Below are 288,358 nucleotides of genomic sequence, written 5' to 3' on the forward strand. Positions count from 1 at the left end.
AACTGGGGAAAAGAACTGCCGTCAGGGGATTGAAGAGGCAGTGGGATGGGCACAGAGCCACAGCAGCAGGGAACAGCTCGAGAGCCAGGCCGAGTTCTCTGCTGAGGGGCACCAGGCCTGAGTTTCAAGTTACTCAACTCCGAAATAGTTGGCCCCTTCCAGCATTTTCTGACTGGGGTGGATACTCCTGAAGCCCTGTTTGTGCAGGTCTTTGGACCTTTCTAAACAATCTGCAAATCCTTGCTAAAGACAGTAACACGTGTTACTCAAGACTCGATTTCAAAGGATGTAAATCCAACTGGAATGACCAGCTTAAGCAAAAACTGTGTTAGAATACTGGGGTGTGGTGACTTCCGAGGAAGGGCTTTCCTGACAACAGGAACCCAAGGCTCATGCTGCCAGGAACCTCTCTCACGTCGCCGCTTCTTTCCTGCCACAGGTCAACTTCCCCCAGGGTGGAAAATGGCTTCTGACAGACCTGGGCCTGGCATCCCACGATTCCCACCACCACAGAGGAACTCCCCAGGAGTGACTTGGACTGGCGTAGGTTGGGCCGGCTGTCGGCCCTGGCCAGGAAGCCTGAGTGCATCTGGTATGCAGCCTGTGCCAGGTACCCCTCCCCGGACCTGTGTGCCCAGGATGCCATGTGCTGGAGCCTGGCAGGGGAGGGAGAAGGGAGTGGAGTGACCCCAGCCCCACCCCACTGTCCCACTGCAGGGCAGTGGATTCCCGGCCTCTTACTGGTCCTGCTGCCAGATGCCGCAGTCAAGAAGGCACTGTCCTCCAGTTCAGTTGAGCAGACATTTATTAAGCACCTATCAAGTGCAAGGCACTGTGCTAGGCGCCGTGGGAAATACAGAGAACACAGGCGGTCCCTGCCCGCGAGGAGCTCACAGTCTAGAAAGGGCAGCAAGACAGTACACAATCAGCGGCGGCAGCACCAGCCAGAGTGGCAAGTGCTCAAAGCAAGACACAAAGTGCTGTGCGGTCACATCATCATGGGGATGCTTCTGGCAGAAGCACTGGAAAGGAGATGAGGAGGACTCAGGCTGGGCCTTCCAGGAGGGAAGCCATTTGGGAGAAGGGCATCTCTAGTGGAGAGAGGTCCATCTGCAGAGCCCACAGGTCATTGAAAACGTGGCCGCAGGGAGAGTTTGGGGACAGTCAAGTATGCTGGGAGGTGGACAGCCACGGACACTAAGCTCAGGAGGTGTGAACTTCGTGGTCTGGTCAAACAGCCACTGCAGATCACTTCGCAGGAGGAGGGGTGACTAGAAGTGTGTTACTGGAAGGTAAATCTGGCCACACTGCAGCATCTGGACGGCAGACGGCAGCGCTGGGAGGGGCTGGCCAGTTAGGGCCCACCACCCCTGGGTGTCTGAGAGTGGGAGTAGCGGGCAGGGGCCAGCAAAGCACGAGGGCAGAGCAGGGGACCATACGGAGGGTGGGTGTGGAAGGAGGGAGGGGCCCCATGCAAGCTGCAGGTCTGGGGAGCCTGAGGATGCCATAGGGCTTCCTGGTAGAGTGGAAAGTACACTCCTGAAGGTCAGGGCCAGTCACTACAGAGAGGGGACAGCGGTGAGAGGGACAGTGTGGCCCTAAGGGTGACTGCAGTTTCTCAACATGTGGTCTGTGGATCACCTGCATGGGAACTGCCTGGGGAATGTGCTCATTTGCAGATTCCCAGGCCTTCCTCCAGAACTACTGGGCAAGCATCTGCCGGGTCATGCCCGGTAACCTACATTCTTAACACCAGCTGCCCTCTCCACCACCACGAGCCCCAAAGGTGGGGCAAAGTCTGCAAACCACCTGCAGAGGAAGAATAGGGTGTTAAGGACTGGCTTTAGGCAAAAAGAAGAGACAAAAACAATGAGGGAGGTCTGGGAGTGAGGGAAGTGGTGGGAAGCAGGTAAAGTCCGGTCAAGCCATGTGCACCAAGACAGAGCCCCAGCGCGGCTTTGCAGCCAGGCACCGGGCCGTCCCCAAGGGCTGCTCTCAGTCCACTTTCACTTGGTGGGCAAAAGCCACATTTGCAAATTGGGAAGTGGAGAGTGGGAGGTGAGGGGAAGCACTAGCAATGAATGAAGAGGATTCTTCTGGGAATCAGGCTGTTTTACTCTAAAACATCCAAGATAAGTGGAAACACTGGGGAGGAAGGTGATGAACAGATGGAGGTGAGCCAGAGACACCGCCTGGGCAAGTCGGCCAGGAGGTGGGAAGCGTGGGTCAGAGACACTACAGGAACTGGGTAAGGACAAGGAGGTGCGAGGAAAGGGGTTGGGGGATGGTCCCACAGGCAGCCACACCTGAGGCGTGGGAGGCAGGTAGGAGCTGGGGGAGGGCGGGGAGAAGAGGGGTTTCTGTGTGTAGATCTGAGTCCTCCCTCACATCCCAGCCATGCCACAAGCCTCATCGGCATGAGGCCGGCTCTCCCTTCGTCACTGGTCTCAAAAGCCACCCAGGCCCAAGTCCCGGCCAGACAGCCGAGCCTGCCTAGCAATGCTGACCGGAAGCCCAGGATGGCCCAGACACCTTCTGTCTCCTGAAGGCAGCCTACAGGGGTTCAAACAGACTGCTTGCATTAAGGTCAGACAAGGCTCTTTTACTCCCAGAGACAGCGGCCTGGAGCCTCGGGAAGAATGTAGGCCCAGGAATCACCCAGCCCCTCAGGACAACCTCTCTGAGCAACAGACATCCTCCCTGTTGAATGAGTGACATCTCTGCCCTGCCACCTACTTTACATGGATGCCACGAAGTGGGAGAGCCTGAGCAGTAGACAGGGAAGCGGCGAGCAGCCCCACTGCAGGAGGTAGACAGGCTACAGATACTTATGCAGCAGCCACACTGAGGCTAGTACTGGAGGAGGCTGAGAACCAGTAATGAGTTCTTAATGGTTTGATAATTTGGGTTTTTAAATATTAAATATAAAATATCAGGGGTTTCGGAAGGAATGATGAATTCCGTCTCATGCTGTAACTGATGAAGGCAACCAATGAGCAATCCTTCCTTCCCATAGCCAAGAAAGGGAAAGGGGACAGGCCAATCCCTCTGAAGCAGTAAGTCAGAACACGAAGACTTACAGAACTCAAACATCAAAGGTCAAGTAGCTCCTAGCCAGGAAAAGTGGTGACCCCCTCAGCCTAGCCAGCACCAACCAGCATGGGTGGAGACTCAGCCTGGCAGTAAGGGCATCTCCTGGGTTTCCTCTGAAGCAGAGGAGAAATAGTGGGTCAGCCAGGCTGCTGGACTGAACCGTGAGCCAGAAGGCCAGAGTCACTGCAAGACAGCTCCAGCCCGCACACCTCAGTTGTGCTTTTGAAAACAGGTGCAAAGCTGAGGCATGGGAGCTGTGACTGAAGTCGCCCTCCTGGCTGGCCTCGTCTACTACCTCTGCTTCCACAGCTGGGTGACTTGGCCATAGGCCCAAACAACGGACAACCAGTTCCACATTAGGAGGCATCACGGACGCATCTGAGAGGAAACATGATTGAAGGACAAGCCTGGCCTCATGGAGGGCTCTGGATTCATCCCTTGAAGAATGCAGTGATCAAACAAAACCAAGAAGCAGGCCTGGAGGGAGCACTCTGGGATGCCCCCGAGTCCCCTCACCATTTACAAACCAGCACTGAGTTCTCAGCCTCTGCTCCTCAGGACCAGGAGACAAGATCTGGACAGGCAGCAAGACGACTGTGAGCAGCCTGGGGGCGCAGGTGTAAAATACAAAGCCCTTTGAAGGTCCAGACAATAAGAGTAAAGATGTTAAGATTGCCCAGGAAAAGAACTTCACTGACACTGAATTTGGGCAACACCTAGAACAGACAACATTAAGATATCAATTCTGAGAAAGACTCACCGGAAAGGCTATTTAGGAGGACACTAGAGACAAACACAGGGAAAATAAATACAGGGGCTCTGGGATCCCCCCACAGAAGCTACTAATGCTATTTATTGGCTTGGGTCACTTTTGAGAATAGAAAACCATTTTTTGGTAAAGCTGTACAAACTCCACATCGGGGCGTCTCCTGCAGTTGCGGACACAAGATGGCCACAGTGACCGCGCTCTTCATTAAACTTCCTCATAACCCGCTACGGTGTTCAGAAGCTAAGATGTGACTTCCAGAGCCAGGCCAGGCATGTGGAGGCCCCTGCCTGTGAGCGTGTCAAGCCCTGGCTGGGGAGCCCGCTGCCTGCCCGGCCACTCCTCAGCTGTGGCTGTGGCTGTGGGCATGGCCGGACGGCGTGCACACTGGGCCGTCCCCTTTTGCGCAGGGTGGAAGGGGGAAGGAGGGTGGGACTCCATGGGCTCCACAATGTCTTCTAACCCTGGTATTCTGTGAGTCTAACTTCGCCCTGGTCATTCACCATGGCTACGCACCAAGTGCCATCTAGTGGCACCGCGGGTCCACTTTCCAAAGACTCCAACCAAAGACTGCAGAACAAACCAACTCTTACCCACTTTAACTCCGGGGGTGAGGGCAGAGGAGGCTGGAAGGGTGAGCACACTTCATGGTAGTGACGGGACATACTCATCTCAAGAAAATATACTTTAAGAGGTCTTGCTTTCCTTAAGAAAGCAACTCTTTTTATTTATTTATTTATTTATAAAGGCTAACCATATCCATTTGTCAATATTTTCGGCTTTAAGGAAAATAGTTTAAAAAACATAAAAAGGTAAATACACTCAAGAGTAACTGCTATTAAACAGTTCTGAACAGGCAGAAAATGTAGACTTTCCTTTAACAGAAAATGTTAAATCTGTAATAGCAGCATAATTTATATATAGAAAAAAGCTGGTTTTGAAAACCCAGATTTATACACAAAACATTTTTTTTCTGTACAACTGCGTTTACACTGGGAAATAAGTTTCTTCACATTATGTTCATTCCCATCAGGTACAGGTGTGAGCTTGAGTTTGATCAGCCAGCCCTGCGCGCAAGCTCAGCGCTCAGCACAATCTTCAATCCAACACCATGGCAGAAAGCGCATTTAGATCTTTCATGTATGGGTGGGCCACCAAGATCTGGTCTATTTTCAGTCTTTGCTCTGAGTCAGGGAAGATCTTCAGAAGGGCTTCCCTCAGCTCGTTGGTTTCTGCAGAAGATCTCTGAGCTGGCATGGGCAGGTTCTGCTGGAGACTGGGGAGGGCTGGCAGCAGTGGGAAGTGGGGCTGCTGAGGGAGCCAGTGGCTTGAAGGGGCTCCCTGAATCCGGGTCGGATGCTGGTGGCTGGTGCTGGCTGCCTGGGTGCCAGGGACTCTGAAGCTGGGGTCAAACATGCCCACATTTGGCAGGGCACTGAGTAGGGGCTGCATATCTCTGTGAATGGAAGTGAGTCCTGGTGAGTTGGGTTATAAGTAAACAAAAAATCATGGAGCTATTTTAGAAGGTACCTGCGGCAGGCCTTGAGGCTCAGGATGCCGCTCCCTGGCTTCCAAAGGCAGGATGCAAGACTGAGGTGGAGATGGTGCCATCAGACACCCACAGAGGAGCCTGCGGGGATTTCACTGACATCACCTCAAGGCGTGCCAGGGAATCAATGCGCTCTATGAGGGAGCACCACCCTCCCAGGTCTTCTGCTGTGAGGACTGACCCCATCCAGCTGTTTGGCTCTAACCAGGGTACCCTTGGGAGCTTTCAAAAGGTTTAACAGGGTCTTACTCTTCTGAAGATTTTGATTTTGTGCAGGACCCTGATTAATAGAAATTAGAAGAGACTCCTTTTGGGGAGAGTGGCAGTCCCCACCAACTCAGTCTAGATGAGGTGTGGGTGGGTGCCCACACTTGTACGCACATGGGTGTGTGAGAGTATGTGTGTACAGGGAGGGCATCTGTATCGCTCAAAAGCCTCCCACTGGACTCGGCCTGCAGGCGAGAAATGAGGCTAGCTGAAGTTCCCCCAACTTCAAAAGCTCAACGAACTTCAACAGCCCCTCTGTGATGGAAGTGATTCCCAACTTCTTAACCGATTTGTGAGCCGCTCCACAAAGAGCCACCAAGTGAGAGTGAAAAGGCAGGCAGGACAGACCCCGTGCCAGGTTGCTCAAGGAGCAGGAGCAAGCAGAGGACTCTCCTTCTGGTAACTCTGACTCGCGGACCTGATTGATGCTCTGACACAGGCCTCGGGCCTGAAGCCCAGCAGGGGATTTCCAAGTTCAGATGTGGGGAAGCAAAATGAGATGGACTGATGAGCACAGCAGGTGTGGAAAATGGCTGCCATTCTCTTCATGTGGGTAGAAAAGCATGGCGTTTGGGAATTAAGTCCTCGTCTGTGTCATAAAACCCAAAGGCTCAAAAGAGAAATGATTCACAAGACCAGGGAGTTGAAATTGTAGTGGTCTCCTAGGTAGAAGAGACCACCATGTAAAAAAAGAAACCCATCACCACCTACCACTGAACCCAAACCTACAACTCCCAGTGGTTCCTGTTGCAAATGGAAAAGATCAGCTGGAAAGTGTGACTGCCTAAAAATGCTGAGAGAGCTGTGTGTCTTCCTCTCAGCTTACACCCCCCATCACACCCCATGCAAATACCAGCTGGGAACGCACAGAAGCGCAGCCTGGTTTAGTTTTTCAAAAGAGTAAACATCAGTCATGGGGTCATATGATCTCCCTGTTAGGTTCACCGGAATCTTTAGTTAATGTCTGTTACCTAAGAATTCTGAAACAGAAACAACCACTAACAAGGTGTCCTAAAAACAAAACAAACCCAAACTACAACAAAGAAAACCTAAACTACCAAATCATTTTCAGATAAATATTGAATACTGGCTTTTCCATTCAGTGAAGGTAGAAAGTAATGGTCAGTTCCCCCAGGCAGTGATTCCTGAGCAGTAAGAAAATTAATATAAGCATAACGTGTTCAAAGCAAATGACTTTAGAAAGTGAATGTAAAAAGACACTCACACATACAAAATGACTCCATCAGGCACTCGTGAGTCAGAGGGAGAGCTCTCACACATACATGATGAACCTAAGTAGTATTCGCCAGTAAGTGACCACCAGCTTGGAAAACTAGCTTTGTTTTTTTGTTTGTTTTTGAGACAGAGTCTTGCTCTGTAACCCAGGCTGGAGTGTAGTGGCGCGATCTCGGCTCACTGCAACCTCTGCCTCCCAGGTTCAAGTGATTCTCCTGCCTCAGCCTCCCAAGCAGCTGGGATTACAGGCACGCACCACCACACCCAGCTAATTTTTGCATTTTTAGTAGAGCCAGGGTTTCACCATGTTGGCCAGGATGGTCTCGAACTCCTGACCTCAAATTATCTACCTGCCTCGGCCTCACAAAGTGCTGGGATTACAGGCGTGAGCCACCAAACCCGGCTTTGTCTTTTTAAACCTACAAAAAGGCTGGGCGCAGTGGCTCACGCCTGTAATCCCAGCACTTTAGGAGGCCGAGGCGGGTGGATCACCTGAGGTCAGGAGTTCGAGACCAGCCTGGCTAACATGGCAAAACCCCGTTTCTGCTAAAAAAAAAAATACAAAAAATTAGCCAGGTGTGGTGGCGTGCACCTGTAATCTCAGCTACTTGGGAGGCTGAGGCAGGAGAATTACTTCAACCTGGGAGGCGGAGGTTGCAGTGAGCCAAGATCATGCCATTGTACTCCAACCTGGGCAATAAGAGTGAAATTCAATCTCAAAAAAAATAAATCAATAAAAATAAACCCACAAAAAAAGTTTGGCTCCTGTCTTTTCCTAGGATGAAAACTGAAAGGACTACAGTTGAAAATTCGGGATGCTTGCTACATTAGCTTCCAAATATATGAAACCAGCACTAAATTTAAGGCTTAAAAAAAAAATTTTGGCCAGGCATGGTGGCTCATGCCTATAATCCCAACACTTTGGGAGGCTGAGGAAGGCGGATTCCTTGAGCTCAGGAGTTTCAGACCAGCCTGGGCAACATGGTAAGACCCTGTCTCTACTAAAAATACAAAAAAAGAGCTGGGCATGGTGGTATGCGCCTGTGGTCCCAGCTACTCGGGAGGCTAAGGTGGGAGGATCGCTGAAGCCCGGTGGGGCAAAGGTTGCAGTGAGCCGAAATCACGCCACTGCATTCCAGCCTGGGTGACAGAGGAAGACCTTGTCTCAAAAAAAAAAAAATAATAATTTTTTTAATGTCATTTTTAGTCTATAAAGACAGCACTTGCACTAAAGCACAAAGAATTGAAATAGAAGTTTTAATACAAGACAATCTGAAAAAGGAAATACCTAAGACAGACTTCCTTCTGAAGAAACTCCTCTAATCGAGGTCCACTTCTTCCCAGAGGATCATCAGGAACCATAAATATGTCCCCCACGAACGTGTACTGCAGCAGCCTACAACACAGAACACCATGAGGCTGAGAAACAGGGTCCTCACTGCTCAGGGCCTGCGTAAGGATCCCAAAGCAGCCACCTGATGCCAAAGCAACGGTCAGGTCAGCCTACAAATCCTAAGACTGCTCAACTGCCTAAAAGCGGGGAAAACACCCAAGTCAAACCCTTTTAATTTCTGTTTTGGACACAAAAACAATAGTCAGAACGTTTTATCAGCTGGCCCTCAAATTTCTCATTAAGACTTGCAGATTTGTACTGGGCTTAGGAAGCCGCTTGTTCTTCTAATATAACTTTCAATATAACTTTGAAAAATAAGATTTAAAGACTGTCAGCTTAGGACACAAATGCTGGACAAATGTTTAATTTTTGAATAAAACTGGTAATAAATGTGTCCATAAGCAAATCCACTAAAAATAATATTTTAAAAAAGGAAAACCATATATGAATAAAGGAAATCTGAGGTCTTTAGACCACTATTTATCATATCAGGGGAAAACAGAAAATAAAATAATTTTTAAAAGTCCAAGTGCCTGTGTTTGTTGTCCAGGTCTCCTTTCTACCTTGTTTTTGTGAATGCTGAAAGCAACAGCTTGGCTGGAGAACACCAGTCTTGACTGCATTTAAACCCTCCATGCATACATGGATGAGTGTCAATAAATACTGACAATGAGCCCAGGCAGAGGTCCAACAGAAACATGCCCTACAAGATTAGTAGCTCATTAACTGTGCCCAGAAGGTCAAAGACCAATTCTTGGTTCAGCTATCAACAACAGCTTTTTAACAGCATAGGTGTCAAAATGCATACAGTAATTAACTCTCACCTGGGCATTCATAACACAGAATCTTTTTCTAAAATCTTCTAATAATTTAGGAAAATATAAATAACAGGCAAGGTGCAACTGTGAAATCCCAACAGGGATAAATATCTAGTTATGCTAACTATATTGCGAGTTTTACTATGTATTAGTTATACTTAGTGTGGGGCATGCTCACTTTATGTTTTAAGATTTCTGGCTTATATCACTTGTCCCTGGCACTATCATAGACTCCTGCTTTCTATTTTAAATAACTGGTCAGGTGATACTTGTTAACCAAAAGTCCTAGAAGCCAGTGCCCACTGATCTTAGGGCATTTTTCAGCAGTGGACACATTCACAGTATTATTACAAATGAAAAACAGCAGTGAATGCTAAACTCTTGACATAACTTTGTTTTATTTTGGATGATATCTAAAGATGTTTTCAATATAGATTATTAAACTATGACTGTAAAAACCGCCAGAAGAGCATCAGATATTAAAAAGTGGAAATATTCTCTCCAGACCATGAAGAAGTGAAAGCCCAGTCAGCACACATTGCTTTCGGTCCTTTCCTCTTGCTGGAATCCCAGTTGTCATCAAGTTCACCCTTTCACTTCACAGCTGAGTAAAATAGGAGGCCGTTTGTGCTCCATCACACTTAACTGTGCCTCCTGCTTCATGCAAGAAAACTCTGATGCCCTAGAAGACTGCAGTGACAGCAGAGCATGCCCACACTCATCACTGCCAGCTCTGCTGCTCTGTGCTGGGCCCCCGCTTACCTGGAGGGGCCAGCCACCTATGAAGTGGGAGTGCAGCACAGTCTTATGATACTTTGGTCCCCTACATTGCCTTCTGTGGAGCCAAGGAATATAGAAAACAAAACAAACAAAATGCACACAGAAACAAACAATTAAAAACAAAACTTTTCTGACCAAAGACAAAGAAGAAAATATTACCTTTTTGTAATAATTTCTCTCCAAGAGACTGACTCATTCACAAATTCTCTGAAATTATCATTTGTCACAATTATGCCACCAGTTTTGTCCGCTAAGTGTAGTAAAAACCTATGGTAATATAAGAGAGTTTAAAATGAGCAACAGGCATCCTTGGCTCAGAGAAGCCATGTTATAAGAAGAGAATACTTCCTCTTCATAGGAAAACCATCAAAGAATTTAACCAAGGCTAGGCCACAGAAAAGTTTAGCCCCTATCAACTGAAGATCAATCAGAATGGTGAATATCTCTAAAATTATTAGCGTGATTACAAAATAGATTGTCTTTCATACAATTTCTTTTGTTAAATGATCTCAACTATAATTTATTCAAAAGTTGTATTATCAATAAACAGTGTTAATAAGAATGCATGAGGACCAGAGCAGAGAATGAGAGCTGACAAGCCTGTGAAATCATTATTCAGATTTAAGTTACTGAGCAACAGTATTTTGGTTCTAAGATTAGCTGCTTAGTACAATCAGCCTTACAATTCTTTTTCCTTTTTAAAAATTCATAGGTTCAAGCCGAGTGTGGTGGCTCACGCCTGTAATCCCAACACTTTGGGAGGTTGAGGTGGGCAGATCATTCAAGCCCAGGAGTTTGAGACCAGTCTGGGCAACATGGTGAAACCCCGTCTCTACAAAAAAATACAAAAAATTAGCCGGATGTTCCCTGTAGTCCCAGCTACTCAGGAGGCTGAGGTGGAGGATCAGCTGAGCCCAGGCAGGTGGAGGGTGCAGTGAGCCAAGATTGTGCCACCACATTCCAGCCTGGGCAACAGAATGAGACTGCTTCAAAAAAAAAAAAAAAAAATTCATAGGTTCACACTGCTCTGATTTAAAAAGAGGTATCTAGAATTGCCATTTTGTTTAGACTAAGTTATAGATTCACTCAAATGGAAGATATGACAGGATACATGGTGATAAAAAAGGGAAAGGATGAAGCAGTAAAGAAGACTTCCATTTCACGGCTGATTATTCATGCTTAGACCCTCTTAATAAGAAATCTGTGAGGATGTGAATTTTATCCTTTAAATTAGGGTGACCACATTTGTCTAAGGCAATGTAGACAAAGATAATAAAAAATAAATTAAGGGACTCACTGGAATTAAAGGTAAAGACAACTGCTTTTACTAGCAGTGATGAGTACTTAATGGGGATTTAAAAAACCTCATTAGTTTCAGAGATCTTAGAAAACCTTGGAAAGTAAATATGATTTAGTTCTTTGGCTTTATTAAATAACATTTTACAAATGATTTCTAACTGGTGTGAGTTGTAAGTGGTAATGTTTGCCCAGAAGTATTAACAAAAATAGGCAGTAAGGCTTCTGAGTTCATGTACCATGAATGAGAACATATATGCATGTTCTCTAAAAACCCAAAGAGCCGTATCAGCCAAGCAAGAGCTTAGTCTACATACTTGTACGTGTGTTCCAACGCTGCTGGTGTTAGAATGAAGCTGCTGTGTTAAAGGACCTGAGCCCTGCAGGGTCCCTGCCCGTGTCACAGAGCTGAGCAGGAAGTGTCCTTCCATTCCGCCTTCTAGTACTTCTCACCTATCCCCCCGGCACCCACATATGGTATCCTCTTTCGGCTCTTCCATGCCACCTGAGTCTCACCCATCAGATCTGGTCTTGCATACCAGCCTGGTGCAGGGCAAGGGACTGTCAATGAGAAGGCCCTTTTGGTGAATGAATATATGTCTGCTGTGGTCCCAAGCCCCCCATCCCTCTGCCCAGGCCCTCTTTTCATCTCTTACCCATTTGACTATCATTCACTAGCTTGGGTCACAAGCTAAACACTGTCTTCAATGGAGTGGTGTTTTGGTGGAACACAGGCGAAAACACCAGGGTTGTTGTTAGTGCTATAAGCCAGATGAAAATAAACAGGGCAAATGCAGGGGAGAAAAGAATAAACAGCTACCACTAGGCTACCAAATACTAGTAGACTTGCTACTAATTTCATACCATGAGAAGGATTTTAAAAACTGGTCCTATTTCCATTGGTTAAGTTTGGAACCTTCTCTTATTCAATCACAGCAAAACTCCCTTCTGTTACTTATGCACACGTCTTCTCAAAATTCTTTAGGGCAGAAGGTGCATCTGAATCATGCATGTCCCCAGAACCTACCTCGGTGTATCAGATTTGGTTAGTGCTCAATAAAGTTTTTAGAAAAAATTTAAAAAGGGCCAGGTGCAGTGACTCGTGCCTGTAATCCCAGCACTTTGGGAGGCCGAGATGGGTGGATCATCTGAGGTCAGGAGTTTGAGACCAGCCTTACCAACATAGTGAAACCCTATCTCTACTAAAAATACAAAAATTAGCCAGGCCCGTGGTGGTACACGCCTGTAATCCCAGCTACTTGGGAAGCTGAGACAGGAGAACGGCTTGAACCTGAGAGGCGGAGGTTGCAATGAGCCGAGATTGTACCATTGCACTCCAGCCTGGGTGACACAGTGAAACTCTATCTCAAAAATAAAACAAAATATTTAAAAGGTACAGACTAAATCTTGGTGACTCAGATGCACTAGTACCTGCTTCCTGAGTTATATGCCAAGCTAAGAAATGCAGGCTTATAGGCCGGGTGTGGTGGCTCACACCTGTAATCCCAGCACTTTGGGAGGCCAAGGTGGGCAGATCACCTGAGGTCAGGAGTTCAAGACCACCCTGGCCAACATGGAAAAACCCCGTCTCACTGCAACCTGCTAAACTAAAAATACAAAAATTAGCTGGGCGTGGTGGTGCTTGCCTGTAATCCCAGCTACTTGGGAGGCTGAGGCAGGAGAATCGCTCGAACCCAGGAGGCAGAGGTTGCAGTGAGCTGAGATTGCGCCACTGCACTCCAGTCTGCGTTGACAGAGTGAGACTCCATCTCAAGAAGAAAAAAAAAGAAAGAAAAGAAATGCAGCTTACTCCTATCACAGTAGGGTCAGTTGAGACACTTCTATTATGTAGAAGAAACCCTGAGGATCCAGGCATTACAATAATAGGCTAAGTCACTGACCAAAAGTAGACTGAGAGGAGATAACATTTGAAACCATTTTCAAGCCTGCCACACTAAGACAAGACAAACATTACTTTTAGCACCTACCAACCAGAGACTACAATATCTGCTTTTACTTATAGATTTTCAGCCGTGTTTTACTAAAACACAAAGAGTTTCTTCTGTGGTGTTTCTAAAAACTATGTAGCAAATATCTCTGAGCATATCACCTTAATGACCATAAATATTAAACCCACTGCATCAAGCAGGTCCTCTAAAAGTGTGGACCTGTCCAGCAGAGCAGGTGGCTGGCTCCTCACCACCCCACTCCAACCTTAGGAAGGAGAATGGCCTTTCATACCTGTCATCATGAGAAGCAATTCTTTCTCCAAAGACCATCCGGGCAGGAGTTAAAGATAATATTCCGAGCTCCTGGAGCTGGGTTAAGAAGTGCTGTTCTGTTCATGGAATAAGTTGAATATACATTCAGAAAAGGGCTATCTTCCCAAATGTATCAAGAAATGAAAGTACACTCAAATGTTTCACTTGGAGAGCTGTAGAAAACCTTTTTTCTATTGACTCAATTTTACTAACTCACTAGGAAGAAAAAAAAAAAACAAGCAAGACCCATACTAAGGCAAAAACAACATATGAACTAACTTCAGTTATTTTTTAAACATAAGATTAAACTCATTTGCTTCTCAAGAATAGTAGGCCAGGCACGGTGGCTCACGCCTGTAATCCCAGCACTTTGGGAGGCTGAGGCAGGTGGATTACTTAAGGTCAGGAGTTCAAGACCAGACTGGCCAACATGATGAAACCCTGTCTCTACTAAAAATACAAAATTAGCCAGGTGTGGTGGCGCATGCCTGTAATCCCAGTTACTCAGGAGGCTGAGGCAGGAGAATCGCTTGAACCCGGGAGGCAGAGGTTGCAGTGAGCTGAGACGGCACTGCTGCACTCCAGCCTGGGTATTTAATGAAGCCTACCATCAAAAACTCTTTCAGAGCTATACTACAAGAAGTAGAGGACAAAGAGAGGGATGATAAGAGACCCTGAGAGAGGGTAGGGGTGAGGCTAGGGCAGATCTAGGGACAGGAGGGACAAATTGTTCTACCACAAGAAAGATCCCTATGCCAAGAGTCTGTTGAAGCCTCCTCCTACTGGCCTCCTATCTAACTTCTCAAAGGTGTCCATACAAATATTTGCCAGTTTTCATGGGGGTGGCTGATGACAGTGGAGAATGGAGGGTCAAAGCTACATTTTAGAAAACCAGAAATGGGAAAAAGCAGCTAAAAGCTCAGGGCCTGAGATTCCCACACCTGCGTTCCCTACAATGGTACTCACCACTGACTTAAGCAATGCAGAGCACGTAAGCACTAAGAGACTCCTTCGGCAGGGCGTGGTGGCTCCTGCCTGTAATCCCAGCACTTTGGGAGGCTGAGGTGGGTGGATAACAAGGTCAGGAGTTCGAGTCCAGCCTGGCCAATATGATGAAACCCCGTTTCTACTAAAAATACAAAAATTAGCCGGGCGTGGTGGTGCGTGCCTGCAGTCCCAGCTACTCGGGAGGCTGAAGCAGAAGAATCACTTGAACCCAGGAGGCAGAGGTTGCAGTGAGCCAAGATCATGCCACTGCACTCCAGCCTGAGCGACAGAGCGAGACTCCATCTCAGAAAAAAAAAAGAGAGACTCCTTCAGGGATCCAATTGCAAAAATAACAAAATGAGTGGCTCTGCTTCATTCCTTATGTACCCTCTGTTAAGATGAATATGCTCTTCAAAATGGGGGAAGTTGGGAATACTTGGGAACTGTGTGGTTTGACCATTTCTGCCCCACTAGTGACTAAATTTCACTTCCTGTTTAATGTGCTGGGCAAGTCCTGTACTGACCCTCCTTCCCCACAATCTACTTTATTTTTCCAGGCCCTCTGATGTGTTAAGTTGCCTGGCACAGCCCTTTCACCTATCTTCCTATCATGACCTATGACACAAACAACCTGAAGTTTCTCTATAACATTTCATGATTCATAATAAGTTCATATCTTTCGTGTGTGGCCTGCAAGTCAGCCAGAGTACTTTATGGTTAACAGAAATGATTTATATTAAGCCTTAAATAGACTGTTAAAAAGACATAACTTGAAGGGGCCAAATTTATGAAGTGACTTCAAAAATACTATCTAAACAGTCAGAAATCCTACCTAATAAAAAGACATTTTTTAGAAAGTAAAAAGAAAACATGTGATATATAATGAACTCTTAATATAACTTCCTGTATAAATAACTATGTTAACTTTCCATCCTACCTCCTAGTATTTGTGATGCTGTGGCACTCTCTTCAATTGATGTTTTGCTAGGTGCAGTAGATTTACAATTTTATTTTTAAAGCCGCTGCCTATGGCACACAGCTCTATTCTAAATAGCATGCGTTGCAATTATAAGCCAACTCATTAAACATTTCACTAGAAATCTGAAAAAATCAGTTTGCCTCACCTGTGACATTAGGATCACGCCTTGTTCTCCACTGAGGGACAAATACAGTGATGTTTCTGTTGCCAAGCTTCCAAAAATATTCAACTGCAATTGCAATTCCACGACAAGAAAAGAACTTTTTCAGACCATGGCTAGAAATAACAAAGTAAAGAAAATAAGTAAAGTTTACTTCTGTTTAAAGCACAGTAAGTTTCACCATGAAAAGTTAACATACACATACAACAAACAGTAAGAACAAAGTTTCCTTTAATATTCTTACATTTTTGGCATTTAGTTGCATAAAGTTAGGATGGAACCCACTGTAGGGGACAGAACTCTTAATAGTGTCTTAGGATTTTTCTCACATTTTGTTAATCTAACTGGGTGTGTTGTTGTGATAGAAAGCAGTGAGCTCCATGGTAATACTTGTTCCCTGTGACAGAAGAAAGGGACAAAGATGTGACATGGTCATAACCCCTGCAACCTCCGAAGATGCTGCTGTGTCCTGTCCCAGGAGGGCTCCACTCTTTTTAGGGAATGGCTATATTTACCCAGTTTACAGCTTACGAGAAACACGTTGAGGGCAAGACTCAAATGAAACTAATGGGGGGCCGTGAAAGGCTATTTTAAGAATGCAGAAAGCAGGGAAAAAAGGTAAAAAAAAAAAAAAAAAAAATTAAAAGAACAACAACAACAACAACGAACAGTAGAGAACACAGGTCAGCACACTTTTTCTGTTAAGAGCCACACAGTCTCTGTCATACCACCCAACTCTGAATGTGAAAACAGCCACAGATAACTGTAAGTGAATGTGTGCGGCTGTGTTCCACATTTACAAAAACAGGTGGGCGGGCCTGATTTGGCCCATAGTTTACAATCCTTGGTATAGAGGATTAAAAAATGCCCACCCCTCCATCCATAACACATTTCAATGGAAAGGAAGAAAGTACTTACATTTTACTCTCCAGCAGTTAATTAAACGTGGAGATAAAAAAGTGTTAAAAGTTTAAAACTCTGCAGGTGGTAATTTGTCTACTCATGGGTATTAGAAAGAAAAAAAGACTAAAATCTCAAACTGTGATGCTGTAAATTATGAAATTAGCATAATCTATGTTCACTGCTTCAATGGTCACTTAGATTCCAGCGACAATACTCCCTGCATCTTCAGTCCTATCTTCTCTCCACGTCTAATGCTGCATGCCAAACTGCTTTGTAGAAATACTTCACTTGAAAGTCCTGCCATGATGGGCATATGTGTCCCGAGTTAAACCCAGGCTCTCCTAATTCCAACCTGCCCTGCAAATTCCAGTGAAACTAACTTTTAAATGCAGCCCAAGGCCTTTGATTCTGCTCAGGGCCTTCAAAGGCACTGTCCTACACTAATCCTGCCTGGCTTCCAGGACCCCTCCTCGTCTGACTCGTCAGAAAGGATCTGGCCAAGTGACCCTCCCACTACCATGAGACAACCCTCTTGGTTTTGGCCAGGTCTTGCTATCTCACCCCTCCCGGTCTCTGAGCCTTTCCTTATGTTGCTTTCTATATGTGTGATGCTCTTGCACCTTTCCTTGCTCCTTCTTCAAATGCCCTCAGGACTGAATGGGCTGAATTCTGGCCCGTCTTCTTCTATGAAGCTATTTCTAGACACAGGGCCTCTCTCAGCCTCCTTCCTCTTCTGAGTTCCAATCCTGTATGGTGCACCAGAATCACAGAGATAGAATGGCATTTAGATGCCTGTTAGAAAAAGGAGTCACTAGGGAAAGAGCAGCCTGCCTGGGTTGCACAGCCAGGGGGATGAGCTGGATCATACTCCGGCTTCCTCATGCCTGCCCTTTCCACGACCCCACAGTGGGACTGTCACCCCACCTGCATGTGCGTTCCTTGAGAGCAGGAAGAGGCTGGACACTTCACGAACATCTAACGCTCTGTGAGATTCACAAGAGCTACGCACAGACTCCTCTTTTTAAAGGTTATTTCTTTTTCAGTGAACCATAAATATTTCAGAGGCTCTTACCCCAGAAAATATATGTAAATAAACACACCCAATCTTGATAATTCAGGAGTGCTTTGTTTATCTAAAGGCATTCAAATATGGCAAGAAGGTAACAAAGTGACATTTTTAACTAGAAAAAAGACTGGGGGTGGTTCTTTAAAGGGGGCCTTTTTTAATCTTCCAAAAACAATAAATCATCCATCACTCTAATTGCTTAACAGCAGGGACATGCCTAGAGTTAACATCAACCACAGCCCTAATTTGAAAATCCACAACAGAACAACCTGCTGGTTCTTAGAAAAACCAAGAAATATGTATATTTAGTTCTCAAAAGGATAACCATTGAGATAACTGCACTGAAAAGGTTTTTAAGGTGGCTCCCTGATTATTTTGACAGATACAAATGTGTGCTACCTACTCTCCCTCTTTTCCTTAACAGCTTCTAGTGATGGCAAGAGGAGGAACTGGATAGAGGAGGAGTACCCAGTTCAATTCCACTGGGTCACTACGTAACAAGGAAGGAAATGCAGACCGATGAATTCTGCTGCCCTGGACTCCTTACAAGTCTAGAGGGGGAACAGATGGAGGTTCTAGAAACATCAGCTCTCAACTAAATTCCAAAGTGTTATTCTCAGTAATAAGATCATATCACTTTTGATACTCTAAAAAAATCTCAGGAATGGAATTAAAATAGAGGTTCAAAATTGGGGTGGAGAACATACAGATTTACCCAAAAAATAAAACTACAACAATACAAAATTAAGTGAAGCCAAATTATTGTCCTCAAAATAATACAGAGGGTTGATTAAGGACCCTTCTTCCTACTTCAAGTCCTATACCCTGAGCAGGCAGACATGTGCTTACTCATCACTGTCTCCTAGCCTCTCTGCAATCAAACCAGAGTAGCATGTTGACAGGTAAACCCAGACCAAAGGTCTATTTCGACCCAGAGACAAAGTATATATATAATAACACCTTGCTACTTATGGGAAGGCCAAAGCTCTGGGGCTCCCAGTTCCAAATGCAGAATGAACAGTTATCAAGTCTGGGAGGCCAGGTGTCCAGGCCCTCAAGAGATTTAAATGCCTGCTTCCATATAATTGGTTAAAGGTTATATCACCTGGTTGTTTGCCATATTATAGAATGCTGGCAACTAAAAGAAAGTGTCCAAAGTGGAGGAGAGATGGGTGACACACAGCTGATAAAAACTCATGGCAGCCATAGCACCAGACAGGGCAGTGTGGGGACAGTGGAAAGTCCTTTCTGAGTTACCCAGGAAAAAGCGATTTCTTTTTATGGAACCCTAATATGGAAAAGACTAGTATGGAAAAAAAAAATGGTTAAAATACTTAATTCTGGCAAGGGAAGGGGCAAACCCCATCTACATGGAAAACTATCACCCCATATGTCAGGGGCTCTCATGCTGAAGTTTCAGGCTGACAGAGCCCAAATGTTTCTTGGCCACTACTGTGCTGTCTAGCCATACACCACAAACAATTTCCACTTACTCATCATTTGACTCATTCATGGTGACAAGGGGGCAAGAACAAGGTATACAAAATTGGCAGCATTAAACAGGGTACTGTGGAGGTCTTCACGGTGGTATGGGCTGCAGACCTCATTCTCGATAGGCAAATGAACAAAGGCTTTACAAAAATACATCGAGAACAAAGGCTTTACAAAAATACATCGAAGGGTGGGCCTAGGCTGCTTTAGGGTGGGGCTCACACCAACAGATCCTATTGCTTAAGGACTCAAATAAGTACTTCCCCAACTACTTGGGTCAAATCAGTGAGCTTTAGTCAGCAGTGCTATGCAACCCAAGACTTAAGTATCCAAGGATGCGTTGGCCTGAAAATTCCAACCTTAACTTCTGCTGGAGGAGAGAGGGTATACGGCAGCTCTGGGGAAAGACATTATGGGCCCAAACCTCTATCCATGTAACCCTGGAAAACATTTTTAAGCCACTTCATGTTGTATAAATTATAACTTTTGACTCACAATTGGTGTGAAGGTTGCATTTTTAAAAATACAGTGCCTGACACATAATAATGGGTGATTCGGCTTTAAAATCTCAAATATTTGTTGCATTAAATATATGGCCTCAGTTAAAAATCTAAACTGGCCACTGGAATAGTAACCATGAAGTTACAAATAGGTAGTAAAAAGCCACTAAAAAAATCCTAAACTGGGCATGGTAAGGCATGCCTATAGCCTCAGCTACTAGGAAAGATTGCCTGAGCCCAAAAGTTCGAGTCCAGCCTGGGCAAAATAGTGAGACTTTACCTCTTAAAAAAAGAAAAATTCTAATTTGCCTTTAATTCATCAACAAGTTTTTACTGAGCTCCTACTATGTGTCAGGGACTATGGGTATTAGAGGTAGTTCATTGAACAGAAGAAACACAAATCAGTTTCTTCATGGAATCTAGTCAAAGTTTATTCACACTTAACATTGAAGCAACTGATTTAAAATAAGGGCTGGTTTTTTTTCCAACTTCCAAAAAAAATTGAGGTAAAATTCACATGACTAAAATAATCAATTCAATGGCATTTACTACGTTCGCAATGCCGTGCAACCACCACTTACATCTAGTTCCAAAATGTTTGTCACTCCAAAATAAAACTCTATACCCATTACGCAGTTTCTTCCTAGAATATGGGTAAATCTTAATTACTGATATTTTCAGATCAATTTACATCAAATTAAGTACAAGTCTGTCTTCTTAAAGTAACACATTCTCTTGTAAAAGTATTGCTTTTAAACAGAGACATCTGTGAATCCAAAGAAAATGTAAATCCTCCCAAAACAATCAGTTTTCCAAAAAAAAAAAAAAAAGAAAAGAAATAAAAAAGAAAGCTTGCAGCTTTCCCTTAGTGTAATAATTGGTGGTTTTCAAAAGAGATGATACTGTACTCAGGGCATGAGGAAATATGTGGGAGTGTGTTTGAGGTGTCACAACGAATGGGGAAGGATATTATAAGCAAAGTGGGAGGGACTAGATTTGCAAAACATCCTGTCACGGATAGGCAGCACCACTCTAAATTCCAACAGTGACCCTGCTGAGAAATATGCCTGTTAACTACCCCAAAAGGTTTATAAAAAGCATCAGGATCGCTGCTCATTCTATGTTAACCTTGCATTTCTTATTTGGAAAATCCTTTCACATATAGAAAAGTGAAAGAGGATGAGAATTGCTCACAATTGTGACCTAAATTTTGTGTCACCAGTTGGCTCAAGAAATCGTAACAATGAAGAACTTGTTCCAGGCTTGGGGTGTGGGTGACTGAAGTGACATTTTTGGTTAGATATCGCTATGCAGCTGCGGGTCATTTGCTGGGTTTCCCCTAACAGGGCTGCCAAAAAAAACAAAGTGAAATGACAATAAACAGTATTATTTGGAAATGAAGATAAGCATATTGCATATTTTTGCTGCCTGTCTTCAAACTTTAACACCTGAAATGATGACATTTTCTTTTTGACAGCAAAACACAGCATCGATAATTCATTCAAATAATAAAAAGCAGAAGAATCCTTATATTTTAAAAAATACATATTAAAATATTTATGACCATGTATCTGAGATTTCCTTCAAAATAATAGGGATGGAAAGAAGAAGTAAGGGCTAGGATGAAACAAGACTGATCACGAGCTGGTAATTGTTGAAGGTGGGTGATGAACCCATGGGAATTCATTATCTTATGTATTTGAAAATCCTAATAAAAAATTTACAAAACAAAAAATTACAAATATACTATAAACATGTATTTCAAAAATAACATTTATTTTTCAATCCTAATAGGTATTCTTAAAAACTCACGGCATTTACTGATCTCTCAGAACTCCTAAAAAAGAAGTTACACAAACATTCAGCAATTCAGAAAAGTATTTTTAAGATTTGGCAACTTCTCCCTCATTCCATGTCCAGGTGCCCTGTTTCTTGAATTGTGGCTACTTAAAATGCCAGCCCTTGAATATTTCTTCAAAAATCAATGGTGTTAAATTAAATTAAATTTGGCCTAAAAGTGCCTCCATACATAGTGACCTGCAACCTTAGTATGTGAACAAATGGCAACCTAAGAGTATTCTTGTAAAAAAAAAAAAAATGGCTGAGTCTCAGCCAATCACAGCAGCCAAGCTTCAGCCAATCACAGGCTGCCAATTGTTCAGACCACTTCTACATAAGGCAAATGCCTCATCACAGGATGCCTGGATAAGGCAAATGCCAACCCGTAGGCAATCAAGCTGTTTCTGCAGGGCACTTCCCTTTTCTGCCTATAAATACTGCCAGCCCTCATTGCTGGGTGAAGCTCTCTGAACCTCTCCTGGTTCAGGGTGCTGCCAGATTCGTAAATCATTGTTCGTGCAGATCAACTCTGCTAAATGTAATTTGCCGTAAGTTTTTCTTTTAACAATGGGGTGACTGGTTTTGAAAACTGAAGGCAGACTTTACATAGTTGTTGAAATGATACGGTAAAGATGTCCTTAAGGACAGGTCAGAAGGCAACAGATTGCAGCAACTGAAACTCCGAACAGTTAAGTGACCTGCCCCAAATCAAACAGCTGGTCCACAGTGCGGGGAGGCTCTTGACCCTCACACTCTCCTTAGCCACGATCTTAAACTGCCCCTTAGAAAAAAAACCCAAGCGTACAGGTTTCAAATCAGAGGATTTTCAACTAAGAGGAGTTCCAAGACAGGCTAACTAGAAACAACAGGTTCATTAAATGATGTCTTTTACTAAAAACAAATATTATAAACTTTTAGTAAGAGCAGAGGCCCATAATGAAGCTCAAACTGACTACTTTTGAAAGGAAATTGCCATTGCTCTATCCACAGAAGTACATCACACCTATTACCACTGCACACTCTTGGCTAGAGATCAGGCATACTCCAGCATAATATGATAAAAAAAATCCTTTTGCTTTAAGCTGTGTTCTCTTATTTAGATTAGAACATAACGGTACTCACAATATTAAGAATTTAATGACTTAGAAGTCACTATACTACATATCACTGAGCAATGCAACGTGAAAAGATAATTTTCTATCCTCTCTTGCCCTTAGAAATTAAGTTCAGCAGGGTGAAGTAAAGTTCATGAATCCAGAAGATGGACTGACAAAACCTTTCCAACCAGTTGGTTCCCATTCCCCTCCACCATCCGACCCTAAGGCTACAGATCAACTATATACAACATGTATGTATAGTTCCCATATACATGTGATTCTGAGACACCATTTAGAGCCCTATTTAAAATAAAATAATCTGCAGAGAATGGACTTACGTAATTGCAACATTGCTCCCATCTATAACAATGTGTTTCAAATCCGTTCTCCCTGGTTCATTTTTTAATTCCAGCTTGTAGGGTACTTTTAGAGTATCTCGAAACCTTTGAACCCCAGTAACTGAGGAATCAATATGATCAGAAGGTCCTGCCGACCTTGCATCAGTAACTGAAGGTAACAGCTGGGGCAGTGGCATTGGTGGAGAAAGGGTTGAGCAATTTGGCTTAGAATGAGGAGAACTACAACATCCTAAACGTTTTTCACAGGCAGATTTCATATTATTTGGAAGCAAGGGTTCTGGCTGCTGGTGTAAACCATTTTCAGGAAAAAGTGGAACTCTGGGCTGGTGACTTGAAGCTCCCCTTGAAACAAAATTGACTTCTTTGGGACTTGGAGAGGCAACAGAAGGTGAAAGGCCATCAGTTTCAGGGTCTGTGTTACAAATGTAGTTCTGGTTTGAACCCCAGACTTCATGTTTCTGTTCTATTGGCACTGTTCTGAAAGTATTAATTCTACAATTTGAGGTACATGGTTTAGCTTCCACTTTGAATGGTAACTGAGAAAATTTTTCTACCATATTTTGCTGTGTGTGAGCCTGTGTTTTCTTTGGAGTAGAATCAGTTGTAAGCTCATTTGTGCTGCTATAAACACCTTTATTTTTGGTTTTGTTGGTCTCTGGATACACTGTACCAGCTGAAAATTCTCTGCCTTCTTGGAATCTTTTATTTTCTTTTTCAATTTCCTCTAAGAGCAATAATGGTTCAGTAGATGGTCCATACACCTTAATGACCTTTTCAACAATTTCTTGGGAGTAGCCCATGGTTTTAAAAAAGTTTACGAGGATGTTGTATTCCATTTCCTCAGTAGTTTCTTTTATATCTGGACTTAAATTTTCAGAATCAGTAGAAGAATCAGATAGGTCAGCTATTACATTTCCAGCCAATGTCTTAGCATCGTGTAAAATCTCCCCCTCCTGAACATTTTCCAAAGAAAACTGCTTCTTCGTATGCCTTTCTTCAGAATCAGAAAATCTCCTTTTCTGACAAATTCTCTCATTGGAAAGTGCCTCTTCATCTGGGGTTAGACCATTTATTGGATCAAAAAGCACATCTGGTGAGCTAGAAAGGACTGTGTCCATTTGTTTTGTAAGCTCAGAAACAGGAGTCCCAGCTTTATTTCTTGCCTCTTCCTGCAAAACAGTTTCATCTCTAGAAATATTCAGCCCTGTGGCAGCATTCTGTGTAAACTCTGTTTGTTGAGAATCTCTCATTTCAATAACATCATCATCTCCTGTTTCAAAGAGATTCTCCTCACCTTGTGTGAGTGTCAAAAGTTCTTTTTTCAAGGAAGTGGGCAAAATCAACAAATCCATTGTGTAATTGTCTGCATGGGCTTCAACAAATTGTTTGAATTCCCTTTTCACCTCTGATTCTTTCTGACTACTGGGTAGGTTCTCTTTATTTTCAAAGAGCTTTACAAATTGTTGAATGTGACTCCTAGCCATGACCACGGCCTCAGCACTTCCTCTGATGCCAAGAAGGCCAATGTCCAGAATGCAGAGGTCAGCACAAGTATCCTGAATCAAGCTTTTCAGAAACAGGCTCTCTGCCCCAACAAAAATGCAGTGCATGTCCTTGGGGTAACATTCTCTTTCTTCTAGTTCAGGTTCACAGATTCCTTTAATATATTCCTGTAAAGAGAAAATAAGAAATTAGGTCAATTTACAAAAGTTCCTTATAGCACATAATAAATTACCATGTAACTACAAATGTCAGGCCGATTTTATAAAAATCACAAGCATGTTTGTAATTTTGAACAAAATGTCATGTTTTAAATAAAACATTGAAAATAACAGATATAACTTGCTTAAACCATCTTTAGAGGAACTGAAAACTCTGCATCCAAATCTAAAAGGTGGGTATTTTGTAACATTTTATGCAATGTGATCTTAGGGATTTGCTGAGCTACACAGTGAATAATCCCAAGGCTGGATTTATTTACATCTCTAATGAAAAGACATCTTTGCTTGCTACCAGTAATTTATTACTTCCATGACATAATCAAGAGATAAGATAATCAAATCAAGTGATTGACTACAGAACAAATCTTGACTTTTGCTATTACCCTTGGTTTCCAGATTTCTTGAAGGTATAAAAGAATAACATTAATTTTTTTTTCAAAGCAAAAGCAAGTTTATTAAGAAGCAAGAATAACATTAATAAAAAATTTTTTTTCCAGCTGGTTGAAACAATCTATATCCTGTATGATTTTCTGTCTGTTTTCTAAAGAAAACCAGACTGTTAAATTAAATGCAGATCTAACAGAACAAGTGAATGCTGGACAGTATTGGTGTTCCCAGATGTTGGTATTGAAATAAAAAATTTTTAAAAAAAGTTTTCTTTTAATTTAGCCTGGGCAACATGGTGAAACCCCATTTCTACAAAAAATAAGCTGGGAATGGTGGTGTGTGCCTATAGTTCCAGCTACTTGGGAGGCTGAGATGGGAGGATCACTTCAGCCCAGGAGACTGAGGTTGCAGTAAGCTGAGATCATGTCACTGCATTCCAGCCTGGGCCAAAGAGCGGGACCCTATCTCTAAAAAAAATTTTTTTTAATTTTTAATTGACAAATAATGATTGTATATATATATATATATATATATATATATATAATTTTTTTTTTTTGAGATGGAGTTTTGTTCTAGTCGCCCAGGCTGGAGTGGAATGGCGCGATCTCCCAGGTTCAAGCGACTCTTCTGCCTCAGCCTCCCAAGTAGCTGGGATTACAGGCATGTGCCAAGACACCTGGCTAATTTTGTATTTTTAGTAGAGATGGGGTTTCACCATGTTGGCCAAGCTGGTCTTGAACTCCTGACCTCAGGTGATCCCCCTGCCTCCACCTCCCAAATTGCTGGGATTACAATTAGTTGCTACTGATTGAAACAGTCTATATCCTACGATTTTTTTGTCTGTTTTCTAAAGAAAATCAGACTGTTAAATTAAATGCAGATCTAATAGAACAAGTGAATGCTGGCATGAGCCACTGTGCCCGGCTGATTGTATATATTCATGGGTTACACAGGGAAGTCTCAATACATATAATAATGTATAGTGATCAGAACAGGGTAATTAGCATATCCATTTCAAACATTTAGCATTTCTCTGTGTTGGGAGCACTCTATATCCTCCTTCTAGCTATTTGAAACTATATATTATTGTTAACTGTAGTCATTCTACAGTGATGCGGAACACTAGAATTTATTCTCCCCAGGGAGCTGTAATTTTGTATCTATTAACAAATCTCACCCTATCCTTCCTAGTCTCTAGTATCCTTCTATTTTCTAATTGTTTTTTTACTGTTGAGTTCTGAGAGCTCTTTATATATCCTAAGAGTCTTTTGTCAAATATGTGGCTTGCAGATATTTTCTCCTGGTCTGTAGTTTGTCTTCCCATCCTCTTAACAGGGTGTTTTGTGACAGCAAGTTTTTAATTTTAAGGAAGTTCGGTTTTTAGATTTTATTCTTCACCAAGCCTGGGGTACTGAAGACCTCTCCAATGTTATCTTCTAAGTTTTACATTTAAACCTATGATCCATTTTTAGTACATTTTAAAAGAAGGTGTGAGGGTTAGCTTGAGCTTCACATTTTTGCCTATAGGTATAATATTGCTCTAGCACCATTTCTTGAAAAGGCTATTCTTTCACTACTGAATTGCACTTTTGTCAAAAAATCACTTTGCCATACTTGTGTGGAACTACTTGTGAGTTCCCTATTCTGTTCCCATCTGTGTATCTATCCCTTCATCAAGACCACACCGTTTTGATTACTGTAACTCTATAATTTCTTAAAATTGGGTAATGATTTGCTCCCTCTTTATAATTTTTAAAACTGCTTTAATTATTCCAGTTCCTTTGTCTTCCCATACACATTTTAGAATAATTTTGTCTGTGTCTGCAAAATATCTTGCTGGAATTTTATCAGCAATTGTGCTGACAATTATGTGTCAGCAAGTGACATGAATCTGAGCATAACTGACATCCGCTGAGTCTCCTGATCCATGAACCTGGTATTTCTCTCCATTTATTTAGATTTCATTTGCTTTCTTTCATTAGCCTTTTGAGTTTTGAGAATACAAATCCTGTACATGTTTTGCTAGATTTCATGTTTTAAGAATTTTATTTTTCTGAGTGATTGTACAGTGTTGTACTTTAAATTTTGGTTTCTATGTGTCCATTGTTAGTATATACAAATATAATTGATTTCTGTATGTTAATCATGTATCTTGAAACCTTCCTGAACCCACTTATTCCTATTGAAAGTTCAAGGATCTGTGTGTATGTGTAGTTTCCTGGGGAATTCCTACACACACAATTATATCATCTACAAATATTTCTTCTTTTCTGATTTATATGCCGTTTATTTTCTTGCCTTACTGCAGTGGCTAGAAGTACAGCACTATGTTGGCGAGCAGTGGTGAGACTGGGTATGCTTGCCTTGTTAATGATCTACAGGGAAAAGCACTCAATCTTTCTCACCATTAAGAATGATGTAACAGGGAAAGTTTTTACCAATGTTCTTTATCACATTGAGGAAGTTACCTATTCTCTAGGATCATGAATATGGATGGGTGTTGAAATTTGTCAAATGCTTTACTGCATCAATTGATATAATCCTGTGATTATTTTTCTTCCTAAGCCTGTTAATATGGTTGGTTACATTGACTTCTGAATACTGAACCAGCCTTGCATCCCTGGAATAACCCCTACATGATTATGGTGTATAATTCTTTCACATATTGCTGAATTATATTTGCAAATATTTTGTTAAGAATCTATACGGACTCTGGTCTACAGTTTTCCTTTTTGGTACTGTTTTTGTCTGCGTTTACCATCAGGGTAATACAGGCTATACATGAGTTAGAAAGTGTTCTCTCCTCTTGCAATTCTTGGAAGAGATTGTGTAGAATTGATGTTCATTCTTTTTTAGACGTTTTGTAGAATTCTCCAGTGAACCTGGGCCTGGAGATTTCTTTTATAGGGTTCAAAAATTATCAATTCGATTTCCTTAATAGATAATTTTGAATAGCCTTATAGCTATGTCATATGAAGTGAGTCATGGCAGTTTGTGCCTTTTGAGGAATTGGTCCATTTCAACTAAGTCGCCAAATTTATCTATGTAGAGTTGTTTGTAGTTTTCTTATCTTTTTGATGTCTGCAAAGACACCCTGGTTTCATTCCTGATATTAGTAGTTTGCAGCTTCTCTCATCTTTGTTAATGTTGCTAAGAGACTTGTCGATTTTATTGATCTTTTCAAAGAACAAGCTTTCATTTCACTGATTTTCTCTATTGTCAGTGTTTTCAACTTCATTAATTTCTGCTCTTTATTATATTTTCCTTCTGCTTGCTTTGGGCTTATTCTGCTCTTCTTTTTCTAGTTCCTTGAACCTTAAATTATCAAGACTTTTCTTTTCTTTCTTTTATTATTATTATAGACGCAAGGTCTTGTTATGTTGTCAAGGTTAGTCTCAAACTCTTGGGCTCCAGCAATCCTCCCACCTTGGCCTCCCAAAGTGTTGGGATTTCAGGCATGAGCCACTGGGCCCAGCCTCTTCTTTTCTAATGTAAGCATTTAAGTGGCAGAAGTTTCCCTTTCAGCACCGCTTTAGTGGCATCCTGAAACTTTGATATGCTGCATTTTCATTTAGTTCAATATATTTTTCAAAATTTCCCTTTGACTCGTAAATTTAGAAGTGTTACTTAGTTTTTAAGTTTTTGAAGATTTCCTGCTATCCTTCTGTTGGTGATTTTTAGTTGAATCTCTTTGTGGTCAAAACACTGTATGATTTCAATTATTTTAAATTTATTGAGCATTGTTTTGTAGCCCAGGATAAAGTCTATCTTGATAGTTCTACAGGTGCTCATAAAGAATGTGTACTCTGATGTTGTTGAGTGGGATGTTTTATAGATGTGTATTAGAACCTGGCTGGTTGATGGTGGTGCTGAGTTCCTCTAGATCCTCATTTATTTTGTTTAATGGTTCCATCAACTGTTGAGAGAAGGGTGTTGGAATCTCCAACTATAACTGTGGATTTATCAAGTTCTCCTTTCAGTTCTGCCAGTTTTTGATTCACATATTTTGCAGCTCTACTGATAGGAATATAAAGATTTAGCACTGTTACATAATGTCTTCTTGAACTGACCCTCTTGCCATTATGTAGTGTCTCTCTTAATCTCTGGTAACTTTCTTTGCTCTGAAGGCTACTGATAGTAATATTGACAATCCAGCTTTCTTTTAAATAATGTTTGCATGGCACATGTCTTTCCTCCTCCTTTTACATTTTACTTACCTGGAATATTTGAATTCAGTTTCTTGAAGACACCAGATAATTTCATTATGTGTTTTTAATCCATTGACAGTGCCTGTCTTTTAACTGGAGTGTTGATTTACATTTAATGTAATTATTGGCAAATCTGTCTACCATTTTACTTGTTTTCTGCTTGCTTCCTATATTTGATTCCTGTTCTATCTTGCCTTCTTTTGCATTATACAAACACTTAGTATAATAATTTACCTACTGCATTTTTTTTCTTTGTGAGACAGAGTCTTGCTCTGTTGCAGTGGCACGCGGATCTTGGCTCACTGCAACCTCCATCTCCCAGGTTCAAGCGATTCTTGTACCTCAGCCTCCTGAGTAGCTGGGATTACAGGTGCACACCACCACACCTGGTTAATTTTTTGTATTTTTAGTAGAAACGGGGTTTTGCTGTGTTTGCCAGGCTGGTCTCGAACTTCTGGGCTCAACTGATCCACCCACCTCAGCCTCCCAAAGTGCTTGGATTACAGGTGAGAGCCACCACGCTCGGCCCCTACTGCATTTTTATCTATATCTCTTCATATAGTTTTCAAGTGGTGATGCCACTGATTACAACATTCTTTTCACAGCCTACTTATCATCAATATTCTATCATTTCATAAAACTATACCACTTATATTAATCATGTTTCTTATTTTCTATATGATGTTTTGACTTGGGGGACCTTTCAGACCATGAGAGAGGCTGCCCCTTCCAGAGCCAGCTAATTCCTAGGGGTGGTCCCCAGCTTGTCTGGAGAATGCCTTTTAGGTGTAGACTGCCTGACCCAATGCTATGCTCCGTCTCATCTCTTAAACTCTCACATACCAAGCCAATATTTCCCCTGCACTAAATCAACCTAAGGCCAGGTACCAGACAACCAGAGACAGTCCCTACAGAGCCTGTGAGAATTATTCAAACTATCTAATCCTAAACTGTTTACCTCGCCCTGCCTTCCCTTTCCCACAGAAGCCCCAATAAAGTCTCTGGCTTAGGCTTTCCTTCTGCCTCCTGCTTCTGCCTCCTGACCAAACCCTGATGCTTTCCCTGTGGTCCTGCATAGCATGGCATGTCCCCTTCTCTCAGCAAATGTAAGTAGTAAATTCTTTCACTGGCACTGACCCGTGTTGTCACCTCCATAAATTCAAATCCCGTTGGTAAAAATTCTAGGACACCAGCATACTAGTTTCTTTATTCCTGGTTCCTTTCCTCTCTCCCAATGTTAGGTTACAGTGATCTCATACATTATATTTACATGCATTTGAAACCCCATCAGATAACATTATAATTTTTCTTTCAATGTATGAAACTCATTTTAAAGAAATCAAGAGGAGAAAGTAACCTATTACATTTATCCAGATATTTACCATTTATATCTGAAGAACTTTCCTTAGGAGAATACCTAAGGAATAGACTGTTCAGTGTAGACTGTGGGCAATACTTTATCTTTAGTTTTTCTTCAACTGAGAATGCTTTATTTCACTTTCATTCTTGAAGGATAATTTCACTGGATGGAGAATTCTGGGTTAACATTTTTTTCTTCCCCAGCAAACCGAGAATAGAAGAAAATGGGTTAACATTTCTTGTCTTTCATCACTTAAAAAATATTGTGCCACTTTCTTCTGTCCTTCGCAGTTTCTGATAAGTCACAGTCATTTGAATTGTTGTTCCCCCACATGTGGTATGCTTTTCTCTGGATGCTTGCATGATTTTTACGTTCTCAGTTTTCAGCAGTGTGCTTTCGATGTGTCTGGGTGTGCAAATCTTTGGGTTTATTCTGGTTGTGTTCCGTGAGCTTCTTGAATCATCATGTTTATATCTTTTGCCAAACTTGAAATGTCTTCAGCAATTATTTCTTCAAATACTTTTTCAGCATCACATGCTTTTGCCATTTGGTTCCTCTATCTTCTATTTCTTTGCTGAAACTTACTTTTTCTAATGGTTTTAAGAGTATTTGGGATTGCCTGTGGAGTGTTTTCAGTTGCCAGTTGAATATTTTAGTCTTTTGTCAATAATTGCAACATCTATGTCATCTCAGCACTGCTGTCTTTTCCTATAAGAGTTGAGATTTTCCTACCCCTTTATATGCCAATTTTGAATTATATCCATTTAGAACAATGCAAAATTATGTTTTGAAACCTTCAATCTTGTTTAAATCTTACAAATACTGAAATTTTTGTTTTAGCAGATAGTTGATGTAATTAGATTCAGGCTGCAAGCTGCAACCTGTCTTCTGAGCTGTGGTTCCAATATCAGTTCAGTTTTCAAAGCCCTGCAATGCTATTATTTAATTTTTATTTTTGGGACAGGGTCTTGCTCTTGTCACCTAGGCTGGAGTGCAGTGGTGCCATCATAGCTCACTGCAGCCTCAACCTACTGGGTTCAAGTGATCCACCCTCCTCAGCCTCCCAAGTAGCTGAGAACACAGGCACATGCCACCACGCCGGGCTAATTTTTGTATTTTTTGAAGAGATAGGGTTTTCTCCATGTTGCCCAGGCTGGCCTTGAACTCACCGCTGGGCTCAAGTAATCCACCTGCCTTGGCCTCCCAATGTGCTGGGATTATAGGCATGAGCCACCATGCCTGGCCTGCAATGCTATATATCTATCCCACATGTATGCCACTGTGTAGCCATTCTGGGACTTGGATGGTGGTCTTTTTGTTAATTCAATTCTCAAAAGCCTTTCTTATGCTGATAAGGCACAGATCCATGCACGTGTACCTCGGGGATGAGCCAAGGGGATCAGAACAACTTCATGACTCACTTTCCCGAACTCCTCCCTCTCTGCCATCTACCTGGTGCTTTCTGGTTTCCTGGGGCTCTCCCTTTGGTCCTCCACCTAGAAAGACGGGGCTTTTAATTAACCCACTGCCTTGTACCTCTGCAACCGTGCTTGGATCCAGCCAGGACACACAGAGAGAAAAACCAATGGAGACCACAACTCCAATTAGAGAGAAAGGTTCTCCTACGTTGGAATTTTGGCTCCTGCAAGCTTCGATTGCCACCACGATTACTTGGGGCTGGGTTGCATGAGAATAAAGAAGAAAAAAAAGGGGGGGGGGGGTGGGCTCACTCTAGGTTTTAGATGTTTCCTTTTCTGTCCCTTGGGCTGAAACCACAAGGCTTTTCCTGGTGTGTCCTGGTGCCCATTTCCACTTCCAGGTGGAGCTGTGTTGTGTTCATGCTGGAGGATTAATGAGGGGAACAAATGGTAAACTCACTGCTGGTTTGGTGATACTTTTTCTTTTCTTTTTTGAGACGGAGTCTCACTCTGTAGCCCAAGCTGGAGTGCAGTGGCATGATCTCGGCTCACTGCAAACTCTGCCTCTGGGACTCAAGCCAATTCTCATGCCACAGCCTCCTGAGTAGCTGGGACTACAGGCACGTGCCACCATGCCCAGCTGATGTTTTGTATTTTAGTAGAGATGGGGTTTCACCATATTGCCCAGGGTGGTCTGGAACTCCTGAGCTCAGGTGATCCACCCATTTCGGCCTCCCAAAGCACTGGGATTACAGGCATACGCCACTGCGCCCAGCTGGTGGTACTTTAAATTCTGGTCTTTGTTCTAAATCTGCCTGCTATTATTTATTTTTCAGGGCCCTCAAATAGTTGCTGTATGCATTCTGCCCGGGTTTTACTGCTGTATTCAGTAGGACTGACAGGGTGGAGTATGCTTACTCTTTTTTTAAAATTGATTTAATATTCAGCAATCTTGCTAAACTTTTTTTGAGATAAGAGTCTCACTCTGTCACCCAGCCTGGAGTGCAGTGGCACTGAGTTCATGTGATTCTCCTGTCTTGGCCTCCTGAATAGCTGGGATTACAGGTGTGTGCCACCTCACGTGGCTAATTTTTTTATTTTTAGTAGAGACAGGGTTTCACCATGTTGGCCAGGCTGGTCTAGAACTCCTGGTTTCAAGGGATCCTTCTGCCTCGGCCTCCCAAAGTGCCGGTATTAAAGGCGTGAGCCACTGTGGCTGGGCAGCTTACTCTATCTTATCCAGAACTGGAAACTTCTTGCCTGTTAATGTAAGTGATGCTGCCCATCCAACATGAGTAAGTGAATAGATGAATTCACATGGGTCAAATACTATTGAGATTACTGTACAGCCACTTGGATAAGGAAAAGTTGATCATATCTCCTCAGTGGGCCACCAGCAACAACCAGCCAAGCTGAAGAGAAGAGATTTATTCTCCAGATGAAAGACCCTCAAAACAAATACTCCCTCAAAAGGGGCTATTGCTGTATCTGACCCAAGATAGAGCCCACCTAATGACAGATTCTGCCCAGATACAGAGCTTCCATTTCAGATTTAGTGTCAAACATCAAAAGTACCCACGGTGGAACAAAGGCCTGAATACAAAAGATGGAAACCAATTAAGCAGATCACATGGAGAACTGCAGGAAACTAGGTAATGCAGGTCACAAAAGAAAACCTTCACAAAATTTTAATAAGTGGTTTCAAACAGATATAAGATGAGACTGAACCCACAGAACAGGAATCAGGATGCTAAAAGAAGGGAAAGGAAGGAAGAAAAAGAAGAGGAAAAGGAAAGAAATCAGAATAGAAATGTGGACAAATTAAGAATATGATGGCAAAAATAAGAATCAATAGAAAAACTGAAAGACAAAGGGGAAGAAATCTTTCTAAAAGTACCATGAAAACAAATAAATGGGAAAAGTAAGGAAAGAGGCCTTAAAGGTCCACCTAGGATATCCCAAATCCAAATAACTAGCATTTCAAAAAGAGAATGGCAATTAATACAGAAGTAACATAAAATCATTTCCCAGAACCAGAATACACAGGAAGCCTGGGTGAGGTCACGAGCCTCTAATCCCATCACTTTTGGAGGCTGAGGTGGATGGATCACTTGAGGCCAGGAGTTTTGAGACCAGCCTGGGCAACATGGAGAAACCCTCTCTCTATAAAAAACACAAAAATTAGCCAGGCATGGTGGCATGTGCCTGTAGTCCCAGCCACCCAGAGACTGAGGTGAGTGGGTCACTTGAGCCCAGGAAGTCGAGGCTGCAGTGAGTCATGTTTGCACCACTGCACTCCAGCCAAGGTGATAGGGTGAGACCCTGTCTCTAAATAAATAAATAAAATACATAAGAACCCAAGCATAATTAGTGGAACAATTACAACTTTCTTGGAACAAAAGGACAGAAACATCTTGAAAGGGAAAACAAAATACCTAGGCATGATTACTTTCAAAAGTCCCACAAGAAAAATCCTGGGAGCAGGGTGGGAACAGGACATACAAAAGAATGACAGTAAGAATGTCACAAATTATCAAAAGCAATTCTGGATGATGGGGGAGGGGGGACAGGCAGGCAGTAATGTATCCAAATTTCTAAGGGAAGATGATTTTCAATCTATAATTCTATACCTATCCACATTACATATCGCATACAATATAGAATAAAGATCCATAAAATTACTCCTATGGATTCTTTTCTTAGCAAACAGGTATGTGACAATGAAATTCACCAAAATAAGGGAGATGAAATAATTAGTTTTACAATCCAAGAGTGGCAACTAGAAGTCCAAACATCATAGCTATGCAGCAGACAAGCCGAGGAACCAGTGGATTGGAGGAGGAAAGAGGATTTTAGAGTTGTTCTCCTCGAAAGGACGCTAAATAGAGATATAAATAAATACTTATAAAGTATTAAGGGTATATATAAAACACATTTCACAAGTGGATGAAAACAGGGCAGATACAAATTTCAGGAAAGGCTTGGGCGTGGTGGCTCACATCTATAATTCCAGCACTTTGGGAAGCTGAGGTGGGAGAATCACTTGAGCTCAGGAGTTTGAGGCCAGCCTGGGCAATACAAAAAGTTAAAAAATAAGCCGAGCATGGTGGTGCATGTCTGTAGTAGCAGCTACTCAGGAAGCTGAGGTGGGAGGACTGCCTGAGCCTGGGTACAGGCTGCAGTGACCCGAGATGTGCCACTGCACTCTAGCCTGGGCAACAGAGCAAGACCTTGTCTCAAAAAAAAAAAAAAAAAAAAAAGAAAAAAGAAAATTCAGGAAAAAATTAAAAGTTGTACCAAAAAAACCCCATAAATGTAGTACAGTACTTGGCTCTGCACTGGGTAACTAAAAATCATAACTATATTGGAAAAACTGGGATAGTTTTTGTCTCATTTATCTTAAAGAAAGTGAATAATGCCTACAATTGATAAGAAATAGCAGTACAGGCTGGGCGCAGTGGCTCACACCTATAATCCCAGCACTTTGGGAGGCCAAGGCAGGCAGACTGTTTGAGGTCAGGAGTTCAAGACCAGCCTGGCCAACATGGTGAAACCCCATCTCTACTAAAAAATACAAAAATTAGTCGGGCATGGTGGCTCACAACTGTAGTCCCAGCTACTCAGGAGGCTGAGGCAGGAGAATCACTTGAACCTGGGAGGCGGAGGTTGCAGTGAGCTGAGATCAGGCAACTGAACTCCAGCCTGGGTAACAGAGTGAGACTTTGTCTCAAAACAAAAAACAAACAAAAAAACCCCAGCAGTATAGTTGACCCCCGAACAATACAGATAAGGGGTACCGACACTCCCCCAACACAATTGAAAATTCACGTATAACTTTTCGACTCCCTCAAAATTAACTACAAATAGCTTACTGTTGATTAGAGGCCTCACCAATAACAGAAACAGTCAATTAATATAATTTTGTATGTTGAATGTATTATATACTGTATTCATAATAAAGTAAGCTAGACAAAAGAAAATGTCATTGAGAAATTCATAAGGAAGAGAAAATGTGTTTACTATTCATCAGGTGGAAGTGGATCTTCATGAAGGCCTTCATCCTTACCTTCACTTTGAATAAGCTGAGGAGGAGGGGGATTGGTCTTGCTATTTCAGAGGTGGAAAAAAATCTGCATATAAGCAGACCAGTGCAGTTCAAACCCATGTTGTTCAAGGGTCAACTGCTCATTATTTATAATTCTTTAGGTAACCATCAGAACAAACAGCTAAAAACAGTAAAAAATAGTTGCCTCTAGGAAGTTAGGGAGGCTTAGAAGCAAGGAACTGCTGCTGTACACATAAATCTTTTAGTACTACTTGATTTTCTGTTTTAAACCATGTGTATATATTATTTTGGTACACTTCCCACCTTCTACTTTTAATAAAAAAATTTTCAAGTGGATGCATAACATGCTATGATGTGTCGCTGATAGTTTTGGCCCTAATTTTAAGTTTTGCTTGTTTCTTATCTGACATTTGAGATAAGGAATGTCAGCAGTTATGAAATATTGAGTAATTCATCCACAAAACAAACATTTTCTATTACCTCCCTGTTACTTTTCTGGATTAGTTCAATTGAATATTATTATGCAAGAATAGCTGCTTGAAAATGTTAAATCTATAACTAATTGTATGACTTCAAATGTTCTCCACACTATACAACCAAAATAAAACGTAAAATTAAACTGGATGTTGAGACAGATAACTGCAGAAAGACCAGTGAACAACCTTAATTTTTTGTCATTTTTTAAATGACAATCACAAAACTCCCAACATTTTAATCAACTTAAGTCAGTATTATATATTTGAACTTTCAGAAATTTCATACTAGAAAATACTCAATCTGAAGTATTATTTACCAACAAATCCATTGATTTCTCATAGCATATACAACAATCTTTTCACAGAAAGTGATATTCAGGGGAATATGTTCAGACATTGTTTGGGTTACAAAATTAAGTAAGAGTCAGATCCTCTGAAAGCATCACAGAGGGCCAGAGGAGAGCTCCTGGGTCTCCTGTGCTGGAAGTGTGGAAGCACTGGCAAGACTGGCAGAGAAAGGCTGACCACAGACAGAGTTGTCTGACAGTACTCCTCATATAACTAAAACTAGTATTACAAGATGAACTGCATAGTTTTGGGAAAGAGCTGTGCAAAACGCTTATGACTGCTTCACATGCACAAACCCATTTTTTTGGTGTCCCCAAAACAATTATCCCCTAAGATTCAGATTTCAATAACAACTTACTCTTCTGAAGTACTGAGTAGCAACAACGGATTATTATATTAGAGTTCAGAAGTGAACAATAAAGTATACAGCATTATTAAGTTTGAGATGTTTGGCCACTACTTACACTCATAAGAAAGATAATGCAGTCCAAATATCCATCATTTGAATTGGCTGTACTTGGTATCTGGACATTTTTAATGTTAGTTAAAAATATCTCCCCCATCCTACAATGTTCTTATTCTGTTTTAATTTACTCAGGCTTTTAAGAAAAAAGGGGGAGGGGCATGATATACATGATATATAAGTTAACTTTCTTTTATGTGGCACATAGAATTTGTATTATTCTACCTTTTATAAACTCAGTTTTTCTCAATTCTATCATAACATTTCACAAATCCAGAGAGGAGTTCCCGGCAACTTCTACCATTCAAAACACAGCTAAAACCAGAAATGACCAAAGCAGGGGCTCAAGAGTATGCAGGTCTGACCTGGGGAAATGTTTCTTCACACCACTACTCAGCATCTTGTACTTTTTAGTATTGGCATACACTAAAGGGGCTCGGCCAGCTTCACCCAGGCTGCATATTCTCAGAAGCAGCTGACTGTAAGTGTAGAAGGGGCAGCACTGAGTGCTACCTGAAGAGCACACGAGAGCAAATGGCAATGGACAAACAGAGCGAAAAACAAATTCAAGGCAGACACAATGGTTAAAAACCACAGCAGCCCAAGACTAGCTACCATGGGGGTAGGTATGACATACTTGCCAGCTGCAAGGAGCATCACTCCACCATGGCACAACATAAGATGTTCAAGTCAACCACAAGTCACTGGGAAAAGAGAAACTACACAGGCAAGGAAACTCAAAATATTAAGGAGGGATTTCTAAAGTGGTTCAGACCAGTAGTTCTCAACGCTGGATGCACACTTTAGTATGCTATTTTTTTTTAGGAGACGCTTTCATAAGAGGTGTTCTGTATTACCTCTAAGAGAAAAGGAGAATATGACTTTCAGACATTAACGTGAGTCCTACAGCATAAACATGAATTAGAAGTACCACAAACGCCTCAGAAAAAAACAAACTTTTAATCATTAATCTGTAAGTCTATAACAGGTCTATTTTAGGTCTCTAGCCATCTATATTAGTAAGATTGCTATCAAATTAATAATGCCCTTATTAGCCATTTTTCCCCAATATAATTTCAACATTTGCTGTCTGTTCCATCTTTTTCTTTAACCTCATCTCTAAAATGTCTATGAAGTTCATTCCTGGAAGGGTGCTTATCTGCCCCATAGGAAAGGACTTCCCTGCATGGTCACTCTGAGTGTACTCCTAGAGACAGGACCAGCTGCCATACTGTGTCTACTCTAGACGCTATCCCTACTACATCTGTAAATCTCCACAATTTGACAGCTTCAAAAACTTTCAGCTCTCCTGATTTTTTCTTCACTCTCATCCAAAGAACCTCTTCAAGTTCCCAAATCTCATGTCTGTTGTCATTCTTCTCATTCTTAATAAAAAGTATATTTGATCAGAGCCCAGAAGTCAGTATGTGTGAATCCCTTTGACTTCTCCTCCATTTCATCTAAAAATTCTACCTTTCATGACTTCCTTCTCCTTCCTGCTTTTTCAAAGTCATGTCTTTGCATTCTGCCTTATCTCAGGCTTCACCACGTCTCTGTTTACCCACTGCTGCCCCTCTGCCTACAAACATGCTTGGATTTCCCACATCCTACAGAAAGCTTCCTTCAAATCCACTGCTGATGCGTGGAACTACTCCATTTCTGTCCTTTCATCTTCACACTTTTATTTTAGAGACAGGGTTTTGGTCTGCTGACCAGGTTAGAGTGCAGAGGTGTGATCACAGCTCACTGCAGCCTTAAACTCCTGGCCTCAAGCAATCCTCCTGCCTCAGCCTCCCAAAGTGCTATGATTAAAGGTGTAAGCCACTAGGCCTGGCTTCACACTTTTTGAAAAAGGTAGCCCAAGCCCCATTTCACTGGCAATCCCTTGCCTTCCTCATCTGCCCCCATTCAAACCAAAACCACTTTCTTGAATGCCAACAATGATGACTAATGCCAAGCCCAAAGTCTCCTCCTTTGTATTCATTCTGCTTGGACTGTATGTAACATGACCAACTTCCCCATGACAAGTTCTTTCCTCTCCACTCTTCTGAGATACTTCCTACCTTTGACTAGTGCCCCCAGTTTTTGTTTTTTTGTGTTTTTTGCTTTCTTTCTCTATTGCTCCTTAAATTTCCCAAAATTCTCTCCTGGTCCTCTCCCTCAACTATACTTTCATAGACTCTTCAAGCTGCAATCTTAAATTTTACTGTTCTGGTGATAACTCCAAATCTCCACCTTTAACCTCTAACATTTCTTAACAGGCATAATTCACTTTATTTTTCTTGTATAAAACCCCTATGTTGCAGCCACAGCTGCAGCCTGGGTCCTTTGCATGGAGACTCTGGTGTGGGTCTTGACGAGGTGGTCAGTGAATTCCTCATAGGGAGACTTGGTGAACACAGTCTTCTTCCAGAGGTCGGGGGTCAGGCAGCTGTAGGTCTTGGAGATGGCATCAAAGGTGGTCTTGGCAAAGTTGCCCAGGGTGGCAGTGCAGCTCCTGGCTGAGGTGTAGCAATCATCAATACCAGCCATCAGCAGCAGCTTCTTGGGTACTGGGGCCGAGATGACACCAGTGCCCCTGGGCGCAGGGATGAGGCGCACAAGCACAGAGCTGAGGTGGCCTGTCACCTTGCAAGGGATGGTGTGGAGCTTGCCGATCTTGTTCCCCCAGTAACCGCTGTGCACGGGAACAATGAAAAGCTTGGCCAGAATGATGGCCCCTTGGATGGCATCTCATTGGAACACTTAACACCCACACTAGACGTGACCGTTCTAGTCCCTGAAGGCAACAAATGCCTTGAACCTGATGCGCTGGCCGATGCACGTGTGCTTCTGCATTGGCATAACCTTCAAAACCTCATCCTTGAGAGAGCCCCCAGTTAAAAGTCAATGATCTTAGACTCCTTGATGGGCAGGGAGAAAAGATGGATTTCCTCCAGGGACTTGATCTTCATGTTCTTGACCAGGTGGCCCAGCTTGGTAATGGGCATATATTTCTTGTCCTTGGCTGGGGCCCTAGCCCCAGATGCCAATGCTGAAGCCTCTGCAGTTCCTCATCCCAGGACCCCCAGGGGCTCTGGGTCGCACTCCTGCACCCCCTGCCCCCTCACCAGGCCTAGCTACACTGGCGTCATCCGCCATTTGATGTTTTCTCAAAGAAGAAGCAACTATTAACATTTTTTTAGGCTGCAAGACTACTCCCTGAGCACTTCCGCCTGGTTATCCCACACGTGCCTCAAACTTAACAGCTCTGAATCAGAGCTCACAGCTCTCTTCCACTCCATCCTTGGCCCAAGTTTCCTTTCAGTGATGTGGGCACTGAGTCTTGTGAACATGGCAACTAATTCTAAACTCTTCTTCCTACTGTCAGTTTTACCACACTCCACTCCTCTGTTACAGTACCAAAGTTATGAAAACATACCAATTTCACTTCCTTGCTCAAAAACTTTCTAAAGCTCTTCATCGTGTAGGATTAATGTTCAAGATTCTGAGAACAATATTCAAAGTCCCTGCAGTCTAGACTTTAACGTGCTTATTTCTATAACCTAGTTTAAACTTTTCTTCCTTCCACTCTAATCCAAAAGTACCTTCTAAGAAATCCAAAGTGTATTAATCTCTGCTTTCTATACGTAACAGTATCTTATTATTTAAACTATAGCATTTATCACAGCTCTATTAGATTGTAAATGTATTATATTAAGAGTGGGGACTGGCCTTGGTCATTTAACTATGGTTCTCAACTAGGTGAGATTTTGCCCTTCCTGGGGGCATTTGACAATGCCAAGAGACATTGCTGGTTGTCACAACCAAGAGGATGCTCCTGGCAACTAGAGGGTAGAGGCCAGAAAAGTTACTAAATATCCTACAATACACAGTACAGCCCCCACAACAATGATCTGCCCAAAATGTCAGATGAGAAACCCTGAACTAATCAATAAATGTCTAATAAGAACATGTCAGAACAGGAATTAGGAGGTTCAGGAACACAGGCTGACATCCAGCCTAGTTATCAATGATGTGGTTAACATTGTTTAAGAGGGAAAGAATGGCCAAAAAGGGGGGAAGGGAGTTTCATTTTAGTAGTTTGAATAAAGTTAAATAAAATTATCAAATACTTCTAAATAAGGGAAAAGAATGGCCTTTCAAATATAAGGGAGTACTCTCTTAGGCCTACTCAAAGATTATTTAATTCTCTAGGAAATACACCTTTGCCTAACACATTATTCATTATTGGTTAGGGTCTAGACTGTGAAGCTATGCATTCAAATGTAGATTTCTGTCCAGTAGAGATGCCAACTATCTCAGTCTGCTAGAAAAATAACCCAAAAGGTTACAATGTCGTTGCTCTGTAAGATATTAGCCAATCTGTATCTAACCAAGCAACTGTATTCCAATAATAACCTTGAATATAAATAGAAAAAGAAAAATGACAAAAAAAAAAGATCCAAGTATATGCTCCCTGCAAGAGACTCACTTCACCAGTAGGCTCACACAGACTGAAGGTGAGGGGATGGAAAAAGGTATTTCATGTGAATGGAAAACCAAAAGAAAGCAGGCGTAGCTATACTTATATCAGATAAAATAAACTGTAAGTCAAAAACTATTAGAAGAAACAAAGTCATTATAAAATAATAAAGGGGTCAATTCAGCATGACAGTATAACAACTATATATACATATATATATATATGCACACACTCAAATACATAAGGCAAATATTAATAGATTTGAAGGGATAGACTATAATACAATAACTGTAGGGAACATCAACACACCACTTTCAGTTCAAGACCAGCCTGGGCAACATGGCAAAACCCAGATGGAAATTAAGATTAGATTAGAAATAAATGAAAGATTAGAGCAGAAATAAATGAAACAGAGACTATAAAAATAGAAAATATTAATAAAATGAAGAGTTGTTTATGAAGAGGTTTTAAAAATTCATAACCCTTTAGCTAGACTAAGAAAAAAGAGGAGACAAAATCAGAAATGAAAAAGTAGATATGACAACTGATACTGCAGATATACAGAAGATCATAAAAAACTATTATGAACAATTATACACGAACAAATTGGATAACTCAGAAGAAATGGATAAATTCCTTGACACATACAACCTACCAAGATTGAATTATGAATAGAAAACCTGAAGAGACTAATAATGAGTGAGACTAAATCAGTAATAAGAAGTCTCCTATCAAAGAAAAGCCCAGGAACTGATGGCTTGCTTCACTGCTGAATTCTACCAAACATTTAAAGAAGAACTAATGTCAATTCTTCTCAAATTCTTCCAAAAAACTGAAGAGGAGGAAATACTTCCAAATTCATTTTTGAGGCCAGCATTACCCTGGTACCAAAACCAGATAAGGATAAAACAAAAAAAGAAAACTACAGGCCAATATCCCTGATGAACACAGATACAAAAACCTTCAACAAAATATAGTTGGCCTTCTCTATCTGTGGTTTCCGCATCCATGGATTCAACCAACCACAGATTGAAAATACTCAGAAAAAAAATTACATTTGTCCTGGACACATACAGACTTTTTTCCTGTCATTATTCCCTAAAGAATACAATATAACTATTTACATCACATTTACATTGTATAAGGCATTATAAGTAGGTCAAGGAGGTCAAATCATCTCAAGATGATTTAAGTATACAGGAAAATATACATAGATTATACACAAACACTATACCATTTTATACCAGGGACCTGAGTAGCTGCAGATTTTCATATCCGTGAGAGATCCTGGAACCAATCACCCACAAATGACAAGAGACTACTGTAATAGCAAAGAGAATTCAATAACACATTAAAAAGATCATTCACTATAATCAAGTAGGATTCATCCAAGGAATGCAAGGATGGCTGAACAAATACAAATGCAAATGAAAAAACAGGATACATTACATTAACAGAATGAAAAACAAAAGCCATATGATCAGTTCAATGGATGCCAAAAAAGCATTTGATAAAATCCCATGCCTTTTCATGATTAAAAAAAAAAAAAATCCCAACACTTCAACACAATAAATGCCACATATGATAAATCTGCAACTCATAACATACTCAATGAGGAAAAATTTAAGGCTCTTCCTGTAAGATCTGGAACAAGACAAAGAAGCCCGCTCTTTCAACATAGTATTCAAAGTTTTAGAGCAATTAGGCAAGAGAAATATAAGACATCCACACTAGAAAGAAAAAAGTTAAACTGTTCCCAGATGACATGATCTTACTATATAGGAAACCCCTAACAGTCCACCAAAAAAACCCCCAGAATTATTGAATTCCATAAAGCTGCAGAATACAAAATCAACACAAAAATCAGTAGTGTTTCTAAACTAACAGTGAACTACTTAGGAATAAATTTAACCAAGGAGTTCAAAAATCTTTACACGGAAAACGAAAACACTGACAAAAGAAATTGAAGACACAAATAAATGGAATGATATCCCAGGACAATCTCTTCAATAAATATATTGGGAAAAGTATACAACCACATGCAAAAGAATGATATTAGATCCTTATCTCACATCATATACAATAATCAACTAAAGATGGATTAAAGACTTCAAGGTTAAGACTCCAAACTATGAAACTACTAGATGAAAACACAGAGGAAAAGCTTCACGACATTGGTCTGGACAATGATTTTTTAAATTACAACCACAAAAGCAGAGGCTACAAAAACAAAAATAGACTAACAGAATTACATCAAATAAAAACCTCTGGACAAGCAAGAAGCCAATCAACACAGATTACCTACAGAATGAGAGAAAATATTTGCAAACTATACACATAAGAGGTTAATATCCAAAAATATAAAAGGAACTCAAAACAACAACAGCAAGACAACAATCCAATTAAAAAATGAGCAAAAGATTTGAATAGACACATTTATCAAAAGAAGATATACAAATGGCCAACAGGTACAGTAGTGAGTCCCCCCTTATGTGTGGTTTCAGTTACCCTTGGTCAAGCATGTTATGAAAATATTAAATAGAAAACTCCAGAAATAAGCAATACATAAAAATTTTAAATTGTGCCCTCTGAGCAGTGCAGTGAAATCTTACGCTATCCAGTATTGGAATCATTCCTCTGTCTGGTATATCCATGCTGTATATACTACCTGCCCAAAAGACAGTAGCTGCCTTGGTTATCAGATCGACTGTAGCAGTATCTAGGTGGCCATCTTCAAGTAGCCCTTATTTTACTTAATAACGATCCCAAAATACAAGAGTAGTAACATTGGCAATTTGGACACGCCAAAGAGAAGCAATAAATTGCTTCCTTTAAATGCAAAGATGAAAGTTCTCCACTTAATAAGAAACTAACTTTTATTAGAGTATACTGTTATAATTTTTCTATTATTAGTAATTGTCATTAATCCTTTATTGTGCCTAATGTATAATTTAATCTTTACCATCGGTATCTACGTATAGGAAAAAAACGTTGTATATATAGGACTCGGTACCATCCAAGGTTTTAGGTATCTACTGGGGGTCTTGGAACGTATCCCCAGCAGATAAGGGGGACTATTGTACATGAAAAAAATTACTGGCTGAGTGCAGTGGCTCATGCCTGTAATCCTAGCACTTGGGGAGGCCAGGAGTTTGAGCTCAGGAGTTTGAGAACAGGCTGAGCAACATAGGGAGACCTCATCTCTATAACCAATTTAAAAAGTAGGTGGGCATGATGGTAAACTCGCCTGTGGTCCCATCTACTCAGGAAGCTGAGGTGGGGGAACTGCTTGAGCCCAGTAATTTGAGGCTGCAGTTAACTATGACCACATCACCGCACTCTAGCCTGGGCGACAGAGTGAGGCCCTGTCTCAATAAATAAATAAATAAATAAATAAAATAATAAAAGAGAAAATGTTATATATAGTCATCCCTTGGTGTCCGCAGGGGATTGATTCCAGGACCCTTTTGCAAATACCAAAATATGGTAAATATAAACAATGGAATGCTTATCAGCCATAAAAAACAAAAAAAGGAAATCCTGGTATTTGCAACATCATAGATAAACCCGAAAACATGAGGTTAAGTGAAATAAGCCAGGCATGGAAAGACAAATGATGTATGTGGAATCTAAAAAAGTTGGTCTCCTACAAACAGAGAGAAGAATGGTGGTTATCCAAGGCTGGCACAGTTTGGGGAAGGGATTCTGGAGATGTTGGTCAAAGGACACAAGATTACAGTTAGATAGGAGGAATAAATTCAAGACAACTATTGTACAGCATGGTGACTATAGTTAATGACAATATATTGTGGTCATGAAAAATACTAACAGAATAGATATGTGTCCTCACCACAAAAATCACATCTATGTGAGGCATGTTAATTAGCTAGCTTTAACCATTCCACATTGTTATGTACTTCAAAACATCATGGATACATAATAAATACAATTTTATCTGTCAATTTAAAAAATAAATAAATTTGAAAACTTCAAGTGCTCTCTGAACCATTTCTACATTCCTGCTGGTCCCTCATTTATGAGTTACCTGTCTGAAAGTCATGCTTACACAACTTCAAAAAAATTTTTACACTTTGGCAGTAGAGTAGTACCCACTCAGATGCCCAAAGGGACTCTCATCTGCTTGAGCTACTAAACTGAGTGGCCCCAGAAGGGCACTTCATCAGCTCCTTAAACCCAAGCATGTCTCATTTTGGCTCCCAGAGTACCAAGAGGATACCAAGCAGCCAGAGAATGTTACTTCTGCTGTTTCTCTGTTGTCTCCTTTTCTTCTGATAATGTGTTTTTGTTTGATGATTCTTAGCCACATGTCCCTGTCCACACTGGCCCAGAGACCAGTGGATACAAATCACTAGGCCAGTTTCAACTGCACCCTCTGTATACATGAATCTGGTCTATGCATGGCTGATAACTGATCTTGGCTAGGAATCTGATTTTATGGTCTGACCATATGGTGATCTGTCCGGTAGACAATAGGGATCTATTTTCTGTCAGATGAGACACCTCAAGAAAATCTGGTTTTAGTCTTTTCTGTGTTGTTGTTAGTGCAAGATCACGTTTCGGGACCAATGAAAGAACTGTCTTTTTGAAATCTGGACCAGTTATGTGTTTCTCAATTATTTTTACCTGTGATTCAGACTGTTGAAGCTAAAAGTTCTTGTGCACTTGTGACTATAAGAAAAGCCTCATTTTTCATGGTATGAATGAGAAATATCTCCAGGGCTATTAATACATTAGATTATAAAGTTTCTCAAACAATCTCTACCCTAGTTGGTTGACAGATAATTACAAGAACTTCCTTAACTCTGTATTTCTAGAATTCCTCCAACACAATGAAACTAAACATGTAATACTTTAAACATGTTAGCCTTTTAAGGACAAAAAAAACAAACCCAGGCTGGGTGTAGTGATACATGCCTGTATTCCCAGCGACTTGGGAGGGTGAAGCAGGAGGATCATTTGAGCCCAGGAGTTCTGAGTCCAGCTAATAACACACTGCGAGATTACCATCTCTTAAAAAATAACAACAAATAGAAAAATTCCAAAACTCAAAAAAACCAATAGGTCAAAAACACTGTTAAGAATCCAAATTTGTGTAATCAAAATAATTCTCACGTAAATCAGTATTATTTTATTACTTTAATACTAATTTAAAAATAGATGTCCTTTCCCTGATTTTACCAGTGTAGAATATAATAAATCTATACTTTTTTCTTTGAGACAGAGTCTCGCTTTGTCACTTAGGCTGGAGTGAAGTGGCGTGATTTTGGCTCACTGCAACCTCTGCCTCCTGGGTTAAAGTGATTCTCCTGCCTCAGCCTCCCAAGTAGCTGAGATTACAGGCACCTGCCACCATGCCTGGCTAATTTTTTTGTACTTTTAGTAGAGATGGGGTTTCACCATGTTGGTCAGGCTGGTCTTGAACTCCTGACCTCATATGATCCACCCACTTGGCCTCCCAAAGTGCTAGGATTACAGGCGTGAGTCACGTCACTCGGCCTACACATTTTTTTTTTAAATGTTTTTCTCACAGAGATTAAACTTCCCATGCTTTACTAGCTTACTGATTAGGTAAGCTAATATTACTCATATATATTTATGATTATGAAAAATGTAAAATTTGGCCCAGTGTGGTGGCTCACATCTGTAATCCCAGCAATTTGGGAGGCTAAGGCAGGAGGATTGCTTAAGCCCAGGAGCTCAAGACCAGCCTGGGCAACATGGTGAGACCCTATCTCTATTTAAAAAAAAAAAATAAATGATTATATAAAATTATATGTTCAACTAAATAAAATTATAATAGTAACGAACTTTTTTTTTTTTTTTTTTTGAGATGGAGTCTCACTCTGTTGCCCAGACCGGAGTGCAGTGGTGCGATCTCGGCTCACTGCAACTTCCACCTCCTGGGTTCAAGTGATTCTCCAGCCCCATCCTCCCAAGTAGCTGGGATTACAGGCATGTGCCATCATGCCTGGCTTTTTTTTTTGAGACAAAGTCTCACCCTGTTGCCCAAGCTGGCGTGCAGTGGCATGATCTTGGCTCACTGCAACCTCCAACTCCTGGGTTCAAGCAATTATCCTGCCTCAGCCTCCAGAGTAGCTGGGACTACAGGCAGACACCACCATGCCCAGCTAATTTTTGTATTTTTAGTAGAGATGAGGTTTCATCACGTTGGCCAGGCTGGTCTCGAACTCCTGATCTCAAGTGATCCGCCCGCCTCGGCCTCCCAAAGTGCTGGGATTATGGGTGTGAGCCACTGCGCCCGGCCAAACTTTTTGATACCAGAAGTTGGATGTTGCTCAGTTGTCAGTATAAGCATAACTTCCAAGATCATTAATTAACTTCAAGACTTTGGCTAGACTGATATTAATTAATGGTTACTCTTTAGAACATGTGATTAATTTCCAAGTAAGACAGACACAGAATTTTTCACTTTTGTTTAGAGATGGGTCTATGTTGTCCAGGTGGTGTGCATTCATAGGTGTGAACACAGTACACTGCAGCCTCAGAATGCTGGCCTCAAACCATCTTCACATCTCAGCCTTCCAAGTAGCTGGCACCACAGGTGCACACCACCATGCTTAACTACCGAGTATATAATTTTACCACATACATACACATGCTCTTTTTAATATAACCACAATGTCATTACTGCACCCAGCAAAACACTTTCTTAATCTAATACCCAGTCTGTGTTTAATGTCTTTTTCCAGTTGTTTTCTCCTAATTACTCTGATTTTTTTTTCACCATAACTACACGATTAGTTTACCCTTGTCTATAACGTAACAAGAGCAGAATTACAACAGTATATATACTCTTTTAGTAAGGCTCTTCCATGCAGCATAACAGTTTTGAGATTAATCCACATCGTTACATGTATCAGCCAGTAATTTATCCTTTTCTATTGCTAAGTAGTATGCAACTCTGTTTTTTACATCTAAACTATCTCTGGAGGTTCCTAAAGGTCCCTGGGAAATCACAAAGATTTGTTTTTATCACCTTATAACAAGAAGGATGTTAAAACTGATTTCTTTGGAGTATTCTGTGTTTCTTAAATAGCTCAACATGATTAGTTTCTGTCAAATCAAAGAGGAAGCATGGTCTTCTCTGGATACTTTTGTACAGATAAAAACTTTTAACTTTTTTTTTTTTTAAGAGACTACACACTTTACAAGATAGAATGGAAGGCCTTAGCGCCTTGTCAATGCCCACAATATGTTCTTCGCTTTCAAATAAACACTGCTCCAATCTTAAGAAACAGTTATGTACTGTACCTCAATAGATTTTAACTCTCCTCCATCCTGATTTTGTTGGTTACTGTATAAACTGACCATGGTTATCCAGTCTTGTCATTAACAAGTGGTTTCTTCTTTCCTCTCTTCCTTGTGCTATACCTCTGCTACTGACTACAGCATAGAAAGTGGGTCTACAACAAAGGATGACAGTCCGAGAGTCTTGCAGAAGAGACTATGCCAGACACTCCTGACTACTGATACTTCAAGAAACTGACTCATGGACACAAACTTTGGAGTATAAGCAACATCCCTTAAGCAACAGGCTAGACTACACCAAAGGACTCAAGTCGAGATTTCTGGGACCCTTTGTGAAGCAGACAATCCAAGATCTAGTGGAACACAATGTAATGACTGAATGAATTAATGAAAGAAATCTAACTCTAGTTATATGAAATATAGTTGATTTTTTACAATGTTCTATTTTCTCTCAGGTATAGGAAGAAGCCCCTTTTCATTAATTTTTAACCTTCCACTTAGCAAGCTATGCTTTTACAAATGGAAAGAAAACACTTTCAAAATGTTATGTTTTCCTTGACACTCAAAATTCAGGAATTAAAAATACTTTCACTGGCTCTCTTCACTTTTCATGATATGCAGCTGCTTGCATAAGATCATTAATAATTTGGCCCCCTTTTTACCAGAAGAGAATCAGACAAACTGATTGTGCAACCCAGGCCATATCTGGAATTACATAAGAATTTTATTTAATAAGGTATAGAATGGCCACTATTAAAGAACAAGAACTGTAGTTCATGTGTTGAACTCGTGCTCAGGAAACCGGCCTGGTGCCTATCCTATGGTGCAGGATCTCAGCCTTCTGTTCTGTATTAAGGTCAATTCCTGGAAAGCCAGAAATTTTAGCAGATTTTCGGAATTCTGAAGAGAGAGGAATTCATCTAGATGTACAGACACTACAGGTGAAATATGTAGAGATAATTTTCTTGATTTTTTTTTTTTTGAGGTTGGTTTCCTAGCTTTAGAAGATCCAATAAGAACAGATAAAAACAAAAAATAAGCAAAAATCTCACCTGGCTATTTAAAATGCAATATAAGATTTCTTATGAAATTTCCTGAGGATAATTCTCTACCCTCACTAGCTACTAATACATCTTACCATCACCCAAATACAAAGACGCTACTGTGTGGGTGTGATATCAAGAATAATCTCCAGATGTTATATAGAAGGGGAAGCAATGAACAAAAATTACAAAAATCCTGAAAATAAGGTGAAAAAAATGGCAGCATGTTCTTTCAATGTCATACTGTTTTCTTTTTTTTTTTTTTTTGGAGATGAAGTATCATTCTTGTCGCCCAGGCTGGGGTGCAATGGCAGGATCTCAGCTCATGGCAACCTTCGCCTCTCAGGTTCAAGTGATTCTCCTGCCTCAGCCTCCCAAGTAGTTGGGATTACAGGCGCCCACCACCATGCCTGGCTAATTTTTGTATTTTTAGTAGAGACGGGGTTTCACCATATTGGCCAGGCTGGTCTCGAACTCCTGACCTCAAGTGATCCACCTGCCTCGACCTCCCAATGTGTTGGGATTACAGCTGTGAGTCACTGTGCCCAGCCTCAATATCACACTATTCTCTAGCAGGCCCAATCAAGGATTACTTAATACTTTAGGGCAGCACTGTCCAAAAGAACTTCTGCAATGATGGAAATGTCCTATAGCTGTACTATCCAAATTGGTGGCCACTAGTTACATGTGACCACTAACACTTAATTTCACTGAAGCAATTTAGACAGCCACATGGGGTAGTGGCTACCATACTGGTTTGTGCAAATCCAGCCCTTGGACTATTTTGTATATACAACCCCTGAGGTAAAAATAGTTTTTACATTTTTAAAGGGCTGTAAAAACCAAAACAAAAAGGAATATAAAACAAAGACTTTGTGGTCCACAAAGTCTACAATATTTATCATTTGGCTCTTTAGAGAAAAAGTTTGCCAATGTACATCCTAGGACAATGTATTTTTTTGCTTGACATATTTAAATAACATCCAGAATCTGTGAAATTACATTATAACTTGTAGATTTTTGTCCAGTATAGATACAGATGATTTCTGTCTGGCATAAAAGACAATCCCGAAGATCATGGTTTCATTATCTTGTAAGACTGTAATACTGTGAAATATATATTTCCTGGCATACAACTTTTAAAATTTTTAGAATTTGAAAGTGATAGTCTTTTTATATGCTAACGAGTTCAACTATGACTGGCATCCATAGGTAGTAGCTTCAGGATGGGGTTGGTCAGCAGAGACCAAAGTAGGATGACAGGGTTGAGATTTCTGCCCTACTTCCAACCTCTCGGGAGGGGAGAGGGGCTGAAGGTTAGTTTGATCATCAGTGCCAATGATTTAATCAATCACGCCTATGTAATGAGGCTTCCATAAAAACCCAAATGGACTGGCTTTGGAGAGTTTCAGGATAGCTAATACCTATCCTGGAGGGTGTTGTTCCTGGAGAGGGTATGGAAGCTCTAAGCCCTTTCCCTCATACCTTGCCCTATGCATCGCTTCATCTGTAACCTTTGTAACAGCCTTTACAATTAACCAGTAAGTGTCTTCCCCAGAGTTCTCTGAGCTGCTTAGCTAATTAATAAAACCCATGGAGTGAGTTGTGAGAAAATCGATTTATAGCCCATCAGTCATAATCACAAAACAACCTGGGCAACTTTTCCCTAGATCCCTACAAGGGTATAGAACCTGCCAAAGGAATTCACTTTGTAGACTGGTGAAACCACCTTTGCAAAAATTATAACTGAGGAAATTATGACAGTGAAAGAGATCAGACCTAATTGACTCCATCTTGTGTCTAACCTTTGGGCTGTTCTTGTTCATTCCTGGGTGTAGGTCGAAATAACCTTGGGAAGGAATTCAGTTTACGGTTTGACTCTGAAACAAAACTGATAACAGCCCTTTCTCGGAAAGACCCCCTTCTTGCCTGGGGACCAGTCTGCCTTTGAAGGACTAACAAATTAGCTACAAGATTAGAAATGATGGTTTAGGAGTCATATAGCTTCTGGCTCCAAGAGTCTGAACCTCCCCAAATTGCTCCTGGGGATAACATCACTATTGTAAAACCTAAAATCAGTGGTTGAGATATTTTGCAGACTCTGCACTCAATGGATCAGCTGACACCACCCAGATCCATATTCTGGCTCAACCAATTCTGCCATCCCACCCAGGAACAGAAGACAGCAAGAAAACCTCACTTTGACCCCCATGATTCCATCTCCAACCTGACCAATCAGCACTCCCCACTTCCCAAGCCCCTACCTGCCAAATTATCTTTAAAAACTGATCCCTGAATGCTGGGGGAGAGGGATTTGAGAAATAATAAAACTCCAGTCTCCCACACAGTCAGCTGTGTGTGAATTACTCTTTCTCTACTGCAGTTCCCCTGTCTTGATAAATTGGCTCTGTCTAGGCAGAGGGCAAGGTGAACCTGTTGGTTGGTTACAAATTTGGAGGCTTGTCCAGGATTGCTCTTGTGGCTACCTGCCTGTGGTTTGGTAGCACCCCTCTGGCAATGGATCCAGAGGCCAGCCCAAGCGGCTGCCTAGTTCTCTTGGATTGGTGGCTAACTCTGACACTGTCTCTACCGACAGGGCACTGCCAACCCAATGTGCATGAATTTAATTGCAATGGAGAAACAATCCTGGGCAGATGTCCAGTAACTGTTGCCCTATCACAGGGTGTCTGTCTGTAGCCCGATTATGGGGTGTCTGGCTCAGTGAGTATCCTAGGCGCTGCCACAGCTCCTTCCTTCTCCCAAATGGTTCCATAGCCCCATGGTGTGGTATGTGTCTGCAGCTCCACCACGGAGTGTCTGTCTTGGTTCGGCTCCTTTGGGGTCTCAGTTGGCTCTCCTTAATTAGTAGGAAGAGTCTTAGTTAGGAAGACTTCTCCTCTATCCAGAAGATTTAGGGGAGATTTCTCAGGCAGAGAATAGGAGGATAGTTTGGAAGGGGTACTCTGGAATTATTGGTTAGGGATCTTGATTTGGAAGCTCTTCTGTCTGTCTTGTCTTTGTGTGTTTCTGTATATGGTGGGGATCTCTGAAGGAACTGCTGACAAAAGTCAAAAATTATCTTGAGCAATTAAAAGCCTTTGCAAGCCTGAAATTGGCTCCTCTAAGCACCTTCTGGGAAGAGCAATAGAACATGCTGAATGTTGTAACTCAGTAGACAAGGCTTTTTGTCGTTTGACAGTGGCAGCCCAGGTTGAATTCTTGGCTTCGGAAATGATTCCTTTCTGAGGTTTGTTACTTTCCCACTTTTTGAGGGTCCCACCCCCACCCCAATGGCTAGCTTCCGATTTCCTATCTTGAATTTTTCTTTCTCCAAACTGCCCTTGGGAAGATTCTAAATCTTGTAAAAAGCTGCTGCTTACCATCTCTTTGAAACACCTTATGGGTCCATGGTTAAGTTGTAACCTTAGCTAAAACTTATTAATTTCACATGGGAAGTTACCTGTGGCAAAGTTCAAAAGCCAGAAATATTGACTGTCCTGGCTAGAGTCTGATAATAAGAGATTTTTAAAAAAAATTTAAAAAGAGCTCTATGGTTAAAATCAACTTAATTAAAAATGGATATCCAAGCTATATTATTTTAAAAGGCCTTGGGTTTTTTTTTTTTTTTTTCTTCTTGGATACTGGTTGTTTTTGCGAAAAAGTTTTTGTTTTTCTTCTCAGTCAACTGAATTATTTCTCTACTTTGCCCTCCTGATGCCCACATGAGAGAACTTAAGATAATTTCTAACAGCTTCCACTTTGGGGGAAAAAAAACCTGTTTTCCTCATGGAACACCAGGAGTTGAAAGTGGACAGATCGCTCTCAAAATCTAAGGCTCTGTTCAGCTTTACATTATGTTACCTGACGTTCTTTTTTTTTTCCAAGTTTTGGGGTTATCAGAAATTACTCTGCATTATGGGAGAGCTTTTAGCCTTGGTGTGCAAAAATTAGGTACAAAATGTACTTTAAGGGATGGCTAATAACAGTTACAGAGGGATACTTGGCTCACTGCACGCTTTAATCAAAGAAGCATGCTCTTGGCCACCTGGACGGTAAGGAGGAAAAATCCCCACACTCTACTGAGAGATGAGACTCCCATGGGGGATGGGCTAATTACAAAATGGGCTGATTGCCAGGAGGTGGAGGTTGCAATGAGCCAAGGTCACACCACTGCAATCTAGCCTGGGTGACAGGGCAAGATTCCATCCCCCCAGAAGAGAAACAAAAACAAAATAAAATGGGCTGACTGGGTTTGGGTTGCCAAGCAACTAAATGCATGGTAAAAGCATTGCACCGTTTTCTCCAACAGCATTTCCCTTTGAAAATCCAGGATGCAATATAAAAATGGGACCCTTAATTTTGAGAATGTCTTTGCTTTCCAGCTGTGTCTGCTTTTTAGGCCCTAGTAACTGCATGCTTTCCTAGCCTTGTTTCGTGAAGGGCTCTGCCCTGAAGCCAGTAATCCAACTTAAGAAACTGGCAAATGAAAAATGTTACTACTGGATATTCTGTCTGTGTATGTGTTGTGTGTGATGTTTATATAAAAGAGCTCTAATTAACTAGCTTAAAGAAAAATAAGCACTTAAAACAGGTATTTTGTCAGAAAAACTAAAACTAATGAGCTAGTTTAGTTCATATAACTTTAGTAATCTTTTGGTAATAAACAGTTTTAATGATTACTGGTAAATAAAAATATCTTCCAAATTTAGACATTTCATCTAAATTAGGTCAAATATTAGGTTTGCTAAATGCTCTAAGGTCATAAACTGCTTCTTTAACTTTTGAAAATTCTTCAATATACCTTCTTTGGAGCCATTACATTCTAGGTAAGGTCTGGGGACATGTGAAATTAGCCCCCATAAAGAAAATATTTTATACAAAAGAATCTTGTATGGTAAATTCTTGTCCTAAAGTAAAAAGACTGGTTGTTTAAAGAGAGGGGTGGTTAGGACAAGTCAGAAAGTCCAAGCATGTCATAGATGGTCTAAGTCATGAAAGGATTCATGAAAGGAAATTTAATGCAAGAAATGTTATACAATTTAAAGATTATTAGGTCCCCTAAATATTTCATAAACTGCCACTATGACTTCACAACCTGCCTGCTTTACAGCTAGGTAAGGCCTGGGGACATGTGGAGTCAGCCAAGTCCCCTGGCTATGCTGGAAAGTCAGACCTTATCTGCACTTCTGACTGGTGTCTGTTCTAGGCTCCACACCTGGTACATAATTACAATTGCTTACTAACCAGGTTTTTCACTGAAAGTAAAAGTTGCTAAGAGTTAACAGTGTAACATGTATTTGAGACTACTGAAGAAACAGTTCTACACACAAAGTGTGTAAGGAAAGCAGAATGTACTTTTGGTAAAAGATTTTAAGAAGGCATGGGAATATGAATTTCTTACCTAAGTTTAGAGGGTTAAAGGATTGTGTTAAGTGAGGAAGGAAAAAATCTAAAAGTTTAAACAAGTTGTGAAAGGTTTATAAAAAATTAATGTGTGCAAACATATTGGCTAAAGTTAAAGAGGTATTATTCTGTTTTTCCATAAATTGAACACTGGAATAAAAGTGCAACAGAGTTTTCCTAAAACATTGTTCTGCTCTTTAACAAAAAAAATATTGTAAAGGGTTATAAAAGGTTTCTAAGAATCTCATCTTATGGTCAAACTAACTAAAACTGAATAGATTTGTAAAATGCTATTAAACTAAATTTAGGCTGGGCGTGGTGGCTCACACCTGTAATTCCAGCACTTTGGGAAGCCGAGGCAGGCGGATCACCTGAGGTTAGGAGTTTGAGACTAGCCTGACCAATATGGTGAAATAGCGTCTCTACTAAAAATTAGCCGGGTGTAGTGGTGGGTGCCTGTAGTGCCGGCTACTCAGGAGGCTGAGACAAAAGAGTTGCTTGAACCCAGTAGGCGGAGGTTGCAGTGAGCTGAGATCACGCCACTGCACTCCAGCCTGGGTGCCAGAGCAAGACTCCGTCTCAAAAAAAAAAAAACCACCTAGCTTTAGCATTTTAAAGATGCACTAATGCAAACATTAAATTTGGTTTTCTCTTTTGAAAAGAATTTTTATGTAATATTAAAAGATAACGAAAGGTTTTCGTTTGCCTTTTAAGTAAACTACAAAAAAGGTGGCAGAGGGGGTGGTGTTGAGATAAAAGACAAATTCAGTTGGCATCATGCTATCTTCACTGGATCTTGTTGTTTGGAAAGCTGAGTCTCCTTTCTACCAGAGTAAAGGTTTTTCCTGTTTCAAAATTTGTGGGTTATCATTTTGGTTAAATGAATGACTTATGATGACCTGGGATTCTACTTTGTGAATATCCAGTGTTGCTTTTTTGAGACAAGGTCTTGCTCTGTTGCCCAGGCTGGAGTGCAGTGGCACAATCTTGGCTCACTGCAACCTCTGCCTCATGAGTTCAAGCAAGTCTCATGCCTCAGCTTCCCAAGTGGCTGGGATTTTAGGTGTACGCCACTACACCCAGCTAATTTTTGTATTTTTTGGTAGAGACGGGGTTTCACCATGTTGGCCAGCCTGGTCTCGAACTCCTGGCCTCAAGTGATCTGCCCACCTCGACCTCTCAAAGTGCTGGGATTATAGGTGTGAGCCACTGTGCCCGTCTGATATCCAGTGTTTTCAACAAAGGAAACACTGTCAAATATAAAATGGTATTTAATTCTCTTTCGGTTACATTCATATAAATAGGTTATTAGTATGTGTTACAAAATTGTATGAGATTCCTATAATTCTAATATGCCTCACTATATGTTATCAATAATATTATAATTGTTATGTTAAATTATTGTGTGCCACAGAGGTAACAAATTTTCTTGTCAATTGTGTCTTTGACTGTGGCTGCCCTAAAGTGTTTTTTCATCCACAGACAACTGTCTTGTTTTGATCCTCCTTAGAAGATGGTTTTATAATTAGCTATAGAACTTTGACAGGTGCTCCTGAATGCAAGTTTCTAATAACACTGGAGATTGTGGCATTAGAATAAAAAAAACTTTCAGGACTCCCAGGGATAGCTAAAATGTTCATGAATATCAAGCAGAACAGGAGTTAACTGAATGGACCGAACAGAAAACTGAAGTAATCTTTTTCTTTACTTTTTTTGCTTAAAATGTTGCTGATCCTTTTCGTTTTTTCAAAGCCAAATGTGGTGGCTCACACCTGTAATCCCAGCACTTTGGGAGGCTGAGGCGGGTGGATCACTTGAGGCCAGGAGTTCGAGACCAGCCTGGCCAACATGGCAAAAACCCCATCTCTACTAAAGGTTCAAAAATTAGCCAGGCATGGTAGCGCACACCTGTAATTCCAGCTACTAGGGAGGCAGAATTGCTTGAACCCAGGGGGCAGAGGTTGTAGTGAGCCGAGATCACACCACTGCACTCAAGCCTGGGCAACAGAGTGAGACTCTGTCTCAAAAAAAAAAAAAAAAAAAAAGAAAGAAAACTTTCTTTTGCACTATTTACAGCTTTTAACAACTCAGTAAAGTACATTCTCGTAAACAAAATTTGAAGCATATTTGTTTCCACCTGGTTTCTCCAGAATTTGGAAACTATTTGTATTTTTAACTTATGGTGATATAGTTATTTACATAACTGCAATAAGGATGTTTTCTTTTCTAACAGGACACAATTGGAGAAACTGGTTATTTTACCAAGGCTTTGACTGGAATGGCGTGCTTTCCTTTAAGGAATCAAACTTGACTTATAGAGCCAACCAATAAAAGCCCCTTGGGAAAAGTGACCTCACACCTTGTCTACACAGTACCTGTACAGGGTTCCTGACCTGTGGTAAGTAAAGAATGTCACTTTCTGACAGGCCCAGGAGCCCCAAGTTATCTTGGGACCTCAAGAGGAGAGGAATTTACCCAACTCATAGCTATCTGAGGGTATAAACCCATGGCTGGGCTTGGCTTTAAAAAAGTCTTAACTGAAGTTCCTTATGGAACTGAATTCCATCAAAGCCAATTTACAAAGCCTATGTGAGAAATAATTATTCTTGCTGTGCTCTATGGAAGAAATCAGGCCAAGTATAATAAAGTTTATTTTGCAAACAAATCAGTCCTATCATGATTTGTTTTTAATAAAAATAAGGACTAGGAGAGAAATGTGTTTCAAAAACTATAGTATGCCTGTTGTTGTTTTTGAGTTTTTATTTTATTTTTTTTCCTCTGCAATTTAGATTTTGGTGAGCCACAATGCCCCAAACTAATGCTTAACTGGAATTTGCACTCCTTATCCTAGAACTCAGTATTTAAATGTCCACTTAAATGCTGTACTAAAACCGTAGATGAGAATACTAACACCTTTGTCATGAAGCCTTGGAACCTCAGCCTGGCTTGCGTTGAGTACACTCAGACAGCTGCAAAGCAGTTCCACTCCTCTCACTTTGTGGTCAACACCTTCCCCCACTACGCCCAGTTAGGAGAAAGCAGCCAGAGTGACTGACGGCCCTTTCCCAACTTCATAGCCCACACCTTAAGAATAAGGTGCTGTTAAACCCAAAGGGAAGGACTGAAACCACCTTTGCAAAAACTGTAACTGAGGAAATTATGACAGTGAAAGAGATCAGACTTGACTGACTCCATCTTGCTTCTAACCTTTCAGCTGTCCTTGCTCAGTCCTGGAAGTAGGCTGGAACTAACCTTGGCAAGGAATTCAGTTTATGGTTTGACTCCGAAACAAAACTGATAACAGCCCTTTCCTGAAAAGACTCCCTTCTTGTCTGGGGACCAGTCTGCCTTTGCAGGACTAACAAATTAGCTACAAGATTAGAAATGATGGTTTAGGGGTCATGCAGCTTTTGGCTCCAAGAGTTTGAACCTCCCCAAATTGCTCCTGGGGATAACAGTACTAAGATCAGTAGTTGAGATATTTTGCAGACCCTGCAGTCAATGGATCAGCTGACACCACCCAGTCCCATAATCTGACTCAGCCAGCTCTGCCATCCCACCCAGGAACAGAAGACAACAAGAACATCTCACTTCAACCCCCAGTGATTCCATCTCCAACTTGACCAATCAGCACTCCCCACTTCCCAAGCCCCTACCTGCCAAATTATCTTTAAAACTCTGATCCCCGAATATGGGGAAATTGATTTGAGTAATAATAGAACTCCAGTCTCCCACACAGCCAGCTCTGTGTGAATTACTCCTTCTCCATTGCAATTCCCATCTTGATAAATCAGCTTTGTCTAGGCGGAGGACAAGGTGAACCCGTTGGGCAGTTACATTGGTATCAACTTCCTGAAAAGCCATTACTAAGACAGATTCTGAATTTAGGGTATATGAAGCTGTCCTCACAGGGTTAACAAGAATTCTGGGCAGAAAGATAGTTATAATTAAGTATTAATGAAGCTGAACTTAGACCTACTTCCTTGTAACTGAAAGCCATGTAGCAGTAGACACCGAAAATTTGCATCCCTATTCTCCTGTAGATAAAATTTCTGATCTTAGAATCATAAGGCTTTTAAGAATTGCTTAGGATGTTTTTCAGATGTCAAATTCCAGCAGAACAGCTGATGCTAACCAGCTTGAAGACCCCCAGAGAGGAACAGAATCAGCATGAGAATACAGCTTCTTCTTCAACCTGTCCCATGACTTCACCCTGCACTCTAACCAATGAATGATATCTACACTTTGGCCCACTTCAAAACCTTTAAACAACCTAACCCCCCAAATCCCTTAGGGAGTCAGATTTGAGGTTTCCTCATGTCTCGTCATTTAGTGGCCCTACAAATAAACATCTTTCTCTACTGCAACCCAGTGTCTGTGCATATTGACTTGCTGTGGACATGAGGCAATAAACCTATGACGGCTGCATGCATAAGCTTCTGTATAATGCTGCAAAATGAAGAAAAAGTTTTGGTGGATGCAGAATGCATGGCTCACAATGGAACAATCACATGTCTATACATGATCCAGACAAAGGTGGTTATTCCTGAGCAAACAGCCAGGCTGGTGGACTAGATAAAAGGCTCCCCTGAGAAGGGGGACTACCCAACTCCCTCTATAAATGCCAAGTGGAACATCCCAGACAAAGCAACTGATGTGCATGCCATATGAGACTGGCTTTAAAATGACTGGGACACTCGTTCAGCAAATATGCCTGCTTCTCAGGTCTTTTTAGAATTGCTTAAGATGTTTTTCTTAGGAAACTGGTAAGTGCTGTGCTTAAGGGTGTCCTTTAGGGTGGAAGCCCTCACATAACCTTACTGCTGCAAAACCACAAAATTCAGGAAGCCATATCATGTTTCCTTCCTCAGCTTCATTAGGTCTTACAGACACTAATAAAAACATTAATTAACAAAAGAATGGCAAAAGGCAGGGAGGAGAGTCAAAAGACTCCTTCCAGGAAAATTTTTAAGGGATCATTAACAAGGTGAGTAAAAAATCATTGATAGGGGTGATACAAAAAAGGAAAAGAAGGTGGAGAGTCACAGGACTCCTCTCAGCAGGGTGGTTATTAAGATATGGCATGAATAAAATGAAATTAATGAGACTAAAAGATTTTAATACAACACTACTGAAAAATAAGGTATGTCTAAGGGATCCCCTCTTGGTCCCTCAATTTGCCCCACATTGGAGAAATTTAAAGTCAGAAGGCAAAGATTACAACGACAAATCTGACCTGAAATTGCCTAGGGAGATTAATCAAGGCAAAATTGATAAAGCACAAGTGTCCCTTTGCTTACCCTCTGGCTGGGGACTCAGAGCCTCTGTACACAAGTGGGTAAAACCTTCGGGGGTGGTGAAGATAAATCCCTGAAACTCCTTGATATAGGAGTCCTATGATCCACTGGCGAAGAAAGCCCCGACTAGGGCTACTAGATTGGGAGAATATGAAAAGGTAAGGGTTGACAGGATTATATAAACTGGAATGGTAATAAACACGCTTTAAGTTAAAAAGTTGTATCTCCTTTACTTGAATGTTTTATGGAAATGGATGTTATGTCTGGTAGGGAAACACTTCCCCTACCTAGTACTGTAAAACCAAAACTGGTTCATAAAGTCCTAACAGAGGCTAAAGTTAGGAAAGTAAGGTTGATGGAATTAGGGTACAAGCTTGGAGAACTGGTATATCTGAGTGGTATACTGGTATAATAACTATAATTTTTTCTTTCTTTCCAGTATCACCTCGATTCCCACTGCCCCCGCCCCTCATCCCCATCTGATACAGTGGTCACAGGACCAGGGCTGCAACTACAGTTGCACTAAGCAGGGATGATTCCTAAGCAAGTTAACTGCAACTGTTTTTAAACCCTATGTCAGAATTCCTAAGGAGCTAATGGGGGCATGGTTGTTCTTTCACAAGTTCTGGCAAAATAGAGGTTAAGAGGAAAACTCCCACACATCTTGTGTTAGAAGCATGTTAGAGTCCACATAAGCAGGAGAAACTGTGTCAGTTATTCCTACATCCTCACAAGGACATTCACCAGTTTTGTACCCAAATCTAGCAATCTTATTCTAACACTGTTTTTTCAGCACCTGTACTCATTTCCTCCAATGCTCCTTGAACCAGTTTTCCAATCCAGCTGGTTCCCTCACAAATGAGTTAAATGAATGCTTGCTATATGCTCACTTTTTAGGAATTATAATTTTTAAAACACATGGAAAATAATGTAATCCATATTTTGTTTAGGGTAGCGATGTGCCTAGGTAAAACTGAATATTTCATAGCTTGCTTTACTACTAGTGGTCACATGATATAGTTCTAGCCAATTAGAGGTAAGCAGAAACCTGCTAGGGTTTTCTGGAAAACTGTTACCTCTTCTTCCATCCTTCCTTCTTGAGAGACCTGATGGCTGGAGCTGCAGTGGTCATTTTGTGACCATAAGGGTACAGTTTGTAATCATTACTCACCCTTGGACTGCTGCTTATCTTTTGACTTTTTAAATGAAAGAAAACCCTTATTTTGTATAGGTTCTATTATTGCAGGCAAATTCATTACCTAATAGAGATACATCAACCTTCATTAACCTACCTATTATAACAAAGTAACATTTTCTTAATTTAAAAAATTAAGAACATTTCTTAATTTAAAAAATACCAGGGTCAAGAATGAAACATATTGTGAATTAAATATGCTGATTCTTCTCAAGCTTGGCATTTGGTTGGTGGTGACCCATGCAGGTTTAACATGTGTATTGTGAAGTGTTATTTCTGTTTGGGCCCATCTACCCTGGCCACGGCATGATGTTCATCCGCAACGACTGAAAGCTGTTCAGATTTTGTAAATCTAAATGTCATAAAAACTTTAAAAAGAAGCACAATCCTTGCAAAGTTAGGTGGACCAAAGCATTCCGGAAAGCAGGTGGCAAAGAGCTTACACTGGATAATTCATTTGAATATGAAAAACGTAGAAATGAAACCATCAAATACCAGTGAGAGCTATGGAATAAAACTATTGAAGCAATGAAGACAGTTGAAGAGATCAAACAGAAACGCCAAGCTAAATTTATAATGAACAGATTGAAGAAAAATAAGAGCTACAGAAAGTTCAGGATATCAAACAGGTCAAGCAAAACATCCATCTTATCTGAGTTCCTCTTGCAGGCAAAGGGAAGCAGTTGGAAGAGAAAACAGTACAACAGTTACAAGAGAATGTGGACATGGAAGATGCTTCTTAAAAATCTTTGTAACCATTTCTTTTATGTACATTTGAAAATGCCCTTTGGAGACTTGGAACTGCTAAATTATTTTTTACATAAGGTCACTTAAATGAAAAGTGATTAAAATATATCTTTCCTACACTGCCATCTACAAAACATCAGATATTACGGATGTTAGATTGCATCTCAGTGTTAAATCTTCACTGATAGATATGTAAATCACGAAAATTCTACTTATAACTATAGAAGTGAATTGTGGATGTAAAATGGTTATGCCAATTGGATAATGGCACTAGGTGGCATTTGTATAATAAGTAATGGCAAAAAATCATGGCTAGTGATATATAAAATAAAATATTATTTGCAGCCAAATATTCCCTTTATTAATGTTATGGAAAGGGGGATACAACAAGGAACTAACAATTTGTATGGCAGTGTCAAATATTATTTTGATTTTAGTATTTCCTGTTTTGGTTTATTTGCATCTTGGAAGAGCATAATGGCACTGTTTGATGAAGCTTAATTATACTGGACTGTTTTGACCTGGTTTAACCATTCTGATAGGCAGTCGTGGATGTTGGGAATTAGAACTGAATAATCTTTGCATGGACTGTCGCTACACTCTGGAATTTCCACTTTGGAGAATACTCAGTTCTAACTAGTTATTCCTGGTAGAACAAACTTTATTTTTCTAGTCTGGCAATGATCTAGAAGCAGAGGAATCCCAGTGCCTTTTAAAAGTTATTATGTAGTTTTCCTTTAAAAAGCTCCTGTTTTTGGAAAGTAGAATTTATGGGTACAACATCTGTTCATTATTTGCACATAAAATAAAACCATTTAAAAAGTTAAAAAAAAAAAGTGTTGATTCAAGAATGGATAAAGATCCCAGAAGACTGGTAGGTAGGTAATTTCAATCAAAAGATGCCATAATCACAAATAACTTTCATACTTTCAGACGTGGATTTATTCCTACAGCTCTTATTTATCAAATTATCAAATAATTTATTAGTAATTATAAAATTACTAATTCTATCAGCACTAAGACTGAACAAAACCTTTCTAAGTTAGGAATCTTTCTAAAAAAAGGTTTTTTGTGTTTTTTTTGTTCTTTAAGAGACAAGATCTTGCTCTGTTACCCAGGCTGGAGTGCAGGGGTACAATCATGGCGCACTACAGACTTGGAACTACTGGACTCAAGCAATCTTAATGCCTCAGCCTCCTAAGTAGCTAGGACTATGGGCACATGCCACCACGCCTGGCTAAATTCAGTTTCTTTAAGCCAAAAAAACTCCTTTATGTTGTTTCCATATGAAAAACTGATTTTTGGCCAGGTGCAGTGGCTCATGCCTGTAATCCTACCACTTTGGGAGGCCAAGGCAGGCAGATCACTTGAGGTCAGGAGTTCAAGACCAGCCCGGCCAACATGGTGAAACCCTGTCTCTACCAAAAAATACAAAAATTAGCTGGGCGTGGTGGCGCAAGCCTGAACTCCCAACTAACCAGGAGTCTGAGGTGGGAGAATCACTTGAACCCAAAAGGCAGAGGTTTCAGTGAGCCGAGATCATGCCACTGCACTCCAGCCTGGGCGACACAGTGAGACCCTGTCTCAAAAAACAAACAACAACAACAACAAACAAAAAACACAACAACAAAAAACTGATTTTTAAAAAAGTTTTTTAATTAATTACTGTAAGGATTTCCCCCCTACAATTTTGTTCTTGAAACTCAAGACTGCTAATCTTCTATGATTACATCAATTTCATAAAAAGCCAACACAGATCAAAATGTGGTCCTTGATTTAATTACAATCCTACAATACTGGCTGGGAAATGGACAAGAAAGAGGAAACTACAGGCAATTACTTCTGACCCCAGCATAAGCAATACCAGTATCCCTTATTTCAACATTCTGGTATAACCCCAAAATGTTAGCCATAAGAAGAGACTGAACAAACCACTGTTTCTTAAGAAGATGATTTTCACAACCATAGTGAGTAAAAAATATTCTGGGAAGTGCAAAAAAGGCCACCAACCTTCTTCCTGGTAAAATCAAAACAAAAACTCCATGTCACTACCCAGTATTACATCTATGAATTCTTTCCTTCATGAACAAATCAATTGTTCAAGAATTCATGAAACCTACCTGGGCAACACGAGGAAACCCCATCTCTATAAAAAATAAAAATAAATAGATAAATAAATAAATAAATAAAAGCCCAGCATGGTGGCACATGCCTATAGTCCCAGCTACTCAGGAGGCTGAGGTGGGAGGATCACTTGAGCCTGGGAGGGCAAGGCTGCAGTGAGCTGAGATCACACCACTGCACTCCAGCCTGGTGACAGAGCCAAACCCTATCTCACACACACACACGCACACGCACAGAAAAATTCATGAAACCAGGTACCAGGCTCTTCTAACTGAAAAGGTAGTAAAACAGTACCTGGTCAACTTGAATCCTCTGAAGTCAGTACTGTAATAGGCCACTTCTACTTTAATTACATTTTTTTTTTCATTCTTACCTTACTCCATAAATACATAAGTAAAAACTGGGAAAAGGTCAATTACTAGCTGTTCTTAAACACCCTTTTTCTCACAAATTAAAAACGGACTGGGTGGTAGCCTGCCTGAGTTTCATGGGTGTACTGTAACTTCAGTGTTTTAAGACTGAGCAGTCCTTCCCAGGACTCTGCTTGAAGTCCCCCAGGCTGGTACTGTTTAGGGCACTGGCTAGGCCTCTCGGTGGCTACTCACTGCCATCAAGTAATGCCTGAAGCTAAGCATCAACTGATGGGCAGCTGTGGTCAGCAAACTCCACACCTTAAAGGTTCATGGAGACACCAAACAAGTAGCTGTGCCATTTACTTCCAATTACTTCTTTTATTTGTTAACCAGCCAGGCTTCACTGTCTGTTAGCACCCAGTTTCTTGCTATGGACTTTGGTGACCCCAGCATAGCACTAGCTCCAGATACTTCACATTGCCATCTCCTCTACTTTCTCACTTCTCTAAGATGTATGGAACACTTGTAGCTCACCCACAACTACTGAGGCACCCCTTGGCCCTCAGAGTCATCCTCAGAATTCCTTTACATCCAAGATTCTAAGCTCCGAAATTACTCTGATTACAACCTCCAGAATTCTCCAATACTTAACTTCCCTGTGTACATGACCCCCTGGGTTTCAGAGGGCACAGGGTCAAAGGTCTTGTCCCTCCCTTAATCCTTGCAGCTCACTCTGCCCTTTCTGCTCTCATCTGTTTCCCTGTCCTAGCCTGAACAAGGCTGACCTCTTCAGAAATATTTCCTAGGCACCACTGTGCCTTGCTCTATTGCACTTCAGACCCCCTTACCTCCAATCCTTGTGTCCTGGCTTCACAAAACCTCTTGAGTGGAGGAAAACATTACCTACTTGAGAGTTTCTGGCTCAAGTGACACTGTAAGTTCATACTATCTAACCTTCCTTGGCCCTTACTTCATCCCAGTCCTTTTAAGTTCTTAAGTTTTCAGTCTGCAGCAGTTCCACTGCACCTAACACATCCCACTATTTTGGAGCTCTTGCGCTCCCTCTCTGGGGATGAACTAGCACTGAGACTGTACTGTACGCCACTGGGGCCTTCAAATGCCCTCTTCAAGTATTAGAAACATATGGGCTAGGCATGGTGGCTCATGCCTGTAATCCTAGCACTTTGGGATGCTGAGGTGGGAGGATCATTTGAGCCCGGGAATTCAAGATTAGCCAGGGCAGCATAGTGAGATGCCATCTCTACCAAAAATACAAAAATACACCATGGGCATGGTGGCACATGCCTGTAGTCCCAGCTACTCAGGAGGCCAAGAGGATCGCTTGAGCCTGGGAGGCAGAGGTTTCAGTAAGCTGAGATCATACCACTGCACTCCAGCCTAGGGACCCTGTCTCAAAAAGGCAGTCCAAAGCTCAGGTCAAAAAAAACAAAACAAACAAACAAAAAAAAACAAAAAAAGGTCAAAAACAAAAACAAAAACTAAATTAAAACAAAACGAAACAAAGCTCAGGTCCACTGACATGTTTTCTTTAGCACATATAACTGTTTTTTTAAAATATGTAGTTTAAAAATATTTTATTCATATAATTCGATGAATTCGATGTGTATGATTTTTAAAATGTAAATTAGTGACCACTTAAATACAATATTTTACATAATTAAATCTGGACTCCTTGCTTCTCTTAGATAATAAGACTGGACATCACTGAGCCCTACCATGTAACTGACTAATGCGATACGCATGGGAAGCTGCCCTCTCCAAAAGGGCCACATGGCTTCATTCACCACAGTCCCTCTTCCTGACCACCCCACTTCCCTACACAGGTTCCCTGCCTGGTCCCAGGAAGCATTCTGAGTTTGTGGTTCTTTGATCTAAAAGAAGGGTTCTTTTTTTTTTTTCTCAAGACAGAGTTTTGCTCTTGTTGCCCAGGCTGGAGTGCAATGACGTGATCTTGGTTCACCGCAACCTCTGCTTCCCTGGTTCAAGCAATTCTCCTGCCTCAGCCTCCTGAGTAGCTGGGATTACATGCATGCGCCACCCCACCTGGCTAATTTTGTAATTTTAGTAGAGACGGGGTTTCTCCATGTTGGTGGGCTGGTCTCGAACTCCCGACCTCAGGTGATCAGACCACTCGGCATCCCAAAGTGTTGGGATTACACAGGCGTGAGCCACCCTGCCCGGCCTAAAAGAAGAATTCTAACTCGTCTCACCCCCACGGCTGAGATCCCCTCAACCTCATCCCTTTCCACCACTGCTTCACGGGGAGGGTCCCACCTCTGCTTCTTCACTTTAATCTCTATTTGCGAATGAGGCAACAGCTAGCCAGTACCTCCCTTTTGTCTCTGAAATTCAATCCTCACAATCCTTTGCTTCCAAGATGTCTTCCAGCACTGACTTCAGTCCCCTCTCTCTGGGCCCCCTATGGACAATGCCCTCTTATAAGGACTTCTCACTCTTAGACATTGCCTCTCTAGCCCCTGTATTAATGCCAAATTGCATAAAAGTTGCTCAACCCTTATTCTCAATTTCTGTACTCATACTATTGAAAACCAGCAACAGACCACACTGAGCAGCCCCAGCCCAGAGGTGTAAACACTGAGGCATTTGTGGAAATGTAAATTTCTCATGTCCCCCTAACTCTTCCACGACTCTCCACTGACTACCTGCAGGTAAAATCCATGTTCTTCAGCAGGCCCCAAGCACTTTGTGATCCACTGGAGGAATCTGTGATGCAACTGCCCTCTTCCATGCCCCTGTGATTGCACACAGCTTCTTCCCTCTGCCAGGACCTCCCTGCTCCCTAGGAAACCAGCTGGCAGAGCAACCCTTCCATTCCTGTGTTGCAGAAACACCTTGCACACATTGCAGTTGTTGTATGTATCACACTTTACTGTATCTTCCCCATGTCTGTCTCCCCTAAGAGGCAACGGGATCCTTGAGGTCAAGAGGCAACTGTCAATACACTCCCTGGCACCAGAGAAGTCTTCCTTAAACGTTGATGAGCTGGTGGCCCCACCAGTCAATAGGTCAAACAACTTAACCATCCCTCCTGCCACCTGGCTTAAAACCGACCCCTAAATCCCTACATCCACACAGCTGCCCTGTGCCTGTAAAAACCTTACCACCCCCTACCCCCCTCATGCCCAAGGCTATAACTTGCAACAATGTTCATTTCACTGTTGGTCTTCTGTTTCAGGAAGATTCCACGCTTCTCAAAATCCTCACTGACTCTCTATTAAATAAGGTCCAATGACCTTAGCCTGGCATTTTGGTACCTCAGGCTTCATCTTTCACAGGAGCACCTGGACACCTTTTACCATGACACTCCATGTTTTCGGGCCTTTGCTCCACAACCACCTGTCTGGAAGGTCAGGTACCTGGGAATATTTGGCTCTTCAAAAGCCAGCTGAAGTACTGCTTTCTACGACAAATCTTCCCTTTAACAAAAGTGGTCACTGGTACAGAGTCAGTGCCTGTTTTTCAACCTGCATGCGCACTATCACTGTCTACTAGTAGTTTCCATTTCGCCCCTCTGCAGTCAATGGAGGCCCACCTAACTAAGCTCCACATTCTCCTCTACTCTAGCATTTGCAAAAGGCAGTGAATTCACATTTTAAAGGCAAAACACAAGCAAACCACTTGGTGGGACACATGACAGTTCATCTCATCTGATTTTGAGCAGAGACACTATAGTTGAAAAACTCTTCTTTGCTCTAAATCTTCCTTCCTCTAAATCTGCTGCTCTTCCACAGCCTAACTTAAAATATTATAGATGTTGGATCAAATTTGCTTTCCTGTTCTTAGTTTTTAAAATCAAAATAATGGTTTTCTCCTCCTTCAAGAAAGTAAAACAAACTCCAAAACAAATTCAGAACAAAAAAGCCCTGATTGTGGCATTCAACTCTTACCTATGAGTCCCAAGGGGAGAAAAAAAAAAGAATTTCTTACAAGTGGGAGGGTTGACTTATGAGTAATACATATCACAAAGATCAACAAGCAGGAGCACATACTAGCAAGAAACTGTAAGACACACCTTTCCCAAACAGCTTGGCTAAACTGTGTGGCAAGGACAGCCAAGAAAACAGGCATTGGGCAGGTCTGGCAGGACCAGCAGGGCTCTTCTGCATAGCAAAGGAGTCATTCTCCATGCTTGCGATGAGTCTTGAGCAAAAGCAGAACCCAGAGGAGGCAGAACGCACAGCAAAGGCAGAGACTACTACAGCAGAGATTTAAGCTGAAAGGTGCTAAACCAGAACATTGGAAAAATAAAGTGGGGTTGGATTAATCGTTTTGTAAGTCAGAGGAGGAGTTTAGGCTGAATGAGACAGGTGACAGGAGGCTCTAGTAGGTTCCAGGGCAGGAGAATGACTTTTTGCAGGAGGATTACTCTAATACAAGTTGAACCAGGGAGGGAGGGAGCAATGAATGAGTAAAGGCAATGGAGCAAGGGAGGGGACACACAGGAATGAAAGTCTTAACCGCAGCAAAGGCAATAGAAAGGAAAGGAATGAATGCACGTAGGAGATTTTCAGAAGAAAAAGCAGGACTTAATCATGTCAAGCTTTTAAGCCCTGAGAAGTGCAGAAGATTGGATAGCTAGGGAGAATGGACGAAGGGGAATGCGCCTTAGACCAGCTGTCTGCAATCCAACTGACTAAAAAAGTTAAGCCCAGGAAAGCAAACTTGGTTCTGTATCTACAATGCTGGCTTTCTGATTTGTTCTGTTTTGTTTTGTTTTTTTGAGACGGAGTCTCGCGCTGTCGCCCAGGCTGGAGTGCAGTGGCGCGATCTCAGCTCACTGCAACCTGCCTTCCGGGTTCAAGCGATTATCCTGCCTCAGCCTCCCTAGTAGCTAGGCCTACAGGCGCATGCCACCACGCCGGGCTAATTTTTTGTATTTTTAGTAGAGATGCCACTGCACTCCAGTGTGGGTGACAGAGTGAGACCCTGTCTCAAACAGAAAAAAATAGGTAAATAAACATACATCCTTTCTTTCTGACATTCTCCGAGCGTTTTATTACTATTAATGGTTTTTTTCCGATTCTCAAGAAGAACACGGTTTTCACCGTGTTACACAGGACGGTCTCAATCTCCTGATCTCGTGATCCTTCCACCTCGGCCTCCCAAAGTGCTAGGATTACAGGCGTGAGCCACCGCGCCCGGCCTACAACGTTTTAAGTTAAGCTCTGAAGAACTACACAGCTGAGTGCCCTGTCTTCTTTAAGGATATGAAATGCAAACACTCACGATTTTTTGTTAAATCTAAGAACATCAGGAGATACGACTACTCAGATTCAAGGACATTGACATTACTTGACAAAGCAGGATGCAAAAAGAGGGCCCTTCCTGCCCACCCCGCAGACAGGGCTTCATCATATGAGAGGCAAGTATCAAGAACGAAGGCTCTGGAAACAAACTCCCTAGGTCTGAATCCTGCTGCCCTACTCAGGAGATGGAAAAACCTAGAGAAACTTGGTTACCTAGGAGGAGCAACATACTGTGTTGCTTTTTGGTTTGGAAAGAGGGGGAAGTAGATAGAGGTGCTGAAGAGGTCTGAAATGCTGATTTAGGCAGAAGGTGAGTCACCACTTTGAGTTTCAGTTTCCCCAGCTGTTAATTAAAAAAAAAAAAAAAGGCGGGGTGGTGGTGGGGAGGATAAAACCTACCTTATTAGAAGCCATAAGGGCTGCACATTCCTTCTGAAGCAACCTGTGATGTTCTTAAGCGTTATGTAAATGTTAGTTGTAGGTAATATCAATACAAAGAATAACGCTATTTTTGGTTAACATATTAAATATCCGGCCAGGCGCGGTGGCTCCCGCGTGTAGTCCCAGCACTTTGGGTGACCGAGATGGGAGGATGACTTGAGTCCAAGAGTTCGAGACCTGCCCGGGCAACATAGTGAAAACCCCTACCAAAAAAAAAAAAAAAAAAAAAAAAAATGAGCCGGGCGTGGTGGCGCGCTCCTGTGGTCCTAGCTACTCGGGAGGCTGAGGTGGGAGGATCACTTGAGCCCGGGAAGTCGAGGCTGCAGTGAACTGAGACCGCGCCACACTGCACTCCACTGTGGGTGACAGAGTGAGACCCTGTCTCAAATAGAAAAAAATAGGTAAACATACCTCCTTTCTTTCTGAAATTCTCCGAGCGTTTTATTACTATTAATAGTTTTTTTTCCGATTCTCAAGAGGAACTGAGATCCCAAAAAGGCTCAGAACTGCAGTAGTGGAGGCCCGGGACTGGGGGATAAAGGCTTAGGTGGTGGACGAGGCTGCGGGCCCAGCAACAGGCCTTGCGTACCATCGTGGGGGCCGGGGAACTGACAACAACAGGCGACATGCGCCGCGCACCCGGTCCGTGCCACACGCTGTGCCCGCGCTTCATGCACATCCCCCACTTTCATCCTCGCGACAGCCCTCTGAGGTAGGTACTTTCGTCAGCGCCACTTTACAAATGGGGAAACTGAGGCTCCGGGGATCAAGCCGCTATCCAAGGTTACATGGCTCGCGAGCCGAAAAGGCACGTTCGCTGGCTCCCGAGACTGCGTTCCCAACCCAGGCGCATCGCGGCGGACGGCGGGGGCGGGGAGGAGCGGGAGCCCGGAGACCCGGACCGATCGAGGCCGCGGGCGCGCGGGGGCGGCGGCCGGACTCACCTTGGCGCTGTGCACCGCCTCCTGCGCCCCGCAGAGCTGCAGCCAGATGCGCGCGGGCAGCGGCTCCTCAGCCCCTAGCGCGCCGAGCACGGCCAGGCTCACGCCAAACAGGCCCTCGATACGGCCGCGGCTCTGCTCCAGCAGCTCCGCCTTCTCAGCTGGCGCAGTGAACTCGTCCAGCACCGCCCGGGCCGCCATGGCGGGCGCGGCCTCCCGCGGCGGCGCCGGGGGCCGGCGGCGGCGACGCCCCCTCAGCTTGCTGCCGCTGCTCCCAAGCCAGTCAGGCGGCGTCGGCCTTTCCCGGCCGCCTCGCCCCCGCCCGCGCCCCGCCGCCCGCCCTCAGGCCCGGCTATACCATCCCGCCACGACCGCAGCAGCTTGGCAACTGCTGGCAGCGAACCCCTCCGCCCCTTTGCCGCCGCCGCGGGCCGGGCCCCGCCGCCGCGCATGCGCCCCGGCCGCAGCCGTCATTGAGGCTCGCCGCCCCCTAGGGGAAGGGAGTAGGGTGAAGGCGACGGAAGTTGACGTCACCCTCAGTCGCCATGTTGGTTGAGAATAAAGGGATGGTTCTGGAGGCCTGGGCGGACTTCTTTGATGAGGGGAAACCGCTTTCGCGGGATCTGGTGGATGTAGATATATGGGTTTATAGTTGGGGAAACTTAATTGCCAGGAGGCGAGACTGAGAGTGTCACAGGGATTGGACTTGACCTCAGACATCTTGACGCTCAAACCAGGATTCTAGCAGTTGAGTTATTCAGTTTCACATTAATCCACAGGCAGATGGGACCTTTCTCTGTTTCTTCCCTTCCTCCCTACCCTTTTACCTTCTTAGCTGCCCTTCTCACTTTTTTCTCTTTCCCTCTTTATTTCTTTCAGTAAAAATGGTAGCAAGAAGAGAAGAAAATGGGCATACTTACGGAGAATTGAAAATCAAAAAAATGATTAAGATAAATTCAAGAAGGCCGGGCGCGGTGGCTCACGCCTGTAATCCCAGCAGTTTGTGGGGCAGGGGCGGGTGGATCACCCGAGGTCCGGAGTTCGAGACCAGCCTGACCAAGATGGAGAAACCCCGTCTCTGCTAAAAAAAAAAAAATTAGCGAGGTGTGGTGGCACATGCCTGTAATCCCAGCTACTAGGGAGGCTGAGGCAGGAGAATCGCTTGAACCCTGGAGGCAGAGGTTGCGTGCGGTGAGCCAAGATTGCGCCATTGCACTCCAGCCTGGGCAAGAAGAGCGAAACTCCGTCTCAAAAAAAAAAGATAAATTCAGGAGAGTGATTTCTTCTGTGAGGGAAGAAAGGGGATATGTTATGGGAGAAGCCCGAAAAGTGGGAGTTTGGGGGTTCACTCATGATCTTACCTGGGACTGGGGCAAATAAACCCTAACCCCTCTCCAGGTCTGTTTTCTGATCTGTAAAATAAAAGGTTACACTCAGTTATCTCTAAGGCCTTTTCCAGGCCTTTATATTCTCTGAGTCCATGAAAACAGATTGTGGAAGATAAAGTGTTGGATTCCTTTCCTTCAGCTAAATATTGTGGCTATAGTAGATAGGGGCTCTGGGAATATTACCTCTCTCTGTTTTAATTCTTCATCTATAAAATGTAGATAATAATAGTACTTCCTATTGTGAATATTAATGCAGCACCCAACACTGTAAGTGCTCACTGAACATTATTATTGCTAACTTAAGCAATATATTTAAGGCCCAATTTTCAGGGAAAATCTTTGTGTGGATTATGCAACCACAGTGAACTTGTGGGCCCAGGAGTCTGTGCCATCTGTGTACATCCCTGCTAGAGGAAAAAGAGGAGGAGCTAAAGATGCTGTAGTTGGAAATACCAAGGGGGAATGGTCTCTGTAGGAGGATTTACCCAAGGTAAAACCTATGAGAGATCCAGGCTTCTGGGGGTTTCCGTATGTCTCAGAAACTCAGGTGTGGTCTCCCACTGCCCCACCAAGAAGTGATTCAGCACAGGGAAGAGAACCACTAGGCTCACAGATCAACAGATTCCTGCTCCTCTGGGCTTTTCCCTTGATGTCCACACAACCAGCAGCCTTGCTCCATCAGGTAGATGACGTGGGATTGGCTGAGGCAGGTCAGGTGGCGAGTGTGGCATTGCTGATGTATTGCTTGCAGAACCGCAGTCTATCAGTAAGACATGTTGTCAACACAGCATGTTATTTCCTGCCTTATTGCACTCACCTTAAACGGAATTGCTATTGTTCAGTGATTGGACAGGGCTTTCCCCAGGGCTGGTTCCTGTTTGCTCCCAGTGACTTCCCTGCTTGCGATTCTTAATTGCTTAATTGTAAGAGGTGAAGAGGGAGGCTGCCTTGAAAAACACACCACAGTGCCTTCCTCTCCCCACTTCCCTCCAAAAAAATCCCACCCAAAACCAACAGAAGCAGTGCATACACACACCCTTAAAAAATGCTGGGCCAAGAAGCTGTGCTAATAAGTCACTGGGTTGGTGTATAATTGAAGATACATAGTTTTGGGAGGTTTTTCCTCCAGTTTTAATTTAAGACTTGCCAGGCTGGGTGTGGTGGCTCACACCCATAATCCCAGCACTTTGGGAGGCCAAGGAGGGCGGATCACTTGAGCCCAGGAGTTGGAGACCAGCCTGGCCAACGTAGTGAAACCCCATCTCTATTCAAAATATAAAAAATTAGCCGGGCGTGGTGGCACATGCCTGTAATCCTAGCTACTCGGGAGGCTGAGGCAGGAGAATTGCTTGGACCCCGGAAGCGGAGGTTGCAGTGAGCCAAGATCGCACCACTGCACTCCAGCCTGGGTGACAAAGAGCAAGACTCCATCTCAGAAAAAAAAAAAAAAAGACTTGCCGGTTCATATTTGATCAGCATTTCCCTTTAAGGAACTCTCAAGGTTTCCTGAGTGTAAGGATCAAGGAGAAAGAGAGAGAGAGAAAAAAATCCCCTTTCAAGAACTCCCTTGCTTCATGCTGTTTCTCACTCAACCACAACTTCCCTCGGTTAACCAGCCTTGCCTATCTGGCTGGCCTGACCAGCCAGGACAGTTGATGCCAGAGATGAAACCTTATGAATTCTGTATTCTAGATACTTTAGCTGTGTTTTTCCTTAATCTCATAACAACCTCATGAGCCCATAAAATGGTATTGAGAGAATCACTTATTTTTGCTTCTCATATTTTCAAGGACAGGAGGAGATTCCTATTCCATTCCCCAGCGGGGCCAAGTGTGGAGGAACATGTCTATCTAGCTTTCATTCTCCTTTTCCCCAGAGCAGGAGGAGGATTTCTCTGACTGATAACTTTCTGAGAAGGTGCGGTGCTGAGTTGGACCACCCTGTACCCTGGTAATAGGCTGTCTGCAGTTGCTGTGTTAGTGACTGGGGGTAAAGTATTTTCACTTCAACCACATCCTCCAATCTAGCTCTTGTCAGCAATGATGATGACATTTTGATCTCTACCTGGCTAACATCTGCTTTTCTTCCTTAGTTCTGAACTCAGAAGGGGCAGAAAGAGTGTTTATTGGTCTCCTAAAACTCCAACAGTGGTTGCTATTGTTTTTCTTCCTGTTTCAAAGATGAGGAAACCAGCCGGGGGTGGTGGCAGGTGCCTGTAGCCTCAGCTACTTGGAAGCCTGGGGTGGGAGGATTGTTTAAGCCCAGGAGTTCAAGTTGTGCCTGGGCAACATAGCGATATCCTGTCTCTTACCTGCCCCCCAACAAAAAATGTAAATTAAGGGGGAAAAAAGAGGAAACAGAAGAATAGAGAAGTTCTGGAATGTTCCACAGAGCTAGTCAGTGAAGTGGTAGAAATAGCCATTTGAATCCAGGCAGTCTGACTGTAAGCAAGCAGCTTGGCTTCAAACTGCATTTTAAAACCTTGTTTTTTTTCCTTCTTTCTCCCCAGTCTCAAGATATAACTTTGAGACAAGCTGCATATGTGTTTCCTGTCATCTTGACATACAGCCTTGGAATGGACTGTGAACCTCCACTCCCTATCCTTCCCCATTCCATGCTCCCATGCCATATGCTCATTTATTTACCCAAACACTCGTCAAGCACATACCATGTTCACTTATCTGGTCATGTATTTCCTTAGAAGCCTCAGGGGCTGGATTTTTTTTTTTTTTTTTTTTTTTTTGCGATGCATATTCTGGAATATGCATTCCTGGAATATGCACCACCACATCCAGCTAATTTTTGTATTTTTAGTATAGACAGGGTTTTGCCATGTTGGCTGGGCTGGTCTCAAACTCCTGACCTTGGGCGATCTGCCCACTTCGGCCTCTCAAAGTGCTGGGATTACAGGCCTGAGCCATTGCGCCCATCCAGGGGCTGGATCTTGACATGGACCGTATGCCTGCAGAATTCTCTCCCCGGTCAAGGCTGAAATTTACTCCTAGCTACACTCACGTTCACACACGTTCACGCACTAGAAATTAACTGCAAGATTGGCTGAAGTTCATTTGTAACCTGGTCAGGCCCAGGATGGCACTGGCCCCTTCACCAAAGGGAACAATAATTCAAGATAAGCTGTTGGAGTGGATTGCACCACTGACCCCTCCTAGCCCCCTTCCTCTCCATTCCAAACCCCTCTCTCTTTAAAAACCCCTGCATTCCCTCCACAAATTGAAGGGTGGAAATTTTTGGAAAGAATCTCACCCACTCCTTCCCTTATTAGCATGGATAATAAAATCTCCTTATCACACTTTGCTCTTGTTATTCTGTCATTTTTGTACCAGTGGCGAGCAGACGGACCCTTTGCTGGTTACATGACTCTGCTGAGTGGCCTTATGTGCTATGCCATAATGACAGCAGTAGCAAGCTTGGATATGCAGCCAGCCCCTTCTTCTGCCCTTGTGCAAAGGTAAGCAAGAGGAGAGCACATGGTCTCATGACCAACCCCTTAGTCTTGGACCCTCCTTGCCGTAGGATGCTGTCAAAACCAGACAGATGTGCACATGGAATGTTGCTCGACACACCCAACCAATCAGATCAGCAGACAAAGATGCTCCCTGGCCAGCAGTGTCAAGGTTGGTGTGTCTTCCTGGGTTCTGTGTTTTTGGTACAATCACATGTAGGGCCTTCGAGTAAGAAATGGTAATATCATCATTCTTCAACTACACACACAAGGTTTTAATAAATTTGCAAACTGTCGAACGTCTCTCATCCCCTGTCAACAATCCAAGCCACCATCATCTCTCTGACAACCATGAGGTCTCCCCATAGCCTTTTTGGCCTCTCTGTAAATGTCAAGAGCTACAACCAGTAGGAGATTTGGATAAATTATTTACAAATATCGATGCTGCAGCCAGAGTGATCTTCTCAAATTGCAAATCTCATCTGTCAGACCCTTACTTAGGATCCTCCAAGAGCTTTCCCCCAGGGTCAGAATAAAATCCAAAGCCCTTGCCTTGAGTGGCAGCCCTTACCAGACCTGTCTCCTGCCTGCCCCACCTCTGCTCCTCTCTGCACTGGGCCCAGCTCACACCATGGCAGGGCATTTGCACTCACTGTTCCTTCCTCCTGTTTTCTTTTTTAAATTATTATTTTATTTATTTATTTATTGAAGTGGAGTCTCACTCTGTCTCCCAGGCTGAAGCGCAGTGGTGCGATCTTGGCTCACTGCAGTCTCTGCCTCCTGGCTTCAAGCAATTCTCCTGCCTCAGCCTCCTGAGTAGCTGGGATCACAGGCGTGTGCTACCACTCCCAGCTAATTTTTTGTATTTTTAGTAGAAATGGGGTTTCACCATGTTGGCTAGGCTGGTCTCAAACTCCTGACCCCAGGTGATCCACCTGCCTTGGCCTCCCAAAGTGCTGGGATTATAGGCGTGAGCCACCACACCCGACCACTTCCTCCTATTTTCTTTTTTCTTTCTTTTTTTTTTTTTTTTGAGATGGAGTCTTGCTCTGTCACCCAGGCTGGAGTGCACTGCTGCAATCTCGGCTCACTACAACCTCCGCCTCCTGGATTCAAGCAATTCTCCTGCCTCAGCCTCCCAAGTAAGTAGCTGGGATTACAGGCGTGAGCCACTGTGCCTGGCCAAGCCCTATTTTCATTTAGTTAACTCCTCACCCTCCAAAGCTCCACTGAAGAGTGATTTTGTCAAGAATTCATTCACTGGTCTCTCTGATGAGCCAAGTCTCCTGCTGCAGGCTCTTGGCACTGTGGCCCTGTCACTTGTGGCACCAGAGCCAGTTTTTTGTGTGCTTGAGTGATGGGATTGACTCACGTCCACCTCCACCATCAGACTGTCAACTCTATGGGGGCAGTGATCTGAGGCCGAACTGAGCTCGACATATTCCAGGAACAGGGGACAGGGCAGGATGCAGCCCTCCAGAAACATCCAGAGACAGGATAAGGCCAGACCCTCCAGAATGTATGTGGTGGGCCTGTTACAGATTTTGTATTTTATTTTAGTATAATGAGGAAAAAAAGTCTTCCTGGGTTTTGTTTTGTTTTGAGACAGGGACTTGCTCTGTTGCCCAGGCTGGAGTGCAGTGATGCCATCATAGCTCATTGCAGCCTCAAACTCCTGGGCTCAAGTGATCCTCCTGCCTCAGCCTCTCAGTCTGAGTACCTAGGACTATAGACGAGCATCACCACACCTGACTAATTTTTAAATTTTTTGTAGAAACGGGGTCCCACTATGTTGCCCAGGCTGGTCTGGACTCCTAGCCTCAAGCAACCCTTCTGCCTTGGCCTCCCAAAGTTCTGGGATTGTAGGAGTGAGCTGCTGCCCCTGGTGTTCCCAGGTTAAGCAGTGAATGCATCATCTAATTTATGCTGTAAGATCTGTCTCCCTTCTCTGGGGAAAAAGCGTGGAGGAGGTCAGAGTAGACTGGGAAGAACATAGGTATATATATGTTTATATAGAATATCTTCCATACCACAGCAATTCCATCCAATCCCCTTTCTCAAACATGAAGGGGCTGGGTTTCCTCTTGGCATGGTAGCCAGGTTCCAAGTAAGACTATTTCACCAGCAAGTGTTCCATGAAAAAGGAAGTGGAGGCTTCCTTCTACTTCCAGCAAGAACACTTGCTGGTGAAATAGTCTTACTTTCTTACTTGGAACATGGCTACCATGCCGAGAGAAGCCCAGCCCCTTCATGGTTTTTTTTTTTTTTTTTTTGAGACGGAGTCTCGCTCTGTCACCTAGGCTGGAGTGCACTGGTGCGATCTCGGCTCACTGCAAGCTCCGCCTCTTGGGTTCACGCCATTCTCCTGCCTCAGCCTTCCTGGTAGCTGGGACTATAGGCGCCCGCCACCACGCCCGGCTAATTTTGTTTTTGTATTTTTAGTAAAGATGGGGTTTCACCGCGTTAGCCAGGATGATCTTGATCTCCTGACCTCGTGATCCACCCCACTTCATGTCTGAGAAAGGGGATTGGATGGAATTGCTGTGGTATGGAAGATATTCTATATAAACATATATATATATATATATATTTTTTTTTTTTTCTTTTTTCTTCCCAGTGGCAGTATTGGTGTAGGTGCCAGAGGATGGGGGCTTGGACCAGGGAAGTTGCAGTGGGGAGGGAGTGGAGGAATCTGAGAGCTATTTTGGAGGAAGAATCTCTCCATTCAAGGGTGGAGGGTGTGCTTCTCCTTAGCTGCAGGAAAACCTCAATGCGTCTGCTGCTTCTAGTCTTTTATTCTCTCCCTTTATATATTTCCTTTGCATTTTTATTATCCATGTATTGAAACTCCTCTGACATTGATTCAAACTGCTACAACTGCCACAATACCGAGAGGAGCTATTTATAACACGCAGTCCTTAGGTGGGAATGCAGCTCTCTGCCAAGTGCTACTACAGAGATTGTCGGCTGTCTGCCAGCTCCCAAATGTTTCTAATTCAAAGCATTTTCCCATCACCCTCTACAGCTAGGATTTCTCAACAGGGGCACAATTGACATTTTGGGTGAGATAATTCTTTGTTGTAGGGACCTGTCTTGTGAATTGTAGGATGTTTAGCAGAATCCCTATCCTCTACTCACTAGATGCCAATAACAACCACTCCCCTACACCCAGTGTGACAAGAAAACCTCACCAGACATTGTCTAATGTCAAAACTGTCCCCAGTTGAAAATGATTGTTCTACAGAGATAATTCAGAGAAAGCCCTGCCCCTAGGGCTGAGCTAATAATTCAGCATTCAGCCAGGTGCAGTGGCTCATGCCTGTAATCCTAGCACTTTGGGAAGCTGAGGTGGGTGGACTGCTTGAGCCCAGAAGTTCAAGACCAGCATGGGGCACATAGCAAGACCCTCCCCCGCCATCTCTGCAAAAGATCATAAAAAATTAGGCTGGGGACAGTGGCTCATGGCTGTAATCCCAGCACTTTGGGAGGCTGAGGCGGGCGGATCACCTGAGGTCAGGAGTTCGAGACCAACCCAGCCAACATGGTGAAACCCTGTCTTTTTATTCTTTTTTTTTGAGACAGTGTCTCTCTCTGTCACCCAGGTTGGAGTGCAGTGGCCCAATCTCTGCTCACTGCAAGCTCCGCCTCCCAGGTTCACGCCATTCTCCTGCCTCAGCCTCCTGAGTAGCTGGGACTCCAGGCGCCCGCCACCACACCCAGCTAATTTTTTGTATTTTTAGTAGAGACAAGGTTTCACCCTGTTAGCCAGGATGGTCTCGATTTCCTGACCTCATGATCTGCCCGCCTCGGCCTCCCAAAGTGCTGGGATTATAGGCTTGAGCCACCGCGCCCAGCCGAAACCCTGCCTTTACTAAAAATACAAAAATTAGCCAAGTGCGGTGGTTTGCACCTGTAATCCCAGCTACTCAGAAGGCTGAGGCAGGAGAATAACTTGAACCTAGGAGGTGGAGGCAGCAGTGAGCCAAGATTGTACCACTGCACTCCAGCCTGGGTGAGAGTACAAGACTCTGTCTCAAAAAAAAAAGAAAAAAGAAAAAAAAAAAGCCAGGCAGAGTGGTCTTAGCTACTTGGGAGGCTGTGGTGGGAGGATGGATTGAGTTTGGAAGGTTGAGATTGCAGTGAGCCATGATTGTACCACTGCACTCTAGCCTGGGTAATAGAGTAAAACCCTATCTCAAAAAAAAAAAAAAAATTTGGCATCCTCTTTCTACATACTCCATGGGGGACACACACATCAAATCTAATGAAGGCTTCTCAGCTCCCTGTATGGGGTGTGAAAGAACAATTAGTTAAGGGTTTGTGGTTGGTTGTGTGTCCACCAAAGTGACTGGGGCATCAGCCCACTATCCCTCACTGCTTCTCCTTGGCTCATCAATAGAACACATTCTTGCCAGGCCTACCTGTCTTTAAAGCCCAGCCCAATTCTCACTTCTTCCATGAAACCTCCTTGTCCTACTCAACTTCCTGTGGCTGGTTAGGACAATTGAATAATTGATTACTTAATTGATTGATTCATTCATTCAACAAATATTTACTGAGCACCTACTAAGTGCCAAGCATTATTCTAAGTGCTGGGAATATAACACTAAACAAAGCAATGTCTGTTCTCATCAGCTTACATATGAGAGGGGAGGGCAGGCAATGAATGAATGAACAAATGAATAGATGTTACAGTGTCAGTGAGCAACTGCTGGCAATTCTTCCCTCTAACAGCCCCAAGTCTCAGGCTGGAGAGGCGCTTGGAGGTGACTCTTCACTATAAGGCCCTGTCTGACCCACCCTCTTTAATTTACAGAAGACGAAACCAGGAGCAAGAGGGGAAGTGCCTTGCCCACAGTTCCATGGTTATCTTTCCCTACAGCATAACCCAGTGCAGATACCTCTTCAATCACAGGCTCACTGAGGGTGTGTCTAGGGAAGGGCCACTCTACCTCCTCTATCTTCCCTGCATTCACTTGCCTGGCCAGCTGCCCTGGGTCCTGCCTCCCTGCAGCTGCCTCCACAGCAGCAATGCACTGGGGCAGAGGCAGGAAGACCCCTCAGGAAGGAAGCGGGACAGGTGATTGGTCACCAGATATGGGAGGCCAGCCGGGTGACCTCTTGGGACCACCTGACCCTGTGATGCCATCAGGTTGGCATCAGACCTCAGGGATGGGGCGGGCTCACAGGAAACCAGCCCTTTTCTATTCCTTGTCTGTGTTAGGTAGTTTCCAAAGATGGTCCTCAGAAATTCCTTCCTTCCTGCATGTGGGTACTTCTGTTTAAGAATCTGGACTGGTCTTGTGACTTCATTGACTAATAGAATTCAGTGGAAGTGATGTTCCAGAACTTCCAAGATCAATGCTTAGGAAGGTGAAAGCTTCTACTTCCTTTTTCTTGGAACACTTGCTGGTGAAATAGTCTTGCTTGGAACCTGGCTACCATGCCAAGAGGAAGCCCAGCCCCTTCATGTTTGAAAGAGGGGATTGAATGGAATTGCTGTGGTATGGAAGATATTCTATATAAACATATACATATATATATACACACACACACACATATATACACGTATATTCATTGCTTTTCCAAAACTCCCTGCATGCCTAATCCTGTACAAGGAACTAGGCTATGCACCAAGCACTTAGAACAGTAGGTGTTCAGCAAATACTGATTGACTGACTCTACATGAATGATCTCATTTAGCCGCAACAAACAATGCTATGAAGTAGGCGTTATGCCCATTTTACAGATTAAGAAACTGAGGCTTAGAGAGATTAATTAACTTGACCACAGTCCCCACCACTAGGAAGGGACTGAGCCAGGACTGTCACAGCGGGTGTGCAATATTGAAGACTTCCCGGCAGAACTAGAGGGGCAGAGGCATGCCTTGGCTCCCCTTGAACTCTCCCACTCCCAAACTCATAACAGGCTAGTTTAGGGACTGCCCAGGATCAATAATTGGGATTTCTTGACTTAAAGAGCTCCAGGACAAGGTGGCACAAATGGCCTTTCCATATTCCAGGATTGCAGGACACACACAGTGGGGAGGGTGCTCCTTCTACTTGACCATTGGCTCTTGGTTCTCTGAAATAATAGGAGAGACCATTTGCACACTTTGTTACAAAACTCTTGCATACCAGACTGGGCACCACAGCAAGGCCCTATCTCTGTAAACCATAAAATAACTACCTGGGCATGGTGGTGGGTGCCTGTAGTCCCAGCTACTTGGGAGGCTGAGGTGGGAGGATCGCTTGAGCCCAGGATTTCGAGGCTGCAGTGAGCCATGATCAGGCCACTGCACTCCAGCCTGGGCAACAGAGCAAGACCCTGTCTTTAAAAGAAAAAAAAAACCAACTGCAGGCACTGAAAGACACGGTTGGCCAGGCAATTCCTCCCTCTAACAGCCCCAAGTCTCAGGCTGGAGAGGCGCTTGGAGACGACTCTTCACTACAAGGTCCTGTTTGACCCACCTTCTTTAATTTACAGAAGAGGAAACCAAGAGCAAGAGGGGAAGTGCCTTGCCCACAGTTCCACGGTTATCTTTCCCTACAGCGTAACCCAGTGCAGACACCTCTTCAATCACAGGCTCACTGAAGCTGTGTCTGGGGAAGGGCCACTCCACCTCCTCTATCTTCCCTGCACTCACTTGTCTGGCCAGCTGCCCTGGGTCCTGCCTCCCTGCAGCTGCCTCCACAGCAGCAATGCACTGGGGCAGAGGGAGGAAGACCCCTCAAGAAGGTTGTGGGACAGGTGATTGGTCACCAGATATGGGAGGCCAGCCAGGTGACCTCTTGGGACTACCTGACCCTGTGATGCCATCAGCTTGGCATCAGACCTCAGGGGTGGGGCGGGCTCACAGGAAACTGGGCCTCTACCCTTCCCCTCCAGCTTACCAGTCAAAAATAACTTGCAGTTTCCGGAAGAATGTGCATCTTGCAAGAAGCCCTGGAATCTGCTGCCCAGCACAGAATGTCGGTCAGGGTTGAACCCCTCTCTCTTGGGCTTTGCTTGGCTTTCCTTTCACCACCTGTTACCTCATTTCATTCAGAATTCCTGTTGGTTTCTGCGCTGGAATCCCTGATTTTCCTCAAGTGTGGAAAACACAGCACTGGTGAGATACCGGTTGCTTTTCAGCGGTAAACTGCCAGACTTGTAAGAAATCATGACTGTTGTGTATTTATTTTTATAGTTCTCTTAAGTTTTGGTGAGAAATACTGGGCTTCTAGTTAGTATAGCAATAAACTATTTCCCTTATATTTAGCTCTACTTATTTACTTTTTTTTTTTTTTAATACAGATAACTCTTGTTTGTTTATTTTAGAGACAGAGTCTTGCTCTGTCGCCCAGGCTGGAGTGCAATGGTATGATCTCGGCTCACTGCAGCCTTGAACTAACTCCTAAGCTCAAGCGATTCTCCTACCTCAGCCTCCTGAGTAGCTGGGACTACAGGTGTGCACCACTGCACCTGGCTAATTAAAAAAAATGGGCATTTGATGTCGGTGCCTGCTTGGGTCTCTTCCAAGCGTACTTTCCTTTCCTTTCTTTCCTGTTCTAAAGCCTTTTAAATAAACTTACACTCCTGCTCTGAATTTTTTCTTTTTTTTTTTGAGAAATGAGGTCTTGCTATGTTGCCCAGGTTGCTCTCAAATTTCTGACCTCAAGAGATCCTCCAGCCTGGGCTTCCCAAACTGTTGGGATTACAGGCATGAGCCACTGTACCTGGCCTACATTTAACTTTAAACAGTTGAGTTGAAGAAAAAAATAACTGAGTCATATTTCAGGTGACATGTAGGTACGTCCAAAATCATCAAGGGGATGTAAATGACTCAGAGTGGGAAATTCTCAGTTGGTGCCCCAGGACCGAGGACTCTGTCCCTGGGGTGGGGGTTGCTAGCAGCCGCAGGTCTTTGGGGAAGCCCGTGTAGGGTCTAAGACCACCGAGCTGGCGACCGAGTCCTGGCCCCTCCGCTCCTGGTGCTGTGCGGCCTTCCCTGCTCCCGGGCCAGGCTTCCCCATTTCTGCAAGGCGGAGGGTCCGCCAGCCTTTCCTGCGGAGACACTCGCTTTTTTTTTTTTAATTTAAATTTTTATTTTTATTTGACTTTAAGTTCTGGGATACATGTACAGAACGTGCAGGCTCGTTACATAGGTATACATGTGCCATGGTGGTTTGCTGCACCTATCAACCCATCATCTAGGTTTTAAACCCCGCATGCATTAGGTACTTGTCCTAATGCTCCCCCTCCGCTTGCCCCCCACCCACCGATAGGACCCGGTGTGTCTTGTTCCCCTCCCTGTGTCCATGTGTTCCCATTGTTCAACTCCCACCCCTGGACACTCGCTTTTTCACCCTCCTGCCGGCTTTTCTGCTTAGACCTGGACACAGAGTGCAGCGGGAAACTTTCAGCTCTCACACATACCTATCAAGCATTTATTGAGCTCCTGTGAACACAGACACTCCTGCTCTCTCCAGGAAGCGCTCCCGGCTCAGGGCGCCTTGGGTCCGTGGCGCCACCTGCTGTTCCCGCGGCGCCGGCGCAGTCTGCGAGGCCGTCCCAGCTCTTTCCACCCGAGCGCGAGGTAGACTCCGGGGCCACCCGCAGCACGCAGAGCTTCTGGGAGCCGGTGGCAAGGCCGAATTGGGATGCAAACCAAATGGACGTGGGTGACTGGCAGAAAAAGCCTCCCACAAATGGGAGGGATTTCGGAGGGAACCGAAAGAAAGTTGGTAAGCACCTACAGCCCCGAGCTTGGCTTTTTTTTTTTTTCTCTCTGACAAAAAAGCTTGGAAGGGCACTTCCAGGCAACCAGGGGCGACTGGGTCAGCTGCTACCCGCGCTGCTTCCTCGAATGTGGAGAGAGCAGCTGGGGAGGTGGGGGAGTGCATCAGAAGCTCAGTAAAATGCAACGGGGACTTTGCACCTTCTTTTTGCTGCTTCAAGTGGACAGAAGGTGATCAGATGTCAGAGCGGGGAGGGCGACTTCCTCCATCCCTACCCCCGCCCTCAGGTCACATGAGGGAAATTACTCCCCAAAGCTCTCTTTCTTAACACTGTCTGGCGATGACTTCAGAACTTCTCAGCATCTAGAACGACAACCTTAGCACGTCAGTCTGCCTGGGCCTGCCACCTCCGGAGGCCCAGAAGTGACACCCAAGGACACAGGGCATCTCCACCTAGCTGTTCTCAGCTTTGATGTGCCCGAATTAAAGGGGTAGGGTGGGCTGGGAGCGGTGGCTCACGCCTGTAATCCCAGCACTTTGGGAGGCCTTGGGCGGGGGGGGGGGGGGGGGGGGCGGATCACGAGGTCAGGAGTTCGAGACCAGCCTGGCCAACATAGTGTAACCCGTCTCTACTAAAAATACAAAAATTAGCAGGGCATGGTGGCGCGTGCCTGTAGTCCCAGCTACCCGGGAGGCTGAGGAAAGAGAATCGCTTGAACCCGGGAGGCGGAAGTTGTGGTGAGCAGAGATCCGCCACTGCACTCCAGCCTGGGTGATAGAACGAGACTCGACCTCAAAAAAAAAAAGAGGGGCAGGGTGTTAAAATACAGTAGCTCAGGTTCCATCCACCTCTATTAGATTCTGGCTCAGTGGGTTTGGGGTGGGACTCTTGGCATGGATATTTTTAACAGGAACCCCAGGTGTTCCTGGTGCTCCATAGGTTGAGAACTCCTGCCCTGGCTTCCAAGGCACGCGCTTTGTCCAACATTCTTCCAAGTGCAGTGCAAAATAAAGAGTCACTGTGAACTCGCAGCGCTCTTGGGCTAGATTATGTGCTCCTTGCTTTACAATAATTCTTATTTAATGCTCCCGGGAATGCTTTGATGGACATCATTTTCATGTGCATTTTGAAGAACGGGGAAGCCTGGGTAACATGGCGAAAGCTTGTCTCTACCAAAAGTACAAAAACTAGCCAGACATGGCGCATGCCTGTAGTCCCAGTTACTCGGGAGGCTGAGGTGGGAAGATTGCTGGAGCCGGGGAGGTCAAGGCTGCAGTGACCGGAGACTGAGCCACTGCACTAGTCAGCCTGGGCGACAGAGCAAGACCCTGTCTTGAAAAAAAAAAAAAAAAAAAAAAAGAATGGGGAGACAAAGACTTAGAGAACTTACTTGACTTTTCCAATGCCAGTAAATGGCAGGGACAGGATTTGAATTCAGTTCAGTATGATTTCAGGGTACATGTTCCCTTTTTTTTCTCTTTCCCAGTATAACAAGTCTCTTTACTCAACTGAAATAGACATCAATGATGTATTTGGGCATAATGATTTTTTTTTCTTCTTTTTTTTCTAATTTGACTTTAAGTTCTGGGATACATGTGCAGAACGTGAAGGTTTGTTACACAGGTATACATGTGCCATGGTGGTTTGCTGCACCTATCAACCTGTCATCTAGGTTTTAAGCCCCACATGCATTAAGTATTTGTCCTAATACTCTCCCTCCCCTTAACCCCCATCCTCTGACACGCCCCGGTGTGTGATGTTCCCCTCCCTATGTCCATGTGTTCTCATTGTTCAACTCTCACTTATGAGTGAGAACATGCAGTGTTTGGTTTTCTGTTCCTGTGTTAGTTTGCTGAGAATGATGGTTTCCAACTTTATCCATGTCCCTACAAAGGACATGATCACACTCTTTTTTATGGCTGCATAGTATTACATGGTGTATATATGCCACGTTTTCTTTATCCAGTCTATCATTGATGGGTATTTTGGTTGGTTCCAAGTTTTTGCTATTGTAAATAGTGCTGCAATAAACGTACGTGTGCATGTGTCTTTATGACAGAATGATTTATAATCCTTTGGGTATATACCCGGTAATGGGATTGCTGGGTCAAATGGTATTTCTGGTTCTAGATCTTTGAGGAATCGCCACACTGTCTTCCACAATGGTTGAGCTAATTTACACCCTCACCAACAGTGTAAAAGCATTCCTATTTCTCCACATCCTCTCCAGCATCTGTTGTTTCCTGACTTTTTAATGATCACCGTTCTAACTGGCGTGAGATGGTATCTCATTGTGGTTTTGATTTGCATTTCTCTAATGACCAGTGATGATGAGCTTTTTTTCATATGTTTGTGGGCCACATAAATGTCTTCTTTTGAGAAGTGTCTGTTCATATCCTTCGTCCAATTTTTAATGGGGTTGTTTGTTTTTTTCTCGTAAATTTGTTTAAGTTCCTTGTAGATTATGGATATTAGACCTTTGTCAGATGGATAGATTGCAAAAATTTTCTCCCATGCTGTAGGTTGCCTGTTCATTCTGATGATAGTTTCTTTTGCTGTGCAGAAGCTCTTTAGTTTAATTAGCTCCCATTTGTCAATTTTGGCTTTTGTTGCAATTCCTTTTAGTGTTTTCGTCATGAAGTCTTTGTCCATGCCTATGTCCTGAATGGTATTGCCTAGGTTTTCTTCTAGGGTTTTTATGGTTTTAGGTTTTACATGTAAGTCTTTAATCCATCTTGAGTTAATTTTTGTGTAAGGTGTAAGGAAGGGGTCCAGTTTCAGTTTTCTGCATATGGCTAGCCAGCTTTCCCAGCACCATTTATTAAATAGGGAATCCTTTCCCCATTGCTTGTTTTTGTTAGGTCTGTCGAAGATTAGATGGTTGTAGATGTGTGGTGTTATTTCTGAGGCCTCTGTTCTGTTCCATTGGTCTATATATCTGTTTTGGTATCAGTAGCCTTGTAGTATAGTTTGAAGTCAGGTAGCATGAGGGCATAATGATTTTTAAATTGATTTCTTAAATAGGCAACACAGGGCTGGGTGTGGTGGCTCACGCCTGTAATCCTAGTACTTTGGGAGGCCGAGGCGGGTGGATCACGAGGTCAGGAGATCGAGACCATCCTGGCCAACATGGTGAAACCCTGTCTCGACTAAAAATACAAAAAAAATTAGCTTGGTGTGGTAACCAGGTGCCTATAATCCCAGCTACTCAGGAGGCTGAGGCACAAGAATCGCTTGAACCTGGGAGGTGGAGGTTGCAGTGAGCTGAAATTGTGCCACTGCACTCCGGCCTGGTGACAGAGTGAGACTCCATCTCAAAAAAAAAAAAAATTACATAAGTATTAAAATACATTCATAACAATGTGAATACACTTAACGTTACCAAACTGTACAGTTGAAAGTGGTAAAGATTATATATTTTATGTTGTGTTTTTTTATACCACAATTTTTAAAAAGGCATTCAGTGGAAGGGCGCCCACAGATGGGAGGGATTTTGGAGGGAATTGAAAGAAAGTTGGTAAGCACCCACAGCCCCAAGCCTGACCTTTTTTTTCTCTCTAACATGAAAGCTTGCAAGGGCACTCGCCATGTGCCCTGCTTATTCAATTAATCACTTAATTGATCATGCTGTCATCTTTTTCTGCATTATAACTCCCTGAAGTAGGTGCCATTATTATTCCCTATTTTGAGATGAAGAAAATAAGGCACAGAGAGGCTGAGCAACTCATCAGGGTCACACAGCTCCTGAATGGCAGATTGTGAGTCTGGGAGGTTTGGCTCCAGGTGTTGCCCTCCTTTCTACTCTCTGCTGCCTCTGTGGCCTTTTCTCTTTGTCTTGGGAAGTCAGGGAGGGAAAGCTGGGCCATGTTTACTTTAATTCAGCATAAAACAATAACAAGGCAACCAGGGGCATCTGGGTCTGCTCCTACCTGCACTGCTCTCTCTGTCTCTGTCCCCCGTCTTCCTAGTGGACTCCCCTAGGGATAACCACTACTGTTTGTTTTTTGTGGATCTTTCCACCTTTTTTTTTTGTATGTGTGTTGGTGTTTCAATCTGTTGCCCAGGCTGGCGTGCAGTGGAACGATCAAGGGTCACTTCAGCCTCAAACTCCTGGGCTCAAGTGATTCTCCTGCCTCAGACTCCTTAGTTGCTGGGACTATCTTTCTACATTTTATTTATTTTTATTTTTATTTTTATTTTTGAGATGGACTCTCAATCTGTCACCCAGGCTGGAGTGAAGTAGCGTGATCTCTGCTCACTGCAACCTCCACCTCCTGGGTTCACACAATTCTCCTGCCTCAGCCTCCTAGTAGCTGGGATTACAGGTGCATGCCACCATGCCCAGCTAATTTTTATATTTTTAGTAGAGATGGGGTTTCGCCATGTTGGCCAAGCTGGTCTCGAACTCCTGACCTCAGGTGATGATCTGCCTGCCTCAGCTTCCCAAAGTGCTGGGATTACAGGTGTGAACCACCATGCCCAGCCGTAGCTTGTTATTTTCATAGGACGAAATCTTTCTATATAAGAACATTGAGTGCCCCCACATTCTACTGTTTTTATCTGCTCAAGCAGCTTATTTTACAATTTCTTTCACTAGTTCCCTAATGATGGGCATTTATTTTATTAATTTTTAGAGATGAGGTCTCCCGATGTTGCCCAGGCTGGAGTGCAGTGGCTATTCACAGGTGCCATCATAGTGCACTATAGCCTTGAACTCCTGGGCTCAAGGGATCCTGCTACCCCAGCGTCCAGAGTAGCTGAGACTGTACCCGGTTTCCTGAAGGGCAGTTTGTTTCCAGTCTCTTGAAGACACATTGTTAACTATGACCCAGATGAGCAGGCTCAAATTACCCAGGGTTTAAACTGCAGCTACAGAGTAAAGAGTGTCTAGACTCACCCTTGAAAACAGCCAGGCCCCACATTTGAGACCAGCCACCTTCTCTCAGTAAATGCGAGGCTGTTTCTCCTCCGGCCTTAGAATGGATCACTGTTGAGGCACCATGTGAAGTCTCAGGTGTGCATTTAGAGGCCTGATGGTACAAATCATGTCTTTACACACTGCAGTCATTCGCGTTGTGGTCAGCTCCTGCTGCAAGAGTCTTTTGGAACAAAGGGCCTAGTGGATTCACAGCCTCCATCTCATGTCCTCTGTGGTCTCATTGCATCCATAATGAGTGGACTCACTCAAGGTGTTAAACTTTTTTGGGGAGTGTAGGAGCAGATGAACATACAGATGAGCTGTGACAGTTCCTGTGGGGTGCTGGTGGCTGCCTTGTGCTGAGCTGCGTGGTGGTGATTGCTCCCCATGGGTGCTCCGATGGGCCTTCTGCGATCACTTTCCCCACTCTCCCTCATCAGGCTGTGAGCTCCCTAAAGCCCAAAGTGGAGATCATGGGTCCCTGCAGTTCTCACAGCCTTGGACATAAGCCCTCGGTGCAGACAATGACTGAGCACTCACCATGTGCCCTGCTTATTTATCACTTAATTGATCATGCTGTCATCTTTTTCTGCATAATAACTCCCTGAAGTAGGTGCCATTATTATTCCCTATTTTGAGATGAAGAAAATAAGGCACAGAGAGGCTGAGAATCAGAATCTGCATTTTCACAAGGTGCCCAGGTGAGGCGTAAGCGTGCTACAGCCCTAGAAGCCCTTCTCTACAGCAGTGGATTCAATCACCTTCCACTAGGACCCCCCGCCCGGTTATGCCCGTGGTGTGGGGCTGGGGCTGGGCAGCCCAATTTTACCAGCTGCTTCAGCCTATTCTGAGGTGTGGGGATCCAGCTACAAGAAAGAGCAGAGATAAAAGACGGAAGCAGTTTCATTGTTTGATGTGACAAGGAGGTCACGTTTTTGGCTGGAGTTCTCGGACTCTGTCATCTTTTTCTGGGTTCTCCTTCCGTCCTGACTCAACTTGGCATTTTGAGAAATGAAGCTTTAGCGACTCAGGAAGGGTGGCCAGAGACAACAGTGTCACCTTGTGGCAACAGTCTGGCATTACAGTCCTGGAAGGCGGCTGTTTAAATGGAAAGAACTGTGATAACAGGGTAGTCACAGAGAAATCTCAGCGAGCCTTTATTATATGCCAGACGCCATGCCAAGTCTTCTTCATGGATTTGTTTATTTAAAACTCACAAGAGTAAGAAGTAGGTACTATTATTATCCCAGTGTTACAGGCCTGGAGGAATGGAGCTTGAGAGAGAGGGAGCTATGCTCATGATCTCTGGGTAGTGAGGGCTGGAGCTGGGGCCAGCTTGGGCAGTCGGGCTTTAAAGTCCATGATTTCAACCCTTTTTTTCTTTTTTTTGAGACGGGGTCTCACTCTGTCGCCCAGGCTGGAGTGCAGTGGTGCAATCTCGGCTCACTGCAACCTCTGCCTCCCAGGTTCAAGCGATTCTCTTGCCTCAGCCTACCGAGTAACTGGGATTACAGGCACTTGCCACCATTCCCCGCTAATTTTTGTATTTTTAGTAGAGATGGGGGATTCACCATGTTGGCCAGGCAAGTCTCGAACTCCTGACCTCAAGTGATCAACCTGCCTTGGCCTCCCAAAGTGTTGAGATTACAGGTGTGAGCCACCACGCCTGGCCTGATTCTAACCTTTGGATATATTTCCTTTGTAACAAAAGAAGGATCCCTTTCTGGTGGGGATCTCCAGATTTTAGACTCTTTAGACCTGTGCTATTTTATTGACTGGAGCCAAGCAGTGAAGCCCTGGGTGGGGAGCTGGGGACCTGGGCTCTGGTGTTAGCTCCCCTCTCTCCTACCCAGGGAGTCCCGGGCAGTCATTCAGGTTCTTTTTCTTAGTTTGTAGGTGGAGGATAATAATATTTCACCTGTTCGCCTTATAGCATCTTTGCAAGAATCTATGGAAAACAGACAATTGGAATTGAAATTGTATAGCAGTGGGAAAGGCAAGGTAGTGTCTGATATTCTTAGCAAATAGAAGGGTAAAAAGATGCAATTTTCCCTGATACCTCAAACCAACTGCACTTGAATTAACATAGAAACAGAAAACCAAATACCCCATGTTCTCACTTATAAGTGGGAGCAAAATATTGGGTAATAGGACACAAAGATGGAAACAACAGACACTGGGGACTCCTAGAGGGTAGAGGAAGGGAGCTGCAGGGGTTGGAAAACTACTTATTGGGTCCTGTGCTTGTGACAGAATCAATCGTACCTTAAACTTCGGCATCATGCAATATACCCATGTAACAAACCTGCATGTATATCCTCTGCATCTAAAACAAAAGTTGAAATTAAAAAAGAAAAGAAGAGACGTGGCTGGGCAAGGTGGGTCACACCCATAATCCCAGTACTTTGGGTGGGCGCCTGTAATCTCAGCTACTCAGGAGGCTGAGGCAGGAGAATTGCTGGAACCTGGGAGGTGGAGGTTGTAGTGATCTGAGATCGCGCCACTGCATTCCAGCCTGAGGAACAAGAGTGAAACTCCATCTCAAAAAAAAAAAAAAAAAAAAAAAAAAAAAAAGAAGAGGAGATGTGATTGTGCTAGGTTAACAATAAACCCTAAACTCTCAGCAGTTCAAAAGAACAGAGTGTCCTTCTCACCCCATGCTGTGTGTCCACTGCAGGTCCACCAGGGGCTCTGCTTGTCTTAGTCACTCAGGGGCCTTGTGTGACAGAGACTCCATCTCAACACGTGCTTCTGTGACCCAGCAGGCAGTAAAAAGAGGATGGAGACCACAGACTGACCTGTCTGCTTCTGCCTAAAAGTGACACATGTCATTTTCACTCATACTTCATGGGCCAAAGCAGATCACATGGCCGTGCACGAGATCCAGTGGGTGGAGAGGTGCAGCCCCACCATGTGCCCAGAAAGAGAGCTGAGCATTTGAGACCTTTCTTTCTTCTTCCTGCTTTCCTTCCCTTCTTATTTACTAAGTGCCTACTATTTAGATGATGTATCCTCACTGGTATTATCGTTTGTTATTTAAAAAAATTAAATAATAAATTTAATTTGTTTTGTTATTTATTATTTACTTTTTTTTTTTTTGAGATGGGGTCTTGCTCTGTCACCCAAGCCAGAGTGCAGTGGCACGATCTCAGCTCACTGCAACCTCCGCCTCCCAGGTCCAAGCGATGCTCCAGCCTCAGCCTCCTGAGTAGCTGGGGTTACAGGCATGCGCCACTGTGCCAAGCTAATTTTTGTATTTTCAGTAGAGATGGGGTTTTGCCATGCTGGCCAAGCTGGTCTCAAACTCCTGAGCTCGGGTGATCCACCCACCTTGGCCTCCCAAAGTCCTGGGATTACAGATGTGAGCCACTGTGCCTGGCCTGTTTTTATTTTCTAAAGATGGGGTCTTGCTCTGTTGCCCAACCTAGAGTGTAGTGGCTATTCACAGATATTATCATAGCTCACTGCATAGCTCACTGCAGAACCTGGGTTTACTGACGCACACCACTGCACCCAGCCTCACTGGGATTATAAAATAAGACAAAACTCCGTCCTCAAGGCTCACGTGATCTCATGGCCAAGTCAGAAAAGCTGACCAAGATCAGCACAAGTTGATATGTGAACACAGATATGAGGCAGCTCGCCCAGCCTGGTGTGAAGCTAAGGAAGGCTTCCTGGAGGACATCCCCAAGGAAGGTAGGAACAAGCCTGGTGAGAGGCAGGGGAACCTGAATAGCACAGCTCATGCCTGTAATCTTAGCTACCAAGAAGGCAGAGGCGGGAGGATATCTGGAATCCAGGTGTTCAAGACCAGCCCAGGCAACATAGCAAGACTCTTAAAAAAAAAAAGACGCAGGGAGATCATTTTCAGCAGAAAGAGCAGAAGATGAAAATGTCTGCAGGAGAGCTCTGTGGCCAGCAGTAAGATGTTCTGCAGGCCTGAGGAATGTTGGGGGGAGGTGGTGTGAGGATGAGCAGGCACAGCAGGAAGTGGGTCCAGACCACTTAAGGCTTCAGGACCATTGGAGACTGGATTTCCTGAGAAGGCCATGGGGGCCATAGAGAGGCTGGTTAAATTTATTTTATTTTTTCCAATTTAGCCTTGACTTGAAACTCATAAATTTGTTTTCTCTGAGACAGGGTCTCACTATGTTGCCCAGGCTGAACTCAAACTCCTGGGCTCGAGCCATCCTCCTGCCTCAGTCTCCCGGGGTACTACAGGTGTGAGCCACCATGCCTGCCTGCCATAGAAAGGTTTTAAGCAGGACATTAACACAGTGAGGTCCTCTCTCTGTAGGGTGGGTTGGAGGGGAAAGGATTGAGAACAGAGAGACAGTACTTTGAGAGGCTGAGGCAGGTGGATCGCTTGAGGTCAGAAGTTCAAGAACAGCCTGGCCAACATGGTGAGATCCCGTCTCTACTAAAAATACAAAAATTAGGTGGGCATGGTGGTGTGTGCCTGTAATCCCAGCTATTCAGGAGGCTGAGGCAGGAGAATCACTTGAACCTGGGAGGCGGAGGTTGCAGTGAGCCGAGATGGCACCACTGCATTCCAGCCTGTGCAACAAGAGTGAAACTCCATCTCAAAAAAAAAAAAAAAAAAAAAGAAAGGAAAGATAGGATGCTGATGCCATAGCTAGAGGGAGATGACAGAGCCTCAAACGCAGGCAATGTTTGGGGACATAGAGAGGATAAAATTCATCAGACAGGTGATATGCAGAGGCAGCCTATAGGACTTGGTTTTTATGGAAAGTGGGAGTAACATTGAACCTTAAGAATGTCTGGGTTTCAAATGGCATGGAATGGCTGAGGTGTATTATTCATTCAGGATACTTATTAATGTCTATCATGGGTTCTTTCTGGGTGCTTGGAATACACCAGTGTTAAAAGAGACCAAAAAAAAAAAAAAAGGAGACAATTCCCTTCCCCCATGAGGTTGATATTCCAGTGGGGGAGCAGGCAATAAATACCAAATCTAAATATGTACATTTTACAGTATTAAAAAGTAGACCACATTGGGGGAAAGGCAGGGAAAGGATGGTCGGGAGAGTTGGGAAGGGAGGGGTGTCAATATTTTAAGTAGGGCAGTTAGAAAAGATCTCATTGAGGATGGGCTGAGTGGCTCACACCTGTAATTCCAGCACTTTGGGCGGTCAAGACAGGAGGATTGCTTGAGCCTAGGAGTTCAAAACCAGCCTGGGCAACATAGTGAGATATCGTCTCTACAAATAAAAAAATTAGCTGGGTGTGGTGGTGCACACCTGTGGTCCCAGATATTCGGGAGGCTGAGGAGGGAGGATCATTTGAGCCCAGGAGTTTGAGGCTGCAGTGAGCTATGATTGCGCCACTGCACTCCAGCCTGGGCAACAGAGTTCAGAAAAAGAACAAAAAGAAGAAATCTCATTGAGAGGTGACATTTGACAAGAGTCTTGAAGGAGGCAGGAGTAATGGAGAGGGTGCGTTCTCTGTTCCAGAGGCTAGACTGAGGGAGGAGGCAGGCGGCGTGCACACCAGTTCCCAGGAGAGATGTTTCCCTTAGGTGGCCTTCCATGACATCCACCACACACTTACGCTTCCATCTCATTTTCCAGGACTCACATACACGACCATCTCTGTCTCCAGGGAAGACTGGGCCATGCAGGGAGGGGAGATGGATGCCAAGCCAGGCGTCTGCTGCCTCAGAAGGTGACACTTGAGCTGGGTGTTGGTGAATGAATGCACAGGCTTATTTCAGTGAGTAGAGATGATGAGGGGCATTCCAGGCAGAGGAAATGGAACATAAAGGCAGAAAGGAGTGGAAAAGAATGTTTGGGAAAATACACGCTGGATGGAGTGACTGGAAGAGAGTGTGTGTGTGTGTGTGTGTGTGTGTATGTGTGTGTATGTGTGTGTATGTGCGTGTGTATGTGTGTGTGTGTGGGTAAGGGTGAAGCAGACACAGAGGTCACAGACTCAGATGCTCTCAGAGTTGAGGCAGGAAGTGAATGAGGCCAACAGAGATTAAGCAACAGGGAACAGTGGAGTCTGTGGCATCTTGGTGTGCTCAGCGCCCATCTGAAGTGGGTAGCTGTGATTTTGCTTCAAGTCGTATAAGAATATAGCACCAAGGGGGCTGGATAGTCTAATTTCTTCTGAGCAGCCAAGAATCTAGATTTTTATATAAAATCCTCCAGCTTTAACTAATTAAACATTTTAAGCATGCTAAGTGAACATGTTGGTAGCTTGGACATGGCCCATAGACAGCTGGTTTGTGTGGGGTAATATAGAACATAAAGGGGTGGACCCATAGTTCATTGCTGGAATCAAGCTAAATAAAATATCTCAAAGGGCAACAGGGGCAAGTTGAAAAGAAGGAGGCTAGTTAGCCAGTTAAGACTGATCACTTTGTCTCAGGGTTTCATTCTAAGCTTTGCTGGTTTAGAAATTCTGCCAGGCGCAGTGGCTCAGGCTGGGGGTGGTGGCTCACGCCTGTAATCCCAGCACTTCGGAAGGCTGAGGCGGGCCTATCACTTGAGGTCAGGAGTTCAAGACCAGCCTGGCCAACATGGTGAAACCCCGTCTCTACTATAAATACAAAAATTAGCCAAGTGTAGTGGCAGGTGCCTGTAGTCCCAGCTACTCGGGAGGCAGAGGTTAGAGAATCGCCTGAAACCAGGAGGTGGAGGTTGCAGTGAGCTGAGATCGCACCATTGCACTCCAGCCTGGGTGACAGAATGAGACTCCGTCTCAAAACAAACAAACAAACAAAATAGAAATTCTGCCTTTCTTTTCTCAATACTGACATGAGCAGACTCAGTAGGACTGGCTCACACTAACTATCAGTCAGGATGGGCTAGGCTCTGCTCCAGTGACAAATAATCTCCAAACCTCAGCGGCTTCACACAACAAAACTGTATTTCTTGCTTATTCTACATGTCTAGCACAGGTCAGCAGAGGGACTCATTTCATCGTTGTGCCCCAGGATCTGGGCTGATAGAGTCTCCATTTCAACCATTACAGAGGAAGGAAAAGAACTATAGCAAATCCCTCACTGTCTCTTCAAGCTTCTCCCTGGAAGAGACCCGTGTTATTCCACTCCCTTTTCATTGACAAAAGCAAGTCACATGGAAAGCAAGTCACATGGACTCAACTAATTTCAAAGGAGTGGAAATGCAATCCTAGCAGTTTCTTGGGAGGAGAGAAGAACTGGAATATTTGGGGTTAGCCCTAATTACTACGTTGCCAGCCATGCTTCCAGGAGGTGGATGGAGAAACCATGAGACACATAACACATCCAGCTCAGACTCCTGTGCTCCTTGATGAGCACATTTCCTCCTGGTCAGCAGACCTTTCTGGGAGGTGCAGCCAGGTGGACCATCCTCATGGCCGGTGGCATCCCCTGAGCCTCCAGCTGTACTCTAAGGTAAGTGCCTAGGTAAGGCACTTACACCCTACACCCTCTGCTCCCTGACCCTGGACAGTGTCCAAGACCACATAGACTCCTGTGTTTCTGCCCCATCTTCCTGAGTTGCCCTACACACATTCCCTTTGGATAAAGACTGTTCTGTCAGTTGTCTATGTCTTTCTTTTAAAAAAAATTGAGAAAGGGTCTTGCTCTGTCACCCATGCTGGAGTGCAGTGGCATAAACATGGCTCACTGCAGCCTGGACCCTCCTGGGATTAAATGGTCCTCCTGCCTCAACCTCCCAAGAAGCTGGGAGTACACAGGTGCACAGCACCTGCCCAGCTAATTTTTTGATTTTTTTTTTTTGTAAATACAGGGTCTCACCTTGTTGCCCAGGCTGGTCTGGAACTCCTGGGCTCAAGCAATCCTCCCAAAGTGCTGGGATTATAGGCATAAGCCACTGTGCCCAACCTGTTTACATCTTTCTAGATCCATTCACAACCAGACAACACTGTGGTTGTTTTGATTGGATTTGGGATATTCTAGAGACTCGTGAATTTTTTATATATAAGCACTTTTTTTTTTTTTTGAGACAGAGTCTCACTCTCTCACCCAGGCTGGAGTGCAGTGGCGCGATATCGGCTCACTGCAAGTTCCACCTCCCTGGTTCATGCCATTCTCCTGCCTCAGCCTCTGGAGTAGCTGGGACTACAGTCGCCTGCCACCATGCCCAGCTAATTTTTTGTATTTTTAGTCGAGACAGGGTTTCACCGTGTTAGCCAGGATGGTCTCAATCTCCTGACCTCATGATCCACCTGCCTCAGCCTTCCAAAGTGCTGGGATTACAGCCGTGAGCCACCGTACCTGGGCCATAAGCACTTCTTGGTCATGAGTAATATCCTCTTTTTTTCTTTTGGTTTTTTTATCCAGTGACTTGTAAATCAGAATGAGTAATGTCTTCAGGTGTTTAAACCTGATTCTTATTTTTTGCCTTTTTTCCTCCTCATTTTACTTTCAAACTTTGACTTTTCCTTTGTAATCCCCTGCAGCCTGATTCTTCCAACCATGGCCCTCATATTGAATTCACCATCCTCTCTCATCCTGCATTTAAGCCCTGCAACGGGCTAGCTTGTGTCTTCCCAAAATCTATATGTGGGAGTCCTAACACCCAGTACCTCAAAATGGGACTGTGTTTGGACACAGGGCCTTTAAGGAGGTGATCAAGGCAAATGAGGTCATATGGGTGAGCCCTAATGCGATATGACTGCTGTTCCCATAAGAAGAGATTAGGACGCCGACAAGCACAGAGGAAAGACCACATGAGGATGTGGGGAGAAGACAGCATCTACAAGCCAAGGAGAGAGGCCTCAGAAGAAACTGGTCCTGCTGATTTTGGCCTTCCAGCCCCCAGAACTGGAGGAAAATAAATTTCTGTTGCTTAAGTCACAGAAATTTGTAGTAGTAATTTGTAGTAGTACAAATTACTACATTCTGTAGTAATTTGTTGTGGCAGTCCCAGCAAACCAATATAAGCCTTCCTCCCTACCAAAAAAACGACCTTAATCCAGATTAAGTTTATATAGTGAAGGCTCCTATTGAAAAAATGGGATCTAGGTGGAAAAGTGTTACTGCAATGTTGAGGCCTGGGAGGAGCACACGCCTTCCCAATGATCACCTTGGAGTGCAGTGATGAGTTCTAATGGTGTTTTCGCAAAGGGTGGTATATACACCGGTGGTACAGAAAATGAGGTTAACAGTTACACGGATGAGCATGATGTATACAGTAGGCCCTCTCTATATTCATGAATTCTGCATCTGTGGCTTCAACCAACCAGGAATTGCATTGTACAGATTTTATTTAAATTAATTAATTAATTAATTTTTGAGACAGGATCTTGCTCTGTCACCGAGGCTGGAGTGCAGTAGCATGATCTTGGCTCACTGCAACCTCCACCTCTTGGACTCAGGTAGATCCTCTCACCTCAGCTTCCTGAGTAGCTGGGAGTACAGATGGCAGTCAACACGCCTGGCTAATTTTTTGTAACTTCTTCCGGTAGAGATGGGGTTTCACCATGTTGCCCAGGCTGGTCTGTCTTGAACTCCTGGACTCAAGCAATCTGCCCGCCTTGGCCTCCCAAAGTGCTAGGATTACAAGTGTGAGCCACCATGCCCAGCCTGTACAGATTTTATATCTTGTCATTACTGTAAAAAACACAGTATAATAGTTATTTATATAGCATTTACATTATATTAGGTATTATGAGTAATCTAGAGATGATTTAAACTATATAGGAGGATGTGCATAGGTCATATGCAGATTCTACACCATTTTATACAGGGACTTGTGCATCTGCAGATTTTAGTGTCTGCAGGGAGTCAGGAGTGCCCTGGAACCAATACCCTCTGAGGAATGACTATGTATATTTTAAATTAGAAAAAATATATTATTAACATATCAAACCCATTCTTTTCATGGTTATAGTTTTTAATGAAGAGCTAAGTTAAAAAACAGGTAACTGATTTAAAGTTGATTTAAAAATTAGTTCGGTGGACCAGGCATGGTGGCTTACGCCTGTAATCCTAGCACTTTGGGAGGCCGAGGCAGGCAGATCACCTGGGGTCAGGAGTTCGAGACCAGCCTGGCCAACATGGTGAAACCCCGTCTCTGCTAAAAATACAAAAAAATTAGCCAAGCATGGTGGCACGTACCTGTAATCCCAGCTACCTGAGAGGCTGAGGCAGGATAATCGCTGGAACCTGGGAGACAGAGGCTGCAGTGAGCTGAGATTGCACCACTGCACTCCAGCCTGGGTGACAGAGTGAGACTCCATCTCAAAAAAAAAAAAATTAGTTGGGTGATAAGTGAATATAGCAAAATATTCTTACAAATAATGAAGGTATATTCAAATGACTGACATCTGGGAAATGCTGAGCTAGGGCCTGATTGTGTTTCTGGGAGGATGAGTGTGTGTAGGCAGGGGCCCTTCCACGTGTGCCCTCTTAACCTGCCACATGCCTGGTTATGGGTCTGAATGAACATTAATTTCAAAATGATTTGATACAGTGTGATTGTACCTGCTCCAAACTTCTAATTCCAATATAGATTGAATTGCACAGTCCTTCACATTACAGAGGGAAAGAGGAAACAGGGCCAGGGGAAAAGGACATGGAATGTAAGAATGAGAATTACTATTTAATAAGGCAGCCCTTTGTGCAGGCACACACATGCAGAGAGAGAAAACTCCTGGTAAGATCACCGGGAAATTAGAGAAGGGAAAATGCAGGAGAATGGGGCCAGATGCCAAGCCCTTAGGATCCCTTGGCCCTTAAAAATCAGCAAAGGGCTTAGATACTTGTCCTCTTGATTACTCTGAACTACATCTTGTAATTACCAACTTCAGTCAAGAAACACTAAACAGTTTATCCTTCAGAAGCTCCCTTCAAAATCCTCTTTGGCCTGGCTCCTGCCCTCATCATGCCATTAAACTGCCCTCTCAAAAGCCACCAGGGCTCTCGGTGATTGTCTCAAGTTTGCAGAAAAGGAGACCAGGGGTAGCCAAAGAGAAGCTATATCCTTAACTACGGCTGCTCAGCTGGCTGGGGGCAAAGCTGAGGGCCTCTTGTTTCCTTAGTCTAGGGATTATTGCTACATAGAATTTATTATTATTACTATTATTATTTTAATCAAAAAATGACATATTGTGTAGATTTTTGGTATACATTGTGACACTTTGATATATGTATACTTGGTGGAATAATTAAATCAAACTAATTAATGTATCCATCACCCCACACACTTATTTTTATGAGAACATTTAAAATTTACTCTTAGCAATTTTCAAGTATAGAATACATTATTATTTACTATAGTCATCATGCTGCACAATAGAGCTCCAGAATTTATTCCTCCTGTCTAAATGAAATTTTAGGTCCTTTAACCAATATCTCTTCATTGTTTCCTCCTCATCTCCAGCCCCTGATAACCACCAATCTACTCTCTGCTTCTAAGAGTTCAATTTTTTTTTTTTATTCCACATCCTAAGTGAGATCATGCAGTATTTGCCTTTCTGTGCCTGGCTTATTTCACCTAGCATAATGTTCTCTAGGTTCATCTATGTTGTCACAAATGACAAGATAGCCTTCTCTTATAAGGATGGATAGTATTCCATTGCATATATATGCCACATTTTCTTTATCCGTTCATTAGCCGATGGATGCTTACATAGATTTTATATTTTGGCTATTGTAATAATGCTGCAATGAACACAGAAGTGCAGATATCTCTTTGATATACTGATTTCATTTTATTTGGATTTATAACTAATAGCAGGATTGCTGGATCATATAGTTGTTCTATTTTTAATTTTTCTAGGAGCCTCCATACTGTTTTCTGCTATACTAGTTTACATTTCCACCAACAGTGTGCGGGGGTTCTCATATCTCCACATCCTCACCTATACTTGTTACCTTTTATCTTTTTGATAACAGCCACTCTGACAGGAGATGAAACATCACTTTACCAGTACAATCCTGAAGACAAATCACAATCAAAGCAATGGCTACTAAGAGGTGGAAGTGGCCCAGTCAAAACAAAAGCAGCCTGGTCAAGAACAAAGGTCATGGCAACAGTTTTTTGGTTGCTTGACACATTTTCCTTCTTGTCTTTCTAGGGGCAAAGAATGATAACACATGCTTATTATGAGAGTGCTTTGAGGAAGTTAGCTAGCAGAAGGATGCTTGACAAAGCCTCACCAGAGAGTCCTTCACCACGACAATGCTCCTGCTCATTCCTCTCATCCAACAAGGGCAGTTTTGTGACAGTTTCAATTGGAAATCATCAGGTATCCACCTTACAGTCCTGATTTGGTTCCTTTTGATTTTTTTATTTCCTAATCTTAAAAAAAATCTTTAAAGAGCACACATTGTTTTCAGTTAATAATGTAAAAAAAACTGCATTGACATGGTTCAATTCCTAGGACTCTTAGTTCTTTAGGGATGGACTAAAATTTAGCTGGTATCAATGCATACGAAAATGTCTTGAACTTGATAGAGCTTATGTTGAGAAATACAGTTTCCAGTTTAATTTTTTAGATTTACATTATTTTACATTTTAATTGACAAATAATAATTGTACATATTCATGGAGTACATAGTGTTGTTTCCATACATGTAATATATAGTGATCAGATCAGCGTAGTTAGCATACCCATCACTCAAATATATATCATTCCTTTGTGCTGGGAATGTTCAATATCTTCCTTCTAGCTATTTGGGAAAAAAAATCTCTCTCTCTCTCTCTCTCTCTCTAACTAGTCATTCTACAGTGGTATAGAACACTATAATTTATTCCTGCTGTCTAGCTGGAATTTTGTGTCCTTTAACAAATCTCTCCTTATCCTCCCTTTCTTCTACCCTTCTCAGACTCTAGTATCCTCTGTTCTACTTTTTACTTTTATGAGATCAACATTTTAGTTTTTTAGCCTCCACATATGAGTGAGAACATGTGGTGTTTAATTAACTTTCTGTTCCTGGCTTATTTCACTTAACGTAAAATCCTCCAGTTCCACCTATTTGCTGCAAATGGCAGTATTTTATTCTTTTTTATAGCTGAATAGCATTTCACTGTGTATGTTATATGTACTGCATTACCTTTATCCATTCATCTGTTGTTGGACACCTATGTTGATTCCATATCTTGGCTGTTATGAATGGTGTTGTAATAAACATGAGGGTGCAAATGTCTCTACGATATAATGATTTCCTTTTCTTTGGATAAATTCCCAGTAGTCGGATTGCTGGATTATATAATAGCTCTAATTGCAGTTTTTTTGAGGAGCCTCCATACTGTTTTCCATAATGACTGTAGTAGTTTACATTCCCACTGGGGTGAGATGATACCTCATTGTGGCTTAGATTGGGATTTCCCTGATGGTTAGTGATGTTGAGCATTTTTAAGTATATTTGTTGGCCATTTGTACATTTTCCTTTGAGAGACATCTATGCAGATCATTTGTCCATTTTTTTTGTTATTTTGCTTTTGAGATATTTGAGTTCCTTGTATATTCTGGATATTAATATGCTGTCAGATGAGTAGTTTGCTAACATTTTCTCCTATTCTGTTGTCTTTTCACTCTGTTGATTGTTTCCTTTGCTATGCAGAAACTCTTTTAGTTTAATGTAATCTCATTTGTATATTTTGCTTTTGTTGCCTGTGCTTTGAGTCTTATCTGTAAAATATTTTCTTAGACAAATGTCCTAAAGCATTTCCCCTATGTCTTTTTTTTTCTAGTAGTTTTATCATTTTGGGTCTTACATTTGGGTCTTTGAACCATTTTAGGTCTTTTTTTTTTAATACGGTGAGAAGTGGGGATCTAGTTTCATTTTTCTGCATATGGATATCCAGTTTTCCCAGCAGCATTTATTGAAGAGACTGTCCTTTTCCCAATGAGTATTTTAGACACCTTTGTCAAAAATCAGCTGGCTGTAGATACATGGATTAATTTCTGAGTTCTGCATTCTGTTGCAATGGTCTATGTGTCTGTTTCTATGCCAGTACCGTGCCATTTTGGTTGCTACAGCCTTGTACTATATTTTGAGGTCTGATAATATATCTCCAGCCTTGTTCTTTTTGTTCAGGATTGTTTTGGCTATTTTGTGTCTTTTGTGGTTCTATATGCATTTTCAGATTTTAAAAAAAATTTCTGTGAAGAATGTTACTGGTATTTTGATAAGGATTGCATTAAATCTGTAGATTGCTTTGGATAGTGTTGTCATTTTAACAATATTAATTTTTCAATCCATGAGCATGGGATGTTTTTTCATTTGTTTGTATCCTCTTCAATTTCATCAGTGTCTTGTGATTTTCCTTGTAAAGGTCTTTTACCTGTTGGTTAAATTGATTCCTAGGTATTCTAAATTTTTTGTAGCTGTTATAAATGAGATTGCCTTCTTTATTTCTTTTTCAGCTAGTTTGTTGTTTATGTATATAAATGCTGCTTATTTTTAAATATGAATTTTGTATCTGCAACTTTACTGAATTTGTTGATCAGTTCTGGACTTTGGTGGTAGGGTCTAGGTTTTTCATATATAAGATCATGTTATATGCAAACAGAGACAATTTGATATCCTTTTTTCCAGTTTGGACGTCCTTTCTTTCTTTCTCTTGCCTAATTGTTCTGGGTGGGACTTCCAGTGCCAAGTTGAATAAGAATAGTGAGAGCGAGCATCCTTGTCTTGTTCCAGTTCTTAGAAGGAAAGCTTTCAGCCTTTTACCATTCAGTACTGGAATTGTCATAATGAACTTTATTATTTGTGGTACTTTCCTTTTATAACTAATTTATTACGAGTTTATTATTATAAAGAGATATTGGCCGGGTGCAGCAGCTCAGGCCTGTAATCTCAGCACTTTGGGAGGCTGAGGTGGGTGGATCACGAGGTCAGGAATTCGAGACCAGCCTGGCCAACATGGTGAACCCCATCTCTACTAAAAATACAAAAATTAGCCAGGCATGGTGGCATGCACCTGTAATCCCAGCTACTCAGGAGGCTGAGGCAGGAGAATTTTTTGAACCCAGGAGGAAGAGGTTGCAGTGAGCCAAGATTGCATCATTGCACTCCAGCCTGGGTGACAAAGCAAGACTCCATCTACAAAAATAAATAAATAAATAAGTAAAAAATAAAAAACAAACAAAAAAACAAACTAAAGAGATATTGAATTTTGTCATGAGCTTTTTCTGCATATATCGAGATGATCATATAGCTTTGCCCTTCATTCTATTGGTGTGATGTATGATGTTTATTGATTTGCATATGTTGAACCATCCTTGCTTTCCTGGGATAAATCCAAGTTGGTCATGGTGTATTATCTTTTAGATGTATTGTTGGATTTGGTTTGATAGTATTTTGTTGAGGATTTTTGTGTCTATGTTTATCAGGGATGTTGGTCTGTAGTTTTTTTTTTGTTGTTGTTATATTCTTTTCTAGTTTTGGTATCAGGGTTATATTGTCCTTGTAGAATGAGTTAAGAAAAATTCTTCTACAATTTTTCAGACTAGTTTAAAAATATTTGATATTAATTCTTTTTTAAAGGCTTGGCAGAATTCAGTAGTGAAATCACTACTTTTTATTCCTGATTCAATATCAATACTTGCTATTGGTCTGTTCAGGCTTTCTGTTTCTTCTTGGTTCAGTCTTCATAGGTCGTATGTGTCCAGGAATTCATCCAATTCCTCTTGGTTTTTGAATTTATTAGTATATCATTCATAGTAGTCTCTTGATACTTTGTATTTCTGTGGTATATGTTGTGATGTCTCCCTTTTCATTTCTAATTTTATTTATTTGAGTGTTCTCTCTTTTTTTCTTAGTCTCCTAATGGTTTGTTGCTTTCATCTTTTCAAAAAAACAGTTTTTTGTTTAATTGATCTTCTATTTTTTTTAGTCTCAATTTTGTTTATTTCCTCTCTTATCTTTATTATTTCCTTTCGTCTAATTTTGGTTTGGTTTGTTCTTGCTTTTTTAGCTCCTTGATGTACATGATTAGATTGTTTTTCTTCTTGTTTGTTTTTGAGACAAGGTCTTGCTCTGTTGCTCTATGTTGCCCAGGGTAGTCTCAAGCTCCTGGGCTCAAGCAATCCTTTCACTCAGCCTCCCAAAGAGCTTGGGTTATAGGCATGAGCCACTGCAGCTGGGCATTAAGTTGTTCATTTGAAATCTTTTTGGTTTTTTGATGTAGGCACTTATTGCTATAAACTTGCCTTATAATACTGCTTTTGATGTATTATGAAATTATGAATCCCATAGATTTTGTTGTTATGTTTCTATTTTTGCTTCAGGGAATTTTAAAATTTCATTCTTAATTTCTTTTTTCACCCATTGGTCATTCAGAACCTTGTTATTTAATATTCATGTATATCTATAGTTTCAAATGTTCCTTTTATTATTGATGTCTAGTTTTATTCCGTTGTGGTCAGGTAAAATACTTGATATAATTTTGATTTTTTTTTTTTTGAGATGGAGTCTTGCTCTGTCACCCAGGCTAGAGTGCAGTGGCATGATCTTGGCTCACCACACCCTCTCCCTCCTGGGTTCAAGTGATTCTCCTGCCTCAGCCTCCTGAGCAGCTGGGACTGCAGGCACATGCCACAACACCTGGCTAATTTTTTGTATTTTTAGCAGAGACGGGGTTTCACCATGTTAGCCAGGATGGTCTTGATCTCCTGATCTCATGATCTGCCTGCCTTGGCCTCTGAGAGTGCTGGGATTACAGGCATGAGCCACCGTGCCTGGTCTTGATTTTTTTTAAAAAAATTTGAGACTGCTTTGTGTCCTAATATACGGTTAATCCCTGAGAATGTTCCATATATTGATAAAAACAATGTTTATCTATAGCTGTTGGGAGAAATGTTCTTTAAATGTCTGTTATGTCCATTTGGTCTATTGTACCGTTTAAATGTTATGTTTCCTTGTTGTTTTCCTGTGTAGATGATCTGTCTAGTGCTGAGAAAGGGGTGCTAAAGTCTCCAACTATTATTGTATTGGAATTTAATCTCTCCCTTTAGATCTAATAATATTTGCTTTATATGTGTAGGTGCTCTGCTGTTGGGTGCAGATATATCTACAATTTTTATATTCTCTAGCTGAATTGATCCCTTTATTATTATAGAATGTCTTTCCTTGTCTTTTTAAATAGCTTTTAATTTGAAGTCTGTTTTGTCTGATGTAAGCACAGCTACTTCTGCTCACTTTGGTTTCCATTTGCACAGAATATCTTTTTCCATCCCTTCATTTTTAGTCCCTGTGTGTGTCTTTACGAGTTGAGTTTCTTGTAGGCAGCATATATTTGGGTCTCATTTTAAAATCTACTCAACCAGCCTATATCTTATAAATGGAGAATTTTATTTGTTTATATTTAGGGTTACTATTGATAGGTGAAGAGTTACTCCTATAATTTTATTGACTGTTTTTTGATAGTCCTGTGTGTACTTTGTTCCTTACTTCCTCTCTTATTGTTTATATTTTTGGTTGGGTAATTTTCTGTAATGATAAAGTTTGATTCTTTTTTCTTTTTCTTTTCTGTGTTAGGTCTACCAGTGAGTTTTGTATGTTCTCATGTTTTCATGTTGGTGGTTATCATCTTTTCACTTCCAGATTTAATATTCCCTTGAACTTTTATTTCTAAGGCCAGTCTAGTGGTGATGAATTCCCTTAGTTTTTGCTTGTCTCTGAAATATTTTATTTCTCATTTTTTGAAGGAAAGCTTTGCTGGATATAATATTCTTGAATTGCAGGTATTTTTGTTTTAGTACTTTGAATATATCATCCCATTCTCGCCTGGCTTGTAAGGTTTCAGCTGAGAAATTCACACTGTTAGTCTAATTAGGATTCCCTGATATATGACTTGACTTTTCTCTTGCTGCTTTTAGAATTCTTTCTTCGTCTTTGATTTTTGACATTTTGACGATAATGTGCCTCAGAAAGGTCTTGTTTCAGTTGAAGGTATTTAGGATTCTTTTAGCTTCTGGACCTGGATATCCATCTCTCTCCCAAGACCTGGGAAGATTTCTGCTATTATTTCCTTTCTTTCTTTCCTTCCTTTCTTTCTTCCTTCCTTCCTTCCTTCCTTCCTTCCTTCCTTCCTTCCTTCCTTCCTTCCCTCACTCCTTCCCTCCTTCCTTCCTCTTTCTTTCTTTCCTTCTTTCCATCTTTATCTCTTCTTTCTTTCTCTCTTTCTTCTTTCTTTTTTTCTTTCTCTTTCCTTCCTTCCCTCCTTCTCTTTCTTCTTTCTTTCTCTTTCTTTCTTTCCTTTTTTCTTTCTTTCTTCCTCCCTCCCTTCTTCCTTTCTTTCTTTCTTTCTTTCTTTCTTTCTTTCTTTCTTTCTTTCCTTCTTACCTTCTTTCCTTCTCTCTTTCTCTTTCTTTCTTTCCTTCCTTCGTTCTTTCTTTCCTTTCTTTTCTTTCTTTTTTCTTTCCTCCTTTCTGATTCTTGTTCCACCACCCACACTGGAGTGCAGGGGGATGATCTTGGCTTACTGCAACATTTGCCTCCTGAGCTCCAATGATCCTCTCACTTCAGCCCCAAATAGATGGGACTACAGGCATGTGCTGCCACTTCTGGCTAATTTTTGCAATTTTGGAGAGACAGAATTTTGCCATGTTTTCCAGGCTGGTTTCAAACTCCGGGCCTCAATCAATCCACCTGCCTTGACCTCCCAAAGTGCTGGGATTACAGGTGTGAGCCACCACACCTGGTCCTACTATTTCATTGAACATGTTTTCCTCACTTTTTCCCTCTTCTCCTGGAATGCCCATAATATTAATACTAATATTTATTCACTTAATGATGTCTCTTAAATATTGTAGGCTTTCTTTGTTCTTTAAAATTTTTTTCTTGGTCTGCTTATGTTATGTCAAAAGATCTATCTTCAAGTTCATAAATTCCTTCTTCTGCTTGGTCCAGTATGTTGTTTAAGTTCTCAATTGTATTTTTTATTTCATTCATTGAATTCTTCAGCTCAAGGTTTTGTTTGGTTATTTTTTATGATATCTATCTCTGTTGAATTTCTCATTAAAATCACGAATTGTTTTTCTGATTTCATTGAATTGTCTATCTGTATTCTTTTGTATCTCATTGAATTTTCTTAGGATTATTATTCTGAATTCTTTTTCTGGAATTTTATATATTTTCTTATGATTGCATTCTGTTGCTGAGTTATTATTTCCCTTTGGAGGTGCCATGTTTCCTTGCTTTTTCACATTTGATGTGTCCCTATGTTGATTTCTATGCATCTGTTAGAAAAGCCACCTGTTCCAATTTTATGGAGCATGTTTTGTAGGGAAATACTTATTTGTATGAATGGGTCTTGAGGTGTCAGTTTGGTGGGGTGCATTGGTCTTTATTCTAGTTGGATGCAGTAGTGTAGTCTTTGTGTAGTTTCCTCAGCTGTAAGTCATACTAGTGGCATTTGGAGTTTCTCAGTGGCCTATACTGAGAGTTTGTGGTGACAGTGGTGTGACTTTGCCAAGGGTGGGCTCACGGGATTTCTCAGGTTGGGGTTGTGTGCACATGTTGGGCTGGCCAACTTGGAGCCTGGCTTCCTGGGATTAGGGCCATGGGGCTGTTATTCTGGCCAGGAATATGGGCATACAGTTGTTCAGTCGACCTGGAGCTATGCCTGCCAGGAGGGGCCTGCAGGGCTGTTTCTCAGGTCTGGAATGCAGTTGGATGGCTGCTTAGCTGGCCTGGGTGTGTGTCTGCTGAGGGAGGCCCATAGGACTATTTCTCAGGTCCAGGACCTAGGCACACAGTTGCTCAGCTGGCCTGGGAGCATTTCTGTGGAGAGTGGCTCATGGGGCTGTTTTGTAGGCCTGGGATATGGGTACAGGGCTCCTTATTTGGGCTGAGGGCATGTCTGCCTGGTCATGGTCCACGGGGCTATTTCTCAGGTCTGGGTTGTGGGCTCTTGGAGGTTTGGTAGGCCTGGGGGTGTGCCCACCAGAGGTGGCCTGTGGGACTGTTTCTTAGGCCCTTGTTGGGGGCACAGGGTATATCTGTGGGGTTTAATGGTGCTGTAGAGCTGTTTCTCAGGTCCTGGGCATGGATGTATAACCATTCCACTGGCCTGGGGTCATGTAAGCTGCTCAAAGACCCAGGGGCCTCTTCTGCTTGGGGGAGGGTGTGCAGCAGTTTGGCTGGCTCAGAGGCAGGTTTGCCCTGGGCAGGACTGGCAGTCTGTTCCTCTGGCTGGAAGTGTGGTGTTGGGAGTCGCTTTCCCTGCTGTGCAAAACCAGAGTCACAGCCGGTCTTGGGCCAAAGTTCCATGCAACTGAGGTTGTGGTGTTCAGCCATGTGAGTGGGTTTGGCATAAAGAAGATGGAGCCCTAGTGCTGGAGAGGTGCAGTCTACCGGCCCCCAGAGCAGGGTGCATTTCAGAGGAGGCTCTGGTCTAGGTGCTGTGCTGCAGAAGCTTGGCTCACAGGGGATCAGTGAAGGGTGGGGAATGCACACTTTGTGCTCCTAATCTGGGGCAATGTGCTATGTGAGCTCCTGGAAGCTCTCCAAACTGGGCTCATTGCTTTCAAGGACTGTGGGATTCTCCTGTAGTAAGAACTGTAGATGTTTGTGGTGGCAAAGGAAGCTGCTGGGCATATTCTGTTTACTTTTTCCCTGGAACAGGAAGGTTTTCTGACTCTAGGCAGATCTGATCCACAGTGGGGAGATGGGGCTTCAGAGGCCAGTGCCTCCACACTGCCTTTCTGGACTTCCAGCCACCACAGGTGTATCTCCACTCCCCTGCTGTACTCCAGCACTCTCTTACTGACACTCCATTGAAATTTTAATTGTTTATTTGTTGCCTTGGGTCTTTCTTGTTGGTAGGACAAATGCCAGGCATCTCTAGTCAGCCATCTTGCTCCATACTCTTGGGACTTTGGATTGGGTTCTATTTTTATCTTTTAATTCCATTTTTTTCCACAAACCTTTTGAAGTCATCAGATACATACAATAAAATGCATCTTTTTTTGGGTGTACAGATCTATGAATATTGACAGATATATTCACGTAGATGTGCCCTGCCACCTCATTCAATATATAGAACACCTCCATTACTCCAAAAGGCTTCCTTATGCTCTACTCATCTGACACTAAAGATTCCTGACAATTCCTGACACTAAGGATTAGATTTGCTGTTTCTCGAGTTTTCTTTAAGTACAATCATACAGTACGTATTCTTAAGTAATTCTGTGTCTGGCTTCTTTCTCTCAGTGTAATGTTTCTGAGATTCATCTAAATCATGTGTACAATAGTTCCGCATTTTATGCACTTTGCTTTTCACTGTTTCAATTACCTGTAGTCAACCATGGTTTAAAAATACTAAATAAAAAATTTCAGAAATAAACAATTCATAAGTTATTACTATTATATTATTTATCTATAGAGACAGGATCTCACCATGTCACCCAGGCTGGTCTTGAACTCCTGGGCTCAGGTGATTCTCATGCCCCACCCTCCCAATGTGTTGGAATTACAGGCATGAACCACCAGCCAACAATTCATAAGTTGTAAATTGCTCTCTATTCTGAGTAGCATGATGAAATATTGGACTATCTTGGTCCATTCTGCGTAGGATGTATCAGGCTGATGCAAAAATAATTGTGGTTTTTGCCACTAAAAGTAATGGCAAAAACCACAATTACTTTTGCACCAACTTAATAGATTACCCTTTTGTCTAGTGCAGCAGTCCCCAACATTTTTGGCACCAGGGACTGGTTTCATGGCAGACAATTTTTCCACGGACAGTGTAGGGGGTTGCTTTGGTGATGAAACTGTTCCACCTTAGATCATCAGGCATTAGATTTTCGTAAGGTGCACACAACCTGGATCCCTTGCATGCTCAGTTTACAACAGGGTTTGCGCTCCTATGAGAATCTAATGCTGGCGCTGATCTGACAGGAGGCGAAGCTCACGTGGTAATGTTCGCTAGCCCTCTGCTCATCTCCTGCTGTAAGGCCTTGTTCCTAATAGGCCCCAGACGGGTGCTGGTCTGTGGCTCCGGGGCTGGGGACCCCTGGTCCAGTGTACAGTACAATAAGATATTTTGTGATACATATATATATATATGTATATCACATTCATATAACTTTTATTACAGTATATTGTTAAAGTTGTTCAATTTTATTATTAATTACTGTTGTTAATCTCTTACTGAGGCTAATTTATGAATTAAACTTTATCATAGGCATGCAAGTATAGAAAAAACCATAGGCTACATAGGGCGGCACTATCTGTGCTTTCAGCCATCCACTGGAGGTCTTGGAACTTATCCTCTAAGGATAAGAGGGGACTACTGTGTATAATTTGTTTTTGCTGATGAGTTTCCATTGTCTAGATATACCACAATTTGTTTATTAATTTATCTGTTGGTGAACATTTGAGTTGTTTTCAGTTTCGGGCTAATATAGGTAAAGATGCCATGAATGTTTCCTGTTCACAATCTTATGTGGACATATACTTTGATTTCTCTTAAGTATACATCTAAGAGTGGAATTGCTAGTTCATAGTAGAATAAGTAAAGAAAATGCCAAACTCTTTTACAAAGTGATTTTAAATTTTACAGTCCTATTAGCAATGTATGAGGGCTCTACTTGCTCCATATCCTTACCAATACTTGATATTGTCAGTCTTTTTAGTATTAATCATTCTGCTGCATGTGTTATGGTATCTTCTCATTTGATTTTAACTTGTATTTTCCTGATGACTAATGATGTTGTGTATTTTTCATGTACTTAATGGCAATTTATACAAATCTTTTTTGGTAAAGGGTTTACATTTTTTGTTCATTTTTAATTTTTTGTCTCTTATTATTGAGTTGTAAGAGTTTTTACTACAGCTGGACACAACCCCGTTTCAAGTATAGGTATTGTGAATGTTTTCCATCACTCTGTGGCTTTCTCTTTCATTTTGTTACTGATATCATTAGAAAAGTGAGAGTTGGCTGGGCATGGTGGCTCACATGGTGGCATGTGCCTGTAGTCTCAGCTACTCAAAAGGCTGAGGTGGGAGGATTGCTTGAGCCCAGGAGTTTGAGGCTGCAGTGAGCTATGATTGTGTCACTGCACTGCACTCTACCCTGGGTGAGAGAGTGAAACTGTGTCCTCTTCAACCACCCCATGCCCCCAAAAAAGCAGGAGTGTTTTTTGATGAAGTCTTGAAGCCCAATTTATCAAAAATTTTTAAATGGTTTATGTCCTATCTAAAAGATTTTTGCCTACTTCAAAATCTTCAATATTTTCTTTGATAAACTTTATAGTGCTAACTTTTACATGTAGGTCTATAATCAATTTCAAGTTAATTTTTTTGTGAATCGTGTGAGGTAAGGATCAACACTCGTTTCTGACCCCTATATGATATGCAGTTGTTCCAGCACCACTTATTGAAAAGAAATTACCTTGGCACCTTTGTTAAAAGTCAGTTGACATGTGTGAGAGTGTACATCTGAACTTTCTGTTTCATCTTTTTAACCTTTATGATTCTCCTGATGCCATTGTGGTACCACATTGATTACTGTAGCTCCACAGTAAATCTGAGTCCTGAAACCTTTCAATTGTATCCTTTAAAAATTTGTTTTGGTTATTTTATGTCTTTCCCATTTACATGTAAATTCTGGAATATTACACATAGTTATAGTTCATATTTTTAATTTCCTTAAAAAGTTACTCGTTATAATATGGCCCAGCAATTCCACTCTTACGTGAAATTTCTCTATAAAAAGTTGTCTGGACCCTTTTCTTACAAAAATTATACAAAAATTCACTCAAAATGAATCGAAGACCTAAGTGTAAGAACCAAAACTCTAAAAACGCTTGAAAAAAACATAAGAGAAAAGCTTCATGATGTTAAATTTGGTAATAATTTCTCAGATATGACCCTAAATGCAGAGGTACCACCACCAACTAATATATAGACAAGTGGCACCACATCAAAACTTCTGTGCATTGAAGGATGCAGTCAACAAAGTGAAAAGGCAACCTACAAACAGGAGAAAATATTTGCAAATCATATATCTGATATCCAGAATGTAAAAAAAAACTTCTACAGCTCAACAGAAAACCAAATGACCCAATTAAAAAATGGGCAAAATACCTGAATGATATCTCTCCAAAGATGATATACAAATGGCTAATAAGCATATGAAAATATATTCAATATCACTAAACATCAGAGAAATATAAATCTAAATCACGATGTGATATTACCTCACACCCATTAGGATAGCTGTTATTTTAAAAAACAGAAATAACAAGCATTGGAGGGGATGTGGAGAAATGGGAACTTTTGTGCACCATTGGTGGTAGTGTAAAATGGTACAACTGCTATTGAAAACAGTATGATGGTTTCTCAAAAAATTAAAAATAGGACCACCATGACCCACTAAATCCCACTTCTGGGGATATTTCCAAAAGAATTGAAAGCATGTCTTGAATAAATATTTGCATATCCATGGTCACAGCAGTAGTATTCACAATAGCATAGAGGTGGAAGCAAACCAAATATCCATTAATGGATGAATGAATAAAGCAAATGTGGTATATACATACAATGCAATATTATTCAGCCTTAAAAAGGAATAGAGTTCTGACATGTGCTGCAACATGGATAACCCTTGAGGATATTATGCCAAGTGAAATAAGCCAGTCATAAAAAGACAAATAATGTATTATTCCACTTAAATGAGTAATCTAAAATAGTTATTTTTTTGAGAAATTGCCATACTATTTTTACAGAGTAGCTGTACCATTTTACATTCCCGCCAGTAATACAGAAGCATTCTGATTTTTTCACATCCTCACCAACACTTATTATTTTTAATAACAGTCATCCCAATAGATGTGAAGCAGTATGTCATTATGATTTTGATTTGCATTTTCCTAATGATTAGTGATGTTGAACATCTTTTCATGTGCTCATTGGCCATTTGTGTATTTCCTTTGGAGAAATATCTGCTGAAGTTCTTTGCACTACTCCCCCTTTTTTTTGTGGGAGATTGGAATTTTATTAATACGCGAATCAGTCTCCCTGAGCATTTGGGGAGCAGAGTTTTTAGGGATAACTTGGTGGGTGAGGGGAGGCCAGTGAGCCAGGAGTGCCGATTTGTTGGGGATGAAATCATAGGGAGTTGAAGCTGTCTTCTTGTGCTGAGTCAGTTCCTGGGTAGGGGCCACAAGATCGGATGAATGAGTTTATTGATCTGGGTGGTGTCAACTGATCCATTAAGTGCAGGGTCTGCAAAATATCTCAAGCACTGATCTTAGGAGCAGTTTAGGGAGGGTCATAATCTTATAGCCCCCCGCTGCATGACTCCTAGACCATAATTTCTAATCTTATGGCTAATGTTAGTCCTACAAAGGCAATGAAGTCTCCAGGCAAGAAGGAGGTCTGCTTTGGGAAAGGGCTGTTACCATCTTGTTTAAACCATAAACTATAAACTAAGTTTCTCCCAAAGTTACTTCAGCCCACGCCTAAGAATGAATGAGGACAGCTTGGAGGTTAGAAGCAAGATGGAGTCAGTTAAGTTAGATCTCTTTCACTGTCTCAGTCAAAATTTTGCAAAGGCAGTTTCAATCCCTCCTTTTGGAGGGATTTAATCTTAAGGTGTAGGCTATGAAGATGGGAAAAGGCCGTTGATCTCTCTGGCTTCTTCCTGCTGAGAGGGGACATAGTGGGAATGGGAGTGAACCCCACGGTGAGAAGAGTGGAACCGCTTTGCAATTGTCTGAGCGTACTCATGCAGGCCTGGTTGAGCTTCCAAGGCTTGCGTCTTTGCCTGCTTTTTAATCGAGTTCTTTTTTTGGGGGTTGCGGAGTTATAGGTGTTTGTTTTGTGTTCTTTTATGATATAGTCAGTACAGTGGGGCCACAAGAGGAGACAAGAGAGGCTCAGGATAAATCAAAAGTTATTATATTTACAACACCTAGATACAGGAGGATTGGCATAGTACGCCATGCAGGGCCACATGGGAAAGACACCAGGGTGATCAGGAGGCAGAAGACAGGCCAAGGGAAAACCATTAGGCCAGAGCCTTTGTTGGGGTTCCCATGGGAAAGACAAAGGTGGGAAGGGTGAACAGTTTAGGATTGGCTAATTTAAACACTTTCAGTGGGCTTTGGGCTCTAGGAGTGGTCCTGGTTGTCTGACACCTGGCCCTGGGATGATTAAGTCAGAGGAATATTGCCTCTTGGGATATACAAGCCTGGCAGGGAGGCATGGCTCTAGAATGGTTAGTTTGTGTGTCAAAGGCACCCTGGAACCATTGCTATCTTGAAGAACTGACTAGCTAGAAAATCTCTCTCCAGCTAGAAAGGTGTTTTTTAAAGATGTCAAAACATCATAATATATAGAAAATTAAAAAATATATACATATATATACATATACAATACAGAGTTATTTATATGTTCTAGACATTAACACCAGATAGATATACGATTTGCAAATGTTTTCTCTCATTTTATGGGTTGCTTTTTCACACTGTTGATAGTGTCTTTTATGCACAAAGTTTTTACTTTTGATGAGGTCTAATTTATCTATTTTTTTCTTTTGTGGCCTGTGCTTTGGTCTCATATCCAAGAAATTATTGGCAAATCCAGTCAAAAAGCTTTCTCCTTGGGTTTTCTTCTGATTTTCTAGTTTTAAGGTTTATATTTAGGTCTTTGATCCATTTTAAGTTAATTTTTGCATATGGTTTTAGGTAAGGGTCCAACCTAATTCCTTTTCATGTGGATGTCCAGTTTTTCCAGTACCATTTGTTGAAAAGACTGTCCTTTCTCCATTGTGTGGTGATATGGCTTGGCTGTGTCCCCCCACCCAAATCTCATCTTGTAGTTCCCATAATCCCCACCCGGTGGGAGGTAATTGAATCATGAGGGTGGTTACCCCTATGTTGTTCTGCTGATAGTGAGTCAGTTCTCAGGAGATCTGATGGTTTTATAAGGAGCTTCCCCCCACTTCACTCTGCACTTCTCGCTTCTGCTGCCATGTGAAGAAGGACATGTTTGCTTCCCCTTCCGACCTGATTGTAAGTTTCCTGAGGCCTCCCCAGCCCTGTGGAATTGTGAGCCAGTTAAACCTCTTTCCTTGATAAATTACCCAGTCTCAAGTATTTCTTCATAGCAGTGCGAGAATGGACTAATACTTCTGGTCTTGGAACCCCTGTAGAAAATCATTTAACCATATTTGGGAGGGTTTATTTCTGGGATCTCTATTCTATTTCATTGGTCTATATGTCTACCTTTCTGCCAGTAAGATACTTTTTTGGTTATTGTAGCTTTGTAATATGTTTTGAAGTCAGGATGTATGAGGCCTTTTCTTTTTCAAGATTGTTTGGCCATTTGGGGATCCTTTAAGATTTTATGTCAAGTTTTTTTTATATTTATGAAAAAATGTCATTGGGATTTTGATAGGGATTGCATTGAATCTGAGGATAGCTTTGGTCAGTCTAGACATTTTAACAATATTAAGTCTTCCAATCATAAATATGGACTTCATTTCTATTTATTTGTATCTTCTTTAGTTTCTTTTAGTAATATTTTGTAGTTTTTGGTGTACAAGTCTTTGGCCTCCTTGGTTAAATTTATTTCTAAGTATTTTATTATTTTTGATGCTGTTGTAAATGGGATTACTTTCTTAATTTCCTTTTCTGATTGTTCATTGTTAATATGTAGAAATGCAACTAATTTTCGTTTGTTGATTTTGTATCCTGCAACATTGCTGAATTAGTTTATTAGTTTAGTTTATTAGTTTTAACAGTTTAAATTTTTTTAAACAATGTATTCTATTTAACCTTCTATATTCAAAATATTTCAATGTGTACTCAAATAAAAATTATTAGTGATTTTTACTTTTGATTTTAGCAATTAGAATCTTCTCTATTTTTTTCTTAGTCAATCTAGATAAAGGTGTGTCAATTTTATTGATTTTTTTTAAGAATCAACTTTTGGTTTTATTGATTTTCTCTATTGTTTTTCTATTCTCTAGTTTTACTTATCTCCACTCTAATCTTTATTATTTCCTTCCTTCTGCTAGCTTTGGGTTTAGTTTGTTCTTTTTTTTTTCTAGTTCCTTAAGGTTTAAAATCAGATTGTTGGTTTTAGATATTTCCTTTTTAACATTAGCATTTATAGCTATAAATTTCACCCTTAGCACTGCTTTTGCTACATTTCATAAGTTTTGGTATATTGTGTTTTCATTTTCTGTTGTATCAAGATATTTTCTCTTTTTTTGTGTCAAGATATTTTAAAATTTCCCTTCTGATTTTCTCTGTAGCTCATTTATTCTTTAAGAGTGTGTTAATTTCCACGTATTTATGACTTTTCCAATTTTCCTTTTGCTATTGATTTGTTTCACTCCATTGTGATCAGAAATGATACTTGGTATGAGTTAAATCTTTTAAAATTTATTAAGACTTTTTTTTTTTGCCTAACATGTGGTTTACCCTGGACAATGTTCCGTGTACACTTGAGAAAAATGTATATTCTGCTATTGTTGATGGAGTGTTCTGTATATGTCAGTTAGGTCCAATTGGTTTGTAGTGTTGCTCATGTCCTTTATTTGCTTATTGATCTGTCGGTTCTATCCATTTTTGATATAGTATCTCATATATATATATATGCACACACACACACCGCCCCATAACACATCAGATGGGGTAATGTGCCAATGTTGTAACAAAGTTTTAGAGAGGCAAATCTCATACATGAGTGTGAAAACCCAATCACCATAATTATGAGCTACAAAATGTATAAACACTCCATCAACGACAGCAGAATATACATTTTAATGATAAGTTTTGATTCTTTTTGGTGTATATTCCGTAACTATTTTCTTCATTATCGGGGGATTACATAAAATATTCTAAATATAAAACAATATATTTTGAATCGATACAAACATAATCTTGATTGCATACAAAAACTAATCTTTACAGCTTGGCCCCACATTTTATTGTCATTTATGTTATGAACTACCCCTTTATATATTGTGTGCCCATCAAAATAGATTTATAATTATTTTTATGCATTTGTATCTTCAATACTGTGGCAAATATGAAGTTCTTGATTCTTAGGTGGATTCTTAAATTATTGATTTTAAACTACAACTTTTCTTCTAAGTACTATTTTAGCCGTATTTCCCAAATATTCATATGTTTGGGTTTCATTTTCATTAAGTTTTAAAGTTTTTTATTTTGTTTTATTTTGTTTTTTAGAGATGAGGTCTTGGCTGTGTTGCCCAGGCTGGAGTGCAGTGGCTCTCCACAAGCACAATCATAGTGTACTGCCAGCCTCTAACTCCTGACCTCGAGCAATTCTTCCACGTTGGCCTCCTAAGTAACTGGGAATATAGATACATGCCACTGTGCCCAGCTCTCATTTTCATTAAGTTTAAAATATTTACTTGTTAATATTGCAATTTATTTCTTTACTCATTTATTATTTAGAAATATATTTTTAAATTTTTAAATATTTAAATATATAAAATTTTAAATATTTAAAAATATTTCCAGATATTTTATTGTTATTGATTTCTAATTTAATTCCACTGCAGTCAGAGAACATATTCTGCAAAATTTCAGTTTTTAACATTTATTGGAACTTTTTTTATGACCTAGCATATATTCTGTCTTGTTGAAATTTCCATATGCCCCGAAAGGGAATGTGTATTCCACAGTTATTCAGTGGAGCAGTCTATAAATGTCAATTATGTTCAGTTGATTGACTGTGTTAAGTGTTTTGTAGCCTCACTGATTTACTGTCTACTTATTCTTTCAGTTATTGAGACAAGAGTGTTGAAATATCCAGCTATAATTATGAATTATTTTATTTGTTTTTAAAATTATATTAGTAAAGTTTGCTTTGTTCGATATTAACATACCAATTCCAGCTTTATTACTTTTTTTTTTTTTTGACACAGGGTCTCACTCTGTCACCTAGGCTGGAGTACAGTAGTGCAAACATAGTTCATGTGCTTCGACCTCCTGGGCTTAAGTAATTTTCCCACCTCAGCCTCCTGAGTAGCTGGGATGACAGGCACACATCAGTGTGCCTGGCTATTTTTTTTTATTTTTTTTATAGCGATGAGGTCTCACCATGTTGCTTAGGCTGGCCTCAACCTCCTAGGTTTAAGCAATCTTCCCCCACTTGGCCTCCCAAAGTGTTAGGATTTCAGGTGTGAGCCACCACACCTGGCCTCCAGCTTTAGTATCTTTAATGTTTGCATCATATATCTTTTTTCTATATTTTTATACTTATTTGTGTTTTAAAATTTAAAGTAAGTTTTTTGAATTCAGTATATAGTTGGGTCATGCTTTAAAAAATCTAGTTTGGTATTTGCCTTTTAATTAAAATATTTAGATCATTTACATTTAATATAATAAATGAAAAAGTTGGATTTAAGTCTGCCATCTTGATTTTTTTATTTAAATTTTTTTCATTTTTCTTTTTATTTCTTAGATCTACCTAATTGTCTGACATTTGTTTTCTATTTCCTTCATCTGCTTTTTACTCTTTGTCCATCTCCGTTTTTTTGGCCTTTGATATGGTTTGGATGTTGTCCCCTCTAAATCTCATGTTGAATTTTAATCCCCAGTGTTGGAGGTTGGGCCTGGTGAGAGATGTTTCAGTCATGGGGGTGGACACCTCATGGTTTGGTGCTATCTTTGCAATAGTGAGTGAGTTCTTACAAGATATGGTTGCTTAAAAGTGTGTAGCACCTCCCTCCACTCCAACTCTTTCTTGTTCCTGCTCTGGCCATGTGATATGCCCACTCCTGCTTCACCTTTCACCATAAGTAAAAGCTTCCTGAGGCCTCACCAGAAACTGAGCAGATGCCCAGCACCATGCTTCCTGTACAGCCTACAGAACTATGAGCCAATTAAACCTCTTTTCTTTATAAATTACCCAGTCTTAAGTGTTTCTTTATAGTAATGCAAGAATAGCCAAACAGCCTTCTTTTGGAGTGTTTTTCTATTCCATTTTATCTGCTAATTTCTTATTAACTAAATACCTTTTAAACAGCTTTCTTGTAGTTACTCTAGGGCTTACAATGTATATCAATAGCAGGGCACAGTGGCTCACATCTGTAATCCGAGCACTTTGAGAGGCTGAGGTGGGTGGATCACTTGAGGCCAGGAGTTTGAGACCAGCCTGGCCAAAATGGTGAAACACTGTTTCTACTAAAAATAAAAAAAATTAGCTCAGCATGGTGGCGTGTGCCTCTGGTACCAGCTACTTGGGAGGTTGAGGCAGGAGAATCGCTTGAACCCATAAGGCAGAGGCTACAGTGAGCTGAGACTGCACCGCTGTACTCCAGCCTGGGCAGCAGAGTGAGACTCTGTCTCAAAATAAGTAAATAAATAAAATATACATCAACATCACAGACTACCTTCAAATATTGTATCATTTAATGCAAAATATAAGAGTCTTACAGTAATATACTTCAATCTCTCCCTCTCATATTTGTGCACATACTTTGTCTTATATGTTACAAATCCCCAAATATATTGTTATAATTTTTGCTTCAGTCAATTATCTGTAATAAAACTTACAAGTGAAAAGAAAGTCTTTTATATTTACCCAAATATTTACACAATTTCTAGCACTTTTTATTCTTTTTTTAATATGCAAGCTTTTATTTCAATAATTTTCCACTGCTTGAAGCACTTCCTTTAATATATACATTTTTTGACTTTTAAAATTTTTGTTTTAAGTTCCAGGATACATGTGCAGGAGGTGCAGGTTTGTTACACAGGTAAACGTGTGCCATGGCAGTTTGCTGCACCTATCAACCCATCACCTAGGTATTAAGCCCCACATGCATTAGCTATTTATCCTGATGCTCTCTCTCCCCTGACTCTCGATAGGCCCCAGTGTGTGTTGTTCCCCTCCCTGTGCCCATGTGTTCTCATTGTTCAGCTGCCACTTATAAGTGAGAACATGTGGTGTGTGGTTTTCTGTTCCTGTGTTAGTTTCCTGAGGAGAATGGCTTCCAGTTCCATCCATGTCCCTGCAAAGGACATGATCACATTCCTTTTTATGGCTGCATAGTATTCTATGGTGTATATGTACCACATTTTCTTTATCCAGTCTATCATTGATGGGTGTTTGGGATGATTTCATGTTTTTGCTATTGTGAATAGTGCTTCAAGGAACATACATGTGCATATATCTTTATAATAGAATGATTTATATATATATCTTAAATTATACTTTAACTTCTAGGGCACATGTGCACAACTTGCAGGTTTGTTACATAGGTATACATGTGCCATGTTGGTTTGCTGCACCCATCAACTCGTCATTTACCCTAGGCATTTCTCTGAATGCTATCCTGTCCCCAGCTCCTCACCCCCTGACAGGCCCCGGTGTGTGATATTCCCCACCGTGTGTCCATGTTTTCTCATTGTTCAATTCCCACCTATGAATGAGAACATGTGGTGTTTGGTTTTCTGTCCTTGTGATAGTTTGCTGAGAATGATGGTTTCCAGCTTCATCCATGTCCCTGCAAAAGACAAGAACTCATCCTTTTTTATGGCTGCATAGTATTCCATGGTGTATATGTGCCACATTTATTTTTATTTATTTTATTATTTTATTTTTTATTTATTAATTTTTTTATTATACTTTAAGTTGTAGGGTACATGCGCACAATGTGCAGGTTTGTTTCAAATGTATACAGGTGCCATGTTGGTGTGCTGCACCCGTTAACTTGTCATTTATATTAGGTATATCTCTTAATGCTATCCCTCCCCCTTCCCCCTACCCCATGACAGGCCCTGGTGTGTGATGATCCCCACCCTGTGTCCAAGTGCTCTCACTGTTCAATTCCCACCTATGAGTGAGAACATGTGGTGTTGGTTTTCTGTCCTTGCGATAGTTTGCCCAGAATGATGGTTTCCAGCTTCATCCATGTCCCTACAAAGGACATGAACTCATCTTTTTTATGGCTGCATAGTATTCCATCGTGTATATGTGCCACATTTTCTTAATCCAGTCTATCATTGTTGGACATTTGGGTTGGTTCCAAGTCTTTGCTACTGTGAATAGTGCTGCAATAAACATGTGTGCATGTGTTTTTATAGCAGCATGATTTATAATCCTTTGGGTATATACCCAGTAATGGGATGGCTAGGTCAAATGGTATTTCTATTCCTAGATCCTTGAGGAATCGCCACACTGTCTTCCACAATGGTTGAACTAGTTTACACTCCCACCAACAGTGTAAAAGCCTTCCTATTTCTCCACATCCTCTCCAGCACCTGTTGTTTCCTGACTTTTTAATGATTGCCATTCTAACTGGTGTGAGATGGTATCTCATTGTGGTTTTGATTTGCATTTCTCTGATGACCAGTGATGATGAGCATTTTTTCAGGTGTCTGTTGGCTGCATAAATGTCTTCTTTTGAGAAGTGTTTGTTCATATCCTTTGCCCACTTTTTGACGGAGTTGTTTGTTTTTTTTCTTGTAAATGTGTTTAAGTTCTTCGTAGATTCTGGATATTAGCCCTTTGTCAGATGGGTAGATTGCAAAATTTTTCTCCCATTCTGTAGGTTGTCTGTTCACTCTGATGGTAGTTTCTTTTGCCGTGCAGAAGCTCTTTAGTTTAATGAGATCCCATTTGTCAGTTTTGGCTTTTGTTGCCATTGCTTTTGATGTTTTACTTATGAAGTCTTTGCCCATGCCTGTCCTGAATGGTATTGCCTAGGTTTTCTTCTAGGGTTTTTATGGTTTTAGGTCTTACATTTAAGTTTTTAATCCATCTTGAGTTAATTTTTGTATAAGGTGTAAGGAAGGGATCCAGTTTCAGCTTTGTACATGTGGCTAGCCAGTTTTCCCAACACCATTTATTAAATAGGGAATCCTTTCCCCATTTCTTGCTTTTGTCAGGTTTGTCAAAGATCAGATGGTTGTAGATGTGTGGTGTCATTTCTGAGGCCTCTGTTCTGTTCCATTGGTCTATATATCTGTTTTGGTACCAGTACCATGCTGTTTTGGTTACTGTAGCCTTGTAGTATAGTTTGAAGTCAGGTAGCATGATGCCTCCAGCTTTGTTCTTTTTGCTTAAGATTGTATTGTCTATGCAGGCTCTTTTTGGTTCCATATGAACTTTAAAGTAGTTTTTTCCAGTTCTGTGAAGAAAGTCATTGGTAGCTTGATGGGGATGTCATTGAATCTATAAATTACCTTGGGCAGTATGGCCATTTTCATGATATTGATTCTTCCTATCCATGAGCATGGAATGTTCTTCCACTTGTTTGTGTCCTCTTTTATTTTGTTGAGCAGTATTGTAGTTCTCCTTGAAGAGGTCCTTCACATAAGTTGGATTCCTAGGTATTTTATTCTCTTTGTAGCAATTGTGAATGGGAGTTCACTCATGATTTGGCTCTCTGTTTTCTGTTATTGGAGTATAGGAATGCTTGTGACTTTTGCACATTGATTTTGTATCCTGAGGCTTTGCTGAAGTTGCTTATCAGCTTAAGGAGATTTTGGGCTGAGATGATAGGGTTTTCTAAATATACAATCATGTCATCTGCAAACAGCTACAATTTGACACCCTCTTTTCCTAAATGAATACCCTTTATTTCTTTCTCTTGCCTGATTGCCCTGGCCAGAACTTCCAACACTATGTTGAATAGGAGTGGTGACAGAGGGCATCCTTGTCTTGTGCCAGGTTTCAAAGGGAATGCTTCCAGTTTTTGCCCATTCTGTATGATACTGGCTGTGGGTTTGTCATAAATAGCTCTTATTATTTTGAGATATGTTCCATCAATACCTAGTTTATTGAGAGTTTTTAGCATGAAGGGCTGTTGAATTTTGTCGAAGGCCTTTTCTGCGTCTGTTGAGATAATCATGTGGTTTTGTCTTTGGTTCTGTTTTGCAATGGATTACATTTATTGATTTGAGTGTGTTGAACCAGCCTTGCATCCCAGGGTGAAGCCCACTTGATCATGGTGGATAAGCTTTTTGATGTGCTGCTGGATTCGGTTTGTCAGTATTTTATTGAGGATTTTTGCATCAATGTTCATCAAGGATATTGGTCTAAAATTCTCTTTTTTGGTTGTGTCTCTACCAGGCTTCGGTATGAGGATGATGCTGGCCTCATAAAATCAGTTAGGGAGGATTCCCTCTTTTTCTATTGATTGGAATAGTTCCTGAAGGAATGGTACCAGCTTCTCTTTTTACCTCTGGTAGAATTTGGCTGTGAATCTCTCTGGTCCTGAACTTTTTTTGGTTGGTAGTCTATTAATTATTGCCTCAATTTCAGAACCTGTTATTGGTCTGTTCAGAGATTCAGCTTCTTCCTGGTTTATTCTTGGGAGGGTGCATGTGTCTGGGAATTTATCCACTTCTTCTAGATTTTCTAGTTTATTTGGGTAGAGGTGTTTATAGTATTCTCTGATGGTAGTTTGTATTTCTGTGGGATCGGTGGTGATATCCCCTTTATCTTTTTTTATTGTGTCTATTTGATTCTTCTGTCTTTTTTTCTTTATTAATTTTTCTAGCAGTCTATCCATTTTGTTATCTTTTCAAAGAAACAGCTCCTGGATTCATTGAGTTTTTGAAGAGTTTTTTGTGTCTCTATCTCCTTCAGTTCTGCTCTGATCTTAGTTATTTCTTGCCTTCTGCTAGCTTTTGAATGTGTTTGATCTTGCTTCTCTAGTTCTTTTAATTGTGATGTTAGGGTGTCAATTTTAGATCTTTCGTGCTTTCTCTTGTGGGCATTTAGTGCTATAAATTTCCCTCTACACACTGCTTTAAACGTGTCCCAGAGATTCTGGTACATTGTGTCTTTGTTTTCATTGGTTTCAAAGAACATCTTTATTTCTGCCTTCATTTCATTATTTACCCAGTAGTCATTCAGGAGCAGGTTGTTCAGTTTCCATGTAGTTGTGCAGTTTTGAGTGAGTTTCTTAATCCTGAGTTCTAATTTGATTGCACTGTAGTCTGAGAGACAGTTTGTTGTGATTTCTGTTCTTTTACATTTGCTAAGGAGTGCTTTACTTCCATTTATGTGGTCAATTTTAGAATAAGTGTGATGTGGTGCTGAGAAGAATGTATATTCTGTTGATTTGGGGTGGAGAGTTCTGTAGATGTCTATTAGGTCCGCTTGGTGCAGAGCTGAATTCAAGTCCTGGATATCCTTGTTAACCTTCTGTCTCATTGATCTAACATTGACAGTGGGGTGTTAAAGTCTCCCATTATTATTGTGTAGGAGTCTAAGTCTCTTTGTAGGTCTCTAAGGACTTGCTTTATGAATCTGGGTGCTCCTGTATTGGGTGCATATATATTTAGGATAGTTAGCTCTTCTTGTTGAATTGATCCCTTTACCATTATGTAATGGCCTTCTTTGTCCTTTTGATCTTTGTTGGTTTAAAATCTGTTTTATCTGAGACTAGGATTGCATCCCCTGCTTTTTTTCCTTTCCATTTGCTTGGTAGATCTTCCTCCATCCCTTTATTTTGAGCCTATATGTGTCTTTGCACATGAGGTGGGTCTCCTGAATGCAGCACACTGATGGGTCTTGGCTCTTTATCTGATTTGCCAGTCTGTGTCTTTTTTTTTTTTTTTTTTTTTTTTTTTTGAGACAGAGTCTCGCTCTGTTGCCCAGGCTGGAGTGCAGTGGTGTGATCTCGGCTGACTGTAAGCTCCACCTCCCGGGCTCATGCCATTCTCCTGCCTCAGCCTCCCGAGTAGCTGGGACTACAGGTGGCTGCCATGACACTTGGCTAATTTTTTGTATTTTTAGTAGAGACGGGGTTTCACCATGTTAACCAGGATGGTCTTGATCTCCTGACCTCGTGATCTGCCTGCCTCAGCCTCCCAAAGTGCTGGGATTACAGGTGTGAGCCACTGTGCCCGGCCTGGTCTGTGTGTTTTAATTGAGGCATTTATCCCATTTACATTTAAGGTTAATATTGTTATGTGTGAACTTGATCCTGTCATTATGATGTTAGCTGGCTATTTTGCCCATTAATTGATGCAATTTCTTCATAGCACTGATGGCCTTTACAATTTGGCATGTTTTTGCAGTGGCTGGTACTGGTTTTTCCTTTCTATGTTTAGTGCTTCCTTCAGGAGCTCTTGGAAGGCAGGCCTGGTGGTTATAGATTCTCTCAGCATTTGCTTGTTTGTAAAGGATTTCATTTCTCCTTCACTTATGAAGCTTAGATTGGCTGGATATGAAATTCTGGGTTGAAAATTCTTTTCTTTAAGAATGTTGAATATTGGCCCTCACTCTCTTTTGGCTTGTAGGGTTTCTGCTGAGAGATCAGCTGTTAGTCTGATGGGCTTCCCTTTGTGGGTAACCTGACCTTTCTCTCTGGCTGCCCTTAACATTTTTTCCTTCATTTCAACCTTGGTGAATCTGACAATTAGGTGTCTTGGGGTTGCTCTTCTCGAGGAGTATCTTTGTGGTGTTCTCTGTATTTCCTAAATTTGAATGTTGGCCAGCCTTTCTAGGTTGGGGAAGTTCTCCTGGATAATATCCTGAAGAATGTTTTCTAACTTGGTTCATTTCTCCCCGTTGCTTTCGGGTACACAGTCAAATGTAGATTTGGTCTTTTCACATAGTCTTGGAGGCTTTGTTCATTTCTTTTTATTCTTTTCTCTCTAATCTTGCCTTCTTGCTTTATTTCATTAATTTGATCTTCAATCAGTGGTATCCTTTTTTCCTCTTGATTGAATCAGCTATTGAAGCTTGTGCGTATATCACGAAGTTCTCGTGCTATGGTTTTTAGCTCCATCAGGTCATTTAAGGTCTTCTCTACACTGTTTATTCTAGTTAGTCATTTGACAAACCTTTTTTCAGGGTTTCTAGCTTCCTTGTGATGGGCTAGAACATGCTCCTTTAGCTCGGAGAAGTTTGTTATTATCGACCCTCTGAAGCCTACTTCTGTCAACTCATCAAGTCATTCTCTGTCCAGTTTGTTCCACTGCTGGTGAGGAGCTGTGATCCTTGGGAGGAGAAAAGGCCCTCTGGTTTTTGGAATTTTCATCTTTTCTGCCCTGGTTCCTCCCCATCTTTTTGTTTTTATCTACCTTTGGTCTTTGACATTGGTTACCTACAAATGGGGTTTTGGTGTGGATGTCCTTTTTGTTGATGTTAGTTTTCCTTCTGACAGTCAGGCCTCTTAGCTGCAGGTCTGTTGGAGTTTGCTGGAGTTCCACTCCAGACCCTGTTTGCCTGGGTATCACCAGTGGAGGCTGCAGAACAGCAAATATTGCTGCCTGATCTTTCCTCTGGAAGCTTCATCCTAGAAGGGCACCCACCTGTATGAGATGTCTCTTGGCCCCTACTGGGAGATGTCTCCCAGCCAGGCTACATGGGGCTCATGGACCCACTTGAGGAGGCAGTCTGTCCATTCTCAGAGCTTGAACGCTGTGCTGGGAGAACCACTGCTCTCTTCAGAGCTGTCAGACAGGGACGTTTAAGTCTGCAGAAGTTGTCTGCTGCCTTTTGTTCAGCTATGCCCTGCCCACAGAGGTGGAGTCTATAGAGGCAGTAGGCCTTGCTGAGCTGCAGTGGGCTCCACCCAGTTCAAGCTTTCCCGGCCATTTTGTTTACCTACTCAAGTGTCAGCAATGGCGGATGCCCCTTCCTCCGACAGGCTGCAGCCTAGCAGGTGGATCTCAGACTGCTGCGCTAGCAGTGAATAAGGCTCTGTGGATGTGGGACCCACCGAACCAGGCATGGGAGGGAATCTCCTGGTCTGCTGGTTGCTAAGACCATGGGGAAAGCACAGTATGTGGGTGGGAGTGTACTGTTTTCCCAGATACATTATGTCACGGCTTCCCTTGGCTAGGAAAGGGAAATCCCCCGACCCCTTGCATGTCTTGGGTGAGGCATCACCTTGCCCTGCTTTAGCTCACTTTTCGTGGGCAGCTCCCACTGTCCAACCAGTCCCAGTGAGATGAACCAGGTACCTCAGTTGGAAATGCAGAAATCACCTGTCTTCTGCATAGACCTTGCTGGGAGCTGCAGACCAGAGCTCTTCCTATTCAGCCATCTTGGAAGTGACCCCTTTAATATTTTTTTGTAGTAGAGATATGCTAGTGATGAATTATCTTAGCTTTTGCTTTTCTGAAAATATTTTTGTTTGCCTTCTTTTTTTTTCTTTAGATGGAATCTTGCTCTGTCACCTAGGCTGGAATGCAGTGGCACAATGTTGGTTCAGTACAACCTCTGCCTCCTGAGTTCAAGCGATTCTCCTGCCTCAGACTCCTGAGTAGCTAGGATTACACATGCCTGCCACCACACTCAGCTAATTTTTGTATTTTTTAGTAGAGACAGGGGTTTCACCATGTTGGCCAGGCTGGTCTCGAAAGCCTGACCTCAAGTGATCTGTCCGCCTTGGCCTCCAAGGTGCTGGGATTACAGGTGTGAGCCACCACGCTGGGCCTGCCTTCATTTTTGAGGTATATTTTTATTGTATATAGAATCCTAAGTTGACAGTTATTTTTTTCTGTTAGTATTTTAAAGATGTTGTCTCCTTTCTGGATTTCTGATGAGAGGTCTGAAATCATTTTCATCTTTGTTCCTCTGTAAACAATGAGTTATTTTTTTCCTCTGGCTTTCAGGAATTTGAATAAGATGTTGCTTGATGTGCTTTGCTTTATATTTATTTTGTTTGAGGTTTGTTGAACTTCTTGGATCTGTCTTTCTGATTTTCATCAAATTTGTAAAACAAAAAAGTTGGCATTATTTCTTTCAAAGTTTTCTTATGCTTCTTTATATACCTCTTTCTCTGGGACTCCAATTATATGTATATTAAACTGTTTGATTTTGTTCCATAGGCTACTGAGACTGTTCATTTTTATAGTTTTTTATTTTGTTTTGTGCCTTATTTTGGCTAGTTGCTACAGTTACTTCTTCAATTACATATTTTCTTTTATAATATGTAATATCCAGTTCTTCCTATCCAGTGAAAGTTTCTCTTGAGCTGTTGTGTTTTTCATTTCTGATATTTCTACTTAAAACAATAACTTCCACTTTTCCTTTTGCTTGTGCTTTTCTTTTAACTAGTTAAGCATTTTGAACACATTTATAAAAGCTCTTTTAATGCCTTTGTGTGTTAATTACATAAGTTTTGTCATTTCTAGGTCTGTTTCCATTGATTAATTTTTTTCTTAATTTATAGTTTTACATTGAAAAATATTATTTATTTGTTTTTGAAATAGTGTCCTGCTCTTTCATCCAGGCTGGAGTGCAGTGGCATTATCTTGGCTTACTGCAGCCTCAGCCTCCTGGGCTATCCGTTCTATGCTAGCTAGACAATCTTGGTACCTCCTTTCACAGCCATAGCAATCATTCCAGGAGTAGATAGTGTCAATCATAGTCTTCAATAGCACTAATATACAGACATAGACAGAGATGCATGTTCTCTGGCTTGGCATGTTAAGCTGGGAGAATGTGAATCTGGGTCAATTAAAGATCATTTCCCTCTGCCTTATGGAGAAAGACTGACTGCTGTGGGAGAGAATGAAATCAACCATTGAGTGAAGAAGAGCAAATGGGTAGAGATAGAAGAATAAAATAGAAAAATAAAAATATTGGGAAATCCCTAGATCCATCTGTGCACAAAGCTAGCAAATCCCCACCTTTCCCTGAACACTTTGAACCAATTAACTTCCATTTTGCTTAGTTTAGTTTGAGCTGAGATTTTCTTACTTATATTTGAAAGAATTTGGTTCAAGACAGCCCCCTCTGTTTTTGTAATAAAGTATAGCTCCAGGGAAGCTACTCACTGACCCCAGAAGCCTTCCCTGCTTTTGGTACTTTATGCTGACATTCCTACCAGGCATACCATGCTACGCGTATCAAAATGGAATTCAGAACATGTCTTGGTACCGTGGAAAGAACTCAAGCTCAGAGTCAGAAATATCTGGATTAAAGATTTTTTGCTGCCTATTAGCTGTGTGAGCTGTAAGGTTACTGCACATACTCTATTTCCTTCCCAATAAAGATGGGAGGAAGAGGGGAGGAAGAAGACAAGTCCATAGTACCAGTGAGCATTAGGTTTAATCACACAGAACTGGAAACCTAAGAATTATTTGATAACATAGAAGTTTGTTTCTTTGTCATGTAAATTAATTGGAGGTAACTGATCCAGACTTCACAAAGCCATCAGGCAGTCACCCCTTCTAACTTTTTTCTTCACCATCCTAACATATGACTTCTATTCTCAAAGTTCTTCCCCGCAGAATCGATGTGTTTCACCCACCCAGGTCCACAGAGAAATGGTTAGGAAAGTGGACAGGTATTTTTCTGTGTTGGAAATTTTCTTCTCAGAAGGGAGTTTTCCTGTGCTCCTATGGTTCGTGCCAGTTAGCAGAATCTGCCTAAGCAGGAAGTTGGATGCTTTCTGAATTTCCAACAAATGGGAAGAGATTCAATAAAAGACTATGCGATAGTAGCAACCATGATGAGTTGTAAGTATTTTTATCAGCTGGGAAAGGTAGTGCTTTGCTTAAAATGATTAAGCATTTTAAGCATCTGTGGGGATGGCAAGGAAAGGATGAATATAGGGAAGCTAAATGATTTGGGGACTCTAGGAATATGGGCAAAAGTAAAACCTAATTTCACACAGATGCCTGGCATCTCAAAGGTCCCCTTCTCCCCATCTGCCATGATTCTCCCCATCTGCCATGATTCTCCCCATTCCTCTAGCATCCTTTTTTGGCCTCTTCTTTCCCATAACTTCATCCTTCCTAGCCTCTTGTTTTTCACTCCTCTAGTCCCGCCTCCCCTAATCTATCTTCATAACAGAGCAGGAGATGTCTTCCCAAAACACAATTTTGTCACCTGCTTTTCTATTTTGGTGACTTGGAGGGTTTGTTTTGCATCATGGTGCTAGGTTTTCGTCACTAGGACCGGTTTCGTCAGGATCCTTAGCCCCTAGGATCCTGGAATAATGTAATTTAAGAGGTTAAGACAAAGACTACTTGACAGTTAGCCTCTTAGGAGATTTTTATTGATACTGAACAAGTATCACGTCTTTGGAGTTAAGCCTGAACCACAGAGTCAGGGTGGTCTAAGCTGTGCTGCACTATCAACTCTGAAATCTCAGTGGGTTGATTCAACAAAAGTGTATTTTTTGCCTATGTTAAGTAGGCAATGTGTGCGAGCAAGGGGCTCTTCTCCACACAGACACTCAGGGACCAGAGTCTCCACCATCTTATAGAGGCACTTCCTTGAACATGTAGTCCTCTCAGCGCCTGCAGTAGAAGAGAGCACTGGAGAGTGCCTGTCCTTGGAATTAGTTCTTCTTCCCTAATTACAGTGTAAGTCTCTTGAGGGCAGGGACTGTGTCTTATATTCATCTATTTATTTATTCTGTCAGAAATCTGGGCAGAAGTTGGTATTAAGGTATAGTTTGGCCAAGAACCCGGGAAAACCAAAATTCTACCCATTCTTTCTGAGTGTGGCCAGGCCCGGTGGCGCGTGCCTGTACTCCCAGCACTTTGGGAGGCCTAGGCGGGTGGATCACTTGAGGCCAGGTGTTTGAGACCAGCCTGGCCAGCATGGTGGAACCCCGTCTCTATTAAAAATACAAAAATTAGCTGGGTATGGGCCAGGCGTGGTGGCTCAAGTCTTTAATCCCAGCACTTTGGGAAACTGAAGTGGTTGGATAACCTGAGCTCAGGAGTTTGAGACCAGCCTGGGCAACACGGTGAAACCCCAGCTCTAGAAAAAAGTAAAAAAACAAAAATTACCCAGGCGTGCTAGTGCACATCTGTAGTCCCAGCTATTTGGGAGGTGGAGGTGGGAGGATCGCTTGAACTCGGGAGGTGGAGGTTGCAGTGAGCTGAGATCATGCCACTGCACTCCAGCCTGAGTGACAGAGCAAAACCCTGTCTCAAAAAAAAAAAAAAAAAAAAAAAAAAAGGAAAGAAAATGTAGTTGAGTGCCAGTTCTGCTCTGCCTATGTGGTCAAGATCTGAAGAGGAAAGACTGATCCATTCCACCCCTTCCAGAGCTAGAAGGCTGTAATCAGAGAGTGGAATTGTGAGAATGGAAGCACCAATTTCCAGCATCTGGTACCAGGCTGGCTTAGTGCTGTGCCAGGGCTGGTGCCATGTGGGAGAAGAGGCAGGAGGTAAGATAGGCTGCTGAGTCTTCTCCATCAGGGACTCACTCTGTCTCTTTACTCTCTTATATGCACAGACCTCCTAACATGGTGCCTTCACCCTTCAGCCCAATAAGTGTTCACAAAACTGACCAGACCACAGAAATTCCTTCTCCTTGGGCAACTGAAGAAGAGGATAAAGAGAAAGAAAGGAGGCTTGAATGTTTTCCTTTCAAGGCAATATATTACTTACTTAATATTAGAATTAACTAATTAAAAAACCTCTTAGCTTCTCCTATGGGCAGACATTCTTCAAAGTTACCATATCAGGACTGGAGGCAAATAATAAATATCTAATGGTATAACAGGCCACAGTTTTTACTATCCTAGTGAAATCTGCATACTTTCAAAATTAAATCTGCTTGATTCCATCCACTAGAGTTTGCAGGTAACAACAATGACATAATGATGATGTCGACAGCAATGGGTCTTGCTGATTCAGTGCTTACTATTACCTGTCACAATACTAACTGCAATGTACTGCTCATTTCTCACAACAAACCAGAGGATGGGATGTTATTCCTCTCTATTTTGTAGGTAAGCTGACTGGGGTTCAGAGAGGTAAAGCGGCATACCTAAAGACACACAGCAAGTGACAGGCAAGGCCAGTTCTGCCTGGACTCACAGTCCCAGTTTCTTCTTTTGCCTCCTTGATGAAAGCGTCACTTTGAGGAAAGGCAAGGTTTTCCTAAGTTTACCTAGAAGAGGTTTGCATTTGAAACTTCTATAATAATAATTTTAATAATATTCATAAAAAACATATCATCCTAGTACTTAATAATATACATACTTACCATGTATCAGATGCTGTTCTAAGTACTTTACATATTTCCATTCATTGAATCCTCATAACAGCACTGTGAGACAGGTACTATTATTATTCCCATTCTTCAGATGAAGCCACTGAGGCACAAGGTTAAGTAACTTGAAGTTTTATACCTAATAAATTAAGTCTGGTTTGAATTGTCCAAACTGTCTGACAGTTAGACATACTGACAATTATAACTATTCTATGTATAAATAAATAAAACTATACAGTCATGCCTCATTTTATTATGCCTCAAGATACTGCATTTTTTTTTACAGATTAAAGGTTTGCGGCAACCCTGGGTTGAGCAAGTCTATCAGTGCCATTTTCCCAATGGCATGTACTTGCTTTGTCTTTGTGTTACATTTGGATAATTCTCATAATAATTCAAATGTTTCCATTATTATTATATCTGTTATGGTGATCTGTGATCAATGATCCTTGATGTTACTATTGTAATGGTTTTAGCGCTCCATAAACTGCACCCAGATGAGAGGAAGAACTTTGATAAGTGAGTGTGTTCCAACTGCTCCACCAATCAGCCATTCCCCTGTCTCTTTTCTCCTTGGGCCTCTCTATTCCCTGAGACACAACAATATTGAAATTAGGCCAATTAATAACACTACAATAGCCTCTAAGTGTTCTAGTGAAAGGAGTAATTTCGCGTCTCTCACTTTCAATTAAAAGCTAGAGACGATTGAGCTTAGTGAGGAAGGCATGTTGAAAGCCGAGATGGGCCAAAAGCTAGGTCTCTTGTGCCAAACCGTTAACCAAGTTGTGAATGCAGAAGAAAAGTTCTTGAAGGAAATTAAAAGTGCTGCTCCAGTGAATGCATGAAAAATAAGAAAGTGAAACAGCCTTATTGCTGATATGAAGACAGTTTTAGTAATCTGGATAGAAGATAAAACCAGCCACGACATTCCCTTAAGCCAAAGCCTAATCCAGTGTAAAGCCCTAACTCTCCTCAATTCTGTAAAGGTTGAGAGAGGTGAGGAAGCTGCAGAATAAAAGTTGGAAGCTAGCAGAGCCTGGTTCATGAGGTTATAAAAGATGCAATCTCCATAATATAAAAGTGCAAGGTAAAGCAGCAAGTGCGGGTGGAGAAGCTGCTGCAAGTTATCTAGAAGATCTAGCTAAGATCAGTGATGAAAGTGGCTACACTAAACAACAGATTTTTGATATAGGTGAAATGGCCTTCAGAAAAAGGAAAAAGATCAGATGGATGAAGGTGCCATCTTTCATAGCTAGAAAGGAGAAGTCAATGCCTGGTTTCAAAGCTTCAAAGGACAGGCTGAATCTCTTATTAGGGGCAAGTGCAGCTGATGACTTTAAGTTGAAGCCAGTGCTCATTTACCATTCCCCAAATCCTAGGGCCCTTAAGAAACATTTTAAATCACTTCTGCTTATGCTCTATAAATGGAACAGCATAGCCTGGATGGCAGCACATCTCTTTATAGCATGGTTTACTGAATATTTTAAACCCATTTTTGAGACCTACTGCTTAGAAAAAAGTCTTTTCAAATTTTATTGCTCACTACAAATAACAACAATAAATAAAAAATAAAAAGGCTGGGTGCAGTGGCTCATATCTGTAATCCCAGCACTTTGGGAGGCCAAGGTGGAAGGATCACTTGAGTCCAGGAATTCAAGACCAGCTTGGGCAACATAGGGAGACCCTGTTTCTACAAAATAATAATAATGAAAAAATTTACTGCTTATTGACCAATGCACCTGGTCACCCAAGAGCTCTGATGGAGGTGCACAAGGAGATTAACATAGTTTTCATACCTGACAACACAATTCTGCAACTGACAAATCAAGGGGTAATTTTGGCTTTAAAGGCTATAGCTGCCATAGACAGTGATTCCTCTGTTGGATCTGGGCAAAATGAATTGAAAGTCTTCTGGAAAAGATTCACCATTCTAGATGTCATTAACAACACTTGTGATTCACAACATTAACAGGAGTTTGGAGGAAGTTGATTTCAACCCACATGGATGACTTTGAAGGGCTTAAGATTTCAGTGAAAGAAGTCACTCCAGATGTGCTATAAATAGCAAGATAATTAGAATTAGAATTGAAGCCTGAAGATGTAATTGAACTGTTGCAATCTCATAAAACTTGAATGGGTAAGAAGTTGCTTCTTATGGATGAACAAAGAAACTGGTTTCTTGAAATGGAAACTACTCCTTGTAATAATTGCTGTGAAAATGGTTGAAATGACAACAGTGTTTAGAATATTACATACATTTAGTTGATAAAGCCATGACAGGATTTGACAGGATTGGATACGAATTTTTTTTTTTTTTTTGAGACAGTGTCTTGCTCTGTCACCAGGCTGAAGTGCAGTGGCGCGATCTCGGCTCACTGCAACCTCTGCCTCCCAGGTTCAAGCGATTCTCCTGCCTCAGCCTCCCGAGTAGCTGGGACTACAGGCGGGTGCCTCCACGCCCAGCTAATTTTTGTATTTTTAGTAGAGACGGGGTTTCACCATGTTGGCTAGGATGGTCTCGATCTCTTGACCTCGTGATCTGCCTGCCTCAGCCTCCCAAAGTGCTAGGATTACAGGCGTAAGCCACTGCACCTGGGCAATTGAATACAATATTTAAAGAAGTTCTACTGTGGGTAAAATAATACCAAACAACAGCACATGGTACAGAGAAATATTTCAGGAAAGAAAGAGTCGATCAATGAGGCAAACTTCACTGTTGTCTTATTTTAAGGAACTACTACAGCCACCCCAACCTTGAGCAACCATCACTGTGATCAATCAGCAGCCATCAATATTGAGACAAGACTCTCCACCAGCAAAAAGATTATGACTTGGCCGGGTGCGGTGGCTCACACCTGTAATCCCAGCACTTTGGGAGGCTGAGGCAGACAGATCACCTGAGGTCAGGAGTTCGAGACCAGCCTGACCAACATTGTGAAACCTGTCTCTATTAAAAATACAAAAAATTAGCCAGGCATGGTGGTAGGCACCTATAATCTCAGCTATTTGTAAGGCTGAAGCAGGAGAATTGCTTGAACCCGGGAGGTGGAGGTTGCAGTGAGCCGAGATCACATCATTGCACTCCAGCCTGGGCAACAAGAGCAAAACTCCGTCTAAAAAAAATATATATATATATGACTCACTGAAGGCCCACATGATCATTTGCAATTTTTAGCCATAACGTATTTTTAAAATTAAAGTATATACATTGATTTTTTAGACATAATGGCATTGTACTCTTATTAGACTACAGCATAGGGTAAACATAACTCCTCTATGCACTGGGAAACAAAAAAATTTGTGACTCACTTTATTGCGACATTTGCTTTAGTGTGCCAGTCTGGAACCAAGTCTGCAATCTCCCGGAGTATGCCTGTATATAGTAATAATAATCACATACATGCCCTGAGGTGGTTGCAGGATAATGGGGTAGATTTCATGGTGGGCTTCCAGAATTCATTTTATGTTTGTGGTTTGCTTCACATGACTAAACTTATGAATGGAATCTCCATGAGACAAGGGTCTTTGTTTCACTCCCTGCTGTGTCTGAACTCTTAGAATGGTGCTCAGCACACAAAGGGTGACTTGGTGGCTGAGTGCATCTTCCCTAGTTCATTTGTGTGTATATATATATATATGATAGTAGTTATATGGTGACATGGGAAAGAACATTGGGCAAGGAAGTAGAACTGGATTTGAGCTCCGCCCTGATTTACCTTACTATTTGGGTGAACTTGGCCAGTTACTTTAATCCTTATGAGCCCTAATTACCTCATCTGTGGAGTGGAGCAGTTACTGTGCTCCCTCTCTGGGGTCTTATAAGAATTTGATGCCAATGGGCTGTGAGAGAGCTATGTAAACTCTGAAGCGCATTATTTGATTAAAAGCTCTGGCTCATCTGGCTGCCTTAGTTGTAAGAAATAGAAGCTTGCAAAGAAACAGCAGTGAGGTCTTACTATCAGGATGCACATAGCAAAAAAGGAAGCTAAGACTCTGACTTGTCCTGAGAGCCTTCAAAGAGTCGAAGTGAGGCACAGTTCAGGGATGGGAAGGTTCTGAGGCTTTTCTACTGACAGGATCATTTTGGGCCCTCAGTTGGAGTTTGCAGACATACTATTTTAAGGTAATATAACATCTCCTAATATTTGCCTTTACCTTTCCTACTTTGATTGGCATCCTTCCTGCCTCCATTTCCTGCTCCCCTGTGTAGTTTTCTCTTCCTCAGGGCTCCTGCTTCTGCATAACTTCAGCTTACTTATAGCCCTTAGGACTTAGGATCTGTCCAGCATGTATTCCAGATCAAATTCCTAAGAGATAATCTGACAGGCTCCATTGATTCCATTTTCTCTTTTTTAGCTGAGCTTTTTCCACCAGGATGCCTCATGGGTCAATGTCCACCCTGGTTCAATCACCTGTGGCTAGGGGATAAGTCTGTGACTTCACTGTACACTGTCTTGGATCACTCACTCTTGGGAAACCAGCCACCATGTTATGAGGACACTCAAGTTCTCTGGAGAGATCCGTGTGATGAGGAACTGAGATCTCCTGCCAACAGCCAGAACCAACTTCCCAGTCATGAGTGAGATGTTAAAAGTAGACCCTCCAGCCCACAGTGAAGCCTTCAGTTGGTTTATCCCCAGCTGACACCCTGACTGCAACCTCGTGAGAAACCCTGATCCAGAATTTCCCAGCTAAGCTGTGCCTGAATTCCAGACTCACAGAAACTGTGAGAGATAATAAAAATTGATTTAGGCCTCTAAGTTTTACAGGAATTAGTTGTGTGGCAATAGATAACTAATACTGGGCGGGTGTTGAGAAAAATAGACATACCTTGCATGGTCCCAGGTGAAATGTTACAAGATCCTCAAGCAAAGGAAGATTAGTTTCCTAGACACAGAAGGAGGTGCTCCTCCTTTCTATGAAAAAGAGACTCAGAAAGACAGGGGCTTAGGGTTTTTAGCATCATCTGAGTCCACCCACATATCCTTATTTTATATCCAGGGTCCCACTCTTTCCTAATCAATGCCTTAACATATGAGACTTGGTGGTCTGACAATTCAACTTAAGTTGTGATTCAGTAACTCACAATTAGGTTTTGCATTCGGTTTTTGTTGAGATAGTATCTGCAGTTATAAGAAATAATAATTAAAGCTCTCTGGTTCTCTGACCATGACTTAAGGTGAGCATTAAAACCTTGAATTTGTCGATTTTCTTAATCTCTTCAGTTCAGGTAGATATAGCTGTCCCACTATATGGTCCTTGAAGTCGTTGTCATACCTTTAACAGTCAAGTGCAGCAGCCACTTGGTCCCCAAGGCAATTGCTTCAGTAGGCAATCTATCATGATCAATTGTGGGTGATAATTTGATTAATTATGATGCCACTGCCTACTATGGGTTGCTACTACTAACATCCCATTTCTCAAACACTCCACAACTGCATTTAAGGCCAAGATCATGACAAAAGCAATCCCAGAATGCTATCTGAAGACCATTTTCTGGGATCACTCCTGATATTAAATACTGGATCAGTCAGAGTCAAGTCAGGGAAAAAAGGTTGTATTAGTTTTCTCTAAATTAAGTTATCTCTTTCAAAGGGACCTAAAGGCAAAAAGGAAACACAAAGGTATCAAAATACAGTATTTGCAGAAAAGATACAGTACCCTTAGTGCTTGCTATGGTTTAAATGTATGTGTCCTTCCAAAATTCATATGTTGGAACTTAACTCTCAAATTGATGATACTGAGGTGGGGCCCTTAGGGGATGATTAGCTCATGAGGGTTCCACCATTAGAGATGGGATTAGTGCCCTTATAAAAGGGCTTCAGGGAGAGAGTTCATCCCTGTTTTGCCTTTCTGTCCCTTCTGCCATGTGAAGGCACAGTGTTTGTTCCTTCCAGAAGACACAGCAACAAGACGCCATCTTGGAAGCAGAGAGTGAGCCCTCACCAGACACCAAATCAGCCAGCACCTTGATCTTGGACTTCTCAGCCTCCAGAGCTGTAATAAATAAATTTGTATTATTTCTAAATTACCCAGTCTAAGATACTTTGTTATAGCAGCCTGATTAGACTAAGACAGGGCTTGAGAAACAAAGTTACAAAGATGGGGTTTTTGGAACCTAGATTCTTGGAGGATGGGCCCTATGGAAGTGGGACTGAGAACTCAGAAGGGTATGCTGCCAGCTGGTGCTGTTACATGTTGCTGCTGCAGTGGAGGGCCATCACCAGAGTGATGCCAACAGGACAGGGCAAAACAGAAAAGAGCAAGTTATTTTTCCCTCCTCCAGCTTTCCAATCTCCCTCAAGTGTCCTCCACATCAGTGGCTCCTAACAGGAAGCTATCTGGCAAAGAAGGAATTCATTTGCAGAGTCTCAGCCCCACATCACAGAAGGAAGTATAGACGAGTAGGCATGTTCCTGAGAAGCAATTTTTTAATAAGCTTACCTGCTGGAGGCATGGCATCTGAAATCCCTAATCAGGATGCTGATGTACTAGGGTAACCCTACCATAAGAGAATTTTACTTAAGACTGGGGTTTCCAAACACCGCATGTTCTCACTCATAAGTGGAAGGGGAACAATGAAAACACATGGACACTGGGAGGGGAACATCACACACCCGGGCCTGTCGGGGGTGGGGGGCCAGGGGAGGGATAGCATTAGGAGAAATACCTAATGTAGATGATGGGTTGCTGGGTGCAGCAAGCCACCATGGCACGTGTATACCTATGTAACAAACCTGCACGTTCTGCACAATGTACCCTAGAACTTAAAGTATATTAAAAAAGACTGGGGTTTCCCTAAAACACTGCTTGGAACCCGAGGACAAGAATATAGGAGAGAATCCAGGCTATTGTGTTTTCTTAATCCACCCTCCGATGGCTTTCTCCACCTTCCTCCTGCTCCCAATGCTGGCTCTGCAGACCATGTAAACTCAGCTAAGAGGAGGCTAACTCTGCACACACTTAGATCAATGCATACCCCAATTAGAGCCCTAAAGAGTATATGACATGGGACCATCTTTGTACTGTTAAGTAGCCTTAGCAGGCTTTCTTTCTTTTGTTAGCACTTAAACTTCCTTATCTCATTAGCACAGTCTTCTGGAGGGAGAAGAACTAATTAGAGAACCTGGGTGACTTTGCCTCATACCTCCGACCTTTCCCAAACATCTGCCTTGCTTGCTAGAGAGAGCCAGAGCCTGCTGCTAGCCGGCTTTCTCTTTTGAGAAACCATCAAAAACATTTGCAAATAAATGTGATTGCCTTAAAATGCAGGAAAGAAGCACATTTTCCAATTACAAGCCTGGGTGATTGCTCTGGCTTGTTTAATTAATGGAGAGTGCATCTGTTTTCGGAGGCCTTTTTGAATGTGTTTTCTGGAGTTCCTTAATTAGTTACAAAAAGCTGCAGGTGTACTGGCAGGGGAGAACAGTAAAGCTGGGATGTATTCCAGAAGAGAGAATCTTTTTTAATGTAAATATTTAGTCATATGATGATGAGGTTCATTTTAAAGTTCTCTTTCCTATTTGGTCTGTGTGAAATGGTGTTGGAAGATATATTCGGGCTTCATTTGGATTGTTGACAGAATAAATTGAAACGGAAGAGACTAATTTTCATTATGACAGACACTTATATGCAGTTAGACCATTACCAGAATGACAAGTTATTCTCGTGTTGTCAGTGTGAGACTACTGCCTGGCTTTTTGGGCAAAAAATGCTTGCAAAGATGATGAGTGGTTGCCTACTAATTCTGAGAACTGTTACACGGTGGAACCCAGGGGGCAGTGAGGGAGGTTTTGTCCTCCTGGTAAGTAAAGATTTTCTTGGATGTGTTGGAAAGGTTTACCCTTCTGTAACAATTTATGAAAAACTGAGATGTTGCCTCTTATGGCAGTAATTACCACCTCTGGATCTGAGATATGATATTACCAATTGAAAGGTGCTCAAGGCTGAGTTTAGTCTGTGATGATAGAATGTGTGGGTGTTAGAGGATTAGGACTGTGCACTCTGATCAACTATAGAGGGCTGGGCAAACTGTGGCCCACAATCTGTTTTTTAAAATAAAGTTTTATTGGAACACTTTTACTCCTATTTGTTTACATACTGCCACCATGGCAGAGTTGAGTAATTGCAGCTGCCTAAAATATTTATCATCTGTCTCCTTACAGAAAAAGTTTGCTGACCTCTGAATTGTAAGTACACTGTGGTCTATGGAATGAAGCCTGAGGAGAGGGGCTGTGGCTTCTAATGCTTTATTTCTAGATCTATATGTCAGAGCTAAAATTTCCTATTCTTTATGTCTTAAAATACTGTGTGTGGCATATTGGTTGAACTTTTTTTGAATGAATTTTTTTTTCACTAAAAAACATACCGTATAATTGAGAAAGTGGAAAATATGTCTTGTTGCCTTGATGCTCTCTATGCTATGAACAAAGATTAAGTGATTCACTGAAACAAAACAACTTGAATTAGGCACTTCTGTTTTCCATCATGGCTCCACTTCTGCATCATCTGTAGCATTTACAAGATGAAAACTCAGTTTCATTCTAGGAGAGATGGACATGTGAGTCTCTCCTGGTGGCGGTTCACTGCTGCCTCTCACCCATGCATGTCCCAGGTCCAACTTCAGAAGCCTCAGTGCTTCACTCCAGTAACCACAAGAGGAGGCATCTCCATCCTGCAGATCTGAATTTTTTTTTTTAATGTTTAAATCGCACATCTTTGTTTTTAAGATTTCATAAATCAGAGTTATGTGGCCAGGATTAAAGTTTGAAGGCAAAATTGATTTTAGCAAAGCATCCTGTGAGCATTTAGGCACAGCTTGGTGAGCTGAATTAATGCCTCTCTTTTGTTTAACTCCAGCCACATCATCATGGTGCCCACATAAATAATGCAATTAAGAAGCTGAGAGAACGGGTCTTATAGAAGCTGCTATTATGTAGCTGGGTGACCTTGAACAACTCACCTGCTTCCTCTGGGTTTCATCCACAAATCAAGGGTTTGGGATAGATGGTCTCTAATCCCTGTCTGTTTAAAAAATTTAGTATGTGGAGACTGATTTCTATTATGTGGGTAGTGGAGCGATAGTCTTATTCAACATATTCTTTCTCTTCTAATTCTGCACACCCCATTAAGTCTGGTCTTTGCCAGGGCCCCTTAGGTGACCAAACAAGGTGGGATTGGCTGGCAAGTAGGGTTGTGCAGTCAGGGCTCTTACAGGTGTGCAAACAATAGAAACTGATTCTTTCAAACTTCAGAAAAGTGATGCGCTGGAAGGATAACAGAGAGCTCACAGAACCGGCAGGAAGGCTGGAGAGCAGCGACTGAGGGAGTGACCCTGGAATAGATGCCGGCTGCAGGTGCTTCTTCCTGAACCTCAGCTCAGAACTGCTGCTATTCATTTATGGGAATTAGAAAAAAGTGCCCACTTTGCCACTACAAGCTAGATGTATGAGCTTGGTGAGTCGAGTGTGGGCTGCTAGCCACACCCAGGCACCCTTAAGCAGTGATAATGGTAGTCCTGTTCTCCCTCACCACTGCTGGACTGTCATCTGCACTACTGCTGGCTTTGGTAGTCTCCATTGTGCCTGGATTTATGTGTCACCCCCTTTCGATTTAGGGTTCTGCACAAGAGCACTGGTTTGGCTTACTTTGAGCATGGACCAGATGCAAGGAGTGGAGAAGGGGAAATACACATCCCCTTTGGCTGCAATAGTGAGATTTTGGCTGCTGCCTCCCTGTGGTTTGGGTTCCACTCAACTGGAGAAATATTTTCATGCTAGGTAGCCTAACAAAAGACAACAGTATAACTGCAAAGTGTGCAAAGTACAGATGCACAGGTTGTTCACTGCAGAACTGTTTTTTCAGTGAATCACTTACTCTTAGTTCATAGCATAGAAAGCATCAAGGAAAGAATGGAAACATATTTTTCATTTTCTCAATTACACAGTATGTTTCTTAGTGAAAAAAATACAAAAATTCATTGAAAAAAATCTTCAACCAATATGTCCCACACAGCACTCTAAGAGATAAGGAGTAGGAAGTTTTAGCTTTAACTTACAGGTCTGGAGACAGAGGCCTGGAAAAAGGACAAGAGAAGCCATAGCCCCTCTCCTCGAGCTTTGCCCTGTAGAGCACAGTGTCCTTATAATTCAGAGGTCAGTAAACTCAACCCTACCCTTCCCTCCCCTCCCCTTCTTTTCTTTTCTTTTTTCTCTTTTCTTTTTGAGGCAGAGTCTCCCTCTAGTTACCCAGGCTAAGGTGCAGTGGCACAATCATAGATCACTGCAGCCTCAGCCTCCTGGCTCAGGAGATCCTCTCATCTCAGTCTCCTGAGTAGCTGGGACTACAGGTGTGCACCACCATGCCCAGCTAATCTTTAAATTTTTTTGTAGAGATAGAGCCTTGCTATGTTGCCCAGGCTGGTCTTGAATTCCTGGGCTCAAGTGATCCTCCTGCCTTGGCTTCCCAAAGTGCTGGGGTTACAAGTGTAAGCCACCACACCTGGCCTAGCAAACTTTTTCTATAAAAAGACAGATGGTAAATATTTTAGACAGTCACAACTACACAATTCTGCCACCGTGGCACCATTCACATTGTACTCTAAATGCATAGTGTCCACTGGGGTTCTGCAGGGCACAGCAGTTGCAACTGTGTAGTAATCAAACTCATTCACCTTCTCTTTCTGGCATTCTGTGAATGCTGACTCAGCAGTCCCCAGCTCCTTTTCTCTTCAGAGAACATCACATCAAATTCAGAATTATACCAACATTATCAATACATTGAGTAGGAACAAAGATTTAATTATTGGCTCCTTAATGTGACTTAGGTTGAAATATGCCAACTGTCATTCAAATGTTTTCACAAATACAAAATGGCAAGTTGATCATTTGCGTGTTTTCAGAGAGTTTGCTTCATTTAGGTGATCTGTCTCTTTTTTCAACCTTTACAAAATTTAGTTTCTTCTGTTCAGAGGAATTTGCTCTGGAAACACCACGGGATGTCATGAAAGAAGTTAATATTTAAACTTGCTGCAGACATGTTTATGTTGAATGCTCAATTTTGAATGCCAAAGGAAGGAGAGAGATTTTTAGTGATTTTCATCAACACAAATGCCTTCAACACTTGTTAAGGGTTTAAAATGAGAGTTTTAAAGGAGACAGTTTTTCCTCCAACTCTCCTACAAAAATCCTGTACTTTGCTCTCCTTGGTTGAGCTGTTTATGTTCATTTTCCTGAGTTTAATAACAGAAAATTATTTTCCACTATTTTTTCTAGAAGCCTATGTTTTGACATAAAACCAAGAAGCATTTCCACTTCTTACATTTTAGTTTCCTCACTTCTCAAAGCAAAAGTAGTTCAATTAAATATCATTGGAGGGCTCCTTCGAGGCAGAGACCTTTAGAAATTGCTCTAACCCTTTAACATTTAGAAAAGCATATTTATAGAAGCAGAATGTCTTTGCAGTATGTGCTTGCTGTTCAGAGAGGGAAAAACTCCCTGCACTTTACTTTGAAGAATGAAGTAATTCCATTTCAAAGCTGGCCATTAGGAGTAATGGAGAGGCTGCCCAGATAGAGCCTCAAGTGTCATGGGCCCATCTGCCCAGATAGAGCCTCAAGTGTCATGGGTCCATCAGACTGGATTCATGTTTAGGTTTTAAATTAACTTCAAGGAGAGGGACCACTTCTGTTTTCACTGGGTTAGGGGAACAAACATCAGGGCAGAGATTTTGGCGGGGGGGTAGATTTTTGAAATCACAAGAGGAAATTTCCTCCATGCTAAGTGGGGGAGTGTGTACCCCATCCATCCTCTCATTCTCCTACTTATCCATCCTCCCTCTTTCATCCAGCTCTTCAGTTGTCCCAGAATTTATTCAATAAAGTTTATTGAGCACTTACTGTGTATCAGCTCATATATGGGAATGGTGCAGAGAAACACGGAATGCCAGAAAAACAGATTCAGGGACAGCAAGGGATAAAAGGGAGGGAGGGGAAGGAAGTACAGCAGGGTGGAGCTAGGGAGGTGGGGACAGCAAGAGGAAGTGGGTCTGATGTATTTTTACATCAGCATTTTAAGCTTTTTCAGATTCACCTTCCAATTACTTGATGTGGTTTCTCTGCTGTGTAGAATTTCCATGACCAACTGCATAGACGCCAGGGCCTGCTTGGGGGTGGAGGTTGGGAGGAGGGTGAGGATTTAAAAAGCACCTATTTGGGCCAGGCGCAGTGGCTCACGCCTGTAATCCCAACACTTTGGAAGGCTGAGGCAGGCGGATCACTTGAGGTCAGGAGTTCGAGGCCAGCCTGGCCAACATGGTGAAACCCCGTCTCTAATAAAAATACAAAAATTAGCCTGGCATGGTGGTGCATGCCTGTAATCTCAGCTACCCGGGAGGCTGAGGCAGGGGAATCGCTTGAACCCAGGACGTGGAGGTTGCAGTGACCGAGATCACCCCACTACACTCCAGCCTGGGTGACAGAGTGAAACTCCGTCTCAAAAAAAAAAAAACCCACAAAAAACAAAAAACAAGACAAACCCGCCCCACCCCAAAACAACAACAATAAAACCACCTATTTGTTACTAAGCTCATTACCCGGGTGATGAAATAATATGTACACTAAATCCCTATGACATGCAATTTACTCACGTAACAAATCTTCGCATGTACCCCTTGAACCTGAAATAAATGTTGGAAGGAAAATGAAAATATACACATAAAACAACAATCATAACAACAAAAACCCTAAATATACATTGACACCAGGGACTATGCTGGGCCTTGGTATATAGTGCTGGAAAAAGAAAAAGACATGTTCTCTGGCCTTAACGGAGTTTACAGCCTAGTGAGGAACAAATACAAGCAAATCAATATATATTTATAGTTGTGATACAGGCCACAGAGGAAAAGTGTGAAAGTGCAGTGATGATTTATTGAACATTCATTGCAAGCCAGGTACTGTTCTAGGTGCTTAAATGTGTCATATCTCATTTATTCCTCAAAACAAACCTATTTTATTTCCGTTTTTACAGACGAGGAAACTGAAATACAAAACCGTGAGCATGGGGAGACTTTGTTGTGATCAGAGAAGGCATCCTGAGGAACACACACGTGAATAGGGGTTAGCTAGGCGAAGACAGGGGAGGAATGTTCTGGGCAGAGGTAATGAATAGCTCGTGTGAAAGTCCTGGGGCAGGAAAGAGCCATGGAGAAAGTCAAAGTCAGCCAGTGAGGGGCCTGGAAAGGAATGGATGATGACATCAGGATAGGGTGGGCAATGGAGGGCGTTGTAGGCTGGGCAGGGAAGAGGTAGGTGGTCATTATAGGAAGAATGGGGTGGCACTGAGGAGGTTCGGCAGGGATAGTGTGAAGCACAGCTCCAAGCAGAAGCCCTGAAATAGAAATATAGTTCTTGGCTGTCTGTCCACTTGTGGCTGACAGGCTCTCTCTGTGGTGTCTAAGCTTGCTGCAGGATGACACCTCCAACAATTCATGTTTTGCAGATTATAGTTTCCTCATTATTTAAAAATACTTAATGTTAAAAGGTTGGATTGAATTTGAAAAACTTTTGCATTATTACAAGAAATTTCCACATGCGAAAGAGCTATTAGATCCTTTAAGTATAACTTCAACAATTTTGGAATTGTTAAAATATTAAAAATGTTTCATTGTTACCTGTGCATACAAGTTTTCCCATGGATGATGACCATTGGGAATTTGGAGAAATCATCATTAACAAGTCTTTATCAGAAATTGCGTGGTCATTTCAAGCATAAAATATAATGCAAAAAAGTTACATTTACCAAAGCAAGCCCAAGCTTCTTGATTAAAACATTAAAAAGATTTTAAACGGAGAGCTTATAAATTTTTTGCTTCCCACAGAGATCCCTCAAGGGGAAGCCAGGGCCTCCTGTCCAGTGGGGCCTCAACAGGAAAACACACCACTGTGGGAGCCAGTGTCCTTGCGGCTCTCAATAACCACGCCTCCTTCCACACGGCCCTCTCCAGGTTCCCAAAGCAGGCTGTCTGTTCTTGTTCCTAACGGTAGGGGTCATCATTTCCCTTTTGTAATTTTTTGGAGACCGAAGCCAGTGCCTTCACAGGCTTAACTATATTTTTCCTTTTTTTTGTTTATGGCATTAATCCTGAGGTTAGGGTCGGCCTGTGGTGAGCAATAATACATTTACCCTTTGACTTCGTGCACTAAGATGTAATTGATCATTTGAGGTCTCATTTGCAGGAGCTGGGAGCCTTAGTTCAGTTTAAGATAAATGGAGACAGGAGGACCCTTGTTTTAGTGATGTGTTGAAAAGAGCAAAGCACAGATATGACTGACTTATTTTATGAATTCCACTATCCCTCTCATCTTTATTTAAAAGCAAAAAAAATTTTTCTTTCACTAAGTGATTTGTTATTTAACATTTTATAGCCAGAGTCAGATCCTGGTGAGGGTAATTTCCCTTAGAATGCACATTAGTGTCTAGTTGGTAAATAAACTTGAGGCATTTTTGCATTAGGCATAAAATAAAGATGAAAACGTTGACTTCTAAACCAAACCATAGCATAGAATTCTACATGGCATATGCTGTGTTGCTCCTTTGATTATAATTTTGTTGCTGCTTCCATTACAAAACAATTATCCAATGCATTTTAACTCGAACATAAAGAGCCATTTCTGGTGAAATGACAGTAACTGAAACTATTTGTTGAAAGCCTACTCAACCAACAGATAACATCATCTCTTCTGTAATCTTAATCTTCACAATGTTCCTGAAAAGTAGGTATCACTAGATTTGATAGACAAAGAGACTGTGCCAAAGAGAAAAAAGGAAAAGATAAAATGACAAAACTAATAAGGGGGTAGAACTAAAATTCAAACCCATGTCTCAGACACTCAAAAGGCCCCTGATCTTGCCATGATACCACTTTGGGCTCTGAATGCTTTTATGAATGCTTTGCCTTTCCCTCTTATTTTTTTTTCTTTCCCTCTTTTTCATTTTCCTTTTTGGTTTGTTTTTCTTGTTTGCCAGTTTGAGGCTCTAGACATAAGATCTTTTCAATTCACACAAATAATGTGTGTCTGGACTTTAATTTGGCCTGAGACTTAAGGAACATCCCTAGAGTAGTCTAGTTAGTATCTTTCTCCTCCTAAGAGGGAAACAGTATGTGCTCAGTATATTTTTAATCTTCTCAATGGATGCAGCAGCCAATTGAATTCTTCAGGGATTTAGTTTCTTCTGCCCATGGGGCATTCTCCCTTTATCCTTGAGCAACAAAACTGGTTATTGAAAGAGAACCTTGGCCCAGCGGGTCCTGGGGTAAGTAAAGAGCCCCAGATAAAGAAGTTTATCCCCTGAATGACTGGCCTATATCAGGCCCCTGGGGAGTTCCCAGTTAATGCCCTTGATCGGACCACCCTGACGCTCAGGAGTCTGTGATGGGGCTCTACAGATGTAATGACTGCATGGGGCTTTCTGCAGGGTTGTCTCATCCAGGTATCCCAGGATGATTCTGGTCTGCGGCCAGGCAGATGCCATCTTCATGAATTCTTGCTTTTTTGCATAGTGGGGAGAGTGGGGCAGAGGACTCCCCATTCTTCCATAGTTAATGCTTTTCCCATCTCAGAGAACAGCCTGCCTAACTGTCCTCCCTCTGAGGCCAATTTCAGGTTCAGACATTGAGGCTCTGCATCCAACTGTGTCCTTGGAGGAACACAAGATGCCAACTCTTCTTTCCTCCTGCCCCTTGCCACTAAAGTCCCAGGTGTGTCTCCATTTGTAATGAAACTCTAGGATATAAGAGTTCACAATCTTATATAGTATTATTTGATTATTTAAATTTGTTAAATATTTGTCTTTCTTTGCAGCTAATTTATATAATGCATGCTATAAGGTAAACCTGTTTCCCTACTTCCTTGGATAGAGGTCAGAAGAAACTTGTTGATGTTCCGTAGGGTATGAACCTGCTGAACACTGTAAAAATAATACAGAATTATAAGGTGCAATACAGAATAGGAAATGTGCAAAGTGCCTTCCGGGACTCCATGAATAGGCATTTAACAAGGAGTAAACTGAGGCTCACAGACATTAGGGGATTTGTCTAGGTCACACAGCTAGGTCCTCAAACGAGAAAATAGGCTGGAACAGCCTGGAGAAGAGAATTTTCAAGAGAAAGAGAATCTGATTAAAGTTCATATAACTACTAAGGAAATGGAGGGAGTGAGCATGATCCTGTTGAATGATGCTTGGAAGATCTTTTCATATATATATATAATGAAATGGAGTCTTGCTCTTGTCGCCCAGGCTGGAGTGCAGTGGCACAATCTTGGCTCACTCCAACCTCTATCTCCCGGGTTCAAATGATTCTCCTGCCTCAGCCTCCCAAGTAGCTGGGATTACAGGCATGTGCCACCATGCCTGGCTATTTTTTTATTTTTTTCTGTGGAGACCAGATTTCACTATGTTCCCCAGGCTGGTCTTGAACTTCTGACCCCAGGTGATCCGCCCTCCTTGGCCTCCCAATGTGCTGGGATTACAGGTGTGAACCACCACGCCTGACCCTTTTCTCATCTTTTAACATGAACTTGGCCTTCAGGTCACAGCTCCAGTATCCAAGCCTTCCTTTACACCCTTCTAGATGGAGCTAATCACTGCTCCTTGGTTTTCCATGACACTGGATTCTTAAGGATCGTTCTTAGAGCATCCAACTCACTATTGTGTTATTGTCCTCTGTGTTAGTCAGGGTTCTCCAGAGAAACAGAAACAACAAGATGTGTGTATACAGAAAGGTTTACTTGAAAGAATTGACTCATGTGACTGTGGAAACTTGGTGAGCTTAAAATCTGATGGGTAGGCTGGAGACCCAGGGAAGCAGGGAAGAGTTTCAATTTGAGTCCAAAGGCTGTCTGCTGGCAGAATTCCTTCTTATGTAGCGGAAGTCCGTCTTTGTTCTATTCAGGACTTCAACGGAGTGGATGAAGCCCACCCACATGGCTGTCTGCTTCACTCAGAGTCCGCTGATTTAAATGTTAATCTTATCCCAAACACCATCGCAGGAATATCCAGAATAATGCTTCATCAAATATCTGGGTGCTGTGGTCCAGGCAAGTTGCCACATAAAATTAACCATCACATCCCCATTCCTGGGTCTGTCTTCACTGCTAGCCTGCGGGGTCCTCTGGGCCAGGGACTGTCTTTTATCTTTCTTTCCAGCACTCAGAAAGAACATACAGCAGGTACTCAATACATTCATTTTGATTTGAAAAAAAAACAAACAAAATAAACAAACACCCCAAATTGCTTTCAAAAAAGTATTCCTTTTATTCCTACTGCAATTCTCTGCATTCCCCTACTCTTTAATAAGAGGAAACAGAGGCTTAAGGAAATATACCCATGATCACAAACCAGATAAGTGGCAGAGTTCTAGGCTGTGTGCTTTTTGCACTATATAGCACAATGTCCTTTGATTTGATAAAAATGTCAGAGGAGGTGGTCTGGGGTCTGGGGTATTCTGAATCAATGTCTTACAGAAACTGTTATTCAAAATCTAGCCCAACTGTGCTCAGCAACAATGAGAATTTTATTAAGACCTATCATTTGCCTATTAAAATCAATCAGCTATTTTCTGAACAGCTGCTAAATGCCTATCCTTGACTGGAGACAGGTGATTGATGTATTTCCCTATCCCTCTATTCCTCCATTTCTCAATTCCTCCATCTTCTCCTCCCTCTCTCTCTCCAGCCAATACTTACTGAACATCTACTATGCACCAGGCCCCAGGGGAGGTGCTGGGGCCACAGCGATGGCTAAGACCTGGTCCTGTTCTCAAGATGCTCATAGTCAGGGTGGTGGTGGGGGGAAGCGGGTGTGTCATCCACTAGCCACAAGGGCTCAACTGCAGCACCCATCTCTAGAGGCAGGGAAGCCTGTGAGCATCATAATGGCTATGATCCCAGCAGGGACTTGGGATCCAGTAGGAATGCCTGTGGGCAGTGAGAATGACCTCTGGGATTCTCAGGCATGTCACAGGCAGGAGAAAGAGAATGAAGGAGATGTGCTATCCTTTGCCCTTTATTTGAGTCTGAGAAAGGCCACATATCTTTGCCAAGGGCAGCATTGCCCTCTGACAGCCTGATCTTTTTAGCATTTTTATCATCATCACCATCATCAATTATTATATGAATATTTATTATCAGATATTCAGAATCATTTGGTTGTAGCAGGCTATTTGGAGCTTCCCTTTCCTTCCATTTTTCTTCCCTTCTCAGCTCCTAACCCCAAAGCCACATGGAGACAGTTACCTAATTACTCTCAATTGAGTTCTCTTTTCAGTGTTTCTTTTTCATGGACAGCTCCACCTGCAAAGCCTGGTGGGTGGAAGGTAGCTTTCATCCACATCAGCCTTACAAGGACCTCTGAACCTTCTCACACACTGTTCTATGTGCTTGGCACACTCTTCCTTTTACATGGCTCTTCCTCATTCTTTTATGTCCTAACTCAGATGTCACCTCTTTGGAAAGACTATTCCTCTACCCCTCCCAATCGGCAGTAGCTCCTTTCCCATTTGCTTCTCACTGCCTCTTATTGTCTGGTTTATTTAATTGTATAAGGCCTCCCCCACTAGAATACAAGCTCTGTGAGGGCAGTGACCTTGTCTGTCTTCTTCAATGTGCTGAGAACAGTGCCTTGCATGTACAGAGTATTCCATTCAATATTTATTGAATAACTGCAAGAATGGTCGAAGCCACATATCCTGTCACTGCATGGCTCAGCACCTCTGACCCCCTGTCCCTGCTAGAACAGCCTTATGACAAGTGACTCATTACTTCCCACTCCTCATTCAGGTGGTTCTGATTCAGGACCCTTCATGGACAGCAGAACTTTTGAGTAGAGGTTTTCCAGCCATGCTGAGCCATCCATCCTGAACTCTTTGGCACCTTCCTATGGGTTGGGTGGTGATGTACCCTTGCTGTCTCCTGCCCACATTCCCAACTAGACTATGAGCTTCTCAAGGCCTTGACATGCTATTTCATATCTCTGACAGCATTAGGTGTTCAGAAAATACCTGTGGGTTATCCAGTTGTGATTGTTTTAAAACCTGTAACTGTCCAGATTTGGATAGAGTCAAGCAGCTCTCTGATCATCCCCCATCTACAAGTGACAAACTCCTAATAGTATAGTGGAGTGAATAGGAATTTGATCTTGGGAGTCAGTCAGTTTGGATATAAGTTCCAGCTCTGCTACTGTGACTTCAGGGCAAGTAACTTAACCCATCTGAGACTCAATTTCCTCATCTGTAAAATGGGCATAATAATAATGCCCATTTTCAAGAGCTCATGAATGGAGGAAGGTGTCCTGGACATGTCTGGAGAGCCAGAAGGGTGGGGAAGAATTACTTTCAAGCTGTTGCTGCATTACAAACGCTTATTGAATATGGTGGACTCTTAACAGCAGGAAGAATCTTGCTGCTGGTGGATGGCAGAGGATGGTGATGGGATAGGAACAATATGAATATGATAAAAATCACAATAAGGACTGTAGAGGGTTGCTCTGCCTCACAGGGTCATACAGATTTGGGAGTCTCAATCACAGCCTTGGAACTCCAGGCAAAGGGTAGACTGTGCTAAGCTGCCTGCTCTGTTTAAAAGAGGTGACCTCTATAATAATCTTAGAAATGTTTCCACCAAGAATAATTAAAATAAAAACACATATGTAGACTCATACTCACATAAACTGGCATGTAAACTGAAACTTTTAAATCTACCAGATCGTGAAATCTTTGAGGGGCAAGATTGATGAAGTTTAATCATGGGATCCCTGTTGCCTGCAAGGCACCAGACACAGCATAAGCACTTAGGAGATGTGCTTGGTTGAATAAATGAATCTGGAGGCTGGAGGTGGTGACTCACACCTCTAATACCAACACTTTGGGAGGCCAAGGCAGGAGGATCACTTGAGGCCAGTCTGGGCAACATAGCGAGACCCCCATCTCTATAAAATAAAAAAATTAGCCGAGCATGGTGGCATATGCCTATAGTCCTAACTACTTGGGAGGCTGAGGCAGACGGATTGCTTGAGTCCAGGAGTTCAAGGCTGCAGTGAGCTACGATTGTGCCACTGTACACCAGCCTGGGAGACACAGAGAAAACTTGTCTCTGAAAAAAATAAAATAAATAGTATAAAACAAACATGGAACTTGATTTTTGAGAAGTATGTAATTCTTATGCTCCTATCTTCTCATATTTGAGAAGTATGTACTTCCTATATAATTCCTATAATAGCAGTTACTCATGGTGGGAGGATTCAACTTTGTAGAAGGATTATCTGAGGCATGGGCCAGGTAGCAGATGGGCTGGGTGTCAGAGCAGGGTGCATAGCTAGAAGTGTGCTTTTACTCAAACACAGAGGCTAGGGGGAAGCAAGGTGGTTGGGAGAAGCTGCTTTAGAAATCTAGAATTGGGAAAGACCTGCAGAAATCAGTGGTACCAGCTCTTCCTCCTACCACATGGAAATCTGACACTGATAAATTATTTATTTATTTATTTATTTTTTGAGACAAAGTCTTGCTCTGTCACCAGGCTGGAGTGCAGTGGTGTGATCTTGGCTCACTTGCAACCTCTGCCTCCCTTGTTTAAGTGATTCTCCTGCCTCAGCCTGCCTAGTAGCTGGGACTAGAGGCACATGTCAGCACACCCAGTTAATTTTTTATTTTTAGTAGAGATGGGGTTTCACCATGTTGGCCAGGATGTTCTCGATCTCTTGACCTCGTGATCTGCCTCCCAAAGTGCTGGTATTACAGGCTTGAGTCACCACACCCAGCCATTTTTAAAAAAAAATTTTTATTTTTATTTATTATGGATGTATATTAGTAGTATATATTTAAGGGGGTATGTGTGATTCTTGATACAAACATATAATGTATAATAAATCATAACAATTGGGATATTCATCAACTCAAGCATTTTTTTTGTGTTAGGAATATCCCAATTCCACTCTTTTAGTTATTTTGAAATTTACAGTAAGTTATTGTTTACTATAGCCCTCCTATTGTGCTACATAACACTTTTCTAACTGTATTTTTGTTGAAGAGGACACTATAAAATTGAAAGATATTCCATGTTCATGGATTGAAGAATCAGTATTGTTAAAATGTCCATACTACCTAAGGTGATCTATAGATTTCCCAGTTCTTTTTAAAGATCTCCAAGGATAGGGGGCCACCATTTTTTCACTGGTGACTCTTATGACTGACCACTGTCTCTCTTGACGTATTGGGAGCAAACATCTCATTTTTGGGCCCCTAGGAAAATGTAAAAGAAAGCTCAGCATCCTCGAATGCATCATTGACCTCATTTACTGCAATATCTTTAAAGTCTTTTGACCACAGCTGACTAAGACACCCAATGTAGGCCTTACAAATGAAGAAGGTTCAACAGGACAGGCAAATCACAGTATTCTGAAAGCTCCATCACCAACTATTAATGTTCTGACCCAGCTGGGGTTGTCAGCTCTAGGTGGCCCGGGTGAAATAACCAAATGTTCCAAGGGTCAGTGGAATGTGGCCACGAGGTGCTCAACACAGCCAGCCACACTGAGTTTGGAAGGTGAGCTTTTATTTTGACATTTGGGAGGCCACAAGGTAGCTAGGGATTAGGAAAAGGGCTCTAGCACTGGGTATGCAGTATGAATAGTAAGGTCCTCTGGGAAAACTAGGTGAGTGATTGGATTAAACTCAGAATAGTGATTAAAAGAGGGCTCTAATACAAATAACAATAATTGCAAACAGTCATTAAGTTTTAATGACAAAAATAGCTTTTTGAAAAAAGCACTTGTAATATGCAAGGTATTCTGCTAAGCCCTTTACACATATTATGTCGGTTAATATTCTCACTAAACTATGAGTTGAACATGATTATGCCTATTTTACAGATAAGGAAACTGAGGTATATAGCAGTTTAATAACTTGCCAGGCCCTGTGTTAAAGACTTACTACCAGTGGTTATTAACTCTCAGTGATTTTGTCTCCCAGGGGAGATATGACATTTTTGTTTCTCACAAAAATGCAGACAGTTTTGGTTCTCACATGGCATGTGGGGGGTGTTCTATTGACATCTAATAGCTGGAGGCCCAGAATTCTGCTAAATATTCTACAGTGGATAGGACAGCCTGCTACCTGTGACCCCAACAAAAAATCAGCTCAAAATGTCAATAATGCCCAGTTTGAGAAATCTTGCTTTATACGAGTTGTCAAATTTAATTCATTTTTAAAAATTAATTTTAATTTTAATTTTAAGTTTCTGGGTATATGTGCAGGATGTGCAGGTTTGTTACATAGGTAAATGTGTGCTATGGTGGTTTGCTGCACCTATCTACCCATCACCTAGGTATTAAGCCCAGCATGCATTAGCTATTTTTCCTAATGCTCTCCCTCCCCTCACCTCACCCCCCAACAGGCCCCAGTGTGTGTTATTCCCCTCCCCATGACCATGTGTTTTCATTGTTCAGCTCCCACTTATAAATGAGAACATGTGGTGTTTGGTTTTTTGTTCCTGTGTTAGTTTGCTGAGGATAATGGCTTCCAGCTTCATCCATGTCCCTGGAAAGGACATGATCTCCTTCCTTTCTATGGCTGCATAGTATTCCATAGTGTATATGTACCACATTTTCTTTATTTAGTCTATAATTGATGGGCATTTGGGTTGATTCCACATCTTTGCTATTATGAATAGTGCTGCAATGAATATATGTGTGCATGTATCTTTGTAATAGAATGATTTACATTCATTTGGGTATATACCCAGTAATGGGATAGTTAGGTCAAATATATATAATTTAATTCTTACAACAACCTTGATGAGTACATTGAGGTTCACAGAGGTGAAGTCACCTACCCAAGGCCACACAGCTAGTGGCAGGGCTGTGGTTTGAAGCTATGTACATCTAATTCCCAAGCCAGTGCTTATACCTACTCAGATGGATGCCTCCAAATAAATTGGTACGCAATTTCAGGGATGGAGGATACTTGGGCTTGGGAGATTGGATGCTGAAGCACTGTTATGAAGTTGTGGATGTTACCAGGGGTAAGCCACAATTTGGGGCATATCATGGGAGAACAATGGCGAGCTTGGGGAATTGTGTTTTTGTTTGACATCAATTGGAGGGCATGTCAGCACTAAGCATGTTCTGATGGGAGAAGGACATCACATAATGAACTTGGAATGTATGTTGGCTGCACATTTTTTCAATCATTAATTCAGCATTTTTTTGGGCACCAACTCTGTGCTTGGTGCTGTGATATAATGGGCAAAGGAGCCAGGCCAACTTCCTGCCCCTATGGAACATGCATTCAAATGGAGGAGATGGACCATATGTCAACCAACAAATACAGAATAAATATACAGCATGATTATCACCTTGAAGAAAATAAGTAGGGTGTTGTAATATGGGTAATGGGTTAGTGGATATTTTATATAGGGAGTCAGGAAGGTCTTCCTGAGGTGGGACCATATAAGCCATGTGAAGGCTGGGAAGAAGCCAGGAAAAACAATGTCAGGCAGCAGGAACAGCAAGGACAGAGATGTCTGGTAGGAATAGACCCAATGTGTTCTAGCAATAGACAGAAGGATAATATACAGGGCTATTCAAAGTACCAGTCTAAGTCTATGAGAAGGTAAGGAGCTTGCACCAGAGTGTACATTAATGCACTGCTTCCTTCATTGAGAAAGTCTAATGTCTTAGTCCATTTGTGTTGCTATAAAGGCATGTTTACTTGCCCCATAGTTCTTCAGGCTGTACAACAAGTATGGCACCAACATCTACTTCTGGTGAGGGCTTCAGGCTGCTTCCAATCATGGCAGAAGGGGAAGCGGAGGAGCTGGTGTGGGCAGGTATCATACGGTGAGGGAGGAGGTAAGGTGGATGGAGGGAGGTGCCAATTTCTTTTAAACAACCAGCTCTTGAGGGAGCTCTCATGGAAACTAGGGCAGCACAAAGTCGTTCATGAGGGATCTGCCCCCATGACCCAAACACCTCCCATTAGGCCCCACCTCCAACACTGGGGATCATATTTCAACATTAGATTTGGAGGGGTCAAACAAACCATATCCAAACTTACAACACATGACTATGAAAAAATGTCAGTGGAACTAAGCAGTGTGCTTAGTGATGCAGTTAATTGACATTCTTGCCCAAGTGCCTTGTCTCATCATAGACTGGTTAATTTTGTTCATGGTAGGTGGACCAGGGCCACCCACTGAGTAATACTGAAGGGACAGGGGCTGTTAGTGTTCTACTCATAACTCCCCAGTCTATATGGGTAGTCAGGGTTTACTGTGTCTTTCTGTCTCAGAGTGTTCTCCAGCCCCAGGTGAGTGCTCTGCCAGAGCTCTGGGAAGCTGTGTCCCCAGAATGACCCTCAACAATGTGGTCTGGGACAAGGTGGATAAACTCCCCAGCTTCCCCACCTTGTGCTGGCACAGCTCTCAGGCGTGTCCACATAAAGGCTCCCCAGCAGAACTGAGCCCCAGTTGTCTACAGAGGTAACCCACTCATTAATGCGCCCTGCCTCAGCTTTCCTCTGTTCTCTATTGCACTTTTCCCACTCCCTCATGATGCTTTCTGGGATCACCTCCCAAATTATCTACTTGAAACCCATTCCTTGTCTCCAGGTTTGCTTCTGGGTGAACCACACTAGAGAGTATGGCTGGAATGTAACAGAGGGCACCTGGTGTTGTGGACGTCAGAGACCTGTGCTGGGCCAGGTCATGCAGACCCTACAGACTATGAGAAGAAACTTGGACTTGATTCGAAGCGTGTGGGAGCCACTGAAGGGTTTTAAGCGGGTGGGGGGGGGGGGGAAGGGGGATACTACATAATCCAATTTATAATTTAAAACGCTCTTCTGGTTTCAATTCGTAGAACAGGTTGAACAGGAGCAAAAGTAGAAGCAGGCAATAAGTTGGGAAGTTTTTTGAAGCAGCCCAGGGCAGGGCTGATGGAAGGTAGGGGTGAAGAAATGGAGGTGCCTGCAAAGATCTTAGATATATTTTGGGGGACAAACCAATAGGACTTGCTGGTAGATGGATGGTTGGGGACAGTGAGAGGGAGGGGTCAAAGATGATGCCTTGATTTCTGGACCTCTGGTGGGGATTAAAGGAGCCAGGAGGTATTCTGGCATGAAAGGCATTCACAAAGTGAATAATTAGGGAGAGTGTCTCTGCTTTGATAGCCCCCCCAAATTTAACTAAGCCACACTGGCTTATTTATGCAGTGAGTAAGTACGAACATTATATATCTGAGTAGAGTCTCTGAGATAATCTCTGTAAAATCACCACCAGAGGCCACAAAGAGAAGCTGTTCCCTTTACTTCACCAAACATAGGGGCATTAAACTTAACAGGCTAAAAAATGAAGTGTAAGACCAGCCCAGTGACCGTGACAGCTGCTGACAAGCTCACACAAAGGGGATGCCCTCAAAGTGAAATGAGGGACCCTGAAGACACAGGATAGAGACCTGGGACCAAGGCCCTGAGCTGCAATAGCCAGGAACTTCTAAACCACCATCCTCAAACCATAGAAGGAAAGTGTGCATTTCCCAAGATCTGGCTGCAAAGGGAGAAAGTGAGTAAGAGACCCTGGGCCATGTTTTATTCAGAGTGTGACTTTTTCCGGACGGGGTGTCTGGAACAAAACACAAACCAATAATACTGATGTTTTAACAGACCAAGACCACTTAAACACACCAAATGATGGTTTCTGTAGGAAGCAATCTCCTTGGATAACCTAGAGTTACGGGTTTTCACAGAGAGATGTCCAAAGTTAGCATGGGCTGCCTTAAATTGCAGTGAGCATCTCACCAGTGGATGGGATGAGTACTTGGTAGCATTGCAAGCGGGGATATTGATGGGAATGGTCTGATTCCAGTACTGAAATTCAGCTGTTTTAGCATTTCCAGTTGATGATACAGGGCAAGCAGCTTCCATGCAAGCTATGGCATTTGGGTTTAACCACAATTCTGATATCTGGATTTATTTATTTATTTAGAGAAGGAGTTTTGCTCTTGTTGCCCAGGCTGGAGTGCAGTGGCGTGATCTCTACTCACCGCAACCTCTGCCTCCCGGGTTCAAGCGATTCTCCTGCCTCAGCCTTCCGAGTAGCTGAGACTACAGGTGCCTGCCACCGTGCCCGGCTAATTTTTTTGTAGTTTTAGTTGAGACGGGGTTTTGCCATGTTGGCTAGGCTGGTCTCGAACTCCTGACTTCAGGGGATTGACCTGCTTCAGCCTCCCAAAGTGCTGGGATTACAAGCTTGAGCCACTGCACCCAGCCTGATATCTGACTTTATATTTTGCTTTGTTTACCAATCTCTCTCTCTCTCTGTTTGTTCTCACCAAAAACAAATTCTGTTTTAATCAAAAAGCCTGACCGCCAATGAGCGCTGTCTAAAGTAGTGCGTAGAGGGTGAGCATATGCTTTAGACTTAGATCAATAGGGTTCAAATCTCGGCTCTGCCCCTTACTGGCTGTGTGGTCTTGGGCAAATTAGGTAGGTACTGTGTATTTGAGCTTCTAATCGTAAGTGGGGGTAATACGTGAAAGCACTGCATGAAGACTAACTGTATCAATGCAGGTAAAGCATCAGGGCAGCACCTGGTTCATTGTCAAGTCTCCGTAAGTGTTGGTGGTAGTGAGGTTTGTGTCTGGGGTCTGAAAGTGCATCTTGAGGAATGTTCCAATACGATCTGAGCCAGGGCAGTGTCTCCACCTTGAAGGGTCTGCATCCTTAGCTGGGGGAGGGGTCTCATCAGATGAACTGTTAGATGGTGCCTTTGATTGCCTGTGGCCCCACAGCTCAGTGACTACACAGTAATTGCCACCAATACCGTGCTGACCTACCTGCCCAGACACTTCAGGAACCTTGGGAAAAGGGTAGGGAGGGCTTTGAAAGGTACTTTGTTTTTAAATTTTAAAAATAATTTTAGCTTTTATTTTAGAATCAGGTGGTACATGTGCAGGTTTGTTACATGGCATATTAGATGATGCTGAGGTTTGGGGTATGACTGACCCCATTATCCAGGTACTGAGCATAGTACTCAACAGTTAGATTTTTAACACTTGCTCTCCTCCCTCTTCCCCCCATCTGATGGTCCCAATGTGTCTGTTGTTCCCAATTTTATGTCCATGTGTACTCGGTGTTTAGCTTCCACTTACAAGTGAGACTATGTGGTATTTGGTTTCTATTCCTGCATTAATTTGCTTAAGATAATGGCCTCCAGCTGCATCCATGTTGCTGCAAAGGACATGATTTTGTTCTTTTTTTATGGCTACGTAGTATTCCATGGTGTATAGGTACTACATTTTCTTTATCCATTCCACTGTTGATGGGCACCTAGGTTGAGTCCATGTCTTTGCTAATGTGAATAGGACTGTGATGAACATAGGAATACATGTGTCTTTCTCGTAGAATGATCTATTTTCCTTCAGGTATATACCCAGTAATGGGTTTGCTGGATTGAATGGTACCTCTGTTTTAAGTTCTTTGAGAAATCTTCAAACTGCTTTCTACAGTGGCTGAACTAATTTACATTCCCACCAACAGTGTATTAGTGTTCCTTTTTCTCTGCAACCTCACCAGCATCTGTTATTTACTGACTTTTTAATGCTAGCCATTCTGACTGGTGTCAGATGGTATCTCATTGTGGTTTTAATTTGCATTTCTGTGATGATTAGTGATGATGAGCACTTTTTCATATATTTGTTGGCTACTTGTATGTCTTCATTTGAGCAGTGTCTGTTGATGTCTTTTGCCCACTTTTTAACAGGGTTATTTGTTTTTTACTTGTTGAGTTGTTTAAGTTCCTTATAAATTCTGGATATTAGACCTTTGCTGAATGCACAGTTTGCGAATATTTTCTCCCATCCTGTAGGTTATCTGTTTACTCTATTGATAATTTCTTCCACTGTGCAGAAGCTCGTTAGTTTAATTAGGTCCCACATGTTAATTTCTGTTTTTGTTGCAATTGCTTTTGAGGACTTAGTCATAAATTCTTTTCCAAGGCAGATGTTCAGAATGGTGTTTCCTAGGCTTTCTTCCAGGATTATTATAGTTTGAGGTCTTACACTTAAATATTTAAACCACCTTGAGTTAATTTTTGTATATGGTGAATGGTAGGGGTTCAGTTTCATTCTTCTGCATATAGCTAGCCAGCTATGTCAGCACTATTTATTGAGTAGAGAGTCCTTTCCCCATTGATAATTTTTGTCAACTTTGTCAAAGATCAAATGGCTGTAGATGTGTGGCTTTACTTCTGAGTTCTCTATTCTGTTCCATTGGTTTATATGTCCGTTTTTGTACCAATACCATGCTGTTTTGGTTACTGTAGCCTTATGGTATACTTTGAAGTTGAGTTACATGGTGTCTCTGGATTTATTTAGGATTTTGCTTTGGCTATTCAGGCTGTTTTTTGGTTCCATATGAATTTTAGAATAGTTGTTTCCAATTCTCTGAAAAATGACATTGGTAGTTTGATAGGAATAGCACTGAATCTGTAGATTGTTTTGGGCAGTATGGACATTTTCGTGATATTGATTCTCCCAATCCATGAGCATGGAATGTTTTTCCATTTGTTTGTATCATCTCTGATTTCTTTTAGCAGTGTTTCTTAGTTCTCCTCAGAGAGCTCTTCCGCCTCCTTGTTAGATATAGTCCTAGGTATTTTTTTAGTGTGTGTGTCTATTGTAAATGGGATTATGTTCTTTATTTGACTCCCAGCTTTAATGTTATTGGTGTATAGAAATGCTACTAATGTTTGTATGTTGATTTTGTATCCCAAAACTTTACTGAAGTCTTTTATCAGTTCCAGGATTTTTTTGCAGTGTCTTTAGGGTTTTCTGGGTATAGAATCATATAATCAGTGAAGAGAGATAGTTTGACTTCTTTTCTGATTTGAATGCCTTTTGTTTCTTTCTTTTGCCTTATTGGTCTGGCTAGAACTTCCTGAAAGGTACTTTAAATATTGCTCTCTATCACTTTACAAGTAACATTTCTGTTTTTTTCAGGTTGTTACAAAAGGAATCTTTCTTCTTTCTTTCTTTCTTTTTCTTTCTCTCTCTCCCTCTCTTCCTCCCTCCCTCCCCCTTCTTTCTCTCTCTCTTTCTTCCTTCCTTTCTTTCTTCCTTCCTTCCTTCCCTTCTTTCTTTCTTTCTTTCTTTCTTTCTTTCTTTCTTTCTTTCTTTCTTTCTTTCTTTCTTTCTTTCCTTCTTTCTTTCTTTCCTTCTTTCTTTCTTTCCTTCTTTCTTTCTTTCTTTCTTTCTTTCTTTCTTTCTTTCTTTCTTTCTTTCCCTTCTTTCCTCCCTCCACCTTCCTTCCTTGCTTCCTTCCTTCCTTCTTTCCTCCCTCCCTCCCTTCCTTCCTTCCTCCCTTCCTTTTGAGACAAGGTCTCACTCTTTCACCCAGGCTGGATTGCATTAGCATGATCATAGCTCATTGCAGCCTCGAACTCCTGTGCTCAAGTAATCCTCCTGCCTTGGCATCCCAAAGTACTGGGATTACAGGCATGAAGGAATGTGTTTTCTTTATGGCAAAATTGGAAAATCTAGAAAAGCACAAAAAGTAAAATAAAAACCACCTCTATCCTGTCACCTAGAGATAACCACATGTAGCAAGCATGTAATTACAGCACTGTTTCTATGGGATCATTAATAGCTATATTTATTTAGTGTTAGCTATGTGTTTTATTAACATATGTGTTTCCTATTTTGGTCTCATTTATTCTCATGACTGTGAAGTAGGCATCTTTTTTTTCATTTTACAGATAAACAGGCTCAGAGAAATGTGACTTGCTTAAGGTCACTGTTCATTCTCTTGTATAAAATACTTTTTCCTTTTAATAATATAAGGTTTTCCTCCACAATTCAACATATTTCTACAACATTATTAAGGTTTTTAAAAGTTTAATTTTGTAAGTAGGTTGTAATAGGTTCATGAGGTTAAAAATATATGAACAGGTTGGTGGGAATGTAAATTAGTTCAACCATTGTGGAAGACAGTGTGGCGATTCCTCAAAGACCTAGAACCAGAAATACCATTTGACACAGCAATCCCATTACTGGGTATATACCCAAAGGAATATAAATCATTTTATTATAAAGATACATGCACATGTATGTTCACTGCAGTACTATTCACAATAGCAAAGACATGGAATAAACCCAAATGCCCATCAATGATAGACTGGATAAAGAAAATGTGGTACATACACACTATGGAATACTATGTGGCCGTAAAAAGGAAGAAGATCATGTCCTTTGCAGGGACATGGATGGAGCTTGAAGCCATTATCGTCAGCAAACTAATTCGGGAACAGAAAACCAAACACCACATGTTCTCACTTATAAGTGGGAGCTGAACAACAAGAACACATGGACACAGGGAGGGGAACAACACACCCTGGGGCTTGTTGGAGGGTGTGGGGGGAGGGAGAGCATCAGGATAAATAGCTAATGCATGTGGCGCTTAATACTTAGGTGATGGGTTGATAGGTGCAGCAAACCACCATGACACACGTTTACCTATGTAACAGACCTGCACGTCCTGCACATGTATCCCTGAACTTAAAATAAAATTATATATATATGGGTTTATAGTAAAGAGTTTCCTTTCACTTTTGTGCCCCATCTAACAAGTTCTCCTACCAATAACTTGTTCTTTTGTTCTTTCTTGAGTGTGTTTTCAGAATCTCATGATTATATAAAGAAATAAACATATGTGTTTTTATTTTTCTGCAAAATATTGCATGCTATAAACACTGCTCCTCACCTTGTTTTTTCACTTAACAAAGTATCTGGGAGAATTTTCTATATGAAATATATGGAGAATTTTCTCATTTCTTCATACCACTCTACAGCAGTCTATTATATGAATATACTACCATTTATTTAACCAGTTCAGTATTGATGGACATTTGAATATTTTCCTCCATATTTTGCCCTTTGAATAACGCTGTGATGCATAACATTGCAAATGAGCCATTTTATGTTTTTAAAAGGCTCCATGATGCTCCTGTTGAGTTACGTGCTGCAATTTATTTAACCCATCCACTAAGGGTGGATATTTAGGTTATTTCTGGGCTTCCCTTATGATAAATAGCGCTGCTGTGAACATTCTTGCCCATAAGCCCTTGTGCTCATTTTTTATCTTTCTTTAGGGGAAATGTTATGAGCATCATTAAGACTTTCAATACATACTGCACACCTGCCTCCTGGAAAAGCAGTGACAATTGCTGGTGGCCAGGTCTGAGAAGGCTGATGTCTGGTAAAAGTACCCCAAAAGGACATTCTTGGGAGATGGCAGCTGGGGGTGCATGAGAGAAATGAGGAAGTGTAGCTCAAGCCACAGGTCAGGAGCAGCCAGAGCTGGAAAGCCCTTCAGACATCTTTACCAAGAAAGTAACTATGCTCAGTTTGAGGAAAAGCTTTGCCTGAGTTCATATGGGCTGGAGCTGGGAGTGAGTCTTGGAACTTCTGAGTCACTGCTCAGGCCATAGCTCAGTGATTAGGGGCATGAGCTCTGAACTCAGACTACCTGGTTTTGAATTCTCTTAAATCTTTGCTAGCTTCATGCTTTGGCACAGGGTACCATACCTCTTTCAGGCTCTCTTTGCTAGCTTCATGCTTTGGCACAGGGTACCACAGGGTACCAAACCTCTTTCAGGCTCTCTTTGCTAGCTTCGTGCTTTGGCACATGATACCATACCTCTTTCAGGCTCAGGTTCCTCATCTGTAAAACAGGACACACTCCATTTAATTGTTGTAAGGAATTAAAGTAGATAATCTGGTATAGCACAGTGGCCAGCACATATTTATTGTTTTTTTATGTTATTAAATGTATCTGCCATCATTATCATTATCAGTCTATTCCTGGTGTCTCTGAGTTAATCCAAATAAAAATGAGCAGCATGGGAGATACTTTCTAGGTGCCAAGTAAGACTCAGGCTGCTGATTGATAAATACACTTTGATGGCTGTAGGGATGTCCTAATATCTCCAAAGGTCTAAGCACTTATTCTGCTATAGGCCTCTTCTCCAAGCCTTGAAGTTCTGGAGGCAGAGGTCTTGGGGCGAGCAGGCAGAAAGATAGTTTCCATCCATTTCTTTTTTTTATTGATACAAATATTTGTACACATTTATGGAATGCATATGATAGTATATTATATTTTGTTACACAGACAGTGTAGTGATCAAGTCAGGGTATTTGGGGTGTCCATCACCTCGAGTATTTATCATCTCTATGTGACGGAAACATTTCAAGCCCTTTCTTCTAGTTATATTGAAATATATGATATATTGTTGTTAGCTATAGTCACTCTGCTATCGAACGTTAGAACTTACTCCTTCCATTTAACATCTAACTGTATGTTTGTATCCATTTGCCAACTTCTCTTTATCCCTCCCCCTAATGCCTTTCCCAATCTCCCCATTTCTTCTTTGCTTATCTCCTAGAAGGTTGGACCACTCTGACTGATTAGAGGTACACTTCACTTTGTGAAACCCCAGTGGTCCCCTGATAGTGCAGGGCTTTCTGGCTGCTAGTGTAGCCTGGTCTGCTAATAATTCATTAATTCAGCAAATATGTATTAATATTAAGGGTCCACTATGTATAAGGTAGTAAGGATTCAATGTTGAACAAACATTTGATGCTTGCTTAAACAAAGCTTAGTATATAGTGGGGGTGTATCAGTCAGTTATTGCAGTATAACAAAGAACTCCAACGTTTTAGTAGCATGCAGCAATAAGCATTGATTTTGCTTATGCCTCTGTGGTTGGCTAGGGTATGACTGATCTAGCTGGGCTCATTGAGGCATTCTAAGTTGCAGGGTGAGTCTGGGCCTGATCCACACAACTTTTGTCCTCCTTGTGCCAGAGGACTAGCTGGGAATGTACTTCTCATGGTGATGGCAGAAGCACAACAGGCGTCTTAAGTTCTAGATTCAGAAGTGGCACATCATCACTTCCACCTGCATTCCATCAGCTAAAGCAACTCATATGGCGGAGATCAAGGTTACCGGGTGGAGATTGCAAAACCACATGGCAAAAGGTGCAGGCACAGGGAAGGATAAAGAACTGGGGACGGTTTTTCAGTCTGTCACAGAGGAACACAGACATTAATCCAATCATCCCACAAAAATGTATTTATAAACTGCGGCTCATTCTGTGAAGAAAAGTTCCTGAGTATGATAGACAGAACTGACCTGGTTAGAGGCACTAGGGACAAGTCTCCTGAAGAAATGATGTTTAGGATGAGAGTTCAGGATGACAGGGAAAGACATCCAGGAAGAGGAAACAGCACATGCAAAGTTCCCAGGTCAGTGGAAGCTCATGTTCTGAGCAAGGGAGAGGGAGTGATATGAAGTTAGAGAAGTGGGCAGAGATGATATTATCAAAACTCTTGTATTAGTCTGTTTTTGCACTTCTATAAAGAAATACCTGAAACTGGATAATTTATAAAGAAAAGAGGTTTAATTCGCTCACAGTTCTGCAGGCTGTACAGGAAGCATGACTGGAGAGGCCTCAGAAAACTTACAATCAAGGTGGAAGGCAAAGGGGAAGCCAGTATGTCTTACATGGGCAGAGCAGGAGGAAGAGAGAGAAGGGGGGAGGTGCCAAACACTTTTAAACAACCAGATCTCATGAGCACTCACTCACTATCATGAGAACAGCACAGAGAAATAAATCTGCTCCCATGACCCGATCACCAGGCCTACCTCCAAATGGGGATTATATTTCAACATGAGGTTTGGACAGGGACATAAATCCAAACCATATCATCCCTGAAAGCTCTGCCAAAGATTTTGATCTTGGTCCTAAGAGCAGCTCATGTCTTGGAAATGAAGAGCACTGCTTATTGTCTGTTCCTTCGCTATGCCCACCCTTCTCCTTGCACAGTCCTGTTCATCCCTCAGGGTGCATCAGGAATATCACCTTGAGAAGCATTTTAGTTTTTCTGGTGTTATGGACTGAGTGTTTATGTTTCTCCCCACCAAATTCACATGTTGAAATCCTAATGCCTAATGCGATGGTATTAGGAGGCAGGGCCTTCGAGACACAATTAGGTTTTGAGGGTGGAGCCCTTATAAAAAGGGCTCCAAAGAGCTCTCTTATGCCCTCTTTTCACTGTGTGAGGGTAAAACAAGAAGTCATCAGTCATCAGTCATCAGCTAAAGAAAGCCCTCATCCCTATCTGACCTTACTGGCACCTTGATCTTGGACTTCCGACCACCAGAATTGTGATAAATAAATTTCTGTTGTTTATAATCCACCTAGTCTGTCACAGCCGTACCTCATTTTACTGCATGTCGCTTTATTGCACTTCACAGATTATTGCACTTCCTACAAATTGAAGGTTTGTGGCAACCCTTGTGAGCATCAAGCAAGTCTACCAGCCCCATTTTCCCAATAGCATGTGCTTACTTTTTGTCTCTGTGCAAAATTGTGTTAATTCTTGCAATATTTCAAATGTTTTCATTATATATATATATAATATATAATGTATATATTATGATCTATAATAAGTGATCTTTGATAAAACTATTGTAATTGGTTTTGGGCACCGTGAACCCCACCCATATAGAAGGCAAACTTAATCAATAAAAGTTGTGTGTGTTCTGACTCCCATCAACCAGCTATTCTCTGGTCTCTCTCCTCCTCCTCAGCTCTTCCTATTTCCTGAGACAAAACAATATTGAAATTAGGCCAATTAATAACCTTACAACGGCCTCTAAGTGTTCAAATGAAAAAAAGAGTTGTATATCTGTCACTTTAAAGCAAAAGCTAGCAATGATTAAGCTTAGAAGGCATGTCAAAAGCCAAGACAGGCCAGAAGCTAGGCCTCTTGAGCCAAACAGTTAGCCAAGTTGTGAATGCAAAAGCAAGGTTCTTGAAGGAAATTAAAAGTTCTACTCCACTGAGCACATGAATGATAAGAAAGTGAAACAGACTTATTGCTGATTTGAAGAAAGTTTTAGTGGTCTGGATAGAATATCAAACAGCCACAACATTCCCTTAAGCCAAAGCCTAATCTAGAGCAAGGCTCTAACTCTCTTCAGCTCTTACAAGACTGAGAGAGATGAGGAGGCTACAGAAGAAAAGTTTGAAGCTAGCAGAAGTTAGTTCTTTAGGTTTGAGGAAAGAAGCGATCTCCATAACACAAAAGTGCAAGATGAAGCAGCAAGTGCTGATGGAGAAGCTGCAGCAAGTTACCCAGAAGCTCTAACTAAGATCATTGATGAAGATTGCCACACTAAACAACAGGTTTTCAATGTAGATGAAACAGCCTTCTATTGGAAGAAGATGCCATATAGCTAAAGAAGAGAAGTCAATGCCTGGCTTCAAAGCTTCAAAGGACAGGCTGACTTTCTTGTTAGGGGCTAATGCAGCTGGTAACTTTAAGTTGAAGCCAAAGCTCATTTATCATTAAAAAAATCCTAGGCCTCTTAAGAATTAATACTAAATCTACTCTGCCTTTGCTGTACACATGGAACAACAAAACCTGGATGACAGCACATCTGTTTACAGCCAGGTTTACTGAATATTTTAAGCCCACTGTTGAGATCTACTGCTAAAAACATTCCTTTCAAAATATTTCTGCTCATTGACAGTGCACTTGGTCACCCAGAAGCTCTGGTAGAGATGCACAAAGAGATTAATGTTGTTTTCATGCCTGCTAACATAGCATCTACTTTGTAGCCCAGGGACCAAAGACTTCCAAGCCTTATTATTTAAGAAATACATTTTATAAGACTATTGTTGTCGTAGACAGTGATTCCTCTGATGTGTCTGGGAAAAGTCAGTTGAAAACCTTCTGGAAAAGATTCTTTTTTTTTTAGACTGTCTTGCTCTGTCACCCAGGCTAGAGTGCAGTGGTGCCATCCTGGCTTACTGCAGCCTCCGCCTCCCAGGTTCAAGCAATTCTCCAACCTCAGCCTCCTGAGTAGCTGGAATTACAGGTGTGCACAACCACACCTGGCTAATTTTTGTATTTTTAGTAGAGACGGGGTTTCACCATGTTGGCCAGGCTGGTCTCAAACTCCCAACCTCAAGTGATCCACCTTCCTCAGCCTCCCAAAGTGCTGGGATTACAGGCATGAGCCACCATGCCCAGCCAGGATTCGTCATTCTAAATGTCATTAAGAACACTTGTGATTCATTGGAGAAAGTCAAATATCAACTTTAGGAGGAGCTTAGAAAAAGTTGTTTTCATCTCACATTGATAATTTTTGAGGGGTTCAAGACTTCAGTGGAGGAAGTCACTACAGATGTGGCGAAAATAGCAAGAGAACTAGAGTTGGAAGTGGAGCCTGAAGATGTGACTGAATTGCTACAGTCTCACAATAAAACTTTAGAGGATAAAATGTTGCTTCTTATGGATGACCAAAGAAAGTGGTTTCTTGAAATGGAATCCACTCCTGGTGAGGATACTGTCAACATTGTTGAGATGACAACAAAGCATTTAGAATGTTCCATAAACTTAGTAGATAAAGCAGCTGGCAGGATTTGAGAGGACGGACTCAGATTTTGAAAGAAGTTCTGCTGTGGGTAAAATGCTGTCAAGCAGCATCACATGCTACAGAGAAATCTTTCATGAAAGGAAGAGTCAATTTATGTGACAAACATCGTTGTTGTCTTATTTAGAAAAATTGCCGCAGTCATCTCAACCTGCAGCAACCACCACCCAAATCAATCAGCAGCCATCAACATTGAGGCAAGACCCTCCACCAGCAAAAGGATTACTACTCACTGAAGGCTGACATGATTGTTAGCAATTTTTAGCAATAAAGCATTTTAAAATTAAGGTGTGTACATTTTTTTAGGCATAATGTAATTGCACTCTTAATCGACTATAGTATAGTGTAAACATAACTTTTATATGCACTGGGAATCCAAAGAGTCTCGTGTGACTTGCTGTATTGCAGTATTTGCTTTATTGCAGTGGCCTGGAAATGAACCCACAATATCTCTGAGGTATGCCTGTACTTTGTTGTAGCCCAAACTGTCTAAAATACCTGAGCTGCTGGTTGCTGTCTCTCTGGCTCTCCCTGTGCTGGTTAACAATGTCTTCTGTGACCATGCTGGGCTTTCATTTCAGTGGGCTGTCTTCATTGCAGGGCTGTGTGCTTATGGAAGGCTGAGATTATTCTGTATTATTCTCTGCCCCTCCTGTGCTTGGCAACAGACATTGGCCCAGATCAGTTGCCCAGGAAATGGTTATTATTTTGAAAACTAAATAAGATAATGAATGCAGGAGTGCTTTGTAAAATATGAAGCATCACCACGTTATTACCATCCATGTCATCTAAATGCTGCTGTTGCTATCTTCCCTGGTGGGAGGATTGCTTTCAGTTATAAGAGGGGATCTGGCATGGTGGGCGACAGAGAGTAGCAAACTCAAACCCTCCCACGGGCCAGGGAGGTAAAACAAATGAATAAAGCAGGGCTCGTGTAAAACAGTAAGGAGTGGTGGGGATTGGGGCAAACTGTAATAGAGAGCCTGTATTCAGCTGCAGCCAATTACGTCTAGGCAGAATTGTGGGCTCTAAGCTAACAGATCTTCTGATTATTTTCTAGAGAAGCTAAAAATCCAGACTGTATTTGGTGCAATAGACATTCTTACATATTGGCATTTAATTAAAATTAAAAAAACAACCACCACCACCCACTATGTAGGTCAAATGACACAGAGCCAGTGGCCATTTAGGCCTATGGTCTTGAGTTTATGATCTTTGGAGTTAACAGAATGTGGCTTGTAGCCAGATAAAAGCAGGTCTAATTCCCAGCTTATTTTCTTACCTGCTTTGTTACATCAGGAGGATAATCTGAACTCTCTGATCTTCAGTTTCCTGTTTTCCAAGATGAAGACAATAGTAGAATATACTGCACAGGGTTGTAGTGTAATGTATTTAGTATAGGACCTGATATACCATAAGCACTCCATAAGGATCCACAGTAATCACTCAATAATGATGTACAGTAAGCACTCAATAAGCACTCAGAATATCACTGTTGCTGCTGATTATTGTAATTATTACCTCCCACCAGGCAGCTTGGAACGTGGGTTTGTGGCCAGGAACAGTCCTGTGGAGCTGGGGGAGAGAAGTTGGTGGTTGCAGTTAAGTTGACTTAAAATTCCCTGAAGGTTTTGGTGCTGAGAATGAATGCCATTGGTGATGCCCATCTTTGAGGCTCAGGTAGAATAACATGAGAAGGGATCCCTGGGCAGGTGAATGAATGACCTGCCCTATCTGGAAGATCCAGGCCGCTGCTGAACAAGTATGCAGGCCATTCATTAATTCATTCATTCACTCATTCGTTATTTCCCGAGTCCCTGATGGATGCTACGTTGTAAGTAAAGTGCTAGGGTGCCAACAGGAGCAACAATAGTTCCTTCCCTAAAGAGCTGTCATCTAGGCAAAGAGTGGGGGTAAGAGAACGACAGGAAAGCAGTATGGTCACCATATGCCTGCACCATGCATCAGCTGTGTGATGTTGGGCAAGCTACTTGACCTTTCTTTAGATCATGTTTTCTTATCTGCAGAATGGGGATCATTGAAGCACCAGCCCGTGGGTTTGTCATGAGGAATTCCTAGGTTAAAACAAGTAAAAGTGCTTAGAGGTCCGGGGACTGTGTCCTAGAGGGACCGACAATTGAGCTGAGGTCTTGGCTGTGTTCCCCAGAAGCAGACTCTGAGATCAGGACTTGAATGCAAGTGATCTATCAAGGAAGTGCTCCTAGAGGAACTGGTAAGGGAAGGGGAGGTAGGTCCAGCGAGGAAAGGCTGCCAAGCAAGAGTGCAATTTTAGACAAAGTGCTGTGGAGGGTGGCTCCTGCTTGATCCTGAAGGGGATGTCTGGAGTGTAAATTACACCTCAAAGTTGTCTTGAAAACAAGGGTGTTAAGTTTAGCCTAAAGCTTCCTCCTTACGTGTTCTAGGTTCAGTCCAAAGATTTCTCCATACACAGTGAACTGTAACCTAACTGAAGGTGTAAACAGATTGTAACCTATTCTTGTGCCAGTCTCCGAGTTTTGGCCAATCAAAGGGGTCCAACTGTTCAAACTGTGTTCAAATGAGGCAATCACTGGGCTACAACCAATCCAGCTGTTTCTGTACCTCACTTCCGTTTTCTGAACCTCACTTCCATTTTCTGAGCACCACTTTCCTTTTTCTGTCCATAAATCTTCTTCTGCTACATGGCTACACTGGGGCCTCTCTGAACCTGTTCTGGTTTGGGGGATGCCTGATTCATGATTCCTTCTTTGTTCAATTAAACTCAATTAAATTTAATTTGCCTAAGTTTTTTTTTGTGGGGGGAAGTAAGCTCCGGGGAGGTCACAGCTCTCTGTCTGAGCACAGAAAACAGCCCCAGTAGCCCAAGGGCAGTCCTTGAAAGAGAGGTGCAGGCCCAGGCCATTGTAGTCAAAAGAACATCCAATCTGGGCGTACAGACATGAAAAAATGGATCTGTGGGAATTTGGATGGCGCTCCAATAGTGTCAGCTTCAGCTGAAAGGAAGCAAGCATGGTTCTGAGCAGTAAAAGGTATTTGCTGGAAGTTGGTGCAGTGATTCCGAAGGTGTGGAAAGACCACTGAAATGTCAGACTTAAGGTATCAGTTTTATTCCAGCACAGCCACGTACTTCTTTGAGCAATGCTAATAATAATCATAGCAGCCACAGTTTATTGAGTACATACAGCTATGAACTGAATTCCATCCCCCTCAAATTCATATGTTGAAGTCCTAACCCCCAATGTGACTATATCTGGAGATGGGGTCTTTAGGAGGTAATGAAGTTTAAATGAGGTCATAAGATTGGGGCTCTGATCTGATAGGATTTGTGTTATTGTAGTAAGAGACACTAGAGAGCTCATTCTCTCTCTCCACCATGTTAGGACACAGTGAGAAGCAGCTATGTGCAAGCTGGAAAGAGAGATATCACAGGAACTGAACCTTGCTGTAACCTTGATCTTGGAGTTTCCAACCCCTGGAACTATGAGAAAATAAATTTCTGTCGTTTAAGCCACCCAGTCTATAGTATTTTGTTATGGCAGCCTGAGTTGACTAAGACACACACTATGCCAGGCACTGTTTAAATCACTACATACATCATCTCACTTAACCCTTACAATCAGCCCAGGAGGCAAATTCTATTAACATCCACATTTACAGATTGAGGCTATAATAATATTAGCTACTATTTATTGAACATTTGCCATGTGCCAGGCACCATGCTTAACACTTTACATTTCCTTCCTTCCTTCCTTCCTTCTTTCCTCCCTCCCTCCCTTCCTCCGCCTTTCTTTCTTTCTTTCTTTCTCTTTCTCTTTCTTTCTTTCTCTCTCTCCCTCCCTTCCTCCCTCCCTCCCCCTTCTTTCTCTGTTCCTTCCTTCCTTTCTTTCCTTCTTTCTTTCTCTTTCTTTCTTTCTTTCTTTCTTTCTTTCTTTCTTTCTTTCTTTCTTTCTTTCCTTCTCTCTTTCTTTCTTTCCTTTTCTTTCTTTCTTTCCTGACAGATTCTTACTATGTTGCTCAGGCTGGGCTTGAATTCTTAAGCTCAGGACTACAGGTGTGTACCTCTGCACGTAGCTTACACTTGTTTTCAAATTGAATTCTCTGAACACACCCGGAAGGAGAAGAGGACACTAAAGTTCATAAAATTAGGTAATTTATTCAAGAACACAGGGCTGTAACACAGTGGTAGAGCTAGAATTAAAACCCAGGGTATTCTAAATCCCTGCTCTATAAATTTGCAAGACAGGTTGTACAGCTAGTAAAGGGTGTGGCCACTTGGTTTTCCTAGCCATGGAAGTCGTCTGCTTCTCAAAGTCTTCTGCTTACCTATAAAGGGGACGGTGTCTCCCTCCATCCTTTCTTCTCAAGGGAATCAGGAGAGTGCCTCATTATTGAGAAAGGCTATGTCTGGTGATTCAGGACTGCCTTTCCAAGCCACACAGCAGACCTCTCTAAAGTATCTGTGGAAGAGCATCATTACATCTGTCCTTCATGCTTGTAGAATCTCAAGGAGAAAACCTGTTTCCTCATACGCTCTTTCTTGCTGTCTGTCACTGTTTCAGAAGAAAATAATTTCCTCCCCAATGTTCAAACTAGATGAGCATGTGAAGCCCTGAATAGAAGATTATTAAAGGAGCCCACAGTCTGCCTTCCAGTCTGCAATCTAATTAGCTGAAAGAGGCCCCTTAGGGTCAGCCCCAGAGAAATCTTCTACGGCCTAGAAAGCCGTCTAATGAGAGAAGACAGCCCATCGAAGAAGAGGGAAAAGCCTATGTTTGTGTGTCTGTGGGAAGGAGGAGAGACTCTGGTGCCTGTGTGTACCTCCATAATCACTTCCATAGGTACTTCCAACCAGAAGACTAAAAAACATAATCACAGAGCTCTCAGTAAACACAGCCTGGGTGGTTGTCGCCCTGTAGCCTGGCACAGAGGACACCTCCTAGGGTTTTTCAGAGAGAGGAAGATTGGTTTTATTTAGAGCTACTGCAAGCCTCAGGTAGCCAGCCTCTTCTCACCACTATAATAGACCAGAGAGGAAAAAATAGACTAAAAATAGCCTGCAATTGTGTCAGGGAAGTCTCTCACATTCAGAGAGTCACAAGTGGCTGGTTAGAGGGGATGGAAGGTAACAGGTGATGCCAATCAAGTATCCAGGGAGTCACTGCTTCAAGAACAGTAGGAAACAGGGCCTGCCCTTGGGGACTTAACAACTCTGCCATTCATATTCAGTCACCACCCATTCATGCATTCAGCAAACACGGACTGAGTGCCACTATGAGGCAGGCATTGTACTAGGTGCTGGGATACGGAAGTGAAAACGCCAAATGATTTCCCATTCCCATGAAGCTTCTATTATGGGGCCAGAGACAGACAGCATGCATGAAAAAAACTAACAAGATAATTATAGAAAGTGAGAAGTGTGTTATGAAGTGAAATAAAAGAGGGGCAGCTCTACAGGGCCCCTCCAACTCCAAGTTCCCAGTGGGATCAGTGGAGGCCTTCACTGTGATGCATCTCAGCTTAACTCCTCCCTCTGCTTGGTTCTGCTTCCTTCACTCCCCCAGAGGTGCTAATCCTAAGGGCAGTCCCTAGAGGCTTCCTGCAAACAGCTCTCTAACTCAGAGTATGGGTTCCAGAGAATCCAAACTAAGGCAGTGAGTGATGGAAGAACCACTTCATACAGTGTTGATAGTGAAGGCCTGTCAGAAAGAGTGATGTTGGGGCCTGAATGATGGGGAGGACCAAGCTTTGAGAATATACTTGGAGAAAGTGTCTCAGGAATAGGGGATGACTGTGAGATGGGAACAAGCTTGGTGTATTAAAGGAATAGAAAGATGGCCCGTGCAGTTCAAGCACAGTGATGCTTGAGGAAAGAGGAGTGAAAGGATAGAGGACAGCAGGGCCAGGTCTTGCAGGGACCCACAGGCTGCAGTGAGGAGTTTGCATTTTATTCTAAGGGGGTGAGAAGTCATCGGAGAGGGTCAAGCACAGGAATGATAGGATCCAATTTACATTTTAAAAAGATCACTGTGGCTACTGTGAATTCAATTTCATCAGGAAGACAAGACTAACTGACGTGGAAAATTAGAGAATAACCCCAAAGCTATATAATTTTGTACCTATAAAGGGCACTGAATAAGGCTCATTGGCATGGGTATATCTCATATTCATTGAATATATACTTAGCAAATGTAATAGTTGAACACCTATTATATGCCAGACACTGTGCTAGGCTCTGGGATACAGCAAATAAATGAGATAAATAATAGCCTGAACCCTCATGGAGCTTGCATTTGTAGTGGGAGGACTGTAATAATGAAGTGCTCAATAGGGTTGCATAGACTTAAAGCAGGTCATTGGAAATGAAATACAAGGGAAGGGCTTTCTGAAGAAGACGGGACTTGGAACAGGTGGGGAAATATGTAGGAAGCAGCCATTGTAGATAGAAAAAACTCCAAGAACAATACCAGGGTAGCAGTGGTGAGCATGGTCAAACAGTGTCAATAATTGCCATCTATCGAGTACCTGCTATGTGTCAGATATCATGCTAAGAATTTTGCATCTTTTATATTGTGTAATCTTCAGAGATATCACATAAGGCAAGCATTATTTTTCTCTCATTTTATAGACGATGAAACCGAGGCTCACAGAAATATCTTATTCAAGATCACATATCTAGAAAGAGGGGGATCCGGATTTCCTCCCATGCCTGTCTGACTCAGAAACTGAATCCTATGCCCTGAATCCCTGCACTACAGTGACGTTCCAATAGGTGGGGTGCACCATAAAGAGCATCTTGATTGGCCAGAAGTGGCCTCTAGCTGTCTAAACAAGTCTCCTACCGTTTCCCAGGACAAGTTCTGTGCCAAGACTTGCACGTCTGCTGTCGTGTGGACACAGCTCTTGGTTCTTCACTTTTCTGCCAATGACTTTCTTCACCGTCTCTTTCCTATGTCTCATTTGGCAGAGATTGCTAAATGGTCGCCAATATCAGGTTCTGGTTTTTATGACACATGGTTTAATATATTTCTTAACATCCTTTACAGTTATATGTGGCAGATGACTGAATTCTGGCCAATGGAGCATGAGTGGAAGTTGGTGTATGGCACTTCCAGGTCTGGTCCTTAAAAATCTCCTACTTATGCTTCTTTCACCTCCTGTCCATCTTGGAAGACATTCATTGAAGATGTCAGAGCCACTCTTAACCTGTGTCTTTGAGTAACTGTGTGGGGAAGGGACCACTCACCAACCTGGACCTACCTTGGGCTATTGTGTGAGAAAGAGATAAAATCTATTGTTTTGAACCATTACATGACTGGGTCTGTTTGTTACTGCAGCCCAGCCTACACTAACTCATACACCTACTTCCTGTCATGACTCCTGAGGACCCAACTCTCCTTTAAAATATCATTTCAGCCTTTGTTTAGGATTTCTGGAAGAGAAAATGGTAATTTGGACCATTCCAAAAAATTTAGTTAAACCAAGGAGTCTATAGACAAAAATCAAAGAGTGAGTGGATGAAAACTTCATGTTTTCTGTAGTTATAGTGATAATATGATAAGTGACAGAATTTTTTAAAAAGGGAGAAATAGAGAGAAAGAATCATTCCACCCACTCTGGAAGGCACTGGGGTGTGTGGCAGCAATGGCGGAGGTGAAGGGATCTTGTGGTAGCTCCTCATGGGTTTCTGTCTTGAAGGTTTCCTTCTCTGCCTTAACTTCGTGTTCAACCAGGAGTAAAAGCAGTTCAACCAGTAAAAGCATGGTGGGGGCAGGAAAGAGAAGATGAGAGGGCATCGCCCTGTGTGATGTCAGATTGGGGCAGGTGTGAGGGGAACAGCTGTCTTGCAGTTAGCTCAGGAGTACGAGCCTCCCTAAGGACTGTATGAGTTCTGGACACTTCAGGAGTCTTCAGCCAGTGACATGGTTGATATGGATCAACTCATAAACAACTTGGAGGTGCAACTTAATTCAGAAGGTGGCTCAATGCAGATATTCAAGCCCATCACTGGCCCTGCTCAGAGCACAGATCCCCCTGAGATAGAAGCAGAAATAATGTGACTTCTCCACCACTCCTGGATGCCAACCCCATGGAGAACCCAGCATTGTTTAATGACATCAAGTTTGAGCCCCAGAAGAACTTTTGGCGAGTGATTTCAGCCTGTCCCCAGTGGAACAAGTTGACTTCTCCTTTCACAAGGCCAAGGCTCCTCTCCACCCTGTTAGCATGCTGCAAGCTCCAGGACATCCTCCCAAGCCACAGTCTGCTCCCGAGACCCTTGTGGTGTTCACTTCAACATCAGCAAACATTCCTACTATTCTGACCACAGGATCTGTCCTGACTCTCTCTCAGGGCACTGGTGGCTAGCAGATCTTACATGTCATTCACAGCATCCCCTCAGTCTGTCTTCCAAGTAAGATGGGTTACCTGAATGCCATCCCAGTGGTGGTGCAGTCTCTGCCCATGGTGTATACTACTTTGCCTGCAAATGAGGGCCCTGCACCCAATACAGTCCCACTCATTGGAGGAGATGGTACAAATGCTGGATCAGTGAAAGTTGACCCCACTTTCATGTCTCTACTGGAGATTCCAAGTGACAGTGAGGAGAGTGCAATTAAGAGTGGATCCTCAATCTCACAGAGTCTGCAGGGACTAAAGCAAGAACCAGCAGCAATGGCCCAAATGCAGGGAGGAGTCGCTTGACTTGAGAAGAAGACGGATGCACCAATGTGACTTTGCAGGATGCAGCAAAGTGTACTCCAAAAGCTCTCACTCAAAAGCTCACCACAGAATTCATATAGGAGAGAAGACTTATAAATGCACCTGCGATGGCTGCTCCTGGAAATTCGCTCACTCAGATGAGCTCACTAGCTCTTTCCTCGAGCACACAGGCATCAAGCCTTTCCACTGCACGGACTCCAACTGCAGCTTTTCTGGTTCTGACCACCTGTCCCTGCACCACTGTCGCCATGACACTATGTGAGCTGCACAGGTCACACTAGAGAAGCTTCATTGGTATCTTTCCTGTTTGTGTATTGAGGTTAGAACTACTTTTTTCTCTTTGACTTCAGGTTGCATCTGGAATGGACTTGAAGCAGCCCACTGAGCCAAGTTGAGGAGACTGGAGGAAAACATAGCTGGTCTCCCGTGGGGCTCTTCGTATTCCACCTTCACCTCTCCGCTGTCCAGACCCGGTTTTTTCAACCTCCACATGGGTTAATTCCAGTGTGACACCCATGGCTGCCCTCCCATTCCCCCTGCCCTGAAATAGGACATTTTTCCTGAAGTAACAAAACAGGAATCAAATTCAAGGCTGTGAACAAACATATGCTGCTTTTTTCTTTGCTATTTTCTCTTGTTTTCTAGAACGCTTATCCACATGTTTCTAAAATAAGTACCTAAAGGTGGTTTGATAGTGTCCTAAATTACTTTTCTTGAGTTCCTAGATGGAAGGAGTGTAACAATGTAATTGACTGTTAAGATTTACAGGGATTCGATTCCTGAGTATGAGGCACATTCCCAGTGAATAAGCTGAGTCCCACACCAAACTCAAAGGTTTAGATAAATCGAATCCTATTTCTTCTTAAAATTTGGTTTTCAAAAAAAGAGGGAGAAATAGGGATAGAGAAAGAAGAGATCTGAGAAATAAAAAGAAGAGGAACTAGAAATATGAGAGAAAAGATAGGAAAGAAGAGAAAATAAAGGAAAGAGAGGAAACAAGATAGAAGATACAGAGAAGAAAAAGCATATGTACAAAAGGACTGAAGGAGCAAAATTAAAATTGAATCACTCCACAGTTCTGAGAAGATAAGGCTCTCCTAGCATGACCTCCCAGGAACCCATCACACCCAGCCTCTGAGGTAAAAAGATGTTTCTTTCATGGTCTAGGACCAGGTGTATTAGGCCTACTGCGCTGCTGTCTTGCACACCTGCAAAGCATCTGGATATGGCATTGTGATCAGCGGCCTGGGATTAAGTCCCAATCAAACTCAAGAAAATTGTGCTTCCTCCTAGCAGGTATAAAAGAAGAGGGATAAAGGTTACATCAACAGGGGACAACCTCAGTTTCAGTAACTTTATATTTAGATTGCAGTGACTGGGAGTTAATTAGGCTTGGTCTTTTTTTCACTCTCCACTCTCCATCTTTTTCTTGACTAATTAGTTGGAAAATGGGTTCTAAAGAAAAGCAGAATGATCCTCGGGATTGGTAATGGGGTGGTGGTAATGGAGTAGTTAGGAAGAAAGCCCCCTCAAAGCGCTTTGGCTCTAACAGGCCTTTTAAGAAGTCAGTATGTTTGTCAGGACTATGGACAGCTCCAGGCCTGCCTGTGGGAGGGCCACTGAGGAAGCAGAGAAGGTGGCTTTAATAAAGGAGCCCTGGAAACTCCTGGATAGCGGGCGCCTGCAACCTTATTTAATTATGCAATGATCAGCAACCTTTACATTTTAATTCGGAGTTACCATAATGAAGCCATCCTGCTTCTACTTGGGGCAGGCCTGCTCATTCTTCCGTTGCTCCGGAAAGGTCTTCAGCACTAATTGGCTGTTTAGTAGCTGGATCTTGACAGTATGAAGTAGGTAGCGATCCCCTTGCTTTCCTTCTAATGCATTCTCTGGTCTCTCTGCCCTCCTCCTCTTTGATTTGCCTAATTAGTGCTAATAATTTAAAAGATGCATGGCCCTCTTTTGATCCTGCTGTCGATGGCAGACAGAGCCATTCCATTAGCAGATATTAAATAGTGCTAATATGTGGTGACACACAGTTGGAACTGGCTTGCACACAGTTCCAGCCTGGGACCACAGGGTTGCCTTACACACACACACACACACACACACACACACACACACACACACTTCATTCACTTTATTCCTAGAGAAAAGTCATTGTAGGCAGTAGCAGCTTTAAAGCACTGTGTCTTAATAACTGTTTGAGGCCCCCTTTATCGTGGGCTGGCATTGAAAAACCACATGATTTATTTCAGGGTTTTAATGATTAATTCATGAATGTGTCTGCAAGAATGCCAAGGTCTCCAAAATAATGAAAGCCTTTTTTTCCCCTAAAGTTGTTTGTTTTCATTTCAAATCAAAGCAATCTGTCTTAAGCATTCATTTCTCTCTCCCTTCACTCCCTTCACCCTGAAAAAAAAAAAGACTGCTAATTTCACTGGGGTCTTGATAACATTTTGACAAGTAATAGAATTCATTTACATTTATCAAAATAAATAGATAAGTCTTCCATCTTCTCTCTGTTTAGCTGACATGGACAGGCCTTTCACCTCCAGCAGGCATCAATAAGCTCGAGGTCATGTGCAATGATCCAGCCTGTGTGTTCCCAAATATTCTGAAACTTTTTTTGAAATGTAAAGAGGTGCTCAGACTGAGAGACTTTGGATGCTCTTTCAGAAGGACCCTTCCCAGGTCCTGGGAAAGCAGACATTGTAGCTGTCAGTGTGGCCTGGGCTTGTAAGTCATAAACCATATCTTACTTATTTAAAGGCAGTAGGATGCCATGGTTAATAATGTTGGTTCTATAATGGGATTAGTTAAATATTAATCATAGCTTTATCATTTTCCCATGAAGTGTGTGACTTTAGGCAACTCAATCGTAATCATAACAGCTACATTATAGAGTTGTTATCAGGATTAAAAGAGGTAATACATGTAAAAGGCTCAGCACTGCAACTGATCATAGTAAGTGCTCAAAAAAAGTCAGGGATAATGATGATGATGGTGATTGAATAGCCTTGGTCATTGCACACTGGGCAAGAGCAAACAAACCCCTTGGACCTGGGCCTCTGCACAATGTTCTGGATGAGAGGGTTGGTGACTGTGAGAAATGACATTTAGAACCTGTGGGGTTACCAATAACTTTCTCTTTGGGCTCCTATTTGCTTTATGTTTTTAAAATTTCATTCATTTATTGGTAAACTAACAGCCACACTGCATAAAGTTCAAATGGCACAAAAGGAGATGCAGTGAAAATTAAGTTTCCTCCCCATTTTGTTCTTTCCTGGAGATGGTCCTTATTATACTGATCTTGTGTATCCTCCCAGCAATTTTAAATACAGATACAAGACACAAGGACCATATTCTTCTTACAGTTTTTTTCTTAAAAAACTTGTGGTGTGTCCACCAATCCCACAGAAATATAAGGTACCATCAGAGAACGCTATAAACACCTCTATGCAAACAAACTAGAAAATACGGAAGAAACGGATAAATTCCTGGACTCATACACCCTTCCAAAACTAAACCAGGAAGAAGTTGAATCTCTTAACAGACGAATAACAGGCTCTGAAATTGAGGCAATAATTAATAGCCTACCAACCAAAAAAAGCCCAGGACCAGACGGATTCACAGCCAAATTCTATCAGAGGTACAAAGAGGGGCTGGTACCATTCCTTCTGAAACTATTCCAATCAATAGAAAAAGAGGGAATCCTCCCTAATTCATTTTATGAGGCCAGCATCATCTTGATACCAAAGACTGGCAGAGACACAACAAAAAAAGAGAATTTAGACCAATATCCCTGATGAACATCGATGCGAAAATCCTCAATAAAATACTGGCAAACCGAATCCAGCAGCACATCAAAAACTTATCCACCACGATCAAGTTGGCTACATCCCTGGGATGCAAGGCTGGTTCAACATATGCACATCAATAAACGTAATCCAGAAACAAAGACAAAAGCCACATGATTATCTCAATAGATGTAGAAAAGGCCTTCGACAAAATTCAACAGCGCTTCATGGTAAAAACTCTCAATAAACTAGGTATTGATGGAATGTATCTTAAAATAATAAGAGCTGTTTATGACAAACCTACAGCCAATATCACATTGAGTGGGCAAAAACTGGAAGCATTCCCTTTGAAAACAGACACAAGACAGGGATGCCCTCTCTCACCACTCCTATTCAACATAGTGCTGGAAGTTCTGGCCAGGGCAATCAGGAAAGAGAAAGAAATAAAGGGTATTCAATTAGGAAAAGAGGAAGTCAGATTGTCCCTGTTTGCAGATGACATGATTGTATATTTAGAAAACCCCATCATCTCAGCCCAAAATCTCCTTAAGCTGATAAGCAACTTCTGCAAAGTCTAGGATAAAAAATCAATGTGCGTGAAATGGAATACTATTTAGCAATGAAGAGAAATGAACTAATAAAAACAACAGCTTCAATAAATCTGAAAAGCATGCTCTGCAAAAAAAGCTTAACAATACATACACCATAGTTCATTTCTCTGAAATTTTAGAAAAAGCAAACTTATCTCTAATGACAGAAGTCGCCTGAGGTCAGGCATGAGGGGATAACTGCAAAAAGGCAGGAGGGAAGTGTTAGGGGTGCTAGAAATATTGTATACCTGTATTAAGGTACCTCATGTACCTCATAAATACTTACACCTACAATGTACCCACAAAAATTAAAAATTGTAAAAATGAAATAAAACTCTATAAACTGTAAAAAAAAAAATCAATGTGCAAAAATCACAAGCATTCCTCTACACCAATAACAGACAAATAGAGAGCCAAATCATGAGTGAACTCCCATTCACAATTGCTACAAAGAGAATAAAATACCTAGGAATGCAACTTACAAGGGATGAGAAAGACCTCTTCAAGGAGAGCTACAAACCACTGCTCAACGAAATAAAAGAGGACACAAACAAATGGAAGAATATTCCATGCTCATGGATAGGAAGAATCAATATTATGAAAATGGCCATACTGCCCAAGGTAATTTATAGATTCAATGCCACCCCCATCAAGCTACCAATGACTTTCTTCACAGAATTAGACAAAACTACTTTAAAGTTCATATGGAACCCAAAAAGAGTCCGCATAGCAAAGACAATCCTAAGCCAAAAGAACAAAGCTGGAGGCATCATGCTGCCTGACTTCAAACTATACTACAAGGCTACAGTAACCAAAACAGCATGGTACTGGTACCAAAACAGATATATAGACCAATGGAACAGAACAGAGGCTTCAGAAATAACACCACACATCTACAGCCATCTGATCTTTGACAAACCTGACAAAAACAAGAAATGGGGAAAGGATTCCCTATTTAATGAAAGGTGCTGGGAAAACTGGCTAGCCATATGTAGCAAGCTGAAACTGGATCCCTTCCTTACATCTTATACAAAAATTAATTCAAGATAGATTAAAGACTTAAATGTTAGACCCCAAACCATAAAAACCCTAGAAGAAAACGTAGGCAATACCATTCAGGACATAGGCATGGGCAAAGACTTCATGACTAAAATACCAAAAGCAATGGTAACAGAAGCCAAAATAGACAAACCGGATCTAATTAGACTAAAGAGCTTCTGCACGGCAAAAGAAACTATCATCAGAGTGAACAGGCAACCTACAAAATGGGAGAAAATTTTTGCAATCTACCTATCTGACAAAGGGCTAATATCCAGAATCTACAAAGAACTCAAACAAACCCTTTACAAGAAAAAAACAAATAACTCCATCAAAAAGTGGGCAAAGGATATGAATAGATAATTCTCAAAAGAAGACATCTATGCAGCCGATAAACACATGAAAAAATGCTCATCATCACTGGCCCTCAGAGAAATGCAAATCAAAACCATAATGAGATACAATCTCACACCAGTTAGAACAGCAATCATTAAAAAGTCAGGAAACAACAGATGCTGGAGAGGATGTGAAGAAATAGGAAGGCTTTTACACTGTTGGTGAGAGTGTAAATTAGTTCAACCATTGTGGAAGACAGTGTGGTGATCCCTAGAACTAGAATTACCATTTGACCCAGCAATCCCACTACTGGGTATATACCCAAAGGATTATAAATCATGCTACTATAAAGACATATGCACATGTATGTTTATTGTGGCACTATTCACAATAGCAAAGACTTGGAACCAACCCAAATGTCCATAAATAATAGACTGGATTAAGAAAATGTGGCACATATACACCATGGAATACTATGAGGTCATAAAAAGGATGAGTTCACGTCCTTTGTAGGGACATGGATGAAGCTGGAAGCCATTATTCTCAGCAAACTATCACAAGGACAGAAAACCAAACACTGCATGTTCTCACTCATAGGTGGGAATTGAACAATGAGATCACTTGGACACAGGGTGGGGAATATCACACACCAGGGCCTATCAGAGGGGTAGGGGCCTGGGGGAGGGATAGCATTAGGAGAAATACCTAATGTAAATGATGAGTTGACGAGGGCAGCTAACCAACATGGCACAAGTATACCTATGTATCAAACCTGCACGTTGTGCACATGTACCCTAGAACTTAAAGTATAATAAAAAAAAATTGTGGTGTATTCTTTTCTTCGATCCTTGGATGAAACAATAAAGCCTAAGACCATGGCACATCACTCCATTTAGTTTTAGTCATTCCCCATTGATGGATGTTTAGGTTGTTTCTAGTCTTTCTGCAACATGACACAGTCTTGAAATTGGCTAAGGGATAGAGATTTGTTGGTTTCTTTTGCAGGAGAGACAATGAAAGGAATGTGTATCATACCCTTGCTTTTTTCCTCTCTACAACATTCATTCCTTATACTTTTAAAAACAGAATCCTGTTTTTCCTTTGGAGAACTACCCTTCACTCACTTTCTGGCTGACCCTACTTCTGGTTTCAAGGATGAGATGTGACTAAAGCCCAACCAATCAGAAGCACTATTTTTACATTTATCAAAATAAATAGACAAGTCTTCCATCTTCTCTCTGTTTAGCTCACATGGACAGGCCTTTCACCTGTCCAGTGATTGGTTCATGGAAGATCATGTGACCAAGCTTAGGGAAAAATAGTCAGACCTGAGACTTCTGCAGAAACTGCTGGGACCAGGGCTCCATCTTCCCAATGAAAATGTGGAGCTAGTGGGCGGGCTGGAAGGGAAGAGGTACTAGAAACAGGAGGACCAGGTATGAAAGGAATGTACTGCAATGGTGGCTGCAGTGTGGCTATACTGCAATGGTGGCTGTACTGCAATGGTGGCTGCAGAACTGTGGAAGAGGAGTTAACAAGAAGTTTATTTTACAGAAAAAATCAGAGCAGTTGGCAAAACTGCAGAGAGGGCCAGAAGAAGTAGGAGGAAGGGATTCAGCATGACTCTGAAGGTTTTGGGTTTGGAGAACTGAAGAATGAAGCTACTTGAATGAATGTGGGTATTGAGAGATGAAGCTTGCTGGGTGGGTAAACTGGCTGTTTGCCTGTGCTTTTCCCATCTGATCTTTGTCACAGGGAGCTACATTTCCCAGCGTCCTGTGACATTTAATTCAGGAAAGCATTTTTGGAAGACTGAAGAGTGAGGGAGAGGAGAAGCTGGAGAATATTCCTCCTCCTCTCTCTGTTTCTAGTAGAATGGCTTGAGGTGTCTACCTCTCATCTCTGATTCCATTTGTAGCCAGACAGCCTCTCTTTACTTGGTTTTATTTCCAACAGGCAGCTCCTGCCATGATTTTAGGGTCTGCTGGACAGCTGCAGCTTTCAGGCTCTGGTAATTCCAACCTTTTTTGATGTCCCTCCATCCTTAGGGTTGGTGTCATATTCCTTCTGTGATTGTTCTCTGGGTTGCCTCAATGTCTTCTGCTTGACTTCTTGGACCTTCCATCACTGGAGTAGTCAATTGCTTGTATTAAGTTCTCTCCATTTGGAACAGCTAGTAGGGTTTCTGTTTTTGCTGGATGAATCCTAATTGATAGATTGAAGAAATGGAAGGAGGGAGAAGACGGAATGTGGGCGGAATGTGGGTTGGTGCACAGACAAGAAAGAAAGGTATGAAAAAACACAGGTCTGGGACTTACTTGCAAGATGGGAGGTGCTCAAGGAGAATGAGTTTAGAGGGAGAGGAAGGCAAGGACAGGACCTAGGGATAGTCCCACGTAACTCATGAATGATGCTGAGGCATTAGCCAAGGTGGCTTAGAAGTGATAGCTTTCAGAGATGTAAGAGAACCAAATGTAGTCTTACTGTAACTAGGGAAGAATTTTAAGGAAGTTCGTGAGAGAGGAGGAGGGTGAGAGTCACGGTCAGAAAGATCACTTGATTGATACGTGGGGGTCAAAAAGAATGAGGGCATTAAACAGACAGTCTGGTTCTAGTCTAAGTTAACTTAACCATAGTGCTATACCATTTAAAGCAAGAAGTTAGGAAGGGAAAAATGTAGAGAAATGGGAAATTCAAGGTTGATATTGGGGAGATGACTAATACTTTTGTTATGGGGTAGCTACATTATGAAAACTTTTTGCTATAAACTATGTGGAAGAGTGTGACTTGGCTCATGGTGCTGCCAAATTCACTTAGTCATGAACTCTGGCTTTGAAAAAATATGAAGAAGTCTTTATGACCTCTGGTTCATTGTCTGCTATAGAAGCTTAACTGTAGAGATTGACACCTGTCTTAGTCTGTTCAGGCTTCTGTAACAAAATACCTTAGACTGGGTGTTTTATAAAGAATGAACATTTGTTTGTCACAGTTCTGGAGGCTGGAAAGTTCAAGATTAAGATGCAGTGGATTCAGAGTCTGGTAAGGGGTCACTCTCTGCTTCCAAGATGGTGCCTTTTTGCCGTGCCTTTGCATAGTGGGAGGTGAACACTGTGTCCTCACGTGCAAGGAGGGCTAAAAGGGGCATACTTGGTCCCTCAAGGCATTTAGTAAAGGCAATAATCTGGTGGGACCTTCATGACCTAATTACCTCCTAAAGGCCCCACTTCTTAATACTATTGCATTGAGGATTAAGTTTCAACAAGAATTTTGGAGAAACGCAAACACTCAAACAATAGCAATACAAAAAGAAAGCTACCATAAGTCATAGGCCCATGGACTCTTGGAGATGGAAAGGGTCATTTTACAAAGGGTCAAATGGAGGCCCAGAGAGACTCAGGCATTTGAGACCACATGGGCGGCACTGAAGAAAAGTCATTGTTAACATAATTCAAAGTCATGGAACCAGAAGAGCTGTCTCTCTCTCTTTTGCACATAATCTTGACTTCTTCAGAACTGGGATTCATCTTTCCAATGCAGGACAGTGGGAAGCCCAGTACAAGACTCAATAAATGTTGGGTGATTTAATACACAAATGGTGAGGAAGAGGCGATGAGTCTGACAGCCTGTGGACTTCAGAGTTGGAGGATTCCATGGAAAGACATCTCAGGGAAAAAAGTGACACCATTTCCTGAATTGAAATCTTCCATAGCATTAAACAAGCCTGGGCAGCATAGATAGACCCGGTCTCTAATATATATATATATATGATTTTTTTTTAAATAGCTAGGCATGGTTGTGCATGCCTGTAGTCCAAGCTACTTGGGAGGCTGAAGTGGGAGGATCACTTGAGCCTTGGAGGTTGAGGCTGCAGTGAGCTGAGATAGCACCACTGCATTCCAGCCTTGGTGACAAAGCGAGACCCTGTCTCAAAAATTAATAAATAAGCTTTTCTGGGGTAGCCACAGCGTGCATAGTGGGAGCAAATGGTGTTGATGGATAGTGAGGCTAGATGATGAATCAGTTGGAAAGATTTTGAGCTCAAGAAACAGAAAACTCAACTTTCTTTGGTTGAAGCAATAAGGATGTTTATTGACTCACAGAACCAGAAATTTAGGTGCAAGGTAAGCTTTATAGTTGATCAAATTTTGTAGCTCTGTGTACATTTCTCAGTAGTTCTCTTGGCTCTGTTTCCTGTATGGAGCAGTTTCACACTCAGATGAGTATGGAGAGGTAGTAGTTCTCCTCACATCTCATATCTACTCATAATGACATCAAAGGACAAGAGAGAGGACTTTTGGAAGCTCTCCCAGAAGATAGAGGATGAACTCTTTCAGCTCTTGTCCTTGCTTTCTCTTAGTCTGTTTCCTAAACAGCACCCTAAGGGATCCTGTTGAAACATAAGCCAAATCATGACACTGTTCTGCTCAAAACCCTCTGGCAGCCTCTGTATAAAAGCTGGAGTCCTTTCCAGACCTACAGTGCCCAGCAGGATCGGCCTCAGTGTCACTTCTTTGACTTCCTCTTCTGCTCTTGTCCACTCTACTCCAGCACACTGACCTCCCTGCTGCTTCTCAAACATGCTAAGCCCATCCTGCTCTAGGATCCTTTGCCTGAAATGATCTCCCTACAGACTTCATTATGACAAATCCCTCACCTTCCCCGGATAGTCTTCCCTGAGGACCCTATTTAAAAATGCAGCCCTTGGACTTTCATGCTTTCCATCTCTGCTCTACTTCACCATGTTTCACTGATCGTCGTCAAATACTATACATATTTTGTGATTTATTTTGTTTATTGTCTGTCTCTCTTCACAGAGTCATGACTTCTTTCTTTTCCCTGCCCCTTAATTTCTATATTCCCAGCATTTAATAGCAGTGCCTGGAACATAGTAGGTGCACAGTAAATATATGCCAAATAAATAAACAAAGGTCTCTCCCAAGCTTCTCCTTTTCTTTCATTGGCTCAGTTTGGTCACATGACCTTCCTGAGTCAATCATTGCAAGGGTTTTGGGATTACTTCCAAAGCAATCAGGCTCATCCCTGGAGCTGGGGGTGGGGTTAGTTTCCTGTGAAACACTTGGCTTCATGCAGACCTGGACAAAATCTGGATTCTTTTAGGAAGAAGAAGGAGGGGGAAATGTGTTAGTTAGGCCACCCACAGTGTCACCCACAGATGGTGCTATCCCTTTCTGAAGGCCTCACTGTGGCCTCCTATGCATGTCCCAACTCCCCCTCAGAGTGCTTTTTACTCTCTGAGTGAAAAGATGAGCATAATGGTGAGGACCTTCCCTCTGGGAAGTACGGCTGTTGGGAACAGATCGGGGGATGACAAGGGGAAAAGAAGAAAAGTTGCAATGAGAAAACACCTTTGAGAAGCGGCAATAAAGTCTGAAAAATGAGAAAATCACATGCAAACCCCAGATTGCAACTTCAGAGGTGCTAATGGCAATCCCAAGGAAGCACTTTTCTTGAATGACAGTCTAATTTTACCGTTATTGCAGAGAGACCCACTTAAACATAGGAGCTCCTCTGCATAGGCTTCTGCGTGTTGATGTCTGTGAGTGATAAAGATCTGAGATGTCCATTCATAGCATGGTACCGTGAGGACCTCTGGTGTGTAGGACTCTGAGCCTGCCTTAGGAACCACCATCAAAGCTGGGGCTCATCCTAACAGTTCAAGCACCATCAGCAGCTAGAGTCTGTGAGGACATTCACTTTTGCTCAGTAATGGCCATAGAAAGAGAGGATCTAAAAGAAGCTAAACTCATATCATGAATGGCTCCATTCAGCAACAGAGAAGGTTCAGCATATTCATTCTTTGATTTCATAGTAGATTATTTAATACCTGCTATGCAGTAGACATGATTCTAGGCACTGAGGATACACTCTTGCCTCTCTACAAAAGCAGCCAGGGTGCTCGTGTAAAAATGAAAACCCAAATCCTGTTCCCTGCTTAGAAGTCTCCTTATAAGGATTCTATGTCTCCTTATCACACTGAGAAGAATCCCCAAATCCCATAGGCGGCTCCTGCCCACCTTGTCTCCTTGTCTCCTGCCCACCTGGCTGGCCTCGGAGGTTCCTGTGCTCCAGTGTTACCCTGGCCGCCCTCTTTCTGCTGCTCTTTTACTTCATGCTAGTTCCTGCCACAGTTCTTTTGCACCTTTTGGTTCTGTTTCTTGGAGCATGCCTCCCTTACATCTACTCATGGCCAACCTCTCCTTATGCAGCTCTTGCACAGTGCTATGCTGTTAAAGATGCCTTGCTTGACTAATGCTGTACCATACACCAGGGGCGGCATTCAGCTTTTCTAATAACAGGGTTGGTACAATCACTGGGTAATCCAAACAGATGCTAGCCATTTACATCTGGGACAGCATACGTGTATACCAGCTGAATGCCACCCAATCACACACAACTTCCCAGTCAGTAAATCAGTCAGTTACATTCATTTCTGCCACACTACCTGCCAGTCTCTGACATTATCTTGGTGGGGTTGTTTTACTCTCCCTTTTCCCCTCACTTTCTATTTCTTTTTCTTTCTTTCTTTTTTTTTTTCTTGAGATGGAGTCTTGCTCTTTCACCCAGGCTGGAGTGCAGTGGCGCAATCTCGGCTCACTGCAAGCTCCGCCTCCTGAGTTCATACCATTCTCCTACCTTAGCCTCCCACTTTCTATTTCTTAATTGCATACACCCATTAAAGCAAGAGTTTGTCTGTTTTGTTCTTTGTACATTACAGCACTGGCAGTGGCTAGTTCTGAGTCGGGCATAAAGTAGGCTCTCCGTAAATATTTGTTGAATGAAAGACCAAAACATCCCAGCCCTCAGGCAGCTTACATTCTGTGAGATAGGATTAGCGGTGGCAGTTTCAGAGGTGCACACCTGGACAACTAAATGGCCTTAGAATTCTGAATTCTGAAATCAGAAAGTAACTCTGAATTGGAGTGAATGATCATGACCCTGTGAGTGCCTGGGAGAGGGCAGATCTGCATAGCTTCTGGAATGATAAATCTGGGGCAATGTCTTCAGGATAGATGATCTACAGAAAAGACTATAGTTCTTGAGGACTTTTGCCACATCAGTTTGACCCTGAACTGCAACAGCACTCACTGTCTTCCTGCAATGTTGCTTCTTTTGTAGAGTCTGAAATGAATACAGCTCTTGATAGCTTAAATACCATCTTTAATAATCCTACCTAGAATGTCTTATTTAATTCTTTTTAAAAAAATATGGAACGTTTCATAAATTTGTGTGTCATCCTTGTACAGGGGCTAGTTTTCTTGGTATTTTACCAATTTCAGTGTATATGCTGCCAAATGATGCCCTTGTGAGACAGGTAGGTGAAATTAGCTTCATTTTGCAGACTAAGAAACTGAGAGCTGAGCACAGTGGTGTGCACCTGTAGTCCCAGCTATTCAGGAGGCTGAGGAAGGAGCATCACTTGAGCTTACGAGTTCAAGGCCAGCCTGGACAACATAGTGAGACCCCCATCTTTAAAAAAAAAAAACAAGGCACTGAAACCCAATGAGATTAGATGACTTGCCCAAGGACACAGAATGAGGAAGAGGCAGAGGCAGAGGCAGAGGCAAAGCCCAAGCATTGTAGCATTATATTTCCACTGCACCCAAATGTGAGCTTTTTTGTTTTGTTTTGTTTTGTTTTTGAGATGGAGTTTCGCTTTTGTTGTCCAGGCTGGAGTGCAATGGCGCGATCTTAGCTCACTGCAACCTCTGCCTCCTGGGTTCAAGTGATTCTCCTGCCTCAGCCTCTGGAGTAGCTGGGATTATAGGCATGCGCCACCGTGCTGGGCTAATTTTTGTATTTTTAGTAGAGACGGGGTTTCACTATGTTGGTCAGGCAGGTCTCGAACTCCTGACCTCAGGTGATCCACCAACCTCAACCTCCCAAAGTGCTGGGATTGCAGGTGTGAGCCACCAAGCCCAGCCACATTAGGGCTTTTAGGGTGTCCATCACCCAACTGATCCATTTCTGGTCTTCTCTAGGGAGATGTTTATTTTGTTTTCAAGTGAGGCTCGAGTGAGAGTGGTTTGTGAGCCAACCACAGCACTGTCTTGACTGGATATACCATTTTATGCCATTTTGAAAATCCTCCCGTAGTCTTAAAATTGACATTATATTGAGATAATTGTAGCTCCACATGCATTTGTAAGAAATAATAGAGTGATCTCATATGCCCTTTACCCAGTTTCTCCCAATGATGACATTTTGTAAAACTATAGTACAATGGGATATCAACTCTCACGTTTTTAAGAGAATTTAAAAAAATGCATTCAGTGAGTTCAGGGGCCAGGGCACACACCTCTGCCCCTGGGCTGTGGCAGCACTGCCCTGTGGGCCCAGAGTCAGGGGCTTGGGAGGCAATCTGACCTGCCTCTGTCAGTGCTCCCTGTGGGGGCTTCCTGGGGCTCAGCTTCCTCACCAGTGTGGCCAATGTGAGCTTCTTGATGGCAGGAGCCGTGTGTCTCTTGCCTTGTCTCTGGTCCCTCATGTGGAGTAGACTCAGGTAGACTTCCTGCTTCCACGGACTCAGTAAGGAAAGTGGACAGAGCCATGGAGCCTCCATATGGTGGAGGTATGTCAAGGAAGCAGTGCTGCCAGGCTCTGGGTGACCTTGGGCAGATTTCATCGCTTCACAAGCCTTAGCCTCCTTAGCTGTAAAATGAAGGGCTGGATAATGTCCGTAAGAATCTTTCCAGTTTTGATGTAGGATTCTGTGATGTCAAAAATAAGAGAGATTGTATTATTGCGGATTGAAAAATAATTATCTTTTATGTGCCACATGTAACTTTCTATTTCTCAGGCTACCTGTTATGTAGCATCAACATTGCCTCATATATCAGACACTGCTGTAATAAGTATGCAATTTGTAGCTGCAATTTCCATTTTCTGGCAATATCTGATTTACACGAGGTGTTTTTAAAGCATGTCACTTATAATGTACACACCTGCCAAGAGTCTGCTCTTTCATCATGACTTTTCAGCGAGGTCAGAGAAAGCACCCAAATTCAAGTAAACAAACAGCAGGCAAGCTTTCAACACTAAAGCTTCTTTTCCACCTTGGGGAAGGATGTTGTCTCTCAATAGATGATGGTGACAAACCTCCCATATTCAGACCGGCTTATGTGGATCAGGACTGAACCTCTTTCTAACAGGTGCTTTGAAACTCCAATTGTAGAACAGAGCGATTCACAAGCCCATGTATGCACCAAGTGAGGGGCTGTTTGTGGAAAATTAGTTAGCTAAGAATCAATTCACTGAATGACCAGTTCATTGAGTGTTCAATTCCATTGATCATTTTGATAGAAATTTGAAGATGAATATTCAAGTGGTGGAGACAGAAGCAGGGTAATATGTAGGGGCATCTAGAAAACAAAGTATGAATTTGGTAAATTTTTCAACGGTTTATTGGACTTTTGGAAAATTGGTTATTTTGCATGTTGGCTGTTGATAGATTGATTTTTGGCAAATTTGTCTGTTTCTGGAGGGTCAGTTCAGCCTGTTGGAGATCTGAAAAGTTTACCTTTTAGTGTTACTGATGCAGATTTTAGGCCCACTTTGTCCATCCCTCTGCGGCCAAGCATAACATCCCTGAGCCAGCTTGATCTCAGGAAGAGAAAGAGGCATAGTAACACAGATTGTGCATGATGGACCTAATCTTTGCCTAATCCTGGCACACCTTGAGTGAAAAAGATTTTGAGGAATCTCTCTCCTTAATTCTGGCAGGAATTTAGTGGCCTTTGAAGCAGAGCCAAGCAGACACAAGCTTCATGGAAACTTGATCCTCTTACAAGCCTCTGAAGCCTTTTCAGCCAGCCCTTAAACACCACTGCTCATATAGTTATGCTACCAGGATTTTTTTTTCCAGCTTCTGACACTGGTGCAATAATGGTGAAAGCACTCAGGGACCAGGAAAAATAAGGGCAGTGAATATGTCTTCAGATATAGCATCTGCTGACCCAGCCTCTCTTGGACACCCTGAGGTCCAGTTAAACAACTTGACATGGTTGGCTGCCCACCAGGACAAAGACTGGCTGAGAAGAGGATGGATTTCTGCCCCAGTGATTTGGCCACTAGTTCAAAATCTTCCTAAAGATCAGTCATATGGCTAGGATTTCTTCTTCAGCCTTGGCTGCCTGTGCAGCTTCTATTTGAGGCAGACTGGCCTGTGAGGCTTGTAGCACAGGCCTGCAATGCCCTACTAGTCATCACTATAGCCCCAGGGCCAGCACAGAGCTAGACTTGGTAAATAGGCTTAATAAAGATTTGTAGAATAAATACTAGCCTTGAACGGCATGTGGCCCCCTAGGTGCCTGCCTTTCTCCTCCCACTCCTGGCTACTTTATTGTAATGGAGGACTTTCTTGGCCCAGTTACATGGTGTAAGAAATTACAAGGGATTTCTCATTCCTGTGATGTGGCCCATTTCCTGGTAGTGTGGCACTGCCCATCATGCCCTTGAATATGCCACCTTCTTAGCTAGGAATCGCCTCTCCTTGTCTATTAGCTTGTCTGAACTTCTCCAACTTTGATATCCAGCTCATATGTTACCCTGGATGTAACACCTTCCCAATTCCTCCAGCTCAGATTACTTTGAATTGTAATTGTTTCTGCATGTCAGTCACCTACTGTATTGTAAAACCTTCAGGGGCAGACAATTATCTTTATTCTCATTTATTCATTTGTTACGTTCATTCATGTAACAAATGGTTAAGGGCACAAACTATGGATTTATAGTTTAGGTTGGCTGTGTGACTTATTGATTTTGTAATTTACAGTGAGTGACTTAAACTCTTTAAACTATTTTTCTTTCTTTCTTTCTTCTTTCTTTCTCTTCTTTCTTTCTTTCTTCTTTTTCTTTCTTTCCTCTTTATCTCTTTCTTCCTTTTCTTTTTGTTTTTTTTTTTCTTTTTTTTGAGATGGAATCTCGTGCTGTTGCCCAAGATGGAGTGCAGTGGCAACTTCTTGGCTCACTGCAACCTCCATCTCCCGGGTTCAAGAGATTCTCCTGCCTCAGCCTCCTGAGTAGCTGGGATTACAGGCACACACGACCATGCCTGGCTAATATTTGTATTTTTAGTAGAGATGGGATTTCACCATGTTGGTCAGGCTGGTCTTGAACTTCTGACCTCAAGTGATCCGTCCTCCTCGGCCTCCCAAAGTGCTGGGATTACAGGCATGAGTCCCCATGCCTGGCCTCTATTTTTCTTATATGTAAGGATGAATATTGTGGTAGTATTATGTTTTAGAGCCATTGGAAGAATCAGACAGATATAACATTTATTGGGCACTTACCATACACCAAGCATTATGCTGATAATAGTAATTAATATGATTATTTATTTATTCAACTTTTTTTTGGCACAAATACTGGGGCCTGATGCTGTTCTAGGTGCTGCCTCTAGGATCTAGCAAGATGTTTGGTATATTTGGGCCTTGGCAAATGTTCACTGAATGAGTAAAGCTAGAACAAGTTGTGGACTTCATTTGTAAATATTTGTATCAGTCAACTAAGCTGGATTATGCTGTGTAACAAATATCTCATCCCCAACATCTCATGGGCTTACTTTAACAAAAATGTATTTATTGCTCCTCTTATATGGTTAGTGTGGGATAGCTGCAATGCTCTTGTCTTCAGAGGTCAGGTGGTTTCATCTCAACAGATGCTTTCATGATCTCTGTGGCAGAGGAAAAGGCATGGTGTGCACTGGGTCTTAAAGTGACACATATAATCTCTGCTTACATCTTTTTGGCTAGAGAAAGTTACATGGCCTTGTCTAATTTAAAAGGGGAGAGAGAATTTCAATTGTAATCCTACTCTGTACCGAGAAGGAGTAAAACCACAATATTTGCAAATATCCTTCATGGTTACCACAGGCTGGAAGATGATGATATAATCTTCTAACACACAGGCCAGTTTTGGCCTACAAAGACCCCCTTTTTCAAAGTCAGTGTCAGCAGCTACCCCCAGGCCTCTGGTTTGGAATTAAGTTTTCAGACTAGGTATTTTATTTTCTTCTCACTTCCCTACTCAATTATATTTTAAGCAGATGGGTGATCCTGTCAACCTTAAGAAAATGGCAGTAAGAAACAAATTTATGTGAAACACCCCACATTCTAATTAAATTTTTCTGCCACCCCAAGGTTTGAGCTTGGATGCTGATTTGCACTTAAAGAAAATCAAAATACAAGCCCAAATTCAAGAAAGCTTGCAAAATGCTTTCATGTTGTTCTCCTCAGTTGACATGTAAATGAAAAGAACCCTTTTATTTTCCCCCACAGCAAACACCTTTTTTTTTGTTGCTTGATGGCTTGGAACAGGATTCTGTTTAAAGACAATTCAAAGCAGCTTCTAAATGCAGAAATCCAGTGAAGCAGGCCAAGCAGAAGATGTAGATGGAAGGTTAAGTGGGGCAAATCTTAATCAGGCTAGAGAAATGTGGCCAGGACTGCAACTTGAGGCTCAACCGAATACTCCAAAAGATCTACCATCACAACCCTCCACTCTGTCCCATTTCCACCAAATAAAGTGACACTGTGTTAGTTGTCTGTTTCAGTATAGCAAGTAACTCCAAAGCTCAGCTACTGCAAACAACAAATGGCTATTATTTCCCACAGTTTCTGAGGGTCAGGAATTCAGGAGTGGCTTCGGTCAAGCTTTTGGCAAGGGCTGCAGTTACCTGAAGGCTTGACTGGGGTTGGAGTATCCTTCCAAAGCCCATGGTTGTGATTGTTGGAGGGTGTCAGTCAGTTCCTTGCAGGGTTTCAGCCAGAGGGCCTCAGTTCCATGCCATGTGGTCCTCTCCATAGAGTCATTCACAACATGGCTGCAGGTATCCTCAAGTGATCAAAAGGTAGGTCAAAAGAACAATCAAGACAAAGCCACAGTGTTTTATAACCTGATCTTGGAAATAAAATACTTCACTTCTGCTGTGTTCTGTGGGTCACACAGACTCTAGTACAGGTTGGAAGAGGAATACACAAGGATGTGAACATCAGGGGGTAAGGATTATTGGGGGTCATCTTGGAGAATGGTTACTGTATGCAGGATATATCTATGTATGCATACACATACACACACACACACACACACTTTTTCTTTTTCTTTTTTTTCCCTTAAATCAGGAAATAAGAAAACAAACAACATAGTACCTACTACGGCCAAGAACTGGGCCAGATGATGTACAGGTTCTCTCAGTCCTTACAATAACTGCAAAATGGCTGCTGTTATAATACCCATTTCACAATTGAAGAAACTGCATTTAGGAGTGATTAAGTAGCTAAATGCTATCTGGGTGGGAAGTGGTAGAGCCAGGGCACTGCCACTGGGAAATCTGTCTCATGCAATATACTTTCTGGAGCTATTTGATTGCCAGGTAAGGGTAAGGAGAGCATCATGTAATCCTGAGAGTAGCCTTGGAAGTTAGCCCAATTGGGCCTCAACTCTAGATGCAGCCACTCACCAGCTGTGTGGACTTTGGTAAGTTACCTGATGTCTCCCAGCTTCTCCGTCCTCATCTGTAAGATGGGGATGAAATTAAAAGTGCTCACTGCATAAGGTTGTTGTGAAGATTAGATCGGGTGAAGATGTCGACTGCCTAGCTTAGTGCCTGGTATGGAGTGAGGGTTCAGTAAATGCTGGGTGTTACAGTTTTGAGCCCTAGGCACTGCTACAGGCTAAAACAAATCCCTTCTCCCTGCTGTACCTCAGTTTTCCTATCTGAGAAATGAAGGAGTTACATAATATGCCCAAGGTCACTTCTAATTCATAGTCCATGAAATTTTTTTTTAAACATACTTTTTATCTGAGTCTTGGAGCTGTGCTAAGTAGTGGGAAACCAAAGTATCCTCTAATTATGTCATGCTGACAGGTTGAGGTTTTCTTCACTTTAGCTAGAATTTGAGGGAAGTGGGTTTTAGCTTCCTCCCTAATATTCTATATTTGAAATGTCAAAAGGAGGCTTTGAGGAATAGGGGAAAGCATGCTGGGAAAAGGACTCTGGAGTCTAATCTTGATGTGGGCTCTGGCTGGCTGTGTGATCTCAGGGAAAGTTCTTGCCCTCTCTGTTCTTGTGCTTGCTCATTTTTTCAGATGAGGACAAAAACTTTTGCCCTGGTTCTTTAGAGGGATGCCTTATGGCCAAATGAACTTGAGACACACAATACAAATGGAGCAAATCCTTAGAGATGGAAATATCTAAGGAGGCATTGGAGCTGGGAGGCGCTGGAGGGTGGTTCCTCATGCCCTTCCCTTCATAATGAACATTCTGGGTCTTTTGCACACACAGAGGCGGAAGGGTTGTGGCAATTAACTTCTAGAAAAAAAAATCACCATTTGAAAATGCCAAGGACCTTTTAACACACCTTTTCCTAATGGATCTCTCAGAGGAAGAGGCAGTGAGAAAACAATTTTACATTGTCTTTAACCTCTGGGGGGAAGAAATGCTGGCTGTCTTGGATGAATTTCGTCGACTTGGTGCAGAGCAGAAACCAGGGCTCAGGACATAGTGGAGAATGAGAGGAAAGGAACGTGAATTGTGAGCGTGTGCATTTTCCTTCTCTGTGTGCATTCCTCTAAGTTGGACAGTTCAGAACCAGCTCTTATATTGGCTGCTTTGAACTCTTGTCCTGCCTGGTTATCACATATCCTGTTTTGAACTGATGGCTGTGGGTTGCCCTTGTTTCTCCAGCTACCCTGTCTGCATTTTGTTATCTGTACCAGCCCTTATGAGTGTAGAATTGTGACCCACCATGGATGAGTGGGTCTGATGCAGCCCCTGTTTCATGTCGTGAGCTGGTTTGAAACCCTTCTGTTGTTATGTGGTGATTGCATTCCTGGACACCTCTGTCACCTCCCATACCCAGACGCAGAGTACAATAGACCCATGGCTCTAACAACGTCTTCATCCTATCCCTTATAGCTGTGTCTGAAACACTTTTAAAAAATTTTATTCAGTTTTTTTATTTGTACAAATGCATGGCATACATGTGCAATTTTGTTTCATGCATAGGTTGCATAGTGATCATATTAGGGAATTCATTTATTTATTTAGGCAGAGTCTCACTCTGTCACCCAGGCTGGAGTGCAGTGGCATGATTTCGGCTCACTGCAACCTCTGCCTCCTGGGTTCAAACTATTCTCCTGCCTCAGCCTCCTGAGTAATTGGGATTACAGGCATGTGCCACTATGCCCAACTAATTATTTCTTTTTTAAAATTTTTAGTAGGTGTGGGGTTTCACCATGTTGACCAGGCTGGTCTTGAACTCATGACCTTAAGTGATCCACCTGCCTCAGCCTCCCAAAGTGCTGGGATTACAGGTGTGAGCCACCATGCTGGGCCACATTAGGGTTTTTAGGGTCTCCATCACCCAACCGGTTCACTTCTGGTCTTCTGTAGGGAGATGTTTATTTTGTTTTCAAGTGAGGCTCGAGTGAAGTGGTTTGTGAGCCAATCACAACACTGTCTTGACTGGATATACCATTTTACGTCATTTTGAAAATCCTCTCACAGTTCTTAAATTGACATTATATTGAGATAATTGTGGATCCACATGCATTTGTAAGAAATAATAGAGTGATCTCATATGCCCTTTATCCAGTTTCTCCCAGTGCAGTATTTTGCAAAACTGTAGTACAATAGGATATTGATTCTCATGTTTTTAAGAGAATTTTTAAAAATGCACTCAGGGAATTCAGGGGGCAGGGCACACACCTCTGCCCTAGGGCTGTGCCAGCACTGGCCTGTGGGCCTGGAGTCAGGGGCATGGGTAGCAATCTGACCCGGCTCTGTCACTGCTCCCTGTGGGGGCTCCCTGGGGCTCAGCTTCCCCACCAGTAAGATGAGGGGTGGGATGAGAAGATTACTGAGGTTTCTTTTAGCTCTACCATTTTATGATTTTACACTTCACTCATGAGAGCCCCTGGGGTCAGCCTGCCCTGGTCTTTTTATTAGATAAATTATATCTTACTTTGAGCCTATAGAACCAGAGTCGGACGAGTCTGAATTGGACATCTGTTTCTGGGATCTTCTCAGCATCCACACTGCATTTCCTTAAGGGACTCATCTTCTGCCCTCCTTGGCTCTTGTGATTTAGCTGGGGCAGATCCTGCTTCCTGGGCTCTAGGATTGGCTCTACGATTGGCTTATTGTTCTAATTAGATATTTTCTTTCTATTTGTGGATAGGTTCATGTTAGGAGGCATGACCTAAGCCAGCTCATGAGAAGCCATCTAAGGAGTTTTATGAAAACAGTCGAGAAGGGAGAAGGGTTTTCCCCTATGAGGATATTTCAGGGGTAGGGGTTAGGATGGAGACCTGGTGCTTCAGGCAGTCATTTACCACCTCAATGAAAGAGCTTGCTCAGAACTAGATCAAAGCAGAGGAATGTGGGGCTGACAGATGAAGAGAGAGACATGGACAAACAGTCCCAGAAATATCAATGCATCTGCTGGAGGTCGCGTAGCTATTCCTAGTGGCCCTTGAAGTAAAGGAAGCCTTACTTTACCCGTTAACTCAGGTGAGTAATGGTTATTTCCAGGCAAGAATAGAGATCTGCTGACTTCATGCATTTTGTTCTGGGGGTGGCTCTGCAAGGAAGGCTAGATGGGAGGGGGAAAGTTTGCATGCACCTGCAGGCTTGGGATTCACAGTGAACTGGTGGGTTTTTCACTTTCTTTGAAGAACCCAAAGGCATTTACTGACATGGTCTCATTCATTTTCGGCTGCAATTGAGTGAAGTCACCTTGATGCAGAAGTGTTTTCTCTTCTCATTCCTGTTAGGAAACCAAGTTACAGCTGAAGCCGGGGCCTTCTCCTACCCGACTCCCATGGCCCATTAAAACCTACGTGAGCTTATCTGGTACCTTCAAGCCCTGTTTTGTGGCCCCATCTCCTCTTCAGGTATTATAAGAGTGACTCACAGATAGCATCCCTGAGCCATTTCTCAGGGAGACAGTGATTTATTGAGATAGAGGCAATAATGTGCTAATTCTAGCAGCCAGTCCAGGCCTCATTAGCATCCGAGTTTCCTGGAGTTCAGCTTTAATCACACATAGGAAGAGTTTACCACCAAGGGGTTCTCATACCTCCTGTTCCTTCTGCATGAGTCTTCTGGAAAGCCTTGGCACTTGTTGAGGTGGTGATGGTAATGTCAGGGCAGAGGGTTTCAACTGGGGGTGTGAATTATGTTCACCTGGAGAAGCTTAAATCTGTCTACTTATCCATCCATCCATCCACCTATACATTCGTTCATCATCTCATTATTTACTTAAATAGATAAGACAAGCATGAGATAAAAATGAAAACAAAGCTTTCTAGTCTGTAAAATAAGCATAATGATAACATCTACCACATAGAATTGTTATAATAATGAAATAAATTATTGTATATAAAGTGCCTAGAATAGGGCTTGGTTCATAGTAAGTTGTAATAGACATGGTAGCTATTATTATTAATGTGAATCTTACATCCCATCCCTCAATCACCTAGTACCCTTCCCATTGCAGATTCTAGAGATTATCTGCATACATAAATATGTACACACACACACACACACACACACACACTCCACCTCTGGACAGACTGACTCTAAAAGCTACAGAAAATTTCAAATGCCATCCAGGGTTGGGAATCTCAGGATTGGAAGCTGAGCGAGACTCTGGGGAATGTCAGGAATTAGAGTGTAGAGCCACTAAGGTAAGAAGGAAGTGACTGTTTTTCTACAAGGGCAAAAGCTAGGAGGACTGCCTGGAAAGGGAGCACCTTAACTATGTTTGGTATGGCTGTGAAAGAAACAATAACAATCATCACAACAGCTAGAGTTGTGAGACATTATCCTGTTGTCTCAGAACTCTAGCTAAAGCCTTACACTCAGGAAAATAGGCACTGAGAACTTCCACAGCCTAAAGACAGCAGCAAGGGAGCCACCAGACTCATTCCCCAGGATCAACTAAGAGGTGACAGAAATGCTTCTGCTGCCGTCACCACCCTGCCCTCCTTCTCCATGCGAAGAAATTTGTAGGAGCCATGAGTCATCAGTCTAGTGGGGGTGATGTATTGTTTTGATAGTGGGCTTCCCCCCTTGGTACTTGCAAGAGGGCATAAGAAAACTCCGTATAAAGAAAGGGAGGCAGGCATCTCATTCCCCAACAGGACACTTGCTGATTTGATAAAACCTGTGGTCCCTTCTGGAGTTGCCAGTGCAAGAATCCTTGGATAGCCCAGCCAGTATCCTCAGGAGCTTGGGAATATACAGCAATGGAGAGACTGGAGCCAGCTTCTGTCTAGAGAACTCCGGAGGTGGGAGGCCAGTGGGAGCAGTTCGCACTAGCAGGAAGGGAGAGAAGGTAGTCATGGTATAGGCACTTTGCTCCATTCGGTGTGGCAAGCATATGCTTCCTATGGGCCCAGAGATGCTGCAGAATGTAGGTGGGCTTGGGTCTTGGCAGCAGGACTTAGCCAAGGAGACCACCTGGCAGGTAAGGGGCCTTGCCAGCCAGAGACTGTAGAGTGGGAGCTCAGGGGTAGGAATCTGAGAGTGGGTTGGGAGAGGTCAGCTGGAGGGCATTGTCCATGTTAGAGACCAGTGCAGTGGCTTCCTGACTCCTCCCCATGAAACCCTAAAGAATGACAATATTCAGATGCCTATGGAGAGGATTGAGGGGGAAAAGAAGACTTACAGCAGCTTCAGTTAGGAGAAAAGACTCTGCATCTCTTTCCCTATTTGTCTACAAGAGAAGCTAGAGCCCATAAGAGGAATGTGGGGAGAAAGGAGAGTGGCCTATTCTGTCTTTCAGCACTGGTTAGGCCTGAGCAAGAGGACAAGGAGGTTCCTCAGGTTGGGTTCCTGCAGAGGCCCACCCAGGTCAAGGATTCCAATGTAAGGAGTTTATCTGAGGAGCGATCCCAGGAAGTGTGGATAGGGAAGTGGGAATCCAGTCAGTCAGGGAAGGAAGCCAGGGAAAGATGCCATGTTTAACAGGTTACTGCCATGGGTCATGTAGCTCAATCCACCTGAGAGTTGTCCACTCAAGGGCAACTGGATATTTATCTTCCAACCACCTTCTGTCACTGAGGGTTGCTCCTACAGCTGCCACCCATTCCCGCATCTGGTGTACCTAGTATGTGAAAGTAAGTCCTCAGGCCCTGGGTGCTCATGGCATGTCCTAGAACCATGAATTCTGGGGAGAGGGGACGCTGACAGCCTATTGCAGGGAGGAACCTTACGTAGGGTATGGGTTAAAGTTTTGAACTGGACTGAATCGGACTGAGCCAGACTGGATTGACAAGCAAGTGGTGAGATTAGCTGGTGAGGTCAATAAGGGATAGTAAAGGGAGATTCAGCAGAGTGTCTGTGAAGGCAGTCCCAGGAAAAAAGTAAAGCTATTGCAGGTCACCTGCTGAGTCCAGATGGTGAAAGGTACTGAGATCACTGGCATTAAGTACAAGCCTAATGCTGTGTGGGTCACCCTAAGTGCTCATCTCATGTAATCCTTACTGTGACCCCATGAGGCAGCTTTGCTTCTCTTCCTGTCTTACAGATGGGTCAGCTGGGCTCTGGAAGGTTAAGTAACTTGCCCAAAGTCACTCAGCTACTCAGTGGCAGAGTCAGGTCCTGAGCCCAGGTTTGCTTCCAGAGCCCACACTCTTAACCACTGTGGCAGAGACTCCTGACTGCCTGTCAAATATGCATTTCCTCCTTCTTTCTTAGTAACAAAACTTTGGTTTTATTTCAGATGGCAATGTGCCTAGCTACACTACATTTCCCGCCTCCCTTGCAGCTAGAGGTGGCCAATGAGATATAAACAGATGCTGTTAGGTGAGACTTGAAAGAAAACCCCTTGAGAAGTAAATGTATGGATAGCATGTGCCTTTTGTGCCCATTTTCTTATTCTACTCCTGAACTAGATGTACTAGGCTCATTTTCTTTTTGTTTCTTCCCTCACATTGACACAGACATGATGTCTAGATCCCTAGCAGTCATCCCAGGCCATGAGATAACTTTGAGAAGGAACACCATGTACAAAGGACTGTGCAGAAGAGGGTTGGCAGGAGCCTGGATCTCTGATGACTTCACCCTTGACTGCCCACCTCACCAGGCTGTACAAGCCACTGTTACTGGCAGATGAATGCAAGTTCTAAAACATACAACCACCGACCTACTGAATTTTCCAAGGAGCACATTTCCACTGGAGACATTTGGTGCCTGCAGAAAATACTTACTAAGGAATTTCTATGGGACCAGCCTGAAGTAGAAGCCACTGAAGAGAGGCCCTGAAGCAGCTTTTCTTCCTTATCCCAGAGACCAACATGGTTACCCCAGCCCAGAGTCACCCTCCTTACTCTAAGCTGTCAAAACCCTGGCTGCCTTTACAATGATTCTGACAATGAATCCCACCCTCCTGGTGATGTCTATTGCTTTACTGTTAAACTTTTTAAGGGTTAAAATTCCTTTTTATTTTTCTTTTTAAATTGATTAATAATAGTTGTACCAATTTGGATGGTACCTGTAATATTTTGATACCTACATACAATGTGTGATGAACAAATCAGAGTAATTGGGCTAGCCATCACCTCACACATTTATCTAGGGCTGAAATCCCTGAAGGACAGGATTGTGTCTTACCAATTGTGTATTCTAATCTGCATTTACATTTCAGAAATTCTGGACTAGGTAGGCAAACCAACAGAAACTCTTGCTATGAAGATCTGGAGGTTTCCTGGAGGAAGTGGTGAATAGGGCCTTGGGACTGATGTTAAAAGCCCTGGAACACAATAGGGAGACTCCTGAACTAGGAAGAGGTCAAAAGCTCTGGTAGCAGCCCCCACAAATTAAGAAACCTACTCAGAGTAAAAGAAACAGGCCATGGTGGGTGACCGGGGAGCAAGGAATAGTTTTGAGTAACCCCAGATGGTGGCAATCATTTAATGCCCTCCATCCCTCTCAGTGTATATTAGGTTATGTTTTTTTTTTAGAAAATGGAGGAAGGGTTTTACTATGTTGCCTAGGCAAGTCTCAAACTCCTAGGCTCAAGCAATTCACCTGCATTGGCCTCCTAAATTGCTGGGATTACAGGCATAAGCCACTGTGCCTGGCCCAAGAAGTCTGAGCCAGACGTTGCTGTATAGGTCAGAACTCTGTGGGCTATGAATGTAAGATATTCACGAGTCACATCTATTCCATTCATTGACAAATACTTACCTGAAACCATACAGCAAAAGAGATTCTGGAAAATGTACCTTCCAGCCTTAGAAGAAAGTGATGGTGGTGCCCAGTTGACCCCAGGCAAGCCAGCCCAGGAATGCAGACATTTTGGACTGCTCATCTTTTACTACTTTGTGTGGCCTTTCACAGAAGAATTACACAAGAACTTGACTCTTGATTCCAAGGATTCTGGAAGAATGCCAACCAAACTGAAGTCTACAAGCCTAACCATGTTTTGAAAAGGCTGGATGTGACATGGTGAATCCTACTTAGATGTGTTAACTAGAGTTAGGGTACCAGTGACATGCAAGGGGTTGGCCATTTGATTAAGTAGAGGAGGCATGAGTGAAAGCAGCACACCTCCACCCTGCTCAATGGCCATCATCACCTAGCCAGGCTGTGAGCCTCCATGGAGTGGGTAGCTGAGAACCCACAACCCACAATATATCTTCTTTCTGGCCCTGTTAACATGGACCTGCCTCTATGAGGTGATGGTTGATATCCAGCTAAGTATGGCCCTCTTAATAGTAATGTGGGTGGCTTTATTCATATTGGCTTCATGATAAATGGTATCACTGAGCTGACTTCTCTATGTTTTAGATAAAACAAAAATAAAAGAAAAAAAAAAAAGAGAAAAAAAGCACAATGACACAGGCAGTCTTGCTGCCAGACACATCTGCAATCAGAAAGCTTGGAAAATTAGACTTGGAAATGGCTTGAAAAAACCTTTAAACTTTTTCTGAAGAGCAAGTACAGGTTTGTCTCTGGGGTCAGTTCTAATTCTTTGACCAGCTAATTTTAAGTGGCTGTATCTTGAAAAAAGTGACAGTGACATTTTGGTACTCCAGCTGAACTTTTAGATTAGTCACTGATACAACTGCAACTTTTGGCCTATTTGAAGGATTTTAAGGGCAGGATAAAATAACAAAACCCAACAGTCTTAGCCTGAGTTTCCCAGAAATCAGAGCCTGAGACAAAGGCTTGCCTTTTAAGATTATCTGAGAATGTGATCTTAGGTACCAAGAGTACAGGGTAGGGGAGTGATCAGGGAAGGAGGGAAAGCTAATGCAACATGGATTATTACGTTGTCTACTACTATGGACAATTGTTCATGTGGACTATGCTGTGGACTACCATATGGACTACCGCTATCACTATGGATACAAGTCCTGCTTGGAATTTTTGGGGAGATTTATGGAAAGTACTAGAGAACTGTTTGTCCAGAGGACCAAAGAGGGAAACATTTATCCATTGGCTCCAGGTCCCCATTGGTCAAGGATGACTTGGTTGCATTTCTAAGTAATGTATGCTGAGCACAGAGCAGATTCAAGTGGTTGCCCTGAGCTGCAGATACCTCTGGGCAGGAAATGAGAGGTACTCAGTGCAGACCTAGAGTGAGACCCGTGATCTGATTGCACCAGCATAGAGATGGTCAAAACCTAGGTGGAAGCAGTTTCTTCAGTTGTAACTGGAGATAGAGGTGGGATTGAGAGGATTTTAAAAAGGGCCCCAGGAGGTATCTAAAGCACCAAACAGTAAGTATACATTAACTGTGTTCTGGGTGTTGGGCACAGGCATGGGAGGTAGAGCAGTGACATGATAAAGCCTTTACTCTTCCCCAAATATCTATACTTTCTCTAATATAAAAACATCTTAAGTATATGAAAAATATCACATTTATTATAAAATGTAAACTGCAATGACATCTGAGAGAGTTATATGTTGAAATTTAAATTCACATTGAGATGTAAATGTTAGATACAGGTATTTTATCCCAAATAAGGCTTTACTAGGGGAAGGAGGAAGTGCACAAGAATTCTGGGAGTCTGATGTAGTTGTGAATCAAAATTTCCAATCCTTATATATATTTTTATTATCAGCCTTGCTTTGCGTAGTGCCTATAATCGTGTGAGAACTTGCCCTGTAGCCCCCCATGAGTGGCCCTTTTCCCTAGTCATCCTTCCTTGGCTTTAGCCATGAGAAGCCTGATGTGAGGAGAGAACTCAGCAAATATTTAAGTAAATATTTATGGAATGACATGAATGAATACAAAGTTATAAATAGAACATTATCTTATTCTACTCCTGGACTAGATGTACGACCAAACAAACTAGAATAGATTTTGCATAGATTAAATTTCACCTTTCTGACCTCCCCAAGCAAGTGCTTCTCTGTTTTTTTCCAGACCACCATGTATATTCAGTAGCTGTAGCCCTTATTTTCTGTTTTAGTTATTCAAAGCTTGCTGGAGTATGAGCTCCTGAAGGGCTGGGGCCATTTCTTATTAATCTTTCTGTTGTCAGTACTGAGCAAAGTCTATGGTGCCTAGAAATGTTTAATTAATGAGAATCTGAATCAAGACTATAACCATACAACCTCAATAATGCAATTAAAATGAAGAATCTGTGGAATAAAATGACTGAAAAGCATACCTTGGGAATACATCTCCCAGCTGAGAGACTATAGGCAAGTCACTGAATTTCTGTGTCTCAGTTTCTCCAAGTGAAAAATGAGAGACCAATCAGGGTTAGAGGATATATGATGTGCATACTGTCACTCTGTTTTCTGTGTCTTGGTTGACATTTCTAATAAATCATGACTTTTTTTCACACTGATTTCAGATATAAGCTTAGTAGTCTCAATTCACTTCAGTCAGCTTCTTTGAAATTCATCAGAAATATTTTTAAAAGCATAAATCAAATGATATCTTTCCCCTGCTTAAAACCCTCTAAGAACTTCTAATTCCATCCTGATGGCAAACTAGGGTCATCTAAAAAATCTCCAGCTATATGTCCTTAGAAATGCTACCCAAACTATAGCAACAAGTCAAAATGCATGGTGGATCCTTTAGTAAAGAAAGGAAAATCACCAGGTGCCAGAAAAAGGAATGAAACTGAAAAACATACGGAAAAGCATATGAGCTTATGCTGTGGCTACCCTGGAGGAAGTGTGGAATGAGTGGTTTAGTGTATTATTACACTGGGTAATTAAGGTTTTTGTCAAATTAGAGGATAAGAGATGCAGTCTTCAGTTTAAATGAATCAGGGAGTTGGAACTGAAAACTCTACATGAGCTAGGAAGCTTGAAGGGCTGACCTATAGAGAGGGTGCTAGAGAAAAAAATTACAACTGTTAACATGAAGAAAAAAGGAAGTGTTTCTTTGCTTTGGCTCTGGGCAAATAATGATAATAATAATTCTTGAAAAATTTACAACTTTATTCTGTGCTTTATGGAAAATTAGAATTCAAATATGTTCTCTCCCGGTTCTCCATGAAACCAAAACTGCAGAATTAATATACAAATTGTTCTCAAGTGAATGTTACTCCTTGGATTCCTGGCAAAAGAAAACACACAATTCTTGTGGAGGAACATTTCCATTACTCCCATGCCACAGGAGCTCCACAGATTAAGCACTACTGAAGATGAACCCACAACCCAAAATTACAAAACTCACAAAAAACAAAACAACATTAGACAGCCAACAGACACAACAATATTAGATAATTAATATTTCTAAGTACCTGGGACATAGTAAGTGCTATATAACATTTGACTGAAAAATAAATATTAAAAAATGAACATACCAGGAATGTAGGTTAATGGAGAAGTTCATAATAAACTTTAAAGTAGGAGGAATTAAAATGATTAAAGATATAAAAGCAGGAATAATTTACATAAAAAAGACACTATGATAAGATAATAGGCAGGCTTGAAGATCCATATAGAACTTCTAGAAAAAAATGTTATTTGAAATAAAAAGCTCAGTAAAGAGTGGTTTGAATAGAGCTGGAAAATTGAGTGCATCACAGAGAGGTTAAGATATAGTAATATGAAAAAGGTTAAGAGATGTGAACAATAGAATTAGGAAGTGTAATGGGAATTTCAGAAGAAGAGAGTAGATAATGAGAAAGAGGCAATATTCAGGAATAATGGTCCAATTTTTCAGAATTAATCAAAGACAGAATTGAAGAAGTACATACAGTCATGAGTAGGAAAACTACAATAAATACACATTGTAATGAAATTATAGAACTTAAGAACAAAAAATAGTTTGGTAAATTCCCCCATTTAAAAGATATAGACCTACTGAATGGATAAAAAGAGAAGGACCTCATTATATGCTGCCTACAAGAAGCTCGTCTCACCTGTAAAGACACATGTAGATAAAAGTGAAAGTATAGAAAAAGATATTTTATACAAGCAGAATCCAAAAGTGAGGAGGAGTAGCTATACTTATAATATCAGATAAAACATGATCTGTAAAACTTCATGTTCTGTATCAGACTTCATGTTCTGTAAAAAAATGAACGACATTAGAAAATAATAAAGAGATCAATTTAGCAAGAGAATATAACAATTAGAAAATATATGTACCCAATACTGGAGCACTCAGGTAAATAAAGCAAATATCATTAGATCTAAAGGGAGAGATAGGCCATAATACATGTAATAGTTGGGGATGTCAATATGCCTCTATCAGCATTGGACAGAGCATCTAGACTGAAAATCAACAAAGAAACATCAGATTTAAACTGCACCATAGACCAAATGGACATAACAGACATTTATAGAACATTTCACACAACAGCTGTAGAATATATATATTTTTCATCAGCATATTGAACACTCTCCAAGATTGACCATATGTTAATGCATAAAACAAGTCTCAAAAAATTTTAAAAATTAAAATCATATCAAGTATTTTATCTAACTACAATGGAATGAAACAAGACCAGTAATAAGAGGAACATACAAAACTACACAAATAAATGGAAATTAAACAGCATACTCTGGGATGACCAATGCGAGAAGGAAAAAATTAAGAATAAAATTCAAAAATTTATTGAACCAAATGAAAATAAAAACACAACATAGCAAAACCTATGAGACACAGCAAAAATAGTATTAAGAGGAAAGTTTATAGCAATAATGCCTCCATCAAAAAGATTTTAAATAAACAACATAATAATGCACCTCAAAGACCCAGAAAAGCAAGAACAAACCAAACCCGAAATTAGAAGGAGAAAAGAAATAATAATGATCAGAGCAGGGCTGGATTGTGTGGCTCACACCTGTAATCTCAGCACTTTGGGAGGCAAAGGCAGGAGGATTGCTTGAGCCCAAGAATTTGAGACCTGCCTGGGTAACATAATAAGACTCCATATCTACAGAAAAAAATAATGAAAACAATTAGTCAGGGATGGTGCAACACACCTGTAGTGCCAGCTACTAGGGAGACTTAGGTGGGAGGATTTCTTGAGCCCAGGAGGTCAAGGCTGTAGTGAGCTATGATCACACCACTGCACTCCAGCATAGGTGACCGAGTGAGACCCTGTCTCAAAAAAAAAAAAAAATTAGAACAGATATAAACAAAATTGAGACAAAAATTGAAAATTGAGAAAAGATCAATAAAACAAAAAGCTGTTTTTCTGAAAAAAGAAACAAAATTAACAAACTATTAGCTAGATTAAGAAAAAAAGAGGCCAGGCGCAGTGGTTCACGCCTGTAATCCCAGCAATTTGGGAGGCCAAGGTGGGCGGATCATGAGGTCAGGAGATCGAGATCATCCTGGCTAATGTGGTGAAACCCCGTCTCTACTAAAAAATACAAAAAACTAGCCAGGTGTCGTGGCAGGTGCCTGTAGTCCCAGCTACTCAGGAGGCTGAGGTAGGAGAATGGCATGAACGTGGGAGGTGGAGCTTGCAGTGAGCCGAGATCACACCACTGCACTCCAGCCTGGGCCACAGGTGAGACTCCGTCTCAAAAAAAAAAAAAAAAAAAAAAAGAAAAGAAAAAAAGAGAGAAGACACAAATAAATAAAATCAGAAATAAAAAGATGTTACAGTGAAAACCACAGAAATACAAAGGATCATTAGAAACTACTATGAACAACTGTACACCAATACATTAAAACACCTAGAGGAAATGGATATGTTTTTAGATGCATGCAACCTACCAAGATTGAACCAAAAAGGAACAGAAAACTGGAATAGACTGATAACAAGTGTCAATACTGAATTAGTAACAAAAAGCCTTCCAAGAAAGAAAAGTCCAAGACCAGATGGCTTCTCTGCTGAAAACTGCTAAATACTTAAAGAAGACTTAATATCAACTATTCTCAAATTATTCTGGAAAATTTAAAGCAGAGACAATTCTTCCTAATTCATCCTATGAGACCAACATAGCCTTGATACCAAAACCAGACCAGGACACAACAACAGCAACAACATCAACAAAACTACAGGCCAATATCCCTGATGAACAGAAATGCAAAAATTCTCAACAAAGTATTAGCAAACTGAATCCAACAACACATCAAAAAAAAAAAAAAAAAAAGACACAAGAATCAAGTGGAATTTATCCAGGAATACAAGGATGGCTCAGTGTACAGAAATCAAAAACCATCGTACATCACATGAATAGAATGAAGAATAAAATCCATGTGATTATCTCAATAGCCACAGAAAAATTTTTTGATAAAACTCAATATCCCTTCATGATAAAAACTCTTAATAAGTTAGGTATAGAAGGAAAATACCTCAACATAATAAAGGCCATATATGACAACCCAAAGCTAACATCTTACTGAATGAGAACAAGACAAGGAGGCCAACTCTTACCGCTTTTTTTCAACATAGTACTAGAAGTCTTAGAGCAATTAGGAAAGAGAAAGAAAGAAAGGGAATCCAAATTGAAAAGGAGTAAGTGAAAATGTCCCTGCTTGCAGATGACGTGTTCTTATATATAGAAAAACCTAAAGACTCTACCAAGAAACTCTTAGAACTGATAAATAAATTTGGTAAAGTTGAAGAATACAGAATTAGTACACAAAAATCAGTAGTGTTTCTATATATGAAAAACAAACTGACTGAAAAAGAATTCCAGAAGGCAATGTCACTTACAATAGCTACAAAAATATACCTATGAACAATCTTAAGGAGATTAAAGCCTCTACAAGGAAAACTACAAAACATGGATAAAGAAATTAAAGAGGATACAAATGAATAGAAAGACATACGATGCTCATGGATCAGAGGAATTAATAAGGTTAAATTGACAACACTACCCAGAGCAGTCTACAGATTCAATGCAATCCCTATCAAAATATTAAAGACATTCTTCCCAGAAATAGAAAAACAGTTCCAAATTTGTATGAAATTACAAAAGACTCACATTAGCCAAAGCAATCCTGAACAAGAAGAACAAAACTAGAGGTATCATATTATCAGAACTGCTACAAAACTGTAGTAACCAAAACAGCATGGTACCAGCATAAAATCAGACAAAATGACCAATGGAACAGAATACAAAACCCAGAAATTAATCTACATATGTATAGCCAACAGATGTTTGACAAAGATGCCAAGAACACTCATTGAAGAAAGGACAGTTTTGTCAATAAATGGTCCTGGGAAAACTGGGTATACATACACAGAAGAATAAACAAGACTCCCACCTCTCACCACCCCCCAAATCAACTAAAAGTGGACCAAAGATGTAAATGTAAGACCCCAAATAATAAAACTGCTAGAAGAAAACATAGGCAAAATGCATCAGGACATTGGTCTGGGAAATGATTTTATAAGACCTCAAAAGTACAGACAAAAAAGCAAAAATAAATAAATGGGATTAAATCCAACTATAAAGTTTCTGCATAGTACAGAAAACAATCAAGAGAGTGAAAAGAACACCTACAGAAAGTGAGAATATTTGTAAACTACTCATCTGACAGGTGATTAATATCAAGAATATACAAGGAACTCAAACATCGCAACAGCAAAAATATAAAATACATAAATAAAATAAGTAAACAAGTTGGTTAAAAATGGGCAAATGATCTGAACAGACATTTCTCAAAAGAAGACATACAACGGTAAAGAAATATATTAAAAATGCTCAACATTATTAACCATCAGGAAAATGCAAATCAACACCACGATGAGGTATCATCTCACCCCAGTTAGGATTGCTATTATAAAAAAGACATAAAGTAACAAATGCTGGTGAGGGTATGAAGAAATGGGAACTCTTTTTCTCTCTTGGTGGGAATGTAAACTAGTACAACCACTATGGAGAATAGTATGGCAGTTCCTTGAAAAACTGCTAATAGAACTACCGTATGATCCAGCAATTCCACTATGGGGAATTTATCCAAAGGAAAGGAACTAATTGTATCAAAGAGACACCTGCACCTCCATATTTATTGCAGTACTATTCACAATAACCAAGATATGGAATCAACCTAAGTGTTCAACAACAAACCAATGAATAAAGAAAACATGGCATATATACACAATCAACTATTATTTGGCCCATTAAAAAGGAATGACATCTTGTCATTTATGGCAACAAAGACGGAACTGGAGGACATTTTGTTAGGTGAAAGAAGCCAGAAACAGAACGTTAAATATTACATGTTCTCACTCATGCGTGAAAACCAAAAAAAGTTGATCTTATAGAATTAAAAAGTAGGATAAAGGATACTAGAGGCTGGCAAGTGTTGGGGGAAGGGAGGGATACAGAAAGATTTGTTAAAGGATACAAAATTACAGCTAGATAGGAGAAATAAGTTCTAGTGTTCTACACCACTGTAGGATGACTATAGTTAATGGTAATATACAGTTTCAAATAGCTAGAAGGAGGATATTGAACATTTCCAACACAAAGAAGTGATACATGTTTGAGATGATAGATATTCTAATTACTCTGATCTGATCACTATACATTACATGTATCAAAATATCATGGTGTACTCATGAATATGTACAATTATTATTTGTTGATTTAAAAAATAAAATAATTAAAGGAAAGCTGGAAAAATCCTTAAAAATAAAAAAATGTTTAAAGCAGTCAAAGAGAAAAGACAAACTCGTTATATACTTACAGCAGGTATTTCAACAGCAAGAATAGAGGCCAGAGAACATTGAAACAATACATTTCAAGTATAAGGAAAAATGTCAACCTAGACTTCTTTTAAAAAATAAAAAAATTAATTGTGATAAAATACACATGACATAAAATTTACCATTTTGGCCACTTTTAAGTGTGTAGTTCAGTAGTGTTAAGTATATTTACATTGTTGTAAAACCAGTCTCCAGAACTTTCTCATCTTGCAAAACTGAAATCCTGAGCCCATTAAACAACTTTCCATTTCCCAATCCCTCCAGTCCCTGGAAACCACTATAATACTTTCAGTACTTTTGAATTTGACTACTCTACATACCTCATGTAAGTGGAATCATATGATAGTTGCTTTTTTGTGACTGGCTTACTTCATTTAGCATAATGCCCTCAAGGTTCAGTCATGTTGAGCATGTGTCAGAATTTTATCACTTTTTAAGGCTGAATAATATTCTATTACATGTTTATGTCATATTTTATTTGTCTATTCATTTATTGATGAATTGGTTTTTTTCTAACTCTTGGCTGCTATGTAAATAATGGTGCTATGAACATGGCTGCACAAATATCTTTTTGAGAACCTGCTTTTAATTTTTTTGGATATATACTCAGAAGTAGAATTGCTGAATATATGATAATTCCATTTTTAATTATTTGAAGAACCTCTATTCTGTTTTCCTAAGCAGTTGCACCACTTTACATTTCTACCAGCAATGAACATGTTTCCAATTTCTAGATATCTTCACTAACACTTGTTATTTTCTGTGTGGTTTTTAAAAATCTTTTAAGAGTAGCCACTTCATGGAACTAGAAAAAGCAATCTTAAAATTCACATGGAACCAAAAAGACCCCACATAACCAAAGCAAGACCAAGCAAAAACAAAAACAAAAACCCCCAAAAACAAAACCAAATCTGGAGGCACCACATTACCAGACTTCAAACTACACTACAAGGCTATGGTTACCCAAACAGCATGGTACTGTATCAAAATAGGCACATAGACCAATGGAACAGAACAGAGAACCCAGAAATAAGGCCAAATACATACAGCCAACTGATCTCCGAAAAAGCAAACAAAAACATAAAGTGGGAAAAGACACCCTATTTAACAAATGGTGCTGGGATAACTGGCAAATGAATAATAACATGAATGGGATAACATGTCACATGTAGAAGAATGAAACTGGATCCTCATCTCTCACCTTATACAAAAATAAACTCAAGATGGATCAAAGACTTAAATCTAAGACATGAAACCATAAAAGTCTTAGAAGATAACATCAGTAAAACTCTTCTAGACATTGGGTTAGGCAGAGTTTATGACCAACAACCCAAAAGCAAATCCAACAAAAACAAAAATAAATAAATGGGACCTAATTAAACTAAAAAGCTTTTGCGCAGGAAAAAAAATCAGGAGAATAAACAGACAATCCACAGAATGGCAGAAAATGTTTACGAACTATGCATCCAATAAAGGACTAGTATACAGAATCTACAAAGAACTCAAACAAATCAGCAAGAAAAAAAAATCCCATCAAAAGTGGGCAAAAGACATGAATAGACAGTTCACAAAATAAGACATATAAATGGTCAACAAACATACAAAAAAATCTCAACATCACTAGTTATCAGGAAAATGCAAATTAAAACCACAATGTGATACGACCTTACTCCTGCAAGAATGGCCATAATCAAAACATAAAAAAAAATAGATGCTGGTGTGGATGTGGTGAAAAGAGAACACTTTTCCACTGTTGGAGGAATGCAAACTAGTACAACCACTATGGAAAACAGTGTGGAGATTTCTTAAAAAACTAAATGTAGAACTACCATTTGACCAAGCAATCCCACTGCTGGATATCTACCCAGAGGAAAATAAGTCATTACATGACAAAAAAAAAACCACTTGTTTATAGCAGCACAATTTGCACATGCACACACATGTTTATAGCAGCACAATTCTTATGGAACCAGCCTAAAATGCCTATCGACCACTGAGTGAATAAAGAAAATGTGGTATATATACACCATGGAATACTACTCAGCCATAAAAAGGAATGAAACAATGGCATTTACAGCAACCTGGATAAGGTTGGAGATCATTATTCTAAGTGAAGTAACTCAGGAACAGAAAACCAAATGTTCCCACTTATAAGTGGGAGCTAAGCTATGAGGATGCAAAGGCATAAGAATGATATAATGGACTTTGGGGACATGGGGGAAGAGGTGGAGCGGGGTGAGGGATAAAAGAGTACCCATTGGGTACAGTATACAATGCTCAGGTGATGGGTACACCAAAAATCTCAGTAATTACCACTAAATAACTTATTCATGTAGCCAAAAACCACCTGCTCCTGAAAAACAATTGAAAAAAAACCAAAACCTCAAAAAAAAAAAAAAAAGAGTAGCCATCTGAGGGTATGTGGTGATATTTCATTGTGATTTTGATTTGCATTTCTCTAATGATTAGTGATATTGAACACCTTTTCATATGCTTGTTGGCCATTCATGTATCTTGTTTGGAGAAATGTCTGTTAAAGTTGTTTGCCTATTTTTAAATCAGGCTACTTTTTTCTTGTTGTTGTTGAGTTGTAGTTCTTTATATATTCTGATTTTTAAAAATAATTTTTATTTACTTTTACCTTTTTTCTTTTAACAGTCTCAAGAAAACTAAATTCTGAATATTGATCTCACATTACATGTATAATGTGAAAATGTTTTTCACATTCCAGAGGTTGCCTATTTACTATGTTGACTGTATACTTTGATGCAGAGTCTTTCATTTTGATGTAGTACAATTTATCTATTTTTGTTTTTGTTGCCTTTGTTGCTTGAGCTTTTGGTGTCATACCCAAGAAATTATTGCCAGATCCACTGCCATGGAGCATCTCCCCTGTGTTTTCTTTTAAGAATTTTATAGTTTTATGTCCTATATTCAGGTCTTTGATGCCTCTTTTTTTCCTTTTTTCTTTTTGAGACTGAGTCTTGCTATGTTACCCATGCTAGAGTGCAGTTGATATTCACAGGCGTGATCATGGTGCACTGTAGCCTTGAACTCCTGAGGGCTCAAGCAATCCACCCACCTAAGCCTCCTGAGTATCTGAGACTACAGGGATGCACCACTGTACCTGGTTTCATTTTTTAACCTCAAATTTTTGTTTTCATTTCACACCAAGAATTTTTTATTCAACAAGTATATGGGTGAATCCTGAGTGAAAGTAAAATGGAGATATTTTAAAATAAACTTATTAAGACCATCACTGAAAAGTAACTCTAAAGGGTAACCTCAAGAACAAAAAAATAAAAGCTATGTGGAAGGAGCATAATACAAAAAAAAAAAATTCGCTAACAAAAATGTTGGCAGACAGAGTGGTAAATATAAACAAAAATTAGGTAAAAACAAAGTGTACATAAAATACCAGATGACAATAACATGTAAGAAAGAAGAGGTTGGTGAATATAGTTAACATGGTCTGAAACCCTAGTATCATTTGGAAGAAGGTAGAGGTACTCATTAATCTTACATTTTGTTAAGTCAGATATGCATGTGTATTAGGCAGGCTTCTATGTAGAAACAGAACCAATAGGATACACATTTTATGAGACTTGACTCACATAATTAGGGAAGGCAAACAGTCCCACAATCTGCCATCTGTAAGCTGGAGAGCTAGGAAACCTAGTGGGATAATTCAGTCTGAGTCTGAAGGGCTGGGAACCAAGGAGCTTATGTCTGAGAAGAAGAAGGGTGTCCTGGCTCAAACTGAAAGCAACTTTGCCCTTTCTATCCATACTTTCAATGGCTTGGATGATTGGATTATGAGTGTTCTATTCATGCTCTCAGTGGATTGGATTATGAGTGAAATCTTTAATCAGGGTGATGATTCAAATAATAATCTCTTCCAAAAACAGTCAGAGAGACACAAGGAGAAATAATGTTTTACCAGCTTTAAAAGCATTCCTTAGCCCAGAAAGTTGACACATAAAATTAATCATCACAGCATGTTAAAAGTTAAAACACAAAAATAATAGAAATAGAATATTAGGGAGCCAGTTCCAAGATGGCCAATTAAGAACAGCTCCAGTCTGCAGCTCCCAGTGAGATCGACGGAGAAGATGGGTGATTTTTGCATTTCCAACTGAGGTGCCTGGTTCATCTCATTGAGACTGGTTGGACAGTGGATGCAGTCCACAGAGGGCTAGCCAAAGAAGGGCAGGGCATCGCCTCACCCAAGAAGCACAAGGGGTTGGGGGATTTCCCTTTCCTAGCCAAGGGAAGCCATGACAAACTGTAGCCGGAAAATCGGGGGTCAGGGACCAACTTGAGGAGGCGGTCTGTCACTGCCACCCAAATACTGCAATTTTCCAATGGTCTTACAAATGGCACACCAGGAGATTATATCCCATGCATGGCTCAGTGGGTTCCACACCCACAAAGCCTTGCTCACTGCTAGTGCAGCAGCCCAAGATCGAGCTGTGAGGTGGCAGCCTTGCTGGGGAGGGGCCTCCGCCATTGCTGAGGCTTGAGTAGGTAAACAAAGTGGGCAGGAAGCTCAAACTGGGTGGGGCCCACCGCAGCTCAATGAGGCCTGCCTGCCTCTGTAGACTCTACCTCTGGGGGCAGGGCATAGATGAACAAAAGGCAGCAGAAACCTCTGCAGACTTAAACATCCCTGTCTGACAGCTCTGAAGGGAGCAGTGGTTCTCCCAGCATGGTGTTTCAGCTGTGAGAATGGACAGACCTCCTCCTCAAGTTGGTCCCTGACCCGCATGTAGCCTAACTGGGAGACACCTCCCAGTAGGGGCTGAATGACACCTCATAGAGCTGGGTGCCCCTCTGAGATGAAGCTTCCAGAGGAAGGATCAGGCAACAATACTTGCTGTTCTGCAATATTTGCTGTTCTACAGCTTCTGCTGGTGATACCCAGGGAAACAGGGTCTGGAGTGGACCTCCAGCAAACTCCAACGGACCTGCAGCTGAGGGATCTAACAGTTAGAAGGAAAACTAACAAACAGAAAGGAATAGCATCTACATCAACAAAAAGGACATCCACACCAAAACCCCATCTGTAGGTCATCAACATCAAAGAAGAAAAGTAGATAAAACCACAAAGATGGGAAGAAACAAGAGCAGAAAAGCTGAAGATTCCAAAAAACAGAGCACCTCTTCTCCTCCAAAGGATTGCAGCTCCTTGCCAACAAGGGAACAAGACTAGACAGAGAATGACTTTGACAAGTTGACAGAATTAGGCTTCAGAAGGTCGGTAATAACAAACTTCTCCAAGTTAAAGGAGGATGTTTGAACCCACTGCAAGGAAGCTAAAAACCTCAAAAAAAGGTTACACAAATGGCTAACTAGAATAAACAGTGTAGAGGAAACCTTAAATGACATGATGGAGCTGAAAATCATGGCATGAGAACTTCATGATGCGTGCACAAGCTTCAATAGCCAATTTGATCAAGTGGAAGAAAGGATATCAGCGATTGGAGATCAAATTAATGAAATAAAGCAAGAAGACAAGATTAGAGAAAAAAGAGTGAAAAGAAACTAACAAAGCCTCCAAGAAATATGGGACTATATGAAAGGACCAAATCTATGTTTGATTGGTATACCTGAAAGTGACAGGGAGAATGGAACCAAGTTGGAAAACACTTTTCAGGATATTATCCAGGAGAAGTTCCCCAATCTAGCAAGGCAGGCCAACATTCAAATTCAGGAAATACAGAGGACACCACAAAGATACTCCTCGAGAAGAGCAACTCCAAGACACATAATTGTCAGATTCACCAAAGTTGAAATGAAGGAAAAAATGTTAAGGGCAGCCAGAGAGAAAGGCCGGGTTACCCACAAGGGAAACCCATCAGACTAACAGTGGATCTCTCAGCAGAAACTCTACAAGCCAGAAGAGAGTGGGGGCCAATATTCAACATTCTTAAAGAAAAGAATTTTCAACCCACAATTTCATATTCAGCCAAACTAAGCTTCATAAGTGAAGGAGAAGTAAAATCCTTTACAGACAAGCAAATGCTGAGAGATTTTGTCACCACCAGGCCTGCCCTAAAAGAGCTCCTGAAGGAAGCGCTAAACATGGAAAGGAACAACCGGTACCAGCCACTGCAAAACCATGCCAAATTGTAAAGACCATCAAGGCTAGGAAGAAACTGCATCAACTAATGGGCAAAATAACCAGCTAACATCATGACAGGATCCAATTCACACACAACAATATTAACCTTAAATGGGCTAAATGCCCCCAATTAAAAGACACAGACTGACAAATTGGATAAAGAGTCAAGACCCATCAGTGTGTTGTATTCAGGAGACCCATCTCACATGCAGAGACACATATAGGCTCAAAATAAAGGGATGGAGGAAGATCTACCAAGGAAAGGGAAAGCAAAGAAAGCAGGGGTTGCAATCCTAGTCTCCAATAAAACAGATTTTAAACCAATGAAGTTCAAAAGAGACAAAGAAGGCCATTACATAATGGTAAAGGGATCAATTCAACAAGAAGAGCTAACTATCCTAAATATATATGCACCCAATACAGGAGCACCCAGATTCATAAAGCAAGTCCTGAGTTACCTACAAAGAGACTTAGACTCCCACACAATAATAATGGGAGACTTTTAACAACCCACTGTCAATATTAGACAGATCAACGAGACAGAAAGTCAACAAGGATACCCAGGAATTGAACTAAGCTCTGCACCAAGCTGACCTAATAGACATCTACAGAATTCTCCACCCCAAATCAACAGGATATACATTCTTCTCAGCACCACATCACACTTATTCCAAAATTGATCACATAGTTGGAAGTAAAGCACTCCTCAGCAAATGTAAAAGAACAGAAATCACAACAAACTGTGTCTCAGACCACAGCTCAATCAAATTAGAAAACAGGACTTAGAACCTCACTCAAAACCACACAACTACATGGAAACTGAACAACCTGCTCCTGAATGACTACTGGGTAAATAATGAAATGAAGGCAGAAATAAAGATGTTCTTTGAAACAAATGAGAACAAAAACACAATGTACCAGAATCTCTGGGACACATTTAAAGCAGTGTGTAGAGGGAAATTTATAGTTCTAAATGCCCACAAGAGAAAGCAGGAAAGATCTAAAATCAGCAGCCTAAACTCACAATAAAAAGAACTAAAGAAGCAAGAGCAAACAAATTCAAAAGCTAGCAGAAGGCAAGAAATAACTAAGATCAGAGCAGAACTGAAGGAGATAGAGACAAAAAACCCTTCAATAAAATCAATGAATCCAGGTGCTGGTTTTCTTTTAAAGATCAACAAAAACTGATAGACTGTTAACAAGACTAATAAAGAAGAAAAGAGAGAAGAATCAAACAGATGCAATAAAAAGTGATAAAGGGGATATCACCACCGATCCCGCAGAAATACAAACTATCATCAGAGAATACTATAAACACCTCTACTCAAATAAACTAGAAAATCTAGAAGAAATGGATAAATTCCTGGACACATACACCCTCCCAAGACAAAACCAGGAAGAAGTTTAATCTCTGAATACACCAGTAACAGGTTCTGAAATTGAGGCAATAATTAATAGCCTACCAACCAAAAAAAAGTCCAGGACCAGATGGATTCATAGCCAAATTCTACCAGAGGTACAAAGAGGCACTGGTGCCATTCCTTCTGAAACGATCCCAATCAATAGAAAAAGAGGGAATCCTCTCTAACTCATTTTATGAGGCCAGTGTCATCCTCATACCAAAGCCTGGCAGAGACACAACAAAAAAAGAGAATTTTAGACCAATATCCCTGATGAACATCAATGCAAAAATTCTCAATAAAATACTGGCAAACCGAATCCAGCAACACATTAAAAAGCTTATCCACCACTACCAAGTTGGCTTCATCCCTGGGATGCAAGCCTGGTTCAACATATGAAAATCATAAATGTAATGTGTCACATAAACAGAACCAAAGACAAAAACCACATGATTATCTCAGTAGATGCAGAAAAGGCCATTGACAAAATTCAACAGCCCTTCAAGCTAAAAACTCTCAATAAACTAGACATTGATGGGATATATCTCAAAATAATAAGATCCAATATCATACTGAATGGGCAAAAACTGGAAGCATTCCCTTTGAAAACTGGCACAAGACAGGGATGCCCTCTCTCACCACTCCTATTCAACATAGTGTTGGAAGTTCTGGCCAGGGCAATCAGGAAAGAGAAAAAAATAAAGGGTATTCAATTAGGAAATGAGGAAGTCAAATTTTACCTGTTTGCAGATGACATGATTGTATATTTAGAAAACCCCATCATCTTAGCCCAAAATCTCCTTAAGCTGATAAGCAACTTCAGCAAAGTCTCAGGATACAAAATCAATGTGCAAAAATCACAAGCATTCCTATACACGAATAACAGACAAACAGAGAGCCAAATCATGAATGAACTCTCATTCACAATTGCTACAAAGAGAATAAAATACCTGGGAATCCAACTTACAATGGATGTGAAGGACCTCTTCAAGGAGAATTACAAACCACTGCTCAAGGAAATAAAAGAGGACACAAACAAATGGAAGAACATTCCATACTCATGGATAGGAAGAATCAATATTGTAAAAATGGCCATACTGCCCAAGGTAATTTATAGATTCAATGCCATCCCCATCAAGCTACCAATGACTTTCTTCATAGAACTGGAAAAAACTACTTTAAAGTTCATATGGAACCAAAAAAGAGCCTGCATTGCCAAAACAATCCTAAGCAAAAAGAACAAAGCTGGAAGATTCACGCTACCTGATTTCAAACTATACTACAAGGCTATAGTAACGAAAACAGCATGGTAGTGGTACCAAAACAGAGATATAGACCAATGGAACAGAACAGAGGCCTAAGGAATAATATCACACATCTATAACCATCTGATCTTTGACAAACCTGACAAAAACAAGAAATGGGGAAACAATTCCCTATTTAATAAATGGTGCTGGGAAAACTGGCCAGCCATATTTAGAAAGCTGAAACTGGATCCCTTCCTTACACCTTATACAAAAATTAATTCAAGATGGATTAAAGACTTAAATGTTAGACCTAAAGCCATAAAGGCCCCAGAAGAAAACCTAGGCAATACCATCCAGGACATAGGCATGGGCAAGGACTTCATGACTAAAACACCAAAAGCAATGGCAACAAAAGCCAAAATAGAGAAATGGGACCTAATTAAACTAAAGAGCTTCTGCACAGCAAAAGAAACTACCATCAGAGTGTACAGGCCACCTACAGAATGGGAGAAAATTTTTGCAATCTACCCATCTGACAAAGGGCTAATATCCAGAATCTACAAAGAACTTAAAAAAATTTACAAGAAAAAATCAAACAACCCCATCAAAAAGTGGGCAAAGAATATGAAGACAGTTCTCAAAAGAAGACATTTATGCAGCCAACAGACACATGAAAAAATGCTCATCATCACTGGCCATCAGAGAAATTCAGATCAAAACCACAATGAGATACCATCTCACTCCAGTTAGAATGACGATCATTAAAAAATCAGGAAACAACAGGTGCTGGAGAAGATGTGGAGAAATAGGAACACTTTTACACCGTTGGTAGGAGTGTAAACTAGTTCAGCCATTGTGGAGGATAGTGTGGTGATTCCTCAAGGATCTAGAACTAGAAATACTGTTAGACCCAGCAATCTCATTACTGGGTATATACCCAAAGGATTATAAATCATGCTACTATAAAGACACATGCACATGTATGTTTATTGTGGCCCTATTCACAATAGCAAAGACTTGGAACCAACCCAAATGTCCATCAATGATAGACTGGATTAAGAAAATGTGGCACATGTACCCCATGGAATACTATGCAGCCATAAAAAGGATGAGTTCATGTCCTTTGTAGGGACATGGATGAAGCTGGAAATCATCATTCAAAGCAAACTATCACAAGGGCAGAAAACCAAACACCACATGTTCTCACTCATAGAGGGGATTGAACAACGAGAACTCTTGGACATAGGGTGGGGAACATCACACACTGGGGCCTGTTGTGGGGTGGGGGGATGGGGGAGGGAGGGCATTAGGAGAGATACCTGATGTAAATGATGAGTTAATAGGTGCAGCAAAGCAATATGGCACATGTATACATATGTAACAAACCTGCACATTGTGCACATGTACCCTAGAACTTAAAGTATAATAATAAAAAGAAATAGAATTTTACTGTCCAATAGAATGCTAATAGAGTTCAAATTTTTAAATTAGGCTAGAAAAAGGAAGAAAGAAAACTCAGGTAATTCCATTGAAAATGTGCAGTTAGAAAACAGTGAGGAACAATTATAGTAAATAGGAACTAAAGATAAAATAGCATATATAAATGGAAATAAACTGGTAATTATAATAATGGTAAATAAACCTTTACCAATTAAAAAAAGACAGATACTCACATGTTGGAGTAGGAAACTCAGAAAATCAGACTAGAATTATCAAAAGCAAAGGAAATGTACATATTGGTATATTCACATAATAGAGAAATATTATCTAAAAGTAACCACCATAGTAATATTAATATCAGACTAAATATATAGGTGATAATATAAAAAGCATTGTTAAACAGGCACTTATCAGAAGAAGACACATACGTGGCCAAAAAACATATGAAAAAATGCTCAACATCACTTATTATTAGAGAAATGCAAATCAAAACCACAGTGAGATGTCATCTCATACCCATCAGAATGACTACTATTAAAATGTCAAGAAATAATAGATGCTGGCGAGGTTGTGGAGAAAAGGAAATGCTTATACACTATTGGTGGAAAGGTAAATTAATTCAGTCACTGTGGAAAGTAGTTTGGCGATTTCTCAAAGAACTCAAAGCAGAACTAGCATTTGACCCAGCAAATGCATTATAGTGTATATATCCAAAGGAATATAGATCGTTCTACCATAAAGACACATACACATGTGTATGTTCGTTGCAGCACAATAGCAAAGACATGGAATCGACCTAAATGCCCAATGATGGTAGAATGGATAAAGGAAATGTGGCACATACACACCACGGAATACTATGCAGCAATAAAAGAGAATGAAATCGTGTCCTTTGCAGCAACATGGATGGAGATAGAGGTTATTATCCTAAGTAAACTACCATAGGAACAGAAAACCAAATATCACATGTTCTCACTTTAAGTGGGAGCTAAACATCGAGTACATATGAACACAAAAAAATGGAATAATAGACATCGGAGCCCACTTGAGGATGGAGGCTGGAAGGAGAGTAAGGATTGAAAAACTACCTATCAGGCTCTATGCTTATTACCCGAGTGATAAAACAATCTGTACACCAAACCCCTGTGACATCCAATTTACCTATATAACAAATCTGCACATGTACTCTTGAACCTAAAATAAAAATTTAAGGATAAAGAGTTTTATGATATAATTGAAGGAGTATTTTCCTTGCATATGCCTTATACTTACATAAATCTAATGATATAGCCTTCCAGACAAAGCAAAAACAAAAGAAAAAAGAATTACAGAAAAAAGTTGACAAATCCACAATAAATATAGAATGTTTTAATGCATTACTGTCATTAATTGGTTTTTCGATTAAGCCATGAAAAATTTAAACAACACAATTGCCTTCATTTGCTATTATGATTGTGGATATAATAGGTCTATAAGGAGCACTGGACCTTTTGCAACAGTTCTAGAATATTCATTCTTTTCAAATACACCTCAAACAGTTACAAAACTTGACTGAGTACTAGGTTACAAAGCAAGTCTCAAAATATACCAAACAACAAATGTTACACAAACCACATTCTCTGACCATATGTAATAAAATGATTAATCATTAACAAAACAATAATCCCGTATCACTTGTACATTTATAATTTTTCTAAAAAGCACATTTAAAAATAATTCATGGGTCAAACAACAAGATAGAAACTAGGAAAGATTTAGTACTAAGCAACAATGAAAAAAAATTGCACATGAAAATTGATAAGATGTAGCTAAAGCAATACTTAGGAATTTATAGCTTTAAATCTATGTACTGAAGGAAGAAGAAACAAATAGTATTTCAAAAATCATATTGGCAAAAATGTAAAACTTAAAATTTCAAATGCAGTCTAGAATTTGAAATGATAGAAACTTTCATAATGGAGCTGGAAGGAGTGTAAATTGATACTACTACTTTAGAAAACATCTTGGTAATAATTGTAGAGTTGGTTCTTTAGGACCCAACAATTCCACTACAAGGAAATAACATATCCTAAAGTAACTCACACTAGGCACAAAACATTTACAAGAGTGTTCATAGCTACATTATTTATTATTGCAAAAAATTGGGACTCAACCTATATATTTATCAATGAGAAAATAAACAAATAAATTGTGTATGTGTAAATAATAAATGAATGAATTGATACTATACACCAGTTAAGCAAACCATAACTGAGTTTATTTAGTTGAATCTCAACCACTTAATGTTGAGTAAGGAAAAAAGGCATCTTAGAAGGATATGTACTGTGTGATTCCATTTGTTTTTTAATTTTTACTTTAAAAAATATTGGCTTTATTTTCTAGAGCAGTTTTAGGTTTACAGCAGTATTATAGCAATATCTGCTATAAATTTGAATTACATTTATTTTCAAGACATCAAAATAAGAAAGCAAACAAGAATATTTTGCATTAATTATGTCAAAATAAGATTAATATTAGAACGTATATTTTATTATATTTTATCTTGTTTATTTTTTTTAAGAAAGGGTCTCACTGTTGCCTAAGCTGGAGTGCAGTGACATGATTACGACTCACTGCAGCCTCAATCTCCTGGGCTCAAGTAATCCTCCCACCTCAGCCTCCCAAGAAGCTGGAACCACAGGTGCATACCACAATGCCTGGCTAATTTTTTGTATTTTTTGTAAAGATGGGGTTTTACCATGTTGCCCAGACTGATCTTGAACTTGTGAGCACAAGCAATCTGCTGGCCTCAGCCTCCCAAAGTGCTGGGATTATAGGTATGAGCCACCATGCTGGGCCTGAAATATTTTATTAAAGACTTAAAGTTACTAAGAGCTGAACAAAATTATTTTTAGGACAGTGTTTAAAAAATACTGTTTTTTTTTTCTTCTTATAAAACAGATTTTGAGGTTCGATCAATCTTCACTGTGGAAAGGAAGACTACCACTGGGTCTTCCTTTATGGTGAGTTTTATATTTTTATATTGTCAGTTAGCATCATTTTGTGTCAACTTGAAGAACTCCTTTTAGCATTTCTTATAAGGCAGGTCTAACAGTAATGAACTTCCACAGCTTTTATATTTCGGGGAAAGTCTTTATTTCTCTTCTTTCTGCAGGAGTGCTTTGTTAGGTATAATGTTCTTGGTTGGCAATTTTTTTTCTTTTAGAACTTTGAATATATCATACTACTCTCCTGGCATGCAATGTTTCTGTTGAGAAATCTGCTGACATTCATAGGAAGATTCCTTTGTATGTGACAAGTCATTCTTATCTCGCTACTTTCTATTTATTTTTATTTTTTTTACTTTTTATTTAGTTTTTTTTTTTTGAGATGGAGTCTCGCTCTGTCACCCAGGTTGGAGTGCAGTGGCATGATCTTGGCTCACTGCAAGCTCCACCTCCCAGGTTCACACCATTCTCCTGCCTCAGCCTCCTGAGTGGCTGGGACTACAGGCGCCCGCCACCATGCCTGGCTAATTTTTTTTGTATTTTTAGTAGAGATGGGGTTTCACGGTGTTAGCCAGGATGGTCTTGATCTCCTGACCTTGTGATCTGGCTGCCTCGGCCTCCCAAAGTGCTGGGATTACAAGCATGAGCCACCGTGCCTGGCTTATTATTATTATTTTTTTTATTTTTTGAGATGGAGTCTCACTATGTCACCCAGACTGGAGTGCAGTGACATGATCTTAGCTCACTGCAACCTCCACCTCCAAGGTTCAAGCAATTCTCTTGCCTCAGCCTTCCAAATAGCTGGGATTACACACACTTGCCACCATGCCCAGCTGATTTTTATATTTTTAATAAAGACGGGATCTCACCATGTTGACCAGGCTGGTCTGGAACGCCTGACCTTCAGTGATCCATCTGTCTCGGCCTCCTAAAGTATTGGGATTACAGGCATGAACCACTGCACCTGTCCTATCTAGCTACTTTCAAAGTTCTCGCTTTGTATTTAACTTTTGAGAACTTGATTATGATATGTCTCAATAAAGATCTTATATTTAATATTTGCAGTTCTTTGGTCTTTATGGATCTGGATATTCATTTCCCTCTCCAAATTTGGGAAATTTTCCATTATTATTTCTTATGTAAGCTTTCTTTTCCTTTCTCTTTTTCTGCTCCTTTAGGGACTCCCATAGTATGAATATTAGCTTGCTTTTTTGGGGTCCTATGAGTTCCACAGGAATTCTTTACTCTTTTTCATTCTTTTTCTGTTTGTTTGTTTCTCTGGTTCTTTTCAAATGATCTATTTTCAAGCTCACTGATTCTTTATTCTACTTAATTGAGTCCATTGAAACTCTATTGAATTTTGCATTTTAGTCATTGTATTCTCAGCTCTAGGATTTTTGTTTGGTCCTTGTATTAGTCTGTTTTCATATTGCTGATAAAGACATACCTGAGACTGAGTAATTCATAAAAAATAGTTTAATGGACTCAAGTTTCCATGTGGCTGGGGAGTCCTCACAATCATGGCAGAAGGGGAGAGTCATGTCTTACATGGTGGCAGACAAGAGAAAAATGAGAACTAAGTGAAAGGGGTTTCCCTTTATAAAACCATCAGATCTCATGAGACTTATTCACTACAACGAGAACTGTATGAAGGAAACTGCCACCATGATTCAGTTATCTTCCACTAGGTCCCTCCCACAACATATGGGAATTATGGGAGCCACAATTTGAGATTTGGGTGGGGACAGAGCCAAACCATATCAATTCTTTTTTATGGTTTTGATATAGTTTGAATATGTGTTGCCTCTAAATCTCATGATGAAATGTAATTCCCAGTGTTGGAGGTGGGGCCTGGTAGGAGGTGTTTGAATCATGAGAGCAGCTTTCTCATAAATGATTTAGCAACATCTCCTTGGTGCTATCATCACAATAGTGAATTATGGTGAGATCTGGTTGTTTAAAAGTGTGTGGCATCTACTCCTTCCACCTGCTCCTGTTTTCACCTTTCACTATATGATGTACCTGCTCCTGCTTTGCCTTATGCCGTGAGGGAAAGTTTCCTGAGGCCTCCCACTAGGGAGACGCTGAGCAGATGCCAGTGCCATGTTTCCTGTAGAGCCTGCAGAACTGTAAGCCAATTAAACCTATTTTCTTTTCTTTTCTTTCTTTTTCTTTGTGATGGAGTTTCGCTTTTGTTGCCCAGGCTGGAGTGCAATGGTGAGATCTCGACTCACTGCAACCTCTGCCTCCTGGGTTCAAGCAATTCTCCAGCCTCAGCCTTCCAGGTAGATGGGATTACAAGCATGCATCACCAGGACTGGCTAATTTTTGTACTTTTAGTAGAGATGGGGTTTCACCATGTTGGTCAGGCTGGTCTCGAACTCCTGACCTCCAGTGATCCTCCCACGTTGGCCTCCCAAAATGTTGGGATTACAGGCATGAGCCACTGCACCTGGCCAACCTATTTTCTTTATTAATTACCCAGCTTCAGGTACTTCTTTATAGCAAGAATGGTCTAACACAGGTTTCTATCTCTTTGTTGAACTTTTCTTTTTGCTTACATATTGTTTCCTTGATTTCATTTAGCTGTTCTCTTGTAGCTCACTGAACTTCTTTGAGACAATTATTTTGAATTCTGTGTCAGGAAATTCATAGATCTCCATTTCTTTAGTGTCAGTTACTTTTTATTTATTTGATGGTGTCATATTTGCCTGATTATTTGTGATCTTTGTGGCCTTGCATTGGTGTCTGCACATTTGAAGGAATAGGCACCCTTTCTACTATTTACAGACTGGCTTTGGCAGGAAGAGCCCTTTACTAGTCAGCCCATCAAGAGATTCGGAGCAAGCCATCTGGATGGATCCATGGACAGACTTGCTTCTGGAGTTCTTGAGTGGGCTGGATTGGTGCCTGGGTCAACAGGTGAAAGTGCATATTGCCTGGGTACCAAAGGACTGGCCTGGTGCTTGGTTCATGGGAGCCATTCTGGAGCCTGTGTCCATGGAAGCTAAACCTGGAGCTTAGGACTGTGGGGGCAGGCCTAGAGTCCATGTCCACGGGTGTCAGCTTGAAGCCTGGGTTCATGGGGGCCAAGGTGGCGCCAGGATGACCCTTGAGCCTGAGTCTACAGGAGTCAGAGTGGTGCTGGGGTCCACTGGGGCAAATCTTGTTCTGAGATCTGTGGGAGTTGGCCTGGATCCTGTGGCCATGGGGATAGACCTGCAACCTGGGGTTATGGGGGCTGGGTTGGCACCAGAGTTCACTGGGGTAGGCTTAGTGTTGGGGTGTGTGGGAAAGTTGGGTGCCCATTTCACTCTCCGTCTCCTATGTGGAGGGTATCTCTCCATACTGTACTGTTCAGGCTGGCAGGGAGAGGTGATGTGGGCAATGTGAAACTGTCTTTCCTACCATCTTCAATGTGTCATTTCTTATTTCTGTCCTCCACCCAAGTGCTGCAATCTCTCACCTGGATTCCTTAGCCTTCGTAAAGGTATTTTCATGTGTGGATAGTTGTTCCAATTTGTGTTTCTGCAAAAGCATGAGTACTGGAAATTTGTATTCTAGACTCTTGCTGACATCATCCCATTTATAGTAAGTTTAAAGCTATGCACGATAATACTCTATGCTGGTTAGAGTTGCACACCTACATAGTAAGGTAAAATATACATTTGCATGATAACCTTTAAACTTTTTTTTTTTTTGAGACAGAGTCTTGCCGTGTTGCCTAGGCTGGAGCACAGTGGCATGATCTCAGCTCACTGCAATCTCTGCCTCCTGGGTTCAAGCACCTCAGCCTCCCAAGAAGCTGGGATTACAGGCAGGGTCCACCAAACCTGGCTAATTTTTGTATTTTTAGTAGAGATGGGGTTTCACCATGTTGGCCAAGGTGGTCTTGAACTACTGGCCTCAAGCAATCCACCTGCCTCAGCCTCCCAAAGTGCTGGGATTACAGGTGTGAGCCAGTTCACCTGGCTAGATAGTGGTTATTTCTGATAGAAAGGAAGAGGAGGGAAATAAAAGTTTTCTCCATTGCATCTTATTTCTTTAGCTAGGTACATCATGTTTATTAAGCTATTTTTTAATTCATTTCAAAGCATGAAGTAATTATCACTACCCAAATAAAAGATAAATATTGAGTGAATTTTATTTATTCAGATAAGAATCTATAGAACACAGAGCAAGCCCAATAAGTAGAAGGAAATAAGTAGTAGAAACAAGAACAAAAATTAAGAGAATGAAATAAAACGAAAGGCTAGGTTTTTAAGAAGCTTAGTGAAACAGACAACTGGCAAACTTGATCAAGATAAAAATGGAGTAGATATAAATAAAAAGTATTAGACCTGAAAAAGGTAATGACTACTGATCCAGTAGAGATGAAAAAATCGTAAGAGAACACTATGAACAACTTTATGCCAATGCATCTGAAAACACACAAAAAATTTGACTGTTTTTAGAAACGGACTCAAGGTAAAATAGAAAACTTTAACAGACTTATAACCATTAGAGAAGACAGAAGTATAAAATCTATAATTCAACACTTTTCTAGGTTAGTTGGATTTATAGGTGTGTTTTGTCACATTTTAAGAAACATGTGATCCCTGACTGGGTGCAGTGGCTCACACCTGTAATGCCAACCCTTTGGGAGCTTAGGCAGGCGGATCACTTGAGGTCAGGAGTTTGAGATCAGCCTGTCCAACACGGTGAAATCCCATTTCTACTAAAAATACAAAAAATTAGCTGGCATGGTGGTGTGCGCCTGTAGTCCCAGCTAGGCTGAGGCACAAGAATTGCTTGAACCCGGGAGGCAGAGGTTGCAGTGATCCAAGATCACACCACTGCACTCTAGCCTGGGTGACAGCTCTGTCTCAAAACAAACAAACAAACAAACAAACAAACAAAACCACCCAGAAACATCTGAGCCCAATTGTGTATAAATAATCCAATATAATAACAAGGATAAAAACCTGTTTACATTTTTTATATCCTTGATACATTCCTGAAGAGAATTTTAAAAACTATAGGCTTTTAATAGCTAAAAGATAACTGCAAATTATGTTCTTCAAGTTTATTTAGACATTCTAAATAACCTGCTAGCAAAGCAATGTGAATCAAGCAATAAATAAATAAAATAATGCATCATGACTAAGTAGACTTTATTTCAGGAATATAAGGAAGATTTGACATATAAAGCCTTTAGTTTAATTTATCACATTGACAGAGAAAAAGAGAAAAGTATAATAATCACCTCAATAGGTAGAGAAGAAGCATTTAGTAAAAATTCAATACACATTGCTATGGACTGAATTGTATCCCTCTAAAATTAGTATTTTTGAGCCCTAACACCCAATATGATGATTATTGGTCAGGAAGTCTTTGGGAGGTAAATATGGTTGATTAGATCATGAGGGTGGGGCCTTTATGATGGGATTAGTGACCCTCCAAAAGGAAGAATGCTCTTTCTCCCTTTCTCTCTCTTCCCTGTGAGGATGCATCAAGAAGGCAGCCATATACCAGCCAGGAGGAGAGACCTCACTAGAAACTGCATCAGCTGGCATTGATCTGGGACTTGTAGCTTTCAAAACTGTGAGAAAATATATTTCTGTTGTTTAAGCTACCCAGTCTACATTTTTTTTTGTTATGGCAGCCCAAGGTGACTAACACACCCATCGATAATAAAAATTTATATAAAACTAGGAATATGAGAACACATCCTGAAACTGACAGCATCTTATAAAAAGCTACTGCAAATATAATTCATAGTAAAAATTTTAAAAACATTTCTATACAATTCAGGGACAATATTTTAATTGAAGGTGTAGTCATTGTAATAAAAACAAATAAAAATATAAGGAATCAAAGAAAAGTAACAAAAACCTTACAATTCACAAGTTATATAAAATCCAATAGCAATTCACAAGTTATATAAAATCCAATACATAGAAAATCCAATAGCATCTCGATTAAAATTATTACCAGTAATAGGAAAGTTCAGCAAGTTTACTGGTTCTTAGATAAATATACAAAAAATCAATTATATTTCTAGGTACCAACAACAATGACAAAATGTAGATTTAAAAAATATGCCATTTTGACAAATGCATAGAGTTGTATAACTATCACCATCACTCCCCAAATTTCCCTTGTAATCCTCTGCAGTTAATCCTGTACCCTCCTCCTTAACCTCTCACACCACTGATCTGGTTTTCACAGTTTTTTCTCTCCAGAAACTCAAGTAAATGGAATCATAGAGTTTATTTAGTCTTTGCTGTTTGATGTTTTCATTTTGAATATATGTTTTTCCATGTATTAGCGGCTTGTTACTTTTTTTTTTATTTTTTTATTTTTTATTTTTTATTGATCATTCTTGGGTGTTTCTCGCAGAGGGGGATTTGGCAGGGTCACAGGACAATAGTGGAGGGAAGGTCAGCAGATAAACAAGTGAACAAAGTTCTCTGGTTTTCCTAGGCAGAGGACCTTGCGGCCTTCCGCAGTGTTTGTGTCCCTGGGTACTTGAGATTAGGGAGTGGTGATGACTCTTAACGAGCATGCTGCCTTCAAGCATCTGTTTAACAAAGCACATCTTGCACCGCCCTTAATCCATTCAACCCTGAGTGGATACAGCACATGTTTCAGAGAGCACAGTGTTGGGGGTAAGGTCACAGATCAACAGGATCCCAAGGCAGAAGAACCTTTCTTAGCACAGAACAAAATGAAAAGTCTTCCATGTCTACCTCCTTCCACACAGACACGGCAACCATCCGACTTCTCAATCTCTTCCCCACCTTTTCCCCCTTTCTATTTCACAAAACCGCCATTGTCATCATGGCCCGTTCTCAATGAGCTGTTGGGTACACCTCCCAGACGGGCTGGTGGCCGGGCAGAGGGGCTCCTCACTTCCCAGTAGGGGCGGCCGGGCAGAGGCGCCCCTCACCTCCCGGACGGGGCGGCTGGCCAGGCGGGGGGCTAACCCCCCCACCTCCCTCCCGGACGGGGCGGCTGGCCGGGTGGGGGGCTGACCCCCCCACCTCCCGGACGGGGCGGCTGGCCAGGGGGGGGCTGACCCCCCCACCTCCCTTCCGGACGGGGTGGCTGGCCGGGCGGGGGGCTGACCCTCCCTCCCTCCTGGACGGGGCGGCTGGCCGGGCAGAGGGGCTCCTCACTTCCCAGTAGGGGCGGCCGGGCAGAGGCGCCCCTCACCTCCCGGACAGGGCGGCTGGCCGGGCGGGGGGCTGATCCCCCCACCTCCCTCCCGGACGGGGTGGCTGGCCGGGCGGGGGGCTGACCCCCCCACCTCCCTCCCGGACGAGGTGGCTGCCGGGCGGAGACGCTCCTCACTTCCCAGACGGGGTGGCTGCTGGGCGGAGGGGCTCCTCACTTCTCAGACGGGGCGGCTGCCGGGCGGAGGGGCTCCTCACTTCTCAGACAGGGCGGCCAGGCAGAGACGCTCCTCACATCCCGGACGGGGCGGCAGGGCAGAGGTGTTCCCCACATCGCAGACGATGGGCGGCCGGGCAGAGACGCTCCTCACTTCCGAGATGTGATGGCGGCCGGGCAGAGATGCTCCTCACTTTCCAGACTGGGCAGCCAGGCAGAGGGGCTCCTCACATCCCAGACGATGGGCGGCCATGTGGAGACGCTCCTCACTTCCCAGACGGGGTGGCGGCCGGGCAGAGGCTGCAATCTCGGCACTTTGGGAGGCCAAGGCAGGGAGGTGGTTGTAGCGAGCCGAGACCACGCCACTGCACTCCAGCCTGGGCGCCATTGAGCACTGAGTTAACGAGACTCCGTCTGCAATCCCGGCACCTCGGGAGGCTGAGGCTGGCAGATCACTCGCGGTTAGGAGCTGGAGACCAGCCCGGCCGACACAGCGAAACCCCGTCTCCACCAAAAAAATACGAAAACCAGTCAGGCGTGGCGGCGCGCGCCTGCAATCGCAGGCACTCGGCAGGCTGAGGCAGGAGAATCAGGCAGGGAGGTTGCAGTGAGCTGAGATGGCAGCAGTACCGTCCAGCTTCGGCTCGGCATCAGAGGGAGACCGTGGAAAGAGAGGGAGAGGGAGACCGTGGGGAGAGGGAGAGGGAAAGGGAGAGGGAGAGGGAGAGGGAGAGAGCTGAAATAAGTTTCTGCCACCAACTAGCTGTAAGACCGTGGGTGAGTTATTCAACTTTTCAGCACCTCATCTCCTAAAATCGGCTTGTTACTTTTTATTCCTGAATGGTATCCTATTGTGTAGATACACCACTGTTTTTTTTAAATCAAATTACCAGTTGACAGACATTTGAGTTGTAGTGATTATGATTAAAGCTTCTATGAAGTCTGGTGTAGAGGTATTTATATGAATACATGTTTTCATTTCTTTTGGATAAATATCTAAGAGTGAGAATTACAGGGTTATATGGTACTAGGATGTTTAACCTTATTAGATACTGATAATCTGTTTTCCAAAATGACTGTACCATTTTGCATTTCCACCAGAAATACATGAGAGTTCCAGTTGCTTCTCATCTTTGCTAGCATTTTGTTCTGTCAGGTTTTTAAGAATAATTCACTCTTTTTTTTCAGTTTCATTCTTTTGGCTATATTATCCTAAATGCATCTTATAACATTTTCATTAATAAACTGCCATTTTGTTGTTGTTGTTTAATTTATTTTTAATTTCAATAGGTTTTTGGGAAACAGGTGGTGTTTGGTTACATGAATAAGTTCTTCAGTGGTGATTTCTGAGACTTTGGTGCACCCATAGCCCAAGCAATGTACACTGTACCCAATGTGTAGTCTTTTATGCCTCATCCTTTCCCCCGAGTCCCCAAAGTCCACTGTATCATTAGAAGAATCTACTTTTTTAGAGCAGCTTTAGAGTGACAGAAAAATTGAGAGGAAGGCATAAAGATATCCCATTCTTCCTCAACACATGCACAGATCCTCCATTATCAACATCCCCCACCAAAGCGGTACATCTGTTCTACCTGATCAACCTACATAGACGCTTCATTATCATACAAAGTTAATACTTTACATCGAGGTTCACTCTTGCTGTTGTACATTCTGTGGGTTTGAATAAACTTAAAGTGATGTGTATTTACCTTTATAGTATCATACAGAGTATGATAGATAGTATGATAGGATCCTAAAGATCCTTTGGACTCCACCTATTCATTTCTCTATTCCTCCAATCCCTTATCTTAGTCTGTTTTGTGTTGCTATAACAGAATACCTGAAATTGGGTAATTTATTAAAAAAAAAGTTTTACTTGGCTCATGATTCTTGAGACTGGGAAGTCTAAGAAGCATAGCAGTAAAATCTGCTCTGTGTCTGGTGAAGGCCTCATGCTACATTATAACATGGCAGAGAAACAGAATATGTGGATATGACACAAGGGACCAACCGTGAGAGGCAATTTCACTTTGTAACAGCCTGGTTCTGTGGGAACCAGTGAAAGCTAATCCAGTCTTGCCAGGAAAAGAACTCACCAGAAGAACAGCACCAACCTACTCACAATGGTGGAGCCCCCCTGACCTAAGTGCTTCTCACTGGACCCCATCTCTTAAAGGTTCCACCTCTTAACATTGCCACACTGGGAATTAAATTTCCAACATGAGTTTTGGTGGGGACAAAAACAATGGCACCCTGAACACCACTGATCTTTGTACTGTCTCCATAGTTTTGCATTTTCTAGAATGCCATATCGTTAAAATCATACAGTATGCAGCATTTTCAGATTGGCTTCTTTCAACTTAGTAATATGCATTTAAGATTTCTCCATTTTTTTTATGGCTTGATAGCTTATTTCTTCTTAATGCTGAATAAATATTTCATTGTCTGAAGATACCAGTTTACCCATTCACCTACTGAAGGACATCTTAGTTGTTTCCAAGTTTTGGTAATTATGAATAAAGTGCTAGAAACATTCTTGTGCAGGTTATTGTGTAGATATTTTCAACTCTTTTGGATAAATAACAAGGAGTGTGACTGCGGGATTATGTGGCAAGAATATGTTTAGCTTTGTAAGTGTTTTAGTTCATTTGGGCTTCTGTTACAAAATACTTTAACTGGGTAGATTCAAAATGGGAGAAATTTATTTCTCACGGTTCTGGAATCTGGGAAGTCCAAGATCAAGGTGCACACAGATTCAGTATCTGGTGAAGACCCACAGCAGAATTGTGTACTCTTGCTGTGTCCTCACATGGTGAAATGGATGAAGGGTTTCTGTTGGGCCTGTTTATAAAGATACTAATCCAATTAATGAGTGTTCCACCTTCATGAACTAATCAGCCCCCAAAGGCCCCATTTCCCAATACCATTACCTTGGGGGTTAGGATTTTAACATTTGAATTTTCAGGAGGACACAATCAGATTATAGTAGTAGAAAACTGCCAAACTGTCTTCCAAAGAGGCTGCATGGTTTTGCATCCCCACCAGCAATAAATGAGAATTCGTGTTGTTCCACATCCTCATCAGCATTTGGTGTCCGACTCTTGACCTCTTACAGCTGCTCATCTGTCCTTCATTTCTATAATTTTTTCATGTCAATGGAATATTATTATATGGAATAATGAATAATAAGTGCAATAATACAATATATAATCTTTTGGGATTGACTTTTTTCACTCAGCATAATTCTCTTAAGGTTCATCTGAAAAATAAGAAATGAGACATTATAGATACAGCAAAAGCCTGCTTGTCTTCCTTGTGCCTCCGTTCATCCCCAGAAGGGATTTTGGCTACATTAATAGGTATGCAGTGGTATCTCACTGTTGTTTACTTTTCAATTCTATGATGACACTGATGTGAAGCATGCTTTTATAGGCTTATTTGCCATCTCTATATCTTCTTTGGTAAGCGGTCTTTTAGGGTCTTTGGCCATTCTAAAAATCAGTTTGTGTGTTTTCTTATTGTTGAGTTTTAAGAGTTATTTGTATATTTGCATATGTCTTTTGCAAATATTTTCTCCTAGTCTGTGGCTTGTCATTTTATTCTCTTGACAGTGTCTTTGGAAGAACAAAAGTTTTTATTTTAATGAAGTTCAGCTTCCCCTCAATTCTTTCTTTCATAAATCATGGTGCTATTATCATATGTAAAATATTATCACCAAATTCAAGGTCATCTGGATTTTATCCTATGTTATCTTTAGGAGTTTTATAGTTTTGTGTTATAGTCTGTGATCAATTCTGAGTTAATTTATGTAAAGGGTGTACGGTCTGTTTCTAAGTTCATTTTCTGCTTGTGTATGTTTAGTTTTTCTGGCACTATTTGTTGAAAATACTTTCTTTTCTCCACTGCATAGCCTTTGCTCCTTTGTCAAAGATCAGTTTACTATATTCATGTGAGTCTATTTCTGGGCTCTCTCTTCTGTTCCATTGATCTATTTGTCTGTTGTTTTGCCAATACCACATGGTCTTGATTAATGTAGTTTTATAGTGAGTCTCAAAGTCAGGTACTGCGAGTTCTCCAACTTTGTTCTTGTCCTTCAATATTGTGTTACGTATTCTGACTCTTTTGCTCTTCATATAAACTTTAAAATCAATTTGCAGATGTCTAAATAACTAGCAGGGGTTTGATTGGGATTGCATTAAATATATAAACCAGGGTGAGTAGGATTGATATCTTGACAATATCGAGTCACCCAATCCATGAGTGTGGTCTATCCATATATTTAGTTCTTTTTAAATTTCTTTTATCAGAATTTTATAATTTTCCTCATATAGCTTTGTATATATTTTGTTCAACTTATAACTAAGTATTTCTTAGGTATAAATATTATACCTAAGTATTTCTTAGGTATAAATATTATACCTAAGTATTTCTTAGGTATAAATATTATACCTAAGAATATTATAGTATTACCTATGTATAATATTATAGTATTACCTAAGTGAATGTAAATGCTTTTTAATCTCAAATTCCACTTGTTCATTGCTAGCATATAGGAAAGTGATTGTCCCTTTTTATATTATCCTTATATCCTGCAACCTTGTCATAATTACTTATTAGTTCCTGGGCTTCATTTTGGTCTATTCTTTCAGATTTTCTGCATGGATGAACATACCATCTGCTGGCAAAGACAGTTTTATTTCTTCTTTCCTCATCAGTATACCTTTAATTTCATTTTCTTGTCTTATTGCATTAACTAGGACATTCATTCAATGTTGACAAAGGGTAGTAAGGGGATATTTTTGCCTTGTTTCTGATCTTCAAGGGAATGCTTTGAGTTTGTCAACATTAAGTATAATGTTAGCTGTAGGCTTTTTTGTATATATATTTTTTCCTTTAAAGTTGAGGATGTTCCCTAATAATTTTTTTCATGAATGTGTGTTGGATCTTGTTAATTGCTTTTTCTGCAAATATTGATATGGTAATTTTTCTTCTCTAGCCAGTTGTTGTGATAAATTATATTGCTGATTTTCCAATGTTGAACCAGCCTTGCATACCTGGGATAAATCCCACTTGATCATAGTGTACATATCTTTTTATACATTATTGAATTTGATTTGCTAATATTTTTGTAAAAGTCTTTGCATTTATATTCATGAACAATATTGGTCTATAGTTTTCTTTCCTTATAATATTTTGTCTGGTTTTGGTATCTGGGTGATTCTGGCCTCATATAATTAATTAGAAAGTATTCTGTCTGCATTTATGCAGCCAAAAAACACATGAAAAAATGCTCATCATCACTGGCCATCAGAGAAATGCAAATCAAAACCACAATGAGATACCATCTCACACCAGTTAGAATGGCGATCTTTAAAAAGTCAGGAAACAACAGGTGCTGGAGAGGATGTGGAGAAATAGGAACACTTTTACACTGTTGGTGGAACTGTAAACTAGTGCAACCATTGTGGAAGTCAGTGTGGTGATTCCTCAGGGATCTAGAACTAGAAATACCATTTGATCCAGCCATCCCATTACTGGGTATATACCCAAAGGATTATAAATCATGCTGCTATAAAGACATATGCACATGTATGTCTATTGCAGCACTATTCACAATAGCAAAGACTTGGAACCAAGCCAAATGTCCAACAACAACAGACTGGATTAAGAAAATGTGGTACATATACACCATGGAATACTATGCAGCCATAAAAAATGATGAGTTCGTGTCCTTTGTAGGGACATGGATGAAGCTGGAAACCATCATTCTCAGCAAACTATCGCAAGGACAAAAAACCAAACACCACATGTTCTCACTCATAGGTGGGAATTGAACAATGAGAACACATGACACAGGAAGGGGAACATCACATACCGGGGACAGTTGTGGGGTGCGGGGAGGGGGGAGGGATAGTGTTAGGAGATATACCTAATGCTAAATGACGAGTTAATGGGTGCAGCACACCAACATGACACATACATACATATATAACAAACCTGCACGTTGTGCACATGTACCCTAAAACTTACAGTATAATAATAAAATAAAAAAAAGAAAATATTCCGTCTGCTTCTGTCTTCTGAAAGATATTGTAGAGAAATGGTATAATTTCTTCCTTAATGCTTGCTAGAATTAATCAGTGAGCCCATCTGGACCTGGTGTTTTTTGTTTAGAACGTTACGATTTATTGATTCAATTTCTGTAATAGATTTAGTCCTAGTCAGATGTCTATTTCTTCTTGTGTGTGTTTTGGCAGATTGTCTCTTTCAAGAAATTGGTTCATTTAATCTAAGTTACCAAGTTTGTGGGCATAGAGTTGTCCATAATTTTTTGTATTATTATTTTCATGCCCATGGGTTCCTTAGTGTTGTCCCCTCTCATTTCTGATATTAGTAATTTCTGTCTCTCTCTTTTTTTCTTAGTTATCTTGGCTAGAGGCTTCCTAATTTTATTTATCTTTCAGAAGAACAAGCTTTCTTTTTCATTGATTTTCTCTATTGATTCCAGTTTTCAATTTTATTGATTTCTGTTTCAATTTTTATTATTTTTTCAGTTTACTTTGGATTTAATTTGTTTTTTTTTTCTAGTTTCCTGAGGTTGAAACTTGGATTATTGGCTTTAGAACTTACTTCTTTTCTTATATACACTTTTAATGCTGTAAATTCCTTTCTAAGAATTACTTTCACTGCGTCCCACAACTTTTGGTAAGTTGTATTTTAATCTTCACTGAGTTAAAAATATTTTAAAATTTATCTTGGGATATCTTCTTTGACCTGTGTGTTATTTAGAAGTGTGTTGTTTAATCTCTAATTATTTTGAGATTTTTCCAGTTATCTTTCTGTTATTGATTTTTAGTTTAGTTCTATTGGGGTCTGACAGCAGATATCATGTAACTTCTGTTTTAAATTTGTGAAGCTGGCCCCTAACAGGGCCCAGAATATGTTCAATTTTGGTGAATAATACCCGTATTCATGTAAGCTTGAGAATAGTATATATTCTGCTGTTGTTGGATGGAGAAGTTTACACATGTCTTGGTTTTTTTTTAGCCATCCTTCTAATGGGTGTGTAGTGCTACCTCATTTTAATTTGCACCCTCCTGATGACTAATTATGTTGTGTATTTTTTCCTGTGCTTATTTGCTATTTATATCTTCTTTTTTGAAGTAGTTCAAATATTTTTCATTTTTTATGTTTTTTAAAAACTTAAATTATTGAATTACAAATGTTCTTCTTATATTCTGAATAGAAGCCCTTAATCTGATATGTGTTTTGCAAATATTTTCTCTTTGTCTGTGGCTTGTCTTTACATTTTTTTCAGTGTTTTCTGAGAAGCAGATATTTTAATTTTGTGAAGTTCAATTTATCATATTGTTTATGGATTACATTTATAAAATTGTTGCCTAACCCAAGATCTTAAAAATTTCTCTCACATTTTTAAAAAAAGTTTTAGAGTTTTACATTTTGTATTTGGATGTATGATCCTTTTCAGACTTTTCAAATATGGTGCAGGATATGGATTGAGGTTCTCGTTTTTGTACTGGGATTAGTCTAGCACCACTTATTGAAAAGCCCATCTTTTCCCCACTGAAGTATCTTAGCACATTTTGTCAATTAACTATATAATGAGGACCTATTTCTGAACTCTCTGTTCTGTATCATTGATGCGTAAGTCTATCCTTAAACCAATACCACATTGTCTTGATTATTGCAGCTGTAAAATAAGTCTTTAAATCTGGTAGTGAGTCCTCCAACAATATTTTTCCTTTTTGAGGTTGTTTTTGTCACAGATTATTGACTTTTTAATGTAATTTTAGGATGTCTGTCAATTTGTAATGAAATGTCTGCAGGAATTTTGATTGGGATTGCATTGAGTCTACAGATCAATTTGCAGAGAATTAACATCTTAACAATATCAAGTCTTCAAATTCGTGAGCACGTATTTCCATTTATCTAGGTCTTATTTATTTTTTCTTTATCAAGCTGGTAAGTTTTGGTGGTTTGTTTTACAGATGTAGATAACTGTAATCATCTGCTTTATTTTTTTTAAACCTTTTTATACCCAGAGATTAGAACACTGCCTAGAACATTATCTGGTATATGGCTAATGCCCAGTAAATATCCTTTGAATAACAAGTTTGGGCACAAAATAAAATTTATTTGCTATCCTGAGAATGTGTTAATATATACCCCACAAAACTGTCAAATAAAATAAATGAGTAAAAAAAGTTAGAAACACGTTTTGAGTACTTGACACAGTTGACACTCAATAAATATTAATCACATTAAAGGAAGAGGAAAGGTAGAACAATGATTTCATGTTGGCTAGGTGATTCTGTATTTCCAAAGGAAGAATAAAAGATTAATAAGCATTTTGAAACAGGATAAATGATAAAGTCTGGGTTAGAAAAATACCTTGATTGAAATTGTATGAACTAGATATTTGTACACATCTCCTTGTTGTGTGTGGGGTGCCGTGTCATTGGGTAGATTTCTGTACTTCAGAGCAAAGCAATTCATCTCTCCTGGTGCAATGATTGCCAGTTCTGTGAGTCTTCTCTAGGGAAAGATCACTGCACTAGGTCAGGATCTGCCTCAAAGGAGCACTTTTCACAACATTCCTCTTCTGCCTATCTGGGCCCTGTGGCAATGATTCAGCAAAACATTCCAGAAAGCACACTTAGAACAGTGCAGTTGTGAAAGCAGTAAGGTGACAGAAAGAGCACAGGCTCTGAAATGAAGGGAACGTGCATTTGAGTTCTGGCTCCACCATGTACTATAACATGACCTTGGACATGTTGCTTATTATCTCTGAATCTCAACTGTCTCAACTTTAAAGTGGGAAAAATGATAACTGCCTTGAGGATGGCTCTAAGACTTAAATGAAATAATGTATGAAAAATACTTGGAACACATAGGCACTCAATAAATAATAATTACTATTTCATAAAACTCTGGCTGGCGCATTCTGAAATTTATGCTTAAAGCTAGAAGAATGCTCTGTTGAAGTAGTCTTTACATTATTAGAATTTCTTGGGTTGTTGATTAAAAGCCTGGTTAAATTATGATGTCCCCTGAAAACAGACCTTGATTAAAACAAGACTCCTGAACACAACAATAATAAGCAACTGCTCAACCCAGAAAATAGTGCATGCCCTCTCCCAATCCTCCAAAAAAGTCCCAAGCAACAACAGCAGCATGGGTCTCTAGACTCAATACTCAGCAACTTTTCTTTAGTGAGGTCTATAAACAAATTTTACTCCCCTCTTAAATTTTAGTGTCTTTGTTTTTCTGCAGTGCCGTATGGCACTCTTTACTTCATTCTTGGAAGCATTGCCATTAAATGCCAGAGATGGATGGATGCTGCGAGTTTGCTACCAGCTTGCTACTTCTGTCCATTTTGGTTGTGAATGCTGAGCTGTAGATACTCCCTTCTTTGGGGTATCTACAAAGAGGGGAGGTGTTAAGGTGGGGCAAATCTGGTGACAAATTAGTGAGCTCTTTGTGAGTGAATCCTTTCCACTAGAGGGGAAAGATGAATGCTGGCACATTTACGAGTGTTTTCTGAATCACTCTGAGCAGTCCTGGGAGTAGATTTACAAAGAGACATATGTTCTCAGTATTTGACTAAACACAGGCAGGCATTAAAATATGCTGTGCTCATAAGCTGTTTACAGGTACTGAATTTTAAATAACTGGCAGTCTTGGTCATCTATTCAAGGAGGAATCCAAGCTCTCAATTCCATAATCTCCCTATCGTAACAAAGGCGTGAAAGAGATTATCAGCAAGTGCTTGTGGAAGGAATAGAGGAGGGGTAGGGAGAGGCAAGGGAGAGAAGGAAGAAAGAGATGAAGGAAATGACTGAGGACAAGGGAAAATAAAGAAAGAAATGAAGGGGAGAAGACAAATTACTAAATAGCACAGTGGAAACTCTCTAGAATATCTGGAGCCTTTGAAAGAAAGTGTTAAAACCACACGAGTGTGCCTGGAAACCACACAAAGAGCCATATCTCCTGGTGCCTGCAGTGCCTCTCTGGAACTAATCTAGACCTTCCTTTCAGCAGATCTGTCTTCCTCATCTCCCTCTTACTGTGGCTCAACCACAGGTTTGACTCTGCCCTTCTGCCTTTCATTGCTGTTAGCCTCTCTGACCTCTGATCTTACTATCTTAGAGGCTTAGATCAGGAAACCCCTCTGAGGCTTGGTGGCTAGTCTTTTCCCTCTAGCCCATACATGCCTGATGTGGGGGCAGGGAGGGAGTCCAGGTCCAGATCCAGGCTGACTTCCTCCCCGATAATGAATTATGACATTGATTTTCCTACAGTCTCATGGGTGATGTCACACCAAGAACCAGCTTGACTTCACTGAGCTCTGCAGCTGCTAACAGGTCGTTTTTTTCATGAGAGAAACCTCCTGAGAGAGGCGCCATCTGGGAGACCAACTGAACAGCCCTCAGTAGGTCTTTCCATGGAAGAGAGTGATGAAAACATATGAGAAAATGCTTTAAAAAACAGGATCATCCCATAGACCCACCCCAGAGAGTAACACCCACCCTCACCTTGCAGTCTTTACTTTTTCTCTCTTTAAAATACATTTACAGCAATTTCAACTCCAAGCTTAACAGGTTCAAGGGATGACCCTAATTAGTTAATTGATTTCAAGATGATGAATGATGCACTGGCTAAGAAGAAACTCATTCTCTGCTAGTACAAGTTAAGAACCCTTTTAGCTACACTACCCTACCGTGGACAAAGCTTTCCCTGCCCTCTATCCGGGAGGAAACTCTACCCATTGGCTCAGTCCACTGAAGAAATAAGCCCATTGACCAATAGCAGTAACTGAGCATCCACTGAGAGTCGAATCTAGCATAGAGTCCTGAGCCACATATGATAGAAAAGGTCCTTCAAATAACTTGTGCTTGGAGAAGCAAGTGGTAATCTGCACCCCTCTCTTCTTGTGGTTCTAGCAGCTTGCCTTTTCTGGGCAACTGCTTTACTTCTTTGCCTCCCACTTTTAAAAAAAAATTAAATTAAATTAAATTAAATTTTGAGTTCTGGGATACATGTGCAGGATGTGCAGGTTTGTTACACAGGCAAACATGTGCCATGGTGGTTTGCTGTACCTATCAACCCATCACCTAGGTATTAAGCCCCGCATGCATCAGGTGTTTATCCTGATGCTGTCTCTCCCCCCATCCCCTCAACAGGCCCCAGTGTGTGTTTTTCCCCTCCCTGTGTCCGTGTGTTCTCATTGTTCAGTTCCTACTTATAAGTGAGAACATGCGGTGTTTGCTTTTCTGTTCCTGTGTTAGTTTGCTGAGGATAATGGCTTCCAGTTCCATCCATGTTCCTGCAAATGGCATGATTTCATTCCTTTTTATGGCTGTATAGTATTCTATGGTGTATATGTACCACATTTCCTTTATCCAGTCTGTCATTGATGGGCATTTGGGTTGATTCCATGTCTTTTCTGCCTCCCACTTCTAACCAAGTGTTTTTTGGGGGGTTGCCCATCACAAGTGCCCTGCCAAGGCATGTCAATCAGAGCACTTCCATGGGAAATTGTGAATCGAAAGTAAGAGATCACTCCCTTCTTTCTGACAGCAAAGCTGAGGAGATGTGAGCTCTGAGATAACCACAGCCTTTGTTTCAGTCTGGTAGAGATGGCCATGTTGAGTGAGGCAGAGTAATCAGATGCAGAGATGGAGAGTCCATATTAATTGATTAGAAAATAAGTATAAGATAATGCAAAACGCAGGTTTATTAGTTTCCTATTGCTCTTGTAGCAAATTAAGACACTAGAGTAGCTTAAAACAACACAAAAGTGTTATCTTACAGTTCTGAAGGTCAGATGTCTGAGGCAGGTCTTGCAGGCTAAAATCAAGGTGTGGGCCGGATTGCATCCCTGCTGGAGACTCTGGCAGAGAATCTGTTTATTTCCTGGCCTTTTCCAGCTTTGACAGGCTGCCTGCATTCCTTGGCTCCTAGCTCCCTCCATCTTCAAAGTGTATTGTTCTAACCTCTGCTTTTGTTATCACATCTTTCTCTGAAATTCCTGGCTTCCTCTGATAAGGACCCCTGTGATTACATTAGGCCCACCCAGATAATCTAGGATAATCTCTCCACTCAAGGTCGATTAGCCTTAACTCCATCTACAATCTTAACTCCCCCTTGCTGTGTAACATTCACGTTCACAGGTCCTGTGGATTAGGGCATGGACATTTTTATGGGGGTCATAATTTTGTCTGTCACATCAGTGAATAAAGATGGAGCCTGAGTTAGTATCCTCCAGGTTGCAGAGGTTCAGAGAAGGTAATGTGGAGGTTAAGGTGGGCTCAACCTAACGGGGCCTCCAAGGCTGAAGTCATATTTATTTTAAAGGTGAATTCATGCTTGTTCCAGCAGATCACATTTCTTTTTTCTCCTATATGTGCACATTCTAAAATGTGCAAGCTTTTGTTTTCAGTTTTCTGGGCTATAGAATCGTTTACATTTATATTCATTTCAAAGATTAGGACACTTTTCTCTGTCTCTTCTTGCCTGGCACCCCAAAACTTCATGATTCCTTTGTCTACTGAATGGTGCTGCAGCCAGGCCTGAAGTTCCCTGTGACCCCGAGGTGTCTTTGTGCTGGGGGTGGTACTTCCTTATGATCTCATTAGTTCCTTAGGCCTGGTTTCCCTCCAAACGGTGATTGTGCTACCTGTTCTAAGTTGAACAGCCCGCGTTCTGCAAAGCTAAGGTTGAGTTTGCCTGCTTTCCTTCCGTTCTATGTTAACATGGCATCCTCAGCCCTCAGTTGTCATTCTGTTCCTTACAGGTTTGTCTTGCTCCCAATGTTTTTCAAAATCTTCTGTTCCCTAACTCATTAGGCACAAGTTTTGTTCATGGGAAGAGCTCCTTCTGACACTGTTTGTTAAGGTTTCTTCATCCTTTTGTATTTGTTCTTGGTTATGTGCTTTTCCTCTTACATTTTGTGTGTGTCCTTTTTTAGGCTTTTCTTTCTTTTCCTTCCTTCCTTCCTTCCTTCCTTCCTTCCTTCCTTCCTTTCTCCCTCTCTCTCTCTCTCTTTTTTTTTTTTTTTTGGTGTTCTGAGTAGCTGGACAAGCAAAAGACAGGGGAAGCAGCTTTTTCAGCTCTCTCTAGCCCACCCCCACAGAAAAGTAAGCACTCAGCACGGCATTAAAAAGAAAGCAGAGAGCTACTTGCTGGCCTAATCGACATAACAGCCAGCATTCTTTGAGTGCTTATGGCAGACATCACACTAAGTGCTTTATGTATATTACTTCTTTTATTTTTTATTTTTATTTTTTTTATTTTATTTTTTATTTTTTTTTACATTTTTTTTTTATTATACTTTAAGTTTTAGGGTACATGTGCACATTGTGCAGGTTAGTTACATATGTATACATGTGCCATTCTGGTGCACTGCACCCACTAACTCGTCATCTAGCATTAGGTATATCTCCCAATGCTATCCCTCCCCCCTCCCCCAACCCCACAACATTCCCCAGAGTGTGATATTCCCCTTCCTGTGTCCATGTGATCTCATTGTTCAATTCCCACCTATGAGTGAGAATATGCAGTGTTTGGTTTTTTGTTCTTGCGATAGTTTACTGAGAATGATGGTTTCCAATTTCATCCATGTCCCTACAACTCTCAACCAACAGTATATGTATATTACTTCTTTTAAACTCTCAACCAACAGTAAGCAGTATTAACCTCCATTCTACAGACAAGAAAACTGAGGCACAAAGAACTTAAATAATTTGCCTGTCACAGAATTATAAAATGACACAAATGAGATTCAAATTTAGGCAGTCTCCCATGTGCTTAACTGTACCTCCCCAGCCCCAGAGGGAGGTGAGAGAGACACTGGCTATTCATGTCATGCATGATGTGCACTCTTAGTAGGATACTCTGAGGTCCAGATGTTCTTTCTTTGGAGGAATTTGAGATGTTGGCAACATTATTGACTCTCCTGGTCCATGGCTTGGCTTAAGCTGGATCCTCCCTGGGGGAGCTTGTTTGGGGGAAAGTCAAGACATCTACCAGGTCTCATAGCATTATTGCACAAGCAGAGGGAGGGCATCAAGAAAACTGAAGCTGACGCCTGTGGCTGTTATTCATACAGTATTTTCCCTCATTCATCAGAAACTGGGCCAGTTCTTCAGCCGTCCATCTCTCCCATCAGTGGTGGGAGCTTGATTCTCATGGCTTATTTAGTAATACTTTCAAACACCATTTCTTAGAAATAAATGAGGGCCAGATAATTATGGCTGTTATATTTTTATCTTGATAAGTGGGACAACCTTTGCTGACATCTGCACTCGTTTTCTAGGGCTGCCATGACAAATAACCACTAACTTGATGGCTTAAAACAACAGAAGTTTATTGTCTCAACGTTCTTGAGGTTAGATGTCCAAAATCAGTGTTGGTGGGTTTGCTTATTTTTGAAGGCTCTGGGATGACCCTTCCATGCCCCTCTCCTATCTTCTGGCACCTGCCAGCAATCCTTGGCTTTCTTTGGCTTGAAGATGCAGCTCTCCAATCTTTGCCTCCCTTGTCACACAGCGTTCTTCTCTCTGAGTCTCTGTGGCTTCACATTGTCTTCTTAAGGACACCAGTCATTAGCTCTAGGGCTCACTCTCATCCCATATGACCACATCTTAACTGATTACATCTATGAAGACCTTATTCCAAATAAGGTTATGTTCTGAGGTTCCAGTTGGATATGAATTTTGGAAGAACTGGACATTATTCATCCCAGTAGAGCATCAGGACTAAAGCATTCTTTAGGTCAGCAATAACTAATCATAAATTGTTTCTTGTGTTTTTCTACTACCCTCCTTGACCACGCATAAATAAATGTTCTTCTTTCCCTATCTCCTAAGGTGAGATGATTTCAACTAGAATTGTTAAAATAATCCCTAAACATCCCTCTTAGAAGTTGAGTGCATAAGAAGTTTCCCTGGGTGGCTTCGCTGTCTGTCTTCCTCTGGTACCATCCCCTTTTCTTCATTGGGATTTTTTTTTTTTGGGGAGTATTTTAAACTTTATTTTAAGTTCTGGGATACACGTGCAGAATGTGCAGGTTTATTACATAGGTATACATGTGACATGGTGGCAAAGAACAGAACAGAAACAGAACAGAGACCTCAGAAATAACACCAACATCTACAACCATCTGATCTTTGAGAAACCTAATAGAAACAAGCAATGGGGAGAGGATTCCCTATTTCATAAATGGTGCTGGGAAAACTGGCTAGCCATATGCAGAAAACAGAAACTGGACCCCTTCCTTACACCTTACACAAAAATTAACTCAAGATGGATTAAAGCCTTAAATGTAAAACCAAAAACCATAAAAACCTTAGAAGAAAACATTGAGATTCTTTATAACAATTGTCAGAATTCTTTTTAAAAAAACATTTTATGAAATCTACTCTCTCTTATAATCTCTATCCAAGGGACTGTAAAAGGAGAGACTCCCACTCTCCTTTTCCTGCTGCCTTTCCAAAGTCTAGTGTAGACATCTGACTAGGTGTATGATTCTTCTCCCAAGTTGTCCTTGTTGCTAAGGTAATCTGTCCCATTCTTTCAAGATTCTATACTTTTGCATCACCAACTATTGCTTCCTTATATTGTTCAGGATTAGAACTTGAAAGACAGCTCCTCTGATTGCATTCTTAACCTTTTTAGACAGAAAATTATCAGCAAGGAAAGTCAAGAATTAGCCAAAGAAATTTCCATCAGAAACCTCAAAAGTGTTCATGTCCTTTGATCTGGGAATTCTATTGTTGACATAAAAGCCAAACTGCGTAAAATATTTAAACAGGTTTATCCTGAGCCAATATCAATGACCATGGTCCAGGGAACAGTCTCAAGAGGTCCTGAGAACATGCACTTGAGGTTGGCAAGTTATAGTTTGGTTTTATACATTTTAGGGAGACAGAAATTACAGACACAAACATAAGTCAATACATGTAAGGTATACATTGGTACAGCTTGGAAAGGTGGGGCATCTCAGGGGGTCAGGGATGAAGATTACAGGTCATGGGTGGATTCAAAGATTTTTCTGGTTGGCAAGTGGTTGAAAGAGTTAAGCTAAAGACTTGAAGTCAGTAGAAAGAAATGCTTGAGTTAAGATAAGGGAGGTTGTGGAAGCCAAGGTCCTTGTTATGTAGATGAAGTCTCCAAATAGCAAGCTTCAAAGAGAATAGAAGGTAAATAACTCTTTTTAGACCTTAAAAGACATCAGACTTTTAGCTAATGTTGCCTAGATCCTTGAAAGTCCTAGCTGCATGAATGGAAATTCTCTACAGATGTAACATTGATGCCACAAAAGATGGCTTTGCAGGGCCATTTGAAAATATATCAAAGAAATATATTTTGGTGTGAAATATTTTTATTTCTTACAGGGCCTGTATCTGTCATGTGATGCTATACCAGAGTCACGTTGGAATTTGTTAACTTACTGCCAAAGAGTCTGTTTTGTCGGTCTTGAGATCTCTATTTTAGTTTTAATGTTGATCAGTTTTGTCTAAACTCCAACAGGGACGGGGTATAATGAGGTGTGTCTGACCTCCCTTCCCATCATGGTAGGGAATTCAATTTTTCAGGTTTCCCTTGGCCCAGAAAGGGTCCATTCAGTTAGCTGGGGGGCTTAAGATTTTATCTTTGGTTTACATCACTTCAGGAATTCGCCCTAAGAAAATAATTAAGGCTATATACAGAAAACTGATCATGATAATGCTCATTGAAGCATTGCTTATAAGTTCAAAATATTGGAAACATTACACATAAGTAATAACAGTAGTTTCATTAAATACACTATGGTTCTTTCATGGAATGGGCTGTTATGCAGATATTAAAATGTTGTTGAAGGACAGTATTTATTGACCTGAAGTGCTACCCATAAAGCTGCTTAAGTTTAAAAAGTAGATTAAAAACCACATGACACTATGATCCCACTTTAAAACTTGAGGGAGAATATTTGTGTAGAGAAAGCCTGAATGAATGCATATCAAAAGCTCACAGTGATTATCTCTGAGTAGTGAAATCAAGGGCATTTTTTATTTTACCCTTTTGGTCTGCCCATATTTTTTACAGTGAACTGTTATCATTGAGTAATAACTTAAAAAGCACATTAAAAAAGAATGAATAGAAAATTTCTAAAATCCCATTTACATGACCAAAACAGTGTTGCATATAAGAAGACTATGACTTTAAGTTAAAACAAAATGTAGATGATGTGGACAGCCCCGTCATTCTCAGATGCCCTTGCCTTCACCCTGCACCGACTCAAATGCAGAACTTAGTCTGTGCCATCAAAAAGTAATCTGGACTTTACTGAAGCCCTCACAGGGGCAAGGGAGGAGAGGGTTTAGATTCAGTCTTGTGGCAAACAAGCTAAAAAATTCTTAGAAATTTTTCTTCACTACAGTTCTTGGCTGCGTTGCTGCTTCCTTCCTGTCCACTTCTATCCTACCACCCCCTTGGAATTTCCCTCTCTTCTGTTATGCAGGGTAATTCAGCCTGGGGTCTTACCCCCAAACTCTAACTACTGAGTGGACTCCCTTTATTTGAATCTTAACCCTGCCTATTAGTCTATTTTGTGCTGTCATAAAGGAATACCTGAGGCTGGGTAATTTACAAAGAAAAGGTTTATTTGGCTTATGGTTCTGCAGGTTGTACAAGAAGCATGGTGCCAGGATCTGATTCTAGTGAGGACCTCAGAAAGCTTCCACTCATGACAGAAAGCAAAGGGAGAGTTGGTGTGTTACATAATGGTAGAGGGAGCAAGAGAGACACCAGGGTCTTTTAAACAACCAGCTCTCGCATAAACTAAGAGTAAGAACACACTCATTACCACTGGGGGAGGGCATCGAGCTTTTCATGAGGGATCTGCCCCTATGACCCAAACACTTCTCACCAGGCCCCACTTCCAACATTGGAAATCATATTTCAACATGAGATTTGGAGGGGACAAATATCCAAACTATATCACCTCGCCATTTACTATGTGACCCTGAGCAAAATACTTAATCTCACTCAGACTCAATTTTTCTATCTGTAAAGTGGGGTATGTTGGTGCAAGGATTAAATGAATTAACTCACATGAAGTGCTTAATATAGCGCCTCCCACAGAGCACTCATAAATATCAGCCTTCATAGTGCTTTGTTCTTTTCTCTCAGACTACCAGAGACAGTTCTTCTGGGGCCATTCTTCTTGTCTCTGACTCCCAGGAGAGTATCCAAAGGCTGAGAATTGCACAGTAAGTTCCAGGGGTCCTATAATCTGAACCACTTATTAAAGACCAAATAAGTGATTGTAAAATTGGCTTTGCTAGCATAGCCTTCCACCTCCTCTTGGCCACATAAGAAGAGGCTTTAATGTAGAAATGTTGGGAGAAGGAAAGTATGGAGAAGTTACATCAGGTGAGAGGTCTTGCCTGCTTACTCCTCACTCAGGCCAACTAAGAGAAGCTTCAAAAGGCACCATTAGGTGCCATAGCATGTGTCTCCTGGAGCTGGGGAAGCACAGGATCTGACCTCTGACTTGTGCTTGAGGAGTCTAAAGGGGAAATGCTGTGTCCCTGCAGCTGAGGGGAGAGTGGGCTGCACAGGTTGCAAGCTGCACCTTTAGCAGGTGAAGGCCAGGGGGTAGGTTTTCTGGGAACCAGATGTGACTCTTTGAAGGCAGTTAGCCCAATGTCATCTTAAAAGAAGTCTGTCCAGGAGGCTTTCTGAAAGGGTACATGGAACCTAGCAGAAAGGTGATCGATCTATTAGTTTCCAATGAATTCTTTAACAAATACCATTCACTTAATGACTTAAAACAACACAAATTAGTTTTCTTACATTTCTGCAGGTCAGCAGTTTGAACTGGGTCCACACAGCAGCATTCCTTCCTGAAGCTTCAGGGGAGAATTTGTTTCCTTGTCTTTTATAGCTTCCAGAGGCTGCCTGAATTCCTTGGCTCATGGCCCTCTGCTCCACATTCAGAACCAGCAGGGTAGCATCTTTTCTTCTCTTGGGCTTCTACTCTGTCCCCACATCTCTCTGACTGTGATTCCCCTGCCTCTCTCTTATAAGACCTCTTCTGCTAATTTTGGGCCTACACAGATCATTCAAGATAATCTCACCATCTCAAGATCCTTGACTTAATTACATCTGCTAAGTCCTCTTGCTATGTAAGGCAACATGTTCACTGATTGTGGGGAGATTTAGGATATGACCATATTTTGGGGGCAGCTATCATTTAGCCTGTCACAGTGAACTGTTGGAAACCAATTAAGCTAAGGCTTAATTGGTCACCTGGGGCAAGAGATATTACCTAAACTGGAGGAGAGGAATCCATAAAAGTGCCCCCCAGAAAGAGGACAGGGATGAGGGGAGAACACTTGCTGGTAGTTGTACTTTGATTATTTTGGGGGCCCCAAAGCCAGGTGACAACAGTAAGACCCAATAAAGACATGGTAAGACACAAAGGGATACTCTTTGTCTTAATCTTCTCTCCTTCTGGACATATTTCTAGAAAAGCCAGAAATTTCACCTAGCAAGTAGGAAGAGGTGCACTAGATGGTGGTTTTTAATTATGGAAACAAAACAGATCTTCTGACTAAAAAAGCCCAGAAAACTACAGCACCTGCCTGATATTTTATCCTGAGGTAGAAAAGCACACTTAGCAGTCCACAGAGAGAATCTGAAGCTACAGAGGGAAATGCGATGAAGCTGGTTTTCACTCGCACACTCTCAACTCCAGATGATAGGTTATGGCCGTATGATGGCTTTTTGCACCATCACTGACCCGGAAGCCCCTTACAGGCCAGAAATGGCTTCCTCATCCTCTCGCCTCCAAGCCTGTACCCTGGGCCCACCTGACTTGAGGAATGGGACTTAGGAAATGGTCAGGAACCATATGCTATTGAATGGCATGGACCAAATCTATTTACAGTTCTCTTTCCTGGTGATGACAAGACTGCATGGTTCCACGAGTAATTTATGCTTTGGAAGCCACTAAGCAAAGTGATCTAGACAGACATTTGCCCACAGAAAAAACAGGTGATAGAGAGAAGGGAAGATTTTGATTTGTGCCAGGTTATGTGGGCTTTAGAATCCAGAAGAAACATGACCCTGGTTGCTGACCTCAGCTCCCACTTGGTCTAACTTTACCAGAAATAGTCTGCACTGTGGATGGCTAGTGAGCCACTCTAGCTTGTCACCAGTAGGCAGAGCAATGACGCCTTGAACTGATTTATGTGACAAACCAAGGGGGAGATATATTTACAACTCTGCAGGTCATTTGTATTTGTCCCCATTGAGGAAGTTGCTATCCAGAGCCTTGGGAGGCTGGAGAGGTTAATAGTGAATGCAGGGTCTACAGGCAGATCCACCTGGATTTGAATTCTGGTTTCCTCACTTAGTTACTGTGAGACCTTGTGCAAGTTCATGCCTGCTGGAGTTCCAGTTCCCTCTTCTGTTAAATGGGGATAATAAACAAGATAATCCACGTAAAGTACTTAGTACAATGTCTGGCCCAAAGTAAATGCTCAAAATATGTAAGCTGTTATTATTTGTGTCATGGGGGTAGTGAAAAGTATCCTGGACTGGAAATCAGGGGACTTGGGGTTCAGATTCAGTAGACAGTTATGTGAAAATAATAGTTCACATTCACGAAGAACTTAACATGTGCCAGCCATCTCAGTAAGTGTTGACATCAATCGTTTTATTTAAGCTTTATAACCATCCTAAAAGGTGGGGACTCATTAATCCAGATTTTGGCCAGACATGGTGGCTCATGCCCGTAATCCTAGCACTTTGAGAGGCCAAGGCAAAAGAATTACTTGAGGTCAGGAGTTCAAGACCAGTCTGGGAAACACAGAGAGACCCCATCTTTACAAAGAATTAAAAAAACGTGGCTGGATGTGGTAGTGCATGCCTGTAGTCCCGGCTACTTGAGAGGCTAAGGTGGGAGGATCACTTGAGCCTAGGAGTTTGAGGCTGCTGTGAGCTATGATTGTAGCACTTGCTCTCCAGCCTGGGTACAGAGGGCAACTCATGTTTAAGAAAACAAAAAATCCAGATTGTGTAGATGAAGAGGCTGGTGTGCAAAGAAGAAAGTAGCTTGCCCAGGGTCCCACGACTGGCAATGGTTCCAGAGCCTTAGCTCTTAACCAGTGTGTAGAACTGGCCCAGTGCCCTCCCCTCAGTGACCACAATGCTTGCTTTTGTTTGTTTCTTTTGGGATATTGTAACATTTTTAAGGCTTTTTAAATGTCTGAAATACTAACATTTTTGTGGACATGACACTTATTTTTATATTAAAAATTACTTTCTGAATAATGTACAACTTGAGCTAAACCTAGAACAGTATACGCTGTATTAATATTTTAAAATGACCCTCCTGTGGCTTCAGAGTAAAGTCTGAAGTCCTCAGAGAGGCCTACATGCTTCTTTGACCTCACCACATACCTTTTCCCCCTTCTCCTGCTTTGTTGGAGCTGTCTGACCTTGCTCGTCCTCAAATGTGCAGAGATGCTCCTGCCTCAGGGCCTCTGTGCTGGATGTTTTGTCTTCCTGGAAGGCTCTTCCCTAGAGACCTGCACAGCAGCCTCCCTATCTTCAAGTCTTTGCTCAAACAACATTTTGTCCATGAGGACTATGCTGGGCACCCTATTTAAAATTGCAACCTGTTCCTCCATTCTTTTACATCCTCACCACACTCAATTAGTACAGTGTTCATCACTTTCTAACATACCATACATTTATTTATTATGGTTTTTTTTATCATATTCCCCCCACCTGCCATTTAAATGTGTGCTCTACAAAAATTTGCCTTTGTTCACTGATATATCCCAGGTGCTTAGGTCAGTGCCTAGCACATAGCAGGCAAATAATGATTAAGTAAATTATTAAGTAAAGATGATTTCCCAACCACACTTTCCCTGCATTTAACATCTTTCCAAAGGAAACTTCTGGTTTTCAGTCCTGTATATAAAAATCTTGGAAGTCACCACTTTGTGCTAACAGCAAGTAAAAAAGGCTGAACAAACTGAAAAATCAACAACTCTTCTTACCTCCATGAGAGAAGTGAGGTCAAAGGCAAACTGATATCCACAAAATTAGAGAGACCAACAGGAAAATACTGAGAATCAACACTTTTCGGAGCAGAAACTCATGAGTGGAAACTTCTGTGGGAACCAGTGCCAGGGTAGGAAAACCGGAACTGTAATTGACAAATTGCTGGAGTTTCCATGTAGACAAGTCTAATAGATGAGAAGGGCCGAGTCACTGGGTTCCCCCATGTTTTTGTGTGACTCTTTTCTCCTGGAGCTGTACCAGTTCTTACAGTGAATATTGGACAAAAATTGCCACCTGCTTCTGGTAGAAGGAGGGAGAAAAAGAACCATTTTGAAATATATCACAGTATTCTGTTCTTAATAAGACCTGCCCTCAGGAAGAACTGTTTTACCAGATCATAACCTGCTTGGGTTTTACCAGAGCCTAACTGACCTGAGGAAAGAAAATACCCAACCCTAGTCCACTTTAGCCATCATATTCCACCTGGCAGGGGGAGAGGGAACTAAGAAACACTTGTGAAGTTCACATTCCAGAGGCACAGGGCTCACTAAAAGACTGAGACCTAGTCCTAGGACTGTAGAATGCCTCCCTCCCCGACACCTTACCCCCACACTACTACAGGATTATTTACAGAAGTTCCTTTTACCAAGTACATCATGCCTGGCTATCAATAAAAAATTATAAAACATACATACAGAACAAGCATCAGAACCAGACTCAGATATGGGAGGCCACGTTGAAATCACCAGACTGATAATTTAACCCAACTATGATTAATATTCTAAGGACTCTTATGAATAAAGCAGATAGTATGCATGTACAGATAGGCAGTGTAAGCAGAGAGAATAAAAGAATAAAATCCTAAGAAAGAATGAAAAATAAATCCTATAGATCAAAAACACTGTTGACAGAAATAAGGATGTTTTCCATGGGCTTACTGGTAGACTGGAGGTGGCTGAGGAAAGAACCTTTGAACTTGAGAATGCCTCAATAGAAAACTTCAAAACTGAAATATAAATAGAAAAAAGACTAAAATAAAATAAAACAGAATATCTAAGAACTGTGGGACAACTAAAAAAAGGGTAAAAATTCACATAATGGGAATGCAAGAAGGAGAAAAAAGAAAAGACAAAAGAAATATTTGAAACAATGATGACTGAGAATTCCCCCCAAATTAATGTCAGACACCAAATCACAGATCCAAGATGCATAAAGAAAACCAAGCAGGATAAATGCCCAAAATACTGCACCTAGGCATATCATTTTCAAACTAAATAAAATATAAAGAGAAAAAACTCACAGGTCCTTTGATTCAGATGATGTTAGCAAGATGGCAGATGAGAATATCCTATCCCTTACTCTCAAACAAATACAGCAATAAAGTCAACTATACACAGCACCCCAGAATGAAGTTAGAGGTTTGCAGTGACACAGAGGAGTGCAAAGACTGGGGATGGCTGCATAGAAAAGGTTTGTGTTGTCCTATGCCCAGGCCAGTGCAGCATCATGATGAATCCACTCAACTGTGAGTTCTGTCTATAGAGGAAGAAGGAAGTGGGGGACCTCAGCAGCCCTTGCCACTGGAGCTCCCAACAGTCCTCACTACCACCATATAGAACTCCCAGATCGTCACTGATGTGGACTCCGGCCATCAGAAGTGACTGGAGCCAGAACCACCATGTTCCTTGGAGCTGGAACTACCAATTGTTAGTTCTCCCTCCAAGTCAGAGACACCATTTTTCTACACCCCAGTGAGGTGATGCACATCTGCACTCAGACCAGCACCCTCTGTGAACTATGGACCTACAACCTGCCCTGGTGCCTTCTAGTGGCACTGTATATATGCTGTGAGAATGGGCAGTTGTTGCAGCTGTGTGTGTGAGACCACAGGATCAGAGGCCTACCACAGCTGCACATTCAAGCCCACGGGATCAGGCACCCACACCAGCTGCATGTGCCATCCATCACACTTGGACCCTATTTTCTTGCCATAAACATACATCCATGTACCTATTGGACCAGGAGCCTTCTGTAGGCAATATGTGGAATCATGTGCCTCCTAGTCCCAACCCCTGTGTATACCCCTAAGATGGCATTCCAGTGAGCCCCCAGAATAGGCATCCCTGCACATCTTTGCATTAGGATCTGGACCTGGAGCCACCACACACCTCATCCAGCTGGTGCACTTGCATCCACCCATGGGAGAAGATCTTTTTCTAACTAGGCCAGTCTGTGAAGTTTGGAAGGGATGACTGCTTTTCCAAATGCAAGACCATGCGAGATTACAAAGAACATGAAAAACAAAGGCAAGATGATACCACCAAAAGAACACAATAACTCTCAATCTATAAATTGGTGAGCAAAGACTTTAAATAACTACTTTAAAGAAGCACAATAAGCTACAAGAGAATGCAGATAGACAACAAAATGATATCAAGAAAGCAATACATGGAGAAAACAAGATGTCCAACAAAGAGACAGAAATAAACCATCCCCCCCAAAAAAATAGAAATTCTGGAGCTGAAAAATACAACAATTGAATAAAAAAATGTAACAGAGAGCCACAACAGCAGATTCAATCAAGCAGAAGAAAGAATAATCTAACATAAAGACAAATCATTTGAAATTATCCAAAAAAGAAAAAAGGAATGAAAGAGAATGAAGAAAATCTGGGGGATTTATGGGAAACCATCAAGTGAAACAATATATGCATTATGGAACTTTAAGAGGAAGAAGGGAGAAAGAGAAATAACAGCTGAAAACTTCCCAAATCATGGGAGGGAAATTGACGTTCAGATTTATGAAGCTCAAAATTCCCAAATAGGATCAACTCAAAAAAGACTACACTGACACCCATTGTAATCAAATTGTCAAAGGTCAATTACAAAGAAAGGATTTTGAAAGCAGCAATGGAACAGTGACATGCCACATATAAGGAAACCTTAATATGTCTATCAGTGGATTTCTCAGCAGAAACCTTGCAGACCAGAAGGGAGTGGAATGACATATTCAAAGTGCTGGCAGAAAAATATGCCAACCAAGCATTCTATACCTGGCAAAATTATACTTTAAAAATGAAGGAGACAGAAATTCTTTTCCCCAGACAAATAAAAACTGAAAAAGTTTGTCACCACTAGATCTGCTTTACAACAAATACTTCAAGAGAGTTCTTCAAATTGAAATTAAAACATGGAAAACATCTCTGGTATAAAAAAGGTGAAGAAGAAAAAAACATGCTAAACAGTAGCATGAAAGCATATGAAAACCTAAATCTTATGGGTAAATGTAAATATATAGCCAAATATAAAATAATTGCAATGGTGGTATTACCCCTGTTAGAATGGCTGTTACAAAAAAGACGAAAGATAGCAAGTATCAGAATGGATGGGGAGAAAAGAGAATCCTTCTACACGGTCATTGGGAATGTAATTTGGTACAATGATTATGGAATACAGTATGGAGTTTCCACAAAAATTAAAACTAGATCTATATGATCTTTCAATCCCACTTCTGACTATATATCCCCCCAAAATGAAATCAACATCTCAAAGAGAGATATGCATTCCCATGTTTATTGCATCACTATTCATACTAGTCAAGGCGTGAAAACAGCCTTCATGTCTGTTGATGGATGAATGAACAAATACAAAAAATTAGCCGGGTGAGGTGGCGGGTGCCTGCAGTCCCAGCTCCTCGGGAGGCTGAGGCAAGAGAATGGCGTGAACCCCAGGGGGCGGAGCCTGCAGTGAGCCGAGATCGCGCCACTGCACTCCAGCCTGCGCGACAGCAAGACTCCGTCTCAAAAAAAAAAAAAAGAAAAAAAAAATGGTGGTATATGTACAATAGGGTGTTAGTTAACTTTCAAAAAGAAGAAAATTCTGCCATTTGCAACAACATGGATGAACCTGGAGGACATTATATAAATGAAATAATCCGGTCACAGAAAGACAAATACTACACGATCTCACATGTGGAATATAAAATAGTCGAATTCATACAAGCAGAGAGTAGAATGGTGGTTACCAGTATCAGGGGCTGGAGGAAGTAGGAAATGTTCATTGAAGGGTACAAAGTTTCAGTTGTGAAGGATGAATAAGTTCTAGAGATCTAATACACAGCATGGTGATTGCAGTTAATAATACTGTATTGTATATTATATACTTAAAATTTGCGAAAAGAGTAGATTTTCTGTTTTCTCACCACACACACACACACACACACACACACACACACACACACACAGCAACTACGTGAGGTGATGACTACGTTAATTAGCTTGACTATAGTAATCACTTCACAATGCATATGTACATCAAAACATTACATTGTCTACTTCAAACATACACCATTTTTTATTAAAAAGGAAAAATTCTAATAACAGAATAATTCTGAAAGAAGACAGAGAATAAACCTTACCCAAAGAAGAGGAAAGAAAGAATTATATCCTACTCTTCCTCAGAAACTATGTACACAAGAATAGAGTGGAGAGAAATCTTTAAAGTATGGGTAAAAAAAAAAACCTCCATCAACACAGAATTCTGTACCTGGCAAAATTATCCTTCAAAACTAAAGGAGAAATCAAGACTCTTTTTCAAACAAGTATTTAAGAAATTTGTGGTCAGTAGACATGCCTTGCAAGAAATGATAAAATAAGTTCATAAGAGAAAAGGAAAAAGACCTAGGTCAGAAACTCAGATCCACATAAAGAAAGGAAGAGCATCAGAAAAGATAAGTAAAGGCAAAAGAAAAACTTTTAACTATGCTTGATTGATCTAACAGATAACAGTCTGTTCAAAATAATAATAGCAACTATGCATTCAATTATATATGCATCATTTTATACATATATACATATGCATACATATATCTATGTATGCTTATGTTTGAGTAAAACTAATGGCAACAATAATACCTGGGATGAGAGGGAGAAATTAGGATTTTTTTAAACTATAAAGTATTCACACTACCCATAAAGCAGTATTGTGTTATTTGAAAATGACTTAAATTAGTTGTAAATATATATTGCAAGCTCTAGGGCAACTACTAAACAAGTAAAAAATGGATATAACTGATATGTTAAGAAAGGCAAAAAAATGGAATTATAAAATGCTCAATGAAAATCAGGCAAAAAAAGAATGGAAGGCAAAAATAGGAACAAAGCCCAAGAACAAGTAGAAAAACACAACAAATAGAGTAGATATTTATCCAGCTGTATCAATAATTACTTTGAATGTTAGTGGTCCAAATGTGCTTACTAAAAGACAGTGATTGTCAGAATGGATAAAAAAAAAAGAGATACAACCACATGTTGTCTACAAGTAAACCCTGTATGTGTCTTTGTATTTATATTTAAATATATACAAATATATTTAAATGTAGATTTGAAGTAAATGGATGGAAGATACATGTAGATTAAAAGTAAATGGATGGAAAAAGACATATCATGCTAGTACTAATCAAAAGAAGGCAGGAGTAAGTATATTAATTTCAGACAGCAGACTTCAGGGCAAAGAAAGTTATCAGAGATAAAGAGGGGCATTATGTAATAATAAAGGACCAATCTTCCAAGACATAACAATTCTAAATATGTGTGCATATAAAAACAGAGCATCAAAATACATGAGACAAAAATTGATAGAACCAGGAGGAGGAAATAACTAAATCCAGTATTATAGTTGGGGACTTCAATATCTGTCTATCAGAAATGAACAAATCTGGCAGGCAAAAAAATCAGTAAAGACATACTTGAACTCAACAACAGCATCAGTCGACTGGATATAATTGACATTCATAGAGTAATTCACTCAATAACAGCAGAACACACATTCTTCTCAAGGTCAAATGGAACATTTGCCATGACAAAGAACATTCTGGAAACAACTTGATATATTTAAAAGAATAAAAATCTTACAATGTCTGTACTCAGACCACAATTGCATTAAACTATAAGTCAATAACAGAAAGATAGCTCAAAAAAGTCTAAAATACACGAAGATTAAACAACACACTTCTACAAAAAACATGGGTCAAAAAAAACTCAAGAGAAATTTAGGAAATATTTTGAACCAAATAAAAATAAAAACACTACTTACAAAAATTTCTGGATGCTGCAAAAGCAGTGCTTAGAGGAAAATTGATAATATTCAATGCATATATGAGATATGAAGAAAGATCTAGAATAAAAATCTCAGCTTTTACTTTAGGAAACTAGAAAAAAATAGTAAATTAAATCCAAAGTGAGCAGAAGGAAAGAAATAAAAATTAGAGCAGAAATCAATGAAACTGAAAGTTGGATATCAATAGAGAAAATCAACAAAACCAAAAGCTAGGTATTTGAAAAGATAAATAAAATCAATAAGCCTCTAGCCAGGCTAGTTAAGAAAAAAAAAAAAGATAGTACAGAAATTACTAATAGGAAATGAAAGAGAAGATATCCCTATAGATCCCATGGACATTAAAATAAAACTATGAATAATTTTAATAATTTAATAATCTTGATGAAATGGAGACTTCCTTGAAAGACACTGTCTGCCAAAACTCACACAACAAAAAACAGACAATCTGAATAGGCCTATATCTATTATATGAATTGAATCAATAATTAATAACCTCTAAACAGAGGTCACCAGGCCCAAATGAGCTCACTGGTGAATTTTACCAAACTTTATGGAAAAAATTATACTAATTCTCTACAGTCTCTTTTAGAAGATAGAAGCAAAGGGAATACTCCATTACTCATTCTATTAGACCAGCATTATCCTAATACTGAAAGACATTATAAGAAAGAAAGTGGGCAAACCAATATATCTCTAATGAACATACACAAATTTCTTAACACAATATTAGCAAATTAAGTACAACCATGTGTAAAAAGATTTATACATCAAGACCAAGTGGAATTTGTCTCAGGTATGCAAGGCTGGTTTAGCATTTGAAAATCAATTAATGTAATCTATGATATCAACAAGCTAAATAGAAAATATCATATATTCACATCAATAGATGCAAAACAATATTGAACAAAATCTAACACTCATTCTGATAAAAAGTCCTCAGTCAACTAGGAATATAGGGGAACTTCCTTAACTTTATAAAGAACATCTACCAAAAACCCACAGCTAACATCAATAATATTGAGAAACTCTAACTTTCCCACTAAGATCCAGAACAAGGAAAGAATGTTCTTTCTCTCCACTTTTTTTTCAACATTGTACTGTAAGTTCTCATTAATGAATAAGATAAGAAATGGAAACAAAGTGTATGCTGTGAAAGAAGAAATGAAACTGTCTTTGTTCCCAGATGACTTGATCTTTAAGTTGTCAACTATATGACATTCTAATGATTTCAACTATATGACATTCTGGAAAAGGCAAAACTATGGAGACAGTAAAAAGATCAGTGGTTTTCAAGGGTTAGGGGAGAGAGAGTGCTGAATAGGTGGAGTATAGAGAATTATGAGGGCAGTGAAACTACTCTGTATGATACTACAATGGTGGATATATATCATTATACATTTGTCCAAACCCATAGAATGCACACTAAGAGAAAATTCTAATGTATACTATGGACTTTGGGTGATAGTATTATGTCATTGTAGGTTCATTATCTCAGTCTGTTTGGACTGTCACAACAAAATACCCTAGACTAGATAATTTATAAATGGAAATTCATTGCTCACAGTTTTAGAGGCTGGAAAGTTGAAGAATAAGGCACCAGCAGGTTCATTGTTGGGTGAGGGCCTGTTCCTCATAGACGGCACCTTATATGTGTTCTCACACAGTGGAAGGGACAACAGACTCCCTGACGCCTCTTTTATGAAGGCCCTAATCCCATTCATGAGGGTGCAGCTCTAATGACCAAATCACCTCTCAAAGGCCTTACCTCTTAATACCATCACCATAGGGGTTTGGTTTCAACATTTGAACTTTGTGGGGACACAAACATTCAGACCATAGGGTTCTCTCATTGGCCTTCCAAATTTGTGTCCTTCTTACATGCAAAATACATGCTTTCCATCCCAATAGCCCCTTAATTCTTAACTCATTGCAACATCAGCTTTAAAGTCTCATCTGAATATCAACTTGTTCAACATATGGGTGAGACTCAAGGTGCAATTCATCCTGAGGTAAATTTCCCTCCTGTGGTGAACCTGTAAAGTCAAACAACTTATGGGCTTCCAAAATACAATGATGGGATAGGCCTAGGATAGGCATTCCCATTCCCAAAGGGAGAAATAGGAAAGGAGAAAGAGGTAACCGATTCAGTAAATCCAGAACCCAACAGGGCAAACAATATTGTCTTAAGGCTGGATAATACTCTTCTTTGATTCGATGTTAAACTCCCAAGGCTCCAGGCAACCCTGCCCCCATGGCTTTGCTGGGCACAGTCCATCCATCAACTCTTATGGGTTGGGATTAGAAGCCTGTGGCTCTCCCAGGCTGGAGGTGCATGCTGATGGCTCTACAGTTCTGGGGTCTTGGGAGCAGACCTGCCCGCACTGTCCTGCTGAGCATCGCCCTAGTGGGGTCTCTCTGTGGTGGTCCTGCCCTGCAGCAGTTCTCTGCCTAGGCCCTGAGGCTCTTTGGGTCATCCTTTGAAATCTAGATGGAGGTAGCCATGCTTCCATAGCTTGTGCACTCTGTGTACCAGTGGAGATGGCACCATGCGGACACCAGCAAAGTTTATCACCTGTGCCTTCCAAAGGGGTGACCCAAGCCACACCTGATTCTGCCAAGGAGTGTTGTGCCCAAATGCAGGGAGCAGAGCCTTGAAATCATTCTCCTCCCAAGGCCCTTCCATTTTGGGCCTGTGATAGGTGCAGTAGCCCCTGAAGATCTCCAAAATGCCTTTAAAGTCATTTTTCCATTGTTTTGTTGAATAGCACCTGGTTTTCATTGACCCATACTAATGTCCTCATCAGAAGCCAATAATGGCTTGGGCATACTCTTAGTGTTCTCTCCTGAACATGTCTTTTCACTCTTTAAAACATGGCCACCCTGAGAATTTCTCAAAACATTAAGGTCTGCTTCCCTTTTGATGATCAATTTTATCCTTAATTCATTTTTCTCCAGTTAAGAGAAGCCATGCTGTACCCTTGGCACTTTGCTTACATATTTCTTCCACTAAATATCGTTTTTCATGGCTCAGAAGTTCTACCTTCCTCAAAGACAATTCAACAGAATTCAACAATTTTTTTTTTAACCTTTAGAACAGGCATAGCCTTTCCTCCAGTTTCCAACAACTTGTTAGTCATTTCCATCTGAGACCTCATCAGAAAGGCCTTTAGCATCCATGTTTCTACCAACATTCTGATTATGATCACAAGTAGTCTCTAAGATGATTGAGGCTTTCTGTGTATCTCTCCTCTTTTCCTGAGCCCTGACCAAAATCACTCTTAATGCTCTGTTTATGGCCATGTAGACTTTTTTTCTAACATGCACCTCAAAATTTTTCCAGATTGTACCCATTACCCAATTTCAAAGCTGCTTCCACATTTTTAGATATTTGTTATAGCAACATCCCTCTTCTTGGTACGAATTTCTGTCTTTGTCCATTAGGGCTTCTGTAACAAAATACCTTAGACTGGGTAATCTATAAACAACAAACATGTATTGCTCACAGTTCTGGAGGCTAGATCAAGGTGCCAGCAAGACATGGTGTCTGGCGAGGGCACATTCCTCATAGATGGCACCTTCTGTGTGTCTTCACATAGTGGAAGGGACAAGCAGGCTCCCTCAAACATCTTTTATAAGGGCACAAACGCCCCACCTCTTAACACAATTGCATGGAATGTTAGATTTCAACATATAAATTTTGAGGAGGCACAAATATTTGGATTATAGCCTTCATCAACCTTAGGAAATCAACCACTGTGGTGGGGATGTTGATTATGGGGGAGGCCATGCATATGTGGGGAAGGAGGTATATGGGAAATCTCTGTATCTTCTGTTCAATACTGCTGTGAACCTGAAACTGCTTTTAAAAAATGAAGTCTATTAAAAAAGGCCAATGCAGTATATTTGGCGATTGTCATGTTCTTAAACTAAGAAACTAAGTCGTGTTAAATCCTGCAATTGAAATAAACAGTGCCAGAAGACAAAAGAAATTTTTTAAAAAACATCTTACTTTACATGTTACTCATGAGGGAGAGAAGTTTATTGTGGGTTCTGTTGTCATTTCTGGCTGCCAAAGCCAGCCTAGGCCCTGCCTGCCTCCAGTGGGCACCCTGGTGGAGGTGGCTTACATTGGTGGAAATGTGAGGAAGAGGACGGGAAGTGAATCTGGAGGCTGATGTGGTAGGGAGAGTGGGAATGTGAAGGGAGGAGAGAGCCGAGGGAGGCTCCTATCCCTTTCTTCCATCAGGGCTGGATTCCCTCTTCTCCTTTTTGCTCCTTCTTTCTCCTTGCAGTCAGCTCCGTTCTTCCAGGGTCTGACCCACCACTACTTCTTCCCCTAGCCCCCCTCCCTGGAGAAGTCCAGCATGATGGATGGAAACGTCTTCCTCCTTAGCTGTGGCTCCCCTCAGCCACAGCTCAGGGTACAGCATCTGATGGCCAAGCATACAAAAGGGGGGTGGCCCTCTGTCATTCTGTTCCAGCACTGCAGTCATGACTTCTCCTCCCCAGACCTCAGTTTCCCCATCTGAGAAATGAGATGGTTGGATTATGTTCTCTTTTGACTTTGCCCTGCTATGATTCTGGGGTTTAGCTCCAAAGCCCTCTCTACAGAAAGTCAGTCCCTCCTTTCTCGGCTCCCATAGCGCCTGGCTTATCTTTTGTGCTAGCTCCTGTCAAGAGCATGGACTATCATATTAGGAATGCGGAGGAAAGGGGCTGAAGCCAGAGGGTCTGAGTTCAAATTCAACTCTCTACATATTAATGATGGTCCCAGAGCACCGTCCTTAACCTCTTGAACCTGTTTCCTCAACGGTGAAATAAGCCTGACGCTACCTGTCTCATAAGTGGGTATTAAATGGGGCGTGAGACTAACCATGTGCTGGCACGTAGGACGTGCTCTATAAATAAGAATGTTGTTGGTATTATTAGTGAGTCCTATTCCTTCCCGTATTTAATACTTGTTTGCCACGCGCCTCTTCACTGTTGGGAATTCTGCGTGGTGAGGTGCATACCTCTGAGGTGATCTTCTGAGACCTTGCTCCTGCCTTCAGGGAGACTACAGGCGAGATGACCTCCCTGTTAATCCTCTGTAAACAAGGCCGCCTCAGTCCTTTAACAATCGAGGCGCTAGCAGTGTCCCTGTCCCTGAATTACAGAGAGGAAACAGGCTTATAGAGGGCGCAGCGCCCACCCAGGGCCACAGAGCGGGTGGGAGAATCCCTGAACCCTAGCTGTCCTGCGGCCCAGGGAGGGCTGACGCTGGGCTGGGGGGTGCGGGCTGCGCTGCCGCCTCTCCTCTGCGCTGACCTGGGCGGGGGACAGGGTCGAGTGCCCTAAAGTCCCCCTGGCACGCCCGGGTGCGCGTCCCTCCCCGACGCCCTGCGCCCACCCGGGCCCGGGGGCACGAGGCGGCCTCCAGCTTCTCCGCGGGTCCGGGGCGGGCACAGCGGGTCGGGGGCGGCCTGGCTGGGCTGGCGGAGCACGTCTCGGCGGCAAAAGAGGCGCCGGGCATGCTCTCGGATGAACTTGGCAGATTTAGACACTCAGCCCTAATTGCGGCGAGCTCGGGCGCTGCACCCGAACGGGGCAGATGTGCCTCGGCGCTGCCCGGCCCAATTGCTCCCATTTATCCCGGCCTCGCCCGCCCAGTTGGGAGCGCGCGGCCGGCTCGGGCGGCCAGGAAACGCCTCTGCCATCAATCAGAGGCGGCGAGGCGGCCGCGATCGATGGCGGCCCCCGCACTGAGGCCCCCGCCTCCGGATCAATCGGCCGCCTGCCGTGTTCCACCGCGGCCTGCGGACGCCGCGCTGGGAGAGACGGGTCGATGCGTCTCGGGGCGCCGGGGCACGCGGGGACGGCGGCCTTCGCGGGGCTCTGCGCTCACCCTGGCCTCGTCCTGCCGGGCCCGGGTGATGCTGGCCCGTCCAGCAGAGGCTCCCAAGGCAGCCTCAGCCGGGCTCTGGGGGACTCCCTGGGACGGCGGGGTGCGGCCCAGAGGACAGCTCTACGCCGAGGTGATGGAGGTGATGGTAGTGCTGGGGCCGGGAAGAGCTCCGACCTCAAGGAGAACTGCCCTCGAGGTTTCTCTTCTCTTCTCATCCGCATCTGACCCCATCGCTTCTGCCCACTGCGCCCTCCCTCTCCTTTCCTTCCCCTCTCAGTTCCCCTCTTGGCCCTCTTCCTGTCTTCACAGTCTCCTCTCTTTCTCCCCGCCTTCAGTCCGCCTTTACTCTCCTCTTCCTTTTCTCTCCCCGTCTCTCCATTCCCTCTTCCCGGCCTGCCCGCCCCTTCCTGCCTTCCTTCTCCTTTCTGTTTACTTGAACTCCCTTCCACAACTCTTAGAGCACCACCCTCCCGCCCTTCGCTCCCCAAGTTCGGGCTTGCAGGCTCTCCTCCTGCAGATATAGTCTGAGTTTTACCCGGCCCCATCCTTCTTGCCCCGCCTCCCTGCCGCCTTGTTCTAATGCTGCCATATTGTATCCTAAGACTGTGGCTAGCCTCCCAGGCAGAGGTGCTGGTCCGAGACACCGAGTAATTGCTTACTAGAGGGTGGGAAGACTCTCTCAACCCTTCAAATAGCATCAGGATAATGTCAGCAGAATTAACTCAAGCTCTCTAATTACCCCTTGGTTCACTATCAATGTTTTCATTTGAGCTCGTATTGAATGAGTCTTTGTCAGAGAAAATCAGCAACATTGTGTCTGCAAGGCAGCCAGAAAAATTCAAAGAACTCAAAGATGAGGAGAGGGCTTTTTTGTTTACATCACAAAAACCTTTGATAAATCACCCTCATGGCTGTCTACTCCGCTCCCTTCCAACCCCAATTCTCTTTCTTCATAAGCTCATTAAAAGCATGGCTTCTTCAAAAGTTTAAGACGGGTGCAAGAACAGCTACTCACACAGGGCCCACTGGAGAAGCCACACCCAGCTCTAGGCATTATCCCCTTCCAAAGTGCTGTGTCTGCTCTCATCAGAGAAAGGATGCCTGCTACAATGGAGGTTTTCTACTAGCTATTAATTCAGGATGTTCAAATACCCATTTCCTAATATGTCCCCGTTTAAAGCCTTAAAACACTTCACTAAAGCTGCCTCTCTTACTCTTGGATTCTGAGTACCTTCAGGCTGTTTCTGTCTTAGACCAATCTGTTCCATTTTCTGCAACCCTTCAGCTTTCGGATAGCAAGGAAGGATGCTCCAGAGTAACCTGCAGGGCCTCAACTGTGTTCAGCCCAAATGTGCCTGGCTGCTTCCTCATCCTGCCCTGGGGTATTTCTGTGTTGAAAAAAATCAGTGAAAAACCAGAACCACAACATTAGCTGTTAAAACCACAGTTGAAAAATAAGAACCACAAAGGTTCACCACTTTCTTCCTCACCATCCAGTTCATCCCCTATTTTTAGTGCCTTTTGGACTTCAGGGATTTTACTATGTGTGTGTGTGTTACTAGGAGCAAGAGGGGCATTTGGCCTTTGCCTCACGTTTACAAACAGGCCTCAAAATTAGACTTTTGATGTAGTCTCCTAATAAGATTAGAAGACACACACTAGCCCTGCTGTAAATTCCCAAGACAACTTGGTGTGACTACAGAAAGGCCCTCCTTCTGCAAGACACTTTGCTGCCAATGGCCGGAAAATTGTCGTGAAAACCAGACAAATCTGCAATGGCTAGCAGGAGAAGGATGGCCCTGGAGGCCTCGCTCACAGTCAGAGAGACCTCACTGACAGAACTGAGAAATGATGGCCCTCCCTCAGGTGTAAACGTGCATGTCATTAATGGAGCACACGGCTTACAGTGCTCTGTGAATTCATGTTTCAGATCAGCTCTGCATTTACTTTGCGATTAGCATTGTTATGTTGTATTGGGTTCTTTATGTGAAAATATTTGTTTGTTGAAAGTATACTTTAAGAATATCTCATAATTTTTGTAGCCATCTTTTGACACATTTATTTTAATACATCTGAACTCTCAAAAAGTGAATTTAACTTGATCTTTTCTTGCTTCTCAGGGTTCCTGGGAGCCATTCCTTATTTTGGGGAAGCCCAGCTTCTACCCTTCTCCAGAATTTTCTTGGAGAACCATTTCTTCCCAGCTCTCAGTCCATGAAGTTGTGGCCTACTACAACTTCAAAGTGGCCTGGACCTTGTTGACCAATCAGACCATCAGATTCCCCTGTGGATAGGCATATGGCCAAATTTTCCCAGTGAGACTGAATTTCAGAACTTTGTTTTAGGTTGCTATGGAAGAAAAGAGCTTTTCTGCTGCAATTGCTAAGGACTGGGTTCCTGGCAGCATTTTAACCATGAAGTGAAAGTCAGCCTGAGAGTGCATCCAACACAGAGCAGCAGGAGCTGGAGAGGGAGAGGGACCTGTCACCCACATTCCACTGTGGGTTTTAGCCTGGGCCTTAAGCCAGGGGGAATTGTCCTCCTGTCCCAAATGACAGTGCTGGAAGGGGTTTTAAAGGTCTAAGTCCAGTAGTCTCATTTTACAGATGAGAAAATCAAGGCTTACAGAGCAGGAAGTTAGAAAGTGTTAGAGCCAGCCTGAGAATCCAGAACTTCCGGTTCTCGTGGTATAGGAAGCCCAGCCTGATGTCCGTGATAAAGCAAAAGGGGCTCAGAAAGAGCAGACTGTGGTAAAACAACTGAAATTCAGACTTTTAATGAAATTAAGCTCACCAAACAGTTTTTGGAGCAGTTTCTATGTTCATACGGATATATAATAGGTTTTTATTGAAGGCTAAAGATGTTGTGCTAGGCACTGTGCTAGGGAATTGTGGGTACAGTGGCATGCAAAAAACAGACTCGGGTATGGGAGCTCATGGGCTGCTAAAAAAAGGCTGTGCGGGTTGTGCACTGCCTCACTCTAGGGGGATCAATAGATCCTGAAGTGAAAGGTACACTCTAGCATTGTGCAGTGCACACAAATATGGCGGTTCTGGGGGCTCAATACATTGCTATTCCTGAACCTGGAACATGGCCCTGAGTATGCGAATGCAGAAGAAAATGAGACAGTGCTCGTGCGCTGCAGAAGTTTGTTCTGTCACATGGGCATCTTCTTATATAGTCCACTTGCGGGGACAGCCCTTTCTGAGGCCTAATTCCTTGATTAAAAACAATGAGAAGGGTCCAGGGGCACATGAGGAGAAGCTCGCTCATGTCCTGCTTAATGCCAAGCTTTCTTAATAATTTTCAGTGATTGGGAAGAGGGGAATGGTGACTGGCGAAACCAGAGGGGAACTGATGGGAGAGAAATGCTGCAGCCAATTAGCTGAAATGTTACAGTCAGTGCATCCCCAGCTTGATAGGCTCATTAAGCCACAGAGCTTCCTGACAGGTTTTGGTTCTAGTTAAGAGCAAGATGTGGACCCTCTGCCTTGCACATGTGGCTCGTCAAGTGCTCCTGAGTGTGCGGGTCTGCCTGTTTCTCTTAGCTCCCCTGGTGTCTTTCCCATTTATCCCCTTTGTGGGTCTGTGGCTTGTGTGATTCCACCCTGAAGTCTTCCCCAAATGCCAAATGATTTCCCTGCATGCACAGATTATATTTTCCCTTTGAAAGTTTAATCTGAATGCTCAATGTTCAGTTGCCAAAGGCTGTGAACTAATTTCTCTTGTCATTGCCACTTGGTGGAAATGTCATCATTAGTGAGGCAGGAAACGCTAAAGAAGGGAGAGGAGGGGAGAAGAGGATGGGCAGGAGGGTCTCTAACCCTCCCAGCGATGCCTAAATGCCACAGCATTAGAGAGATCCCGTGCCTGGTGAGGGGAGTTGCCCATGCGACGAACCCAGGAGTAGGCTGCACCAAGGAGGCACACTCTGGGGGCCTGACAGCTTGGCTGTGCTCCCTGGGTGGAGTGGAGCTCATTTGGTCAGCGTGCCCCGGGGACAGGCAGCCAGAGTCCTGTGCGACCTCTGTAATGAGAAACATTCCTGAACAGTGGTTCTGCCTTTTGCAAAATCACAGTTCACTCTGTGACCTGGTGTGCCTTATATAAAGGTCCTTGCAAGAGTGACTCCTTGTAACTGAGCTGGGGAGACTTTGCAGACAAATTGCCTGCTGCTTGTTACTGGTCAGTTAACTCAGCCAGTTGCCAGGATCTACTAAAGCTAAGTTCCACTCTCAAACCTGCTACCTATTCTGTGATGCCTGCTTATGTTTATTTATTTTATTCCCTTTAAATGGTTTCTGCATTTCTACCTTACATTTTATGTGATTTTTTTGGTTTAAAAATGTATTCTTGCCACTGTGAATAGTGCTGCAACAAACATGCATGTGCATGTGTCTTTATGATAGAACAATCAACGTAAATGCTCATCAGTGGTAAACTGGATAAAGAAAATGTGGTACATATACACCATGGAATACTGTACAGCCATAAAAAAGAAAGATATCATGTCCTTTGCAGGGACAGGATGGAGCTGGAGGCTTCTATCCTTAGCAAACTAACGCAGAAACAGAAAACCAAATACTGCATGTTCTCAGTTATAAGCAGGAGCTAAATGATAAGAACACATGTTCCCCGTAAAGGGGAACAGCACACATTGGGGCCTATTGGGGAGTGGAGGGTGGGATGAGGGAGAAGATCAGGAAAAATAACTAATGGGCACTAGGCTTAATACCTGGGTGATGAAATAATTTGTACAATAAACCCTCATGACATAAGTTTACCTATAGAACAAACCTGCACATGTACCCCTGAACCTAAAATGAAAGTAAATAAAACAGAAAAAATGTATTTTTAAAGATTATGAGATAATTTAATTTAAAAACACTGGAAACATAACAGATACCAATTTAATCTACCTACATCTATCCCTGAAACACACACAGATCAGGTTTGTGTGAAATTTCATAGATTACCTCATATTCACTTTGGGAGTGAACAAGTTACAAACCAAAAAAGAACAAATATTGACTCAGTGCCTACAGAATGTGCCAAGAAATGTGCTAGACACTTTCATAATTATTCTTCCCATTTAATGCTCATAAACAGCCCTATGGGACAGGCACCAGGGTCCCCATTTTTCAGATGCCAGTCAGCAGTGGTCAAAGATTTGCCTCAGGGTTTGTAGTTTAGTAAATGGCTAAACTGGGATTTAACCTAAGACTGACTTTTGGTGTATTCTATGTTTTCTTTTTTTCCCTCCAAATTTCCTGTTAGTGAATTATAATCAGAGTTGGATTAACCACAGTGTTTACTGCCTGAGATGTGGGTAACTCTTTCCCACTCTGGGCCTCAGTATTCTTATCTGTGCAATGGGTATAATGTTCTGGGCTCTGACTCCCTTGTCAGTTATTGTGAGGACAAAACTGGGCAGCACCTAAGGGAGTGGTAACAAAGCAGTGTTAAGCAGTCTGAGGAAAATTAAAGAGTCATTTAGAGTGTTCCCAACATCCTCCTAATAGCCCAGGGCCTGGTAGTCATTGTAGTCAGGACCTGAGCAACAGCCTAAGCAGGGGTCTGGAAATCCAAGTCAAGGGCTGAGGAAGGGGTTGTGGGTGGGTTGAAGCTTCCTGCTCTAGAGCCTGGATCCTCTCATCCACAGCATCAGAATTGGTGATTTTGCTTTCAAAACTCAATTCCTTGCTTCCCATAGGAACAGAAATTATATTTCTGCAGCAAAATCTGCCTTCAGAGCTTTCAAAGCAGATGGGCTGCATCCCACCTTAGGCCTGTAATGGAGGTGGGGGTGAGACCCGTGGTGGCTGGTTGGCAAGCACTGCTCAGACGCTCCCCAAGACCTGGACCTTGTCATGGGCCAGGAGGGAAGGTGGGCTCCTGGGGGATGGGTTCAACCCTCCGTGCCTGGCCTGCTGCCTTTGGGTCAGGGCAGCAATCAACTCTAGTTGAACAAGTAGAGTGGAGAGCAGGGTTCTAGGGACTGGTGGGGCAAGGCTGACCTGGCAAGATGCCAGAAATGTATTTTTATAAATTACTGTGGCCTTTGCTTCTATCTGCTGCTCTCAGCATCTTCTAAGGTGTTCAGGGCTCCCAATAAGCCAGGACTTTTCACTTGGCAGGAAAGTCCCTTCCACTCCCAGCCTGCCTGCAGAGCCTGGGGATCCATCTCCCCATGTTGAATGCAGTGCCCAAGGTCACCATGCTGGCACTGGTCCTTAAACCCAGGCACACACGATGCCTTCCCTCAGCTCTCCCTACTTAGCATCTTTGCTTCTTTGCCTCCAGAGCATTCACCCCAAATACTCACCCTCCAAAAATGGAGCAAAAGCAAAAACTGAAATGGCCATGCATTTGAAATTCCCCAAGATGTCAGCGTTCTTTCACCTTGGCACAGACCTGCCTCAGATTCTCATAACTCTCAGCTCAAGCCTAAGTGAAGTCCCTGGACCCTTGTGCTCACCCAGATAATGTGCCCGGAGCACCCTCTGTGGGGTGAGTTGTTGCCTTATTGCTAAGAGACAGAATTGCGGCTTTCAAGGAGCCCAGTTTCATGGATTCCAAGGGAGTCAGGAGTAAGGGGCGTAGTCTTTGGGGCTAACTCTGTGAAGGAGGAAATGTCGAGAGGTGGGAAAGTAGGATGACATCCTCTTTCTTTTTCTTTTGTGTCAACTTTATAAAGAACTTTCCCCCTCATTACCTCATTCAACTCTCTCAATAGCCCTGTGAGTAATCAGGGAGGATGTGTCCCCATTTTAGCAAACTGCAGCTCAGACAGTCCAAGTGACCTTTCCAAGGTGACAGATCCGCTGAGAATCGAAGCCAAGGCCCAAATGTATTTGTCTGGCTCCAAGTTCAACCAGTGCCTGCTTCCAAGAATCAGTGCTTCATCTGGATGTTTTGGAGCTGTTTGGAGGGCAAGGACAAGCGTAGTCTGGGAAGGCTTCTTGAAGGAGGTGGGCTTAGGCTGGACCCCCAACAAAGGAGAGAATCTGGCCAAGAAGAGGGTAGATGACCCTCTCAAGGTTGCTCCCTGCCCATGATCTCCCTGACTTTGCAGGATCCAGATGCCATTCTCACCCCACTCTTCACCTCTCTCACCAGGGACCAGAGGCTTGAAATTAAAAAGTTGTCATTTGCTGGAACAAGGCAGCTTCGGGCCCTGAGGCTGGGCCTATGAGGCCCACACTTGACGGTGCCTGTTCACAGCCTGCCTGGGCTGCGGGAATGGAGGAGTCATTACCATCTGTCTGCTGAGCCAGATCAGTAGGGGGGAGGACACCGTGCTTGGCTGCGGTCCTGCCACCCAGGGTGGGGCTGGAAGTTGTACCTAGGGCTGTCTTGAACCCTGACTCCACTTTCTGACGGTTTCCTCCAGCTGCTCCCTGACCCACATTCCAGCCTGGGCCTGCGCCTGGGGGGAGTCAGTGAGTCTGTAGAAAGGAAGGGGAGAAAGGCATGGATGAAATAAAAATAAAAATAGACATTTTTAGTTATATGAAAGAAATTTCCTTAGATTTTTGCCTCATTGTTCATGTGATGATGATTTCTTGAGTGTCTACCCTGGGCCAGGGACATTGTCTATGCTAAGGGTGCAGAGATCAGTCAGACGCCATCTTTTCCTTTGTAGGAAACTGGGTCTGGTGTGTGACTGTGTGATGGGGATTTGATTTAACTTGTTCCTTGTTTGCTGCTCATGTCCCACAACTAAAGAAGGGCCTGGTTTTAGATCTAGGAAGCCAAATAGGAACTGTGGGCAGAGCAAGAGGCATCAACTCAAATGCTTCTAAGGTCCAGGCAGGAAATACCAGTGAGTGAGGCCAGGTGGGGAGTGCAGAGAGCTGGGGACTGCAAGTCCCACCTAAGAGGGGGCGTCCACCCCTCAGTTTGAGTCTCCTGATTCTGTGGAAGAAAGGGACCCAGTATTGCACATCTACGGATTTTTCAACAGAAGCTGGAAATCTGGGTTTTAAAACATGCAAATCTCTTAATCGGTTGGCAACTAGTTCAAATAAATATTTTAAAAACCTGGTTTTGGGACACATGCACACGCACATGAATATGCATATCGGATTTGGCAGTTGGGCCATGAGTCTTGGCTTGGCCATCTCTGTGGAAGAGTCTGGAGGATGAAGGAAAGAGAGTGGAAATGTGATCATAGGTGCTAAGTTGATTATAAAATAAAAAGCTGAGAATGAGAAAGTTGGACAGAGAGAAAGAAAAACATTTTATATTGGGACTGGAGAGGAAGATGTGGGATTTTGTTTGAGAGACATTCCTGGATAGTAGTCAGGTATGAGAAGTATTGGAAATGGAGGAAGGGAATATTGTAGATTGGTTTTGAGTTATGAATTCAGTCACTTTTACTATACTCAAGTAGAAGAAATAAAGATGGACATTTCTTTAAGCAATCTCTGCTTGACCCCTGTCTGAAGGTTTAAAAAATGTAAATTCTTACAAACCTGGATTAAACGGAACCACAGCTTATATATAGGCTATAAGTATCATGCATTAGATTCAATTTCTTGACTTATTAGGAGTAATTTCTATGAATTCATTATAATATGCTTGGTGAAGTAGAGAGAAGAAAAAAGACTAATATAGTTAGTGAGAGTGATTCTGTCAACATTTTCATCCAACAGTCTAAAAGGCAGCATGAAATGAGAGGTATGAATCTGTGTCCTTTCAGTCAGCCTCAGCTCTTACACGCTTCTCACAGTGTGGGGTTTCTACATCAAATGTAAAGTAAAGATGTGTGTGTGTATGTGTGTGTGTGTATGTGCATACACGTATTTTTTGTACAACAAGGATCCTAAACATAAGCCAACCATTTCATCTAATTCTTAAAGAAACAGTTATCTGTTCCAAAACAGGAGGAAAGCAGAATCTTTGAACTTATTGAGAAATATTCTATGACTTTTCACCCTTCTGAGGAATTTTTAAGGTTGCTTTTGACCCTACATGATATGCGTGATATGTAATGTGATGGTTTTTAAATCATCAAGTACTTGGACTGGAGAAAGTGGTACTTATTGTTTAAGAGTTGGGGAAAGCTTTATACAGGAGGTAAAATTTCTGTAGGACCTGAGTAAAAGTTTGTGAAACTTGGAGGCCTGGAAGTAATAATGCAGGTGTTAAATTAAATTTGGTCTAAAGCTGTCTCCATAATACCTTGAGTCCTTATGTAGCAAACTGCCACCTCACCTGAGTATATTCTTGTAACAAATAGTTGAGTCTCAGCCAATCACAGCATCCAAGATTTAGGCAATCACAGGCTGTCGACAGATCAGAGACAATGTCCACATAAGGCAAAGACCTCATCACACCACCCCCAAATAAGGCACATGCCAAACCTTAACCAGTCAAGCTTTTTCTGTACTTCACTTCCTTTTCTGTACTTCACTTCCTTTTTCTGTCTGTGAATACCGCCTGTCCACCTTGCTGGGTGGATCTCTCTGAACCTGTCTTGCTTCTGAGTGCTGCCTGATTCAAGAATTGTTCTTTGCTCAGATAAACTCTGATAAATTTAATTTGTCTAAAGTTTTTCTTTCAACGAGAGAGACATCCAGGGAGAGAGAACAATGTGAGCAAAAGCATGAGATGCAAACTTTTAGACTTATTTGGGAAATGGTGTGTCGTTTGGTGATGATAATTATGGTACACAACACAGGCTGTGGCCAGATTATTCAGTCTTACCTGCCATGACAAGCAATTTGGACTTTTGTCCCACAAATCTTGTTCTGAAGCAATGGGAGTCAGATGGTTTTCCAAGCTGGCCTTTAGAGTCCAGCTCAAGCAAGTGGGGATGTGAACAGGATGACTTTGAGGGTTGTATTCAAGATTCTAAGCTTGCTTTCCAAGTCCTTTCTCTTCCAGGGAGTCTTCTCAATGGTTAATTCCAAGAGGTAGTTTTCCTGTCTATATGCTGCTGGTATTTCCAGTGTGACCCACTCACGTAGAACCTATCATACACTTTTTTCATTTATTTACTCATTTATTCATTCAGCAAATATTTATTCTGTACTTTCTCCATGATGCACAATGTTAGGTTTTGTGGATAAAGAAGATGAACAAGATGGACATAACCCCTACTCTCATGAATCTTATGGTAGAGGAGGGGAGGCAACATTACACAAATACTGATTTAGGGACAAATGTGATCAGAGCCTGGAAGGAGGCTTATAGGCATTATGAGAGCCTGTATATGAGAGTGACTTATGGGTATTATGAGAGCATGACCTGATGGTTTCTGGGTGGTAGAGGAACAAAGAAGGCTTTCCTATGATGTGTTTTTTTTTTCTCAGCTGAGAATAAAAGATAAGAGTTAGGAGTAGGAGTAGCAAGAGTGCTCCGAGTAGAGAGAATAGTATGGACCAAGACTTGGGGTTGGAAGAGCTTATATGAGGAACTGAAGAAAGGGTAGCATAGCTGAGATGTGGTGAGAGATGAGGGGAGAGGTGAAGGTTAGACTGCAGAAGCAGGCTGAGGGTAGACTGTAGAGATCTGGTAGATCATTGGAAAGATTGTAGGATTTATCTCTGGGGCTATGGGGAGTCACAGATAAATGTTCACATGATACTGTTTGCATTTTACAAAGGCCTGTTGGAGTGAGGAAACTGGATAGGAGGGGCAAGACAACAGTGAGTGTCTAGGAGGCCATTACAGGGGGCCAGGCTGAAGTGAGTGTAATTTGAATTAAGTGTGGCAATGGAGATAGACAGAAGTAGACACATTTCAGAAATATGTATTTGATTAGCTATAGCAGATGAGGGAGAGGGGGATCTTAAAGGACTTCTGGCTTGTGTGTATACACTGCACTCTATCAGTTGTTCACCAACCTCAGTGGCTCCCTTGTCTATAGAATAATTGATTTTATGTATCATAAATACTTAATTATTTTTTTAATAACTGCTTTACTGAGATATAACTCATATACCTTACAATTCACCCACTTTAATTATACATTCGATGGTTTTTAGTACATTTCCAGAGTTGTGAATCATTACCACAATCAATTTTAGAACATTTTTATCACCCCAAAAGAAATCTAGTACCTATTAGCAGTCACTACCCATTTCTCCCCTGCTTTCCACAGCCCTAGGCAACCATCCACCTGTTTTCTATCTCTGGATTTGCCTACTCTGTACATTTTCTATAAATGGAATCATACATTATGTGACTTTCTGTTTCTGGCTTCTTTTACTTAGCATGTTTTTGAGGTTCATCTATGTTGTAGCATGTATCAATATTTTATTTTTTTATCACCAAATAGTTTCTCATTGTATGGATAAGGATACATTTTATTTTTTTTCATTTACCAGTTGAGGGGCATTTGAGTTGTTTCTACTTTGTGTCTGTTAAAAATAATGCTGCTGTGAACGTTCGTGTACAAATGTCTGTGTGACCGTATGTGTTCATCGCTCTTGAGCAGGAGTGGAATTGCTGGGCCAGATGGTAACTGTATGCTTATGCTTTTGAGGAACTAACTGTTCTCCAAAATGGTTGCACCATTTCATAGCTCTACCAGTGGTGTATGAGCATTTCGATTTCTTTACATCCTCACTAAGACTTGTTATTTCTGTCTTTTCGATTACAGCCATTCTAGCTGGTATGAAGTGGTACCTCCTTGCAGTTTTGATTTGCTTTTCCCTTATAGTTAATGTTGGGCATATTTTCATGTGCTTATTGGCAATTTGCATCTTTTCTTTGGAGGAAATGTTTATTCAGTTTCTTTGCCCATTTTTAATTGGGTTGTCTTTTTTTTTCTTAAGTTGTAATAGTTCTTGATATATTCCAGATACAAGTCCTTTATCAGATATATGATTTGCAAATGTCTTCTTTTTGTGATTTGTCCTCCATTTTCTTGATTGTGATATCCTAAAGGACAAAAGCCTTTAATTTTAAAGAAGTCCAATTTATCTATTTTGTTGTTGTTGCTTATGCTTTTGTTGTTACAGCTAAAAAACCATTGCCTCATCCGAAGTCATTAAGATTTATGTTTATGCTTTATTCTAAGAGTTTTATAATTTTAGCTTTTACATTTAGTTCCTCGATCTACTTGGGGTTTGTTTTCACATATGGTGTGATGTAGGGGATTGGTCTCATTCTTTTGCATATGAATATCCAGTTGTCCCAGCACCATTTCTTGAAGATATTACTCTTTCCTCATTGAATTGTTTTGGCACCCTTGTCAAAATCAATTGTCCATAGATGTGTGGGTTTATTTCTGGAGTCTCAATTCCATTAGTCTATATGTCTATCCTTATGTCAGAATCACATTATTTTGATCACTATAGCTTTATACTAAATTTTAACATCAAAAAGTGTGAGTTCTTCAACTTTGTTCTTTTTTTCCAAGATTGTTATGGTGATTTGGGGTCCCTTATAATTCCAAACTAATTTGAGGATTAGCTTATCCATGTCTCAAAAAAAGGTCCTTGGGATTTTAATAGAGAGTGCATTGATTCATTTTGCAGATCCCCTTGGGTAATATTGACATACTAACAATATTAAGTCTTTTGATCCATAAGCATAAGATGTTTTGCCAATTATTTAGGTCTTGTTCAATTTCTTTCTGCAATGTTTTGTAGTTTTGGGCTTCTTTTATTACATTTATTCCAAAGTATTCTATTTTTAATGCTATTGTAAATGAAATTATTGCTTAATTTTATGTTCAGATTGTTCATTCAAGTGCAGAGAAATACAATTGACTTTTTTATATTGATCTTGTATGCTGCAAACTTGAACTCATTATTAATTCTTTTTTTTTTCTTTTTTTTTTCTTTTATTATACTTTAAGTTTTAGGGTACATGTGCACATTGTGCAGGTTAGTTACATATAAATACATGTGCCATGCTGGTGCGCTGCACCCACTAACTCGTCATCTAGCATTAGGTGTATCTCCCAATGCTATCCCTCCCCCCTCCCCCCACCCCACAACAGTCCCCAGAGTGTGATATTCCCCTTCCTGTGTCCATGTGATCTCATTGTTCAATTCCCACCTATGAGTGAGAATATGCGGTGTTTGGTTTTTTGTTCTTGCGATAGTTTACTGAGAATGATGGTTTCCAATTTCATCCATGTCCCTACAAAGGACATGAACTCATCATTTTTTATGGCTGCATAGTATTCCATGGTGTATATGTGCCACATTTTCTTAATCCAGACTATCATTGTTGGACATTTGGGTTGGTTCCAAGTCTTTGCTATTGTGAATAATGCCGCAATAAACATACGTGTGCATGTGTCTTTATAGCAGCATGATTTATAGTCCTTTGGGTATATACCCAGTAATGGGATGGCTGGGACAAATGGTATTTCCAGTTCTAGATCCCTGAGGAATCGCCACACTGATTTCCACAATGGTTGAACTAGTTTACAGTCCCACCAACAGTGTAAAAGTGTTCCTATTTCTCCACATCCTCTCCAGCACCTGTTGTTTCCTGACTTTTTAATGATCGCCATTCTAACTGGTGTGAGGTGGTATCTCATTGTGGTTTTGATTTGCATTTCTCTGATGGCCAGTGAAGATGAGCATTTTTTCATGTGTTTTTTGGCTGCATAAATGTCTTCTTTTGAGAAGTGTCTGTTCATATCCTTCGCCCACTTTTTGATGGGGTTGTTTGTTTTTTTCTTGTAAATTAGTTTGGGTTCATTGTAGATTCTGGATATTAGCCCTTTGTCAGATGAGTAGGTTGCGAAAATTTTCTCCCATGTTGTAGGTTGCCTATTCACTCTGATGGTAGTTTCTTTTGCTGGACAGAAGCTCTTTAGTTTAATTAGATCCCATTTGTCAATTTTGTCTTTTGTTGCCATTGCTTTTGGTGTTTTGGACATGAAGTCCTTGCCCACGCCTATGTCCTGAATGGTAATGCCTAGGTTTTCTTCTAGGGTTTTTATGGTTTTAGGTCTAACGTTTAAATCTTTAATCCATCTTGAATTGATTTTTGTATAAGGTGTAAGGAAGGGATCCAGTTTCAGCTTTCTACATATGGCTAGCCAGTTTTCCCAGCACCATTTATTAAATAGGGAATCCTTTCCCCATTGCTTGTTTTTCTCAGGTTTGTCAAAGATCAGATAGTTGTAGGTATGCGGCGTTATTTCTGAGGGCTCTATTCTGTTCCATTGATCTATATCTCTGTTTTGGTATCAGTACCATGCTGTTTTTGTTACTGTAGCCTTGTAGTATAGTTTGAAGTCAGGTAGTGTGATGCCTCCAGCTTCGTTCTTTTGGCTTAGGATTGACTTGGCAATGCGGGCTCTTTTTTGGTTCCATATGAACTTTAAAGTAGTTTTTTCCAATTCTGTGAAGAAAGTCATTGGTAGCTTGATGGGGATGGCACTGAATCTGTAAATTACCTTGGGCAGTATGGCCATTTTCACGATATTGATTCTTCCTACACATGAGCATGGAATGTTCTTCCATTTGTTTGTATCCTCTTTTATTTCCTTGAGCAGTGGTTTGTAGTTCTCCTTGAAGAGGTCCTTCACATCCCTTGTAAGTTGGATTCCTAGGTATTTTATTCTCTTTGAAGCAATTGTGAATGGGAGTTCACTCATGATTTGGCTCTCTGTTTGTCTGTTGTTGGTGTATAAGAATGCTTGTGATTTTTGTACATTGATTTTGTATCCTGAGACTTTGCTGAAGTTGCTTATCAGCTTAAGGAGATTTTGGGCTGAGACAATGGGGTTTTCCAGATAAACAATCATGTCGTCTGCAAACAGGGACAATTTGACTTCCTCTTTTCCTAATTGAATACCCTTTATTTCCTTCTCCTGCCTGATTGCCCAGGCCAGAACTTCCAACACTATGTTGAATAGGAGCGGTGAGAGAGGGCATCCCTGTCTTGTGCCAGTTTTCAAAGGGAATGCTTCCAGTTTTTGCCCATTCAGTATGATATTGGCTGTGGGTTTGTCATAGATAGCTCTTATTATTTTGAAATATGTCCCATCAATACCTAATTTATTGAGAGTTTTTAGCATGAAGGGTTGTTGAATTTTGTCAAAGGCTTTTTCTGCATCTATTGAGATAATCATGTGGTTTTTGTCTTTGGCTCTGTTTATATGCTGGATTACATTTATTGATTTGCGTATATTGAACCAGCCTTGCATCCCAGGGATGAAGCCCACTTGGTCATGGTGGATAAGCTTTTTGATGTGCTGCTGGATTCGGTTTGCCAGTATTTTATTGAGGATTTTTGCATCAATGTTCATCAAGGATATTGGTCTAAAATTCTCTTTTTTGGTAGTGTCTCTGCCCAGCTTTGGTATCAGAATGATGCTGGCCTCATAAAATGAGTTAGGGAGGATTCCCTCTTTTTCTATTGATTGGAATAGTTTCAGAAGCAATGGTACCAGTTCCTCCTTGTACCTCTGGTAGAATTCGGCTGTGAATCCATCTGGTCCTGGACTCTTTTTGGTTGGTAAACTATTGATTATTGCCACAATTTCAGCTCCTGTTATTGGTCTATTCAGAGATTCAACTTCTTCCTGGTTTAGTCTTGGGAGAGTGTATGTGTCGAGGAATGTATCCATTTCTTCTAGATTTTCTAGTTTATTTGCGTAGAGGTGTTTGTAGTATTCTCTGATGGTAGTTTGTATTTCTGTGGGATCGGTGGTGATATCCCCTTTATCATTTTTTATTGTGTCTATTTGATTCTTCTCTCTTTTTTTCTTTATTAGTCTTGCTAGCGGTCTATCAATTTTGTTGATCCTTTCAAAAAACCAGCTCCTGGATTCATTGATTTTTTGAAGGGTTTTTTGTGTCTCTATTTCCTTCAGTTCTGCTCTGATTTTAGTTATTTCTTGCCTTCTGCTAGCTTTTGAATGTGTTTGCTCTTGCTTTTCTAGTTCTTTTAATTGTGATGTTAGGGTGTCAATTTTGGATCTTTCCTGCTTTCTCTTGTGGGCATTTAGTGCTATAAATTTCCCTCTACACACTGCTTTGAATGCATCCCAGAGATTCTGGTATGTTGTGTCTTTGTTCTCGTTGGTTTCAAAGAACATCTTTATTTCTGCCTTCATTTCGTTATGTACCCAGTAGTCATTCAGGAGCAGGTTGTTCAGTTTCCATGTAGTTGAGCGGCTTTGAGTGAGATTTTTAATCCTGAGTTCTAGTTTGATTGCACTGTGGTCTGAGAGATAGTTTGTTATAATTTCTGTTCTTTTACATTTGCTGAGGAGTGCTTTACTTCCAACTATGTGGTCAATTTTGGAATAGGTGTGGTGTGGTGCTGAAAAAATGTATATTCTGTTGATTTGGGGTGGAGAGTTCTGTAGATGTCTATTAGGTCCGCTTGGTGCAGAGCTGAGTTCAATTCCTGGGTATCCTTGTTGACTTTCTGTCTCCTTGATCTGTCTAATGTTGACAGTGGGGTGTTAAAGTCTCCCATTATTAATGTGTGGGAGTCTAAGTCTCTTTGTAGGTCACTCAGGACTTGCTTTATGAATCTGGGTGCTCATGTATTGGGTGCATATATATTTAGGATAGTTAGCTCCTCTTGTTGAATTGATCCCTTTACCATTATGTAATGGCCTTCTTTGTCTCTTTTGATCTTTGTTGGTTTAAAGTCTGTTTTATCAGAGACTAGGATTGCAACCCCTGCCTTTTTTTGTTTTCCATTTGCTTGGTAGATCTTCCTCCATCCTTTTATTTTGAGCCTATGTGTGTCTCTGCACGTGAGATGGGTTTCCTGAATACAGCACACTGATGGGTCTTGACTCTTTATCCAACTTGCCAGTCTGTGTCTTTTAATTGGAGAATTTAGTCCATTTACATTTAAAGTCAATATTGTTATGTGTGAATTTGATCCTGTCATTATGATGTTAGCTGGTGATTTTGCTCATTAGTTGATGCAGTTTCTTCCTAGTCTCGATGGTCTTTACATTTTGGCATGATTTTGCAGCAGCTGGTACCGGTTGTTCCTTTCCATGTTTAGCGCTTCCTTCAGGAGCTCTTTTAGGGCAGGCCTGGTGGTGACAAAATCTCTCAGCATTTGCTTGTCTGTAAAGTATTTTATTCCTCCTTCACTTATGAAGCTTAGTTTGGCTGGATATGAAATTCTGGGTTGAAAATTCTTTTCTTTAAGAATGTTGAATATTGGCCCCCACTCTCTTCTGGCTTGTAGGGTTTCTGCCGAGAAATCCGCTGTTAGTCTGATGGGCTTCCCTTTGAGGGTAACCCGACCTTTCTCTCTGGCTGCCCTTAACATTTTTTCCTTCATTTCAACTTTGGTGAATCTGACAATTATGTGTCTTGGAGTTGCTCTTCTCGAGGAGTATCTTTGTGGCGTTCTCTGTATTTCCTGAATCTGAATGTTGGCCTGCCTTGCTAGATTGGGGAAGTTCTCCTGGATAATATCCTGCAGAGTGTTTTCCAACTTGGTTCCATTCTCCGCATCACTTTCAGGTACACCAATCAGACGTAGATTTGGTCTTTTCACATAGTCCCATATTTCTTGGAGGCTTTGCTCATTTCTTTTTATTCTTTTTTCTCTAGACTTCCCTTCTCGCTTCATTTCATTCATTTCATCTTCCATTGCTGATACCCTTTCTTCCAGTTGATCGCATCGGCTCCTGAGGCTTCTGCATTCTTCACGTAGTTCTCGAGCCTTGGTTTTCAGCTCCATCAGCTCCTTTAAGCACTTCTCTGTATTGGTTATTCTAGTTATACATTCGTCTAAATTTTTTTCAAAGTTTTCAACTTCTTTGCCTTTGGTTTGAATGTCCTCCCATAGCTCAGAGTAATTTGATCGTCTGAAGCCTTCTTCTCTCAGCTCGTCAAAATCATTCTCCATCCAGCTTTGTTCCGTTGCTGGTGAGGGACTGCGTTCCTTTGGAGGAGGAGAGGTGCTCTGCGTTTTAGAGTTTCCAGTTTTTCTTTTCTGTTTTTTCCCCATCTTTGTGGTTTTATCTACTTTTGGTCTTTGATGATGGTGATGTACAGATGGGTTTTCGGTGTGGATGTCCTTTCTGTTTGTTAGTTTTCCTTCTAACAGACAGGACCCTCAGCTGCAGGTCTGTTGGAATACCCTGCCGTGTGAGGTGTCAGTGTGCCCCTGCTGGGGGGTGCCTCCCAGTTAGGCTGCTTGGGGGTCAGGGGTCAGGGACCCACTTGAGGAGGCAGTCTGCCCGTTCTCAGATCTCCAGCTGCGTGCTGGGAGAACCACTGCTCTCTTCAAAGCTGTCAGACAGGGACATTTTTTCACTCATTATTAATTCTAAAAGATTTTTAGGTGATTCCTTGGGATTTTTGTATATGCAAGATCATGCCATCTCAAGATAGAGATAGGTTTACTTATTCCTTTCCAGTTGAATGCCTT

At 41.6% G+C, this 288,358-nt stretch overlaps 1 protein-coding gene, 2 long non-coding RNA genes, 1 other non-coding gene and 3 pseudogenes across 6 annotated transcripts; 4 read left to right on the forward strand and 3 right to left on the reverse strand.

Annotated features, from left to right (window-relative positions):
• Positions 1-787: 787 nt before the first annotated feature.
• Positions 788-72,297, reverse strand: N4BP1 (NEDD4 binding protein 1). Of its 3 annotated transcripts, none has more exons than XM_019012685.4 (7): positions 71,878-72,297; positions 22,820-24,510; positions 15,571-15,701; positions 13,440-13,536; positions 10,062-10,169; positions 8,200-8,307; positions 788-5,315 (listed from the first exon to the last, which is right to left on the reverse strand). In XM_019012685.4, the coding sequence occupies exons 1-7, from the start codon at positions 72,073-72,075 to the stop codon at positions 4,958-4,960; spliced, it is 2,691 nt and encodes an 896-aa protein (XP_018868230.1). In that variant the 5' UTR covers positions 72,076-72,297; the 3' UTR covers positions 788-4,957. The 3 variants fall into 3 exon arrangements, with proteins under 3 accessions (XP_018868230.1, XP_055222619.1, XP_063556258.1); XM_055366644.2 differs by lacking the exon at positions 71,878-72,297 and adding an exon at positions 71,345-71,489; XM_063700188.1 differs by lacking the exon at positions 71,878-72,297 and adding an exon at positions 70,892-71,485.
• On the forward strand, positions 62,234-62,789 carry LOC109023720 (probable ribosome biogenesis protein RLP24; annotated as a pseudogene).
• LOC129527761 (uncharacterized) lies at positions 71,562-76,572 on the forward strand. Its single transcript, XR_008672821.2, has 2 exons — positions 71,562-71,645; positions 75,139-76,572. It is a non-coding gene; the product is annotated as an uncharacterized lncRNA (long non-coding RNA).
• Positions 76,573-85,208: 8,636 nt separating this feature from the next.
• LOC129527389 (uncharacterized) lies at positions 85,209-209,079 on the forward strand. Its single transcript, XR_008672334.2, has 4 exons — positions 85,209-85,451; positions 202,042-202,161; positions 204,996-205,078; positions 205,216-209,079. It is a non-coding gene; the product is annotated as an uncharacterized lncRNA (long non-coding RNA).
• LOC115931155 (small nucleolar RNA U13) lies at positions 118,932-119,037 on the reverse strand. Its single transcript, XR_004067703.1, has one exon. It is a non-coding gene; the product is annotated as a small nucleolar RNA U13 (small nucleolar RNA).
• Positions 178,682-179,742, forward strand: LOC101151898 (Krueppel-like factor 8; annotated as a pseudogene).
• On the reverse strand, positions 192,468-192,565 carry LOC115931201 (uncharacterized; annotated as a pseudogene).
• Positions 209,080-288,358: the final 79,279 nt, after the last annotated feature.

Source organism: Gorilla gorilla, chromosome 18 (assembly GCF_029281585.2).
Source record: "Gorilla gorilla gorilla isolate KB3781 chromosome 18, NHGRI_mGorGor1-v2.1_pri, whole genome shotgun sequence".
Classification (NCBI taxonomy): domain Eukaryota; kingdom Metazoa; phylum Chordata; class Mammalia; order Primates; family Hominidae; genus Gorilla; species Gorilla gorilla.

What these genes read in the sequence shown, in the direction of transcription:
- N4BP1 (XM_019012685.4), bottom strand. Translation starts at nt 72,075, where the DNA reads ATGGCGGCCCGGGCGGTGCTGGACGAGTTCACTGCGCCAGCTGAGAAG. An exon ending in AGGCGGTGCACAGCGCCAAG is followed by an intron (nt 24,511 to 71,877) that starts GTGAGTCCGGCC and finishes TTCTCTTTACAG; the next exon opens with GAATATATTAAAGGAATCTG. An exon ending in CAGAAGGAAGTCTGTCTTAG is followed by an intron (nt 5,316 to 8,199) that starts GTATTTCCTTTT and finishes TTCCATTCACAG; the next exon opens with AGATATGCAGCCCCTACTCA.